This window comes from Triturus cristatus, unplaced genomic scaffold, assembly GCF_964204655.1.
Source record: "Triturus cristatus unplaced genomic scaffold, aTriCri1.1 SCAFFOLD_222, whole genome shotgun sequence".
In the NCBI taxonomy this organism is placed as follows: Eukaryota; Metazoa; Chordata; class Amphibia; order Caudata; family Salamandridae; genus Triturus; species Triturus cristatus.
Window position 1 is genome coordinate 221 of NW_028187493.1, and position 288,358 is coordinate 288,578.

Genomic DNA, 288,358 nt, shown 5'->3' on the forward strand with positions numbered 1-288,358 from the left:
GGGAGAGGAGAGGGAGGAGATGGGGAGGAGAGGAGGAGATGGGGAGAGGAGGAGATGGGGAGAGGAGGAGATGGGGGAGAGGAGGAGATGGGGAGAGGAGGAGATGGGGAGAGGAGGGAGATGGGGAGAGGAGGAGATGGGGAGAGGAGGAGATGGGGAGAGGAGGAGGAGATGGGGAGAGGAGGAGATGGGAGAGGAGGAGATGGGGAGAGGAGGGGATGGGGAGAGGGGGAGAAGAGGAGGGGGGAGATGGGGAGATGGGGAGAAGAGGAGGGGGAGAGGGGAGAAGAGGAGGGGGGAGATGGGGAGATGGGGAGAAGAGGAGGGGGGAGATGGGAGAGGGGGAGGAGATGGGAGATGGGGAGAGGAGGAGGGGGGAGGAGATGGGAGATGGGGAGAGGAGGAGAGGGGGAGAAGAGGAGGGGGGAGATGGGGAGATTGGGGAGAGGGGGAGGAGATGGGAGAGGGGAGAGGAGGAGATGGGGAGAGGAGGAGATGGGGAGAGGAGGAGATGGGGATGGGGAAGAGGAGGGGATGGGGAAGAGGAGGGGATGGGGAAGAGGAGGGGATGGGGGAGAGGAGGGGATGGGGAAGAGGAGGGGATGGGGGAGAGGAGGGGATGGGGAAGAGGAGGGGCTGGGGGAGAGGAGGGGATGGGGGAGAGGAGGGGATGGGGGAGAGGAGGGGGATGGGGAGAGGAGGGGATGGGGAGAGGAGGGGATGGGGGAGAGGAGGGGATGGGGGAGAGGAGGGGATGGGGAAGAGGAGGGGATGGGGAAGAGGAGGGGATGGGGGGATGGGGGAAGAGGAGGGGTGGGGAAGAAGGGGATGGGGAAGAGGAGGGGATGGGGGAGAGGAGGGAGATGGGGAAGAGGAGGGAGATGGGGGAGATGGGGAAGAGGGGGGAGAGGAGTGAGATGGAGGGGATGGGGATGGGGAGAGGGGGATGGGGGGATGGGGAGAGGGGGATGGGGAGAGGAGAGGAGAGGAGGGGATGGGAGAGGGAGGATGATATTCTCTCTCCCCCCTTTAAGGTTGGCACAATAAGTGCTGCAGCCCTTACAGGCCTTACCCTGGCCACAGTAACCTTTACAAGGGACTGACGTATATGTGGCATGAGTGTGCCAATTGGGGGTACAAGGTACAGTTCTCGGTAAAGAACACAGGCCCTGGGATTCTGATTGGCAGGGACCCAAGGCACATACTTAAAGTGCATCAGTAGTCTGGAAAAAAGGGTGGGGGGGGGGGTACTGTAACCCAGCTTTCTACACAAGCCCCAGCCCAAAGGCCAAGAGACTTAGCCAAACCAGAGAGAGTCTTCCTGGTCTTTCAGGCGAGGAAGAGTAGAGATAGTGGTTTGAAAGTTGCAGAGCCTACTCTGCCTTACATCCTTCTGTCCAGGTCAGTCCCTTTGGAGAGCTGGCCTTCCTCAACAGTTTCAGGACCTAATACCCAATGCACCTTTCCTACCTCTTTTTTGTCTTTACCACATCTTTTTAGTTTGGGTTCAGAGGTGCATACCTCTGCAAATTCTAACTTAGCTAGGGCAAAACCCAGCTTACCCACAGAGGTTACCCACAACTTGAGTAATCCCACCATGTCCAATAGAGTCAGGGGGTCTAACCTGCGACTTAGCAGAGGGCTAGGCTACTGTTAGAGTCGGGGATCTCTGATTGGCGCAAGGAGGTCCTTGTGTCAAGCAGGGACCCTCTCCTCCACGTCAGGGCAAAGGATAACCCCTTTTGGAATGACCCTTGCTCACCCTCTAGGTGCGTGGCGTGAGCAGCCAAGGCGATTCTTCAGGCGTTGTTGGTTAAGCAATTATAATCACACACACAGTAAACACATCAATCCCCCCAGAAACGGACACCTGGCTTAGGTATGTGAAAATACGCTCCTTTATATAAAAATAGTTATCGCAATATGCAGACTTATCACAAGACTAGTAACGTTGTTTGGATGCCACCAGGTTATAAGCAGGCAAGCAGTTCTTTAAGCGGGTACTTCTTTAGTCTTTTACCAATGTCACTTGAGGGATTCCAGTCTGGACTTACTTCAGGCCTACCGCGGCTCACGCATCTGTCGTGGGCGTGCCTGCGCCGTGCACAGCTCCTCCCGGCAGCTCCGGGGCGGCGGGAGGTGAGACGGGCGTGCGGTGCGGTGAGGGTAACGGGGAAATAAGGCGGTGCGGGCCCCGAGCCCGATACTGGAACTCCTTCAGTGATGTGGAGGGTCGGCACAGGTCGGTGCGACTCTCAGCTTGGGAAGTGTTCTTGGGTCCTCAATCAGCGGGTGTGGGCAAGTAGGCAGGCGCGGCCAGCGACCCTTAGCACGGCGGTGCAGGGGGGTCTCCACAGCGGGGGTGGCGCGGCCTGGGGGTGTTCCAAGGATAACGAAGCGGGGTCACAGGTCACGGTCCGTGCAGCTGGTGACCCGGCGAAGATCACGATCGTTGGAAGGATTCCGGCGGGAGGGGTGACAGCGCTTTCAGCGCGCTCCAGTGGCAGGCGGTGACTGGGGTGCAGGCAACCTAGCCCTGGGACAGAGAGCGGCTCCGGACGGAGCGGGGCTCTCACGGGGTTGAGGCAGGCAAGCTCCTGAGTGTCACGGCCCTAGGAGGGGCGATGAGGGGCGCAGTCTCTTTCCAGCGGGATGCACACACGGCTCGAATTGGAGGACGAGCAAAAGCACAGAGAACCCACTGGTCCTGGGGTTCAGTTCAGCGGGCAAGCTCAGATCAAGCCCTTGGAGAATGTTCAAGCACAAAGCAGCAAAGTCTTTTCAGCAAGTCTCTTCCTCTCCTTTCTCAGCAAGGCAAGCAGCAGGCCAGCTCCTCCAGCGTCTTCTTCTCCTTCTAGTCGGGCAGAGGTTCTTTGTGGTAAAACAGGATTCTGATTTCTTAGGAGCCAGGCTCCTACTTTTATACCGTGATTCTTTTGTTCCTTAGCGCCAGGGGGCCTGGGCCTGGCCCAGTCCAGTTCTGGAGCACTTTGTTATGGTGACTCTGCTCTTTCCTTTCAGCAGCAGGGCAGAGACATCAGCCGCTCCACAGGGGGCGGCGCCGGCTTTGTGTTGGCAGAGCATAGGTCTATTCAAGAGTCAAGGTGTACTCCTCCCACCCATCCTTGTGTCATCTCTCTACCCACCACCTGGCAGCCAACCTGTCTCTGGGGATTCCCCAACCCTGCTCCTTACTGTTGCTAGGCAGAACACACACAGCAGAGGCGGACTGAAATGGCCAGGTCAGTAAATACTAACTTTCTAAAAGTAGTATTTACAAACCCAGGATAATAAAATAAACTTGACTACAAGAAGTATTTTATTATTCTGAGTTCAGGCATACTAAACTTGACATTCTACCATGCTCTATGAGTCCACTGGGGTCACAGCGTGTAGCGACTCCAGCAGCCCATTCTGGCCTATGGAGAGCAGGTAGCCTTCAATAGTGAAAAACGAAAATGGCTGTAATTCACTACTAAGACATGCCACACACATCAGGGCATGTCCTACCTTATGCCTACAATGCACCCTGCCCTTGGGCCTACCAGAGGGGTGGCTAATATGTAGGTAAGGGAAGGTTTAGGGACTGGTAAGTGGGGGCACTTGCGCAGTCAGCGCGACAGTCCCAGACTGCACGCAGGGTCTGCGGTGGCAGACCCTAGACACATTTTACAAGGCTGCTTTCTGTGGGTGGCGCAACCAGCGCTGCAAGCCCACCAGCAGCATTGGCATTCACAAGCCCTGGCACCCCTGGTGCACTTTACTGGGGACTGACAGTAAATCCAATAAACCAATCATGAATATCAATTACAGGTACACTTTACCTAGGGAGCACTTGCACTGCGGCACGGATTAGCCGTGGCGCAGTGCCCTGAGCGGACAACACCAGCAAAACAGTTGAGGCACACCATCAAAAAAGTGGAAGGGAAACTCACGCCAAGGTGCTAAGTCTTAACGGCTACCATGCCAAGGACAGTGCTGCCATGAAGGCCAACACCCAGCAGAAGCTACTGACAGCTGTCAGTGCCCAGAAACACACCTTTAGCTCTCCAGTGGTAGATGAAGTGGCTACCTTAGAGGCTTTGTCGGGTTCTGGTGGCCTGTCTGCTGTTCTAGGGTTGGGGGGGGGGGGGTACCACACTTTGTAGCGAACACTCTTCTTCCACCCTCTGTTCTGTCAGCTGAGGATCCACCAACTCTGGCTGGACAGTTGTCTGACTAGTCAGGTATTTTTGTTGGCTAGGGAGTACTTAACCAGTGCCAATTTTGGAGATCTCCCTTACTGAGATAGAATCTCCCTGGTCCAGTATAACTGTGGCCAACAGTTGTCCACCTTTCTACACTCTTCGTTTTCTTTTGGGACTTATCTGCACTAACTGCAGGTTCAGCGCCCCCAGGTTCCTTGGATGAGGTCTGGCACTGGACTAGTACCTCTCTTTAGCCCGGACGAACCTCAAGGTGGGCATTCCCAAGGAGACAATCAAGGGGGAGGTCTTTATTGACTACCACCTTTCTTCAACAAAGGGACCTAGCTATTTCTATTTGCACCACAGCCGCAGGCCTTACTGGGACCTCTCCTGGGATAGCCCTTACTCTTTTTTTGTTTCCCCTGGGACATACTGGTTTTAGAGTACCAACCTGCTATGCACTGCAGTGTGACTGTCACAGGTATCTCTCAGGGCAGTAGATGGGATTCCATTCACCAGTAGGTGGTGGATGTGTGTACTCCTCTCTGGAATTGCCAACTCACATTTTGGGCCCATTTTCCAGTTGAAGGCTATGAGGACTACCTCATCTGAGGAACCACCCTCCAAAGCTACACTGCCAACCCCTGGAGCTACAGTAGAGGCTGTATTTTTAGGATAGATAGGGTCCTTGGTGTGGTGTCCTGTCTTTTGACAGTTGAGACACCATACCTTGTTGGGATTCCAACTCTTACCTGGTTACCTTGTTAATCAGTTGTAATTCGTGAGGTGTCTTTGGGCCCACCCTCCTGAACGGGGTTTTGGGGGCTACCAGGGACTTTTTATCTTTTAAGAGTCTCACTATCTTTTCTCTGGGGAGGTTTTGTAACTCTTTTCTTTTCGTCACCCCCACCCTAGTTGCCCTATGGTCCGCCTTCTTTCCCAATTCTTGGGGAGAAATTGGACCTAGGTCTACCAGATACTGATGCAACTTTTCATCAGTGCAGTTACTTAATATGTATATCTGCTACAGGATGAATCTCCTGATGTTCTCTTTTTAACAGAGACATGGTTGTCAGCAGATATGGTGGCTGTGCTAGATCTGGCACTTCCCCAGGGTTTTAGCATTGTGACTCTGAATACTCCTGTTAAAGAGTCTCTGGTTGGCTTGAAATGCGCCCGTTCTGGGATAGCATCTGAAATACACGTTAGTGATGGATTCCTTACCTTAGAATACTCCCCAGGCGTCTGACTGGATACGGAAAGTTTTTTCGCTAGCAGTACCCCTGCGCGTCAGTAGGTGGCGTTGTGCGGCTCCGTGTCCGTCGCTGGCGTTGTATGCGCCGAGATGACGTCACGGAGACTACTTAGGGGCCACCCATGCGTGCTGATGTCAGTTCTTCCTTTTTCCACGCCAGTAAGCGCAGATCCGGTTAGAGCACGTACCTCAGTCCCTTTTTGACTATCTTTTTGAGACTTTTGTCTCTTGTCCATTGTCTACTCTGGTGCACGTAGGGTTGCCTTGTTTAAAGTCTTGTGGGGCCTGCCGTCGCAATATGTCAGTGGCGGACCCCCACGACGTCTGTCTCTACTGCCTGGAGAGCAACCACGACTCCCGGGCCTGCATGGACTGTTTGGCCATGGCCCGAAGGCCTTGCGGGAGCGGTGCTGGAAGCTGTTTGAGGCTCGGCACTCCTCCCCACACCGTTCGCAGTCCAGGGGCTGCTCCAGGGAATGCTCGCAGGGCCACCATCATCGCTCCTCGGGCTCCAAGTCTTCACCCTCTGATTCGGGTAAGAGATGACAAAAAGAAGTCAAAGAAGCGTTGTCGCTCTCCGACGCCACCCCGTCGTTTTCCGGATGCCGACGAGGTGGACGGGGGTTCTGCCCCTGCGGCTCCTTTGGAGCCTGGGTGTCCCGCGGCCTACCTATCTTACCCGGGTCCGTCGGCGACTCCCACTCAGGCGCAAGATTTTCTTGCCACCTTGGGCTGCCTGTTTAAGCCTCGGGCCCCCGCCGGCGCGCCCTCTGGCCCCACGGTCCTGTGTCGGGATCCTGTCAGGCCAGCGGCTCCGGCCCCGGCGCAGCAGGATCCTGCGCCGCTGGCTCCGGCCACGGTGCCACAAGGTCCTGCACTGGCGGCTCTGGCCCCAGCGCCGCCAGCGGCTCCGCTGCCGGCGCCGCGATGGGTACCATTTGTCCTGCCCCTGTTCTAGGACACTTTTGTCCTTACCTGGGATCCGCACTGGGACACAGCGCCTGTTCGGCCCCGTCCGTCGCCGTTTGTTCATTCCCCGGTCCCTGCCGCCGCAGCCTGTCCCGCATGCAGTGGAGGTGGAGGATAACTGGGAGGGTTCAGAGGACCCTCTTGCTTGCCAGTTTGACTCCGAGCAGGACTGGGCGGACGAGTTAGAGGAGTCTGGCGGCCTCGATCTCTCCTCTGACCCGGGGTTTGCCTCTCCTCTGCCTACCATGGAGGAGGGTGCCTTGTACACGATGGTGCTTCGTCGGGCTGCTGAGGTGCTCCACCTTGATCTACTTACGGTGGCCCTGAAAACTAATCTCACGGCTGCTGCTATTTAACAACACCCTCACTGACGTCTTGCTGGGCACTTGGTTGCGGCCAGCCACAGGGGCCCGGTGGATAAGAATGTCGCCAGGCGTCCTCGCCCGGCGCCGGGTGACCCTGCCTTTCTGACCACTCATCCTACCCCCGAGAGTTTGGTCATCCAAGCTTCGTTGTCCCAGAGTGCCTTTCCACGGCTCCGCCGGATAAGGACTGTAAGAAGCTGGAGCAGTTCGGCAAACAGTTGTTCTCTTCGGCCAGCTTAGGGCTGAGGTCAGTGAACACCGCCTGCCTCTTGGGCCGCTACTCCCACGCGGTGTGGGATGCCGTTGCACAGGTGTTGCCTCAGTATCCTGAGGAGGCCCAGGCTGTGCTGTCTCAAGCTGTTGCTGAGGGCAAAGATGCGGCTAGGTTCGCCATTTGGTGTGGTTTGGATACAGCGGACTCACTAGGTAGAGCCATTTCTAGGACTGTGGCGCTTCGTCGCCACGCCTGGTTGCGGTCTACCGGGTTCTCGCCAGATGTACAAAGCTCGCTCATGGACAGGCCCTTTGATGGCACCCGCCTGGTTGGCAATAAGGCCGTCAGTGCGCTTGAGTGTTTCAAGGACTCGAGGGCTACGGCCCAGTCCGTAGGTCTTTCGACGAAAAGCCCAGCCACTCCTGGTTTTCGTTCCTTTTGTGGCAACGGCAGGGGTGCCCAGGCCCGTTCCTTCAGCAAGTGTGTGCAGAACCAACCGCAGCGCGTCCGCGGATGCGGCTTCTGCAGGGGCGGGTCTGGAAATCAGTGTGGGGATCAGTCCACCTCTGCCCCTGCTGCTTCTGCCTCCAAACCTTCCTAATCCGAGCTTTGTGGAGCACCCCACACCAGTGGGTGGCAGGATCCGCCATCACCTCCCCCCACTGGCACACTATCACATCAGACACGTGGGTGCTGCAGATCATCCACAAGGGTTACACCCTTCGCTTTCAGTCCACCCCTCCAGCCATGCCACCTCAGTACCACCGCATGTCGGGGGAACCCTTGGACACTCTCCAGCAGGAAGTTACGACCCTCTTGGCCAAGGGGGGTCATCGAGAGCGTTTTGGGGCCGGAAGTAGGGAGTGGTTGTTGTTCCCACTACTTTCTGGTCGCCAAGAAGGACAAAGGGTGTCTGTGTCCCATCTTAGATCTCCGGAACGTCAACTGCTTCTTCTGGAAGGAGAAGTTCAAAATGCTGACTCTGGCTCAGGTCTTAGCTGCCCTCGACCATGGAGACTGGATGGTAGCGTTGGACTTGCAGGACGCATATTTTCACATCCCCGTCCTGCCGGTCCACCGGCGTTACCTGCGGTCCACGGTAGGCCACGAGCATTTTCAATTTGCAGTGCTCCCCTTTGGCCTTACCAGCGCCCCTCGGGTGTTCACGAAAGTGATGACGGTGGTTGCAGCTCATCTGCTCAGGTCAGGAGTGTCAGTCTTCCCCTACCTCGACGACTGGTCGTTGAAGGCGGGCTTGCCCCAGGCAGTCGTCGCCCACCTTCAGACTACGGCCCACCTCCTGCATTTGCTGGGGTTCTCCATCAACGTGCCGAAGGCGCACCGGAGTGCCTCTCAGCAGCTCCCCTTCATAGGAGCGGTTCTGGATTCAACGCGGTTTCGGGTTTATCCTCCCGAGCAGCGAGTCCGGTATATTCAGGCTATGATTCAGATCTTTCAGCCTCTATCCCGGGTCTGTCAGGATGACCCTCCGGCTCCTGGGCCTGATGGCCTCCTGCATCCTGCTGGTGCAACATGCCAGATGGCATATGCAGGCTCTGCAGTGGGACCTGAAGTTCCAGTGGGCACAGCATCGGGGCAACCTGTCCGATCATGTCCAGATCTCGGAGGGCACTGCACGACAATTGCAGTGGTGGCTCACGAATCGCGATTGGGTCAATGGCAGATCCCTCTCCCTTCCCCAACCGGAGCACGTAGTGACGGATGCGTCCCTCCTGGGATGGGGAGGCCACTTGGGAGAGGCGGAGATCAGGGGACTCTGGCCTCCGGCGGAGTCCTGGCTCCATATCAACATTTTGGAGCTGCGTGCGATCCGACTTGCAGTGAAGGCATTCCTTCCCTCTGTCCGAGAAAGTTTGGTGCAGGTGTTCACGGACAACACCACCGCCATGTGGTATTGCAACAAACAGGGCGGGGTGGGGTCGTGGACTCTGTCAGGATGCTCTGCGCCTCTGGACTTGGCTGGATTATCAAGGCATTACCTTGGTGGTTCAACACCTGGCAGGTTCTCTGAATGCCAGGGTGGACGAACTCAGCCACCGGTGCTTGATGGATCACGAATGGCGTCTGCACCCGGACGTGGCGCAAGGTCTCTTTCTACAATGGGGAGAGCCTTGGTTAGATCTATTCGCCACTGAAGAGATCGCGCAATGTCATCAGTTCTGCGCGTTGGAATTTCCAGGGCGGCACTTGCTCTATGACGCTTTTCCTTGCGAGTGGAGTTGTGGTCTATTGTACGGCGTTCCGCCTATACCATTTCTGCCCAGAGTGCTAAAGAAGATTTGGCACGACCGGGCCCAAGTCATCCTTGTGGCTCCGGATTGGGCACGATGATACTGGTATCCCGAGCTTCTCAGCATGGATATCGATCCTCCAATCAGACTGCCTGTTCGGGAGGATCTTCCGTCGCAGCAGCAGGGGACAGTCCTCCACCCGAACCTGTCCAGCCTCCACCTCTATGCGTGGAGATTGAGCGGCGACAGTTGACAGCCTTTGATCTTCCTCCCGAAGTGTCTGATGTCATTCTGGCAGCCAGGCGGCCCTCCAGTAAAATGGTATACGCCTGCAGGTGGAACAGGTTTTTGGCATGGTGCACAGCTAAGGCTTGGATCCCCTCTCTGCCCCTCTTTCTGAAGTCCTTCTGTTCCTTCTTTCTTAGGCCCAGCAGGGCTCTGCTCTGGGCACTATCAAAGGTTATCTTTCGGCCATCTCCGCCTTTTTTTATGGCTTCCAGATCAGCCTTCTCTTTTTAGGTCACCGTTTCCGAAAAGGCATTACGCACACATTCCACCCCCCACCCCCCCCCCTCCCCCCGTGCCTTTTTGTAATGCCTCAATGGGACTTGAATCTTGTCTTGACATATCTGATGTTTCTTTCCCTTCGAGCCCCTTCATACCAGTCCTTTGCGTCTTCTCACTCTCAAGACTGCCTTCCTGGTAGCTATCACCTCTGCCAGAAGAGTGAGTGAGCTCCAGGCTCTTTCTTCCAAACCTCCTTTCCTTTATGTTCATCCAGACAAGGTGTTTTTAAGGACCCGTCCTTATTTCTTGCCAAAGGTTGCCATACCCTTCCACATCGAGCAGACATCACTTTGCCCACCTTCTTTGCCACCTCCGCCTCCTTCGAAAGAGGAGAGGCTCCACCGTCTGGACCCAAAACGTGCACTGTCGTTCTACCTGCAGCGCACAACAGTTCCGGGTGGATGACCAGCTCTTTGTTGGCTACGTGGGCGCCAAAAGAGGTCTGGCTGTGCACAAGCGGACCATCTCTCTGTGGGTCGTTGGCTAAGGAGGAGCCTCCTGTGGGGCTGCGTGCCCATTCTACCGGGGCAACGGCAGCCACTACGTCCTTGGGACGCGGTGTCCCCTTGCATTACTGCCTTGACAGTCCAGTCCGGAGGGACGACTTCTTTGGCCGTTCTGTTCTCCGTGACTTTCTGGCGTAATCTTGTTCGCAGACCCACCACCGGGGTTGGTATTGCTGGGGTATCTATTCTAAGGTAAGGAATCTATCACTAATGTGTTTCTTTCAGATGCACAAGTTACTACTTGTGTAACTCCTATATCTGTAAGAGACATTAGTGATAGATTCCTTACCGCCCGCCCATCTTCCCCGTTCTGCGAACTGATCTCTAGGGTTAAGGTCATCCCCCTTTCAGGGCCCTAGTTTCATGGCACCAGTGGTCAGTTTCTTGCATGGCACTGCGTTGCTGGTGTGGAAAGTCGTGTACAGAACTGACATCAGCGCGCATGGGTGGCACCTAAGTAGTCTCCGTGATGTCATCTTGGTGCTTACGACGGCAGCGACAGATGCAGAGCCGCACAACGCCACCTACTGACGCGCAGGGGTACTGCTAGCGAAAAAAATCTCCAGATCCAGTCTGACGCCTGTGGATTATTCTAAGGTAAGGAACTGTTAGACCTGGCACCTTGGCGTGAGTTTCCCTTCCACCTTTTTTGATGGTGTGCCTCAACTGTTTTGCTGGTGTTGTCCGCTCAGGGCACTGCGCCACGGCTAATCCGTGCCGCAGTGCAAGTGCTCCCTAAGTAAACTGTACCTATAATTGATGCTCATGATTGGTTTATTGGATTTACTGTCAGTCCCCAGTAAAGTGCACCAGGGGTGCCGGGGCTTGTGAATGCCAATGCTGCTGGTGGGCTTGCAGCGCTGGTTGCGCCACCCACAGAAAGCGGCCTTGTAAAATATGTCTAGGGTCTGCCACCGCAGACCCTGCGTGCAGTCTGGGACTGTCGCGCTGACTGCGCAAGTGCCCCCACTTGCCCGTCCCTAAACCTTCCCTTACCTACATATTAGCCACCCCTCTGGTAGGCCCAGGGGCAGGGTGCATTGTAGGCCTAAGGTAGGACATGCCCTGATGTGTGTGGCATGTCTTAGTAGTGAATTACAGCCATTTTCGTTTTTCACTTTTGAAGGCTACCTGCTCTCCATAGGCCAGAATGGGCTGCTGGAGTCACTACACGCTGTGACCCCAGTGGACTCATAGAGCATGGTAGAATGTCAAGTTTAGTATGCCTGAACTCAGAATAATAAAATACTTCTTGTAGTCAAGTTTATTTTAATATCCTGGGTTTGTAAATACTACTTTTAGAAAGTTAGTATTTACTGACCTGGCCATCTCAGTCCGCCTCTGCTGTGTGTGTGTGTTCTGCCTAGCAACAGTAAGGAGCAGGGTTGGGGAATCCCCAGAGACAGGTTGGCTGCCAGGTGGTGGGTAGAGAGATGACACCAGGATGGGTGGGAGGAGTACACCTTGACTCTTGAATAGACCTGTGCTCTGCCACCACAAAGCCGGCACCGCCCCCTGTGGAGCGGCTGATGTCTCTGCCCTGCTGCTGAAAGGAAAGAGCAGAGTCACCATAACAAAGTGCTCCAGAACTGGACTGGGCCGGGCCTAGGCACCCTGGCGCTAAAGAACAAAAGAATCACTGTATAAAAGTAGGAGCCTGGCTCCTAAGAAATCAGAATCCTGTTTTACCACAAAGAACCTCTGCCCGACTAGAAGGAGAAGAAGACGCTGAAGGAGCTGGCCTGCTGCTTGCCTTGCTGTGAAAGGAGAGGAAGAGACTTGCTGAAAAGACTTTGCTGCTTTGTGCTTGAACATTCTCCAAGGGCTTGATCTGAGCTTGCCCCCTGAACAGAACCCCAGGACCAGTGGGTTCTCTGTGCTTTTGCTCGTCCTCCAATCGAGCCGTGTGTGCATCCCGCTGGAAAGAGACTGCGCCCCTCATCGCCCCCTCCTAGGGCCGTGACACTCAGGAGCTTGCCTGCCTTTACCCCGTGAGAGCCCCACTCCGTCTGGAGCCGCTCTCTGTCCCCGGGCTAGGTTGCCTGCGCCCCTGTCACCGCCTGCCACTGGAGTGCGCTGAGCGCGCTGTCACCCCTCCCGCCGGAATCCGTCCGACGACTGTGATCTACGGCGGGTCATCCAGCTGCACTGTCCGTGCCCTGTGACCCCGCTTCGCTATCCCCGGACCTCTCAGGCCGCGCCGCCCCCGCTGTGGAGACCCCCCCTGCACCGCCGTGCTAAGGGTCGCTGGCCGCGCCTGCCTGTTGCCCACACCCGCTGATTGAGGATCCAAGAACACTTCCCCAAAGCCGAGAGTCGCACCGATCTGCGCCGACTCTCTCCACGCAACAGTGCTACAGGATTTCCAGTATCGGGCTCGGGGCCCGCACCGCCTTACTTGCCCGTTAAATCCTCACCGCACGCCCGTCTCACCGCCGCTGCCCGGGAGCCACCGGGAGGAGCTGTGCACGGCGCGAGCGCGCCCACGACCGATGCGTGAGCCGCGGTAGGCCTGAAGTAAGTCAAGACTGGAATCTCCCAAGTGACATTGAGAAACGACTAAAGAAGTATTCGCGTAAAGAACTGTTTGCCTTCTTTAATAATCTGGTGGCATAGAAACAACGTTACTGGTCTTGTGATAAGTCTGCATATTGAGATAACTATTTTTATATAAAAGAGCATATTTTCACATACCTAAGCCTGGTGTCCGTTTCTGGGGGGATTGATGTGTTTACTGTGTGTGTGATTATAATTGCTTAACCAACAATGCCTGAAGAATCGCTCTGGCTGCTCACGCCACGCACCTAGAGGGTGAGCGAGGGTCATTCCAAAAGGGGTTATCCTTGGCCCTGACGTGGAGGAGAGGGTCCCTGCTTGACACAAGGACATCCTTGCGCCAATCAGAGATCCCCGACTCTAACAGGAACCGATCACTCTCTAATGTCTCTTAGATATATTGTTACACAAGTAGTAACTTGTGCGTTTAACGCCAGCTATACCATGTCCGGGCTATTGATTTACCGCCCGCCAGAACCTTCTAAAGAGTTTAGGGTCGCTCTCATCGACACTATAAGCTCCCTGGCTATGAGATCTGCCAATGTTAGTGTTATCGGTGATTTGAATCTACATCTCGACAGTTCCCATGACTTGGAAATAGGTACTTTCTTAGCTGATCTAGCGGACCGTGGACCAGTTGTTTCAACTGGTCCACGGTCCCACCCATTCTGCGGGCCATTTGTTGGACCCAGTTTTTTCTAACCTTCCTTTCCTCACTGTCCGTACCCCTACTCCGGTGTGTTGGTCCGATCATTATTTAATATCTATGGACCCTCTCAGGGGTTATGCACGGCCAGCGGGTGTCCCAGAAGCTCTTATTCAGGCGCCCCTGGCACAAATTAAACTTCAATCAATTTCACGACCTCCTCTCTATAACCACATTTAGTATGCCAGATGCTTCAGATGCGGCCGATAGACCACTATCTGATTGGATCCTCCGCTCCCTGGATTCTCTTCCCTGCAAAGTGGTCTAAAAGCCGTACTACCAAATCCAGTCCTTGGTTCAATGATGAGCTCATCACCTTGCGTAAAGCTTGTAAAAGGCTGGAGCGAGCTTGGAGACGGGACTATGACCCAATTCTGAAGGGGTGTTATCAGGCAGCCATTAAAAAGTATCACAGAGCTATCCAGACTGAACGGGTAACATATTTTGCAGACGAGATTAGGAACAGTAGCAACCCCTCTAAAAGCATTTTCTCGGTACAGAAAGTTTTTAAATCATCGGCGGGCCCTACTGCGCCTTTGATATCGTCGTATGAGCAATGTGAGGCTCTTGCCTCCTTCTTTATGAAGGTGGGAAATATCTATAAGACCTTTCCTGAAGCTCCCATGTTTCCTGTTCCCGTGTCCAAATCTTCTCCTATGTGCACTCTGGCCGCTTTCCCGCCGATTTCTCGGGACGAGTTGCGCGTGCTCTGTAGCAAGGTCAAACCAGGTTCCCCGGCTGACCCCCTTAAGCCCGAACAATTTATGAAGTTATTACCTGTGCTCCTTACACCTTTGGGCCAGGTGATTAACCTGTCCCTATCTACAGCAGTTGTCCCCAGCTCTTGGAAACAGGCTAGGGTGGTCCCATTGTTAAAAAAAGATTAAAAAAATAATAAATTAAAACATAACCTTGACATAGCTAAACCAAAGAACTTTCGTCCCATCTCTCTTCTGCCCTGGGTCTCCAAGATCTCTGAGACCTACATTAACGCTATCTTGACTGAATTTCTGGAGGATAACAACATACTGGACCCCTCCCAGAATGGTTTTCGTCCAGGCCACAGCACAGAGTCCGCTCTCCTAGCTGTGACCGAGCATTTAACAGATGCCCTAGAAGAGAGCCGCACTTCAGCACTGATTTTATTAGATCTCAGTGCTGCGTTTAACACGGTCTCCCACCAGATCCTGCTGCAGTGGTTGGAGGAGGTGGGCATTGTAGATTCTGCCCTGGATTGGTTTGCCTCCTTTCTCGCTGAGAGGACCTTCCAGGTAACAGCCCCCCATTTGCTTCCACGTGTCATACTACCAAACATGGGGTGCCACAGGGCTCTGCTTTAAGCCCTACATTTTTCAATCTATATGTCCAACCACTAGGAGTGGTGGCCAAGAGCAGAGGGCTCACAGCAGTATCGTATGCAGATGATACACAGTTGGTAGTCGCACTCAGACAACTCTGTGCGGGATGCTTGCAAGTTTCGGAGTGACCTCGAGGCTGTCGCTGAGTGGATGACTGCCAACTGTCTCCAGCTCAATGCCAGCAAGTGTGAGGTCTTGCTGGTAGGGAAAGACTCTAAGCTGTGGAGTGAACAATGGTGGCCGGCCCCCTTGGGTTGTGCACCCTTCCCCAAACAGGTTGTAAAAAATCTAGGGGTTTGGGTGGACTCTGCCCTTAGCTTTCAGACTCAGACCAAGAAAGTGGCAGGGACCTGTTTTGGCATACTGCGAGGGCTCAAACCGCTGCTGGGGTTTTTCGACCCATCCATCAGGCAGGTTAACGTACAGGCCTCCATCTTGTCAAGACTGGACTACGCTAGTTCGCTCTATCCGGGGGACAAACAAGACTGAAATTCTGAGATTGCAAAGGGTCCATAATGCCGCTGCCAGAACTCTTCTTGGCCTGCCTAGAACTTGCTCTACATCGAGTGCTATCCGCCGGCTACACTGGCTGCCTGTGGCCAAACGCGTAGAGTTTAAGTCTCTCTGCATTACTTGAAAAAAAATGTATTTCTCTTCGCCAGGCTTTTTGGCCAACTTGCTTGTACCCTATACTCCCCTCCGTCAACTTGGGTCTATGGGGCAGCATCTGGCGGTTGTTTCTCGGGTGAGGAGGGCGAGTGCCGGTGGCTGTTCCTTTTGTACTTTGGCTGCCAAACTTTGGAACACGCTACCTATACACATCCGCAGTATGAATAACTATCTGGCCTTTCGCAAGGCAATCAAAACGTACCTCTTCCCTCCGTTGTAGGCATTCTCCCCCTGTCAGTTGCTTTGCAGTTTTCTGCTTTCTGCGCTGGGACGCCCCTTTGCTGGGGCAGCTATGCGCTTTATAAAATGTTATAACATAATAATACTGGACCTTATATAGCGCAAACAGCTACCTCAAACAGAGGTGTCCCGGCGCTCTAATAGCAGGCATTACGCGCATAGAGGTCCAAGCACTGATCCTACGCCTAATCAGGCCTAAAGAACCATGTCTTCAGCGCTTATCTGAAGCAGATCTCTGAGTCAGCTTGGCAGAGGTTCCCAGGCAGGGCGTTCCACATTTTGGCCGTCCTCACTGAGAACGCTCTACCACCCAGACGGGTTTTCGCAAAGCGAGGGGTACAAAGCAAATTTTGTGAATTTGACCTCCGAGATCGATTTTGCTTATAGCAGAATAGTCTCTGTTTAAGATATCTGGGGCATTTTCCCTTTAGAGCCCGGTAGGCCAGAGTCATGGCATTGAATTAGATTATTTTGGCTACTGGGAGCCAATGAAGCTCGTGTAGATGCGGAGAGACATGATGCTGAAAAGGTATGCGTCTGATCAGTCTCGCAGCCACATTCTGTACCATCTGAAGGCGTCTAATCGAATATTTAGGAAGGCCAAGATATAAATCTGTTTGCTGCAAATCCATAGTCCATGCCACAGTGACATCCAGGCTGGACTACGCAGTCTTCTGGCAGGAAATGTAGAAATTTCCGGAGGTTTCTCAATTTGCTGAAGCGATTAGCAGAGACCTGCTGAATTTGAGCCGAAAAGCAAAGATCAGCCTCCCACTTCACGCCTAAATTTTTAATATTAGTAGCGGGGGTAGGAGGGCCCATTTCTGACTGCCACCACAGATCTGGTGCAGGCGCCGGGCCCTTTCCAAAGAACAGCACCTCTGTTTTTCCCGCATTGAGTTTTAGCTTATTTTTATTCATCCATAATACTATGTCTCTCGAACAACCTTTAAAATTCTTGAAGGCATCTACCGTCTGCTCTTGAAACGGGAAAACCAACTGGATATCGTCTGCGTAGGCGATCGCCTTTATCCCCCCCAGTTGGCAATCAAAGAGAAAAGCAGAGCTAGGTAGAGAGATTAAAGAGCAGAGGGCTCAGAGCTGAGCCCTGAGGAACACCATTCCAGAGGTGTTTAGGTTTTGATTCAAATGGTTGTGATTTAAATGGTTGTAGGGCGTAACATAACGTGTTCTTTCATAAAAAATGTTATAAAGACCATCATCTTGCACATTACTTCCAGTCAACCAGCCACCTAGTGTTTTCTTTGAGTAGTCTGCAAATTCCACCCAGGGCTGAGACTGGGTTTTCTGAGCCCCCTGCATCTAATTCAATGCTCCTCAGTAGTGAGTCCAAATCCATCAATCAGGGTGCCCTTGATGAGTTCATAGGACTCTGCTTCTGCCCCACTAAGAGTCAGAAGTGTGTCCTTTGCACACACCAGAGAACAGTTCCCATAGGAGCGCCCCCTAGTGAGTTTTCTTCACGTTTTTGGCTTCACAAGCCCTCTCAAAGGCTGTGAACCACTTGGTGATATAATCACCATCCTCAAATTTAGGGACAATCCCTCTGGGGATTTTGGGATCATAGGATCCTTCTTTTTCTACATTTTTTTAAATTGCTGCCACCATTGATGGGTCCTAGGCCCATCTCTACTCTTTCTTTTTCTAGAGCCAGGAGTCTGGATTCTAGGTCTAATCTTTTGGTCAACCTAGATAGCAGGATGTCCTCCTGATTGAGGCTGTCCTCAACGTCCTCAGTAGCAACTGATCCATCTGAGTGGCTTCTAGGTGCTGAGGAGATTATTCTTGGAGTCATGGCAGCTGGGGCCCTTTTCTCCCTAAGAAGTGGGGGTTGGGGGGTTGGAAGGTATCCTCATCCCCTCCATCATCTTCTCCCTCTGAGAGGTCTTCACCATTCTCAGAGGAATGGTCCTTAGCATACCCTGCCAACAGCTCCTGGAGCTTTTGTTTGGAGGGATAGGACTCCATGATTATATTTTTAAGCTTGCATAGATACCTTAACTCCCTAAAGCCTAAGTGGCGAGGTTCAGCTCCTCAACCTGGTCCTCTATTCCATTGTGGTTTTCTTCACGAACAGCTGGTTTCTTGTTAATATACATTAAAAAAATTGTTCTAACCCTTCCTATCCCCAACTAAAGTGAGCTTTTATTTTTCTAAAATTCTAAAGGGACTTAACCAAGGCCCTAACAAACTTTTAACAATTTGGAAAAATGTTGTCAATCCAAAAATCGGAATTCTAAAGACAATTTAAGAGTTCTGGCATGTGATCAGGTGGTAACCAAGTTAGTCTAACAAATCTAAAGTTGTATATCCCACCGCTGATCCAACAATGTAGGAAGTGGCTCTGTAAATACTATTCCAAAATGAAGTATAGTGTGCACAGAGTCCAGTGGAACCCCAAAGGTAGGCAGAGGTAAAAGTAGATACCATCTTACTCTCTATTTGTGGTAGTGTGGGCGAGCAGTAAGGCTGTATCAGAGGGTAGTGTTGTACACACTCAGTCAGCAAATGATGTCACACACTCAGACTGAACTTGGACCAATTTTGTTTGTATAAAAATATTATAGTTATTTTATTTCCAGAACCAAGCCTGGCATAGGTAAGTGAAATAAATGCTTTGCAAAATATTATGCAGTGTTTACAAGTGAATGCAAGTTCAAATGCAGTTGTTTGAAATACAGGTAAGTCAAGGTATTGAAATTACTATACAGATTACTTTTTCGTTACTTTCAAGATTACTTTTTCTACTCGGTGTGCTATTCCTAGATATCACACTGGGACACTTCCTAGAGAAAAAGTAAGTAAAATCAGTTTTGCACAATTGTTGTTTTCAAGTTTCCATACAAATCAACTCCACACTTGAAAAAAAATTCGGAGAAAAACAGTCAATAGGTACCTATGGAGAGAAATGAAGTTGACGGTTACCAGGTAAGCACTCGGTCTTTGGGGTTGAGATTCTAGGGTAAGAACAAGGGTTCCCACAGGGTCAAGGATGCACTCTCATTACACCCTCAGCTGCACTAGAGCGGCCAGTTTCAGAGTGCTGAGGCCCAATGTTATCCAATGGGGTAAAGAGGGCCTCTGATTGGTGGCTGCTTACGAGCAGGCCATGGGGTTGTGGGAGCAAAGCTTCTGGTGTTAGGCTCAGGGCAAAGGAGGATCCGGTTTAGCACACAAAGTGCACCCGCAGTAGCGACTGGGTGCAGGGTGCTGTTTTGGTGTCGGTGCCCTGTTTTCAATGGGGATTTTCGGTTTTGTTTTTTAGCTGCAGGCTCGGTCGAGGAAGACTTCCGGGAGGAACCAACAGCTGGGCAGGTAAGTTGGACGGCTCGGGGAGACAGGTTCACCTCCGGTTCTTTTCTCCAGGGTGCAGGGTGGCTGGTTGCAGGGGGCCACTCGCAGTTAGGAGGGGGGGGGGGGGGGGTGTCTCCGTACAGAGGCTGCAGGCCACGTCCGTGAGTCCTGGAAGGGTCCACCCATGGTGGACTCTGTTTCTGGGGCGCAGGGGGACCTCGCTGGGGCTGGTGGGCCACTCTAACTCGGTCTCTAAGCGACTGGTGCATTGGTTGTTCCAGGCTTCGGGTTTCTTTGTTATCAGCAGGCTCAGTGTCTGTCTTTGGGAGTTTTCCTTTGAACGGAGCTGCTGTTCACATGAGATCAGGTCTTTGTTGAAGGCAGCCAGTCCTGCAAGGGTTTTGGGGATCGCTGACTGCAGCACAAGGCGACGTTTGGCGCCGGATCTCCAGATTCTGCACAGGTCGGTAGGGCTGCGGCCAAGTCAGCTCTTCACTGCCGTCTCCTCTGCTGGGCGTCTTCTTTTTTCCGTTTTGTTGGTTGCAGAAATCTGTCTTTTGGTTCAGGGCTGCCCCCTGAATACTGTATTTAAGGGGCGTTTTAGGGGTCTCAAGGTCAGTAGCCAATGGGCTACTGACCTTAAGGTGACTAGACCCTTGGTGTGCTCACCCCACTTAGGGGAGTGAGCACAATCCCTAATCCTGATTGGGGAGTGCCTGCCATGCACAGGTGGGCACACCTTCTGGGCTGGCTAATTCTCCCACCGAAAAGGAGGGGAGACAGGAAGGGGGCCTGCTCCTGATAGCAGGAGAGGATGGGGGTCGGTTTACAAAGGTTGCAAGGTCTCTGAAGCTCCCCTGCCACAGATAACTCTACCTGGCCTGGGAGAGGTGTGAAAACCTCCGCCCAGGAAAGGCTTTGTTTCTGGGCTCAGGGAGCGAAGGCTCCCACCCCAGGGGTCCAGAAACATGTCTCATGGTGGCAGGCTAGTGTGTATCTGTCAGGGAACATACCAGAGGCTGGTCGTTTTTCAGGGGGCATCTCTAAGATGCCCTCTGAGTGCATTTTTCATTAAATCCGATACTGGCATTAGAGTGGGTTTAATGTGCTGAGAAGTTTGATACCAAACTTTTGCAGCGTGAATCTTTCTGGATTCACTATGCTGTGCATTATTCCGCGATCTTGTGGTTGGGTCCGGATTCGTAGTCTTTTCTTTGTTTTTTTTTTTTTTTTTTTTTGTAGCCCAGGTGGGCGTCGACGTCCACCATTTGGTGCACCTCCCGTGACGTCGTCGTGCTTCCTGCGGAAGTCCCACCTTTGGGGCGCCATCTTCAGATTCTTTTTTCCGCCGTTGGGTCTGGATCGTCATCGGGAAGCTCCAGAAATTCACTCGGAGGAAGAAGGAAGAAAAGCGAGTTTCATCGAGAGAATCGAGAGAAGACATCAGGAATAGAACAGATTTCATCAGGAGCGCGAAGAAAGAGGACCAGCGAACCTTTTTTCTTCGACAACCTTGGAGAATGCACGCTCAGAGACCCTGAGCGAAATGGACAAGACGCCATTCAAGTTCTGCCCAAACTGCCACCACAAGTTCGCGCAGAAAGACCAGCATCCGGTCTGCAACCTCTGCCTACCGGTGGATCACCAGAGTATCGACTGCAACGCCTGCTCAGCCTTCGCGCCGAAGACACTCAGGGTGAGAGAGAGGCAGAGAAGAGCCAACGCCAACATGGATGGCAAAGGGAAACCCCCGACACTCTACGAGCTGGGCCTCGACACGGACGACGAGGACAACGTCGCCGAGACAGCCGAAAACTTCACGGTCGTAGAGACCGACAAGAAAAAAGAAGACGAGGTAAGAGAATCGTCGAGCGCAAATCAAAAAACACCTCGAAAACACGAGGGTGACTCGAGAAAAACTGAGTCAAGGCCCACGAAGGGAGCCCCGGCGCCGAAAACTTCGATGTCCAAAGGGGGAACTTCGGACAAAAGGCCCAGCGGATCCTTACAAAAGGACTCCCTGGTGCAGAAAGACGCCGAAAGGCAAGGGTCGTCGAAACCATCCCATGAAACTGGCCGATCGACGCAGAAAGAACGTTCGACGTCGACGCAAGTTTCATCGAAAAGACCCGCGGTCGACGCCGAAAGCATATCCGAAATGGAGAAAAAGAAGAGGCGGCTCGAGGCCGAAATGGAGAACATCCTTCAAAGGAAGAAGGAGTTCGACGCCAGGATGAAGGAATTCAAGATTCCAACGGTTTCATCGGCGGACGTCGTCGAGGTCGAAGACGAGTTCGACGCCGAAGGGCTGACAAGGGATCTCGAGGAAGAAGAGGAGCCCTATTATGAGGAAGAAGCCGAGGAAGGAGACCAACAGTCGTTCTACGAATCGGCGGCATCTACCAGCAACGACGTCGAATGGCACGATCTCGACACCGAAAACCCGGAGGAGGCCGTGGACACGTACCCCTCGAGGCCTTCGCCACCCGACGACATCGGGGTGTACAATATGGTGGTGAAGAGCGCAGCAATGGCCTTCGGCGTCAAACTCGACGAGGAGAGGCCGAAAGCCGATTTTCTCGCCGAAACACTGCTCCCCATCCAGACCAGGAGTCAGTTCCTCCCCATGCTACAAAGCGTGATGAACCAGGGGAGAGAAGCCTTCAAGGAGCCTGCCACCTGCCGGTCGATCACGCCCAGGACAGAGAAGAAATATAAGCACTCCTCCCTGGACCCACCTTACATCAAGGGTAGCGTCACCGCAGACTCCATCATAGCCTCCACGGCCAGGAGAAGGGCCAACGTTCCAGCAACTTCGGGCCCACCTCCGGATAAAGAGAGCAGGAGGATCGACCTCACAGGCAGAAAGGTCGAGAGGAACGCCGCAATGCACGGGCGCATGGCGAATTCGAATGCACTCCTCAATAGGCACCAATACCAACACTGGGATGAGATGGGGGAGCTAGTAAAGCACCTCCCCGAAGAATACCGCCAGAGAGCCTCTCACCTGGTGGATGAAGGCAAGAACATCGCCAACTCCTGTATAAAGACGGCGTTGGATGGGGCAGAGACTTCAGCAAGACTCATGGCCATAGGGGTCACAGAGAGGAGGCATGCATGGCTAAGAATCTCGGGATTCAAACCGGAAGTACAGAACAACATCCTTGGCACCCCCTTCAACGGAGAGACACTGTTCGGAGCAACGGTGGACGAAAAGCTCACCCAGCTCAAGAAGGAAAACGAGACAGCGAGGTCCATGGGGGCCCTACAGCTGAGGGGAATAAGACGAGGAAATCCCTCGAGGAGACCCTACGGTAGGGGTGGAAGCCAACAGGGGACGTCGCACCAGGCGTTCCAACAGGGTCAGCAGGGCGAAGGTCACGGACAAAGTCAGCAGAAGCAAAGCTGGCAATATCAACCTCGGGGCCAGTCCTTTCGCGGGAGAGGGAACGGACGTGGCCAAAGGAGGAGAGGGGGCGATCAGCCCTCCTCGAAGTGACTCAGCACGCAAGAAGACGCCTACCCTCGTAAGGTCCCCAAGGGGGAGGCGCAAAAAAGTGTCATCAGGGGGAAGAGAAGATTCAAGAGCCTACGAGCATACGTCACCAGTAGGCGGAAGGCTGAGGTTCTACCTTCAGGAGTGGCGGCGTATAACCACAGACAAGTGGATACGGAACATCGTGCAGTACGGATACTGCGTAGACTTGGAGAAAAGACCTCCAAACAGGAAGCCGAAGGGAAGACAGAGATCGGCCCAAGAACTGGCAATACTCAGAGAAGAAACGCGGAAACTCCTACAAAAGGGAGCCATAGAGACAGTGCCGTTCAGGGAACGCAACAAAGGGGTCTACTCAAACTACTTCGTGGTTCCGAAGGTAGACGGAGACCTCAGACCCATACTGGACCTCCGTTACCTAAACAAGTTCATCAGAACGCAAAGGTTCAAAATGACTTCACTGCAGGAGGTACTGCCACAGATAAGAGAAGGGGACTTCATGGTCACCGTGGACCTCAAGGATGCCTACCTTCACATCCCAATAAACAGAAGGCACAAGGGCCTTCTAAGATTCAACATCGAACAGGAACACTACCAGTTCACAACCCTGGCCTTCGGATTAAAATCAGCGCCAAGGGTCTTTACAAAATGCCTGTCGGCGGTAGCAGCACACCTACGAAAGCAGGGAATACACGTATACCCCTACTTGGACGACTGGCTGGTCAAGGCAAACTCACGCGAGAAGTGCGAGAGGCACGCAAAACGCGTAACAGACACCCTCACAAATCTGGGATTTTCCATCCACTGGGGAAAATCATCGCTGGAACCGGAACAGGTAAAGATTTTCCTGGGGGCAAAGATCAACTCCCTCAACGGTACAGTAGTGCCCAGCGACAGGAGGACAGATGCTCTACTCAAGGAGACGCAGCTCTACCAGAAGGGGCGAGCTCTGACAGTGAGGGCGGTGAGCAAGATGATGGGGATGATGGCGTCCTGTATCCAGCTGGTGCCGAATGTACGCCTGCACATGAGACCATTCCAGGAATGGCTGCAACAGCAATGGTCACAAGCAAACGGAAGTTGGGAGGATCTAGTGGTTGTTACGCACGCAGTGCAGGAGGAGATAACTTGGTGGAACAGAGACAACATAACAACGGGGAGAAGCCTGACACCACCAAGCCCAACAATGACCATTACCACGGACGCATCGCAGAAGGGATGGGGAGCGCACATGGACAACCTCAGAGTGAGGGGTCTATGGGCTCCAGCAGACGCGGTCCGCCACATCAACTACCTCGAGTTGAAAACGATACTGTTAGCCCTGAAGGCATTCCAGAGACACCTGTTCGGCCAGAGGGTGTTGGTACAGACAGACAACACCACGGCGATGTTCTACATCAACAAACAAGGGGGGACACAGTCGTTTCCCCTCTCATCCCTAGCTCAGGAGATTTGGAGATGGGCCATACCTCTCAAAATAGATCTACTGGCAATTCACCTACCAGGGAAGGACAATGTGGAGGCGGACTGGCTGAGCAGACAGACCTCAGCATCACACGAGTGGGAGCTCAATGGCCAGGAAACGGAGAAAATCTTCCAGAGATGGGGGACTCCCACAATAGACCTATTTGCAACACGCCACAATGCAAAATGCCAAAGCTTCGCATCCAGGCAACCAGATCAGCAATCCAAGGGAAATGCCCTATGGATAAGCTGGTGGAGGACATTTGCCTACGCCTTTCCACCGATACCCCTGTTGCACAGAGTGCTCGACAAGTGCAGAACCAGCAACATGACTCTGATCCTGGTGGCTCCACAGTGGGCGAGGCAGACATGGTTCTCACAGATTCAAGAAATGGCGCAAGGCAATCCGTACAGGTTCGAGAGGAGAAAAGACCTGCTCTCAATGCAAAACGGGGAGGTCCTGCTCCCAGAGCCAGAGACACTCAACCTAGCAGCATGGCTCCTGAAGACCTAGAGTTCGCACACCTAAGGTTACCTCAGAGCACTATGCGAGTGCTACGGGAGGCAAGGAAACCTACTACAAGAAAGTGCTACAGCGCAAAGTGGAAGAGATTCACGGTGTGGTGCAGGGAAAAGGGCCTGCAAAACAGAATGACAAGAGACTCAACTGTGCTGAGGTACCTCACACACCTTCTAAAGAGTAACCTCTGCTCGAGCTCCCTAAGGGTACACCTAGCAGCGATCGTTGCCTACACCAGAGGTGAGAAGGGTGGAAGCTTCTTCACCTCGCAGGTGGTGAAGAGATTCATGGAGGGAGCCAAAAGAATGGCACCCCCGAAAAGGTTGCCGCCGCCGGCATGGAACTTAAACGTGGTTCTGACGGAGCTCATGAAGGCGCCGTTTGAACCCATTCACAAGGCCACTCTACAAATGTTGACGATGAAAACTGCCTTTCTAGTGGCCATAACCTCACTACGCAGGGTGAGCGAGCTTCAAGCACTAACGCTACAGGAGCCCTACATTCAAATTCACAAAGACAGGGTAGTCCTGAGGACGGACCCACACTTCATGCCCAAGGTAGTGTCGGCGTTCCACATGAAGCAGAGTATCCAGATACCGAGTTTCTTCCAAAACCCGACTACAAACGCAGAAAAGGCCCTGCACACCCTCGATGCCAGAAGAGCGGTGATGCACTACATTGAAAGAACCAAGGAACTCAGGAAGTCGAAGCAGCTGTTTGTGTCCTTTGCTACTAGCTTCATGGGTAGACCAGTGACCAAGGGCACCATCGCTAGGTGGATTGCCCTCACTATTCAATTCTGTCACAAACAGGCTGGACAGGAGCTAACGGAGGGGCCCCAAGCTCACTCCACAAGGAAGAAGGGGGCCACAGTTGCCTTCCTGGCAAACACGCCCATCCAAGACATTTGTCTCGCAGCAACTTGGGCATCTGTGCACACGTTCACAAAGCACTACTGCGTGGACATTCAAATGAATAAGGAAGCACAGGTCGGACAGAAGGTGCTACAACACATTTTCAACGACCAGCGATCATCTTCCACCCAGCCACCACAAAAATAGGAAAACCGCTACAAAATCTATGCACAGCATAGTGAATCCAGAAAGATTCACGCTGCAAAACGAAAAGTTTCTTACCTGTCGGTGTAGTTTTGCAGCTTGAAGATCTTTCTGGATTCACTAGCGAACCCACCCACCTCCGCCAGGAAGATGAGGCTGGAGGAAGAGGGGGTGAAATGGATAGGATCAAAGAAGTGGAAACGTACAGAAATATGGACAAAAGGATTAATCAATCGCCTAGGGTTAAAAAAAAAAAAAAAAAAAAAAAAGGAAAAAAGAACCCGAAGATGGCGCCCCAAAGGTGGGACTTCCGCAGGAAGCACGACGACGTCACGGGAGGTGCACCAAATGGTGGACGTCGACGCCCACCTGGGCTACAAAAAAAAAAAAAAAAAAAAAAACAAAGAAAAGACTACGAATCCGGACCCAACCACAAGATCGCGGAATAATGCACAGCATAGTGAATCCAGAAAGATCTTCAAGCTGCAAAACTACACCGACAGGTAAAAACTTTTCGTTCCCAGCTTTCAGCAAAGCCATGATGGTGCTGTGGAGTTGTTAATGATAAACTCACAGCACAATATACTCTTAGTAGCAGTACTGCACTTACAATATCTAATAATTGGCTTGGACGCCTGTACCCTCACCACTGGTACTGTGCACCCAGCAAGAGGGGTGGCTGACCTATGCCAGGGAAGTGGGTTGTGCCATGTCAACTCTTAACTTCTGCACCAAAACATGCAGCCTGCAATGGCAGTGAGTGTGTAAAGGTACAGGGCCTCTAAGGGTGGCACAATAAGTGCTGCAGCCCTTAGAGGCCTTCCCTGGCCACAGTGCCCTTTGTACCCATGGTACCTTTTACAAGGGACTGACCTGTGGCTAGAGAGGTGTCAATTGGGGGTACAAGGTACAGTTTTGGGTAAAGAACACAGGCCCTGGGAACCTGATTGGCAGGGACCTAGGGCACATAGAGTCAAAGTGCATCAGGAGTCTGGCAAAAAGTAGGGGGTTACTGCAACAGAAACCCAGCTTCCTATAAGCGGTGGAAGGATTTTTATCATCAAAACCAGCGGGAGAATGTAAGTAGTGGTGCAGTAGAAACACCATACAGCATGTGTGAGTTGTGTAAAAAGTAGATGAATGGATCTCACATGTAATACGCAACAAGCATTGGCATAGCCAATACGTCTCGCCTTTGGGATCTTATAGGTGTTTAGCCAGAGCGATTGGCTTTGTCAAGCTATGCTGCAGAGCATTGTGGCTGCTGTGCATCATGTTGAAAAGTCATAATAAAGTGTTGTAAGCATTTTTGTTAACCTTTTATATAACCAAGATGACATTGCGTAGAACAGACCAACCCTATTAAAAAAAGAATATAAAAAATGTCTTCTAGTTTTTTTTTCGTGCAATGCTGGCAATTTCTTCCTGCCTGTTATAATACTTGTAAACACCAATCATTATGTTAACAAACAGATATCTATCAGGAGACATAGCATGACATTTGACCTCTGTTTTGAAGCGCAGCAAATGTGACGAGATAAATACAAATTGTAATGGATTTTTATATACTGCTTGTACATTTGGGACTCACCAAAAACGTGTTGCAACCCAGTTTGGTAAACACTGCTCTAGCCATCTTAAGAAAAATATGCAGTCTTGCGCACATGGAAATAAAGTACTTTGATTACATTAAATGCACACCATATATTCTTATCTTTCTGCTTCTTATGCACGTCAATAAACACACTTTTCCCATCACCTTTTTGCATAGAAAGCTGAAAAACATCTTCCTTCAATTTCCATGTAGTCTGTAATAAGGTACACATTAACGCTCAAGGACTGAGTATCAGCAGTGCCAGCATAAAGGGTCTATATCTACTTCCACTAGTTTGAAAGGAAGGATTGCAACAAGGCCCATACCACGTTTTTATTGCGTAAACATAGTTTTGCATTAAACTGTCATACTTTTGAATGATTTTGATACACAGATTATGCAGTTTTGTCGCACTACATTTGGTTAATCAGAAATACCTTGGATAACTGTGAAACTAAGTTAAGTACGCTGTGCTAGCAACTGTATGCCCAATTCACAAAGTAATGGACCTACGTGTCTTTTTCTCGACCTACCAGTAGCACCTGCTGCACAGGTGCTTACCTCATGACAGACAACAGGGGATACAGCCAGTGAACTACTGTAAAAAACACTAAATTTGCATGTCAAGTGGAACTGGCGATAAAGATTGTAAAAGTCTTGATTTCAACACGAAAGCACGGAGCTAGCGCGCTTTGTGTGGTTCTCATGGGCTCGTGCAAGAAATGCGTGTACTTCATGAGGAAAGAAACTTTGCACACCTTGTTGCCATGCAAAAAAGAGAAGACGATTTGAAAAAGCAGACTCAGTCATGTTGCTATCTCCACTCCTATAATAAATCAACTGCCTCTGTAATAGGGAAACTTTAATGGACTTTAGCACAGTACATAATTAAAAGATGCCAAAGATAGAAACGGAATACTTATTAAGGAGTGCCTACGGCGAAGGTTTTCCCCAATGCTTTCAAAATCTTCTTACTTTAAATCAGAATAATGCACTATGCAACTAAGAACAGGCATAGCGTTCTAATGATAACTGTACCAAGGGCAGTGTCAGAGCCTGTGAATTTATGAGCTCTTTGACACTAGAGGCGGAGGGTCTGCACAGGGAACCGAGGTCCACAGGGCATTAGAAGCCAAATGTTCACAGACCGGACATTTTGTGAACTGTATTCCACTGAGATCTGCTGCTAAAAGTGAACAGAACCATTGCCTTTGATAGAAAATGTAAGCAAATAAGGTCATAATTTAAACATTTCATACAAAAAGCTACCGTAGGATAAACGCGTTTTGTTCTGCAAGCACGTTCAAAACCTGGGCAGAAACAATAAGAAAGTGCCCTGTTCCCACAGGGCTCCTCTGTGCTCTGCATAGGTATCCCTGCAGACCCTCTTTTGCCGATGCATATCTCAGTTTCTACAGATCTCTTTGTACTGCTGCTTGTGTCTCCAGGTCCAGGTGGTGCTGCATGTGTGTCCGGGTGCTCACATATACCACTGCGTTGTTGCATACGTATGCGTCCCTGTAGACCCATTTCAACTGCTTCGTGCATGTGTCTTGGTCTCCCTACAGACCCCTCTATGTTGCAGCATATATTTCCGTTTCCTTACAGACTCCTCTGTGCGGTTGCATAGACTTCTGTGCCCCACAGACCCCTTTGCGCGCGTCAGCAGACTACAGTCAGACGATGCAGTCCCTCTTATTCCAGCGGCAGCCTTTTCTCAACAGCTGCACGCCCTTCCTTGGGTGAGCACATTCAAGCACTCCTGGCAGAGCCCCGCCCCTTGGATAGCTAGAGCTGCCAACTGTACACTTTCCAATAAAAAAATATTCCAGTGTTAACTCTTTGCACCTGCCTCCCTCCGGCAGAAGCACAACTTGTTCTCAAAGAGAACGAACCGGGACGATGTTAACTGTTTTGTAAACAATGAGACTAATAACCAAGTTAGATTTATGTCGAGGTTTCTGTCCCATGGGTGCCTAGCGCCTGAGTCTGGTGACCTGTCCGTGGTGAACTCTGGCACTCGCTGGGCACAGACGCGCCTTTGTGGTCTCGTTACTCGTCTGTGGCACCCCAGACTCACTTGGAGGAAAGGGGGCCCGTGGTCTGTGTCGAAGCGCGCACAGGGAAGAGAAGCACCTTCAAGTCACATGGCCTGTCCGTGGTGCTCCTCTGAGGTACTCCCCGGCCCTCACCTGGGAGGGCAGCTGTTGTATTCTATCTATTGCATATTTCTATGTCTGCCTTTACCCACTCAATGCCTTTCTAGTGGAATGCTTCAGCACTGTGATGTACTACGGAATGTTGGGTGCTGATTGAAGATAAGCCACAGTTATGATGGGGCTGAGCTGCCTGCTGGCTGCTCCTGGTGGGGCTTATTCCAGGATACTTATCATCTTACAATAAATCCTCTTGAAATACCTCAACCTGTCTGGACTACATTACTACATCTTTTTGGCGACGAGGATGGGATCTTACCTACGTTCTCAACCAAAGAAGTCAAGTTTCAAAAAGGCAACTAAAGATGCTGTTTCAAGAAGGTAACTAAATAGTCAAGTTTCAAGAAGGCAAGTTATTTTAAATCTACTTCAATTTATCTACACGTCAATTCAAGAGCTCTATATTTCAAGAACGCAAGATTTTCAACATTCATCAAACATCAAGCAAAGACTCTGGCTTCAGAGCCCCACCAGTGACCATCACACCGGTCGCCCTTACCTGTTCAAGCCAGATTCTTCCTCAATTTCATCGACTCCTGTGTTTTCTCAACACTTTCAACAAAAATCTACATTATTTATATCTCAAGTAATTGGTTCCAGCGCAAAACGACCTAAGCCTGTTAAGCCTGTTTTTCAAGTGCTGTGCCTTCTGCTGTGCTCTCAGGAGAGGGTAAGCCCATCGCTTTTGTTTAGTGGTGTGCCCTCTTATGTGTCCTCAAGAGAGGCACCAGTTCCTGTCTGCTTGCTGTTCTCAGTGCATCACAAGTGTTGTTTCCAGTTTAAAAGCTCTTTTCAACTACCAAGGTAATCGGACTGTTTTGTTGTTTCCTGTCCTCAGTGTTACACCACGGGACAATTTTCGATCTCATCAGAGCTTCTACCTGCTACCTGCTCGAGGAACCCCTATCCTAGAAGGGTTGGATCTAGTGTTGTATTTCAACTGTTGAGCGTTCCTGTATTATTGCCTGACATGCAATGGTGCTACCTTCAAGCGCTACGGAGGAGGGTTATTACTATGCTTTCCCCGTCTTTTTACCCAGCGCTATCTATGGTGGAAAAGCTTTATTTCTGTGAGGTGAGCCATGTTTTTTTTTTGTATCGATTGGTCTCTGGTAAATTTTTGCTTTCTGGCAGTTTATTTATTTTATTTTAAAAAAAGAGCGCACGTTCGTTCTAGTGCACGCGATCTTACCTGCTTGTCGTAATCTTCGGAACTCTTCCTATGTCATCACTGACAGCTGGTGAGAGACGCTCTGCAGTAAGGACGTGCAGTGAGCCATCCTGCAGGACGTGGGATAGCGTGCCGCCATCTTAAGTTTGTCTCTACATCCGTGTGCATCATTGAAAATCATAGCCTTGTTTATTGTGCCAACCACGTTGTCCGTGTTCATAAAGTTCCACACTTATTCAATGGCGTCGCTTTGTTTTTTGCCAACCACGTTTTCTCCTGTGACAATAAAGTTATTACCAGGCTGGAGTTGTCCAAGATAGTCGCAGTTTGATCATCGAGTGCACCACGAAGGTACAGGTTTTCTCAAAACGTGCCATCATCCTAGTTTTAATATTTTTCAAGGTGGTTTTCTCTATCGAGATTTTACGGAATATACCGGTAATGAAAATGTTGGAGTCTGGAGACTTTTTATGGAGGTCAGAGAACACTCGCATCAAGGTTGGGAAACGTTTTTTTTTAAGTTGTTGTGCTACTCGGAGTTCTTATATGTTTCTCAGTTTAAGACTAATTTTTACGTCGAAAGTTTCATATTTTTAATGTGACTCGAGTGCGTTTTTGGTGACCAACGTCAATTCAATCCTAATATTACCATGCCATCTAGTGGCCATCTATCTCTTTTGCAGCAACATATCTTTTTCCAGTTTTGAACGCTTCAAATAGAGTGTTCTAGTGGTTTTCAATCTCCTTTGCATCAGCATATTCTAATTTCCAGTATGAACACTCGTTGGTCTGTTTTGTTTCAGCAGCACAAATGGAATTTATGTCTGAGCACACAGGTGGTTCATTCAAGTTTTCAAGTACATTATTTTACTATGGCATGTCTTCTTGAATATGCTCATTTTCAATTGCCACATTTATTTAAGTTTCAAGAAGGCAAGTGACATGCTCTCAAGAAATCGATTGTTCAATATATTTTTTTTTATTTACAGTGTGCAGGTTGGCAGATTTTCAAAAAAAAAAAAAAAATTCAAACTCAATTTTTCTCTAGTTTTTCAATTTGTGCATGGAATGTTTCCTGTACAGAGTTTGCTTAGTAAACATTAACAAACGTGCAGCATTCTCTGTAGGGATTGCACATATCGATTTATGTACTCAAATTACCAATGTATATGCATGCGTCCAGTATTTCTTGGTAAGAAATGTGTATCTCTATCGATTTATCAATTTGCATGTGTTCTAGTTGTTTTCAAAAGGGCAACATTTCAATGGTTTTCAATTTGATTGAGGTTGTCAATATGTGTTGTTGCTTCCTTTCAATTATTCAATGTTTTTCAATGTTTTCAAGGTTGTCGTTTTGGGGTTTAACCCTCTCAAGGTTTCAATGGAATTTCTATCGAGCCGCGTTTTTTCAATGTGTAGTCATTACGAGGTTGTCTCTGTATGAGTTATATCTCTTTCAAATGTTCAATAATATTCAATCTAATTTTTTAATGCTGTTTCACAGGGCGGTGTGAAGGATCTTTTGTTTGTTCCTCTGCCTCTCTGTTTTATATCTTTCTATTCTCTTTCTCGTTGTTTAATGAAGAAGGGAATAAGAGTACTTATTTGTGTTTGTACCTTTAGGTGGTTTTCTCTAAGTCTTTCTATCTTCCTGTTCCTTTTGTGTTTTCGTTGGAGAAGGGAAGAAGAGTACCTATCCTCCCAGTCTATCTATTCTTTTTGTTCCTTTTATGTGTTGGTTTGATGATGGACTAATAGTGCCTATGTTATGTCAACTTAAGGAGCGTGTTTGTATTGTATTGTGTTCTCAGAGAAGGAATGTGTCTGATTTTATTCTATCATTTCTTTTCTGTATTTTCTGCATGCTGTGCTTTGGCTTCTGTCACATCTGTCTGGCCAGTGGGTGTGATAGAGGTTAATGATTGGTACGCTTTCTTTGACAGGTGTTCCTATACTTCTATGTTTAGTTTTCTGTTGTGGAAGAAAAGGAGGTATGTTGTATTCTATCTATTGCATATTTCTATGTCTGCCTTTACCCACTCAATGCCTTTCTAGTGGAATGCTTCAGCACTGTGATGTACTACGGAATGTTGGGTGCTGATTGAAGATAAGCCACAGTTATGATGGGGCTGAGCTGCCTGCTGGCTGCTCCTGGTGGGGCTTATTCCAGGATACTTATCTTACAATAAATCCTCTTGAAATACCTCAACCTGTCTGGACTACATTACTACAGCAGCACATAGGCTCTCACTGCCTCTCCCTGGGGATGGTCTCGGCACGTACCAAGAATAGCACTTTGAAGGCCTCCAGCCCTGTCTCCGTCTGTCTCATTAACATGAAACAATAGCACTTTGAAGGCCATCGGCCTGCGGTGCTCTCTCTAACACCCCCCCCCCCCCCCCCCCCGAAGGAGCAGCGCTTGCTTTAAAGGTGGCTTGGCCTCTTTCTGGTGGGGCTGACATTTGCCATGAAGAACGGTACTTAGAAGGCCTCTTTAACTGCCTATAGCGGACAGAAATAAGTTGATTTGCTGCACAATATCAACACACAACCATGATTTAAACCTCTCCATAGATGCAGAGCTTTGAAATGGGTCAGGCTTTTTCTTTATAGCCTCAGTCAGAGATACGTGGGAGGGGAAAGGGTCAATAAAAAAAAAGACACCACAACTAATCCTCCGATCCCGGGCTTACAAATAACACACTGGGACTTTCTAGATAAGGGATACCTTCTACATAATCTTGTTTCATTGTTAGTGCTCTGAAATGGTAGGTTTACAAAATTCCTATCAAATAAATACATTTAACTGAAGCTCGCGCAAACATTCCACAAGCAGAATCACGCAAGCCCTCACATCTCGCCCGACTACAGAGTAGCGTACAACAAGCACGCGAGTGGTGCGCGCGTGCCACAGCGAGCGATCTGTTTTTAATTATTGCGCCCGTGTCTGTGCACGATAATTGAAAATAGATGTGGCCTGTGTGGGTAACAGCAAGCAATAGGCTGTGGGCGGAGCAAAGGCAGGACATGCACCCGCCTTTGCCCAATTGCGTGCTGTCTTTATTTGAAAGACGCACGCCATGCCCGTTCACCTTGTGAGGAAGAAAAAAAACTCATGCCTCGAGCGCCGGACCTTGACGTCGAAGGCTAGATTGGATCGGTCCCGCAAGCTGCTTGAGTTCTGGCAGTTGACTCCGGTCGAGGAGGTGGTCGAGGGACCGGTCGCGGAGCCGCAGCCATCACCGCTCGTTGGGGTCGAAGTCTTCGCAATCCAGTAAGTCGAAGCATAGCAAGAAGTCGAAGAGGCGACATCGCTCTTTGGGCTCCCCTCGCCGGTCGCGCCACTCTGCTGAGGGTTCGGGTGGCACCACCCACGCGGCTCTGTTGGAGCCGCAGGAGTCCTGTCCGACCCCATACCCGCCTTCAGGCCCCGCAGGCTCGACTGGGAGGCCTAGCGAGCCGGTGGCTCCGGCCCCGGTGCCGTCGTCGACTCCGGTCCCGACGCCGCAGGCCCCCGGTGGATCCAGGCCTGGATCCCAGTCGGCGCCGGTTGACCTCACGACCCCTCTGCCGGCACCGACTCCTCCGGTGCCGACCCCGGCGCCTCCTTCGGACGACGGAGTTCCCCAGTTTAGTCCCAGTCCGGACCCGGCGTCGGAGCGGCGCCGCCCGGTGCCACATCCGACGCCGATGTGTAACAGATTCATCTTCCGTCCGGCTCCAATCCTTCCACCTGTATACCAGGAATCGGATGACAGTGACGACTGGAAGGGGTCTAAGGACCCTCTGACCCGGCGGGGCCAGTTATCTCAGGACTGGGCAGACGAACTGGGGGATGCCAGTGGTCTTGACACCTCCCCTGACACTGGCTTCATCTCTCCTCCGACCGTGGCTTCGGAGGAAGGTGCTACATTTTCTGTGGTGCTGCGCAAGGCGGCCGAAGCCTGTGGGCTGGAGCTGCCTGCGGTGGCCGTGAGGACTAATCTACTCACTGAAGTGCATCAACCGTCAGCAAGCTCCTCGGAGCCTCTGCTGCAGTTCAATGAAGCACTGAGTGACGTTCTTAAGGGCACCTGGTCCAAGCCCTCCACAGTTCCTCCTGTGGACCGGGCGACCCCAGTTTTCTGTCCATGTACCCCATGCCCGAGAGCCTGGTTATCCAGGCCTCTACCTTCCAGACCTCCTTCCCGTGTGCTCCCCTGGATCAGGAATCCAAAAGGTTGGAACAGTTTGGGAAGAATCTGTTCTCCTCCCTTAGTTTGGGGTTGCGGTCCATCAACACCACGTGCCTTTTGGACCGTTACTCCCACTCCCTGTGGGATACGGTAGAGGACGTGCTGCCCCAGTGTCCGGAAGAGGCCCGGACACGGCTCGCCCAGGCTCTTGCCGAGGGGCGGGATGCGGCACGGCATGCTATCCGATGTGGACTGGACACAACGGACTCGCTAGGCAGGGCAATGGCGACCACGGTGGCGATTCGTCACCACGCCCAGGCTGAGGTCCACAAGTTTCTCCGGGGATGTCCAGAGCACCCTCATGGAAATGCCCTTCGATGGCAGTTGCCTTTTTGGCGACAAAGCGGATAATGCGATGGAGCGCTTTAAGGACTCCAGGGCTACGGACAAGTCCTTGGGCCTCTCGGCCCCGCGCCTGCAAACTTCCGCTTTTCGTCCCTTCCGTGGCCAGGCAAGTGGCGCCCCCTCACATCTGTCTAGCCACAGGCCGCAGAACCAACTTCAACGCGGACGTGGATTCTGCCGAGGCTGAGCAGTCGGACAACGAGCCGGTCCGTCCACACCTACCCCAGCAGCATCCGCCTCAAACCCCTCCTAGTCCGAGCTTTCAGGCCCATTCCACGCCAGTGGGAGGCAGAGTTCGCCATCACCTGCTCCACTGGCGTACCATCACATTGGACACCTGGGTGCTGCAAATCGTCCGAAGGGGCTACTCCCTCCCCTTCGAGGCCACCCCTCCAGCCATGCCACCGCAGTGCCACCGGATTTTGGGGATCACTTGCAACTTCTGCAGGAGGAAGTTACGGCCCTCTTGGCCAAGTGGGGCCATCAAGCGTGTTCCTGGTCCAGAAGTAGGTCATGGTTGTTGTTCCCACTACTTTCTGGTTCCCAAGAAGGGCAAAGGGGGCCTACGCCCTATCTTGGACCTCGGGAGCGTCAACGCCTTCCTCCGGAAGGACAAGTTCAAGGTGCTCACCTTAGCTCCGGTTCTGGATGCCTTTGACCCTGGAGACTGGATGGTAGCGTTGGACTTGCATGACGCTTATTTCCACATCACCGTCCTGCCGGCTCCCCGGTGTTACCTGAGGTTCACGGTGGGGCAAGAGCATTTTCAGTTTACCGTGCTCCTCTTCGGCCTCACCACTGCCCCTCGGGTGTTCACGAAAGTGATGGCGGTGGTCGCAGCTAATCTGCGCAGATTAGGGGTTCCAGTCATCCCCTATCTCGACGACTGGTTGTTGAAGGCGGGCTCACCCCAGGCAGTCGTCTCCCACCTCCAGACTATGGCTGACTTCTTGCATTTGCTGGGGTTCTCCATCAATGTGCCGAAGTCGCATCTGAGTCCCTCCCAGAAGCTCCTCTTCATCGGAGCGGTTCTGGACTCGGCGCAGTTCCGGGCCTATCCTCCAGAACAGCGGGTCTGGGATATTCAGGCTCTGATTCCCATCTTTCGGCCTCTATCTCTGGTTTCGGTCAGGTTGGTGCTGCGGCTTCTGGGTCTGATGGCCTCCTGCATCCTGTTGCTGCATCACACTAGATGGCCGATGCGGGCTCTGCAGTGGGACCTGAAGTTTCAGTGGGCCCAGTATCCGGGCAACCTGTCCGACCAGGTCTTGATCTCGGAGGGCACTGCAAGGCAGTTGCAGTGGTGGCTCACGGACCGCGATTGGGTCAGTGGCAGATCCCTCTCCCTACCTCAACCGGAGCACGTAGTAGTGAAGGATGTGTCCCTCCTGGGATGGGGGGGCCAAATGGGAGAGGCGGAGTCACGGCTCCATATCAACTTTCTGGAGTTGAGGGCGATCCGACTTGCACTGAAGGCATTCCTTCCCTCTGTCCAGGGAAGTGTAGTGCAGGTATTCACGGACAACACCACTGCCATGTGGTACTGCAACAAACAGGGCGGGGTGGTGTCGTGGACCCTTTGTCAGGAGGCTCTGCGCTTCTGGACATGGCTGGAACATCAGGGTATCACCCTGGTGTTTCAACATCCGGCGGGCTCTCTGAACGCCAGAGCAGACTAACTCAGCCGCCGGTGCATGATGGATCATGAATAGCGTCTGAACTCGGACGTGGCGCAAGGCCTCTTTCGGCAGTGGGGAGAGCCTTGGTTGGATCTATTCGCCACTGAAGAGATCGCGCAATGTCATCAGTTCTGCGCGTTGGAGTTTCCAAGGCGGCACTCGCTCGGAGACGCTTTTCGTCGCGAGTGGAGTTGCGATCTGTTGTACGCCTTTCCGCCTATACCACTACTGCCCAGAGTGCTGAAGATCAGGCGCGACCGGGCACAAGTGGCTCCGGATTGGGCACGAAGATACTGGTATCCCAAGCTACTCAGTCTATCGATCGATACCCTGATCCGCCTGCCTCTTCAGGAGGACCTTCTGTCGCAGCAGCAGGGGACGGTCCTCCACCCGAACCTGCCCAGCCTCCACCTCCCATGTGTGGAGATTAAGCGGCGACAGTTGATGCCATTTGACTTGCCTCCTGAAGTCTGTAATGTTGTTCTGGCAGCCAGGCGTCCCTCCACAAAATCTGTATACGCCTGCAGGTTGAACAAATTTGTGGCATGGTGCACAGCAAAGGCTGTGGATCCCCTTTCCGCACTTCTTTCTGAGGTTCTCCTCTTTCTTCTTTCCCTGGCCCAGCAGGGCTCTGCTCTGGGTACCCTTAAGGGATATCTTTCAGCTATTTCTGCTTTCTTACAGCTTCCTGATCAGCCTTCTCTTTTCAAATCCCCTGTTTCTCAATTCTTTAAGGGCATTACTCACATGTTTCCTCCTGTCCCTTTCGTAATGCCTCAGTGAGATTTGAATCTAGTATTGACCTATCTGATGTGCGCTCCCTTTGAGCCACTTCATAATTGTCCCCTTCGTCTTCTGACTCTTAAGACTGCTTTCCTGGTTGCCATCACCTCTGCTAGAAGGGTGAGTGAGCTCCAGGCTCTCTTCTAAGTCTCCTTTCCTTTCCGTCCATCCGGACAAAGTTGTTCTCAGGACTCGTCCTTCCTTTCTCCCTAAGGTGGTAACTGCCTTTCACATCGGACAGTCCGTTACACTGTCCACCTTCTTTCCGCTGCCGCATCCCTCGAAAGAGGAAGAGAGGCTCCACCGTCTGGACCCAAAACGGGCGCTGTCCTATCTGGACCGCACCAAACAGTTCCGGGTGGATGACCAACTCTTTGTTGGCTACGTGGGCGCTAAGAAGGGGCGGGCGGTGCAAAAGCAAACTATCTCTCGGTGGGTCGTTTTGTGTATCAAGGCCTGTTATTCCTTAGCTAAAAAGGAACCTCCTGTAGGGCTGAGGGCCCATTCCACTCGGGCCACAGCGGCGACCACTGCCCTGGGCCGGGGAGTCCCCTTGCAGGACATTTGTCAGGCAGCAACGTGGGCCTCGCTGCACACGTTTGCCAAACACTATTGCCTGGACAGCCAAGTCCGGAGAGACGGCTTCTTTGGCCGTTCTGTTCTCCAGGATTTTCTGGTGTGATTTTGGTTCGTAGACCCACCACCGGGGTTGATATTGCTGGGGTGTCTATTCTAAGGTGAGGAATCGAACTAACGTGTTTCTTTCAGATGAACAAGTTACTTACCTTCGGTATCGATATATCTGTAAGAAACATTAGTTAGTTAGACTCCTCACCGCCCCACCCATCCTCCCCGTTCTGCGAACAGATATCTAGGGTTGAGGTCATCCCTTTCAGGGCGCTAGAATTTTTGGCACCAGTGTCGGTCTCTTGCATGGCTCTGCGTTCCTGGCGCGGAAAGCTATGTACAAGAACTGACGTCAGCGCGTGAGGGCGACGTCCAAGTACTCCGTCATCACGACGCCTAGCGACGCGCAAGGGTATTTCTGGCAAAATCTTTCCGGATCCAGCCTGACGCCTGGGGATATTCTAAGGTGAGGAATCTAACCAATTTATGTTTCTTACAGATATATCGTTACCGAAGGTAAGTAACTTGTTCGATTGGACTACTGTTCCTTAGTTAAATGTATTGGCAGACCCCATCCATCATAGTGCAGGTACTTTAGTTAGCAATGCCTTGTGCAGGTGTTGGGTCGTCTTTTTTGGCAGGCATTCGTCTTCCTTCGTGCCCCAGCAATATAGCTCCGAAGGTTTCGGACATTGGGGTATTCTGCTAGAGATAGATGGTTTCTAGAAACTTTTCCAGCACGATCTGTGCACGCCAGTTGTTGGTGCCGTGTGGCTCTGCACTTCCACTGCATTTCCACTCTACAAATGGTGTGGAATCTATATAGGCTCCACTCCCATATGCAGATGCCAGTTCATTTCTTACCATCACCAGGTACGGATATAGAGCTGCATTTCATCGCTTTGATACATCTTATCTAACAGCTTTACTGTTCAAGGGAAATGTCACCTCCTAAGACAAGTTTTCAGCCCTGTAAGGACTGGTCCTCATTGGGTTTGCCTGTTGTGCCTGAGTTTGAGTCACAACTCTTAAGGCCTGCAATGACAGTGTGTCGATGAACCCGAAGGCAATACGGGACCAAAAGGTGAACTTCTACATCTCCAAACACGTGAAGACTCCTTATAGAGTTTGGTCCAGGTCCAAACTTCGAACTTGGTCTTGTGCCCAGTCCAAATGTCGCAGGAGGGGGATACTGCGGTCATTCATAGATTCGCTCAAAATATTCTGGTAAGTCGAAGAAAAAAACGAAAAATTCCAAGCAGGACTCTGCCTTCCCTCCTACCCTGAGGCGGGAGGGCTACACCATTCTTCCCGATCTCGCTCCCAAGGCAGCCAATTTCGTAATGAATCCCACCGATTGTCCCAGCACAACCAGAGTTTCCAGGGTAGTTTGTGACACCAAGGCAGATCCAATAGGCCATGCTCTAACTCTTCAGGTGCCTTCCAACTCCCTCTGGTGCAACTGCAGCCCCTAGGGAGCCTGGAGGTCCGCCATCTGGGATACCTCTGGCAGCAGTTGTATGCTTTGATACCCAGACTCCACCTCCACAATCCATACCGATTGCTTGGAGCATTGACACCAATGCAAACTTCATCACCACCGGAGGACAAGATTCCCATTGTGCTCACCAACTTGAGTCAGCACTGCTACAACCTCGATCGCGTCCTCTCTCTGTTGAACCATATCTTACACTTGGCCTCCCACCTCCACATGCACTGAACTCCTTGTTTGGCACAGGTTCTGACGCAGGTGACTAATTTGTTCAACACGACGATTAAGAGTATTGGGATGATGACCTCCAAGAGACCACTGCCCTTGACACCTCTTCTGATTCTGATCTTCTTACACTCACTGATCCTGCCACTGAGGAGAGTGCTTCCTTTGTGATGGTCATGAGGCAGGTGCTGAAGTTCTTGACCTCCTTCGCCCCACCTTAGAGGTCAAAGTTCTCCAGCCCAGTCAAACCGCTATTGAGCCCCTCCTACCTTTTAATGAGGCCCTCCGATACACTTTTAGGGTCCTCTGCCAAACCTTGCTCTTGACTCCCTGTAAATTGACCTTCCCTGAGCGACCCTGTATTTTTGTCTCTGCACCACTATCCTAACTGCTTAGTGGTGCAGGCGTCTACTAATCGGACAAACCCAAATCCTTTTCTGACTGCTGATCCCCCATCCCCCCACCATATAGGTAGTCAAACAAAGTGGAGTGCTATGAGAATAGGATATTTACTTCTACTGGTTTGGCCCTCAGTTCCATCAATGCCAGTTGCCTGCTGCACCTCCTATTCCCACACTCTTTGGAATTCTGTGGTCAAGCCCTCCCAGGTGTTCCGTTAGACCTGTTCTGACACATGCTATACAGGACAGAGTTGAGGTGGTCAGCTTTATCATTTGCTGTGGCCTAGACACCACCGATGTTTTTGGCGAACCATTGGTACCTGTGTCTTCATTCGTCACCACGCTTTGCTGCAGTGAAAGGGTTTTTCAGGTGACCAGTCAGGCGATGTCCAGTCGTTACTTATTTGACATAGCCTTTGACTCTCCTTTTTGGGAACCAGGCAGATTTTATTCTGGAACGTTTCTAAGAGATCAAAGCCACAGCATGCTCCCTGGGCTTATCAGCCCTGCCTTGCCAGACACATTACCCCCACTGTTACTTTCGCAGTTCCAGTAGAGTCTCCCCATCTCGGGAGCCACCTCAGCAAGGTGCCCAGCAATTTCAAGGCTGTGGCACCCACTGACACTCCCCACCCCACCTGCAGCCTCTCCAGCCAACTCGCTTTAGCATGCCCTTAGTGGAGCACAGCACCCTGTTGGAGGCAGGATCCAGTGATTTCTGCCTGGCCATAACATTGGGCAGGTGGGTCCTGCAGCTTGTCGAAGAGGGATGCACCATACCCTTCAGACATTTTGCCACATCTTCCATTATCCCAGGGACTACTAATAGATGACCACAGGTCCATCTTACGGCAGGTAGTGCAAGCGTTTTTGGACAAAGGGGCTATCAAGAGGGTGCCTCCTTCAGAAGTGGGTTTTGGTTGTACTTTCTACTACTTTCAGGCATTTGTCATATGTTATACTTGTGCACTCTGAGCACCTTCCTCTGGAAGGACAAATTCTGAATGCTCTCTCTGGCCCCAGTCGTGTCTGCCTTCGACCCTGGAGACTACGAAGTGGCATTGGATCTGCAGGAGTCATTTCCATATTCCAGCTCTCCAGGCACATTGGCACTGCCTGCTGTTCATGCAGTTTGTGGGCCCCACCTTTGGTCTCCTCAGGTGTTCATGAAAGTGATGGCTCTGTGTGCGAAAGTGCCCTCTTTCTTGCGTGGTATGACCCCACTTTTTGCTGAATTGCTGATGTTCTTTGACTGAGTGTGTCCTGGGCTCCTGCTAATCAGGTACCCAGGGCCTATGTTCCTTCCCTAAAACTGCATTGAAGCCTAAACCCAATTGGCATCTCTGGCCACATGTCACCCCCTGGTAAATGGTACCACAGGTACCCAGGGCACTGTGACCAGAGAAGGCCTCTAAGAGCTGCAGCACTTATTGTGCCACCCTCTTAGCCCCTATACCCTGACACACTCACACTGCCTTTGCAGACTGAGTGCCTTGGTGCAGAACAAAGTGACGTCGACATGGCACACATCCCTGTGTGCCATGCCCACTAACCACTGCCCTGGCACACATCATTCACCCCTCTAGCTCGGTGCCCTATGCCAGTGGTGAGGGTACAGGTGCATGAGCCCTGTACCCCTACAGTGCCCAAGTCCATTCCTGGGCACTAAGTGCAGTGCTGCCATTAAGAGTATATGGTGCTGGGAGTTTGTCATTACGAACTCCACAACACGATAATGGCTACACTGAAGACTGAAGTTTGGTATCAAACTTCTCAGCACATTTAACCCACACTGTTGCCAGTGTGGGATTTAATGTAAAATGCACAACAGAGGACATCTTAGAGATGCCCCCTGAAACTTGACCAACTTCTAGTGACCTGACTGAGTGGCTGCCTAGGCTGCCACCACCAGACATGTTTATGGACTCCTGGGTCAAGAGCTGCTGCTCTCGGGGGGCCTGAAACAACGCACATCCTGTGACGAGGTGCCAAGCCTCCTCCCCCAGGATGGGCAGGGTTCACAAAGGAGAATCTTCAAAGGCATGCCGCCTTTGTGAGCCTCTCCAGACCATTTGCTGCTTTCAGCAACTGGTCCTAACTGGTTCTTCCCCCCACTTTGGGTGGGAGAACCGGCGGGAAAAACAAGTGAGGAAGAGAGGCGTGCCAACCTCTGCCAACTCCACCCCTCAGGTGGGGAAGGCGAGGTGAAGCACAACCTCGAGTCCCCGCCATCTTGAGGATGGGGGACCCAGCCAACTAGGGACGAGCTCCTGCACCCCTCCCACTAGAGATTGGCAGAATAGGGGGTGTACCCACCCCAGGGAAGGGACCCATTGGTCCCTGCCCTTTACCTACCTGTAACTCCCTTAAATTTAGTATTTAGGGGGCACCCTGAACCTTCCTTCCTCAGATCCAGCTACCTACAAGAAGAAAAGGACGAAGAGCCGTGCAGAGCTAACAAGAGGACGCCACCCACTGGTCCGAGAATACGATTGATAGAATTAAAACTCGTGACTATGGGATCATTCAAGACATGTAATGGGATGCATCAGAATGATCTTATTTTGTATTTACTGTGCTACGGTCAGCGGTTCTAATGCACAACATGTAAAAGACAGTTTTTTTTTTATAAAAAAAGGACGTCGCCCACTGACTTGGCCCCAGCCCTACAGGCCTGTCTCCCCTCGAACCTGCTCCTGTGAAATCCCGGCATGTCCAGCAGCCAGCAACCTCACCAACCCCGGAGGACTTGCCTGCCTTCACTTCCCAGACTGTTTCTCCCATGAACACCGGACGCGTTTGAACTGCAGCTTCTGGTGCTAGCCAGAGGCGGCAAATCCAGCCCACTCTGCACCCGCCGATCCCAGCCCGAGCTAGAGTGGAAAAACACCACAAGGAGGTCACCCCGGCGATCCTGACTCTAGATCCGGCGACCCCTGACCTGCCTCAAGCCTCCAGCTGACGCCTTCAGCCTAAATCCAGAAGGCCCCCCTAACCTCGGCCAGGAGCTGGGAAGAAGATCCGACCCCAAAAGGCACCCCTGCACCCGACGCCCCTGGGCCTTGTGTGCACCAACCAATGGTGCCTAACCAACCCTTAACTTCCCAACTTACCTCTCCAAGTGGTGTTTGCACCCAGAAGTCCTTCGTCTCCCTGCCTGCGGTGCTTTTGCAAACCGAAGGTTCTCCATAGCAAACAGGGCGCCCGATGTCGAAACAGCACTCTGCACCCGGCTGCCCCAGTGCCGCTGAGGGTGCACCTTTTGTGCTACTTTGTTTCCCCATTTGCCCTGACCTTAACCCTAGGAGCTGTGCTCCCACAACCCAGTGGCCTGCTTGCCAGCAGTCACAAACCGGAGGCCCCCTATCCCCCATCGAATAACATGCCTTAACACTCTGCATCCGGCCGCCCTAGTGCCGCTGGGGGTGCAACAGTGCATCACTGACCCTTCTCCAAAAAGTTTCTAAGTGTGGAGTTTTGAAACCTAAAAATATTCCTCAAAAATGGCACAGATAGCCAAAACGGGTTTACTCAGCTGTTTGCAGGAAATGTCCCAGTACTGAATCTAGGTATCCAGCACCAAGTTAGAAAAGTAACGTGAAAAGTAACCTACCTGCAATTAACTGTAAAAGCCTATTCATTTCAATGTACTGCTCCCCAAAAAATTCTAAGTGTGGAGTTTTGAAAACTATCCTTTCAAAATCGCACGTATAACCAAAACGCAATTTCTTACCTGTTTCCAGGTAATGTCCCAGTGCTGAATCTAGGTATCGGACTAACAAATAAGGGTTCTGGCTCCTATCAGCAAGGCTGAGCCCGATCATCAAAAAACATGTAATTTGCCAATACTGATGTCTATTTTTCTGTTTTATTTTAACGTGGGTACAAAAAACATTCAGGTCACTATTAATTGTTTCTTTTTTTAATAATGCAAAAGTTTTTTGTTTTCAGTTGTGAAAATTTCAAATGTTAGAAACAACACAGCCTTAAAAAAAAAACTAGCTTAAGAAAAAAATAATTTGTTTACTACATGATTTAAATGACATAAGATGAAAAAAAATAAATGACAAATGACGTGACTTCACAAACAAACACAAAACCATTTAAGAGATCACACAAAACAACAAGCCCAGACAGGTAAGTTTCTATTTACAACTTTTCAACCTAGTATTTAGAGCACAGTGTGATATGTAAAAATAGACTCAAAACTGTTTCGTATTCTATTCAATTTACAATTTTCAACCAATAAAGTTGTTGTAAGAAACTGTTTTAGGTGATAACATTTTTGAACACTTTGCCAAAAAACTGGTTGACTCGTTTCGAACCCCTCTTTTAATCTTGGTGTTCTCCTCCGGACCAAGCAAACTGTAAGAGAAAGGAGGGAGATTACACTCTTCTCTTTGTGTACCCTACTTAAATATCCGTTTCATTTATATTTAAAAAAATAATTACCTCTTTTCTAAGAGATCCGCCGATCTCAAATGTGCCACAACGTGCCAAGAATTTTCCTATCTACAACAGAAATTTGAAAAGAAAGAAATGAGAAGAATAGGTCAGACATTGACCTTTTTTCCCAAAATTTTTTTTTGTGGTTCACTACCGAACTTACTTGGTCCAACTCATATTAGGAATCTTAGTGGGAGCTGTTCTTTTTGTCCAGGTCTGTGAACTATAGGGGGAGCAAATGTAAAGGGAGAGACCGTTGTTACAAAGGGGCTCTTATTGCTCAAGTCTAGACGTGATACGGAGTTGAGCACATACCTGTTTTAATTTTTAAGGCGGAGGGACAACGCTGTCTTTTTGCCACGTGTAATTCTGCGTGAAAAAAGATAAACAGAAGGGGTGGTACACCTGAAGAGCTAAAGGTAAAAAATGTTGCAATGCATTTGCATTTAAACTTCACTCAGTGGCGCAATTAGTACTGTTTGTGCAAATGGTTTCATGGTTCGGCTTTGTAATGCGATCTCAGGCTCTATGATCACGTCGAGACATATACTGTGGTGCAAGTTGAACAAGCATTGGCATAGCCAATAGGTCTCGCTTTTGGGACCTCATAAGTATTTAGTTATGCATCACAATATCCTTGGTGCAATAGCGTTACTGTTGCATGGCTAAAAGCGTATAAGGTCCCAAATGTGAGACCGATTGGCTACGCCAATGCTTGTTTTTAGACGGCTGGCATGCATTTTTAAATGTAGGCTAGTAAGAAAGGTGCCAAGCCGAGGGGCAAGGACTATATAGAAATAAGTTAGTAAGAGAGGTGAGTTATAATGAGATAGCACAAATAGAAAGGTGAAGCACAGAATGACAGGTGTTTTTAACCTAAGTAGCGAGGCAGAGAGGCAGGTAGAGCCGGTGGGATTAAAATTCGAAAGTTCCGAGGAACAGCTTTCCCCCTGACCTGCCTTCCAGCACAGTTTGGTTTTGGTAACCGTTCTGGGCCTCTGCTGTTCCCCTTCTTCCTCCGCACACAGTCTTATACTTAGTAGATGAGTGGGGTCCTGCCTCCCCTGGGGGCTTTCGCCATGGGATTTCAATGTTTCTGCCTTGCTGGGGTTTGTTGTGTGTTTTTTCTGTGTTTATTTAAAATTGGACCTTTGCATTACTCATCGTACTGTATCTGGGACACATTACTGTATCTAACTTGCAATGCTGCCGAACCCTCGGGCTGTCGGCTGAATAGCTGTGTCCTGAATTTCGAAATAAAGGTTTTCAAAAAAAAAAAAAAACTTCTCACAAAAAAAAAAAAAATTCGAAAGTTATGAGAAGTAGGAAAGAGGTGAAGATGAGGTAGAGAGATGAGTGTAATACAGAGGATGGGCGAGGAAGAAGTATAGAATGTACAATTTGGGCGAGAGAGATAGAGGTAAGACCAATGTATTAAACGAGTGAGACGTAAGCAGAGATTGAACGGTAATAGTGAATGAGATAGAAAGAGAGATGAAAACAATGGTCGTGATGGATGGAGTGTAAGAGGTAGAGAGAGTATTGTAGAGATAAACTAATAAAATAAGGAGCAAGGTGACATTAATATTAAGCGAGACCTGGTAGTCCAATTGTTGTGGTAAATTGAGAGGCTAGATAGTGTCTGTGAGGTGGGGAAGATAGAGATGAGGCAGTGAGTTGAGAGGCAGAGAGAGAATTGAAAGAGAATGGTAATTTAGAAAGAGGCATGCAAGAGGTAGTTAAAGGTAATGTACAGATGTTAAAAATGTTTGTAATAAATGGTAGAAAGTGTAATAGAAAGATGAAATTAAGAGGGAGGTGAAGTAAATGTAAGAAATGATGTGGGATGAGATGCAGAGATAGTGGGGGAGGGTCAAGGGAGGGGGAGATTTGAGGAGAAGATAGGGGCAGAGAGCTGATTGAGAGTTAGAGATCTAGAGTTAGGTTCGCAGTGAGGTTGTAAGTTGAGTTTATGAGAGGTAAGTGCAGTGGTGCACTGAGGTTTATTGAAAGAGGTGTGACGTACAGAGATTTTTTAAAAGCCTAGAGCAATAGTGTGGTAGGTACCTAGTCATGTATAAATATATTTCTAAAAATGGAGTGTTTATGTAAAGGAATGAGATATGGGACATAAAGGTGGATTAGGGTTTTAGAAAGAAATGTATTTGCTGGTATAGAGAAGTGACAGTTATTTACAGAGTGTTGTATGTTGAGATGTAAGTTAGATAGAAGTGCAGGGATTTTTTTGTCTGGTCAGGTATATTCCCCTTGTGTGTAAATACCAAAGAATTATTTTCCTTAAAATAAATTAACTCTTAAATCTGCTGTAATCCATAAAGTAATGCAAACACTGTACAACGCTGAGATGAGCCCACCATAGTCTCCTTAAAATTAGACCCAGCTAACAATACTGTTTAAGGTAGTTTTGTTTAAAAAGTACATTTTTTTATGGTTCGTTTTTTTGGGATTTGAGTGTAAAGTGACTCAGCTCAGAGGGGAAACCACAATTAAGGAGGATGTCTCAGTGTGCCTTGTGCTTGGCTGGCGCCTCGGGCAGGTTTACTGCGCGAACACATGGGAATGCAAAGCCATTAATCAAGCAGGATGGCTCTGTCTGCCTTCACGCCCAGTGGCCCCTGTTGTCTGTTTACTGCGAGAATTAAAGAGGAAAAAGACCGAGAAGGAGAGAGACATTCAGCTAGTAGACTGTGTAATGTTAAATATGTGACAAATGTACTATAAAAAAATGCTTTAAAGTGTCATTCTCGTTGTATAAATTAGTAAGAAATATTCAATTGCAGAGGCCTTTTCACATCAAAATGAATGTTTATAGTTTTTTCCTGGGTGCCCTCTTTTGGTTACTCAAAGTAGCATTTCACTAGATATCATGCACTGAAGCGTTTTTTCAATGACAATGTTCCTAGTAATACGGTTATGTGGGTGGCTGGCCACTTTGCAGATTGGGAGTGATCTGTGGTTGACGAGTTTTATGATTTACAAGGGCTCATTGCTTGTCTGGTCTCAAATTGTGTGCGCTGGCTGAATCAGAATTGTATTGTATGTTAATGGTCATGTCAGGCTACTACCAGAAAACAAGCAGAGCAGCATGAGTCACAGTGATTTGGAATAAGTGTCTAGTGAGAAGTATAGACAAATGAAACTAACGAAAAGGGAGGGGGGAATGCGAGGAGCCTGAATACAAGTGACGAAAAAAAGAGGAGGAGAAGGGAGGAGGGAGATGCGAGCAGAGCATCAAAGGGCTGGGTGAGAAGGGAGGGGGGAATGCAAGGAGCAGAGGAGCAGCTGTGCACGCCATCGTGCACGCAAGCTCTAGGCCAGCAAAACCATGTGGGTAGCACTTTTGAAAACCCACTTACTAAATGTCTCAAAGAGACAGCTTGCGCTGTCTCAGCGAGACCTAAAAATGAGGGTTTAACAATAGAGCCTATTCAGTCTGTTCGACGGACAACACCGTTTTGTGTCCTACTTGGGCAAAGCGCTTCTCTCGAGTTGGCGGCGTCTCCTTCGATCTTCATTTGTTGGCTGTTCGAGAGCCATTCCTTCATTTCCTGAATCGATCATGTGACCGTCACGCTTGCTAGCGTCACTCCAAGGATCATGGGGCATGTAGTTTAGTATGAATTTTGTTCGTAATTTTAATGCTTGTTCACTAGTATTCTGCATCCAAAGGAACAAATCAAAAGTTTCTAAGGAAACAATGGATGATCTTATTTAATTGAACCTCCAAGAAATGTCATTCTGGAGCATTTTGAACATGCAGTTTAATACGGTATGAAATTAGACGCGTTTCGTTATACTGAGGAACAACCACTGATGCAATTACTCATGTTTGTGTAGAAGCAGCTGAATTTCCTTTATTACTGTACGGTGCCAAATTACCATTTGTCATTGTACTAAAAATTGCATATGCGCTTTGGAAAAAACAAACTTTTACGCAACTGGATCAAAAAATGATTTTTGGTTAAACGTATATGATGGAAGGCTCATTATCTCAGTGGCTATCTTTTAAAGATTGTAAATATCCGAAAGCTCATTAAGTCCATCCACTGCAGTATTAAATTTGACTATTAACATTGTTTCTCTTTGTATTAATTTACGATCAAGGTCTCCTCCACGAGGATCTTGGTCGACTTTAGATATTATAGTCCATGTAAGATCTTTTTCAATATGGTTGTGATTGAGCCAATGGTTTACCAGCGGTGCTGACTGCACTTTTTTGTGAATCCATGATTTATGTTGAGTGATCCTTTGACGCGCCTCTTGATTAATTTTCCCAATGTACAATTTGGGGCACGGGCATAATATGCCGTACACCACATTTTTGGATTTACAATTACTAAGTGTCATGCTTCCAATGTACGATTTTGTGGGAAAATAGTGAACCCTCTATGGTTTGGTCACAACAGGCACCTGTTCCACATTTATGATGACCCGTCACAGGCGGTAAGCATAATTGTTCACGCAAAGTGCTTTTTATTGATGTCGTTGGTAATGAAGCTCTAACTACTTGATTTGCTAGGCTGCTTTCCTTTTTTAACAGAAACAAAGGAGGATTTGCAAGTGAGGGGTCCACATTTTGGATCAAATGCCAATTTTGATGAATTATTCTTTTTAATTAATTGGTACTGGGGTAAAATGTGGTCACACAAACTGCAAGATCAAGAACAGGTTTTTCTTTCTTTTCTAAAAGGGCTTCTCGTGGTGTCCACTACACTCTTTTTGCAGCTTTTTTAGCAGTTTTTTTGGGTATACCCGGTCTTTCAGTCTTTCTACCAAGTAGTATATACAATCTATTTTACACAAAGAGAACAAGAGTGTAATCTCCCTCCTTTCTCTTACAGTTTGCTTGGTCCTGAGGAGAACCCCAAGATTAAAAGAGGGGTTGGAATTGCGTTTACCAGTTTTTTTGGCAAACAGTGTTAAAAAAATATTTATCACCTAAAACTGTTTCTTACAACAACTTCATTGGTTGTAAATTGAATAGAATACGAAACAGTTTTGGGTCTATTTTTACATATCACCCTGTTTGCATCTTGCTCTAAATACTAGGTTGAAAAGTTTTAAATAGAAACTTACCTGTCTGCGGTTGTTGTTTTGTGTGATGTCTTAACCCCTTCCCCGCTCATGACTGAACCACTCCGTCATGAGCCACGGTTGCCGTGTTCTCATGACGGAGTGGTTCCGTCATGCCGCGCCGGTTGGCGGCCGCTCCGCCCACGCGGCGCTGTTTCCCCGCCTGTGCGGGGGGACAATGCAACTGGGCAGAGTCATGACGGAACCACTCCGTCATGAGCACAGCTCAACCGTGGCTCATGACGGAGTGGCTCCGTCATGAGCACAGCGCCACCGCGCTGCCCCCCCACGCCCCCCAGCGCTGCGGCGGAATTCCCGCCGCAGCGAAGGGGTTAAATGGTTTATGGTTGTTTGTGAAGTCACGTCATTTAATGTTTTTTTTCATCTTATGTCATTTGATTGTAAATTATGTAGTAAAAAAAGTTTTTTTTCTTAGGCTATGATGTTTGTAACATATGAAACTTTCACAAATTGGAAAAAAAAAGGTTTTGCATTAATAAATTAAAGAAACAAAGAATAATGACCTTGGGTTACACTGAATGTTTTTGTACCCCTGTTAAAATAATACAGTGAATAGACATCAGTATTGGCAAATTATATGATGTTTTTTGAATCTAGGTATCCAGCACTAAGTTAGAAAAGTAACGTAAAAAGTCACTTGCCTGCAATTTACTGAAAAAGCCTATTCATTCCAATGTACTGTATTTGCTAAGTGTTGCATACTACTGCTCCCCTGTAAATCAAACAAAGTACATTTTCTATTGCATTTTCAAACTGTTCTATATGCAGTTTACAGAAAAGTATTAAATGCTTACCTGTACCAGGCTTGCTTTGTTCTAAAAATAAACAAGTTTATTTTTATACACACACAATTGGCCTAGAGTTCAGTTCTTGAGTGTGTAAATTAATTTGCTGACTGAGTGTGTACATCAAATGCTTAACACTGTCCTCTGATACTGCCTTACTGCTCGACCAAGTTACCACTATTAGAGAGTAAGGTTTTATCTTACTTTAACCTCTGCCTACCTCTGGGGACACTTGGACTCTATACACACCATACCTCATTTTGGTTTAGTATGTATAGAGCCAGTTCCTTACACCCTTGCAGTAGCACACCGTTTGAGGTAGGGAAAGAATGAAATCCCTGACCTCAGTGACTGGCTGTTGAATGCGGAGTCGTCCCGGGCAGTCGTCTACCTCCGGATTATTACAAATCTCCTATCATCTTTGGCATTTACCATCAACATGCTGAAGTCACATCTGACTCCTCAGACACACCCCTTCATTTTTTTTTTTACAAACTTTGAGTAACCTTGACAGCGTAATCCGCACAGAAATTGTTACAAAAAGGTCTTTTTCATTCTTTTTCCCTGTTTGGAGGCGAACATAAACAGTACAGTGCATAAAGCCATTATATAGTGATACATAGAATGTAGCTGGAGAGGAACTGTAATTACTCCTAAATGCAGATAAGTGTCCGAATTCCACGCAGCATTGGTCGTTGTGCATCCATATCTAATAGAGATTTCCTCTTTAACTGAAATAAACAATCCCAACAACATCCTCCCACCCTAACCCTCCCTTCCCATGCTCCTGGTCTGTGTTATGGTATTGCCATAGGTATCTAAGGGGAGGTCGCAACGGGATGTACCAGGGGGGTCTATACTTCACTAAAATTCCTGAATGGGGGGGCTTGGGGTGCAAGAGCTTGCAATCAAGTGGTCAAGAAGTAGTTTACTAAACTATGGTCTTGGGGTACCCGGCAGGGGCAGGTGGTCAAGCAGTCCGATGCAGTGTAGCATGACATCCCACTCCATTGAAATGGATTGTTTCCTTAGTCCTGTCTCTTCCTCCCCCTGGAGGGCTATGCTCTCAGCTTTCCCCCACTGTAGCATGTGATCATGCCAGCTGGACAACGTTGGTCACCTGGGGGACTTCCATCTCATGGTAAGAGCTCTAACTGCCAGGATGAGGGCTAGATCTATAAATCTCAGTAGATGCACCCCTTCATTAGAGCTATGCTGGACACAGTTCGGTTTCATGCCTTTACACTGGAAAGAAGAGTCCCTGGCATTGAGGCTGATCCCAATCTTTCAGTCTCTGCCCTGGATTTCTGTAAATTAGACTGTGAGGCTGCTGCGACTGATGACCTCCTGAGCATCCTGCTGGTCAAACATGCCAGGTGATCTATGCAGGCTCTGCAGTAGTATCGAAGTCTCAGGACCCCACATCAGTGGGACCTCTCCGACCATGTCCAGATTTCAGAGGAGACTCCAAAATATCTGCAATAACTCCAGCGGAGTCCCATCTCCACATCAACCTTCTGGAGCTTATCAGGGCCGTCTACATTGTGTCGAAAGTCTTCCTTCAATTTCTCAAGAGTAGGTTGGTACAGGTGCTTACGGATAACACCACTGCCATGTGGTATTTCAACATCCAGGGTGGGGTTGGACCACAGACCCTGTGCCAGAAGGCCCTGCGCCTCTGGAAACGGCCATCAAGGCAGTTTCTTTGTGGCGAAGCACCTGGTAGGATCCTTACATGCAAGGGCAGGCAAACTCAACTATAGACACTTAGCAGATCAAAAATGACAGTTGCACCAGAGGTGGAAAAAGGTCTCTTCTGCAAAAATAGAGTAACTTGGCTCCATCTATTCACCAGTGCTGAGAAATCATGTCAGCAGTTCTGCTAGTTGGAGTTTCTAAGGTGTCTTGCTCAGAGACTCGTTCCGCCTAGGGTGGAACTCTGGTCTCCTGTATGCCTTCACTCCTATACCTCTTTTGCCCCTAGTTCTAAAGATCAGAATCTACTGGTCCCAACTCATCCCAGTGGCCCTGAATTGGGCATGGAAAGTATGGTGTCTTGAGCTCCTGGGCATAACCATCTGTTCTCCGATAATGCTGCCCCTCCGGTAGAATCTGTTGTTGCAGTGGAGCAGGGTTCTGCGCCTGTGCTTAAACAATCTCCACTTTTTAGTTCGAGCCTATGGCAGAGCGCATGCGCTGCATAGGAAATCGACCTCTTGGGATCACTTCAGCTTTCTTCAAAGCGCGTGCATGCTGTGCTCACACGCTTTTGGTCTTTGTGTCTAGCTTAAGTACGCAATTGGCCAAAGGTGTATGGATGTCCCAGCTTCTTTACAAAGGTTTTCTCTCAAAGCATTTTGCTCTCGGGAGCCAACAGCGGCGCGCAGGAACCATCTGTTTTTAATCTGCACGGGCGCGCTTGTTTTGGTTTTGAGAGTGAAAACAATTACAACCTTCTCACTTAATGTTGACAATTCCCAAATATTGCACTAGGTGGCGCTGTTGCCCATAAATTTTTTTAGTGCCTTGTTTCCTTTTAATGACGTTATGTTAAATGTTCGGGGTTCTATCAAGAATGGCTTTTAAATTGTTTTTTGGCAGAACAACCTGAAACAAAATCTGTCGGTCAAAGGATTAAAAGATGCACAATATCGCTCGGACACTTAGGAATGTCTATAGCACGATTCCGTATCAACAGCCTGTGCATTTTACCCGCGATGTAAAACATATAAAGTGAAAATCGGCTTCAACATAATTGATTTGAACATCCGTTGGGAAGATATATGTAAACTTGCAGATCAAATGTTCAAATTCAGCCGTGGCAAACTTGCCCTTTCATCCTACAGCAGTGAATAATGAATTCTGTTAAATTGTGGAGGAATAACAGTTACTGACGTGTGCAGCACTGAAGCACCTTGCCATAACACTGGTATGACTACTCATATTGTTGAACCCCAGGTGACGCTGGCCGATTCCTGCCTCACCTTTGCTCACCTCCGCCATTTGACACCCATGTTCACAGTTTGCAGGATTTTTTTTTTTTTGCAGTTTTGTTTAGCGCAAACTCTACCCGAAGGTATTACGCTCACCTCTGCCTCTCCTCTCTCTCACCACACCGTGGCAGTTGCACCAGTGTGTTTCTCAGTGTACTACACAACGCTGTAGCGAATCGCTTTACACACGGACATAATGAAGGCCCCTGCAGGGGGCTTAATTTAAGCCAGTGTACAGCTACTTCCAGTTCAGAAGTGTCAAAAAACAAAATATATTAAATGTTGGGGACGATTACCTTTTGCTCTTTCAGAAATGTTCAATTCACCCTCTTCATAACACACCACATTGCCTGTTTGTAACCTTATTTCATCAGAACTTATCTTTACTTAAAAAAAAAAAATGGACTACTCTTCTTTCCCCTCACCCACTCAAGGTGCCTACCTATCTCTTTTTAAAGCTCACTTACTCTCTCTCCCCTGCACCCCTCCTATGCATTTCTGTCACAAACTCTAAATCTAGCCCCTTTGCGCCTCTCGTTCTCCCTGTTATTGTCTCATCCCCTCTTTCTATTTCTCTCCTCCTCCTTTATTTTAACCTTATTTCTCCATTTAACTCACTTGCACTCTAGCGTGCTGCGTCTCGCGCTCTCCTCTGTGGACTGAATGCGTGTGCCTTTCCACTGTGAATTCTAATAATTGAGGTGCAGCGCACTGTAATTTGACATTCCAGAAACAGCCTCTTGTGTATCTAGTACGCAGAGATTTAGTGCCTTGCCCAAACAAACAATTTATAGGCCTTCAACTACACAAAAACTGTCAACTGCTACAACTGGTACAAAATTTTCTTTTAGAGAACACTTTGCAAAATATTACTTATAAAGCACTCGTATTCACCAAAACTACTTACACCTCCCAAAGGCGAGACCTATCGGCTATGGCAATGCTTGTTTACTCGGAGATTGAGTGGTTATGAGTGCTTTATTTGACGTGGTTAGCCCCCACTTTTTGCCTGAAAATTGCTTTGGTTTTGATTGTAGTCCACAGGGTCTTTGGCAACCAGGTCCCCTTTGCCAATGCTGTTTCTCTAAAACTATTCCTCAATTGGCCTTCAGGCCCCTGTAAGCCCCTAGTAAATGGTACATGGGTCCTCTCACCTAGGCCATGCAGACTGCCAATGCAGCACACATGGCCTGGTGCAGACAAAACGACAGTCGACATGGCACACGGCCTGTGTGCTATGCTAACTAACACTTTCTAAGGTATAGATAAGACACCTGTCTAGCAGGCCTCACAGCCCTAAGACAGAGTGCACTATATCCCAGGTGTGGGCATATCTGCATGAGCAGATATGCCCCTACAATATTTAAGGCCATTCTTAGATATTATAAGTGCCAGGGGAGCCATGAAGTGTACATGGGCTGGAAACTTGACCCTTCGAGTTCCCCATCACCATGATAGCGTCTCTGAAACCAGGAGTGTTTGGTACCCAACTACTCCTCTCAATAAACCCACACTGATGCTAGTGTGGGATTTATTGATGTACTCAGAGTGCACCTGAGAGGTGCCCCTTGAAAATCTATCAACCTGGGTGTGGTCACAGACTGGCTGTAGGCAGCCTTCCACCACCAGGTATGTTTGTGGACCCCTGGGTCTCTGTGACCAGAAACAATGCACATCCTGGGAGGAGGTGTTGCAGGATGGACACAGTGCTCGAGAGAGAAGCTTCAAAGGCCTGCCGCCTTTGTAATGCTACCCCCAGCCTCTACTGCTAGCAACGGATGGCAGCCCCTGATTTACACCCCCACTTTGGGCGGGAACACCTAGAAGAATAGGTGTGCCCACCTCTGCCTACTCCACCCCTGAGGTGGGGAGGTGAGGTGAAGCACATCTTTCAGTCTCTGCCATCTTGAAGATGGGGAGACCCCCTCCAATCAGCTCAAGCCTCCTCTGAGACCATAGGCAACACCTGAGAAACCGAGTCCCAGTGCGAATGGGAGTATCAGCCTAAAAGGTACGCGTAAGGTGGCTTAAATGAGGGTGTAGTCACGCCAGGTTAGGTGCCCATTGGCCCTTCTTGCTACTCCCCTAAAACGCCCCTAAATGGTAAGCTTAGGTGTCTCCCCCAAACCTGAAAACTAGTTCCTTCCAACTAAAGAAGAAAAAGGATTAAGATTCCGCACATAGGAAGACTGAAGACGCATACTTCAAGAAATACCTGGCCAGTAGTCCGCGACCTCCACAAACTCTTGTAGGACTGCCTACCTCTGAAAAAGACAAGAACTCCCGAGGACAGCGGATCTGTCCACAAAGAAGAAAACACCAGGTACTCTGATGTCCCCTGGATCCTCGATCTTTGATCAGTCTGCACCAGATGCCTCCAGCATGTGTCCAAGTCCAGCGTTAGCATACCCTTCCTGGACTCCATGACGACGCCTGCAAACTGAATCCAAAAGCTCCCCCTGACCATGACCTGCTCTGGTAAGAAGAATCTGACGTCAAAGGGCACCCCTGCAACTGAAGCCCCTGTGCCACACGGTGTCCCTACGATCCTCAACACCTCAATCTACCTCTGCTGTCGCTGGCTACCTCTGTGCAGCCTCCAGTTTGACGTCTGCTGACTGTCAAAACGAGATTTTGCATTGAAAAACATTATTGGGTGCCCTATGCTGTGCGTGCACCCGGCCGCCCCTATGCTGCTGGTGGTGTATGTTTTCCGCTGCCCGGAGGGCCCCCGTGCTTGCTCTAACCCCCAAAGCTTGGCCCTAGAAACCGATGTACTTACCTGCAAGCAGTGTGGCTTTGAGCACCCACGGTCTCCATTTAAAACCATTGGACCTTTCTCTGAATTTGACCTCTGCACCCGGCCGCCACTGTGCCACTGGTGGTGCAGACTTTGTGCTTAACTGAACCCTGCCCTCTGCTGATCTTAACCCCTGAAGACTGGAACTGTAAGTTGGGTACTTACCCGTGAAACCGCATTGATGTTTTCCTCATAGGATAACATTGAACTGTTGGAAAATTGCACCGTCTACTTTTAAGACTAACGTATTTTTCCTGAAAAACGTACTTACCTTTTTGCAAAGACCTTGGTCTTAAAATAAAACTCAAACCTTTTTCTTCTAAAATTGGTGTGGATCTCTTTTTTGAGTCGTGTCAGTTACTGGTCAATGTGTGTGCAATAAATGTATTGTATTGTAATTGCATTTATATAGCGCTTACTACCCCTGACGAGACGTCGAAGCGCTTTTTCGGCGAGTAGCACGCTACTCCGGGACCCATAGAGGATTAGTGTTGAATTAGTATAATGAAACGTGAAAGTACATTTTAAGTGGATAGGTTAGTCAGTTATTTGGATTCGGAAGGATAGCAGAAGGATAGAACAGTAAAAGAAAAAGGTTTGAATTTACATAGCGGAGGGAAAAAGGGGAAGAAAGCGTTGCATTCATGTAGCACCTGTTACCCCTGATGGGTGTTTTAGTGCTTTTCTGGCGAGTAGGACGCTACTCCGGAACGCATAAAGGATTAGTGTTGAAAATTGGTATAGTGAAATATGAAGTAATTCAGTTATTTGGATAGATATGTTACTAAGAGGTAAAACTAAAGTTCCAGTAGTGTATCCATTAGTCCACTACACTGCCAGCCCGGCTGCAGGTCCACTCTCTTTAGGAATGTGCACAGTCACTGAGACCACGAGGGAGACTTTTGGATTTCCACAAGATGCGTTGTGACAGCACATCGCCATCCTGTGCCGTCCATTGTTGAAAAACAACAAAAAAACACATGACATCAGAAGCCACACCAGACTCATGTTGGTTTAACTTCGTTTTACAGAACTGTGGCCTTTTCACAATAAGGAAGGCCACGGCCACAATATTGGCAGGAGGCCATCCTGCATTGTGACAATCTATATGAAAGCTACAGGAACAATTTACTCAGAACGGCTGCATTTTTAATATTTACAGATAGGTGATCAACATCCTCTGTGTTGAGCCTAAGGTTGCTCGTCCACACTACTACTAATGGAGCACTTTGGGGTTTACATTGAGCCCTGTACACTTTTTGGGGGAATCTCTGGACTCTAAACTGTATAACCACTTAGTGGTATAACATACAGAGCCAGTTTTCTACAGTGGTGACAACTGAACAGATACTTGCCCTAAAAGAGCAGGTTCGCTCCCTGCATAGTCGGTCCTCTTGGATCAATGGACGTATGCGGACTGGTGCTGTTCAACCCACCTCGACCTTCCCCAACCCTATTACCGATGTTCCCAACCCAGCCCCCATTCTCAGCTTAACTCTGATACAGCCGGATGGGTGTTATCTAACGCCGGTGCCGAATGGCGGCATTTCATCTACGCCGAAGCTGGGAGGATCCCCTGAAACCTGAAAAATACCAGCCCCTAGATATCACAGGGACCAGGGGTGAAGATTTAGCAGATGCTAGTGGATTTGACAACTCCTCAGATACTGGCCTGGTCTCTCCTACCGTGGCCATGGATGAGGAATCCTCATTTTCTATGGTGGTGAGGAGGCTGACCAAGGACCTATAGGTTCAGCAGCCTTCCGTGGCTTTCCAGACTAACATCTTGACAGAGGTGCTTCAGCCAAAAGTCACCCTTTCAACATAGAGTTCGCCAAACCCACTAGCGAGTCCATCGACACCCCTCCCTCACAACATCTCTGCGACAAACTCAGCACCTTTTTCCACCAGAAAATCAATAGCATCTACGACAACTTTGACGAAGACAACCAACACACTGAACCCTCAGCAACCACCCCGACACACTGAAGCCAGCGATCAACAACTGGACAGCCCTCACCATCGAAGACACACTGAAGACAATGAAGTCAATCCACTCCGGGGCCCCCACGGACCCCTGCCCCACCACATTTTCAACAGAGCCGCCGACACCATTGCACCCATGCTCTGCCACACCATCAACCGCTCTCTGGCAACCGCCTCGTTCCGTGACGACTGGAAACCTGCTGAGATCAACCCCCTCCTGAAGAAACCCTCGGCAGACCCCACCGACCTCAAATACTACAGACCCATCTCCCTGCTCCCGTTCCCAGCGAAAGTCATCGAGAAAGCCATCAACAGCCAACTCACCACATTCATCGAAGAGCACAACATCCTCGACTCCTCCCAATCCGGGAACAATCCAAAACACAGTACGGAAACCGCCCTCCTCGCCGCAGCAGACATCCGTACTTTACTGGACAAAGGAGAAACAGCAGCCCTCATCCTCCTCGACCTCTCAGCGGCGTTCGACACAGAATCTCACCGCACCCTAATACACAGACTCCACGACGCAGGGATCCAAGACCAGGCCCTCGACTGGATCCGCTCCTTCCTCAGCGACAGAACGCAGCGGGTCAGACTTCCCCTTTCCTCTCAGACCCTACACCTACCACCTGCGGAGTCCCCCAGGGGTCCTCCCTCAGCCCTACGCTCTTCAACATCTACATGGCTCCGCTCGCCCCCACATTGTCAGAACCGACTGACTCAACATTGTGTCATATGCAGACGACACCCAACTCATCCTCTCCCTATCCAACGAACCCAACACTGCCAGACGCAACTTTCGAGAAGGCATGTAAGCCGTCGCCAAATGGATGAAAAACAGTTGCCTACAACTAAACACCAGGAAAACGGAAGTACTCCTCATGGGCCCAAACCCAGACGCCTGGTATGACACCTGGTGGCCCACGCCCTCGGAAGCCCGCCTACCCCCACGGACCACGCACGCAACCTGGGATTTATCCAGGACTCAGAGCTAAAAATGGACCGCCAGATCAACTCCGTCTCGTCGTCCTGCTTCCACACCCTCCGCCTCCTACGTAAGACCTTCAAATGGATCCCCCTCGAACACCAAGACCGTCACTCACGCCCTGGTAACCAGCAGGCTCGACTACGGCAATGCACTCTATGACTGAATAAACAAAAACCTCACCCGCAAGCTACAGAACATCCAAAACGCCACCACAAGACTGGTCCTCAACCTGCCAAGACACTGCCACATCTCCCAGCACCTGTGAACACTCCACTGCCTCCCTCATCAAAGCTAGAGTCACCTTCAAGATGCTAACCCACGCTCACAAGGCCCTCCAAGACACCGTGGTTTACGGAGGCGCTGCGCGTGGCTCGCAGCCAATGTAAGGTTGCTGAGCGGGCCTGGCGCCTTCAGTATGACGGGAAGGCCAAACTCGCCTATAGGTCGGCTGTGAAGGCTTATCACCGGGACATCCTGTGTGCAAAGAAGGAATATCTTGCTAGGAGGATCGAGGCGTCGGTGAACTCCTGTAAGGAGATCTTCACTGTGGTGAAGGAGTTCACGACCCCCAGCTCCAACTTGCCCCTTCCAGTTTCACCTGACTCGTGGGCGTGTGATCTTGCCAGCTTCTTTACAGATAAGATCAAGGCGCTTCAGGCCTCCTTCTTGGAGAGGTCGGAGGAGGGGTGTTGCGGCTCCGGGCGGGACGCGTTCCATCGTCCACGCCTGTTGCTGTGCTGTCGGACTTTAAATCTGTTTCTAGCGATGCGTCCCTGTTGCTGCTGGCCAGCCTTAAATCGGGCTCGCCGCTAGACCCCTGCCCTGCCAAATTTTTGGCCAGGATGGCGGCGATGGTGAACCCACTGGTCAACCCCCTTCTCAATGCCTCCTTGAGGGAGGGGAGTGTCCCACGCACCTGGAAAAGGGCGATGGTGATCCCCCTCCTGAAAAAGCCCGATTTGGATGCAGAGGTCCTGGCCAACTACAGGCCAATTTCTCTTCTTCCGACTCTGGCGAAGATCACAGAGAAACATGTGCATGGCATCTTGTCTGGTTTCTTAGAAACAAACAATCTACTTCATCCATCCCAATCCGGATTCCGTCCTAATTTAAGTACGGAAACGGCTCTGCTGGAGGTCTCGGAGGTCATTCGCGAGACTTTGGATGTTGGAGGCAAGGCCATGCTTGTCATGTTAGATCTGTCGGCGGCCTTTGACACCGTCCCCCATGTGGCGCTCCTCGCCAGGCTCCATGACATCGGCCTTAGGGGGACGGTGCTCAAATGGTTTACATCTTTTCTTGAGGGCCGCCGCGAGACGATCTGGGTTTCCCAGAGCTCCGCTGAGATGCCGCCATTGGGAGTCGGAGTTCCACAGGGTTCTGTGTTGAGCCCGGCGTTGTTTAACATCTTCATGTCCCCTCTGGCGCCCTTGGTGGAGGCTTATGGGGCCCAGATCGTGTCATACGCAGATGACACGCAACTCCTCTTCACCTGCGGAAAAGATCAGGCATTTGATGGAGAGAGTATTCGGGGGTGCTTGGGAATGGTCTTCGACTGGTTCCAGCGGAATAGCCTGAAGGCCAATTCCAGCAAGTCGGAGGTTTTATTCTTCGGCTGTGCTACTGACCCGGAGTGGCAGGAATGGTGGCCGTTGGATATGTGTCCTCCTGCACAGTCATCGCTGGTTGCCAAAAACCTGGGAGTCAAGCTGGACAATAAGCTTATGTTGAGAGCGCATGTTCTTGGTCTGGCTGGCACCTGCTTTGGCATTTTGAAGATGCTCCGCAAGTTTCTACCATTGCTCTCTGTGGAGCACAGGCGGATCACTGTGCAAGCTCTTATTGGATCCAGGCTGGATTACGCGAACGCCCTCTTCCTTGGCCTCCCGGATTATTTGGTCCAGCGTCTGCAGGTGGCGCAGAACTCTGCCGCTCGTGCCATTTTTGGCCTTCACAGGCGAGCACGAGTATCTGGGCTACTGCAGACGCTTCACTGGTTGCCCATCCGGAAGCGGATTATGTTTAAATCCTTGACGCTGATGCATAAAGCACTTTTTGGCTCTGGCGCTAGGTATTTGCAACGGAGGCTGTCTTTTTACCGTCCAGCCCGTTCACTGCGGTCAGAATCTCTTTTCATGGCCGTGGTTCCGCGTGTGAGGAAGGCCCGCACTGGGGGGCGTTCTTTTAGCCTCAAGGCCCCTCAGCTTTGGAATTCGCTTCCGCTGGTTTTACGCAGCACTTCTAATTTGCTTCAGTTTAGGAAGAGCCTGAAGACTTGGCTTTTTAACCTTTAGGTTTTCTTTTCTCCTTTTTTTTGCCTTGTGGTCTGTTATTGGTCTGTTGTGTTATTTTACACTGAGCTGCATGTGGAAAGCGCCGGGACACTCTTTCTGAGTAGCCGTGCGCTATATAAACACAATATAACATAACATAACATAACCGTACCAGTATACCTGAACAGCCGATTTAAATTCCATGCACCCCAAAGGACCCTACGATCAGCCCAGCTCTCCTACGCAGTGGTCCCCCGCACCAGAAAGACCAGATCGGGAGGTCGCTCATTCTCCTTCCTCACGGCCAGAGCCTAGAACGACCTTCCGCTCCACCTCAGACAGATAACATCGCTCCCCATCTTCGCAAGAAACCTCAAAACATGGCTCTTCGACAGACCCCCTCCTTGATGGACTGGAACCTGCGAACCCACTCCTCCCGCCGCCAGCGCCTTGAGACCCTTATGGGTGAGTAGCCGCGCTTAACAAACACCTGATTTGATTTGACCCCTTCTGAACCGCTTCTCCCATTTAATGAAGCCCCCCATGAAGGTCCTGCCTGGTCCAAGCCCTCCATAGGGACTCCTGTGAATAGGACAGTTGCCTGCCACCATCGTCCTGCCTTGCCTCGGGCCCCCCAACTTCCTCACCTAACACCCCACCATGGAGAGCTTGGTGACCTCCACTCCTGGCACATTCCCTACTACTCCACCGGACAGGGAATCCAAGTGACTGGTGTAGGAGAGTAGGATCTGCACTTATGTTGCCCCCTCTTTTTTTTCTGATGTTAACACTGGTTTCTGGCTATAGTCTGGCTGTGTCCCTGCTAATCAGGGCCCCAGTCTCTCTGTTCTCGCTAAACAACTTGGAGTGCATATTAGATGCACTAGTGATTGGTTACTGTGGTGCCTTATGAGCCCCTAGTATATGGTACCTTAGGTACCAAGGGCATAGGTACTTTACAGGCCTACCAGGGGCTGAAGCATGTATTATGCCACCCCTGGGAAGCCACCTAAATCTGACACCTCAGACCTGCTACTGCAGCCTGGGTGAGGTAGTCGTAGCACTCCTTACGAAGGTATAGGTTCCTATAGCTCACCATACACACACATATAAACCTATTAGTCACCCTTACAGCAGGCCCTGTCAATCCTGAGGGCAGGGTGCTTGGTTTACAGTGTGAGGGGTGCCTCTGCCTGAACAGGGCCCCTCTGCAGCTGGCAGGGTCTATTCCCTGTGGCTGTTTGTGGATGCGGTTAAACCATATACTATAACCTCCCGGTAAATGCTAACTTTGGAATGACTACATCAAAACATGTCGTGTTTAGTGTCAAACAACTTGGAATTATACCCCCACACCAGTAACTGGTGTGGGAGTATTATCTCACCCTTCTAGAGGGGACGACATGTACCTACTGTGGGAACACAGTAGAAATCTGAAAGAGCCCTGGCATCACAAAATGGATACCACCATGTTAAATAGTACATCTTCAGAATGATGACATTGAAAGGTAGTAGTTTCTTCTTAGTATTTATTCACTGAGTAGTGGTTCATACAGCTCATCCACCCAACTGCCTCTGGCTCATCTCAAACCTCCCAACAAGTTCCACATGAAGTCAGAGCAGCTGTCAACCTTTCAGAATCCATAGATGTCATAGAAATACATGAGCCAGTTCAGTGAGTAACATTATAACACATCTCCCTCCGTCATACAACATAAAAACAAAAATACATGAAACATGAGTAATAAAACAACAGCTACATAACATAGCCCTTTAAATGTGAAGGTTCACATAAATGTGAAAGTAATAAAATAGCAATTAAGTAACATAGTCCTTCAAGTATGAAGGTTCACGTAGATCTCTTAGGCCTCTTAGAACCATCCACCATACCTTTCCCACCAATATTGTCAAAACGATTTTCCCCATGAGTAGAATTACCACACACTGCGACCCTGTTGAGGTTCCAAACCTTATGATCAGATGTCCTGATCGCATTACCAAGAACCTTAACCACTTTAAAAGGCTTCGAAAATTTAAAGCCAGAAACACCAAAACCAGTTTTCTTAATTCTTACAAGATCACCAACCTCAACCTTAGTAGGTTTAACAGCATGTCTCGCATCAAAGTTCTCTTTGCTTTTCAAACAAATGTGATCCTCTTTGCTCTTCCACGAACTTAAATCAGGAGTTACACCTTTGTCTGCAAGAAATTTTTTGACCCATGGAGGTTCTAGAAATGTATCTGGTTGTCTCCCAAGGAATAAGAGGAAAGGGGACTTACCAGTAGTAGAGTGTGGTGCGAAGCGAAATATACAAACTCTCTTAGAAACCTCCTCTTTCCAATTGAGACAATTTTGCTTGGCTAATGAAATGGTTTCCTTTATTACCCTATTGAATCTCTCAACAGTCCCATTGGACTCGGGGTGATAAAGGGCAGCTTTCTTGTGGACAATACCACAATTAATAAGAAAATCCTCCATCTCTTTGGACACAAGCTGCACTCCGTTATCAGTCAAAAGGGTCTCCGGTATCCCCTCCCTAGAGATTATACCTTTCAGAAAATCAATTATAGTCTTGGTGTTAGTATTCTTTACAAAAGTAATTTCTGGCCACCTTGAAAACCAATCCATTACAACAATGACAAAAGCGTCAGAACCATCACCATGTACAGTACCCAATATGTCAAGAGCAATGTCTTTCCACGGACCACTCGGACGCGATCTCTTCACCATCGGTTGTGTCCTGATCTTCAATGATTTCTCACTGAGAGAACACTGAACACATTTCTAACTAACCTTTCAATTTGGATATCCATCCCAGGCCACCAATAAGTAGAACGTATCCTTTCCTTAGTTTTGGAAATGCCCAGGTATGCCTCGTGAGCTAGATCTAACAACTTTCCTTAATGACACAGGGAGAACGAGTCTATGACCTCTCCATAATATTCCTTGACAATTAGACAACTGGTCTCTTACTGACCAAAAATCTTTTACCAACGGCCCCCGTTGTTCCTTATACTGCCACCCATCATGAATAAGATTCAATACATCTTGAATTGCTTGATCCTCACGACAAGCCGCAGACCATTGATTTTGGGAAATAACCTTGTAGTCAATTCCACACACAAAATCATGAGGCCGACTAAAACCTGGATCATCTTGACAATCCAAGGGGTTAAATAGGACTAGTCTCGAGAGTGCATCAGCAACAAAGTTTTCTGAGCCAGGAACATGCTTAACCGTAAAATCGAAACCCTGTAAGCCAACAATCCACTTAGATATTCTTGGTGAAATGAAGTCAATCCCTTTGTTAGATTAAGACTTCACCTAGTGGTTTATGGTCTGTCCTTACCACAAACGAATTGCCCCAAAGAAACTTTTTAAACTTCTTAATGGCCCAATAAACAGCAAGAGCCTCTCTCTCGATCACCGAATATCTAGCTTCTGCCCCTTTTAAACTCCTAGAAACAAATAAAATGGTATTATCAGGGTTGGTCCCCCCTTGATACAAGACAGCACCTAAACCCTTAAGACTCGCATCTGTAGAAATGATAGAACATTTAGAGGGATCAAAATTCCTAATTCTGGGAGCAGCTTGTAATGTGCCTTTCAAATCAACAAATTCATTGTCACACGACTGATCCCACACAAATTTTCCACCCTTTTTAAGTACATTTCTCATATTGTAAGTGACTTCTGCAAAATTCGTAATGAACTTATTGTAATACTCCGCCATTCCCAGAAAACGCATGAGCTCTTCCTTTGACGACAGTGGAGTTAGATCCCTGATGGTATTAACTAGTTCAGCCTTAGGAGTAACACCATCCGCAGTAATAGTGTGACCCAAATAATCAATTCTGTCAAGACCAAATTTACATTTCTCGCATTTAATGGTAAGGTTGTGATTAGAGAGACTATTTAGGACGGAGCGAACTCTCAAACCATGTTCTGATTCATCACACCCATACACTAAAATATCGTCCTGATAGACACAGACCCCAGGTATGTCAGCTAGAACCTTTTCCATAACCCTTTGAAAAACAGAAGCAGCAGATACGGGCCCAAAAGGAAGTCTCACGAATCTAAATGTTCCAAAAGGTGTCACAAAAGCAGTCAGATCCCTGGAAGATTGATCAAGCATGATCTGATGGTACGCGGACGTTAAATCAATTGTACTGAACACTTTAGCACCACGCACCATGCTTAATAGTTCAGAAATATTAGGTAACGGGTATTTATCCACAAGTACACACTTGTTGAGTTGCCTGAGGTCCACACATAGCCTCAGAGAACCATCAGATTTCCTCGCGGCCACGACCGGAGCCAACCAGGAAGTGCCTTCCACTTCTTCAATGATGCCCTGTGACTTAAGCTTTTCCAATTCCTTCAACATCTCATCCTTGACACTAAAAGGCACATTGCGTACCTTGCTAGATACAGGAATGGAACCCGGAGCCAATTTTACCTTGTGGCTATACCCTTTCAAACACCCAAGCTGATCACCAAAAACACGCGGGAACTCCTCCATAAGTTGAGATTGTAAGGAAGAGATATGACCTACAGATTTCACTACCTTTTTTTCTTTGAGGATTATAGGAGGAGTGTTATTAGGATCTAACATAACTCCCAAATCTTTCTGATGCCACCAACTGATGATACTGTCACCTTTTTTAGATACATAAACCTTCCCAGAAGTGTAGCGACCTTCATATTCTATTAATCCAATGAAATACCCTCTCAACTCAATAGGGTCCCCACCATATGCAGTAGGGCATATATCAGCTTTTAGTAAGTTCACATTGTGACTTAGATGATCATTGAAAAATTTGGAAGAAACAATCGTGATCTTTGCGCCAGAATCAAATAAAACTTTTGTCCTCTTTCCTTCCACAAGAATATAATCCAAAGGTCCCTCACCTCCTATTTGAACAACAATTTGACCACATTAAAAATCATGTTGATCACAAGAGCTTTCTTGGTTTATCTCATGGACACTTTGTTTGGCAGATTTGATCTTGCAAGCTATTACAAAATGTCCTCTTTTTTTGCAATAACTGCAAACAGCATTTAATGCAGGACAAGATTTATCATTAGCCCAGTGACCAGCATTGTTACAGCGGTAACATTTACTCTCCTTATTGAACTGTACACGACATTTCTGCAACTGTTTACCTTTAGCTTGAGACTTCATCTTAACATCTTTCAATTTGACATCAGGAGCAGAAATCTTGTCGGTGTTAACAAGTGAAACATCTTTGTAAAGGTCTTTTTTGATTTCTTTTACACATTCTAAAGAATGTTCAATTCTCTTAGCCACAACAAGAACCTCGTCAAGAGTAGGTTCATCTTTTAACCATAGCTCATCACGCACCTTCTCAGACACACAACCCAACATAGACTGATCCCTAATCCTTTCTTCAATAAGCTTATCAAACTTACAGGTCGAAGCTAACCTTCTTAAATCCGTGACATAATTTTCAATGCTTTCTCCCTCCTTCTGCATTCGTTTCCCAAAATGATAACGTTCAAGTATTGTGCTGACTTTAGGTAAATAATGTAAGTAACTTATAGATACAGATTTCAAATTCGTTGAGACCTGTAGTTGCACTTGTGGGAACATTTGGAAGGTGGTCAAATACATCTTGGCCCTCTGATCCAAGACAGTGCATTAGTAAGGCTGTTTTTCTCTCAACGCTAAGGGAAGTGCCACAAACACGAGCATAACGTTCAAATACTTTTTTCCACTTTGACCATTTTATGGGAGGATCACCAGGTGTTTGCAAAAAAAAATGGAGCAGCTGTGACATTTTGCATGACTAATCTTGAACTGACCCTGCAGAGAAGAGAAAGGGTAATGTACAATAACGTTGATCAAATATGTACGCATGTGGGTCGTGCTTTAAAAAAACTATTTGTAAATATTGTGTTCACCTAACACAAAACAAGGTCCCAAAAAAAAAATGTAATATTTGCCGGAAGCGCTGTGAACGCCAGAACACATTAAGGTTGTGACATAAAACAGAGAAGAAAAGAAAGAGAAGATAAGGAAAAAACAATAGGCAAAGAAAATAAAGTACACTCCGTTGTTCTCTGTCTGAATCTGTAAAGTTATAGCAGCTTGCTTCCGTGTCGCAAAATAGCAATGTTCTTGCAAAAAAAAAAAAAGCAGAAAGTGTTCCCTGAAGACTGTTAATCTGTGTACAACAGCGTGCAAAATGTAAAAAACAAAAAATGAAAAAATTCAACTAAGGAATTGTGCCCACAATGCTGTGTGCATCAGCGTAGAAGTTAAAAAGGTCTAACTTCTGTGAGGAACACAGGATGAAGACTGCGAAGAAGCTGTGAGCACAATGCTGTGCGCATCAGCGTTGAAACAAAAAAAACGTGCCCTGAAAGCTACACCAAGCTGTGCACATCAGCGTGCAACATGTAAAAAAAAAAAAAAATTCTTTATCACATAGAAATTGTGCCCACAAAACTGTGCGCATCAGTGTACATATTGAATATGTTTATCAGCCGAAACTTTAAAGAGAAAACGCAGGATGAAACAACGAAGAAACTGTGAGCACAATGCTGTGCGCATCAGCGTTGAAATTACCAATAAATAGCTTGCGATGCACTCCTCTGAACTACTTTTGCCGAGGAGTTGCGGATTACTTCCGGGTTAGCTTCGTTGCTAAGCAACCAAAGAGCAACCACTTGAAATCCTCTTGCCGTCGCGTTACGTTGCGTTCAGAGACGCGTGATGTAACACCGAAAGTGCCGACGTCTCAGAGAAGCACGTCACTGAAGAAAAGATGGCGCAGGGTGACTGCAACGCTCAGAAGCTCGCGACAACGCTCCCACCCGCGTCACTGAAGGGAAGATGGCGCAGGGTGGCTGCAATGCACAGAGGCTCGAGAGTATGCTCCCATGACAACAAGCACGGAGCTGCCGCAGCGCGAGCTAGTCCTCGGGGAGGTAATTTAAACAAATCAACAACTGTTTGAGTCTGAATGCTGTCGATGCGAAAATGTACTCCAGCTTAAGCCAAATAAAAGGCAAACACGAAAAACAATCCAACTGAGGGTGTGCTTTAACGTTAACATTAACGCGGAAAAAAAAAACGCACACATAAAAAGCCTCAAGTATGATGCTGCAAAGGCGAAGTAAAAAGGTTTAACCCTTAAACGCTTGCACCAGAACAAAAGAAGTCCCCTCATTCACCCACATCCAGTTAGTTCCAAAAAAAAATAACCCAAGATGGGAAGCGCTTAGGATAGAGTGGAGCCACACACACTAAAGAACAGTCTTACTTCTCCTTGAAGTACGCGTAGTGAAGAAAGGTCGTTTTCTCATTCCTTCGCGCATGTAGTTGAGATGTGGTGAACTTGCTCTTGTCATTGAAGGAAGTAAAAACAAAAATAGTTCATTCTTTAAAGTAAACTGAAGAGGTGTCTTCTTGGAGTTGAGCTGTTTCAGTTCCCAGTCGTCGCCGGTGTTAAATAGTACATCTTCAGAATGATGACATTGAAAGGTAGTAGTTTCTTCTTAGTATTTATTCACTGAGTAGTGGTTCATACAGCTCATCCACCCAACTGCCTATGGCTCATCTCAAACCTCCCAACAAGTTCCACATGAAGTCAGAGCAGCTGTCAACCTTCCAGAATCCATAGATGTCATAGAAATACATGAGCCAGTTCAGTGAGTAACATTATAACACACCAGCACAGACACTGGGCTGCCCTCTTGCTGCTGACCGAAACTCGCAGTGGAGGAGGCCCAACAATAGGCATCCTGTCACAGGGAGGTGTAACCACCTTCACCTTCCAGACAGGATTTAGTTTATTGGGGCTGGGTGGGTGCACTCCTAGAGTTATTTGAAGTCCTGCACTGGGGGAGCAGTAGGCTCCTCTGTGCATATGCCAGCTCAAACCGGTTCAGGGGCTACCTGCCCCTGCTCTGGCGCGAAACTTGACAAAGGGAAGTGGGTGTAACCACCCACCCCCTGACCCTCCTAGAGGAGTGGTCATAGAGCTAGTCCCTCCCTCCCTTTCTTTCACTATAAGATAGGTACACCTTGCCATTGCAAGTTAGATAACCCTGGACGATGCTTTACAAGAAGAATCCTGGTCCTTCGACGTTCCACTACCTTTGGAAGACGGAAGAATCTCCCTTGGAGTCGAGGAGTGACTCCACTGCTTGGCAGGCACCAAAAACTTGAATCAGCGGCCGCAAACTTTCCCGCCGGAGTCCGAAGTCCCTACAGCCCCGGAAGTGGATTTCCTGACTTCCCGACGGTCATTGTGAGTCCCCAGCAGAGCCGAGGCAAGTGGACCCCACGAGTGACGAGGAACTGCAATACCCAGGTACCGTGCACTATTGTAGTGTGCAACCCCTTCATGATGTTCTACGAAATTGTGCTTTGGACCATTTGTAGCCCAAGCCTCCAGCAGGTTGTGCACCGAAGATCAGAGGCCTACCCCGTCCCGAGTGACCGTGGGCTCCTGTAAAGCATTTCCTCACGAGGAGTCTTCGCGATCCCTTGCCCGTTGGCTTGTGGGTCCCCTGAAGACTTTATCGAACCAAAGGGCTCCCCTGGTTGCTCCAGGCCTGCCCTCACTCACCCTCGCTGGGTGAGTCCCTCAGACCTTGCTGGTCTGCACCATTGACTTTATTCACTTTTCACAAGACTTGCTGTTGCCAAGGCTTGTTGGCTCCAATCCGGTTGCTGACACTGCAGTCAGTTGCAGACGTCGTGGGACACTCCGAATCCAGCTGCTGGTCATCGTCGATCTCTCCTGGACCTCGTGGCTGAAGAGTCAAAACACCCTCAAGCGCCTGAAATCACCCGACATCCATGGGCATCCATCTTCCTGGCCCCGGGTCACTGGCAAGTGACTGTGAACACTGTCCCTTCTGCTTTCAGGTCTTCATCGTGAATCCAGCCTTGGATTCCACCGGACACTTCTCCAGTCTTCGCAAGCAGCAAATCTTCTTTGGCTTCCATAGAAAACAGCGATGCGACCCGACACCAAAACACACCTATGCACCCGGCTTCCCTGGGTGAGGTAACTCGTGTACTCCGGTGCCCTAGTGTGGGTTGGCCCTCGAATTACTTGTAAGTGGCTTGCTTGTAGACTTCCTCGAAGTACCCTAAAACTTTTAAAATCCAACCGCGACTTGCTCCATTGTAATCAATAGGGAACCTGCGGCTGTGTTCTCACATTGCCTATTTACCCACATATTACCCACATCTCCCGTGGGTCTTTTACTTACCTGCCTTGGGTGGATTAGTGAAGCCCCAGCGATTCTACAGGCCCTCGGCTTTGTCCCCTTGCAAGTCTACTTTCCTAAACCTCTTTTTTAGTATATGGTCTGGTATGCCCCTAGGGCCCCAGCCATATTTGTGCTCAACTTATTGTGAAACGTTATTTGAATGTGTTCCTGGCTTCTAATCTCAAAGAGATTTGTAGAGTGTCTAGAAATAAATACATATATATTTGATATATATACCTGTGTGGTGGCCTTTCATTTGGTAATTCAAGAGATTATAAGCTAAAACAAGCTGCTTTACATTCCTCTTAGACTTAGCCTGAAGGCTGCTCTCCACTGCTACCACTAGGATAGCTTTCTTAAAAAGGTTGTCTTAAACCTATCTACCATAAGAGTCAAATTGGACTGGTGCAAGGTGGCCACTATAACTAGTGACCAGCATATGCCAGGCCAACTTCTCTCAACTGGATACTGCGGTCATTGAACACATCAAACCTTTTTGGCTGATACTCCCTTTCGCTCTGGGACTCTGTTGCTCAGGTGCTGCCTATGGTCTCGGAAGAGGCCAGAGCCATACCCTCCCAAGCTATTGCTGACTGGAGAGGCACAGCAAAGTTTGCCATACACTGTGGACTAGATACAACTGACTCCCTAGGCAGAGCAGTTAAATTGTCGGGGGCCCTAAGTGGCCATGCGTGGTTGAGAACCACTGGCTTTTCAGGGGATGTCCATGCCTTGCTTATGGATATGCCCTTTGATTCCTGTCTCTTTGGAGACTAGGCAGAATCGGCGCTAGAGCGTTTCAAGGCTAGCTGATCTATGTCCAGGTCCTTGGGCCTTGCCATCACCCCTTGCCAACCTCAGTCCACCTTCTGTGGTCTCGGATAGGGCTTCCACTCTCCTCTCTACCCGCCCAGCTACCACAGCACACAAGCTTCCCAGCCCCTGCATGTCAGAGGACGTGGTACCCACAGACCTCGTTGGTCAGGTAGCCGGAGTTTGGGCCAGTCCACCCCTGGCAGCTGCCATCTCCAAGCCTCTTTAGTTTGCCTTCCGAACATCATGGGCACCCAGCGAGAGGCAGGATATGCCATCTGCACCACTATGGTCAATAACATCCGACAGCTGAGTTCTCCATATTTTCTGAAGGGTATTCCCCCTGCCACCCTCCAACCATGCCACCCATTTGCAACAGGCTGACGGAGGATTAGATCTACCTACTCCGCCAGGAAGTGGTGGTTCTCTTGGCCAAGGGAGCCTTAAAGAGGGTGCCAGCATCAGAAGTAGGTCGTGGTTGCTATTGCCACTACTTTCTGGTGCCCTGCAGGGCAGAAGCCTTATTCCTATCCTAGACCTGTGCCCTCTCACTTCCTGAAAAATAGAGAAATTCAACATGCTCACGCTCGCTAAATTCCTGTCTGCCCTGGATACGGGATGATAGCATTGGACTTGCAGGGCACATACTTCCACATCCCCCTCCTGCTTGCCCACCAATGTTACCTGTGGTTCACAATTGGCTGCAAGCACTTTAATTTCACCACACTTCCCTTTGGCCTTACCAGTAGCCCATAGGAGTTCACCAAGGTGATGGCCGTGGTCGCAGCTAGTCTGCGGAGATTAGGGGTGCCGGTCTTCCCCTATCTAGACAACTGACTGCTGGAGGTGGGCTTGCCCCAGGCAGTTGTCTCTCACCTCCACACTGGTGGACCTCCTGCACTTGCTGGGGGTTCACTATCAACGTGCCGAAGTCACACCTGACCCCTTCTCAGATGCTCCCTTTCATCGGATCTGTTTTGGACACAGTGTAGTTTCGAGCTTATCCTCCCGAATGGCGGGGCCAGGATATTCCGAGTGCTGCGCCTTATTGCCTCCTGCATCCTGATTGACACTTGTCCGCTGGCATGTACGGGCTCTGCAGTTAGACATGAAGTTCCAGTGGGCGCAGCACCAGGGGAATCTGTCCGACATGGTCCAGATCTCGGAGTGCACTGCAAAAGATCTCTAGTGGTGTTTAATGAACCGTGCTTCGGTCAGCAGCAGAACACTAACCCACAGCCAGATCTAACAGTATTGACATGCATCACTCCTGGACTGGGGCGGCCATCTGGGAGAGGTGGACATTAGAGGCCTCTGGTCTTCAGCAGAATCTGGGCTCCACATGAACCTGTTGAAGCTCCGAGTGATCGGATTGTTTTTGAAAGCCTTCCTACCCTCCATCAAGGGAAGGCTAGTACAGGTGTTCATGGACAACACCACCGCCATGTCGTATTGCAACAAACAGGCCAGGGTGGGGTTGTTGACCCTTTGTCCAGAGGTCATAGGCTCTGGACATGAGTGGCGTGTCAGGGCAGTTCCCTGGTTGTTCATAGCCTGGCTGGATCTCTCAATGCCAGAGCGGACAAACTCGGCCAAAGATACCTTGCGGATCAGAAATTACATGTTTCTGGAAGTGGTGCAAGGTATCTTTCAGCCTTTGTTAGACCTGTTTGCCACAGTCGAACGCGCAATGTCAGTAGTTCTGCGGCCTGGAGTTTCCAATGTGGCTCTCGCTCGGAGACATTTTTCGTCTCAAGTGGAGCTCAGGCCTCCTGAACGCCTTTCTGCCAATACCACTCCTGTCCTGAGTTCTTAAGAAGATCAAGAACGACCGGACCCAAGTTATTCTCTGGACTGGGCTCAGTCTGGTGTCCGAGCTGTTGAGCATGGCCATTGGTCCCTCGATCAGGCTGCTTTTTTCGGGAGTATCTTCTGTTGCAGCAGTAGGGGAGGGTTCTCCACCCGAACCTGTCAATGCTCCACCTTCATGCGTGGAGATTGAGAAGCAGCAGTTGATGGCTTTCAACCTACCACCCGTATTCTGTAATGTTATCATTGCAGCTTGGCATCCTTCCACCAAGACGGTATACACAGCCATTGGAGCAGGTTTGTGGCATGGTGTACAGCCAAACAGGTTGACCCTTTATCTGCTCCCCTTACAAAAGCTTTTTTGTTTATTCTTACCCTGGCCCAGCCAGGGCTCTTCATTGGACACGTTGAAGGGTTATTTGCCATCACTGCCTTGTAGCTGCCAGTTCAGCCTTCCCTCTTCAAGTCTCTATTGTAAATAGTTTCCATAAAGGTTTGCAACACTTATTTCTTCGTTATGCCTCAATGGGACCTTAACTTGGTTCTTACTTTTCTAATCTGTGCTCCCTTTGAGCAGCTTTATATACGCCCTCTTAGGCTTCTTACCATCAAGACAGCTTTTCTGGTGGCAATTACATCTGTCTGAAGGGTCAGTGAACTGCAGGGGTTGTCATCCCTACCTCCATACTTCTTTCTTCTGGGACAAACTGGCCCTTCAAACACTCGCATCCTTCTTGCCAAAGATGGTCACCCCGTTCCACATAGTCCAGTACATCATTTTGCCTACTTTTTACTCTCCGCCTCATCCCTCTAAGGAAGAAGAGAGACTCCACCATCTGGGGCATTAAGAGGGTTGTCATTCTACCTTGACTGCACAAAGCCAATCTGGTTGGAGGATCAACTCTTCATGGGATTTGTCGGAGCCAAAAAAAGGAAAGGCTGTTCAGAAACTAACCATCTCCTGACTGATCGTGCTCTGCATTAATATCTACTAAGCATTGGCCAAGAAACAGACCTCTGAGGATTTGCGTGCTTATTCCACCAGAGCAAAGGCTGCAACCACTGCTTTACACGTGGAGTCTCTGTCCTGGACATCTGGCAGACAGCAATATGGACCACACTGCATACATTAATCAAGCACTACTGCCTGGACAACAAGCTCCATTGGGACTGTACAGAGGAACTGAGGAAATCTCAAGAGCATGAAGAATGGGCACCCCAACCTTCGTTCTCTGCAACACCTCAAAGGACTCTGAGAGGACACGATCTAGAGAAATATGGGCCTCACTGTTTACATTCACCAAGCACAACTGACTGGACATTCAGGTCCTTTGGGATGGGCACTTTGCCCGTTCGGTTTAGGATTGGGAACATCTCAGCGCTCCCCGGTTGATGTGTGCTGTTGTGGATGAGTTCAACTGCATTAGCCTTACCATTGAGAGCAGATACGCTATTGCGAGGCTCTTCAGCAGAGAAATTGAGGATATAGATACTTAACGACACAATATTGAAAACAACTTTTGTTGTCAATAGGTACATCAAGTAAATCTTTGCACTTTTTTGCAGAGCGAGTGAGTTAATTGAAAAGAGGGGTCACAGACTCATCTGATTCGGAGTACTGTCCTGCATGTGTAGTCTGTCAAGAGGCTGCACCAGTGGTGAGTCTCATTGGACACCGTATCTCCTTTACATCATGAAGCACTGACTCCTGCTTCTCCTTTTCAAACTGCTGCAGATCCAGCACCTACTGCAGCTCCACAGTTACCCACCTCTGACTTCCAACCAGTAGATTTACCACCACTATTACGGTTTCTCCATACCATGGAAAATCCCCTCCACCTAAAAGACATCCCGGAACATCTGTCACACATCGAAATCTAGATGACATGTTCATCAATCAAGATTCAGAAGACTGTAATGGCTGTTATATTGTTACTCTGCAAGATTTGGTTTGGGCTCATCCAGGTTTTCCGTGAGACAATGCTCACCTATTTTAACTGAGCTCGCAACCCGCCCATCAACCCCCCCCCCCCCCCCCCCCTTTAAAAAAAAAAAAGTGTTTGCCTACTGTCCCTCCTAAGCAGGACATAAAACAGATAAATGTAAGGTCTATGGGAAGTCTGCAACTGCCATGAAACTACTAAGAGCATTTCTTGGCAGTACAACTATTCTTTGTCAGACACTCCGTTTTGCTGACATGCTCTCTTGAGGACAGGGAAGACAAAGAAATCCTTCAAGGTGCGGATTCATCAGACCAGGGTGCGCATTAGAAATGTTGTGTTTTGGTCTTAGTATATTCTTCTTGGCGCAGACTCTCTGGTCTAAAGCATGAATCCTATCAGAAAAATTTAAATCTGTCTTCTGGCTAGTTGTTTGCATTTATGCCGCCAGAGAAATGCAGTGCATTAGGTCTGAATTAAGGCAGTCTGAGTTTGGGGCGGGGGGGGGGGGAGTGGGGGATATAAACACATTCCTGCCCTGCAACCATCTGTGTTCACAGGAGGATTCACTCCCCGCCCAGGCCAAAACAGTACCCATCAGCAGCAACAAAAGAACCAGCCATATCCGCCTAGTATGTCTGCAAATAAGAGGAAAGAACATCAGGCTTCTACAGCTACAGGAGAGCCTCTTGCCAAACAGTAACTCATACCTTATGCCTCCTCTGTTTGCTTTTCTGCAAATAATGGAGAAATGTCACAAGAGGCAGATGGGTGTTATTTTCAAAATTGGCTGTTCTCTGAAGTTCAGATCTCCTCCAGCCTTCCCTCCTAACAAGTCATTTCTGATATACTTCTCACAGTAGATTCCTCACCAAGTGAATATTCCCCCAGGCGTTTGACTGGGTCAAGAAACTCAAAAGCGCTGATAGGTGGTGCCCTGCGGCTTGTACCGTCATTCCTCTCTGGAAGTAAGGAAGGGGGCCACATTGAAGTGCCATCCAGATGAGCTGACCTCTCCTTTCTTTCTGCTGCTTCAGACATGCATATGGAGGTCTACACTATATATTTCTTTTTTTTTTTTTTTGTACTCATTTTACCAGTAAGCGAGGGAACTAAGTCTTCACCCTAAACAAAAGGCTTTAAACCTTGTAAGGGCTGTTGCAAACAAATGTCAGCAAGAGACCCCCATGAGATATGGTTGGGGTCAGAACACAACTCCAGGGCTTCAATGACTTCGCCCAGATGAACCCAAGATCATACAGGACTGAGACGCAGAGATCTACGCCTGCCAAATAAGACTGTGCATTGTGACCGGTCAAAAACTGAAAGGAAGGTTACATTGCTACTCTAGAAATCATTCCCATGGGTGGTCTTCGGACATCAAGGACTTTTGGGAGTGGAGGGGCAGGTTGCACATATTGACAAGCGTCCTGTTCCACCTGGTGTGCCTTTGGTCCTCATGGACTTGAAGAGGTCACCAGTCTGGGTTCCTCAGCGCTGCCTGTGCCTCACTCATTTCAGGTTCTGCACAAGCTTTGGTGCAGACTTCAGTCCTGGCGCCACTCCCTTCTCCGGTACTCTTGACATCGAAGCGGATGCCGACTGCCCTGTAGGAGGATCCACAACCCATAGTGATTTCTTAATCCCAGCCGGCCTCATCTTAACCAAGTCAACGTCCCGATCCCTCCTTAGTGCAGCCAATAGGTAACACTTCTGACTGACACATTGCCTTTACCATGCAGCAGTGTCCATACACCAGCTCTTTGGTTCTGATTCTGGCAATTGTGATGAAGGGGATGAATGGTCCTGCCAGAGAGGACATTTCTTCTTTTGCTGCTGTCAAGCAAAGGGCTGCAAAGGTTTTTGACCTGTTGCTCCCTACCCTGGACGTAAAGACTAACGGCACCACGGAGGTTCTGCAGCCGGCTAGGCACCTAGTGAACCTCTCTTGCCAAATAAAGAAACCTTAACATATTCCTTCTGGACACATGTTCTGGGCTCCCAGTCAGTAAGCAGATAGCTTGTCACCACAGATCAGCCCTGGGCACATTTGTCTTCCTGACACAACACCAGAGAGTTTGATGGTACAGGCGTTCTCCAGCAGAGCAAATGCTAATGCCAGTCCTACGGCACCTGTCAGCGAATCCATGCGCATGGAAACCTTTTGGCAAGCACGTTCTCCTCTTCCAGCTTTGTCTTGTGTTCTGTTAACACCAGCTGCCTCCTGGGTCGCTACGTCCATTCTTTGTGGGAGATGGTGGGTCAAATCCTACCAGCAGTTCCTTACGACCTATGGGTGTCTTTAGCCATAAACATCCAGAACTGGGATGTGACAAATCTTAAGTTTAGCCTAGACACAGCAGATTGCTTATGTTTGGTAATTTACACAAGTGTGGTGCTTCAGCACCACACCTGGTTGAGGTCTACGGGCTTCTCAAGGAATGTACAAGCTTCTTTGATTAACATGCCATTTGAGGTCGCTTGCCTCCTCAGTGCTAAAGCCAACTCGATGCTGCAACGCTCTAAAGAGAGGTATACCACTGTGAATTCCTTGTGGTTGTCTGCCCCTACCAGGCACTTTCCCTACAAAGTCTGCCCTTTTCAGGGATATGCCAATGGATAATATCACCAGTTCCCATTACCAGACCCCTCTTCCACCCTAACAAACTTATTTGCTCTTTCGTGGCTGAGGCAGTGGCTGCTAAAGAACAATGTTCAGGGCATTTAGGACAAAGCCCCTGCCGTCTAGAAGACATCAAAACCACTTTAGTATGTCCTTTTTGATACACACCCACCCTGTGGGATGCAGGATCCATACTTTCCTCCGACAGAGGTGAGACATCCATGCAGGCTCATAGGTCCTCCAAATTGTTTATTAAGGCTGCCGTTTCTTCCACCCCGTCACACCATATACCCACATCAGCGTTGTTGATGGAGAACCACCTGTCTGTTTTGCAGCAGGAATTGCAACCGCTTTTGTCCAAAGGAGCCTCACAGAGGGTTCTAGCCCTATAAGTAGGAACAGTGCTACTCCTTCCTTGTGCCAGAGAAGCATCAAAGCCTTTTTCCTATTTTAAATCTCCACCCTCTAAACATCTTCCTGCGGAAGGAAAAACATCAAGATGCTTTTAGTGGGTCAGCATTTATGTGCCCTGAATCATAGAGGCTGGATGGTAGCATTGGACCTGCAGGATGCTTTTCTATTGTTGTCAGGGGTTCACAGTGGGCCAGGAGAATTTTAAGTTTGCAGTGCTCCCTTTTGGTTTTCCTAGCGCCCCTCAGATATTCACAAAAGTGATTGAAGTGACCTTGCACATTCGATGGTTGGGTGCACTAGTCTTTCCCTACCTAGACTGCTGTAGAAGGCGGGCTGGCCCCAGGCAGTTGTAGACCAAACTTAAGGACTGTGAACCTTCTTACATCATTAAGGTACACTATCATTGTGTCAGTCACACTTGACTCCTTTACAGACTCTTCGGGTCATCAGAGCCATCTTGGATTCAGTGCAGTTTTGTGCCTTACCTGCATGTTGGAGTGTCATGGACATTCAAACTATGATCCCAGTGTTTCATCTTCTATCTTGGATCTGTGAGGAAGATGTTGCGACTTTTGAGACTATTGGCCTCCTACATCCTGCTAGTCAACCACGCCAGATGCCACAAGTGGGCTCTGCATTGGGATCTGAACTCTCAGTGGACACAGTACTAGGGGACCCAGATTTTGGATGAGACTGCAAAAGATCTTCAGTGGTGGCTACTAGACCGTGATTAGCTTGCTGGCTATTATCGCACCTTTACATTATCGACCTTATCGAGCGCGCCTATGTTTATTTTAACATCAAGCACACACTGTCCTTTTATAAATTCCGTTACTAGCCTTAAATCCGCGGGTTAATTGCCACACTTTGGTTACACCTAATTGGCTTAGTTTATAGAAATATCGAGCACGCACTGTGTATCACATTTGCCTGCGCGCGCCTGAAGTTTTACACTATAATTGCGCCCATACCTGGGCGGCAACAGACTTCATTGGGCTGAAATAGGCATGCGCGAGCCCACAACCAGCGCACGAAGGGCGTCAACATTACTTTTTCTCCCGGGCGCACCCATACATGGGTGTTTCCAGTTTCAATCACTCTACCGAGCCTGCGCAAACCACGTCCATTCTTGAACCAGGCGTTTGCTCGCACTTAAACGTTTAAGTATGTGGGGACACCGGAAACTACACACTGGGAAACCCTTTTCCGATATGCCGACCAACGTAATTACCCTGATGGGCCGCACTATATATAGCGCAGCAGTTTTCCCTCACTCTAACATTCGGGAGGGAAACTATCCTGAGGCAGTAAGAGTGTGCTTGAGTATAGTGTGTTTGGCTATCCGCTTGTTAGACTCTCATGACTGATCATTAATTTTTAACTTCCCTGTCTCCAACTACCACTCAGGCAGATTGTGGGCTGTATGTTTTTCCCTTCCAGGCCTGACAACCAGGGATCCCCCCCCCCCCCCCCCCCCCTTCCCATGGGGCAAGTAGTTTTGCATTTAGGGTAAGGATAGTGAGTTTTTCTCACTTTACTAATTATCTGAACTGTGCACACACATAGTGTCACATGTCTCATGAGTAGTCACTCACTCTTAAATGAATCAGTGCATGCATTGTTTCCAGTATCTTGTTGGGACCCAAAAATGTTGTTATAGTTTGTTTTTAATTCATTTACACTTTTTAAATCTAGGTTTGACATTTGCAGCCATTTCGGAAGTGGGGAGTGACACAGGTCACCCCCACAAAGTGGTATCTGCTGCCACCAGTTGGTAAGAACGGAGCCCCCACCCCCCCTCTTTTTTTTCTCTGTACTAAGGTCCTGATGAATGCCTTAGACCCGCTTGGGCCAACACGGCAGAAACATGTTGACCGTTTACACTACAGTTGGGGGACAATTATTTTCCCATGTACCGTCCACTGATTTTAATATCATATAGTTATTAGTCACATTAAAACATATTTAATAACTATAATGATTTTAAGTCACAATCACTTTCTCACAGGCCCCCACTTAGTTTAGAAGTGCATCCCTGTCGCCAGGTGTATGCCCGCCCTCTATCAAACCAAGGTTTTAGAGGGCGAGGACTGATCAATTATGAAGCATGACACCAGGTGGTGTGTGAGACCAGTCCGTCACATTTTGTGAGATGCCCTCACTCACAATACAACTAACTTCACTAGGGTCCCTACACTAGGAGTAGCTCTTTTGTGGTTAACAATGAATATTGTATTCACCTTTAATGCAGTGACAAGTGACCAAGATTGTGAGATTGGTTAAGCATCTTGCCTAGTGCAGAGGCCTTATAATGCACCTGCTACTCAGTTTCCTTTCATCCCAGACTACCCCAGCGTTAAAGAGCATTTACATGGTTTAATGGCTTTATGCCCTGGCTCACCGGGTCTGCAGGCCTTCTATCCCTGTGCTTCTTACATGCCCCTCCTCTTCCCCTTCGCATCTCTTAATCCTTTTGCCCCATTTATGGATGTGCCTTGAAGGTGAAGTTGTGTAAATCTGGACCAGGTAGATACTCAATGTGCCGTAGCTTAACTTCTGTCTACTCTGGTACAGTTCCTGGCCATATCCCAAGATGGCACAGGATTGACTCAAAAGCATGCTTGGTTGTATTGATTAGTGAGGTCGTTTTCAGCAAGCTTAATTGCTAGGTGTTGTCTCAATGGGTTCAGCTTGAATTGTTTTGTTTATTGTGCTTAGCAGTTGTAGTACATAAAATGACACACATCAAGAATCGGGACTTGTCTGTCACGATTTGCATATAGACAGGTCAGTCTGCATTATTTGAAATATGACCAGATTAATTGAAATGTGTGTCCCTCTGATGTAACGGCAGAGATCTTTTCTATTTTTCCAGGTATCCTTGACCAAGGGGAGGGAGTCCTGATCATTTTTGACGAACCGCCAGTAGATCAGACTTACGAAGCAGCTCTTGAAACTATACACAATATGAGCAAAGTTGTGGATTCCCTGTACAACAAAGCCAAGAAACTGACATAGGTGAGTAAGGCTGGGACAACAAAAGATCTTTAGGCATTCAAGCTATCTCCCCAACTAAGTTTTAAATTAGAACAACGCTCCTTGTGTATTGTTGGAAAATTCTTATGTTTTTGCCGCTTTTCATGTGACCTCAGGAGTGGCAAATTAATTGCCCTTGATGCTTTATAGCGGTGTTGTTCATCCAGGATAGGAGACTTGTGAACCTAAATGTTAAGTGCTTTGATAATTTGACTCTCTAAGTTTGTTTTTCAAGTAGTGAAAATCAATTTAATCTTGAAGACAATATATGTAAATGTCCTGAACTAAGCAGAATTAAGTGGTAATCTTGCAGTTGCTACCAATGGTGTTTTTTAATAAGAAGTTGAGGGCTGGGACTTTAGGATAATTATTGTGACTAGTGCTAGACATCAATGGGTATTCTGTGTTACTTACAAAAGCTGGGAACTTGTACTGCGGCCCTAGACACGGTTATCTGAGCATTCACTTGGACCTTTAGTAGTTTAGTTCAAGTTTTGCTACTTTGTTTTCTACGGATCAGTTAATGTTTATTATGCAGTTTTTCCCCTGTGCATTAAGAACTTTAAAAATATGCAGTGACCATATTAAAAATACATAACATGTTTCTGCTATTGGGTTTTTTAATGATGAGAACTTTAATTTTTCCTTTAAATTAATGTTTTGTTTGAAATTGTTGATGTGGACGTCTTATTGTTCAAACATCAGTCCAGTTATGCTATTATCTTGCTTTTTTATTCCAATCGGTTGGGCACTGCTTGTTTCAGCTACAGGGATTTAAAAAAAAAAAAAATTACCACTTAATGACATTTTTAGAGGCAATCTTCCCGACTCGCATGCATATCCTTTTGTGTCCTAGTATAACCCATGAGTCACTGACTGCCTATTTACAATTCTTTTTAGGCAGTACTGGCGCTTGCCCTTTTAAGGCAGTGCACTTCTATTGCTTTTTATTTTTCTTTGATCAATGGTGTTCCATTATGTTTCTATTCTAAAACGCTAAAAGAAACCAGCATTGGCATAGCCAATAGGTCTCGCCTTTGGGACCTTATAAGTGTTTAGCCACGCAACAGTTGATGTTGTTGCACCAAGGATATTGTGCTGCATAACTAAACTTATAAGGTCCCAAAAGCGAGACCTATTGGCTATGCCACGTGCTGCAATTCATAATCTGTCATCGCCAGATTCAGAATGAGTGAGACAGTGTGAGTCAGTGAGGCTGACTGAGAGTGAGTTAACTTGAGTGCAAGTGCAACTGAGAGTAAGTGATTGTAGTGAATGAGACAGAGTGAAAATGGGTGATGAGTAAGACTGAGTGCAAACAAGTGTGAAAGAACCCCTAGAAGAAGTCGGACTTGTTCACTGGAATTTCAAGCCAAGGACTATGCCCCAGCGCGCGCGCGCACACACACACACACACACACACATACACGTGTTACCATCCTTGTGGGGACTATGTGTGAATACCTGCCTTGTGGGGACTAACCTTTCCCAATGTTTATATAACACACTAATAACAGAAAAATGTTAAGAAAAAATTACTGATACAGGATCCTGCTTCAAATTTGCAAATATATTGTTATTTAATCATGCGCACAGCACCATCCTTGTGGGGACCTAGTCTGTAACACTATTTGTGATTGAATAGTCGAAGGCACATGGCTAAATGTTTATTTTATAAACAATATACACAAACAACTTTTTAATCTATTCATATAGGAATTGCTGCATATACACTAGAGGTATACATTTAACACGAATTATGTTAATGTGCCAGAAAATACCATATCATGCTTAAAGAATGACACTTAAAGCTGTATTTAACCTATGTATTAGTGCTTAAAATCTCAGGAGATGAGGGAACTAACACACAAAGAAATTAACAAATAGAACCAAGGAATATGGTCAATTGGAACCCAGAGCTTGATTAGCTGCTTACATTTTTACCACAGAGATAGTGGGTGAAGATCATTGTGTTTAAGTCTCCGTAGAAATAGTGTGCACATTCAAAGCTTAAATCCCATTATAAAGAGTGTGAAGGTAATGATGTACAAGTCCACACAGAGGCTGTGTGTAATTATAGGAATGCTCAAGTCCCCACAGAGATGGCATGTTATTATAGCGATGTACAAGCCCCCACAGGGATGGTGTGTTATTATAGTGATGTTCAAGTCCCCACAAAGATAGTGTGTTATTACAGTGTAGTTCAAGTCCCCACAAATAGAGTGTGTTATTATAGCGATGTTTAAGTCCCCACAGAGATAGTGCATGAAGGTGATTGTGTTTAAGTCCTCATTAAAAGAAGGCCCAATTCACAAAGTTAAACTTAGACAAAACGTTTAACTTGACTGCTTTTCAGTATTCACAAAGGTAAATTCAGACCAAAAGTCTAACTTTACTACTTTTCAATATTCACAAAGTCCCATACAGAGAATGTGAAGCTGATAATGTTCAAGTCGACGCAAACACAAGGAGATGATGGAGAGTGCTGAAACCTTTCAGTCACCAATCACTCACCCCCAGTCACAGATCTGGGTTGAATCCATTGTTGTTCTATAGCTCACTGCGCCAACCCAGTTCAGACCCAGCTATATGCAAATCAGTCTTGACCCTGTGCCTCATGGGACCGTCCAGCCCGAACTGTCAAGCCAGGTCTTCCCTGGACCGGAAACATGCATTCCGGGACCGGTTTCGGGGTAACACCCCCTCATCAGCCAAGCTAGCTTGAATCCAGTGGCAAAGTGAGCATGGGGTCCACATCTGGGCATACCTGCCAACTTAGGGAAAAAAAAGAAAACACAAGGAGATGATGGATGGAGTGCTGACACTTTTCAAACCCTCACCCCAGTCACAGATCTAGGTTGAATCCATCATAATTTTTTAGCTCACTTTGCCACCCCAGTTCAGACCCAGCTATATGCAAATCAGTCTTGACCCTGTGCCTCATGGCATCCCCTGGTGCTTCAAATCGAAACAGAGCTTGCGTTTAATTACAGGAATGCTCAAGTCCCCACAGAGATGGTATGTTTTTATAGTGATGTTCAAGTCCCCACAAAGATAGTGTTTTATTATCGTTTTTTTCAAGCCCCCACAAAGATACTGTGTTATTACAGCAATGTTTAAGTACCCACAGAGATAGTGCATGAAGATGATTGTGTTTAAGTCTTCATTAAAATAGGGCCCGATTCACAAAGGTAAACTTAGAGACAAAAATCTAACTTTTCTACTTTTCAGTTTCACAAATTTAAACTTAGACCAAAAGTCTAACTTTACTACTTTTCAGTATTCATAAGCCCTATACAGAGAATGCAAAGCTGATGATGCTCAAGCCAAAACAGTGCTTGAGTGTAATTACAGACATGCCCAAGTCCCCACAGAGATGGGGTGTGATTATAGTATTACCAGGGTCGCCAAAGAGAATGTGTGTGATTGTAGACATGCCCAGGTCCCCACAGAGATAGTGTGTGATTATAGAGATGTCGAGGTCCCCACAGAGATAGTGTCTGATTATAGACATGCCCAAGTCCCCACAGAGATAGTGTCTGATTATAGACATAGCATGGGTATTTGAATGATAAGGGATATTTTAGGGTTTAGGGTGGGTATAGGTTTTGAGTTGTAAGGGATTTTTTAGGGTTTAGGGTGGTATTGGTTTTTTGAGTTGTAAGGGATTTTTTAGGGTTTAGGGTGGGTATGAGTTTTTTGGGTGGCAAGAGCATTTTTAGGGTTTAGGGTGCGTATGGGTTTTTGGGTGGCAACGTAAATTCCAGGGTTTAGGGTGGGTATGGGTTTTTAGATGGCAAGGGAATTTGTAGGGTTTAGGTTGGGTATGGGTTTTTGGTGGTAAGGTATTTTTTAGGGTTTAGTGTGAATATAGGGTTTAGGTGATAGGAGCTTTTTAGGGTTAAGGGTGGGTATGGGTTTTTGGGTGGCAAGGGAATTTACAGGGTTTAGGGTGGGTATGTTTTTTGGGTGGTAAGGAATTTTTGAGGTTTTAGGGTGTTTATGGTGTTTTTTAAGTGGTGCGGCTTTTTTTAGGGTTTAGGGTTTGTACGGTTTGGGGTGGCAAGGGAATTTCTAGGGTTTAGGGTGGGTTTGGGTTTTTGGTTGGCAAGGTATTTTTTAGGGTTGAGGGTGAGTATAGGTTTTTAGGTGATAAGTGCTTTTTTAGGTTTCAGGGTGGGTATGGGTTTTTTGGAGGCAAGGGAATTTTCAGGGTTGAGGGTGAGTATGGGTTTTTGGGTGGCAAGGGAATTTTTAGGGTTCAGGGTGGGTATGGATTTTTGGGTGGCAAGGTATTTTTCAGGATCTAGGGCGGGTATGGGTTTTTGGGTGACAATTGAACTTTTTCGATTTAGGGTGGGTAGGGGTATTTGGGTGGACATGGATTTGTTTTAGGGTTTAGGGTAGGTATAGGCTTTTGGGTGGTAAGAGCTCTTTTAGGATTTAGGATGGGTATGATTTTGGGGTGGTAAGTGAATTTTTAGGGTGAGTGTAGTTTTTTGTGTGGTAAGGGTTTTTTTAGGGTGTAGGGTGGGTATGGGTTTTATGGGTTGCAAGGGAATTTTTATTATTTAATATGGGTGTGGGATTTTTGGCGGCAAGGGATTTTGTAGGATTTGCGGTAAGTATGGGTTTTTGGGTGGCAAGGGAATTTGTAAGGTTTTGGGTGGGTGTGGGCTTTTGTGGGGCTAGGAAAATTTTATGGTTTTGGGTGGGTATGGGATTTTGGGTGACAATGGAGGCTTTGGGGTGTAGGTTGGGTATGGGTTTTTGGGTGTTAATGATTGTATTAGGTTTTAGCATTTGTATGGGTTTTTGGGTGGCAAGAGAATTTTTAGGGTTTTGGGGTATGGGTATTTGGGTGGTAAGGGATTTTTTATTTAGGGTTTCGGTGGGCATAGTTTTTGGGTGGCAAGGGAAACTTTAGGGTTTATTGTAGGTATGGGTTTTTGGGTGGTAATTCATCTCTTAGGTTTTAGTGTTTGTGTGGGCTTTTGAGTAGTAAGGGATTTTTTAGGGTTTAGGATGGGTATGGGTTATTTGGGTGGCAAGGGTATTTTTATTGTTTAGAATGGGTGTGGGATTTTTGGCGGGAAGGAATTTTGTATGGTTTATAGTGTGTATGGTTTATTGGGTGACAAGAGAATTTTTAAAGTTTTAGCGTCGTTGTGGGTGTTTTGGGGCAAGGGAAATTTTATGGTTTAGGGTGGGTATGGTTTTTTGGGCTGTGAGATTTGCCTTAGGTTTTAGGGTGGGTATGGGTTTTGGGTGGCAAGGGAACCTTTAGGGTTTAGGGTAGGTATTGGTTTATGGGTGGTAATTAATCTTTTGGGGCTTAGTGTTTGTATGGGGTTTTGGGTGGCTAGGAATTGTTTAGGGTGGGTATAGGTTTTAGAGTGGCAAGGGAAATTTTTAGGTTTTATGGTGAGTATGGGTTTTTGAATGGTTAGGGATAGTTTAGGGTTTAGGGTGGGTATTAATTTTTGGGTGGCAGTTGAATTTTTAGGGTATAGGATGGGTGTAGGTCTTTGAGGGGTAACAGATTTTTTAGGGTTTACGTTGGTTGTGTGTTTTATGGACAGAAAGGGAATTTTTATCTTTTAAGATGGGTATGGGATGTTTGATGGCAAGGGATTTTGTAGGATTTACGGTGGGTTTGGGGTTTTGGGTGGCAAGGTGTTTTTCAGGGTTTAGGGTGGGTATGGGTTTTTGGGTGGCAACTGAACTTTTTAGATTTAGGGTGGGTATAGGCTTTTGGGTGTTAAGAGCTTTTTTTAGGATTTACGGTGGGTATGGGGTTTTGGGTGGCAAGGGAATTTCTAAGGTTTTGGATGGGTGTGGGTTTTTGTCGGGCAAGGGCAATTTTATGGTTTAGGGTGGGTATGGATTTTTGGGTGGTAAATTATGTCTTAGGTTGAATATGGGTTTTTGGCTGGCAAGTGAATTTTTAGAGTTTAGGGTAGGTATGGGTTTTTGGGTGATAGAGAACTTTATAGGTTTTAGTGTGGTTATAGGTTTTGGGTGGCCAGGGAGCCTTTAGGATTAAAGGTGGGTATGGGTTTTTGGGCAATAATGATTTTATTAGGGTTTAGCATATGTATGGCACGAGAATTTTATAGGGTTTTGGGTGGGTATGGGTTTTTGAGTCGTAAGGGATTTTTTTTGTGTTTAGGGTGGGTATGGGTTTTTGGGTGGCAAGGGAATTCTTAGTGATTTGGGTGAGTATGGGTTTTTAGGTGGCTATACGGTTTTGGGTGGTAATGGATTTTTTAGGGTTTAGGGTGGGTATGGGTATTTGGGTGGTAAGGGATTTCTTAAAGTTTAAGGTGGGCATAGGTTTTGGGTGGCAAGGGAACCTTTAGGGTTTACAGAGGGTAATGGTTTTTGGGTGGTTATTAATCTTTTAGGGTTTTGTGTTTGTGTGGGTTTTTGAGTGGTAAGGAATTTTTTAGGGTTTGGGTTCATTGGGTGGCAAGGGTATTTTTATCATTTAGGATGGGTGTGGAATTTTTGGCGGGAAGGAGTTTTCTATGGTTTACAGTGTGGATGGGTTATTGGATGGCAAGAGAATTTTTATGTTTTAGGGTGGGTGTGGGTTTTTGGGGGGCAAGGGAAATGTTATGACTTAGGGTGGGTATGGGTTTTTGGGTGGCAATGGAATCTCTGGGGTTTAGGGTAGGTATGGGTTTTTGGTGGTAAGGTATTTTTTAGGGTTTAGAGTGAGTATAGGTTTTTAGATAAGGTTTTTTTGGGTTTAGGGTGGGTATGGGATTTGGGGTGGTAAGGGATTTTTTAGGTTTTAGGCTCGGAATGGGTTTTTAGGGGAGATGGGCTTTTTTTAGGTTTTAGGGTGCGTATGGGTTTTTGGGTGGCAAGGGACTTTCTAAGGTTTAGGGTGGGTATGGGTTTTTGGGTGGCAAGGGGATTTTTAGGCTTTAGGGCGGGTATGGATTTTTGGGTGGCAAAATCATTTTTAAGGTTTAGAGTGAGTGTGGGTTTTGGGGGGCAAGGGAAATTGTATGGTTTAGGTTGGGTATGGGTTTTTCAGAGAGAAGGAATTTTTAGGGTTTACGGTGGTTATGGGTTTTTGGGTTGTGAGGTTTGTCTTAGGGTTTAGGGTGGGTATGGGTTTTTGGGCGGCACAGGAATTTTAAGGGTTTAGGGTGGGTATGGGATTTTGGGTGGTAATGGATTTTTTAGGTTTTAGGCTGGGTATGGGTTTTTAGGTGAGATGGGCTTTTTTAGGTCTCGGCTAGCGAAGGCTGCGCTTGCGCAGTCTTGCTCGCGAGATTTAATGACTTGGAGAAGAGGGGCTTGAACCCGCCCCTCTTCTCTCCTCTTCTCCATTGGCTGGCCTCTTAAATGCTGGTCAGCCATTGGAGAAGAGGTTTGTCGCTCCAAACAAGCCCCGTCTTTTTGTGATTCGGGGGCGTGTTTTTTTCGATTCTTTCTCTGGGCGTGTTTAAACACGCCCCCGAATCCGAAAACGCTGCTGCCTTTCTCCGAGGCATTTCTGCTTCACCTCGGAGAAAGGCAGTGGTGTGCTTGTTTCTTTTGAAATTATTTGGGGCATTATGTGTGAAAGCACTGCATACACAGTAAGACAATATACTCTAGCTACTATTTCTCCCTTTTACCCATCCCCACACACAGTATCACCATTTGCCACAGACACACAACCGTGGGCTCCAGGTCCGTAGTTTCCTATCCATTCCTGACCTGCCCATTATTAGCATTAAACCAACTACCCACTGCCTGCGCCCCTCTCAAACTTAAAAGTTGACTCTTAGCATTTGTGCAAACCCCATTTGCTAAACGATACACCTTTCAAATGAAAACTTGTAGAGTAGAATTATCGCTCAAAAGTTTATGGCCGGAATGAGCTAAACCTCATCGGTTCACGACGCTTTTATTTTTTATTATTATCGGAAGACGCTGCACTCCTTAGTTATTGAAGTATTCACATCTGCCCAACGCCTCATGGCTACTACCACCCTTATAATGAAGCCTGCTATTGATACCTTTCCCATCATGGCTACTGGTGTCGCCCTGTCAGTATGTGCCCCCAAACCATCATGGCCGTCGGGCTGCTGTGCTGAGAGTGGCAGCCAGGGAAGGGCTGGGAGCGCGCACGGGCACTGCAGATGCTGAAAGCTTGTGTCTCCGCCCGCAGCGGCATGTGAACCGATTCCAGAGGAGTGTGTGAGCGGTGCGCGGAGGAGAAGGAGTTGGGCTGTGTTCTCCCGCAGGCTTTAGCCTCCACCCGGGTGCGCGGACCAGCATGCTCTTGTATCCACCATGAGCTCGTGCCGGAGCCGAACAGGGGGTCTCCCGCCTCCTGCCCCCGGAGCAGGAATGCGGGCGAGAGCTGAGCAGAGGGGTGGCCGAGGTGAGCCAAACGTGCATGCCTTTCTGGGTGGGTGGGCAGAGTACCTTGTGCTTTGGGTCAGATCCGTGGCTTCTACTGTGGGTGAGGTGGAAGATGCGCAGCAGCGGCGGATCTGGGCGCACAAAAGCAATTTTAACAACCGGTGTGGATGAGTGTAATATACTCCATAGGTGTTTACATGTGTAATGAGCTCGTGTTGCTTTTAGAGCTCGTGGTTTGTACTTGCATGCGCGTGGTGTGGTTACACGCGCATGCTATCTGATGTTATTTAAATAGGCATCTCTCGAAGATGCATTCCCGTGCGTCCAACCTCCTTTCTGAAGTATGAATGGTGTCAGTGGACAGTTGCTGTTCGTACTTCAGATAGGGAGGACGCACTCCAGTGATGTGTTGATTGCCTCTTCAATAAAGCTTCAAGACTTATCTTCTTCAGTCTACTTTGGATTTATTTCCTGATTCATTTTAAGGATATCTACTTTACATTTGGCGACGAGTTATTTTAAGGAAAACAATCAACACCACAACGATTTGTGCTTCCTACCAGCTGCCCGACCTCCATGCTCTTCATCTCGCTAAGGAACTCTCCCTTCAAAATATTAATAGAGGAGTTTTCTGGATTGGCGAAGTAACAAACAATCAGTGTTTGTGTCTTTCTTTCACTCGGACACAAACCCTCCTAACACGGAAGCGGACTTCTGTGATTGGTTAAAAAACGAAAAAGCAAAATTTTTCATACGCGCACCCTCATTGGCCACAAGCGTGTGAATTATTCTTCATAGATTTAAAAGGCACAGCGTGATTGGCCACAGGTTTGTTGGTATTTTACATGGTGCCACGATGAAAAATGAGGACAGCTCAGCATGAGCTCGCAATTGAGCAAAAGTAAGTCGTTTTTGATCGTTTCTACATGGCTACAACCTTAGTTTTACTAGAAACAAGACAAAATTAAGATTTTCTGCTTTACTACATCGTCTGACACAATTATCTTGTTTAAAACTCCATTTTTAAAAGTGATAATGGCTTCTCAGCAAATATGTCAGCTTGAGCAGTTTCTCTTAAGACCAGGAAAGCCGAAGGAGACCTGGAAACTATGGTTTAAATCCTTTGAGAATTACCTGGTGGCAATAGATGCAGAAGAATATTCACCCATGAGGCTATAAAAATGCACTCCCCAGCAACATTGTTGCTGGATGCCCAAAATGCGATGACAGTGCATGTAAACGTTACAAGGCTGTACAGAAACACCAAATAGTCCTTAAAAATGTCTCATTTATAAACGTAGAGGAGGCTTTCATGTCTGCACTCAGCCAGCTACAGAGCTTCAGCCCGCGCCGCGCTCCTTTCCGCAACTGAAGCCAACTCCGGCTAGCTGATTTCGATGTTCATTTAGACTGAGTATCGTTTTTGGGAAAATCCTCATTGAGAAAGACGAGTTTCCTTAATATTGTCTGCATACTGCCTGCATCCTCTGTTGCTCATGGCATGTTTAAAATGGCAAGCACCACAGTGTTCTTAGACTCTGCTGTGCACAGTGGAAACTGAGCTTTGATTTCTGATCGATCACAAGCCGGTGATAGTGCGGTTTGTACAGCACACGCCTGAAAAGACAAGTGTGGGCATTACCTTCCGCAAACACAATATTGTGACACTAGGAGTTTATATACGTCAATTCACAACCATGTGCCATTTCCATATCTGTGCACGCTATAACATTCCAAAAAGTGACCGTGCCCCTTACCCCAATAATTTTCCTAGCATTGTTTTATCACGGAAAGTGTGTATATAGTAAATGGCTATGTTTTGTGCCAAATAAAATAGCACAAATCCAGAGCAGGGATTAGGAGTGTGGTAATATTGTGCAACCATTCATTCAAGAACAGCAATGCTTTTGACACCTCACATTTTTACAGCGCATGCTCTCACATCAGAGCCGACTGTCATATTTTTTTCTGGGTCACAGAGCAGTATTTGGTGGCTTGGCGTATACCCGGGCTACAGTTTTTGCAACAAATGTGAGTTTTACGGTGCGATTCGGACTGTGTAAATGAAGGATGCCGGCTGGATATCACACGTACACTACTTTGTTCCCGGCCGCCGCGCTTCATTTTTCATCATTATGGTCGCACCTCCCATATCCTCGCTGCATTGCTTGTTGCACCTGTCCGCTACATCTCCCACTACGTTACTTGTTTGTTTAAGGATCTTACTTATACATACATAGCTTGGTACAGGGTGAAGGAGCGCTCCTTCGGAGAGTGCAGCTTCAGGTAACTGAGACAAAGGCCACCGGAGCTGCACCCTTGCATACCACCCGGTGGAAGAAAATCCGAAAGCCCCGGATTGAACACCACAGTTCAAAAGCTCTAGCTTAACATGAACATGTAGGGATTACATCAAGAGTTCAGTGAGGCTCATGTGCGGACCAGCATCGACTGCACTCACTGCAGCCGGTTCAGCTCTCCCCGTTCTGAGTCTGCCTCCCTCCTCCTCTACTCTTTCCACTCTTCTCCTTTCTTTCTCTTCCTTCTCCTTTCTCGCACTCCTCTTGTTGTCCCTTTTCCTCCTTTCATTCCCTTTTCTGCCCTCCTCCCTCTTCCATCCTCTAGCCTTTCTCTCACTTGCCACTCTATCCACTTTTCCTGCTTCCTTTTTCTCCTCTCCCCTTCATTCTGTCTTTTTCCCATGTTATGCACTCTCATCCTTACCAGCTTTTCCTTCTCTCTGTCGCCTCTCTCTTGCATTCCTTCCAACCGAGCCATCATGCCACATAACTCCTATCAGCATGATTTCATTCAGCGCCACACAGTTCCACGCAACACCATTCCATTCCACACACTACCATTCTACACCACACAATTCGACAACACACCTCATAATTCAACTCAACAACACATATACACAACACACCACATACATCCAATCCACGCCACAGAATACCACATAATCCTATCAAATTCAACAACACACTACGTAGTTAAACTCCACCATACCACTACACAACACAAAATACCATTCCACATAATTCCACTCCATAACACAGAATCCCAGGCAAGGTTTTAAAAACAAAAACAAACAAAAATAATGTCATGAGCAATGCCAATAGCTCTAACTTTAACAATGCCGAGACCATTGCATTGTAAATGCTTGTTTAGGTTTTAGGGTGGGTATGGGTTTTTGGGTGGCAAGGGGATTTTTAGGCTTTAGGGCGGGTATGGATTTTTGGGTGGCAAAATAATTTTTAAGGTTTAGAGTGAGTGTGGGTTTTTGGGGGGCAAGGGAAATTGTATGGTTTAGGGTGGGTATGGGTTTTTCAGTGGGAAGGAATTTTTAGGGTGTACGGTGGTTATAGGTTTTTGGGTTGTGAGGTTTGCCTTAGGGTGGGTATGGATTTTTTGGTGGCAAGGGAATTTCTAGGGTTTAGGGTGGGTATGGGATTTTGGTAGTAAGGTATTTTTGAGGGTTTAGGGTATGTATAGATTTTTAGGTGAAAAGGGCTTTTTTAGGGTTAAGGGTGGGTATGGGTTTTTGGGTGTCAAGGGATTTTTTAGTGTTCAGGGTGGGTATGAGTTTTTGTGTGATGGGGATTTTTTATGTTTTAGGGTGGGTATGGGTTTTTAAGCTATATATGAATTCTTAGAGTTTATGGTGGGTATGGGTGGCAAGGGAATTTTGAGGTTTTAGGGTGTGTATGGGTTTTTGGGTGCCAAGAGAATTTTTAGGGTTTAGGGTGGGTATGGATTTTTGGGTGGTAAGGTATTTTATTTAGGGTTTTGTGTGGGTATGGGTTTTTGGGTGGCAACTGAATTTTTTAGATTTAGGGTGGGTATGGGTATTTTGGTGGAAATTGATTTAGAGGGTTTAGGGTGGTGGGTATAGGTTTTTGGGTAATAAGAGCTTTTGTTTAGGGTTTTGTGTGGGTTTGATTTTTGTGTGGCAAGTGAGTTTTTAGAGTTTAGGGTGGGTATGGGTTTTATGGGTGGCAAGGGCCTTTTTATCATTTAATTTTGGTGTGGCATTTTTGTTGGCAAAGGATTTTGTAGGATTTACGGTTGGTATGGGTTTTTGGGTGGCAAGGGAATTTTTAAGGTTTTGGGTGGGTGTAGGTTTTTGTGGGGCTAGGCAAATTTTATGGTTTAGGGTGGGTATGGGTTTTGTGTGATAAGGAACTTTTACGGGTTAAGAATGGGTATGGGTTTTGGGTGGTACGGGAACCTTTAAGGTTTAGGTTGGATATGGCTTTTTGGGCGATGATGATTTTATTAAGGTTTAGCATTTGTATGGGTTTTTGGGTGGTAAGTGATTTTTTAAGGTTTAGCATTTGTGTGGGTTTTTGGGTGGCAAGAGAAATTTTAGGGTTTTGGTGGTTATGGGTTTTTGACTGGTAAGGGATTTTTTAGGGTTTAGGGTGGGTATGTGTCTTTTGGTGGCAAGGGAAGTCTTATGGATTTGGATGGGTATGGGCTTTTGGATGACTACTGACTTTTTTTTAGATTTAGAGTGGATATGGGTATTTGGGTGGAAAGGGATTTTTAGGGTTTAATGTAGGCAATGGTTTTGGGTGGCAAGAGAACCTTTAGTGTTTAGGGTGGGTATGGGTTTTTGGGTGGTGATGAATCTTTTAGGGTTTAGTGTTTGTATGTGTTTTTGGTGGCAGGGGATTATTTAGGGTTTATGGGAGTATGGGTTTTTGCGTGGCAAGGCTTTTTTTTTACAGTTGAGGGTGGGTATAAGTTTTTCAGTGGTAAGTGGATTTTTAAGGGTTAGGGTGGGTGTATGTTTTTGAGTGGTGAGGGATGTTTTAGGGTTTAGGGAGTATATGGGTTTTATGGGTGGAAACGGAAATTTTAGCTTTTAGGGTGGGTGTAGGATGTTTGGTGGCAAGGTATTTTGTAGGGTTTAGGGTGTGGATAGGTTTATGGGTGGCAAGGGATTTTTTAGGTTTTAAGTTAGGTATGGGTTTTTAGGTGATATGGGATTTTTAGGTTTTAGGGTGCATATGGGTTTTTGGGTGGAAGGCGATTTTTTTAGGTTTAGGGTGGCTATGTATTTTGGGTGGCAATGGAACCTTTAGGGTTTGGGGCGAGTATTGGTATTTGGGTAGTCATTTTTTTTAGGTTTTAGCATTTGTATGTGTTTATGGGTGGCAAAGGATTTTTTGGGGTGTAGGGTGGGTATGGTATTTTGGGTGGGGTATAAATGGGTTTTTGGATGGGAATGGATTTTTTTTAATTTAGGGTGGGTATGGGTATTTGGGTGGTGAGGGATTTGTTAGGGTTTAGCATTGTATTGGTTTTTGGGTGGCAAGGGATGTTTAGGGTTTAGGGTGTATATGTGTTTTTGGGTGGCATTGGATTTTTTAGGGTTTAGAGTGGGTCTGGGTTTTTATGTGGTAAGGGATTTCTTAGGGTTTAGGGTGGGTATGGGTTTTTGTGTGGCAATGGAATATTTAGAGTTTATGGTGGGTATTGGTTTTTGGGCGGTAAGGGCTTTTTTAGGGATAAGCACGGGTGTGGGTTTTTGGATGGGAAGGGAATTTTTAAGGTTTATGGTGGGTGCGGATTTTTGGGGGGCAAGGGAAATTTTATGGTTTTGGATGGGTATGGATTTTTGGGTGATATGGGAATTTTTAGGGATTCGGGTGGGTGCGTGGTTTTGGATGGTAAGGTATTTTTTCAGGTTTAGGTTGGGTATAGGTTGTTGGGTGGCCGGTGAGTTTTTATGGGGTTAGGGTGGGTATGGGTTTTTGGGTGGCAAAGGATTTTTTAAGGCTCTGGTGGGTATGGGTTTTTCGGTAAAAGGGAATTTGTGTTTTAAGGTGGCAAGGAATTTGTAGGGTTTAGCATGGGTATCGTTCTTCGAGTGGAAAGGGAATTTTTAGGGTTTTGTGTGGGTATGGGTCTTCGGGTGGCAAGGGATTTGTTAGGGTTTAGGGTGGCAAGGGAATTTTTAGGGTATGTATGGTTTTTTGATTAGCATGGGAATTTTAATGGTTTAGGGCGGGTATGGGTTTTTGGGTGGCAAAGGAATTTTTAAGGTTAAGGGTGGGTGTTGATTTTTTGGGGCAAGGAAAATGTTATGGCTTTAGTAAGTATCGGTTTTAGATGATAGAATGTTCAGGGTTTACGGTCACTGTGTGTTTTTGAGTCGTAAGGTATTTTTCGGGTTTAGGTTGGGTGTGGTTTTTTGGGTTCGGTGACTAAATATCTATGGACATAAAATAGAATGCCCAAAATATCGACTCCAAAATATAGAAGTACAGAATATAGAATCCCTATCTACAAACAGGTAAGTACTTAAAATATCGATTCCAAAATATAGAATGTTAAAATATAGTTAGCTAAAATATCGAATTTTTTAAATGTATTAACAATAATATAAAGGTAATTAAATATTAAAAACAATTAAATAAAACATACTTATTTTTTTTTTATTAAATCTTTATTTATGCATTTTCAAACAAAGGAAAGAGAACATGTCACAGCCATTCAGAGTGAATACAGTCCATGTCACATAGAGAACAATATGCAAGGACGGCAGGTCATATACAGTTTACGATATTAGAGCAGAAAGGCAGCATATGTCACAATATCAACAGTATTTACACAATGAAATGCATCAGGTAGTAGTACAAGTAAGCAGGTACGCCGTAAATGGACCCCACACATCCCGTGGCCTGGAGGCCCTTGGAAGCTCCTCTGCATAGCAGTTAAGTTGGTCACGACAATAGGTGAGGTCAAGCAACCATTGCGCTAGTCTAGAGGCCGGCCGTCCATCCCAATGGAGCGCAACCCTGCGTTTAGCCAGCTGCAAAGACATTGCTACAAGCTTCCTAACACCGGTTGGTAGAGTAAGAACATACCCCAGTAGGCACACCTTCATATCACAAGCGACCTCCACCCCCACCATGACAGTCAAAGTTGCGACCACCTCTCCCCAGAACGCAGCCAAAATAAAGCATACTTAATATAATATAAAAAAAAGCTTAAAATGTAAAAATAATAAATGTAATGTACAAAAAAGTAGAGATTTTGTTGGATAATGAGAGCGTAAAAATTACTATTTCCACTCCGGTGAGTGCAACAGTAGGGAAAGCATTGGATAACGGAAAGGGAAACATTTCTATTCCCACTCCAGTGAGTGCAACAGTAGGGAAAGCGTTGGATAGCGTAGGGGTGAAAATTACTATTCCCACTCCAGTGAGTGCAACAGTAGGGAAAGCGTTGGATAGCGTAGGGGTAAAAATTACTATTCCCACTCCAGAGAGTGCAACAGTAGGGAAAGCGTTTGGATAGCGGGAAGGGAAAAATTACTATTCCCACTCCAGTGAGTACAACAGTAGGGAAAGCGTTGGATAGCGTAGGGGTAAAAACTTACTATTCCCACTCCAGAGAGTGCAACAGTAGGGAAAGCATTGGATAGCGGGAAGGGAAAAATTACTATTCCCACTCCAGTGAGTGCAACAGTAGGGAAAGCGTTGGATAGCGTAGGGGTAAAAATTACTATTCACACTCCAGTGAGTGCAACAGTATGGAAAAAGTTGGATAGCGTAGGGGTAAAAATTACTATTCCCACTCCAAAGAGTGCAACAGTAGGGAAAGCGTTGGATAGCGGGAGGGTAAAAATTACTATTCCCACTCCAGAGAGTGCAACAGTAGGGAAAGCGTTGGATAGCGGGAAGGGAAAAATTACTATTCCCACTCCAGTGAGTGCAACAGTAAGGAAACCGTTGGATAGCGTAGGGGTAAAAATTACTATTCCCACTCCAGTGAGTGCAACAGTAGGGAAAACGTTGGATACCGTAGGGGTAAAAATTACTATTCCCACTCCAAAGAGTGCAACAATATGGAAAGCGTTGGATAACGGCAGGGTAAAAATTACTATCCCCACTCCAGTGAGTGCAACAGTAAGGAAACCGTTGGATAGCGTAGGGGTAAAAATTACTATTCCCACTCCAGTGAGTGCAACAGTAGGGAAAACGTTGGATACCGTAGGGGTAAAAATTACTATACCCACTCCAAAGAGTGCAACAATATGGAAAGCGTTGGATAGCGGCAGGGTAAAAATTACTATTCCCACTCCAGTGAGTGCAACAGTAGGGAAAGCGTTGGATAGCGGGATGGTAAAAATTACTATTCCCACTCCAGTGAGTGCAACAGTAGGGAAAGCGTTGGATAGCGGGAGGGTAAAAAATACTATTCCCACTCCTGAGAGTGCAACAGTAGGGAAAGTAATGATTTAATATTAAAATAAGATTAAATTAATTATCAATACCAATAAAAAGTTAATTAAAAATAATTACCAATTAATAAAAATTAATTACCAATGAATACAAATTAATTACCAATGAATACAAATTAATTACCAATTAATTATCAATACACATACATAAAAATGGATATTTCCTTTATTACAAATAAATTACTTCCCACCCAATTCCCCTATAAATCCACAACCCGCTCCTAATAATAAAAAATACAATTAACATAATTATCAATTAATAAAAATTAATTACCAATTAATAAAAATTAATTACCAATGAATAATAATTAATTACCAATTAATAATTATCGATCAATTAATTATCAAAACATATAAATAACAATTAATATTTAATTTACTATAATTAAATTACTTCCCACCCTATTCCCCTATAAACCTACAACCCGCTACGGAATTAAATTACGCAAAAATTAAATTACATAACATTCATTACTTTAAAAAAATTAAACATACATTACAAAAATAATACAGAATTTTACCACATATACTAACATACATAACCCTAAAAATCAAAAAAAAAAATCTATATTATGGAAATCTATATTTTTAAATTCGATATTATGGAAATCGATATTTCATACCCCAATTTCGATATTCTGTCCTATCTATATTTTAGAGTCGATATTCTGTCCTGTCTATATTTTGGATTCTATATTTTGGTCGTTTACCGTTTTTTGGGGGGAAATTTAGTTTTTCAGGTTTTTGGTGGTTATGGGTTTTTGGGTGGCATGTGAATTTTTTGTGTTTAGCCTGGGTATCGGTGTTTGGGTGGCAAGGGATTTCTTTAAGTTTAGGATGGGTATGGGATTTGGGTAGTTAGGGATTTGTTTGAGGTTAGGGTGGAAAAGGAGTATTTAGGGTTTAGCGTGGGTATGGGTTTTTTGGTGCCAAGTGAATTTTTAGGGTTTAGGGTGGGTATGGGTTTTTGATTAGCATGGGAATTTTTATGGTTTAGGGCGGGTATGGGCTTTTGGATGGCAAGGGAATTTTTAAGGTTAAGGGTGGGTGTTGATTTTTTGGGGCAAGGAAAATGTTATGGTTATGGTATCGGTTTTAGATGATAATGGAATTTTCTGGGTTTACGGTCGCTGTGTGTTTTTGAGTGGTACGGTATTTTTCGGGTTTAGGTTGCGTGTGTTTTTTTGGATGGAAATTGAGTTTTTTTAGGATTTTGGTGGTCATGGGTTTTTGGGTGATAAGGTATGTTTTAGGGTTTAGCGCGGGTATCGGTTTTTGGGTGGCAAGGGATTTCTTTAAGTTTAGGGTGGGTATGGGATTTGGGTGGTAAGGGATTTGTTTTGGGTTAGGGTGGAAAAGGAGTTTTTAGGGTTTAGTATGGGTATGGGTTTTTCGGTGGCAAGTGAATTTTTAGGGTTTAGGGTGGGTATTGTTTTTCGATTGGCGTGGGAATTTTTAGGAGTTAGGGTGGGTATGGATTATTGGTGGCAACGGAATTCTTAGTGTTTTTTGACTTGCCTATTTCTTTTGCGCCAGTTGACGAATCTTCGCAAAATGTTCCCAAAAAAAGTGTGCTGATGATTCTAGCTGTGCATGGTAAGTTTTGGGGGCATAGAAAAAGGCTAAGGTCAAAAAAAGTGTATTTCCATGGTAATTATCCAAAGTCTTTAGACACTCCTGCACCCCAACCGCTGGAAGGAATTATACAAAAATTGGGAGAAAATTGGATTCTGTTCTGGAGATCACGCCTGTTATTATTTGTGTAAATCGTTCAGTAGTTACTGCGATATAGGAAACTAAATTTGTATATCTAGGCATATGTGGTACTTTTGTTGTTTTTTTGTATTTATGTTTAAAGCTCATAAACTTTCAGAAAACACTAACAATCTCTAGGGGGCCGATTCCAATCCTGGGAAAAGGCTGTACGAATCGTTGTACGGAGCGTTTTCTCCATACGACTCGTACCCGGTAAACTTTCCTTACAACCTAGGAAGTACGATTCGTACAGAAAGCCTCTTTCCGTACGAATCGTACAAAAGACCGTACGGTAAAAAAAACCGATTCTGATCCGGAACAGCCTGTACGCTACGTCCGGACGTATTTAAGCAGCGGTTTCCGGCCCAGCAAGTACGATTCGTCCCTATGGCACTCCGTACGGCTCTTTTCTTACCGGAGCCAAAAACAGCCGTAAAAGGAGAGTCCTACAAACAGAGCCCTGGTACGCAACGGTTCTCCGCGGTACGAGTCGTACTCCAACACAATCCCAGGGGTGCGAGTCGTACAGGTGTACGAGTAGTACAGGGGTACGAGTCATACATGGGTACGAGTGGTACAGGGGTAAGAGTGGTACAGGGGTATGAGTTGTACAGGGGTACGAGTAGTACTACAGGGGTACGAGTCGTACAGGCATACACCCCCATGCGTTGTGTATGTATGGTGCGTACCCCAATATTGCGTATGTAGGGTGCGTACATACGCGATGTTGTTGTAAGGTGCGTACATATGCATGGGGGGGCCTGTACGACTCGTACCCCTGTACTACTCGTACTCCTGTACTACTCGTTCCCCTGTACGACTCGCACCCCGGGAACAACTTTTCCCGGGATACGAGTCGTACAAAGTTCGCTTCGTAGCGGGTAAAGTCATTCCCCGTGTACGGGACGTTTTCCATACGAATCGCAAATCGGAAAGCCGGTCCGGATCGTACGTGTACGGTCGGACTGTATTTTTAGGATTCGTACTGAAAAGTGTCCGGGTCCGTCTTGTACAACTTTTCCCGATCCGATTCGTACGGATCGGGACGATCCGTATGTATTTTTCCCGTATGAATCGTACTTCACGGGTCGGACGGGACTTGTACGATTCGTATGGAAATAATTACAGATACGAGTCGTACGGAAAAAAAAAATACAGGATCGGAATTGACCCCTAGATGATGTCAACAGTAATGTCATTTAAGTTGTCATCAGTGGTGTCATGAGTAATGTCACTGACCATGTCATAAGTGATCTAATAAGTGAGGTCATAAGCAGTGCATTGTGGGGGCATAAATTATATTTAGGTCAGCTGATTTTCACCGGTTTTGTACGAGTGAAGTCTGATCCGAACTATAACGTTCCTGTAACCTTTGGCTTTTTCAGTGAATTTCTAAGGGTTTTTTAATTCTGTTTCCCAAGTAGAATGACCCTGTAGCCTTTGTTTTTTTCAGTCAATTTCTAGGTTTTTTTACCGTTAAGTAAGATGCCCATCACAATGCATAGTGGGGGGTTAAACACAGGGTCTGGCATGGCATTGTGTTGCCCCCAGCCAAGCTTGTTGCTTCTGCTCACCCCCCTCCTTGCCATCCATTGTCCAAGTCCATGCCCCTGCTCCCTCATTACAGCCATTTGTGGCTATTGTTCTGCCACTGCCCATCCTGCCCCATCACCCTCCTCCCTATCCTCTTTTGTCTGAGTCTATGCACGAGCCCCCTCGCTCCTGCCCTGCATGGTCTGATGTGCTGCCACTGCTCTCCATCAAGCTTGATGTCCCTGCCCACTCTTCCTGCCTTCCGTGGCCCAATTCTATGCCTCATCATTACCTCGTCTTTAACTTATCATCAATAAGGGTTGTTTGGACTGATACAAGGTGCCCACTATACTAGTGGACCGCATATGCCAGGTCAACTTCTCACATTATCCGTAAGATTTTAGACCTCAGCCCAGAACAGGCCCGGAGAATGGTGATCCAGGCATTAGTGGTCTCACGATAGGACTACAGTAACTCCCTGTATCTAGGGGCACCCAAATACGTAGTCAACAGGCTACAAGTTGTCCAAAACGCTACAGCCAGGATGCTCCTAAAGATACCTAAGCAGGAGTCGGAGAGATCCTCACTGAAAAAGCTCCACTGGCTACTTATTCAATCCAGGGTCAGATTGAAACCCTTTGCCTAGCCCATAAAGTTATACATGGCACGGGTCCAGCCCTGTTAAAGTCCCTCATCTCCCCATGTGTCCCTAACATATCCCTCAGGTCCTCATCTGACGTCCTCATGAACACACTAAGGATAAGGAGAGATATAGATGGGGAGGAAGATCTTTTTATCACTTGGTCCCAAAACTCTGGAACTCAAAGACCACTGAATTAAGACTTTCAAAGGACGAATGTAGTTTCAGGAAAAGACTCGACCTGACTCTTCCCATGAGGGTTCCTCCATACCTCCTCTCTGCAGCCCTGGGAAGCCCTTGGGCAGCCATGCACTTTATAAATCCCCTAAACCTAAACCTCTAGGCTGCTGTAGACATCATTCTTCTCATTCTACCGAACATTCTTACCTGTAGCTCAATATTTTTTTCTTTTCTGTGCACCTTCCTTCTCTGACTTTTTCTATTCTTTTTTCCCCCTTTTACACTTTATGTATGTCCTCCAAATTTCTATCTCATTGTTCCTGTAGCCCCGCTTTCTTTCACTTACAATTTTGTTTCTTGCCTTTCTGTTCTTACCCCTTGTTCACTCCTCTCTCCAACATATTCTGTTATCTCTCCTTGTGTGCTCTTTTCTGTATGCGTCCTTCTCTGGTTTCTTTCTCTCTTTCGCCTTATTTCTTCACATCCCATCACTTTCCTCATTACTTTTTCATCTTTCTCTACCTCTATATATCATTTCTATGTATATTTAACTCTTTCTTCTGTCACCCTCCTATCTCTCTTCCTGTTTTTTTCTTTCTCCCCAGAGTCCTGTACCTCTTTTCGTTCAATCGCCTCCATTTTCTAGGCTAGTCATTTGAATATACCTTATAGCAGTGCTCTTCGAATCCCTAATTTTCAATGTTCAGCAGTACACCAGAAAAGAACGACTTTACCATGCACATTTTTCTTTATGCACTTTATCGGCTATATTTCAATTCTTATGAAACATTTTCCTTTTTTTTTAGGTCCATCTTTAGCCAACACCTTTTGATTTTACTAAAATGTACACATGAAATACTTACTTGTAGGGGCTTTCAGACATCTCTCTTCATCCATTGGTCTGTTTCATTCTCATTTCTTCTGCTCACTATAGCATAGAGCAGTGATACTCATAGTACGGCCCGGCGGCTGCATGCAGCCCTCCTGACCTTTACATGTGGCCCCGTGGGAAGCAGCAGCACTGAGCTGCTGTTTACTTGACTCGGCACTAACATGAACTTTTTTTAAATATACAAGCACTTATTTAAAGTTTAATAGCAGTTAGGGAAAGGGAGTAACCAGGCCCTTAACTTTAGGAACACCTTCATTTTTAACAACAGCAAACGTGTAAAAATACAATAGTCTTTTCAAAATACAAAAAGTGTATTCCATTGACCTGTAGAACCATTTCAATTTAGTAAATAAAAATATAGCAGTGCATTCAGAAGTATTTTTCTTAAAGCAATGGTGTTCAAACATGAAAAGGTAAGTTTGTTTCATAAATTCAAGAAACAGGATAGGCTGTGAATCCCCTGCTAATATCAATAATTGTGCCGTATAGGGTAGACACAGATATCTGCAAAAGTCACTAGTGGACCATATACCCATATTAGAACTTGCCAAACTTTGGGGCATATCAACAAGCAGGCGATAAAAAATTATCGCCGCTTTTGCGGCCGTTTTCAGCCGAAAAGCGGCGATAATTTTATCGCCTAATCAGCAAGGACACGCTAAAGCGTGAAACCTTGCTTTAGCGTCAGGATTCGTAACGCCCAGCTTTGCATCTCTAATGAGATGCAAAGTGGGCGTTCTTGACCTGGCATGACAGGAGAAATGTCGCTAAGCGACATTTCTCCTATCAGCAAGCCTTACGCTATGAAGCATAGCGTCAGGAAAAGTAGCGATAACTCCTGTTATCGCTACTTTCCTTACGCCTGCTTCAGGACTGACTTAGCCATGATATCCTATGGAAGGTGGATATCATGGCTAAGTTTGTGAGTCCCTATCAACTCGCTAACGTGAGATTATCGCTGGGTTTTATCGCCGATGAGATAAGCGTTGCTGATAGCACGCTATGTCAGCAATAAAAATCAGCGCTAGCCGGCGATAATTATCCGAGCGCTAAGTGCGCTCAGCGATAATTATCGCCGGTTGTTGTTGATATGCCCCATAGTGTTACTTAGACCAACTCTTATGAAATTCACAAATGTTGTATTTTAGCAAATTTTGCAAAATTTCTTGGCATTTCATGAGTGCAAATTTGTTTCTGAGCATAAAATGTCTTACAGGGAGAGCAAAACCACAGTAGAGGTACATTTTTCTTCATACCAACCTCCTACTGGTTTCTGGTGGGGCTCTTGTACACAAGGCATGCCCTCAAGTCCAATTCTCCTTCTCCTTGCATTACTAAAAAACACATAGACTACTATTTAGATTTTTTTCCAGAATATCATCATCGCTCGCTTTGCCATTTCATGTCATGCCATACCGTTGGTAGCTTCCCTTTTCTGCAAGGCACGAAACACTGGTCAGACCCTGGATGGCTACACCTGCTGTTTGTTCTACGTTTGTGGTCTCTTCTATTTTTAACCAAGATGCCAGGACACATTATGTCGCCCACATGGCTGTTTATTATTGAGAAAGTAAAAGCATGTGAAGCAATGAACAAATACAATTAAATAAACGGAGGCTAGTAAAATTAGAAATGGCTCTCTGGCTTCAAGCAGGATGACAGTGGCCTCTGGTCCGTCTGCTGCAGTGCAGTGCAGTTGGCCCCTCTTACGGCAGCTGACGGGGGCTGGAGCCCTTTCAGCCCAATGAGTGTTGCGCCCCTGTGCATATGCCTGGTTCCTTTCAATTGATTGCATCAATCATGCACTGCTGCCCCATGATGCAGACGCTTACATAGGTCTCATAAAATACCTTACACGTTTTCAAAGCTTTTTAAAATTCTTCTATGACTCACAAGGTGAACTGGTATTTAATTATGTCGACAGTCATACTAGCATGTTCCTCTTCGGCAATGAAATGGTGTTCTTTTTTTAAGTACCTCAGATTTGGCAGTATGGGTTGCTTAGTGCAAAAGAAGCATCTCATCAGCGCATCAGGGGCTGGAATGCTATAGAGCGGGAAAAGCCTTCATGCCTCTCTGCATATTAAACATTGTAGTTTTTTAAGAGGCACAAGATAAATACATACACATTTTTATTGCTGCTCCTAAGTCTATACTGCACAATTAAAGAGACAACACATTATTCTTCCCTCTCAAAACAAAGAAAAACGGGCCTTTGGATTTACTTCTTCTAACCAACAAAATGAAATAAAAATGCATTGAGGGCTCGTCACATTACTTCTGTTGCCTCATCACCATTAAAACAAAAACGGGAACTTTGCATTTTGATCACAGTAAAAAGAAACGCCCTGCAAAAAGCTGTCTGCAAAGTTTAGACAGGACAACCTGCAGCGTTCTCAGAACAGGAGGGAAGAGAGCACTGGATTAGCAGCACAAAGGTTTCTAAGCCACCCACCTGACCAAGTGTTAACAAATGCAAATGACCCCTTTGTATTTCACCTCCGTGGCTGGGAGCGGAGGTCAAAGTCAAAGGGCGAGGCCAGCACTACAGGAACACCTTCCTCCAGCCGGAAAGAAACACATTGGAGGCTGCAACATCATTTGGAAAGGCGAAGAGCAGCAAGATGGCGGCCGTGATACTGGCCGAGTGAGGTGGCGTTTTCACTCCGCTGGACCACGCTGACACTCTAACGGTCCTATTCCGTTTGGCAGCCGACAGTGTTGGAGAGTTGCTGGGGGAAATGCTGAGGAGGAGGTTCGTTCTCACCAGAAAGCATGACTAAAATACGAGAAACGTATTTTAAAGGGAATCCAAAATAAGATGAGGAGTTTGGCACCGCACCCGGCAAATTTGAACACTGCTGACCACTGACTGGAGCTTTGTTTTTCTAAATTGCTACCTATCGGCTAACATCAGAAGTTGAGAGAGATTTCTATCGCAGCAAGCCGAGCAGAAGCAGTAGCCGTTGGTACCTTGTATGGTGCTCTGCCGGAGATTTTGGAGGGAAGGCTTGCGGTTTGGATTCAGTGCTTCAGCGTTTTCAGCGTTTCAGGTGCGATTCTACACCCGGAGTGGATTCCGTTTTCAAAGATACCGTTATTCAGGGTGAATTTTGGAGCTGTTTTCCCCTCAGGCAATTGGATTCCCAAAACGTGAGTAAGCTGAGAACTGATTTAATCGACACAGTGCAACGGAGATTTCTCTCAGATATTTCTTTGAACTCGAGGTGAGATGGTGGCAGTGGAAGCCTTTGGATTTCGGCTTTGTGTTTTTGAAAATCTGTATTGGTGCCGATTGAGCTGATTGAGCTGCCGGTTTAAAAGGGGTCTGCAACATTGTATCATTGTATAGCTGCACATTTTGATACATTGTTAAAACCTGGTGCCGGGTGCTGTCTGGACTCGGATATTTCACTCAGATGAGAGGAGAGGAGAGTTTGCCGCCTCTCTAAGCCTCGGGGATTCTAATCTGCTTATTTTCCAAATTAATTAGAAACTGCCACCGTATGCTGCTTCATGTTTTTGAATATCCTAAGACCTGCCCTCTCATTAAGACGGTGCTGGCATTGGCGGGTTGCTCAGTGTTCGAATTTCAACGTACTTTATACAACGTCTAACAGAAAGCTTACCTTCTTTGTGGATTCCCGGTCTCCTTCTAGGTCTGTCTCTGACTTTTCTGCTCAATTGGTAATGCCACCAAAAGCCTCAAAGACAGCCCCCAAACCGGCGAAGTCTCGTAATCCTATTCGTAATCATCCGCCAGACGTTGAAGCTAACATCACACGGACCACTCGGAGGGGGAGAGCTCCAATGTCGGATAAAACTCCTGCTCAGGGGTCATCAGTTGCTACAACTGTAGCCTCAACCTCATCCTCGATACCGGGTAAGGTCCAAACTCTATCGGATATTTTTGCCAAACTGGGAGCAAGGGAAGAAACTGCTGCATCTGTCTCTACTGCTTCATCCACTACATTGGTATCAACAACAGTAGCTTCTACCTCCGCTATTTTGTCTCTCGCAGCGCAAAATCCCTCCTCGTCGGATATCCACGCTCGCCCTCTTCATGCTGTGACTGACTCTGTGACTGACTCTCCCCATTTGGTCTCCTTAGTGGCTATCCCTGATACACTCAGCATATCTCAGCCTACGGTGACCCCCTCTTCTCTGATGGACCCACTTCTCGCGGCTCCCCTGGTGCTTGTTCCTGGTTCTGCTTCATCCCAGTGCATTCTGGATGATGTGGTTTCAACAGCTCATCAAGATGTTATCAGTGCGGGAGCCCCGGCAGAGTGTTATACCACAGGTGCAATCAGTGACTCAACTGAAAAATTTTATTCTATATCAGACCACTCGCTGTCTGACGAGGAGGAGGGCGATCCCGATTTAGAGTGGTCAGATTATGACAGCGAAGCTGGTGACTGGCGACCCAGTGTGACTACAGAAGCCCTGGCTACTGATACAGTTCGTAAGGCTCCTGGTATCAAACCCCTAGGAGATCAATCCCAAATTGATCTTCAGATATCATTAAATTCTAATGTTGGGGCGTCATCTGATGTGCCGGAGGAGGTTTCTCTGTCAACAATATATCACACAATTATTCAACATAGAGAAGCAACTAAGCAAGAGAATTTACGCACTCAGTCAGTGTGTCGTAAATTGCAAAATTCCCTTCGACGTGTAATCAAATCAACAGCTGAGATTAACACAAGAGTTACCGAAGCTGAAGAGAGGATCTCAGCACTTGAAGACGCTGCAGCTGCCCAAAAAGACTTGGTCACTGAGGTTAAGGAACAGCGCAAAGATATTATATGGAAACTGTCGGATCTTGAGAACCGCTCAAGAAGGAATAACCTGCGCATTCTGGGAGTCGAGGAGGATATTGAAGGAGGTGATGTCCGGCAATTCATAGTTGAGCTTTTCACTGAAGCATTTCCAGAGGTTACCCAATGGGATTGGAACCAAGAAATCCAGAGAGCACATCGCTTTCCGTTCTCAAAAAGAAAGAAAACATCCACTACCAACACTAACAGTTCTTATCCACGTGCCATTCTGGTTTGTTTTAACACTTTTCTTGCCCGTGAATGTATATTTGATTTAGCTCGACCTAACAAAAAAAGAACTGCCAAGGGCTGCCAGTTTTTTGCTCGACCCGACCTGGCAGCAGAGACAGTGGAACGCCGTTGGCATCTCCGTCAGCCGATCCCTCTTTTTCAAGCGAAAGGTGCCCAAGCTTTTTTGCTTTTCCCAGCAAAATTGAAAATAATACATAAGTCAGAAACAAAATTTTTTCTTTCTGAAATAACCGCAAGGGACTATCTGGACACAATTTAGAGGAAAAAGGAGTGGGAAAAGTGGCAAAAGGGGAAAAAAGGGAAGGGAGAGGGGGGAGGAAGGAAAAGAAAAAAAAGGGGAAAAAATTATTGTTCAGAATGGGGATTATCATTTATTTTTTGGGTATTGGCTTATATAACATAAAAAAAAAAATGTTGCTGTATTTCCTCTTTTTTTTTTTTTTTTTTTTTTTCTCTTTTCTCATCTTTATTTTCATTTTTATCTAGTCAATGTGTTATAAGGACGCCAACAGATCTTTTTTTGCTCTCCACCACCTGAACATGATTTTGATAGGACTGATTCTCTTATAATATTATGTATATTGTTTTGGCCCAGCGGAGCGTGGTGTGACGCTTACTCAACCATCACAAGGACCCCGGTCCTGAGCTCCCGTTTTTGGTTAAGGGGTAGGGGGGGGAACGGGGGGGGAGGGGGGGTTGGAAGGTGGGTTGGGGGGGTTGGGAGGGTCACTGGGTGGTATTGTGGTGGATACTTGAGGTGACTGGCGATATAAGTAAGATGCATGGCAGTGTGATTCCAATCTCGTCTAAGAGGTTAATTATGTGTTCTTTTTTGATATGTTGGTGGTATACTCCATATAATTTTTCTCCACGGTATACATGTGTATATATATATGATGTTCTTCTTCTTTATTCTTCTTTATTATATTTAAATGGCAAATCGTAAACTGACTTGTGCAACCTGGAATATCTGCGGGTTAAATGATCCTAGGAAGCGTAGGATCTTTTATAAGTTGATGCAGTCTATGCAAGTGGATTTGATCTGCCTGCAAGAAACTCATATCTCTTGGGCCAATCGGCATTACCTTAAGTTCTTGGGCTATGATTTAGTGGCTACTACCAGACAAACCTCCACTATAAGGGGCGTTGCTATTATTTCAAAAGTAGGGGTCGCCCTGCTCAAGAGAACTAAACAAGATAATACAGGTAGATGGTTAATCGCTGAATTGCTCATTAATAATTCTGTACTCTCGATCTGTTCAATATATGCCTCTAACTTGGATGATCCACAGATTCTGATGGATTTAAACGTAGAATTAGCTAATTGGTCGCACCCGTTAATCTTTTGTGGTGATTTTAATATTAATATTCCTAGCGGGCTAGACATCACTAAATCGACTGATTATATCGGTAGGAAACCCCAGGTTTATAAAGCACTTCGTATATTAATACTTGAACATGGTTTAGTAGATATATGGTATGCTAGTAATCCAGCCCTTAACGGGTACACTTTTTATTCAATACCCCATCAAAAATTGGTTCGTATAGATTATGTCTTTGCCTCTGTCGAAGTTATGAAATCTATTAAGGTATGGCTTGATCCACGGACTATATCCGATCATAATTCCATAATCTTTAGCTTTCCTTGGAATCGACCTCCGCATCATATTAGACCTTGGACTTTTGATAGGAAGCTACTGTTGGATAAACTATATCAGGAACGGATGTCAGTTTGGATTCCAGACTTCTTTTCAATCAATAGCTATTCAGCATCTGTAGGCCTAGTCTGGGACACCTTTAAAGCTGCCCTGCGCGGGGAAACTAAGAGAATTGCTTCCTATCGATGGCAAACAGAACAGCAAAATTTTAAAAATAGAGTTCTAGCACTTCAACAAGCCGAGCTATACCTAAGCACCAGTATCCGCATCGGTGGAGATTTAACCACCTGTCAGAAAGCGGTCGCTCTTGCCAAGGCTAATCTCCTTGATCCTCTATATGCTGATATAGCTACTAAGTACTTTCAATTTCGTACATCAATGTTTGAGTTTGGTGAAGCGTCAGGCAAGGTCCTGGCAAAAAGAGTACAACAAAGGGCAATAGCCAGCCATATAACAAAGGTCAAAGATCGATCTGGTATTCTACAAGATTCACCTAATGGTGTGTTAAACACCTTTGTGGACTTCTATTCAGCCTTATATACTGAGGAACCAAACATATTTCAGCAGCAACAAAGGCAAACGGATCATTTTTTAAAATCCCTTGAAACTTGGAAGACCTCTGGCGATCAGAATTTAACCTTGGCCGAACCTATAAGTTGGGAAGAAATAGAAGCTGCCATAAAATCTCTGTCTTCTGGCAAGGCGGCAGGACCTGATCTCATACATCTTGAATTTTATAAAACTTTTTCGCATTTATTCAAACAACAGATGCTTGAAGTTTTTCGGCTCGCTCAGAGGGGGGTCATTCCTGAGACTTGGCGGCAATCGACCATTGTACTATTCAAAAAGAAAGGAAAAGATTAACTAAATCCAGCATCATATCGGCCTATAGCATTGATTAACACCGACAGTAAAATTTATTCCAGGGTTTTAGCATGTCGTCTTGTTCAAATTATTTCTCCGTTAGTTTCCATTCGTCAGCATGGTTTTATTCAGGGTAGAGATACTACTGATCATATCAAGCGTGTTATTGCACTTTTAGATTGGGCTCAGATTACAAAATCTCCCCTGGGTGTGATCCTGTTGGACGCCGAGAAGGCGTTCGACAGGGTCTCCTGGGGCTATCTCTGGGCTGTTCTTCATTGGAAAGGAATGCCGCCTGAATTTATTCTAGCTTTGCAAACATTATATATTTCCCCAATCGCTAAAATCCGTATTTCAGGAGAGGAATCAAGCTATTTTCCTATCACTCGTGGCACCAGGCAAGGGTGCCCTTGTTCTCCTCTCCTATTCGCTTTATATATAGATCCTTTTTTATCCCTGATAGAACGAGCACAAAACATCTCTCCAATTATTGTTCATGGAATTGAGTACAAAACACTGGCATATGCGGACGATATAGTAGTGTTAACAAATAATATTACTGTTTCTTTCCCTGCATTGGAGATTTTGGCAGTTCAATTTGGCTCAATCTCTGGCTATAAATTAAATATTACAAAAACTCAAATTTTGCAATCGGCCATGCCAATAACAGCCGCTCCCATTTCTTCACAAGCGACATATTTAGGTATTCAGATTTCGGCGGATGTTGGCCAAATCTCAGATTTGAACTATTTTCCTATTATCGATCAGCTTCATAACAAATTAGAACGGCTGAACCACCTCCATCTCTCCTTATTCGGACGCTGTAATGTTCTTAAAATGTTGGTACTTCCAAAATTTTTATATCTATTTAGGTCTATCCCGCTATTAGTTCCTAATCTTACTCTAATAAAAGCACAAAGAATTTGCCTGAGGTTCTTATGGGCATACCGTAAGCCACGACGAGCTGCTAAATGGACTTATCTCTCGCAAGAACGTGGGGGCTGGTCGGTTCCAAATCTTACTTACTATTATTGGGCTGCGATGATTCAACATTTTGCTTTTCCACTATTTGGTAAGAAGGTGGTACTACCGCCATTTCTGGCTCCTTCAATTTATTCAATTTCATTAGGCAATGCTACGCAAGGGATATTAACTCGTATTTTAGAACCAAGTTACTTTAAAAAAACGAGGTTTAAGGTAGCATGGGCCTTGTTTACAATTTGGCAAAAAATTCGTCGTCTATTTTCTAACTTTAAAATTAATTTTCATACTCCATTGAACGCGTCTGGGCTTCCTCCAGTGATATTTCAAGATTCAATAACTGCTATCTGGGCCTTGCAAGGCCTTACTGATATAGGTGACTTGGTTGACTCTGGCATGTTAGCATCTTTCTTTTCTTTACAACACAAATTTAATTTGCAATCTAACCACTTTTTTAAATATCTTCAAATCAGAAGTTTCCTTGAAAAAAAACTCTTAGAAAATCCAGCATTGTTTGAAAAGATTTCGATATTTGAATTGGTTAAAAAAAAAAGCTAAAATCGGTATATTGTATCAAACTTTGTTGTCTCGATTACCAGATGATCTTTCGGATTTTAATAACAAATGGGCGGTTAAATTTGGGGTACCCACTATAGATTTAAAGGTACCACTTATGCTAGCCAAGACGGTTTTTGTCTCTGGTACTCTCCGTACCCAAAGCTATATGGCTATGTTTAATCTTTATTATACCCCAGCCAAATTAGCCAGATGGGGGATTGCCCCTGGAACCACAAGTTTGTCGTGTGCAAGATGTAAATTTCCATCTGCGGATTCTCTTCACATGTTTTTTGACTGCCCTGAATTATCGCTCTTCATTAATCAAATCGAAATGTTTCTCACACAGATAACTCAATCTCCAATTAAAATCTCGTCTGAAATGGTGATTACAGGCTATCAATATGCAATGGATACTACCAGATCAAGATATCTTCATTCTTTTTTGTTCATTGCAATGGCAATGTTTAGACTTTGTATTACTTCCATCTGGATAAACCCTCAACCTCCTACTTTCTTTCATTGGCAGGCTAGGATGTTGGCTTGGTTTAAACTAGAAACTGCAGTACGTAAGTTTCACGGAAGTAGAAGACGTTTAATTGCTGCTAAAAACTGGGCCCCATTTCAGGATTGGTTAGCAAACTAATAAGCTGTTTTCTATTATCAACTGTCATGTATTTCCTTTTCTGTTGCTGTTGTTTATTTTAATCTATTGTATATATTTTTTTGCATTTGTTTCTATGAAGTATAAATTGCCAGTCCCTTTTTTTCCACCACTGTAAAAATGAAAAAAAAAATTAAAAAAAAAAAAAATGGAAAGGCGAAGAGCTGAGCCGAAAGCAATGTTTAGTGTTATACAAGCAGGGTGCTAGCAAGGAAATCACTGAAGTTACTTTGCACAAAAAGTCTTTATTTTTTTTTGTCATCGTACACCAATGAGACTCCAAAAAATAGTAAATGCCTAATATTTAATACTGTAATGTGTTACATACCAACCTACAAACCAACGCATAAACGTGATTTGCAATTTCAATGTTATTAATTGTCATTGGTAAAAAAAAAACAAAGAACAACCCCATAACTTATTAAACCAAATATAGTTACCAGAATGTAGGCAACAAATGTCCAGAGGAAAGACTGAAGTACAAACTAAGAGATAATTTTAAAAGTGCTTATTCGATTTAAAGTATGTCATTTAGCAGGCTGCATCAAATGGTGTGATAAGGAGGAATAAAGATTAATGAAACCTATTTCTGGGACATTTTGTCCGATGCAAAGTGACCTCATACGCATATTTGTTCCGTTTTAGCACTATAATTGATAAGTAAAAATGTTGCTCATTTCTCCATTAGCACTGAAAACTACAATCAGGTTTTACTGTGTTGTTTCTGTTTCTGCTAATTCATGAACAATTACTAATATTATGTGCATAGTGCATTTTAGTGCTGTTTGTGTATATTATTACCTATTTAATTGCAAAGAAACATGAATCACCTGTAAATAAAAAACAGGCACTGGCAAATCTAATTGGTCCATCCTTTGGGACCTGTTGGATTTCATCCATGCTGCATGCACATCGTCCTTGATGCTGTGCAGCATGCCTAAAGTTTTTTTTAAACAACCTCTTGACGTGCACCTGTTCATCATTTTGTAGTCACGTGCATCACACATGCCTGCCTACAAAATGGCGCAGGCTTTTAAAATTAGTTATGGTTAGTATTCAAAGTCAGATCAGTAACTAAAAAGAAAGATGCCAGGGAGGGGCGCCAAACCAAAACAGGGATGAGAGTGGACTGGGAAGCAAAACGGGGGATGCTGGTCATGCGAAAGCAACATGGGGGACAGAAACAACACTGGAGGGGCAGAAGAGCACAAGTGCAGACAAACCAGCATGGGGCGAGCACAAAAGCACGGGGAAGCACATGACAAGACAGAGCAACACAGAGGTGTGGAAAGCAACAAGGGGAATGCAAACACCATGGTAGGGGCAGACAAGCACATGAATCATATGGTGGAATAGGAGCTCCTAGACAGTCACAAATGGATCTATGATATGCAGCCACATCTTCCCTTGTCTTTGTTTTTCATCAGGATTTTGTATTTACGGGGAAAGAAGTTTGCCATATCTGGGGCGGAGGAGTAACTGAACCAGATATTGGTGATGACTGAAAGATAGATATGTTAATGGAGGTCACAGGTAGTCTTAACTGCTCTATAGAGCATAAATAAAAACACACAGTAAGGCATTAAATGGGAAAGGTGATGATACTTAGTCCTCAGGGGAGTAAAGAGAAGGAGGAACATGAAGTGGAGGCACAGTAGCAGGGTGGTAGGTTAATCCATCACATGGTTGTGAGCAGGTGGGCTTGAGAGCCTAGTTATGGAAAGGTCACTTGAGGGTGTTTTGATGATTTTAAAGATTTTATTATTAAGACATTATCATGCCATTGCAATAGATGTTGATGGTGGTTGTTGAATTATGAGAGTTAGAGGAAGGTATAAGCTTCTGCCCATCAGCATGGGGTGGGGGGCATATCATATGGTAGGACCTTATTGTTCCAAGCATTGGTGTCTGTGATGCACAACAGGAAGCTGATCGTGATAATCTCATTTTAGGGCCTGATTATGAGTTACACACAGTGCTTCATTTGAGCTGATGGTTGCCAGTGGGAGTCACCGGTACTCATTTTTAGGGGCTGGCATTTATTCTTTCCGCATCCGACATTAATTCATAGCAAGAGGGGGAAAAAAGACACATCGCAGAAAGACGGAGGCTGAGAAAGACAAATAAACCATGACAAGAGAGTTTCTAGTATTGGATTAAAGAGACATGAGGTAAATTTAAGAACACATAGCCTTGGTATTTGTGCAAAGACATTTAATTGCTACATTTTCAGGTTCATGAGCAGAGCTCTGGACACTAGCACTTACTCTTTTACAAAGGAAGCACTCGTTGCACAGTAATGGTGGGGTATTAAATCCACCTGTAACACCACCCCAGTAATGCACAATTTACTAGTTGGAATCCATGGAATGGGAAATACCATGTGGAACCAAATGTATCATTGCAAACCCAGATGGAAATCCTATTTCTGGAGGGTTTATTGCATACATTTACCACCTGCTCTGAATAGGAGGTACATATATGCAGGGGCTTCTGTATGGGGTGAGGTTGGAGCAAGGAGGGTGTAGAGAGTAGAGGGAGGTTGAGACAAGCTTTGATGGGTGAGCATTTAGTACTGGCACTGCATGAAAAATAATCGGGGGATGTAGCTTGGCTGCTGCAGCCAAAGCCTTGAGTGGTTTTCTTCTTGTGGAATTACCACTCATTAAAATCAGGTTCGATGTAGTAATTGTGGCCCACTCATGAACAGGTGGAGTAGAATTCCATACTGAAATTTCTCTCCACTTGACTCATAATCAAGGTCTTAGTGGCCTGACGTCGGTATTGTGGCTAAATTTGTTGGGGTGTACTGTTTTCCATAAATCCCATCATTCCAGTAGTTGCTGTAGCAAGAGTTACTGCTCATACAGAAATTTATTGGGCCACTCATAATTAGGGTGTTAAAGTATTCTAAAGAACATTTACTTTGTTCTAAAACATTCACCAAGGTATAATTTTTGAGTCAAGTATACCCATTGTTTCAATGACAGCCAGAGATTATTACCCTTGTCAGGGGAGCACTGCACCCCATTCACATGACACAGGGACAGGATGTTTTTCTTGATGTGCAGGGTGGCCCAGCACTCAGCTGCCACTCCACTCTGGCAATTTACTTCACTCTAGACTACACCACCCCACTATATGACACTGTATGCCACTCTATGAAATCCATTCTATGCCACTCTACAACACTTTATGCCACTCCACTGTACTATACTATATGTTACTTTAATCCACTCCTTGACACTCCACTCCGCGACACTCCACTCCACTCCGCGAAACGACGTGACACTCCACTCCACTCTGCGACATGACGCGACACTCCACGACACTCCGCAACACTCCACGGCACTCTAGGCACACTCCACGGCACTCCACTCTTCAACATTCCACTCTATGCCACAGTATGATACTCCACTTTACAACACTATGCTACTGCATGGCACTCTATGCCACTCCACTCCTGAACACTTTATTACACACAGCAACACTCCATGCTATGCCACTCATATCTATGACATTTTACTCCATTCTATGCTATGCCACTCCACTCCGCTCTACTCCACTGCACACTACTCCACTCTAGAATACTTTACTCCACTCTGCAACACTTTACTCCACTCTGCAACACTTTACTCCACTCTGCAACACTTTACTCCACTCTGCAACACTTTACTCCACTCTGCAACACTTTACTCCACTCTGCAACACTTTACTCCACTCTGCAACACTTTACTCCACTCTGCAACACTTTACTCCACTCTGCAACACTTTACGACACTCCTCTGCGCCCTTCCATGTCACTCCACTCTATGACAATCCATTCAACTCTACCCCACTCTACACCACTCTGCCATTTAACTCTAGGCCTTTCTGCTCCACTCTGTCACTCCACTGTAATCCACTGTGTGACTCTACTTCACGCTACGACACTCCATTCTATGACACTCTATGCCACTCTCCGACACTCTATGCCACTCCACTCCACACCACTCTGCTCCACTCTACGCCACTCCGCTCTACACCTCTCCACTCTACACCTCTCCACTCTAGGCTCCTCTGCTCAACAATCCTCCACTCTATGCCACTACATGCCACTCTATGACACTCTGTTCCACTCAACGCTCCTCCACTCTGCAACCCTCCACTCTACACTAGGGGTGGAAGGTGAACTCTGCTCTGCTGGCGGAGCTTGCAAAGATTTCTCACTCCGCTTGGAGCATGAAGTTCGGTAAAAAAACTCTGCTTCCCGTGTAGCGGAGTCTACCAGCGCCGCCGCCAGCCCACCCCCGCTTGAGACCAATTTCACTATGGCCTCCTCTCTAACGATCAGGCGCCCCTCAGCATCTTCTCTAGAACCTATGGAGTCCCAGCACTACCTTCCCTAAAGCCCTGGGTTCCAGAAACCTAGCTCAATATTTGGAGCCCCAACACCAACCGCTCCCCCAAACCCGAATATAGGTGAGAGATACAGTGAAGTGCTTGCTGTCTTCCTTCAATAAGGGACCAAGGCGATGCCTTGCCTGGAGTGGTAGCATTGGTTGCACCCTGCTAAAACTACTGGTGACAGTACCAGTGGCGTAACGATAATTGATGGGGGCCCCCCTGCAAGGTACTTGGCTTGCGATGTAATGGTTTGCGATGTAACAACGCAGTTGTTATAACGACCCCATTGTAATGGAATGCGTTGTATTGCATTAGTTGTAAACAATGTCTCCCAATCGAAGTGTTCTCCACGAGGCTGTTTCTAGAGGATACGATAGGATGCCCTGGGGGGTTCCAATTTATTTTTCTACACTTTGGAAGACGATAAAAAGTGGGTAGTTCAAGATATTCACAGTACATAAAGTTGAAATCTTAGTCTCCCAAAATTCCCCTTTTCTTCCATTTCATCAGCAATTTGTAGAAATTCCGTACCCTGTCCTCATATGCTGTTCTGGTGATGGATCTATAACATTCTTCCATGGACAGTTGTCTGTGAGCCTCCTTTTGATACTGTTCCTCGTTTAATAGTACCACATTTCCAACCTTGTCTGAGGGTTTGATTATTGGAGCCTCATCATTCTTAAGATCCAAAATGGCTTTCCATTGGCCTGGAGTGATGTTGTTCCGCATTAGATTCGGATCTTCCGATTGTAGTTTTTTCAGTTCCTCAATTACTATTTCTTGGAACATATGGATGACATTGTGAGGAGTCTGTGGAATGAAGCTGGATTTAGCTTTCAAATTACTTACGCCACTTTTTTGAGCAATTCCTAAATTTTCCAAGAATTCTGCCAAGTCTCTATGTCCCTCTATTTCCTTGTCCTGTATTTGAGAGATCTTCCAATTCCCCCAAGGTCATGAGTGCCTCCAAATCTTGCCCTGTTAACTAATCTGTGATTTCTTCCTTGGTATCTTTATGTATTTTGTCTTTTATGGAGTGTAACAGGTGTATTTTCATCATTTTTAGTTTCCTTATATACTTATACAGGTCAATCCTGATTTTTGTATAATTGAATTGTACTGCAGGGCAAAATGTCAGGCCAAACTCTAGCACTAGCATTCGATGTTAATTTTCTGCTTGACATGTTCATCACTGTTTGATTTGTACCTCCTACTTCCATTTTCCCTGAGCTTGCTATGTGTCACTCATTGGTTTGGGGAAACTCCCCTTTCCTTCATTCCCCTTCTTGTTTTCCTTCTTTACTTTTCCGGGAAGTGGGTACGTTGGGGTGGGTGTTGTCAGGTTTGTCTGATCAACTGGTATTCATGAAAATAGGTTGCCGCATTTTCTTTTCCCGCATCCTTGTTGAGGGTTCTACCTCTGATACCTCTACTTCCGATTCTGAGGTCTCTATTGATGAATCATGGGCGGATGTTCTCCCCAAATTAAGTTGTTTCATTGGAGAATCTAACTTTCTTGCAAATGTTAAAATGCGCCATGATTCATAGTCGCGTTCATCTCATATATATATACATATATACATATATATATATATATATATATATATATATATATATATATATATATATTAATATATTATCTACTGGCAGTCGCCAGTAGATAGTTATAGTTAGGACCGTGTTTCCATAGGAAATCCGCAACATTCTATTTGGAGTAACTTTGGTGCCGGATGACGAATCCTCGCGAAATTTTCAAAATAGGTGGGGCGCTCCACTCCGCTCCTACCCTAAAAGTTTCGGGGGGATTTGTCAAGCGGGGGCTGAGAAAAAAGGGGGGTCCCAAAACGCGTTTTCCCCATGCAATTTTCCATAGGGACCTTTAGTCCAAGGTACAGCCCGAACGGCTGAACAGAATGACTTGAAATTTGGCAAAGAGGTAGTCCTCATCTCAGGGATGTGCCTTTTGCATATATGGAGTCAATCTGTTCAGTAGTTCCTGAGAAAATTGCAGTTAAAAGCACATACATATCTATAGCCGCGCACCGTGCGAGCACCCTAACTTGCACGAGCGTAATTCTGATTGGTGGTTTCATGTCAGTCAACGTTCGAATCGGTCGGAATCAGGAAGTGTCTGCCGCCATTTTGTTTGTTTATCAGTGCGAGAGTGAAAAAGGAAGGTGGCGAACGTGAAAAGGGGGCAGGGTAGAGAGTTCCTGACCCCCTAGCCTTTGTCAGGGGGTCCCTGAAGGACCCCGAAGGGTGAAAAAAACATTTTATTTTTTTTTCAAAAAATCGCGGGGTGCGTGCACCGTGCGAGCACTGTGCGCGCACGGTGAAAAACCTTTAAAAAAAATATATAATAAAACATACATAACTTAGCATTTAAAAAGCCGTACAAATTCACTTAAAAAACCATAGGTTTCACACACGTTATAGTTAGGAATTAGCATTTAAAAAACCTTGCAAATTCACTTAAAAAACCATAGGTTTCACACATGTTATAGTTAGCTGGACATTTCACTCGTAAAAAACCATCGAAATTCCCCCGTTATAGTTAGTTCAGATAACTATAACTCGCGCGGCCGCCACTCTATCACAAGGATGATGTCATCAGTGATGTCATGAGTGATGCCACTGACCATGTCATGAGTGATGTAATATGTGACGTCATCAGCAGTGGATTGCGGTCGCGCGAGTTATAGTTATCTGAACTAACTATAACAGTGAATTTCAATGGTTTTTTACGAGTGAAATGTCCAGCTAACTCTAACATGTGTGAAACCTATGGCTTTTTAAGTGAATATATATATATATATACACACACACACACATATATGGTACCAACAGTTCAAAGAACAACGCTGCGCACTCGGGCTCCTTTATATTTTCAAAGATTTATTTTTCCATCAACCTCGGAAAAAGAAAAACTGACAAACGCGTTTCAGCCACCTGGCTTTCTTCTGTGTCAGTAGTTACTCGCCACATTGGGCCTTTTAACAACATTTGATTTCATTGAATTACGCTAGCTGTCAGAACAATCAAAATAATAGAAGGACCAAAGATTTAACAGTACATGCAAATTAAATTGCGGCCATCTTGGAGTGTCTGTGGTGTAGATTAAACTTATTTACAAGTGAACCAAAATAAATTAAAACATCAGTATGAGTTGGTATACTTACACTCAATACTATGTATAATCATCATGTAATATTTCATTTTTGTCTTTTCTGATATTAACTGGGTGTAACACTTTGTAAATTCCTTCCTACATATATTTTCACTAAGGAGAAATATAGCCCAAATGCGCCCAGTACTGTATCCGGTTAATACACTTTATATTGTCCCATACACCATTTTTTTGTGTTCAACCTTGTATTTGACCCATTTTAAACAATCATGCCCCGAATGGGAAATTTCATTATCTAGACAACAGTAAGCCTAATTCTTGCCTTTTCAGCAGATTCACACAAGAGCAGGAATCTAGTCCATTAAAACTGGGGGATTCTGCAAACAGACTACACAATTGGGCCCAATACAACATATAAAAAGAATGCCTCACTAAAGGATATTCTGGTTGAGCATCCCTGCCTCTGTCCTGATACCCGACTTGTGTCCTAGGAACTTAGCAACTGTGCAACAACAAGCATTGGCATAGCCTATAGGTCTCGCTTTTGGGAACTTATAAGTATTTAGTTATCCAGCACAATATACTTGGTGCAACAACATCAACTGTTGCATGGCTAAACACTTATAAGGTCCCAAAGGCGAGACCTATTGGCTATGCCAATGCTTGTTTTTTAAAGCCCCTTTTTCTTTCCCACCCTGAAACAGGATTTAAAAGGTCTCCAGACTTTTCCAAAGTGGGAAACAGTAGGGAATATTCAAGAGAAGCAGAGTCCTCCGACTAGATCTCACATGTCAGTTCCCAAAAACTTGAACAATTTTGGTCTTTTGTGTCAAGTTAGCATACTGGAAAGCCCTCCTTGCCTTGCCTACGGGTGCCTACAGAGGAATTGACAAAAAGACAAAAAAGTCATCTAAATCTGCACCCATAACGTTTGCCTGCTTCTACAAACATACTTCCCCTTGAGAAAGCTTCCACTACAGCCCACCCCCCTCCCCAGTGTTGGGGTGATCTATTCCCGACCCATCCTGAGTGGGAAAGAGTCTGGTCGGATTTGTTGGATGCCCAGAAATGTATGTGTGTTTGGGCATTAAATAAATAACACCCAAAAGCAAAATGTAATTAAACAACAAGACACAAAGGAATGGATTATAAGGTGTCCGTGGATGTCTCTTTGAGGGTTGGAAGGGTAATGCGATGTGTCATTTCATCTGTAAAGAAGATTTACAGCATTTGTAAGTGCATCAGTTTCACCAAGGGTGAGGCCATGGAAACTGCATTTGGTGCCTGAGTTACGGTTGGCATCCCTGCTATACAATTTATGGATTCTGACCCTATCCTCGATCAGTCAATTTCAGTGTTTTTTTCATATCTATTCGTAACCATGACTGCCTTTCAACTGTATTTTGTAGGTGAATTTCAGACGATTATTTTAAACAAATGTGAAGATGTTAGAGCCTTAAGATCTCTCTCTCTCTCTTTATCTATTTATCTTTCTGTCTTTCTCTCTCTTGCTCTCGCTCTCTCTACATATATATATATATATATATATATATATATATATATATATATATATATATATATATATATATATATATATATATATATGGGAAGGGGTCAAGGTCACTGGTAATTAGGTCCTTGCGGGTGTTGGTTTTCATCAGCTTCATCACATACTGCACACTGTGAGGTGACTTTCGTTAAAGGGGCCATTGTTCTGGGGGTAAAGGATTAGATGGGGCCACAGGGGCATATAAAGTTTGTGGTCACCAGTCACATCACTTCCTGTGTATTGCATGGTGGGATAGGTTGAAGAGGCAACATCATTGCACTTTGGATTGGGTTACTTAGCAGAGGTCCTTTTAGCATCAGAGCATCCAGGCGTTTGTGAACATCCTACTTCCCAAGCATTGCACGCTAGGGTAGTTTGAAGCAGTGCTTTCACTTTCTGCACGTGGTACTGTGAGTTGGGTTTATAAAGCAGGGTTAGTTTGAGTTTCACCAGCTCCACCACTTCCTGCGCATTGCATGGTGGGATAGGGTTAAAGGGCAGTGGCAATTTGGGACTTTTGGGGCTCTGATGTTGGTGGTGATCTGCTACTCTACTTTCTGCACATTGCATGGTGAATGGAGTTAAAGGGCAAGGGTAGTTTAGGACCTTTGGAAACCAGATGTTGGTGCTGAATTGCTCCATCACTTCTTGCGCATTGCAGCCTGGTGTGGTTGAACGGGTGGTGTCACTTTTATGGTCAGGGTTCTTGGGTTCTTCCACAGGTAGGTGGCATAGTTAATATCAATTCAATGAAGGGGGTCTATGTGTACTATTGCAGTTGGTTAGGAGGCAAAATGATAACATTTTGAGATTTGGGACTTCCAGGCTTGCATCATGGTCATGCCACTCCCTAGTCAGGGTTCCTGGGTGATGTGACTTCTCTGAAAAATGCAGAACAAGCATTTGCAATGCAAGAGGTCTCGCATTTACGAGAGGTTGAACTATTGGCATTGTAAATGACAATGCCTTTTATTTCTGTGTTGTTTTTAAAACTTTGTAAAAAAAAAACTCATTGTCAAAAATGAGATTTTAACCTGTGGGCAACGGGGAAACTTCCAACCTACAACCATAAGCGCCAAGAAATTAGAGACCCCATCATCAAATGAAGAAAATAATTTCTGAATAGCCACGGATGCCAACCTTTCACTGATGCTTCTAGGAAATCAAGTGACAAGAAGCAACTGCACAATGTGTGCAAAGCAAAGCATTGCCTCCCACCTAGGCTAGCTGCAGAAACCACAGGCCACTTTCCCCCTTGTTATGTTGTGAGTAGACAATGCAAATTAACTGTACCAAGCAACTCAAAGGTGCTCAAGAGCATTACACAAGACAAAATCTTTTGAGCGGGTGCCCAGCCCGCTTCTACATTTATTTTAACTCTCGAGGGAGCCTACCCCTCTTGACGCCGAGAAGTAATCACCGCCGCGGCCCTGTTTGGCAAAACCGGAAGTCAGGTGCCCTTGCCCGGGACGTGGGTGTGGCCTGCTCCGGCAGGAAGAGAAACCGGTGTGCAGTGCTAACGCGGGGCTCCCATGCTGAAGGGAGAGCCCCGCGGTGGCGGCCGGAGTGGAGAAAAGCCCCGGGGCCCGGGTGAAGAGTGCGGGCGACTGAGGCTGCCCACTGCAGCGCGGGGCTCCCAGGAGTGCAGGGAAGCCCCGCAAGAGAAGTGCTGTCGCCACGAGGAGGACCCCCCGCCAGAATAGAGCAGCCCGGTGAGTGAAGAAGGGCTGGGGGGGCTCCGTGTGGGCTATTGTTGGTGCCTGATCGAGGCACAGTGTCCTTTTCGCATTCTGAGCGGCCCCGTCTTGCAGCGGGCCGCTCCAACGTGGATGGCATGTGGTCGGAAGGGGGACAGGAGATGTGCACATCGCGTGTGTGGACGTGCTTGTTCACGTGCGCGTACACAGGCGCCAATCGCCCCGCGCGTGCCCATCTCCTGTCCCACGTCCGAGGCAAGTCAGCAACAATAGATCTCGCTGTTGACGCCGCTTTCGCGCTGCGTTGGACAGGCGAGACCTAAAAACAGCTCTTGTGGCCGATTTTAAAATACGCAGAGCTTCCCGAGAAGTTCAGTGTGCCCAATTGCTGACAAATGGACTTAATCCATTTAGTTGTGTGGGAAGCGTGACGCAACTCCAGCAATCTTCCTTTCACATGGGGCAAGCCATGCTTTAGTTACATAAAAAAAATGACCTGGCCTCATATCCATTAATGTTTGGTCTGTCGCGAAAATTTGTCATTCTGAAAATTGGGTTATGGTTCTTAAATGTTTGGGAAGCACCGCCTTACATCTCCAATGTGCTTCTATTGTGTAGTGAATAAGCTTGAACTGCTGCAACACGTGTTGCATGTTTTTTGTCTGATGAAAATGTGCACTGCTGCTGTTTGTGCTTAACCTGAATGTGGGTTAGGAAAGCTTGCACTTCTGCTTAGCATGATGTAATTGCTGTGTGTATGGGTGTGGGATGCTTACAGGGCTGCTGCTTGCTCTCTGCCTTATCTGTGTGTATTAGGGAAGTTTGTACTCTTTCCGCTGGAGGAAGAATGTCCTAGTTCTGGTATCTATTCTGTGTACATTCAAGCTTTCACTACTTATGTCCCTGCTGTACGTGCTCTATGTGTGAAAGGAAGTTGGTACTACTATTGCCCGTATTTTACCTGTTGCATAACTGAGTGACTCTCCCATCACTGCTGCGATGGTTTACCTGTTCGATGTGTGTGCGATAAGTTAGAGAAAACCTTTTCAATATATAAACTCCAAAGCTATTGGTCGGTCCATAATTGTACCATATATATAAACTGCAACAAAGAAAAGTTGGCACTGCTAGACAGAGCCTTGTGTGTATTGTCAAAAAGTACGTGTGAGATATAAATGCACCTTTATGGCAACTTACCTTTAAGAAAATTGATTATCCACTCTTCCCCCAGAGCGAAGGGCGTTTTAATGATATTTAACCCCTTCCCCGCTCATGACGGAACCGCTCCGTCATGAGCCACGGTTGCCGTGTGCTCATGACGGAGCGGTTCTGTCATGCCACGACCGTTGGCGGCCGCTCCGCCCACGCGGCACTGTTTCCCCGCCTGTGCGGGGGGACAACGCAACTGGGCAGAGTCATGACGGAACCGCTCCGTCATGAGCACAGCTCAACCTTGGCTCATGACGGAGTGGCTCCGTCATGAGCACAGCGCCACCGCGCTGCCCCCCGCACCCCCCAGCGCTGCGGCGGAATTCCTGCCGCAGCGAAGGGGTTAATATAGGTATTTATTTACATACAGCACATAATAAACCTAGCAAGTCATGTGATAAGTGCAATCATTACACTATGAATTAACACTTCCATCATTGACCTCAGAGGCATGAAAAGCTCTAACGGCAGGTCTCAGGGAAGCGCATTAACCTATTGTACCACTCTACCAGGGAAATGCAACCTTCGTTTAACATGGAATCCTTTAAGTGCAAATTAGCCTTTAGTATTCATTTGTGCTATATAATTTGAAAAAATACCTATATTTCAACTTGCTTCTTTCCCAATATGTGCTTTTGAGGCATTGAATCACTACTGTACCAGTTAAAGAGTTTACCAAATACCAACCATTTTTTCCAGATCTTTTAAAATCAATCTCTTACTTAAAGGGTTAACCAGTGTTTCATCAATGCGACAATCACATTCTTCACAAATCATTTTAATAGTGCATGAAAACATGTCCCTCTATCACAGCAGTAAAATAGTGGTCTTTTTGAAGTAGCTCAAATTTGACTGTGCTGAGGGGTCGTAAATAGGGCCCAGTCTGCATGCACCTTGCCCTGTACTAAGCAAACTAGATTTTTAAGAGTTATTGTTGTGGTTAGGTCTTACTGCACAGTTAAAGATGCAACTGGCATTTTACTTGTTATATATTTCTCCTTCAGAATAAGAGAAAGAAAGTCTTTTCCACCTCCTCTTTCTAGTAAATGTACAGAAAATAAAAGAAAATGCATTGCGGCTGCTCGCATTTCTTATGTTTCCCTCATCACCATTACAACAAGCACAGGAAATCAGACTTTGCATTTCGCGCAGAGTAAAGACAAGACCCTGCAAAGAAGTTGCTCTCAAATTTTGGAATGAAGGCCTCCACCCTTCTCTGAGCAGCAGCGCAGACCGCACTGGATTAACAACACAATGGTTACCAGGGCTCCTACCTGAAGAGGTGTTAACGAATGCAAATCACGGCTTTTATTTCGCCTTCCTAAGGCAGGAAACACAGGTCAAAGTCAAAGGTGGAGGCCTGCACTGAAGGAACACCGCTCCCTTCCCCCAGCCAGCCCCTAGAAACACGTTTGGGCTGCAATTTCAACATTTGGCAAGGCAAAGAGCTGAAAGCGATCATTAGTGTAATGCAAGCTGGGAATTTGAAAACGAACGAGTTGAGTTACTTTTAAATAAAAGCCTTACTTTGATGCTTGTGCAGCAGTCAGAATGCAAGAACTAGATAAGGCCTGTTATTTAATAGTGTAAGGTGTGCGTTTCATTCTAACCTATAAAGCAATGCATAAAATGATTTACAATATCCGATGCCACTAATTCATCTGGAGGTCCTTTTTCACCTTAAGTTTATCATTTTTTATTAAACCGTTTCTTTTTGTAATTATCATTTGTAAAAGAAATACAAACTAAACACTACTGGTTAAACCAAATATTATTTTCAGAATATGTTCCACAAATGCCAAGAAGCAGTTCTGAAGTACATAAGTCTAAGAAATATTTTAATTGTTTTTGCATTTTCCTTGTACCTAAACGTTTTTCATAGTTAAACATCGAATCATGATTAAAGAATATAATTTAACGAATTGCTTCAAATCTGAGGGATGACAAAACAGCCTCCTGGAACATTCTGACCTATGCACCACTGAGAAAATGACGGCGTACGCAAATATTGACGTTTAAGCAATAGCACTGATTAGTTAAAAATTCGATGGCTCATCCGTTAGCACTGGAAAGTACCCCCAGGTTTTATTGAGTGGTTTATATTTCTTCTATTTAAGGAGCAAGCACTAATATTATGTGCCAAGTGAATGTCAAAACCTGTTTGAGCGTGTTACTTCCTATTGGAAGCTGATAAAAATTGGCTGCAAATAAAAACAAGCATTGACAAAGCCAATATGTCTCACCTCTGAGACATATTGGCTAGGAGAATGAGTTTCAGCCATGCTGCATGGCTGCAAATAATGTAAGAAAGCGCTATGATGCCACTGCCGCTTCATTTTGTACTCTTTGCAGAAATTCGGAGCCTTATTGTATAAAAGCCAAGTTGGTGGATGACCAAGAGAGAATACAAAAGGCTATGTAAAAGAAGGAAAGGTGAACCTAGAACAGCTGTCCAAGTAGAGAAGCCAATCAAAAGGCAGCTATCCCCAATATCAACCTAGAACTAGGCCTGGCAGGATGGACTAGGCACACACAGAGCAATTTCTCTCCAAATAAATCCGGAGGAAGGACTGGACACATGGGGTTACCAAGGCTTAACAGACCACTTCGTGGTCCGTGGCAGTCTCCAAATACCGTCAAAACAGATTTCAAGCCTGGCCCTAATCAATCAATCAATCAGGGGAATTATAAGCGTGCTACTCACCCGTGAGGGTCTTAAGGTGCTGGGGGGCAATTCCGCTCAGTCGAAGAGCCAGGTCTTGAGTGCCCTCCTGAAAAGGTTCAGTGAGGGGGCGCGTCTGATGTTGAGCTTGTCCCAGGTCTTGGCTGCGATGTGGGAGAAGGCTCTTCCACCAGTTCTGTCTCTGGGGATGCACGGGTTTCAACGAGGGTGAGGTCGGCAGATCGGAGGTTTCTATTGGGTACGTAGAAGGAGAATCTCTCGTTGAGGTATTGGGGTCCGGTGTTGTGGAGGCATTTGTAGGCATGGGTGAGTATCTTAAAAGTGACTCTCTGCTCAACGAGGAGCCAGTGAAGGTTCCGCAGGTGTTGGGTGATGTGTTCGTGTTGAGGGATGCAGAGGACCAGTCTGGCTTCAGTGTTCTGTATGGTTTGGAGTTTGAAAGCAGGGACTTGTTGATCCCGGAGTAGAGGGCGTTTCTGTAGAAGAGGTGTTGCGCAGCGGCAGGGCGACTGACTCCAGAACCCGGGGCTCACGGTTCGATCCCCGGTGCCAGCGGCAGATCAGCCCAGTACCATGTGACTCTGGGCAATAGCTCGCTTAATCTTCCCAATGGCCCCCAGCACCTTGACACCTTCTGGTAATTGTTCGCGCTTTACAAATACTGGACACATACTGGACGTCCAGCCTGTTGGTTATGAGTGCGTGGGTGACGGTCTTTCCTGATTTATGGGGGATCCATTTGAAGGTCTTCCGGAGGATGGAGAGGGTGTTGAAAAAGCTGGCAGTGACGGCGTTGACCTGTTGGGCCATGGAGAGGGAGGAGTCGAGAACGATGCTGAGGTTTTGGGCTTGGTCCATGTGGGTTGGAGGGCTGCCGAGGATGGTGGGCGACCAGGTGTTGTCCCATGCAGAGAAGGAGGGTCCGAGGTCAAGGACCTCTGTCTTCTCCGAGTTGAGTTTCAGGCAGCTGCTGCTCATCCAGGATGCGACGTCCTTCATACCTTCCTGGAAGCGGAGTCTGGTGGTGATGGGGTCCTTAGTGAGAGGATGAGCTGAGTGTCGCTGGTATAGGATACAATGCTGAGTCCGTGCTGTCTGACGATGGTGGCGAGGGGGGCCATTTAGATGTTGAAGAGTGTTGGACTGAGCGACGATCCTTGGTGTAGACCGTAGGTCATTTCTGTGGGTTCAGAGGGAATGGATGGCAGTGTGACTCGTTGGGTTCTGCCATTGAGGAAGGAGCGGATCCAGTCAAGGGCAGTTCCATGCATGCCGGTGAATGGAGTCGGACGGTGAGTGTGCGGTGGGAGACTGTCTCGAATGCTGGCGAGAGGTCGAGTTGGATCAGGGCTGCTGTGTGTCCTTGGCTGAGGAGGGTAAGGATTTCATCTTTGGCGGCAAGTAGGGCGGTCTCAGTGCTGTGGTTGCTGCGGAATCTAGATTGGAAGGGGTCGAGGATGGAGTTTTCTTTGATGAATTTTGTTAGCTGGGCGTTAACGGTCTTCTCTATGACTTTGGCCACAAAAGGGAGAATGGGGATGGGTCAGTAGTTCTTGAGGGGGGTGGATCTGCTGAGGGCTTCTTGAGCAGGGGTCTGACTTCTACATGTTTCCAGTCATCGGGGAAGAAAGATACCGGTCTTGAACGTGGCATTGATGGTGTTATAGTTCTGGCGCGATGGCGATTGTAGCTCGGTGGAAGATGTTCATGGGGGCTCCTGAGTGTACGCTTCTCATGGTTGAGGTGGTGTCTTTGGTGGTGACTAGGGTCCAGGAGGAGATGGTGGGCTGGCTGGTGTTTCTGGCGAGGCATGTTGTTTTGGAGTCAGGTCTCTGGTCATTGAAATGGTCGTAGAGGCCCTTGATTTTCAGATGTATGTAGGATCCGAGCTTGTTGCAGAGGTCCTTTTAGGGGGTGATGTCCGTGGTTTCACTGGGGGGCTTGGTTAATTCCTGGATGAAGCTGAGGAGTTCCTTGGAGTTGCTGGAGCTGGTGAGGATCTTGCTCTGGATGAAGGTCCTTTTGGTGGATCTGGTGCATTGGTGATATTCTGTCATGGTGTCCTTGTAGGTGGTGCGATCATGACGTTTTGCTGTTCCTCCAGTTCTTACGAGACGTCTGCAGGTGCATCTTGATTCTTGGAGGTCGGTGGTAAACCAGATGGCCTTTCTGGGATGCTTTCTGTCGGAGTTGCGCAGGGGTGCAAGCTTTTCTGCACAGTTGGAGATCTATCAGTGGAGTTCTTTGGCTGCGAGGTTGGCGTCAGTGGAGGTGGTGGGGGTGTCGCGGTTGAGGGTGAAGTCCGTGATTTTGCTCCAGTTCCTTCGCGGAGGGCACGTAGCAGGTTTAGGTGGCTTGCGTATGTCGACATGGAAGTATGCACAGTGGTGGTCCGTCCATGGGTGTTGTGTGATGTGGCTGAAGTGGATGTTGTTGCCTCCTGCAAAGAAGGGGTTGAGGGTATGTCCTTCCTTTTGTGGGTGGGCGTGGTGATGAGCTGTCTCAGTCCTATGTTGGCGAGGTTGTCCGGGAGGTTGGTGGATTTGGGGTCACTGGGGTTGTCGAGGTGGAAGCTCAGGTCTCCGATGAGTATGTAGTCCATGGAGGCGATGGTGTGGGACATGATGAGGTCTGCGATGGTAGTGGAAAATGTGCCTTGAGGTCCTGGGGGTCTGTAGGCGAGGGTGCCATGAAGCGTGGTTCTAGGGCTGGTCTGGATCTGGAAATGGAGGTGTTCGGTGGTGGAGAAAAGGTAATTTGTGGTGGAGAGTTGGAGGGAGCTATTGTGTATGATGGCGAGGAGTCCTCCTGAGCGGATGAGGCGGTCCTACCTCTGTATCTTTTATGTGTCAAGGATGACGGTGGCGATATCGGGGGTGGAGGAGGTGTTGCTCCATGTTTCTGTGAAGAAGGCAACATCTGTTGAGAGTGTGTCAAGGAGGTCCCAGATCTCTACGGCATGTCTGTGTAGGGAGCGCATGTTGAGGAGGATGCACTTCAGTTCTTCGGAGATGTTGGCGTTTGGGACGGGGGCGGTGGCCGTGGCCGTGGCCGTGGCTGTGGGGGTGCAGACGGTGGTGAAGGTTCGGCGGCAGTGGCGGAAGGAGAACTGTCCGTGGGTAGTGCTCAGTGTGGAAATCTGGCAGTTGTTGCTCCTTCCGGGGTTGAGTGCGAGGAGAGTGGTTGAGTCGTAGCGGTGGATGGTCGTGATCCAGGGTTCCTGGTGCTGGTCGTGGTCAGGTCGCGGACGGGCGCAGACGGGCTTGACTTTGGTGCACCTTCGGTATGCCAGCAGCTCGGTCGCCATTATATAGGGGGTGGGGGAGGGAGGCACAGTTGGGAGGCGGGCATGGGAATCGGCAGGGGCAAGTCCAGTCAGACTTTTTATTTACACTCCAAAGTAAACATTGCCCTATTACAGTTGTAGTATTTACTTTCATCCCGTGTGGTATAGACAAAAACTGTGGGGCAGGAGACAATTAGTTCTTCATTTTCACCTTATACTCTTAGCAGATTGAATGTTTCCAACAGAACTCACTGCTTTCTTTATTATATAGAATAAAAAAGATATATATATATTTATACATACGAAAAAACAGGCAGTCCATCCTATTAGTAGGTGTAGAACCGATGTGTGAGAGGCTGCAGCTACTTCTTAACAGACCTAGAGACCCGAGCAGTAGACTATTTCATCCTGGCCAGTAGCTGATCTAGCATTAGTAGAACTGAACTACACAAAAGTTCTCATGGTGAAGCAACAGAGGCCACTTCTCAAGTACTTCTGCGAATGCCTCATTCCCATCTTTGCTGTGCTTGTGTCGCTCCATATTGGAACAATGTACATGAGCACCAGTTAGATCTCATTAATTTTTTGAGGCCCAAGGAGATTAAGTGAGTTGTCTCGGATCACAGGATGTTGATTCAACATCAAGGATTGAGTTCTAATTTCCAAGTCTTCAGCTATGGCATAACACATTCTTTCCACACTTCCAGCTTGAAAACGATCTCACTTATAAGTAAGGCTTCCAGTTTTCAATTTTTACTGACACAAAACCATCTATTATCTGTCTGTATTTATTTTTAAAAGTGGAAAAGTACAGAAAATTGTGGTTCTTGTGACACTCCATGTTGTCCTCGCTAAACAGATGGAAACCATGTGATTCCCTTAGATACAGGCATATGTTAACATATATTTGTGTATAATGCTAATATTTACCTGTCGGTGTAGTGTTATGTTATATGTGGGGGCTTAATTTGCTGAAGCCCAACAGGCATCAAAGTATGAGTGAATGTTTATCTGCTAAATAAAGGTGGACATAAACATTTTACTACTCCATGTATTCTCGAAACATAAAATAAATATGGATAAATACCAATAAAGTGGTCAAAAAATAAATAAGGATAAATACAGACAGAAATGTTAAAAAAAAAAAACATAAAACCGGGAGCCCTACTTATAAGGCAAGTGGTTGAGCAAAACCTATGCTACTTCACAATGTTGTAGTTCAACTGATGAAGTCTAAGAAGACAAACTATGTTTAAAATACTCAGGAAGGATGTGGACACCAACAGGAGGTGGGCTGTCCTATAGCAGAACTTCACACCGCAGCTGAAGAGCCAAGACCCAACAGTAATAAGCAGTAGCAAGGGCACCATTGGGCCTTAATGCAATGTAAGAATGTAGGTTCCTACCCACCTCCCCTGTTTGGGCTTTAAAAAAATACTCACTAATTAGGATGAACTTGGAGCCGGTGTCTCTGCACCTACTTCAGTAACTCTTGATTATTATATATATATATATATATATATATATATATATATATATATATATATATATATATATATATATATATATATCCAAGTCCAAAAAGCACCCCATTTAGAAGAGCCAGCTTACAGGTAGACAATCTTAGTGTTTATTATTTGCACTGCGCTGTTTTTCCTGCATAATAAACACGAAGATTGTCTACCTGTAAGCTGGCTCTTCTAAATGGGGTGCTTTTTGGACTTGGATGTATATATATATATATATATATATATATATTCAATTAAAAAAACATAGGTTTCACACATGTTATAGTTAGGTGGACATTTCACTCGTAAAAAAACAATGAAATTCCACCGTTATAGTTAGTTCAGATAACTATAACTCGCGGGCCTCATTTGATATTCACAGCTGTGCAGCAATTAGTGCCAGCTGCTATGTTAAGGCCACAGTTCTTTGAGGGCATTATTGTGAATGAGATAGGAGTGAGATGCACTCCTCTGCCCCAGCGCAATTACGCTCTTTTGGATATTGTTGCATTGGCAGCGCGCCCCGACACTTGGGACATAGGGCATTTGAGCCCCTTTGAGAAGGCCAGTTGGCCAGGGGGACTGTGAGGTTTGTAGGGCGCCAGGCCCTAATGTGATTTATGTGGTGCTAGGAAATGTGATTCATGTACTATGATCCCTGTTTTCCGTTTTTACTGAATTTTACAGATAAATACAAACAGAAAACATTTATTTTCTTGTCTATTTATTTTTAAATGTGGATAAAAATGGACATTGGTTTGCGTTTGAGTAATTCTAAATACTGTCTGCCGTGACTGCCAGGCCAATAGCTGTGTGGATTGATAGGTAAGGGGACTAAAAAAGAAAGGAATTTTAGTAAAGAGGCTTTAACAGCAGTAGATAAGCAAAAGGTTGATCCTGAAATTTGCATTTTTTCTTATAAGTGCATTGATTTATTTTCTGCGTATGTTACAGCATTGAAACCTAGTAGGCATTCAATCATGACATCATATTTACCAGTTAAATAAATGTGGAAATATGCTTATTACAGTTTCAGTTTTCCACAAAACCCCCCAAAAATACGGATACATACAGATAAATTCCGCAAAAAACTAAATATGGATAAATACAGACGGAAATGTCAACAAAATGTATATACCATTAAACCGGAAGCCCTAACTATGATTTATGCACCCTGTTTTATGCCTCTAACTGTGGTTTATGTATGAGGTTACCTGCATGCTATGGTTTATGCTATTTCCTACTGTGAATTTTACCCCTAATGTGAGTTATGCTTAGGAGGTTAGGGTCTAATGTGTTTAGACTTATGAGATGATTGTGTAAAGTATTTATGCTGGTGAGGCTGGCGTAGAATGTAATTCACTCCTAAATGTGATACTGTTCATAATATGGTTCACGTTACAGGATGATGCGGAGTATAGTGTCTGCCAGTGATTTATGGCTGTGTTCTACGTTTATGTGATGTCCTACTTTTACTAAGTTCACTTTGTGATGGTTCTGACAGTGGTCCAGTTGGCCCTCTCAGGTGTACATTATACCTTGTAGATATTACCTAGTGCCAGGTGGCACAATGTATATTATGTGATTACTATTCTAATGTGTTATGAGAATACAAAGGCTATTTTTGATATAACCTTGTGTGGAGTTCCTTTTGTGGTGTGCCTGGTATGCTGTTGCTGTGTGCGTGCGCAAACGCTTTACACATTGCCTCCGGGATAAGCCTGACTGCTCGTGCCAAGCTACCATGCGTGTGAGCAGGGGTTATCTTTGGTGTGTAACTCCCTTGCCCTGACTAGAGTGGTGGTCTCTGCCTGGCTTTGGCGCAAGCCTTAGCCAACCAGAGTTCCCATTTCTAACACTTAGCATAATGCAATGATAGTCACTCACTCATCTAGCCATCATCTAAAAGAATGTATTCCATAGTGCATATTAATATGTAACCGAAGGCAAAGCAACACAAACACTGGGGGCCTCATTTATGAAAATAGTTGCATCGCTGCGTGAAACCAGTGATGCAACAGTTTTCACTGTGCCCTCCTTGCGACACCATGGATGCACTGTATTTACTGTACGATGCTCCATGTCGCAAGGAAGTGTTCCTGACGTATCTGTAGACGCAAAAGTGACGCATTGCCGGAGTTGTGTCACAAACATGATGCAACTCCAGCAATGCATAGGGTAGTCCCATTCCAATTGCACTGCGTCACCCTTATCCCTGCCATTAGGTAGGTATAACGTTTTGATGCAGTGGAGCCCTAGAAGTGTCGCAGTGAAATTTCATAGATTTCCCTGCGATTCTTCTATGACCTATTTTTAAGCTTGAACGTCCACCATGCATACATTATACCTGATGCAGGTATGATGTGGCGCAGGGCTTTACAAGGAGACGCACCTGCCTAGATGCGTCACCTTATAAATATGGCACAACATATGGCGCAATTTTTGCGAGTACCTATTTTGCGAATGCATTTTAGGAATTGCAATTTGCGATTCCTTAAATGCAATTTTGGAAGCACCCAAAATTTGTAATCTGGCCTTAAGGAATCGAGATTTCCTAGAAGAATGCACTTTTTTGCATTTTCCTAAGTGTCTTGTTGTGCACATACATGCCCTTAGGGCATGTGTGTGCGCCACATGTGCACACATGCGTATTTCAGGGGTGCAACACGGTGTCCTTTTGGCACCCTTGCACTCTTGAAATTGCATGCGCAATTTGCGAGTACCTATTGGGTGCACACAAATTGCGCAAGCAATTCCAATTAATTTCCATGGGCCTCTTGGCCCATAAAAATGAATGGGAAGCCATTCCTTATTTGCGACTCACAATTTGCGAGTCGCAATTAAGGAATGCGTAGGAATCGCAATTTTAATTGCAAAACCTACATACATTGCATTTTGCGAGTCCTTAATAGCAAATCGGTATAATTCACTATAAAGGACTCGCAAAATACAATGTTGATACATCTGCCCCTGAATTCCTAATACAAGCATCAAAATGGAACAATAGACATTGATGCCTATAGGGTATTTGCAAAAAATAATCAAATCCCTTTATATTGTAGTGTGGCATAGTGCACCATCATTCTTTGATTGCAGATAATAATAAAACTGCAATAGTGAAGTATTCTGGGATTTGAAACTGACCCAAATTGATTTTAGCAAAGTTTATAAAACCACAGATAATTTTCAGAAACAAATGGTCTAAATTCAACGGCTTCATGTAAATAAAGATTTTCTTTAAGAGATAGAACAAAGGTTAATTTGCATTAAAAATATTTTTAACATGAGGGTATGCAGCTTTTCCTTTGATGTGTATGTGCTTTCTGCTGCTAGCATGTGTTTCTAGTGAGCAAAGTGTGTTTAAATGCAAAGTGTGTTTAAGACTGCAGTACCGCCTCCTGTCTACAGGGGCAGAGCTGAGCAGAAATTTAAACACACTTTACCAAACACAGGTCCCCACAAGGCAATTTTTTAAAAAGTTGTAAAAATTGACACAGATGTTCCTGAAGTCATTTTTTATCATTTAGAAGACATTGCCTTGTGGGGACTTGGGTTCAGGTCCCCACAGTGCAATCAAGTCCCCACAGTGCAATCAAGTCCCCACAGCGTGAGTGTGTTATCACACCCAAGTCCCCACAAGGATAGTAACACAAACACACACACACACTCACACACTCACACACTCACACACTCACACTCACTCTCTTTGGCAAGGATGCAAAACTTAAAAAGATCTGAAATTAACCGCCATCCAAACCGAATGAAATAAATGGCAAAGTCCTTGGGAACCAACGGCTGTAAACATATTGCTCGAAACATATCCACAAAAGTATCCTTACAGCCACTATCCTATGTAGACACCGTAAATCAGGAAAACAGCCTGATTGAACTCTAAACAATATTGCTGACCTCTAAACAATTTGACGCATAACCAAAATCAACAACAACATTGATTCATTGGCAAAGCAGAATCCTAGAATTCTAAAGGCTGCCGAGCTTTAGAAAGTGCTAGAGGACCATGTAAATGGTAGTAAAGCTTACAGAAAAGCAGGAAGCAGAAGGTGTACCATAAAAAGGAAAAATACCCATCTAGAGGATAAACTGCACAGTGAGAAATATGAAAATCTGTGATAGATCCCAGCTGCCCTGCTTGCAAATTTTGTGATGCTATGCTATTATTTTTACCTCACTGAGCCACCTTTTTCTTCATTATCACATAATGGAGCACCTTCAAATACATTAAATCATGACGTGCACCGAACAAAATATGCTTGTATTTGATTTAATAGAGTATAATGGTGCTCCGTGCATAATGCGAATGTAGGCTATATATAGTTAATACATGACAGCTGACTTCCCTCTTTGTCCACTTATGGCATTGACTTCAGGGCCAGGAATGTTTCTAGGTATATGCTTTAAAATTATTATTTATAATAAATCTCTAAGGTGGAGATAAAATTAATGTATACTAACGTGAAAGGCTTTTGTTTCTTAAACAAATACACTGCATTGAATTTTGAAGAGAATTTGTCATATTTTTGCGTTCTGCTTGTTAGCATAATTTATATACCAAATATTATGGCTCAGCGCATCCATGGTCTCTTAGAGCCAAGCCAGACCCTTGCTTTAGCTCACAGGATGTTGAGCCGACGCAGAGACTCGAACCCGGTTGCCTAATTCCAAAGTAAGCCTCTAGTTGTTGAGAACCCGGTTGCCCAGTTCCAGCATCAGCAGCTCTGGTTGTTATACCACATCCTCTCCCATCTGCTTGTCAGCTCTTGACATACCTTCAAGCACAATTCTTAGAACGACGAAGCACCGATAGGTCCGGGTACTTCACGTGAGCAAAAGACAGCGAATTCCCCATCCCCATCCGAGCCGTGACCCGGTCAAACAAAACTCACATGCCGAGCTTTCTGCAGAACATTTTAATGGTTATCCTCAAGGTCAGGCCGAGACAGGCACTCGAGGCCTGGCATCGCCGAGCTCTCCTTCGACTGTCAGAGTGCCTTTGAACGCACTCCTTTTGAACATGCGGGAAACGGAACCGAGAGGAAAGGAAACAAATGCCTGGAATCATAGAGCGAGGCAAGTAGACGAGCAGAATAGACCTCTTTAAAGCGCAGAGTCTGGCTCGTGAACAATGCTAGCATTTAAAAGTGGAACCCTCTATTTTATTTAACCTTCCGTGCCTTTGTTTCGCTTGTTACGCCTGTGCTTGTGTGTATATGTGCGTGCATGCCATTTATATTTGAGTGCTGGTATTTTGTGCTGAGAACAAACAAGAGCCAGTTGGAAGGTATGGTGCGCTGTGCATTATAAAATATTTAGCAATGAAATAACGACTCCCTGGGCAGCTTAAGGAAACTACTTCAGGCAGAAAGCCACGAACAAACAGAACAAAAAACACAAAGAAGGATAAAGGTGCTCCTTTCGTCTCGTCTGTCTGTCTGTCCAGTAATGCAGAGAAGCTTGACCCACACGTGTTTGTGAACAATCAAAGCGCCTGGACTATACGAATAGCTCCGACTATAATGACTGTATAATATATTCCACCACACCGCCTGAATAATGCGCCTGCCCGTGCAATTTAAGAAAAACATTCTTCCATTTCTAAACAGCAGCCGCCTGAGAAAAGAACTAGGCCTGTGTAACCCGACTCAGTGCGCTCTAACTAGGGGTGGGCGGAATTTGCGAAAGCGACTTTCGCAAATTATCGCGAAAATGTTAAAAAATCTCCGCAAACAAGCAGAAATATCGCGAAGATGCAGAAGTTTTTTTCCCGCCCGTTCGCGATATTTTCTGCATGGTTGCGGGTCGCTAACTTACCCCTGCGGTTGCTCGCGGGCGCGGCCATCATGTTTTCAGTTGTCTCGCGGTGCACGATCGCGAGAAGAAAGACGTGATCGCGCGACGCATGACGTCACTGCGGACGCGAACTGTCGCGAGACAGCGCAAATGGCTAAAACAATACAACATCTCATGGAGAACGCGACCGGATCGGGAAAACTTGTCGGCGAACGCGGGGATTCAGGTAAGGCGATCGCGTGCGAGAATGTATTATTTTACAGCGCGAGCAAGAACCAAATTATCGCAAAGCTGCGGAATGCGGAAATTTTGACATTTCCGCGCTCTCCGCGGAAATGCCAAATTATCGCAAATTCCGCGAATGGAACGGAAATTTTGCCCAGGCCTAGCTCTAACCCTGCCCTTGAAACGAAAACTTTGATGTAAGTGAAAGCCTCCTCCACACCTTTCATGCTGTCTGTCCAGTTCTTACTGATGCTGCTGCAAGGCACATCCTGTCATGTTTTGATCTCTCCGACCAATCATGCTCGTGTCTGAAACCGGAGGAGATAACTTTCAAAGGGCGCTGACGTCGTCCCTGTAATAATTCCTGGATTGGTGGACCAAAAGGCAAGCTAATTGCTGAGGCGACTTGGCCGCCAACGCCGCGTGCTGGGTCTGTGCTTTGTAAACAAGCATTTTATTGCGCGCGAGCTCAGTGTAAACCAAGCTTTCCTCCTTTCCCCATAGAGTGCTGCTGTAGTTTCTCTGTAGATTGTCTGAAGACCTCGGCGACCATCCTCTGCTGTATTTGTCTTTTCTGGCACCATTGAAGTCCCACGCCAAAAATATGAGAAGCCTGTGCTGCTGTCGCATCTTTTAAAAGTACAGCTAGTGAAACTCTGTGGAATACGAAAGTCATACAGTGTCTTGTGTGGAGAGACATTTGTCCAAATAGAAACAAACGCAGCCGTGAAAGCAACGTGCACGCTTGTGGGCGCTCTCGCATCTTTTAAAAGTACAGCTAGTGAAACTCTGTGGAGTACGAAACAGTCATACAGTGTCTTGTGTGGAGAGACATTTGTCCCAAAAGAAACAAACACGGCCGCGAAAGTAAAAGCGACGCGCACTCTTGTGGACGCGCCTTGTAATAAAAGCGGCTGAAAATTAAACCTGATCCAAAACACAAGGTCCCTGCGTGCCGCTGCTGGCTCCTGAGAGCAAAACGCTCGGAGTAAACATTTCAGGAAAAGCTGGGACATCCACACGCCTTTGGCCAATTGTGTGCTAAAGCTAGACACAAAGGCCAATAGCGTGTGAGCACCACACGCACAAGCTTGTAGAAGCTTTGAAGTGATTTCAAGAGGCCGATTACCTAGAGCAGCGCATGCGCGCTGCTTAGGCTCGACCTAAAAACTACTACCCCTGCAATTTATATTGTTTCTATTAATCCACACAACGCTGCAAGCTTTTTCAAGAGCCTGGACCATAAAAATCTGCATATACTATTTGGAGAAACTGCATGAATTTTGCCCTTTCTCTGTTATATTTTTTTTAAAAGAGCCCATTTCCAGTCTGGACAGAAAGGGTCCTATACTGACTGACGTTTGTTGCGAGATAGAAGCTCTCATCTCAGAAAGGTGCGTTTGGACCTTTTACAAACCCTGCTGTACCACAATTTAGGTCCTTCTACTGCTCTTTTACAGTTGCAACCTTCAAGAGCTTGCATTTGCACCTTTTCTTGGGAACTCACTTATTCATAGGACTTGGGCCTCCTAAATACTATATTTTATACACATTTACCTCTGAGGGTTGGTTTTATCTTGCAGCTGCCAAAGAAAAGGATCAGAGTACCCTGGAAAAAAATCAGGTCTTCAAGGTAAAAGAAAGCTAAAAACCGCTGAAAGGCTGAGTCCTTTGGTCACATTTCTTTTTGCGGTTAGAAATTCTTCCCCATTGGCATTTGAACCTTTGAAAGGTTCTGCTAAACCAAAGATCCAAATACTTATCTTACTAATGGTTCTCTTAATTTGTAGTACTAGCTATTGTAGCACCAGGTTTTGAAGAGAAAATTGGTACCTAAATGGGTTCTGATCTTAGAGTAGGCTACCCTAATGAATAAAGCCATACAAAGCATAAAATAAGATCAAATGTGTATTGGTAGTTTGTAGCTTGGTTAGTGCAGGTTTCTCTCACACCTTCTGCTACAACAGAGAATATCTTCGGTTTCTGAATTCATGAATATGCAGTGACATGGCTTTATTCCATTTACAAGATAGTTGGCATCTGTGCTACCTAGAGCAGTACCTAAAACAGTTTTTATAGCTGCATTAATACTGAGCTGTATACACCTGTGCCGTACTCTTGTGCATGCCATATAGAGAACACCCCCTCTCAGCACGTGTGGCCGCCCAGTTCCCTTTTTTTCTGAATCCCCGTCCTCTGATTTCCCGTAAATTTGTTGTAGCCTCAATATAGTAGAACTGTATTCAAATATTTTCTCTTCATATGTGTTCTTTTGATTGGGTGGCTTATGCAGCAGTGCTTTATCAGGCTGTGCATGTTTTGCCACCAGCAGTTTGCATTGCCAACCTGCATAACCTCTGCATCTCATGCTTTGTGAACAATCCTTAAATGCATCCCTGGAGTGTTGTTTTGCTACTATCAATATGGTAATAAGGGTACGCCCATCTGTAAGGAGACATTGGGTTTTCTCACCTGGAAGAAGAGTTGAAATGCAAGTAGAAATGCTTTACCTCCATGCAAGGTACTAAGCAGCCCTTCTGTCATTAAGGTAGCAAGGCTACTCTCTGGAGCCTCTTCAAATTTGGGCTATGTGACGTGCCCTGGAGCAGCAGGTGTCCGAATGTAGACCATATCCTGATTCAGGTACTGAGGTGTTTCTACCCACAGTGAGTGAGGGCACCTTTCATCTGTCTGTATGGAGATCTGTCAAACTTAATTTTAAGAATTTCTCCCAAACCAACAGCTTATAACAGTTTCATATGCTGCATAATCTTAATTTGTATAAGGGCTGAATAGGAGATATACAGAGAAAGGACGGTTTATGATTTTTAATCGCTTATCATGCCTAAGGGCTCTGAGCTGTAAATGTAAATGCCAGACCATAGCAATACTCTTTGATGGCTAAGTTAGTTAAATCTTTTGGTGATTTGACCAGTTGGTTTGAGACCAGAAGATCCTCTAGCCCTATGTCTTTTGGAGTTTACTATTACGATGTGTGTACTTCCTCCTAGATAGGTTTTAACAACCCAAAATGCTGCAGTGCTGGCAGATTTCACAGTTGCTGGTGTTCACGTACCCTCCTTAATTCTTTTGCTCTGTCAGTGTGTATATAGGTCTCCAGAGCAGTCATGTCTATTCCATATTTCAAACGCAATGACAGTCTGTTTTAGGAACATATCCGAGAAAGATATGATCCTGCTCAGCAGCCTGACCTTTCTTCAGCTGTTCGAGAGCTGATATCTTGGTAGTGGCTGCGGCAGTCCTGGAAGACACCCAAACCAGAGGTTACAGAGGTCCTCAGGAAGCAATTGGCTATAATGTCTCAATGTTTGAGCCCACAGTTTGAGGGAATTCAAGTGGAGTATTTAGCTTTGTTGCACCTCTTGCCAATACATGATATGTCCATCAGCAAGATCCTCAACTCAGCAGTGATGGAGTTGTGATCGCTTCCTTTTGCATTTCGGAGGAGTGATATGCTGCGGGTTGCTAAGACCATAATCCAGATGAGGTTGTACTTGGCATGGAAATTCAGGCTAAAGTGAAGGATGAACTGGGGACCACCACTGGAACATCGCTAAGTAGGCAGAAGCACTTTTTGCTGAGTGTGTACAGACTGGAGATGTAGCTGAGGGACTAGTTACAACCATGAACCTTAAAGAAAGGTCTATAAGGAGGCAGGAGTGAGTACTGTGGGATTCTCACAGTTAGAGATGGGGGCCAGGGGTGGGGTGGCGAGGGGGGTGGGGGAGGGGAGGGGAGGGGAGGAGAGGAGGGAGGGGAGACAAGGGAGGGGGGGAGAGGAGAGAACAGTCCTGTAAGGGGTGTCCTGTGTCGGAGTTAATCGAATTTCCATTGACAGGGTGTCGACTTGAAGGGGTCCAGCTGGTCGATTTTAAGGTAATGATGCATGCATTTTAACTGCTGAAAAATACCCATATTGTTGCAGAAATATCTGCACAAAGAGCAGCGTAAGGTTTCTCTGATCTCCCATACCTCTTGACCGGAAAGGCTAGTTCGTTGAAAAAAACACAAAAGGACACAACCTTATTGTTAGTAAAGTTCTTTTACAAAAAAAAAGAAAGAAAATGAAGAAATCTTGAGACACATTTTGCTTAAAACTGCAAAAGCGCAGAGAACAGAGAAATGAAAAGCGCGTCCGCCATTGTTGAAGGCAAACGCGATAATACAAAAAAAAGTGCCTAGTGGCTAATTAGGAGACACTGTGTGATTACTGAACGAGATATGAAATTCTTGATTGAAATAATGATCTTATTCTAGACAATTCTTTTTCTTACCTTGCCACATTTCTTGTTAGCCACATTGAAATCAGATGTGACGCTGTCTTAGGACAGCCCCGTGATAATATCTTTAGTTAGGGTGACCATACGCATTGACCGCAGCGAGGAACAGAGACTAATCTTGTAGAAACTACACTAATCTCAGATTTTATCATTCACAAACAGGCCTCCTATTGCTCCGCAGGAGCAGCGAACAGGTCCCTTGCTTGGTCGTTTCGTGGTACATTACGTTTAGCTGTGCCCATTACATTACGTGTGGTTTGTGTACCTCCTCCCATGGCTCAATAAGCCTGCCACCACCTACCCCCACTTCGCTCTTTTTCTTCATGGTCTTAAAAGCATCAGCTACTTCCCAGCCCAGTCTTTTTGCACTTATATTGTTCAAACTTATTTGGAGAATTGTAGTTTCTTTGGTTGATATTCTGCGCAGGTTTACTCCCTCTCCCCTTTAACTAAGCAAAGGGAGGTGGAGTGTCAGTCAGGCATTTCATAACAATACTCTGGAATAAAAAATTAGCTAGCATTCGCGCCAAGAATTTTCAATTCTATTAAGGACACAGAGGCGAGGATTATGCTTCTCTTTCATTTACTGCAAACCAACAGCAGCCAATGAGAATCTTGATAACATTACAACATAACATTCCCAGAATGCTTATAGTAAGAAAAACAACCACCATAGAGACTAGCTCTATATAACAGTCCGTCAAACCGGAACACTTTCTCTTTCTTTGCCCAACGAGCAGAGTCCAAGTCCATCAGCATAAGTCGGTAACCACAGCGAGGCATCCCAAACCGCTCCAAAAGGCTGGAACCCCAGGCAACGTAGAACTGGAAAGTGAAGATCATGGAACGCACTCTTCAGAGGATCACCATTCGGTCTAAACTCCTTTCTGATCAGCGCCTGAAACAGAAATATCATACTCATAATAAATGTAATCGACTGGTAAATCAGGGTGGGTAACATGACATCATGAATCATCACCAATATTCAGTTGTCCCTGGGCGGGATAATCCTCGCCTCCGTGTCCTTAATAGAATTGAAAATTCTTGGCGCGAATGCTAGCTAATTTTTTATTCAATTACAGGACCGGAGGCTTCAGATTATGCTAGTTTAACGCTTATGTAATACCACAGAGGCAACATCGCCCACAGGTTTATAGTAAAACTGCTTGAAAGTAGAGCTGGAAGACCAGTCGGCCGCTTTCATGATATCTTGTATACTGGTACCTAGCATGAATGACTTGGAGGCCATAGCACCTCTGACTGAATGTGCACCAAACACATTAACATCAATGCCTGCTTCTGACATAACAAATCTCAGCCATCTGGCAATAGTAGCAGAAGTCACCAGTTTAAACGGTTTCTGTAAGGCAATAAGCAACCTGGAACAACCAGAAGGGCGAATTGATAGTGTACAATCCTCATATACCTTAAGACATTTGACCACACAAAGTTTTTCATTTAAAGGAGAAGCATTGTAATCTATAGACCTGGAAAAAGTTTTTGTGCGAGCAGTGATAACAAATGACACTCCTTCAGGAGAAAAAATCCTACCCTCCAAATCAAGCACTTTAACGTCTGACACCCTGCGGCATGAAGATAAACATAACATGGCAAGCTTAGCTGACAACTGCTTACGAGATAATAAGTCATTATTAGGCCATGCATCAAACCGAGTCAAAACCTTTGAAACATCCCACAAAGAAGTATACTTAGCCTTGGGGGGATTGGAAACGCAAATTCCTTTCAGGAGCTTACACACCACCGGGTGCATGCCTACCGGCCGGCCAACTAGTTGCGAATGCCCTGCTGAAATGGTGGAACGAAAACTATTCACTGATCTGTAGGATAAACCTTCGGAGGCCTTTTGAGATAGAAAATTCAATATGTGAGAGAGGTCTGCTTCCACGGGATCCAGATGTCTCTCCAAGCACCAACCCAACCAGGCCTTCCAGGCCGATCCGTATCTCTTTCAGGTAGAAGGGGCCCAAGCTTGTTGAATAAAGGTGGAAGCTTGCTCCGAAATTCCTGGCAACGACCGCTGTTGCCGGAAAGCCTCCAAGCCATCAGGGACAGCTGCCCCGCTTGAACTAGCGGATAGATGCTCCAGTACCCTCAGGGAGTGCTCCGAGGGAAGCAAGGGAGGCGGAGCGGGCAGTCGCACGCCATCTCTAGGAGGACTGGGAACCACGGCTGCGAATTCCAAAGTGGGGTAATCAGCACAATCCCCGCTCCCTGCCAAGAAACTTGACTCGCCACCCTGGGAATCAGAACAAAGGGGGGAAACGCGTAGTGAAGATTCAGGGACCAATCCTGAGTGAACGCATCGCTCTCGCCAAGGGATCCGGCCTCCAGCTGAAGAACGCTTCGAGCTGACAATTCAGCCTGGAGGCAAAAAGATCCGTGTGGAAGGGGCCCCACAGCGCTTGGATCTGATGGAACAGGGATGGAGTTTCCAATCGCTGTAATCCTTCAAGTGGCGTGATTGCCAATCCGCCACCGCATTGTCTCGCCCCGGAAGATATTCCGCAATGACAGATATCTGATGCGCTAGGCAATAATGCCAAAAGTCTTTGGTTATCTCTGCCAACATCGGGGACCTGGTACCCCCCAGCTTGTTGATATAGCGTACAGCTGAAATGTTGTCTATTCTCAACAGAATACAGCAAGAAACCTTCCTGGGGGAGAGGGTGCGAATCGCAAACGAGCCCGCCAGGAGCTCGAGGCAATTGATATGAAGCTCCAACTCCTGGCGAGACCATCTGCCCCCCGTCGTGACTTCCCCGCAGCGGGCTCCCCAGCCCGACCTGCTGGCATCCAATTCTATGATTACCTCGGGGTGAGATCCGAAGATCGCCCGACCGTTCCATACCTCCACATGGGTCAACCACCATTGGATTTCTACTCGGGCTTCCTCCGCGAGCGGGACAAGGTCTGAATAGGAGAGGCCCTTCTGGAGGTGTCTGATCTTCAAGCGCTGTAAAGCGCGATAGTGCAGAGGGCCCGGGAAGATCGCCTGTATGGATGATGCTAGCAGACCCACCAGACGAGCGATCTCCCTCAGAGACATTACCTGCCTGTCCAGAATCTTTCTCAATTCTTTCTTCAGGTCCCTGATTTTGTGTTTGGGCAGAAGCAATTGCGCCGACTGCGTATTGACCACAAATTCCAGGGATTGTGTCGGAGTGAGGACCGACTTCTCCCTGTTCACCACAAATCCCAGACTCCCTAATAGTGACATCACCAGTTGTAGGTGAAGAGATGCTATGTGCGCTGAGGGAGCCATGATCAGAATATCGTCGAGATAGATTATAAGACATATGCCCTGCTCCCCGAGGTGCGCTACCACTGGCTTCAGGAGTTTGGTAAAACACCACGGAGCCGAGGAAAGACCAAAAGCAAATATTCCAGGCGCCTGCCGCGCCACTGAAACTGTAGAAATCTGCGATTGGGGTGGGGGGGGGGGGGGTGGAATTGAGATGCATCTTTGAGATCGAGGCGGACTAGCCACTCCCCCCGTCTCAAGAGATCCACCAGAAGATGGATACCCTCCATCTTGAAATGTCGGTAAAGGACAAAGGAATTGAACCCCTTCAGGTTGAGAACCAGTCGGAACCCCCCACCCCTCTTCTGTACGGGGAACACGGTGCTGCAGAAGCCTACGGGACCTTCGTCCTCGCAATAGGTTACCGCGTGCTTCCGCAGCAGCTCGTCTAATTCTAGATCTATAAAATGCACGTCTTGTTGGGGGAAAAAATAGGGGTTTGGGAGTAGACTCCTGAAAAGGAGTTTGACAAAAGTCTGCGAAAACCTTGCACTGTTTGAAGAACCCAAGCGAGTAAGGGTCTGCCAATTGTGATGAAAATGGTGAATCCGACCCCCCAGAGGATAAACAGACAAAGACACTGGGCTTACCTTCTGTAATTTGAGGGCGGGAGTTCCCTCTGTTGCCACCACGGTGGAAGCCGCGACGATTGGATTGTCTCATAGGCTAGAAGGTGCCACCTCTGGTGGAATCCTGAAAATCTCCGCGGCCTCGGCCATAACCACCTCTCGCGGGACCCTGATGGTACTGGCGGCCTGACAAGCGGCCCCTGCCTCGCCCGGCCCTTCCAAAAAGGCCAGTGGTGAACACCCTTTTGATATTTGACTGGGCCTTGTCTAAACTCGTGAATGTCCCTACATACTTGGAGACGTCTTTCACAAAACGGTCCCCGAAGAGTAAGCCGTCCGCCAGGGGGCCTGGTTCAGCCCCAGCCAATTCAGTCAGGTTAGTATCCATGAGCATAAGGAGGGATTTCCTGCGCTCGGCTGAAATGGCGCAATTTGCATTGCCTAGGAAGCAGATAGCACGTTGGGTCCAACCTGCCAAAATGTCAGGGTCAATCAATGCTTCAGACTCTGGCTTTCAGAGACATCTCCAAAATTTTAGATAACGGGCCAATAGTGTCCAATAACTTATCTTGGCATCCGCGCCAAGCGCGGTCGATGCCCTTCTTAGGATCCTTCTGAAACTTTTTTAAGAAAGCTAACATGTTAGGGTCTATGTCCGGAACATCTGGACAGGGGCATTCTGACCTTAGGCGGTTCCTAACATCCCTGTCGAAACTACGACGTAAATTTTGGTGGATGTAGTCCGCCACCTCCGGCGGAGGCGCCCAATCCGAAGACCTAGGATGCACTATATCTTGTGGATTGAAGTCAAAGGGTGTAGAAGGCTGATAGACTGGGGGCGATTGAGAGCGCACCCCTGACTTCTTAGACTTTTTCTTTTTGGGCGACATAGTGTGGCCGGTGGAGTCTGTGTCCGTGTTGGTATCAGTATCCGTGACCACCCTGGACGCCGCAGGCAAAGGATTAGGGACCCCTGAGTATGGGTGGTCCCTGGACGCAAGGGGTGGGGGGGGGGGGGAAGAGTGGTGATCGTTTGGGCGTGAGGCCAATTGGAAGATTTAGATTTACCCCCTGAAGAAGTAGACGCCTGTATGGTATCTTGTTGCAACAGGCCATGCCGTTTGGCAAAAGTTTCCAGCTGCGCTGTAATAGGCTTTAACGCCGCAGCCAATGCTTTATTTATGGTCTTAGGGACCGCCACCTCCACCTCCTTAGTGACGGAGTCCTGAACAGAGGTGTCTAACTCCTGCACAATGTTGTCCTAGAGAGGGGCATGCTCCTCCTCATAGTATCCATACTCGTCCTCCTCAAAGTAGGCCCAGTCTTCCATGACCACCAAGGGAAAGGCGGCACGTCAAGACTTCAAAATTAGTAAATATTTATATAGGAATCCCAAAGGGATCAGTCAAGGGGGAGCCACCCTGGTGCAAACACACTTGAACAAAGTCTCTATATATGCTCCTCAGCAAAGCTGTAGTCGAGGCACCCAAAGGGCATAGAGAGCCCTAAATGATCCTACCAGCCTGCACACAGCTGGGGGCCTGCCACTATTTTGCAGCCTGGGAAGGCGTCAGTTGAAGGGTACTCTCTCCGGACAACCTGCAGCTCCAACGTGCGAAGAAAAACACGTGGAGCGAGGAGGAATAAGAAGTAAGCGTCGTGTAGCCCAAAAGGAGCCCAACACGACGCGATGCTAGAGTACACTGCGGGCTCAAACGAGGGGGAGCACCGCCCGCCACAGCAACGCGGCGAAATGGACCGGGCACAGGGGAGACGGCGATCGGAAGGTGAGGAGCGCTTAAAAGGCGGAACCGCCACTTTCCGATCGGCCGCTAAAGCGCGTGAGCGCGGTGCGCTGTCCAGAAGCGAACGAGCGCACAAAGCTGAAATGCACAATCAAGGGGACGAGCTGGGTATGCAAAGCATCAGGCAAACTGACATTAAATACATAGCAATCCCCTAATAAAGGCTGCAAACATTAGTAAAACACAACTCAAGAGACAAAGCAAGATATGCAAAATCTAGCACTTATCTCTGTGTAGGAGTAGCAAAGAAAGAGGAAGTGTTCCGGTTTGACTAACTGTTACATAGAGCTAGTCTCTATGGTTGTTGTTTTTCTTACTATAAGCATTCTGGGAATGTTATGTTGTAATGTTATGATTCTCATTGGCTGCTGTTGGTTTGCAGTAAATGAAAGAGAAGCATAATCTGAAGCCTCCGGTCCTGTAATTGAATTCTCATTAACAAAGTCAGGTCCTTCCAAAGCACGGTTGTTTATGCTGTTCCAGATACTACACAGGCGTTATCGAAGTGCTTTCTGTTTGCCCCTATTACCATGGTGCCCGTGTGAGAAAGTGGCTCTGTTTATACTGTTCCTTAATAGGTACAGGGTGTACAGAGTCCACAGTCCCCCAGGGTTTGACAGAGGTTAAAGTTAGATATAACCTTACTCTCTAGTGGTAGCTTGGTCGAGCAGTAAGGCAGTATCAGTGGACAGTGTAAAGCATTTGTTCTACACACTCAGTCAGCAAATGGTCTCACACACTCAATAACTGAACTCTAGGCCAATGGTTTATATATAAAAAATATATGCTTGTTTTATTTTAGAACCAACACTTGGATTTAAAATATACTTTCTCAACAGGAGATGTTTCATATAAATACTTTTGCAATATGCAATAGACTTTAGTAAATAGTTACAAGTGGTTGCAGTAGGCAACTCTATGTTTAACCCCTTCCCCGCTCATGACGGAACCGTTCCGTCATGAGCCACGGTTGCCGTGTGCTCATGACGGAACGGTTCCGTCATGACAATCCTGTTGGCGGCCGCTCCGCCTGCGCGGCGCTGTTTCCCCGCCTGTGCGGGGCGACAACGCAAATGGGCGGAGTCATGACGGAACCGTTCCGTCATGAGCACAGCTCAACTGTGGCTCATGACGGAGCGGCTCCGTCATGAGCACAGGCCCACCGCGCTGCCCCCCTGCCCCCCCCAGCGCTGCAGCGGAATGTCCGCAGCAGCGAAGGGGTTAAACACAACAATACATTGAGTTAAATGGTAAATTCAAGTTATTTGCAACAGATTACTTTTTAGATTACTTTTGGAATTCCAGCACTGGATCCGAGATTCAGTCCTGGGTCAGTTCTCAGAATCAAGTGATGAAAGTCGAGACTTAAGTACTGTAATGATTTTTAACTAATATTTAGCTGTTTTAAAAGTTGACACTTAGAAAATATTTCAGAGAAAACAGTCAATGATTCCCTATGGAAGAAAATTCAGGTTACAGGTACAGTATGTTCTCGTTACTTTTGTAATCCAGTACTGGATGCCTAGACTCAGTACTGGGACCTTTATCCAAAACAGGTAAGTAATTACGTTTTCAGATATTATACGATTTTTGAAGAATATTTAAAGATTGCAGAAATCGACACTTAGAAGAAATTTCACAGAAAAACAGTCAATGGTTTCCTATGGAAGAAAATTGAGTTCAGGGTAAGTACAGTTGTAGGTATTTTTCAGAGTCAGTGCTGGGCACCAAGATCCAGCACTGGGAGCTCACCTAAGAGCAGGTGAGTAAATTAGTTTTTGTCACTCGGCTGATTTTTGGTGAATAATTGAAGATTTGAAAAGTCCACACTTAGAAGAAATTTCAGGAAAAAGCCAGTCAATGTTACCCTATGAGGAAAATAGAGTTTGCGGTTTAAGGGTAAGTACTCAACTGGCAGAGTTGAGGTTCTGGGCACAGACTCGGGGGGGGGGGGGGGGGGGGGGTCTCCCAGGGTCAGGTAGGTACAGTTGGTTCACCCTCAGCGGCTCTAGGGCGGCCGGGTGCAGAGAGTTAGGCCCAATGTTATCCTATGAGGGATATGGGGGGCCTTGTTTGGTGGCTGCTGACTGGCAAGCCACGCAGCTGTGGGAGCTGGGCTCCTGGTCACTTAGGTCAAGTGGGGAAGTAGGTAGGTGTAGAGTTTTCACTGCCAGGGCCACTCGGGCAGGTGGGTGCAGAGGGCTTTTGAGCTGTCGGGCGCTCAATGGATTTCAATGGGAAATCTCCGGTTTAGAAAAAGACTGCAAGCTCGGGGACGAGGACTCTTCAGGTGCCACCACCACTTCGAGAGGTAAGTTGGGTAGTTGGAGGATAGGTAGGTACCCCGGGATTGGGCACAGGGGGCCGTGGGGCGCCGCGTGCAGGGGTGCCGCGTGCAGGGGTGCCTTTAGTTGTTGGGAAATCTTACCCTCTGTTGATCGCGGTTGGGGTGGCACCTTGTTCTGAGGCTGCAGGCTTCTTCAGGTGTGTCGAGGGAGGTCCTTGGGTGTCAGACTCGGGGTCACAGTCGCCGTGGGGTCGTCCTCGGGGTCTTTGTTCACTCCGGCACTGGCCAGGCTCGGCTGGTGCAGAGTGTGCTGGGTTCGCGGTTCCGGGCTGCTGCCAGGGGTTAGAGATAGGTTTCGAGTAGAGCCTCTACTCATGGGAGTCCCAGGGGCTTAGAGCCAAAAGGTAGCCAGGTCCTCCGGGGTTGGTGAGGTTGCTAGCCACAAGAGATGCCGGGCTGGAGCAGGTTCGAGGGTCGACAGGCCAGTAGGGCTGGGGCCAAAGCAGTTGGTGTCTTCCTCTTTTCAGCAGCTGCAGGGCAGGTCTTCTTTCTTCTTGCTCTTCGTAGTTTTGAATCTGGAATCTTGGGAAGGAAAGTTCAGGGTGCCCCTAAATACTAGATTTAGGGGCGTTACAGGTAGGTGAAGGGCAGGGACCAATGGGTCCCCGTCCTGGGGTGGGTACATCCCCTATCCTGCGCCTCTCCTGTGGGAGGGGGGCAGTAGGCTTGTCCTGATAGGGTAGGGCTCCCCATCTTCAAGATGGCGAGAGCCCGGAGATGTGCTTCACCTTGCCTCCCCCACCTGAGGGGTGGGGTTGGCAGGCTGGCACATCCCCTGTCCTTATTTGGGGTTTCCGGCCAAAGCTTCCCGCCAGAGTGGGGGGTTGCAGGGGCCTGGGGAAACTCACAGAGGCAGCATGCCTTTGAAGCTTCCCCTGCCCATCCTGGTGGAGGAGATTTAGCACCTCGCCCAGGATGTGCATTGTTGCAGGACCAGGAGAGCAGGGGGCCTCTCCTACCCAGGGGTCCAGCAACATGTCTGCTGGGTGGCAGCCTAGGCAGCCTCAGAGCAGACATGGATTTGTAGGTTAGGTTTAAGGGGGCACCTCTAAGATGCCCTCTGGGGTGCTGGGTACATTAAATCCCACACTGGCATCGGTGTGGGTTTAATGTGCTGAGAAGTTTGATACCAAACTTCTCAGTCTTTAGTGTTGCCATTATGGTGCTGTGGAGCTCGTGTTTGACGAGCTCTCAGCACCATGTACTCTTAAAAGGCAGCACTGCACTTACAGGGCTCAGGAATGGACCTGGGCACTGTAGGGGCACAGGGCTCCTGCTCCTGTGCCCACACCATTGGCATAAGGCACCCAGCTAGAGGGGTGACTGATGTATGCCATGGCAGTGTAGGTGATGGACATGGCACACAGGGATTTGTGCCATGGCGACTTTGTTTTTGTCTTGCACCCAAACACTCAGCCTGCAAAGGCAGTGTGTGTGTGTGTGTGTGTGTGTGTGTGTGTGTAAGGGTACAGGGCCTCTTAAGGGTGGCACAAGGAGTGCTGCAGCCCTTAGAGGCCTTCCTTGGTCACAAAGCCCTGGGTACTTAGGGTACCATTTACCAGGGGCTGACATGTGGCCAGGGTTTGCCAATTTGGGTTTGGTTTGTTTTAGGGAAGGAACCTAGGCCCTGGGCACCTGATTGGCAGGAGTCCAGGGCACACTCAGTCAAAGTACATTCAGCAATTCAGCAAAAAGTGGGGGCATACCATGCAAGAAAGATGGCACTTTCTCACACACCCCCCCCCCCCCCCCCCCCCCAAACGAAAGGTGATGAGACTAACCTTGTCGTATGGAGTCTTCATTGTCTAAGTGGAAGAACCTGGAAAGTCCATCTGCATTGGCATGGGCAGTCCCTGGTCTGTGTTCCACTTCGAAGTCCGTTCCCTGTAGGGAGATGGACCACCTTAGTAGTTTTGGATTTTCCCCTTTCATCTGCATTAGCCATCTGAGAGGTCTGTGGTCAGTTTGAACCAGGAAGTGAGTACCAAACGGGTATGGCCTCAACTTCTTCAGGGACCAAACCACCGCAAAGGCCTCCCTCTCAGTGGCACTCCAACGCTGCTCTCTGGGGAGTAGCCTCCTGCTTATAAAAGCAGCAGGTTGGTCTTGGCCTTCATCATTGGTCTGGGATAGGACCGCTCCTATCCCTAGCTCAGAGGCATCAGTCTGCACTATGAACTGCTTGGCATAATCTGGAGCTTTTAGAATTGGTGCTGAGCACATTAATTCTTTTAGGGTGTCAAAAGCCTTTTGGCAACTAACTGTCCAGTTCACCCTCTTGGGCATTTTCTTGGAGGTGAGTTGTTGTGAGGGGGGTCACAATGGACCCATACCCCTTCACAAACCTCCTATAGTACCCCGTCAAGCCAAGGAATGCCCTCACTTGGGTCTGGGTTGTTGGAGCTATCCAGTCCATGATGGCCTGGATCTTGGGTTGTAAGGGCTGTACCTGGCCTCCACCTACAAGGTGGCCCAAGTACACCACAGTGCCCTGCCCTATCTGGCATTTGGATGCCTTGATAGTGAGACCTGCATTGTGCAGAGCCTCTAAAACTTTTCCAAGGTGGATCAGGTGATCCTGCCAGGTGGAGCTAAAGACAGCAATATCGTCAAGATAAGCTTCACTAAAGGACTCCAGCCCAGCCAGGACATGGTTCACCAGCCTTTGGAAAGTGGCAGGGGCATTCTTTAACCCAAAGGGCATCACAGAAAACTGGTAATGCCCATCAGGTGTGGAGAATGCTGTGTTTTCTTTTGCTCCTGGGGCCATGCCAATCTGCCAGTACCCTGCAGTTAAGGCAAAGGTACTGAGGAATTGGGCAGCCCCTAATTTATCTATCAGCTCATCTGCTCTTGGGATAGGGTGAGCATCTGTCTTAGTGACAGAGTTGAGCCCTCTATAGTCCACACAGAACCTCCTCTCTCTCTTTTCACCTTGTTGATGAGGTTTGGGGACTAGAACCACTGGGCTGGCCCAGGGCTCTCAGAGGGTTCAATGACCCCTAACTCCAGCATCTTGCTGACCTCAGCTTCGATGCTCTCCTTGACTTGGTCTGACTGTCGATTAGATTTTGTTTTTGACAGGTGCACTGTCACCAGTGTCCACATCATGGGTACACCAGTTTGTCAGACCAGGGGTCAGGGAAAAGAGGCTAGCATACTGCTGCAAGACTTGCTTGCAGTCAGTTTGCTGTTGGGCAGAGAGGGTGTCTGAGAAGATCACACCATCTACTGATCCATCTTTTGGGCTGTAGGAGAGGAGGTCAGGGAGAGGTTCACTTTCTGCTTCCTGTTCCTCATCAGTCACCATCAGCATGGTGATGTCAGCCCTGTCATTGTAGAGTTTGAGGCGGTTCACATGGATGACCCTCTTGGGTGTCCTGCTAGTGCCCAGGTCAACTAGATAGGTGACCTCACTCTTTCTTTCTAGGATAGGGTAAGGGCCACTCCATTTATCTTGGAGAGCCCTTGGTGCCACTGGCTCCGAAACCCACACCTGTTGCCCAGGTTGAAATTCAACCAGTGCAGCTTTTTGGTCATACCAGTGCTTCTGGAGCTCCTGGCTGGCCTCAAGGTTCTTGGATGCTTTTTCCATGTACTCATCCATTCTGGACCTTAGGCCAAGCACATAGTCCACTATGTCTTGTTTGGGCTCTTGAAGAGGCCTCTCCCAGCCCTCTTTGACAAGACAAACTGGTCCCCTTACAGGATGACCAAACAGAAGTTCAAAGGGTGAGAAACCTACTCCCTTCTGTGGTACTTCCCTGTAAGCGAAAAGCAGGCATGGTAACAGGACATCCCATCTCCTTTTGAGTTTTTCAGGGAGCCCCATGATCATACCTTTCAATGTCTTGTTGAATCTCTCAACAAGGCCATTGGTTTGTGGGTGGTAGGGGGTAGTAAACTTATACTGCACCCCACACTTTTTCCACATGTGTGTTAGGTAAGCAGGCATGAAGTTGGAACCTCTGTCTGAAACCACCTCCTTAGGAAAACCCACCCTGGTGAAGACACCCAGGAGGGCCTTGGCTACTGCAGGAGCTGTAGTAGTCCTAAGTGGAATTGCTTCAGGGTACCTAGTGGCATGATCCACTACCACTAGAATGAATTTGTTCCATGAGGCTGTGGCTGGTTCAAGTGGACCCACAATGTCCACGCCTACCCTTTCAAAGGGGACCCCCACCACTGGTAGTGGGATGAGGGGGGCCTTTGGGTGGCCACCTGTCTTGCCACTGGCTTGACAGGTAACACAGGAGCTGACAAACTCCTTCACCTTTTGGTGCATCTGGGGCCAGTAAAAGTGACTCACTAGCCTTTCCCAAGTTTTGGATTGCCCCAGATATCCAGCTAGGGAGATGTCATGAGCCAAAGTTAGGAGGAACTCCCTGTACTTCTGTGGCACTACCACCCTCCTGGTGGCTCCAGGAGTGGGGTTTCTTGCCTCAGCATACAGTAATCCCTCTTCCCAATAAGCTCTGTGAGTACCACTGACATCTCCCCTTGCTTCTGAAACAGCTTGCTGCCTCAGGCTTTCAAGAGTGGGACAGTCTTGCTGACCCTGGCACAGCTCTTCCCTAGAGGGTCCCCCTGGGCCCAAGAGTTCAACCTGGTAAGGGTCAAGCTCCATGGACTCAGCTCCCTCAGGGGTATCCAAATCCTCTCCCTGGGGAGAGGGGTCCTGAATGTTTTGCTGTGTAGAAGCTGGTTCCCCAGTCTTCTTGCCTTTCCTCTTGGTTGGTTGGGCCATTATTCCAGGCTCCAAACCTACTTTTTCACCCTTCCTCTTGCTCTGTGCTCTGGTTTGCACACACACCAATTCAGGGATGGCCAGCATGGCTGCATGGGCCTTTAGCTCAACCTCCAGTTTCCAGATCATTTCCAAGCCGACAGGCAGCTGGCAACTTTGGAGAGACCACTACCTGTTTCAGGCCAGTAACCCGTTGGTGACTGGGTAAGACTTCCCAATCAAGTATTGCTCAGGGGAAACCAGTGTGTCTTTCACCATAGTGACACTGGCACCTGTATCCCTCAGAGCTTCTACCCTAGTTCCATTCACCCAGGGGTACTGTAAGTATTTCTTTAAGTTGGGGGGCCACACAGCTACAGTGGCAAACTCCACTTCTCCCAAGGAGACTAGACTTGCTTCAGTGTGTTCCCAGATTTGCTCAGGGTACACCTCTGATCCCATTTGTATGCTTGCTGCCCCAGGGGTAGCTGTACTGGGTGCCTTAGGGGCTTTTGTTTTGGGGGCAAGCTACAGTTAGGTGTCCTTGCTTCTTACAGTTATTACACAAGGCCTTTAAGGGATCAAAGTTCTTCCCCCTATATGGTTGGGGCACATAGGGAGTAGTTTGGGTCCCACCCACCTGAACAGGTTTTCGGGGCCCTTTGGAAGACTCAGGCTTTTTATCTTGGGGATTCTCACCACCTTTCCCCTGGGGAGGTTTTGAGACCACTTTCTTTTGGTCACCCCCAGTGGCTGTCTTGGTCACCCTAGTCTTGACCCAGTGGTCTGCCTTCTTTCCCTATTCTTGGGGAGAAATTAGACCTAGGTCTACCAAATGCTGATGCAACTTTTCATTTGTGCAGTTACTCAAAGTCAAAAGATTGCTTTATTCGGTTAAAAATGTTAAAACCATCAAAGCACAGGACAATGTTTCATAGTGCAAATAGTTACAGTTACAAAAGTCAAATAAGACCACTAACGCAATACAAATTAAAATACAATTTACAACATTTCATGAATAATAAATAATACAATACGATTGGCGCATAATCACAATAAAAAGTATATCATCCAAATGATTCTACAATTTTTACAAATCCCATAAAACCATTACTGCTTCATCAGACCACATTCTCCAACTATTAAAAACAATACTAATAAAATATGGGGAGGTTACTAAAAAGACTGCGCCCTATTTCTACACCTAATAGCCCCTGTAATGTAGCTGGCTACCCCGAAGCATACCAGTGGTGACCCAAGCATTTGCAGATAAACCAGTGCGGGCCTCACTTGCTCGAAATTACAGTTCTTAAAAATAGGAAAAATAAATTTCTTGCGCTGCAAAGAGTAAAATTTACTTAAAAATACCAAGTGCAACTTGTTTTGTTCTGAGGTGTGATCGCAAGGACAAGGCCCCAGCGTTCCCTCTTTAAAAAAACCCTTCGGGTAAGCCAAAAGCCAGGGAAGCATGCCATGCTTAAACCTTATTAACAAAAACAGATGAAATGGTTTGTTTATGTAGGTCAGGTATGGCTGGATCTCTCTACCTATACTTAGCGTGACAAACCTCCTGACTGCCGGCTTTCCCAATTCACCTCCTTCCCTCAGTAACATCGCTCTACTCAAGTACTGAGTCTTAAATGCCTTTATCTCCGCTTTACTCAACGCACTTGGTTTGTCAAAACAATTCGAGGCAGCAAAGTGACTCCAAATTGAATTTAATATCGAAACCATGGGATAGACAGGTCTTCGTGTATATTAAAAATAGGAGCAGATGGGGGGTGTTAGAGTCGGGGATCTCTGATTGGCGCAAGGATGTATGTATGTGTCTTGTAAAGCGCACTGCTGCCCTGAGGCGTCCTGGCGCTGTAGACCGCTGGGGAACCCGTCCTGGCTATCCCTGTGAGATGGTCCCTCCAGGGTATCTCCAAGGTGAAACCAGGCATCCCCGGCGAATGTGGGGGGCCGTTGTGGAGATGAGGCAAGCTAATGCCCAGAGTCGCCGAGTGTGATCCTTGGTTAGAGTAGGCACCGATGCGAGAATTATCGAGTCCGCTGGCCCTGGTCCACGACCCTGCCGCGTCGGGGATCGAACCCTGGGCCCAGGCCGTCCTCTGCTTCTGGGTCTGCTTCCTCTAACCAGTGAGCCACACCTCTCCAAGCAGGGACCCTCTCCTCCACGTCAGAGCAAAGGATAACCCCTTTTGGAATGACCCTTGCTCACCCTCTAGGTGCGTGGCGTGAGCAGCCAAGGCGATTCTTCAGGCGTTGTTGGTTAAGCAATTGTAATCACACACACAGTAAACACATCAATCCCCCCAGAAACGGACACCAGGCTTAGGTATGTGAAAATACGCTCCTTTATATAAAAATAGTTATCTTAATATGCAGACTTATCACAAGACTAGTAACGTTGTTTGGATGCCACCAGGTTATAAAGCAGGCAAGCAGTTCTTTAAGCGGGTACTTCTTTAGTCTTTTACCAATGTCACTTGAGGGATTCCAGTCTTGACTTACTTCAGGCCTACCGCGGCTCACGCATCTGTCGTGGGCGCGCCTGCGCCGTGCACAGCTCTTCCCGGCAGCTCCGGGGCGGCGGGAGGTGAGGATAACGGGAAATAAGGCGGTGCGGGCCCCGAGCCCGATACTGGAACTCCTTTAGTGATGTGGAGGGTCGGCACAGGTCGGTGCGACTCTCAGCTTGGGAAGTGTTCTTGGGTCCTCAACCAGCGGGTGTGGGCAAGTAGGCAGGCGCGGCCAGCGACCCTTAGCACGGCGGTGCAGGGGGTCTCCACAGCGGGGGCGGCGCGGCCTGGGGGTGTTCCAAGGATAGCGAAGCGGGGTCACAGGGCACGGTCCGTGCAGCTGGTGACCCGGCGAAGATCACGATCGTTGGAAGGATTCCGGCGGGAGGGGTGACAGCGCTTTCAGCGCGCTCCAGTGGCAGGCGGTGACAGGGGTGCAGGCAACCTAGCCCGGGGACAGAGAGCGGCTCCGAACGGAGCGGGGCTCTCACGGGGTTGAGGCAGGCAAGCTCCTGAGTGTCACGGCCCTAAGAGGGGCGATGAGGGGCGCAGTCTCTTTCCAGCGGGATGCACACACGGCTCGAATTGGAGGACGAGCAAAAGCACAGAGAACCCACTGGTCCTGGGGTTCAGTTCAGGGGGCAAGCTCAGATCAAGCCCTTGGAGAATGTTCAAGCACAAAGCAGCAAAGTCTTTTCAGCAAGTCTCTTCCTCTCCTTTCTCAGCAAGGCAAGCAGCAGGCCAGCTCCTCCAGCGTCTTCTTCTCCTTCTAGTCGGGCAGAGGTTCTTTGTGGTAAAACAGGATTCTGATTTCTTAGGAGCCAGGCTCCTACTTTTATACCGTGATTCTTTTGTTCCTTAGCGTCAGGGGGCCTGGGCCTGGCCCAGTCCAGTTCTGGAGCACTTTGTTATGGTGACTCTGCTCTTTCCTTTCAGCAGCAGGGCAGAGACATCAGCCGCTCCACAGGGGGCGGCGCCAGCTTTGTGGTGGCAGAGCATAGGTCTATTCAAGAGTCAAGGTGTACTCCTCCCACCCATTCTTGTGACATCTCTCTACCCACCACCTGGCAGCCAACCTGTCTCTGGGGATTCCCCAACCCTGCTCCTTACTGTTGCTAGGCAGAACACACACACACACACACAGCAGAGGCGGACTGAAATGGCCAGGTCAGTAAATACTAACTTTCTAAAAGTAGTATTTACAAACCCAGGATATTAAAATAAACTTGACTACAAGAAGTATTTTATTATTATGAGTTCAGGCATACTAAACTTGACATTCTACCATGCTCTCTGAGTCCACTGGGGTCACAACGTGTCGTGACTCCAGCAGCCCATTCTGGCCTATGGAGAGCAGGTAGCCTTCAATAGTGAAAAATGAAAATGGCTGTAATTCACTACTAAGACATGCCACACACATCAGGGCATGTCCTACCTTATGCCTACAATGCACCCTGCCCTTGGGCCTACCAGAGGGGTGGCTAATATGTCGGTAAGGGAAGGTTTAGGGACTGGCAAGTGGGGGCACTTGCGCAGTCAGCGCGACAGTCCCAGACCGCACGCAGGGTCTGCGGTGGCAGACCCTAGACACATTTTACAAGGCCGCTTTCTGTGGGTGGCGCAACCAGCGCTGCAAGCCCACCAGCAGCATTGGCATTCACAAGCCCTGGCACCCCTGGTGCACTTTACTGGGGACTGACAGTAAATCCAATAAACCAATCATGAATATCAATTACAGGTACACTTTACCTAGGGAGCACTTGCACTGCGGCACAGATTAGCCATGGCGCAGTGCCCTGAGCAGACAACACCAGCAAAACATCGAGGCACACCATCAAAGAAGTGGAAGGGAAACTCACGCCAAGGTGCCAGGTCTAACAGGGGGAGTGACAACATTTTCCGAAAAAAAGCATTTTCTACTGTTTGGATTTCAGTCGTAGCCTTGTAACCCCATACCTCACTACCATATAGGGCCATGGAAACACACTTAGCTCTATATATCTTCATAAGAGCGGGTAGGGGTTTACACCCCAAACGTTTTGCAAAGCCCAACAGCGCTCCTGTCGCCCTAGCAAGAATGTTCTTTTTCTGGGCGCGTTGCATGACCCAGGATCTCCTGTCATCAAAGACAATCCCCAAATATGGGAAGGTCTGCACTTTTGTGAGCTCCTGCCCATTACAGTAGAATTTAGCCCTTTTCGCCCTCCCACAACCAATTGACATGGAATGTGATTTTTTTAAATGTATTAAGTCTAAAGAGACCATAAAATCATGAAATCCGTTAAAAGGGCTTGTAGGCCTCTCACGGTTCTTGCCAGCAGAACCGTGTCGTCTGTATCAATTTTGAGCCGGCTCTGGGAATATCCTTAGTGGTCGAAATTAGAGCCACACACAGATTATTAATGTAAAGCGAGAAAAGCAGGGGGGGCAAGAATGCACCCCCGTCTTACCCCTCGCTTTACCTGCCATGCTTCTGATAGACTCCCGTCTTCATTGTAGCGGACCGCGGTAGTGTCCTTGTGAATAACCGCCAGGAATGATATCAACACAGGATCAAGCCCCAATACCACGAGGGAGGCCCATAATTTTTGACGATTTACAAGATCGAAAGCAGTGGACAAATCCATAAATGCTAGATGTAAGTCCCCCTGCTTAGCGACTGTGTACTTCCCAATGATAAGATGTAAATTAAGGCATTGACCCACTGTGCCCTTTCCTTGTCGAAACCCGTATTGTAAGTCGGAAATTATGAGTTTATCTTCCAACCAATTTGTTAATCGAACGAGAACTACTTTACCCAATATCTTCATGGCAGAATCCAAGAGAGAGATGGGCCGGTAACATGCCGGATCTTCTCTTGACCCTTTTTTAAATAATGGAACTATAACTGCTTTGCCCCATGACGTAGGAGCACCCGCCTTTGATACTGCGTTAAAAACAGAAGTTAAAATTTTAGCCCAGTACCTTGGATCTGCCTTATAAAGGTCCACGGGGACGCCGTCCGGACCTGGTGCTTTACCTTTTGCCATTGACACAATGGCCTCCAGGACTTCATCGTCCTTAAAATGAATTTTTGAGGCCTGTTTAATATCCCCGTAATTTACTGGATTAAGTTGTTGAATCTCAGAATAAAGACCAATAAAGTGGTTCACCCATCTATCTGGTGGGATAAGACAGTTTTTATTTGTATTCTCCAACTCATCAAAAAGTGGACTATTAATCATCTTCCAGAATTGAGTGCTATTTTTCAAAACACTTGCCTCTGACAATTCATCCCATGCCATATTTCTTAACTGGATTTTCCTTGCCTTTATTACTTTTTTATAGGACCTTCTTGCCTCTATAATCTTACGAGTTTTTTCCACTTTCTTTCAGTGCCAACAGGAGGGCGGTATGAGCACTAGAGCAGGCCTTATCAAACCAATTTTTTAGTTTCTTAGGCCTTGGTCTCCCGTGGCAGGTTAGGTTACCCACTACCTGTTTTGTTATTCTCTCGAAAGCGCCAAGGATTTCCACTGGTTGCGACTCTGACGACAAACATAGACTTAGATCCTCGTTATTGCTATTATACAAATTCTCGAGGAAATCAGCCGGGGTGATAACATCCCATCTCAATCGTCTTCCCTGATCTTTAGAAACTAAGTTTAAATTAGAAATCCTAGGCAGTGGATTATCCCTCATCAGAGCCTTGACTTTAATTTCCATAGTGAGAGGATTGTGATCACTTAAGGCATTTTGAGTGACACAAAAGGCACCTATTAGGTCCTTCAAAAGGCAAGACACAAATATATAATCAATCGTACTATAATGGCCTTGTCCGGTGAACGTAGGGGCAGGAGACAAAGATTCTTGTACAGGGGAAAATAAGTGAAGGGCATATACAATACTCTCTAAGTACATCCCACCCTTAGAGTGTTCAAAATGGGTAGCCTCTTGAGGGCAAAGATCATAATTAATATTTTCAAAACAATTGAGATGACATACATGGATATTAAAATCGCCAAAAAGTAAAAGAGAATAAGGTGTAACATTGTTTGCATCATACTCGTCCAAGAATGCAAACAGTGTTTTTAGGTGCTCCAGTTCATCAGACCTAGTGAATGAGTTATAAAAATTCACCACTAATAATGACGGCAAGTTGGCACCTTCAAGTTTAACCGCCAAAATGTTTGGAGAACTGGTCACTAACAACTCTGTACTGTATAGTAACTTGAGACTAAATAATAACAAAAGACCCCCCGTGATCTCCCCATAGTGGAAGGCACGGCATTTTTATTAAAAGACTGGTACTCATCCAAATGGTAGGAGTCTTTAGCCTCCCACGTTTCTTGAAGGGCAATTATATGGTGGGTGGAGAGAAAAGCCTTCCAATTTATATCGCCTCTTTTAGATCGCAGGCCAGCAATATTCCATGATAAAGTCATAATTTTATTCGTTATTGGGGTTCCCCCCACGTGCCCCATCTCTTGTGTCACGGTATTCTCCAAATTCAGTGAAAGGAGTTGAAGATCAACATCCTCTCTATTTACAGGTACCGTAACAGTCAAATTACCAGTTACAATAGGAGGAACGATTTCTCTCCCATCCACTTGAACCTCCTCAGTGGTCGTCTGGCTAGTTCCTTTACCACAAGCTATCTTTAGGGGTAAAATTCTGTCTCCAAAGCCATTAAAGTCAATACTGTCTTTCACAGCCAGCACCGTGGAAAACAGACATCCAGAGTCATTTGAAAAAACCGCTCTAAGTTCATTGTTATGGGCCTGAACTCTATCAGCACTGAGTCAATCATTGACATCTAAAGTGCTAAGGGCCTCGTATCTATTACTAAGAACCAATGTACTACTCGCAGGGACAAACAGAGATGTACCCTCTGTTTCCAGTAAACCCCAAATTGTGAGGTGGAAAAAAAAAAATAGCGGGAGAACATTTACATAGTCCTGATTTATTCGACCCTGCCTGCCTCAAGATGTGGTCTACTAAGTCGGGAGAGCTAAAGCTCACTACAACGCAGTCACCCTTCAACGACTTATTGGTGTTCCCCACCCATGGGACCCTTCTTACCATTTTAAAACTTTCAAAAAGGTGGCTCCCTAACACTGTCTTGCCAGCTAAATAGTGAAGGGCTTTATTTTTGAACGAGGACCAATGCTCTTCCCTACCATCACGAGTTTTCGGAACGTTTGCCAAAATTACAGTATACGGACAGGCCTCGGGCGGCAAGTACAGAGGACATTCCCTTGAAGGATACTCAACAAGAGGACTTAGTCTCCCTATCGGGCCCCTAGGCCCTGAACTATCACCACCATTAGTTCCTAAAGCAGGTGGAGGAGGATTTATAGGGCCTACAGCAGGGGTCGTCATAGACTCAACCAACTCAGAAACTCTAGTTGCTACTACACTTATTTATTTTATTATCGCATTTGTAGAGCGCGTAGCTACCCATGGGCATCCCAGCGCTGTGAGGACTGTTGCAGAGTTCGTGATGAGGTTTATTGAGGGAAAAGCCAGGTTTTTAATTGCTTACGGAATCGCAGCAAGTTGGTTTCCTCCCGGATGGCGAGGGGGAGAGTGTTCCACAGTTTGGGGGCGTTGTGAGCGAAGAGACGACCTCCTGTGCGTACTCGTTTAATTCTGGGGACAGAAGCCAGGGAGAGGGCCGCTGTCTGGCAGGTTTGTGCCATTTAATGAATGATTTTAGTATTGGAGGACCTTTGCCCTGGAGGATCTTATGCGAGATACACAGGGTTTTGAAGGCGATTCGCTCCTTTATTGGAAGCCAGTGGAGAGCTTTAAGGGCGGGTTTGGCTGAGCATCTGAGTTTTGTCCCTGTGAGTAGCCTTGCTGCGGCGTTTTGTACGTGCTGGAGTTTGTTCAAAACGGCAATGGGGGCACCTAGATATACGGCGTTGCCGTAGTCCAGTGGTGATATGATGAGGCCTTGGATTAAGATTTTTCTGGACTGGGGGGGATTAGGGGAAGGATCTTCCGTGCGGCTCGTAGGAGGCCAAAGCACGTACCAGCCGTCTTTCTTGCCTGGGCTCTGAAGCTGAGGTCTTGGTCTAGCCAGATGCCCAGGCGCTTAATTTCTTTCTTTGGGGAGGGAGGGGTGCCCATACAGGGGGGCCAGGAGAGTGCACTAGGCAGTTTCCGGCGGGTCGCCTAGCAGCAAGATCTCAGACTTCTCCCCATTTAACTTGAGACGGGAGTCGACCATCCATTTTGAGATATTTTGTAGGCATGAGGATAAGTTCTCCATGCAGTGGTTCGACTGGTTAATGGAGACGACTAGCTGTGTGTCGTCTGCATACATGACCACCTTTATGCCGAAGGGTTCGACGATGTCGTCCAAAGGGGCCATGTATACATTGAATAGAGTGGGGCTCAGGGACGAACCCTGAGGGACCCCACACTTCAGGGGGAAAGGTTTGGAATGACCGTAGCCATCGGGTGCATCTCAGGTGGATTTTGCCTTGGCATCGATGCATTCTGGCCCGCTATATGACGTTCAATGAGGGCAAGTCTGTCGTCATTCTTATTAAGTCTATCCATGACTGGCAATATAATCGCTCTCAATCGCTCATCCATAAGTTTTAACAGTTCGGCCGTCTTAACCCCCGTGGTATCTACTTCCCCCTGGTCAGTACACTCATTACACCTGTGACACTTGTCAACCATGGCCTGGACAACCACACTACTTTCCGGTCTGTCCAACCCATGTACGGAATCTTTGTTCCTGGGTTGTTTGGCTTGTTGCCGACTTCCTTTGGGGGCGTTATTAGCTTTTCTTTTCCCCTTAGCTATTTTAGTAACAGCAACAGGAGGGACCTGTAGCTGCATAGTGTGTGTGACTGGTGGTGAAGGAGGGAGACTAGAGATATTCGTAGAGGCAGGGGAAATTACAAGGCTAGGCTCTAACACAGAACCATTGGGGAAATGACATACAGCCTGTAAGGTGCCTAAACCTAAGGTAGTATCACCAGGTTGTTTTACAAGATTAATCTGGGTTAATGGCTCCAAAGATAACCTCCTTTCCACCATTTCAATTTCCCTGGAAACGACGGTTTCTGCTTTTTTAAAAAAGGCATCTAATGTCCCCGTACCCCCCATTACAGGGCACTTACTATTGCTTTTAGCCATAGTATATAATGGGCAGGAGCAATGATCAGGACTCGCTATATAACGACTAGCAAGAAGACAGAAGCCTCCAAAGCACAGCACACCTCCACATCTCACTAATCCTAATTAAACTTGTGTGTTAGGAGGCAGGCCCAGCCCAGCCTCCTTCAGCCCCTTCAGCCCCTAACGGCTACAGGCGTGGCCTTAAACGCCTCCTAGCCTCCTTGGACACAGCATCAACAACGTCCTGCCCCAGGGGCTCCTGGGGAATGCAGTTCTCGCTGGCCGGGCGGTCGTCAACGCTCTGTAACTCAATGTCTTTCTTGGGGCGATAAGGGGGGTGGCCCAGCCCTGCCTCTGTCTGCCCCTGACGGCCACAGACGGCCCACCCTTTGCCCGGGCTTAGCCCGGCGCTGCCAGCGCGCTGTTCCCGCTACGCGGGAGGTGAGCTTGGATTTAAAAAGCCTCCAGGCGCGTCAGCTACGGTTTCGGGTTCCGCCTTCCTGCGCTTGGGTGCCTGGGAAATGGAGTTCCCTCCGCACGGCGGCCGCGGTGTGTTAAAATGCGGCGGCGGGAGGGAAATACAGCAGCAAACAGGGCGGTCACAGAAGAGCACTGGCAAGTAGGTTTAGGGTCCCAGAAATAGCCACTGACCAACTTTGTTACTCAATATGTTCCTTCATGAATAAATTATACAATCCAGTAAAATCCTGCACACCATGTCCAGCTAACCAACCATCCAGTGTCTTCACTGAGAAGTCTACAAAATCAATCCAGGACTGGGTCTGGGTTTTGTGAGCCCCCCTGAATCTAATTCTTTACTCCTCTGTGGTGAATCCAAATCCCTCAATCGGAGCCCTCTTCATGAGGTCATAGGATCCTGCTTCTGGCCCAGAAAGGGTCAGAAGCCTGTCTCTGCAGTTACCAGAGAACAGTTCCCACAGGAGTGCCCCCCCAGAGAGGTTTCTTTACTTTTCTGATATCACAAGCCCTCTCAAAGGCTGTGAACCATTTGGTGACATCATCACCTTCCTCAAATTTAGGGACAATCCCTTTGGGGATTTTAAGGTCAGAAGTTTCCTCCCTATCCTTATTTTTATTATTGCTGCCACCATTGATGGGTGCTAAACCCATCTCTCTCCTTTCTTTTTCTAGAGCTAGGAGCCTGGACTCTAGCTCTAGTCTTTTGGCCAGCCTCACAAGGCTGTCCTCTTCACTGGTGGGTCCCCCAGTGTTCTCTCTGGTACCAGAGCCACCTGTGTAGTCTCTAGGTGCCCAGATGCTAATCCTTGGATTGGAGGGTATGGGTGCCCTCTCCTCCCTAGGGAATAGTATGGGGGGGGGGGGGGGTTATTGTCAACCTCCTCTGCTTCCCCTTCCTCATCTGACTGGCCATCACCATGTTCAGATGGGTGGTCCTTAGCATACTCAGCCAAGAGCTCCTGGAGCCCTAGTTTGGTTGGATGCAGGCCCATTGGTAAATTTTTAAGTTTGCATAAGCACCTCAATTTCTTGAAAGACAAGTGTAAGTAAGGTGTGAGGTCGAGCTCCTCCACCAGGTCCATGTTATTATCACTAACAGCTGGGTTTGTTTGAGACATTCTAACCTGACAGTTCTAACCCTCTACCCTGACTATAGTGACTTTTATTTTTCTAAAATTCTAATGGGACTTAAGCAAGGCCCTATCAAGACTTTTAGTAATTTTGGAAAAACCAATCAGAATTCTAAAGGCAATTTTTAAGAGTTCTGTCGTGTGATCAGATGGTAACCAAGTAGTCCAACAAATGCAAGTTTGTATCCCACCGCTGATCTGTGGAAATATGGATTTTTCTGGTCAGTTATGTCCCCTATCTTGGACCCCAACGGTTCTATGTGCATGTTACAAGTACATGTATGTTCCCTCCAGTTCCAGTTATGAAGACGCAAATACATGTGCGTCCACCGTTAACATGTCCTCTGTTGATCCGCCATGAATGGGCCGGATATTCCATTCCTAAGTACGAAAGGCCACCGCCTTTATATGGTTCACCTATGCCATTTTACAGTCCAGGCAAGTAGGCCCTGATTCTGTCGTCAAACTCTTCTTGCCTTCTGCCTCTGAAAGCTCCAGTCTGAGCCTGCAACTGTGACCATGAACTTTGTCTCATTCTCTGCGCGGCTCACAAAGCCTGACATCAGCCTATTCTCTGCCAAGAACTGTATTTCACCTTCGAGTTATCTGCTTCCCCCTCAGCCAATGCATTCCTGCCTAGTAGTTTAAGTAAACATTCTTCCAGCTACCGAGCAAAGGGCCCGGCTTCTCTGTCTTTATACAAGTAATTCATAGCCCTGTTACTATGGAAGATTCCTGCCCCCGCATTTAGTGTAGACACTTAGACGCTTGTACACGCACACACAGTCAGTATAGAATAGATTCTGTCCGAGAGTCCTTCTTTTGTGGATAACATAGTTCTTTAAACATAGGATGTTAGATATGATTTGGGATTGGGTTGACTTGACCCCCCAGACTTTTCGTCTCCACATGTAGAGCTAAATGTCAAGTCCCCTTCACCCCCTAGTTGCACGTCAATCACACGTCATGCTGCTGCGCGCGCATCTATGCCAAGTATTATCTTATAGATCCACCTATATATGACATCATAACCAATTATGTTCCTTTTTACTCCTTATTACACCCATTTTCGGTTACGCATATGAATCGTCATTTTCCTTATCAATTGTTACGCCTACTGTATTCGCTTCATTGTAATGTATGTACTATAAAAGTCATTTCTTGTCAATAAAGTATGTACTTCACTTCCTGAACCTCCGTGGTGATGGAACTTGGAGCAACCGATTATAATCGATCATTGGAATAAAGCCCATTCCGAACCTCTAATACCACGGATTCTGCCTCTCATTTTACTGAGCTATTTTATTATGTTTCCGTATCAAATTAAGTCCCGGTAAAGGAATTTTATTTACCACATGAATGGCGCCCGAACAGGGACACTTTCTCATCTCACGCGCCGGCGGTGAGTTGCAGGCCCGGTCTCCTGCCACAGCTGGACGGACAATAACGCGTACCAGCAGGATTTCCTGTATCTCCCTCCGGTCAAGCGGGGGCGACTGAGGCTGCGATCTACACCCAGACGAGGCGGTGAGAAGTGCGAAGTATCCCGACCAGAGCCTAGCTGAGAGAGCAAGATCCGAGGTATACAGAGGCCCACCAGTTCGAAGTCAAGTCCAGTTTCCGTCGAGTCGAGTCGAGTCCAGTCCGGTCCAAGTTCAGTTTCCGAGGCCTTCCGTTTCCGAAGCTACCCGGTGAGTACCATTACTGGGGAGGCATTTCTGACGTGCACATAGGTTGTGCCGGTCAAGACTGGTTTGGGTACACAAACCCGGTCTGCACTGTTTTAGCAGTGTATATGTACTGTTTAGCAGTATATCAAGTATTCCGAAGTATCTAGTTATTGTCAAAGAATTATGCTTGGTGATTAGTTATGCAGACGATCATCATTGTTGGTTATTTTAAAGGTTAAAAATGTTTAATGTTTAATGTTTAATGTGTTAAACGTCCGGCATATTGTGGTATGAATGGTTGTTCATTATTGTGCTTTCGTACTAAGTGTGTTCAAGATTAAGTATCAGATCAGTTCTCAATATGCCGCTCTTTTCGAAACTAAGACAGATCACTACAAGAAAAGGGGTACTCGAAGAAGCCGTTCCTATTCCTCCTAGGGACACTCCAGGGTACTTCATGTATCATAAACATGGCTTAGACGCTATATTATTTCTTGATTTATGGGTAGACTACACCAAGGAATTACCAGAAAGTCAGAGGTGGCCCACAGCGGGAACCTGGGATGCAGAGTGCATCATGAAAGTAGAGGAAGAGTTATGGAAAAGGAAAGTCAGACAGTCACAGAAAGATGCCGTTGAGTTATGGCGTAAAGAATCTCATAGACGTACAGAAAAAGCACGTAGACAGGAAGAGAAGAGTAAAGAGAATTCCAATAAAGTTCGAGAATCTATTAATTGAGGAAGGTATCCGAGTGAAATCAGAACAAGTAGACAGACAAAGAAATGCCCTTATGAATGGTATGTATCCCCTTCTGGCCGAAGGATTACCTAAAGCTACTCCAGAAACACCGAAAGACTTGCCGCCCCCATTATTTCCAATAAAGGTACATCCTAAGGGGCATCCTAGAACCGCAGAAGATGTTTTTCTTTCCTCATATTTAGATGACGCAGCTCCCGAGTATGCTAATTCCGCCCCACATAGACCGCCTATCAGGGAGGTTCAACGCCAAGACCCAGTACCCGTATCCCTACAGCAACAGATCGTGTCACAAGTTCCGACAAGCACATCTGTTTCTACATCTGTTCCTACAGCTGCTTCTATAGCTGTGTCCACACCTATAGTTGCTGTGTCACGTTCAACGAATCCTTTCACACCCGACACCCCAGATGGGGCTACGGGAGGTGCTAGTAACATTTTTTCTACGCCACCCAGAATAAATAAACTTACGTTTCAAGAGTCAGCACATTCACGTACCCCCAAACTCATAAATGCCCGTACGCTTAAGGAACTTCTTATAGATTGTAGATATGACCCTGTGCCCGGCAAAGAGGACGAAATGACCCTGGCATCATTGCGTATCAGACGAGCCGCAGTGTACTTAGGGAAGTTACCAGGAATGACTGCGCATCTAGATAAAATATACCATTTTGTCCAAACAGGGCGAGATCCAGAATGTATTAACAGAGCTATGGAATACCAGAAAGTGGAGATACAGGGGGAACTGTTACGTTTCCTCATAAATTGTGTGATTAGAAATGAAGACCGACCGGGGGTAGACCCGGAAGCAATGCAAATTCTTACCAGATGGAGCCAGAATATATCAGAAGGTAGACATGATAAACAAAATTGTATAATAGCCATGTGCCGAAAGATCCGTAAAGAAATAGAACGCCTACACGAAGAAAGATTAGCGGTAGACGGGTTCGAACAAAACGAGGAGGAAGGATCAGGACTGCCCGCAGGACAGTCAGACACCATAGCCTATGTAGGTAAAGGAAGATCTTGTAATAGTAATAGATGTCCTATTGACCCGATACGTCCGATATGTCCAGATAATAACAGGAATTTCCAAATACCTATAATTAACATCAGGTCTAACGAGCAGTCGTTCCAAGCCGCCGACAAACTACTCCGAGAACGAAGGGGTTATCATTTCCTCGATTCTATGGATGAACAAGATTTAGCTAGGGCAGCTGTCCATTGGGTGGACAGTCCCGGAAAATATAGTGATGATACAGTAGCACGCGCATTTTTGAATCTCACCCCAGATGAACAGCGGTTAGCTGGGATTTATATGATTCAACAACTCATTATACTATATCAGAGTCAGCATTCGGACCCTGGTCCCTTACCTGACATATTGACTGAATTGCTTATGAATAGATGGAGAGGTTCAGGTACTAAATTAATTAAAGAAATTCTAGAATCAAGAAAGCAGTATATTCTTTTTGTATGTTCAGACCGTGTCTCATTGCCCATCAAGGAAAGAACGACGTATTACATGGATAGACAGAATCCCTTACGAGAAGTGCACCCAATAAAGGGCGAGGACAACGAGTTTAAGCGCGTATTTGTATATACGCCCATATCAAAAATAGAATTGTTAGAAATGAAGAAAGTGGTACCCAGTCATGACAAAGATCCAGCGGGTTTTCACCGAGAAATTAAAGACATGTTACTCATGGGAGAGTATACCTATCCCGACATTATGACAATATTAAAGGTATTGATGCCTGCTGGCATTTATGAGAAACTCAAGGAAAAAGAGTGGGAGGTAGGAGACCAAAAGATAGAATGGTCAGTATTAGAAGCAGAAGAAAAGGCCCGAACTGCAGGAGCAGGACTCGGGGATAAAACTAAAGCGCTACCAGGTTTACTAGTACAGGTACTGCCACGTTTATTAACTACGAAAAAGGAAGATTGGGGTACAATTTCAGCCTGTAAGCAGAAGCAAGATGAAGACACTAGTGATTACTATGCCCGATTTGAAAAATGTTTTGGTATAAATAGTGGCCTAAAAGCAAGTAGCGAATCATATCCGCATCTGTTCGTAACAAAATTAGTAGAAAATGCCCTGCCCCAAGTAAAGAATAGAGTATTAAAATTCGAGAGTACCTGGCAAGGTAACACTCCATCACAGATGTTACAAATGTTACAGTACCATCACAATAGAATTAGAGAGGAACAAGAACATGAACACAGACGCATGAAAGACACAAAAATGAAAATGCTAGTTTCTCAGACAGTTCCAGCTGAAGGACATAAAAAGGGTATGACACATTCCGGTGATTCAGCCGGACCTGTAAAAGGGACATGCAATTATTGTAAAAAGCCAGGTCATTACGTACACGACTGTCCAGTTTTGAAACATAATATCGCCATAGGTAAAACACAAGAAAGACCACGGCCACCTAGACAGGACCAGAATGAACAAGGAGCTCCGCAGCATGCACAGTCCATGCCAGCTTCACAACAGTCTATACAGTTTGTGCCAGCTGCACCAGCGCTGCCCGTTGCTGCCACACACACCACGACACGACAACTGTACCAGACCGCACAGTACGACTATCCTGATTATCAACGATACGCATGAACCAGCCTAGAGAGGGAAGTTGACTTACCCCTTATCGAGATCCCTGTAGATCAAGAAGGACCTTATGTACATAGTGAATTATTAGGCCAAGACAGAAAATTTTTACTCGATACAGGGGCAAGTCGAACAACCATAAAACATAGTGAAGTTCCAGGGGCACCCCTCTCAGGCTCACAGAATATTTCCCTTGGTTTTTCAGGAAAACCTATTGTTAATGACGTATCACAGCCTCTTCCACTTACGATAGGACCTTTGACCCGAACTACAGATTTATTACTTACTAAATCATGTCCAGAAAATCTGTTAGGAATAAAAACACTGAAAGCTCTAGGAGCCATAATATGTTGTTCTCCGGAAGGAGTAAGGTTGTTTTTACGTGATTTTAAAGGTCATTATGTGTCTAGAGACATGGATCCCCGACTGCAGACTTTACCTACACATCTATGGGCACAAGGCCCTACTGATGTTGGATGCATGAATATTACACCATATCGAGTCACGTTAAAGGCAGGAGTGGTGCTACCACGAATGCGACAATACAAGTTACCACCAGATGCTGTAGTGGCTTTACTACAAATCATTGACGAGCTCATTACCCAAGGAGTAGTTGTAGAAACAGACTCCAATGTATGTAATTCACCGATAATTCCGATTCTTAAACGAACAGATCCAAAGGCCCCGCCAGTATATCGATTGGTTATTGATCTGCGCGAATTAAACAAATGCATTGTGCCACAATTTCCTGTGGTCCCAGATATCTCGTCATTACTGACAGCTATTGATTCCGAAGCGACATTCTTTACTGTAATCGATCTCAAGAATGCCTTTTTCAGCGTCCCAATAGATCCGGAAAGCCAATATTTGTTCGGATTTAGTTTAAATGGACGTAGCTTTAAATTCTCACGCGCACCTCAAGGATTTACAGAAAGCCCCAGCATCTATAGCCAAGCACTGAAACGAGAACTCGACAGTATCCACATGCCAGTTAACACTGCTCTGCTTCAATACGTCGATGATCTGTTGATCACCGCGAGAAGTGAACCGAAATGTGAAAAAGCATCACTGACAGTTTTACAATTTCTAGCCGAAAAGGGGCACAAGGTGTCCCCTTCTAAGCTGCAATTCTGTGTCCAGCGAGTTGTTTATCTTGGACACTCGCTGTCCAAGGAGGGAAGGCAGCTTACACCCGACCGCATTCAGTTAATAGCTAACATGCCAATACCCAAGACACAAAAGGAGGTGCGGGCTTTCATAGGCCTCACTTCATATTGCAGGCAGTGGATCCCTCAATACGCATTTCTAGCAAAACCACTCATTCAGTTGACAACACAGGAGGCAGCCACATCGACTGTTCTCCCTTGGACTCAGGAACATGCACAAGCTTTTGAAAGCCTAAAGAAAGCTTTATGTCAAGCACCTGTTTTAGCAACGCCATGTTACAGAAAACAGTTTACACTCTTTGTTACAGAACGCGAAGGTACTGCCTTGTCAGTACTCACACAGGAACAAGCAGGAGCACACAAATCATGTGCTTATTTTTCTAGTACATTAGATCCCGTAGCTCAGGCTTTGCCTGCATGCCTAAAATCAGTGGCAGCGACAGCTTTAGCAATCAGACAAAGCGATGCCATAGTGTTAGGACATCCATTGACAGTTCAAGTACCACATGCAGTAGAGGTTCTTGTAAATAGAACGCAAACACAACACTTGACTATAGCGCGACTTACAGGGTACGAACTTACATTGTTTCAGCCACACATAGAAATCAGACGCTGTAACACATTGAATCCTGCCACACTTTTGCCAGTAACCGGAACAGACCCACTAGCCCATGACTGTATTGAAGTTATTACAATAACGACGAAACCTAGACAAGACTTAACCGATGTCCCATTGTCAGACCCAGATCTGACATTGTATGTAGATGGTTCATGTATGAGAACAAATACAGGAGAGTTGGTGGCTGCTTACGCAGTCACAACAGATACTGAAGTCATTGAAACTAATCGTATAAATATTTTGTCAGCTCAAGCCGCAGAGCTTATTGCTCTGACACAAGCCTGTATTCAAGCCACAAATAAAAAAGTCAACATATACACTGATTCACGTTATGCATTCGGAGTTGTACATGACTTCGGCGTGCTATGGCGAGAGAGAGGTTATTTAACTTCCCACGGTGCCCACATTCAGCACGGACCCCTCATTCATGCCTTATTAGATGCAATACATCTACCTACTGCAATATCAATTATGAAATGTAAGGCTCATACGAAGGTTACTGATATCATTTCTCAAGGCAATGATCTAGCCGACAGAACAGCTAAACAGACTGCTCAAACCCAAACATCCGACATGACAAAGACAATAGTCCCGATGCCGACACATTGTATGACAGTTAAAGATCCTACCCTTGACGTAATTGACATACAGACACATGCTACACCAGACGAAATAAAGAAATGGACTGAATTAGGAGGGATCCAAACGGACCAAGGATGGATGATGAAGGAAAAGTCTGTGTGGTTCCTTCCTGATTCAATGGTCCAAGTTATAGTTAACACTATACATAGTCCAGCACATCTAGGAGAAAAAGCTATGCTAGACAGCATTCAACACATTTGGTTCAATAAACATTTACGAGCAGCAGCCAAACAAAAGGTCCGTACCTGTATGATCTGTTGCCAGTTCAACCCAGGAAAAAGTGTTCCCGTAGAACAAGGTGGATTTCATCCTCCTAATCACCCTTTTGAAGTACTCCAGATGGATTATATCCAGATGGAACGATGTCGAGGATTCAAATATGTTCTCGTAGTTGTCTGCGCTCTGTCCCGCTGGACGGAGGCATACCCGGTTTCAGATTACACTGCCCCGACTACTGCCAAACAGTTAGTTCGAGAATTCTTCCCACGATACGGTTTACCACGTGTTGTTCACTCAGATAACGGCCAGCCGTTCTCATCCGAATTAATGAAACATGTTTCACTTTTGTTAGGTTATCAGTGGAAATTCCACTGTGTCCGACACCCTGAGGCAGCAGGTCTCGTAGAAAGACATAATCAGACCCTGAAAATTAGATTGTCCAAAATATGCAGGGAGAAAGGTGTCGACTGGGTAGTAGCATTACCAGTTGCACTCTTTTTCACAAGAATGGTAGCACACTCTCGAACAGGGCTATCCCCGTATGAGGTGATCTTCGGCAGACCACCAAATATGTGGGGGACGCCTATACCACGCAAAATAACTGATATTGACTGTAATATGCTGACAGATTACTTGGCTTCCTTGATGTCTGCACTACAATCTTGTCGTTCACAGGTAGCTGCAGCCTTTCCCGACAACACTGAGGTGAAACCCCATGACGTAATTCCGGGGGACCTCGTCCTTGTGAGGAATTTCGACCGAAAGACTCAGCTGGAGCCCAGGTGGAAGACACCCAAGTTGGTCTTGCTGACCACAAGGACAGCCGTGAAGATTGAAGGCAGGAAAGGATGGATTCATTCAAGTCATATCAAGAAATTTCATGGACTTCCTTCAGATGTAAACAGCCCACCTCGTGTGTCCTCACCAATTGACTCAAAACTACCTCTGGCTGAGGCCGACAGTAAAGAACTTTATAGACTAAAATTAAGGCCTAGGCCGTCGGACGATTTGATTGTTTAAGTCCTCTCCTAGGTGAAGCGGTTGAATCTGTCTCCGACATGTATCGCCTAGACCTGAATCATGGACAGTCGCGAAAAATGATGAAACGACAGGCGTATTGTAAATCACTGCGTAGCCATTGCATAGTGACATTATTAATCTTGTTTTTCTTAAGTCTTTTAATAATTACTGCAAGTATATTGTTGCACATATATTACCCTATTGCCAGAAACGTTTACAATGTTACTGCTGAACATTCTTTTAGTGACTTACCCCCGCATGAATTGTCTTATAGACTTGCGCTGCGTAATAACACTTTCATTAGTATGTTACATCATTCCCACCAGACTAGTAATGCAACTAATTGTTGGGTGTGTGGCCGGCTCCCTCCCTATCAGAATTATGAAGGAGTCCTGCCTTTCTTTCCACATCCGTTTACACATAATGGCTCCTGTGGAGCATGGTTTAGTTTAATCAATTCCATAGACTCAGATACAGCCGTTTACCAAGACCAGTGGGTATGGGGAAATCTGAACCTAGTTTTATTCAAAGTCTGTTACCCTGACAAGGAGGGTCCCCCCCAAAGGAACAGGAACTGATCTAGAAAATGAAGTATATGGATTAGGTAACTTTACTCCTAATCTCATGGGTCTAAATGTCGAATCCGAAGTTGAACTAGTTTTACCAACCATGTCAGTATTCCCAGCGAAAGGTGAATTGTGTGTAAGAAAAGTTGGTTCCATACATATGGGCCATAGTAAATGCACTACTACAGTAGAATTCAGTGATCAAGGCAAATCTTCATTTAGAGCTTATCGCCACTCCTACTTTATAAGTGGTCAGACTGCATATATGCGTCTACCTCTAGATTGGGATGGTACCTGCTACATTGCATTCCTTTTGCCACCTGTTTTCCTAGCTCCTCCTGATTATCATAGAAATACTCATTTAGTACACAATAGACAGCAGAGAGATCTCCCAATTGTCGATTACACTGAAACAGCATGGGAAAAATACACAGATTTCAATAAAGGCATCTTTCCCTATATAGGTACTGTTACTAATAGTAAGCTGATACGTAGATTAACTAGAACCCTTGAAGCAGTAGTGAATGAAACTATTTCCGCCCTAGGCAATTTAACAGAAGAGCAGTCTGCTATGCGGATTGTTGTGCTTCAAAATCGTCTTGTCCTTGACGTCATCCTGGCTGATAGGGGCGGAGCTTGTAGGGTCATCGGATCAAGCTGTTGCATTTTCATACCAGAAAATTCGCCATCTGTATATAAGGCCATAACTCGCCTTCATAAGATTGTAAGCCAGATACACCAGAACCCAGGCACTTGGACTTGGTCCGGTTGGTTTTGGAGTGTGATATCAGCCTGGGGATGGAGAGTTCTATCATTCCTAGGTATTGGCCTTCTCATACTATTCAGTTGCTGTCTATGTCTACAATGTGGACCAGCGATCTGTGGCCTGTGTGCTACATCGTGTATTCCACCACCAAGATTTCGTTCATCCCAGAAGAAAAAAGAAGAACAAATGATGCTATATGAACAGATCAATGGATTAATGAAGATTGATATCTCTTGACGGGCAAGTAGGGGACAAGGAGGGAATGTGGAAATATGGATTTTTCTGGTCAGTTATGTCCCCTATCTTGGACCCCAACGGTTCTATGTGCATGTTACAAGTACATGTATGTTCCCTCCAGTTCCAGTTATGAAGACGCAAATACATGTGCGTCCACCGTTAACATGTCCTCTGTTGATCCGCCATGAATGGGCCGGATATTCCATTCCTAAGTACGAAAGGCCACCGCCTTTATATGGTTCACCTATGCCATTTTACAGTCCAGGCAAGTAGGCCCTGATTCTGTCGTCAAACTCTTCTTGCCTTCTGCCTCTGAAAGCTCCAGTCTGAGCCTGCAACTGTGACCATGAACTTTGTCTCATTCTCTGCGCGGCTCACAAAGCCTGACATCAGCCTATTCTCTGCCAAGAACTGTATTTCACCTTCGAGTTATCTGCTTCCCCCTCAGCCAATGCATTCCTGCCTAGTAGTTTAAGTAAACATTCTTCCAGCTACCGAGCAAAGGGCCCGGCTTCTCTGTCTTTATACAAGTAATTCATAGCCCTGTTACTATGGAAGATTCCTGCCCCCGCATTTAGTGTAGACACTTAGACGCTTGTACACGCACACACAGTCAGTATAGAATAGATTCTGTCCGAGAGTCCTTCTTTTGTGGATAACATAGTTCTTTAAACATAGGATGTTAGATATGATTTGGGATTGGGTTGACTTGACCCCCCAGACTTTTCGTCTCCACATGTAGAGCTAAATGTCAAGTCCCCTTCACCCCCTAGTTGCACGTCAATCACACGTCATGCTGCTGCGCGCGCATCTATGCCAAGTATTATCTTATAGATCCACCTATATATGACATCATAACCAATTATGTTCCTTTTTACTCCTTATTACACCCATTTTCGGTTACGCATATGAATCGTCATTTTCCTTATCAATTGTTACGCCTACTGTATTCGCTTCATTGTAATGTATGTACTATAAAAGTCATTTCTTGTCAATAAAGTATGTACTTCACTTCCTGAACCTCCGTGGTGATGGAACTTGGAGCAACCGATTATAATCGATCATTGGAATAAAGCCCATTCCGAACCTCTAATACCACGGATTCTGCCTCTCATTTTACTGAGCTATTTTATTATGTTTCCGTATCAAATTAAGTCCCGGTAAAGGAATTTTATTTACCACAGATCCACCAATGTGAGAAAGTGGCTCTGTATATACTGTTGCTTAATAGGTACAGGGTGTACAGAGTCCACAGTCCCCCAGGGTTTGGCAGAGGCTAAAGTTAGATATAACCTTACTCTCTAAAGTGGTAGCTTGGTCGAGCAGTAAGGCAGTATCAGAGGACAGTGTAAAGCATTTGTTGCACACACTCAGTCAGCAAATGGTCTCACACACTCAATAACTGAACTCTAGGCCAATGGTTTATATATAAAAAATATATGCTTGTTTTATTTTAGAACCAACACTTGGATTTAAAATATACTTTCTCAACAGGAGATGTTTCATATAAATACTATAGCAATATGCAATAGACTTTAGTAAATAGTTACAAGTGGTTGCAGTAGGCAACTCTATTTTTAAACCCAACAATACATTGAGCTCAATAGGAAATTCAAGTTATTTGCAACAGATTACTTTTTAGATTACTTTTGGAATTCCAGGACTGGATCCTAGATTTAGTCCTGGGTCAGTTCTCAGAATCAAGTGATGAAAGTCGACTTAAGTACTGTAATGATTTTTAACTAATATTTAGCTGTTTTAAAAGTTGACACTTAGAAAATATTTCAGAGAAAAGTCAATTATTCCCTATGGAAGAAAATTCAGGTTACAGGTTGTAGGAAGGTGGAATCTGACTATATGGTTTCCCCCACTTTGTTCCTGGTGTTTGAATGGTTTTTGACTAGTCTGGCTGTGATCCTGCTATCCAGGACCCCAGCCTATCTGCTTACTCCCTTAAACAACTTGGTGTGCATATTAGATGCACTGGTGATTGGATACTGTGGTACCTTATGTGCCACTAGTATATGGTACCTTAGGTACCTAGGGCATTGGTACTTCACAGGCCTACCAGGCGCTGCAGCGTGTATTATGCCACCCCTGGGAAGCACTCACAATCTGACACCACAGGCCTGCTACTGCAGCCTGTGTGAGGTAGTTAGCACTCCTCAATGAGGTATAGGTTCCTATATCTCACCGTACACACACATATAAACCTATCAGTCACCCCTATGGTGGGCCCTATCAATCCCAAGGGCAGGGTGCATGGTTTGCCAGCTGCAGAGGAGTCCTGCTCAGGCAGAAGCACCCCCTCACATAGTAGAGTCTATTCTCTGCTGCTGTTTGTGGATGCGGTTAAACCATATACTCTTAAGTGCATTATAACCTCGCGGTAAATGCTAACTTTGGAATGACTGCATCAAAACATGTCGTGATTGGTGTCAAACAACTTGGAATCCTACCCCCACACCAGTAACTGGTGTGGGAGTAGGATCCCACCCTTCTAGAGGGGACGACATGTACCCACTGTACTACACAGTAGAAATCATCTAGAGCCCTGGCATCACAAAATGGATGCCACCAGCACAGACACCGGGCTGCCCTCCTGCTGCTGACCGAAACTCGCAGTGGAGGGAGCCCAACAAAGGGTTTCCTGTCACAGGGAGGTGTCACCACCTCCCAGACAGGATTTAGTGTATTGGAGCTGGGTGGGTGCACTCTTAGAGTGCTTTGAAGTCCTGCACTGGAGGAGCCGTAGGCTCCTCTGTGCATATGCCAGCTCAAACCGGTTCAGGGGCTACCTGCCCCTGCTCTGGCATGAAACTGGACAAAGGGAAGTGGGTGTAACCACCCACTACCCTGACCCTCCTAGAGGAGTGGTCATAGAGCTAGTCCCTCCCATCTTTTTACTATAAGATACTAAAGCTTGCCAATGCAACTTAGATTACACCTGGACGACGCTCTACTAAGAAGAATCCTGGCCCTTCGACGTTCCACTATCTCTGGAAGACTGAAGAATCTCCCTTGGAGTCAAGGAGTGACTTCCCTGCTTGGCAGCCACCAAAACTCTTCAACAACGGTTGCAAACTTTACCGCTCCCGCCGGAGCCCGAAGTCCCTGCGTCCCCTGAAGCGGATTTCCTGACCTCTCGACGGCCATTTTGAGTCCCCAGCGAAGCTGTGGCGTCTGGACCCCACGAGTGACGAGGAACAGCAATACCAGGGAACCGTGCACTGATTTAGAGTGCAAGCCCTAAACTACGTCCAACGAAGTTGTGCTTTGGACCATTTGTTGTCCAAGTCCCGAGCAGGTCTAGTACCGAAAATCAGCGGCCTACCCCGTCCCGAGTGACCGTGGGCTGTTGGTGAACTTTTCCTGCAAAGGCGTCTTCGCGGTTGCTTGCCCGTTGGCTAGTAACTCACCTGAAGACTTCCACATCGACTTCAAGGGCTCGCCTGGTTGCTCTGGGCCTGCCCTCACTTACCCTCGCTGGGTAAGTTCATCAGACCTTGCTGGTCTGCACCATTGCCAATCTTCACTCTACACGAGACTTGCAGTTGCCAAGGCTTGTTGGCTCCAATCCGGGTGCCGACACCGTCATCCGCTGCAGATGTGGAACCTCCGAAGCCAGCTGCTGGTCATCTTCGATCCCTCCTGGTCCTCGTGAGCGAAGAGACAAAACACCATCATCGACCTGAAGAGACGCGACAGCTGTGGTCATCCATCTTGCTGGCCACCGGTCACTGGCAAGTGATTCTGAACTCTGTCCCCTCGATTTCTAGGTCTTCTGCAACTCCAATCCATCGTCTGATTCGAACGGACACCTCTCCAGTCGTCACAAGCAGCAAGTCTTCAAGGATCTCCATTGAAAACAGCATCGTGACCCGACACCAAAGGACACCTATGCACCCGGCTTCCCTGGGTGAGGTAACTCGTGCACTCTGGTGCCCAAGTGTGTGTTGGGTTTTGAAATACTTACCCTGTAAGTTGCTTGCCTGTTGACTTTTGCGAAGTGCCCTAGAACTGTAAAATACAAACCGCAACATTTGCCATTGAAACGCATTGAAAACCCGCGTGTGTGTTTAGACACTGCACTCGTCTCCTGTGGGCTGATTACTTACCTGCTAACACTGCAGAAGTTAAGCCCCAGCGATTCCCAAGGCCCTAGGCCTCTTCATTTTGCAAGTCGAGTTTAACCCATTATTTTATTATATGGTCTGGTACGCCCCTAGGGCTACAGCCATATTTGTGCTTAATTTATTGAGAACTGTTGATCTTTTGAATGTTTACCTGGCTCTAATCTCATAAAGAGATTAGTAGAGTATATTTAGAAATAAATACATATATATTTGATATATATACCTGTGTGGTGTCTTTTCATTTGGTAATTCAAGAGATTATAAGGTAAAACAAGCTGCTTTACATTCCTCAGAGACTTAGCCTGAAGGCTGCTCTCCACAGCTACCACTAGGATAGCTTTCTTTAACCCCTTCGCTGCTAGGCCTTTTCCCCTCCTGTGCTAAGCCCTTTTTGGGCTATTTGAGGTAGTGCGCGCTTAGGCCCCTGTAACTTTTTGACCACATTAGGTAGCCACGCCAAATTTGCGTCCTTTTCTTCCAACATCTTGGGGAATCTAAAGGTACCCAGGGTTTGTGGATTCTCCTAGAGGGTTCCCAGAAATTAGTCAAAATACAGCAATTTTTTTTTTTTGTGAAAAATGTGAAAAACGGGCTGCAAATGAAAGCTTCTGGGTTTTTCTCTGCAAATGGTATCAAAAAAGGGTTTGTGGGGCTGAAATCACAATTTCTCCAGCTTTTAGGGAATGACAGACTTTTGTTTGAAAACCAACATTTTTTACACAGTTTTGGCATTTTTCTGGGACATACCCTATTTTTGCTATTTTTTGTGCTTTCAACCTCCTTCCAGTTAACGGTAGAAAAGGGTAACAAAACAATAATGGATCCTGGAAAGCTATACATTTTTGAAAAGTAGACAAAATTCTGAATTCAGCAAGGGGTCATTTGCGTAGATCCATCAAGGTTTCTTTATAGAAATTTACAGGCAAATATAGGAAAAATTAAAAATTTGTTGAAAAAAGCAGCCTCTTGAGTCAACGTTTTTACCTGTAACTTCTTCGAATTATGACATCTCTTTGAAAGCAATGTACCGTTACATCCGGTAGACCTTCCTGGTTGTGGGGACATATAGGACTTGTAGGTTCACCAAGAGCCCAACGAACCCAGAGTAGAAAAATGAGCAGCATTTTGTAATGTTTTTTTTTTTTTGGTCCGGGTATATAGCAATTATTGTGGGAAAATGTATACTTGGAAAAATCGGTATGAAAGTCACCTATGTATTTCTGAAATGGGAACAAATTACAGAGTTCAGAAACTGTGCATATTTGCACATTTTCGAAATTGGGAATACTCATATTTGCATGACAATTATTGGTCATTTTTCAAAATGACTTTTTTTTTACACAATGTCTTTCATTTGGAAGGGAGAAATGCATCAAAAATCAATAGGTAATAACAGTTGCTTTACAAATTTGAACTACCCTAAGTCTCCCGAGAAAAATGGTACCTCACTTGTGTGGGTAGGCATAGTGCCCACGACAGGAAGTGGCTCAAAACCTAAGGTGAACACACCACATTTTCACACTGAAAATTTACACTTTTTTTGCAAAGAGTCTAGCTGTAGTTTTTGAACCCTAGCCCTGCCGGCACCTAGGGAAACCTAGCAAACCTATACATTTTTGAAAACTAGACACCCAGGGGAATCCAGGATGGGGTGACTTGACTGCCTCCCACCATGGTCTGTTACCCAGAATCCCTTGCAAACGTAAAAAATTGACAAAAGAAACACATTTTCCCCACATTTCTGTGATGGAAAGTTCTGGAATCTGCGTGGATCCACAAATTTCCACCCACCCCGCGTTCCCCAAAGTCCTACGAGAAAAATGGTACCTCACTTGTGCGGGTCGGCCTAGTGCCCGCGGCAGGAACCGGCGCAAAACGCAACGTGGTTTTGCAGTGAAAAATGACCCTTTTTTTGGCAAAGTGACTAGCTGTAGATTTTGTACCCTAGCCCTGCCGGCACCTAGGGAAACCTAGCAAACCTATACATTTCTGAAAACTAGACACCCAGGGGAATCCAGGATGGGGTGACTTGACTGCCTCCCACCATGGTCTGTTACCCAGAATCCCTTGCAAACGTAAAAAATTGACAAAAAAAACACATTTTCCCCACATTTCTGTGATGGAAAGTTCTGGAATCTGCGTGGATCCACAAATTTCCACCCACCCCGCGTTCCCCAAAGTCCTACGAGAAAAATGGTACCTCACTTGTGCGGGTCGGCCTAGTGCCCGCGACAGGAAACGGCGCAAAACGCAACGTGGTTGTGGAGTGAAAAATGACCCTTTTTTTGGCAAAGTGACTAGCTGTAGATTTTGTACCCTAGCCCTGCCGGCACCTAGGGAAACCTAGCAAACCTATACATTTCTGAAAACTAGACACCCAGGGGAATCCAGGATGGGGTGACTTGACTGCCTCCCACCATGGTCTGTTACCCAGAATCCCTTGCAAACGTAAAAAATTGACAAAAAAAACACATTTTCCCCACATTTCTGTGATGGAAAGTTCTGGAACCTGCGTGGATCCACAAATTTCCACCCACCCCGCGATCCCCAAAGTCCTACGAGAAAAATGGTACCTCACTTGTGCGGGTCGGCCTAGTGCCCGCGACAGGAAACAGCGCAAAACGCAACGTGGTTTTGGAGTGAAAAATGACCCTTTTTTTGGCAAAGTGACTAGCTGTAGATTTTGTACCCTAGCCCTGCCGGCACCTAGGGAAACCTAGCAAACCTATACATTTTTGAAAACTAGACACCCAGGGGAATCCAGGATGGGGTGACTTGACTGCCTCCCACCATGGTCTGTTACCCAGAATCCCTTGCAAACGTAAAAAATTGACAAAAAAAACACATTTTCCCCACATTTCTGTGATGGAAAGTTCTGGAATCTGCGTGGATCCACAAATTTCCACCCACCCCGCGTTCCCCAAAGTCCTACGAGAAAAATGGTACCTCACTTGTGCGGGTCGGCCTAGTGCCCGCGACAGGAAACGGCGCAAAACGCAACGTGGTTTTGGAGTGAAAAATGACCCTTTTTTTGGCAAAGTGACTAGCTGTAGATTTTGTACCCTAGCCCTGCCGGCACCTAGGGAAACCTAGCAAACCTATACATTTCTGAAAACTAGACACCCAGGGGAATCCAGGATGGGGGTGACTTGACTGCCTCCCACCATGGTCTGTTACCCAGAATCCCTAGCAAACGTAAAAAATTGACAAAAAAAACACATTTTCCCCACATTTCTGTGATGGAAAGTTCTGGAATCTGCGTGGATCCACAAATTTCCACCCACCCCGCGTTCCCCAAAGTCCTACGAGAAAAATGGTACCTCACTTGTGCGGGTCGGCCTAGTGCCCGCGACAGGAAACGGCGCAAAACGCAACGTGGTTTTGGAGTGAAAAATGACCCTTTTTTTGGCAAAGTGACTAGCTGTAGATTTTGTACCCTAGCCCTGCCGGCACCTAGGGAAACCTAGCAAACCTATACATTTTTGAAAACTAGACACCCAGGGGAATCCAGGATGGGGTGACTTGACTGCCTCCCACCATGGTCTGTTACCCAGAATCCCTTGCAAACGTAAAAAATTGACAAAAAAAACACATTTTCCCCACATTTCTGTGATGGAAAGTTCTGGAATCTGCGTGGATCCACAAATTTCCACCCACCCCGCGTTCCCCAAAGTCCTACGAGAAAAATGGTACCTCATTTGTGCGGGTCGGCCTAGTGCCCGCAACAGGAAACGGCGCAAAACGCAACGTGGTTTTGGAGTGAAAAATGACCCTTTTTTTGGCAAAGTGACTAGCTGTAGATTTTGTACCCTAGCCCTGCCGGCACCTAGGGAAACCTAGCAAACCTATACATTTCTGAAAACTAGACACCCGGCGGCTTCCAGGGAGGTATGGCTTGCGTGGATCCCCCAACGTTTCCTTACCCAGAATCCCCTGCAAACCTCAATTTTTGCCCAAAAAATCACTTTTTTCACACATTTTGGGGTGGGAAAGTAGTGGCATCACCGGGCTCACACAAATTTACCACCACCCAGCGTTCCCCCAGGTCTCCCGGTAAAAATGGTGCCTCACTTGTGTGGGAGGCCCAAGTACCCGCGGCAGGCAAGGGCCCCAAACGTAGTGAGGCGACATCAAGATGGCCTATCGCCAAACCACCTGGTTTTGCAAGGGGGGTCACTTTGGTTTTTGGCCCGGTGCGCGGCGGCCATCTAGGGAAACCTACCAAACCCAGGCATTTTTGAAAACTAGACACCCGGCGGCTTCCAGGGAGGTATGGCTTGCGTGGATCCCCCAACGTTTCCTTACCCAGAATCCCCTGCAAACCTCAAATTTTGCTCAGAAAATCACTTTTTTCACACATTTTGGGGTGGGAAAGTAGTGGCATCACCGGGCTCACACAAATTTACCACCACCCAGCGTTCCCCCAGGTCTCCCGGTAAAAATGGTGCCTCACTTGTGTGGGAGGCCCAAGTACCCGCGGCAGGCAAGGGCCCCAAACGTAGTGAGGCGACATCAAGATGGCCTTTCGCCAAACCACCTGGTTTTGCAAGGGGGGTCACTTTGGTTTTTGGCCCGGTGCGCGGCGGCCATCTAGGGAAACCTACCAAACCCAGGCATTTTTGAAAACTAGACACCCGGCGGCTTCCAGGGAGGTATGGCTTGCGTGGATCCCCCAACGTTTCCTTACCCAGAATCCCCTGCAAACCTCAAATTTTGCTCAAAAAATCACTTTTTTCACACATTTTGGGGTGGGAAAGTAGTGGCATCACCGGGCTCACACAAATTTACCACCACCCAGCGTTCCCCCAGGTCTCCCGGTAAAAATGGTGCCTCACTTGTGTGGGAGGCCCAAGTACCCGCGGCAGGCAAGGGCCCCAAACGTAGTGAGGCGACATCAAGATGGCCTATCGCCAAACCACCTGGTTTTGCAAGGGGGGTCACTTTGGTTTTTGGCCCGGTGCGCGGCGGCCATCTAGGGAAACCTACCAAACCCAGGCATTTTTGAAAACTAGACACCCGGCGGCTTGCGTGGATCCCCCAACGTTTCCTTACCCAGAATCCCATGCAAACCTCAAATTTTGCTCAAAAAATCACTTTTTTCACACATTTTGGGGTGGGAAAGTAGTGGCATCACCGGGCTCACACAAATTTACCACCACCCAGCGTTCCCCCAGGGCTCCCGGTAAAAATGGTGCCTCACTTGTGTGGGAGGCCCAAGTACCCGCGGCAGGCAAGGGCCCCAAACGTAGTGAGGCGACATCAAGATGGCCTATCGCCAAACCACCTGGTTTTGCAAGGGGGGTCACTTTGGTTTTTGGCCCGGTGCGCGGCGGCCATCTAGGGAAACCTACCAAACCCAGGCATTTTTGAAAACTAGACACCCGGCGGCTTCCAGGGAGGTATGGCTTGCGTGGATCCCCCAACGTTTCCTTACCCAGAATCCCCTGCAAACCTCAAGTTCGAGGCATGTGGGCTGCTGAATTCATATCTGTGCATAGATCGCCGCCTAGTGTTGGGTCCGGATGTTTGCACATTGTTGTCCTGGAAGAGTCTTCGAAGTATCCTTGGATAGGTGACTCCTCCCCTGGACTACAGTGCGCATGGGCATCCTCTCCATCCTCAGATTGTTTTTTTCCGCCATTGGGTTCGGATGTGCTATCTTAGCTCAAGTTAGGAAAATATTTTTTCGAGGCCAAAAGGCCTTTAGTTTGCGTCGGTACTGTTTATCGATCGGGTTTCGATCCAATCCTGTTAGTTTACTAACTTTCAGCACCGACTTTTTTCGCATTTACCTGTCCATCGACTACTTCGACGATGGAATCGAGGACGCCATTCAAAAGGTGTCCGGTATGCAATGCGAAGTACCCACACATCGACGTCCACCCGGTGTGCAACAAATGCCTTTCGCCGGACCACGACGAATCGACATGCATGGCCTGTGCCCGGTTCCGTTCCAAGAAGACTTTGCGGAATCGACGAGCGGCGAGACTCGAGGCGCAGCACGCGGCACCGGCCCCAACAGACATCTTCGACGAGGCCGAAGACGTCGAGGAATTAGAAGTCTTGCCCTCCAGTCCCGTTTCCGAACACGAACCCGGATCGGACGAGGTAGACGAGTCACTCTTCCACAGAGGTGAAGACGACACCGAGGTAGGAGACGACGAGGAGGCCTTAGGGGCCGAAGAGAGTAGCTCCAATGATGAACAAGGCCTACCTGTTCAAACCGTTGAAACACCAGTGCCACAGCCTATGGCTCCGGTCGAGGGATCGCCTTCGGGCCTTACCCGAGACCCATCCCGCAGTCCTTCGGCTCCGCCCTCGGGCCCGGCCTCGGACGTTCAGCGGCAGCCATTACTACATAAACAGGCTGGTTTCCCTACCACAAAACCGAAACCGAAAGCTACTCCGGTTCCACCGAAACTGAAAGTGGCGCTAGTCGGATCGAGGCCTTCGACGCCAGCGCACCGCGTCGGCACCAGCCGTACCAAGAGGGACTTCGGTGCCGAACTTGAAGCGGGCGACGTTGGAGTCGACAAACGGAAAAAAGCCATCGGCACAGACAAACCTGCTCGGCCACCGGCACCGACGACACCAAGGGCCGTACCGCCTGCTGTGTCTCGCATCACTCCCTCAATGACACCTAAGCCTCAGGTATCGAAGACTTCGACGGTGATCTCTGCACCTCGACTCGATGAACCGCCGGCGCCGAAAAAAGCCACGGCCGCCTCTACAAGCCTAGCCGGTGCCAAAGCCTCGAAGGCGCCCCAAGTACGACCTGGTGCGACGCAAGGCAGCAAAACCACAGCTGTCCTCCAGGACACGTCGGGTTCCGGTTCGATCGGAGCTCCAGCAGCCTCTTCGGTGCCGGCCAATATTACCTTCGGCTTGCCTCCGTCGACAATCCCAAAAATGTTCCAACTCAGGACACAGGTCACCCAACCTACGGTCACACCTGCTGAGACGTCTTCGGCACGTATCATCGACGCCGACACTGGCAGGATGATTCTCCACGACCGAAGGATAACTTCGGAGCCGCCATTGGACCCTTTCAGGATCCCACTAAAAAGGAAGTTGCCTGCTGAATCGGAACCACTCCTTTATGAACCCTTCCATTCATCCTACCAGGATCTACACCGGTTCTCCCCCACACGCTCCGATACGGATGCATTAGAGGACTACATGGGTGACCAAGTCCCCTACCATGTAGACACGGACCCTGATGACCAGCAGGACCCTGATCAAACTTGGGGTGACCCTGCAGACCCCAATGCACCTCTCGATGCACAGGACCAACAACTCTATGGGGCGAAAACATCTCCTACGGAGGACACTGCGGCGTTCAACGCTCTTATCGAACGTGCTGCAAATAACCATGGGGTACAGCTTCACTCTGATACCATCGAAGATGACTTTCTAATGGACACCTTTGCATCCTCAGAAAGACATGTAAAGACTCTGCCAATGTTGAAGGGGGTCCTCAAACCAGCCAAGGACATTTTCAAGGAACCCACCAGGGCACGAGTGATAAACCCCAGGATTGATAAAAAATACAGATCAGCACCTGGGGATCCTACTTACATCAGAGGACAATTACCACTAGACTCCATCGTCGTAGCGAATGCACGCAAGAGGGCACACTCGCAAACGACAGGTGACGCTCCTCCCCCGGACAAAGAGTCCAAGGTGTTAGAAACCTCTGGCAAGCGAGTTGCCGCCCAAGCTGCCAACATATGGCGCATAGCCAACACTCAAGCGCTCCTTGCTCGCTATGATAGAGCGCACTACGATACACTGGAGCAAATATTCCAACATCTCCCTGACCAGTTCAAGGAAGGCGCAGAAATGCTCATCAGGGAAGGACAGCTACTAACGAACGCTTCCATCAAATGCGCACTAGATGCTGCAGACACGGCTGCCAGAGCCATAAACACAAGCGTCATGCTGCGACGACATGCCTGGCTACGGATCTCAGGATTCAAGCCTGAGGTACAAAACAATATACTGAACCAGCCCGTCAACCCCGACTACTTATTCGGGCCAGAGGTTGACACCACCCTCGAAAAGATAAAAAAGGACACGGACACTGCGAAGTCCATGGGCGCCCTACAAACTCAGTCCTTTCGGAGCGGCTCCTTTCGTCGCCCCGGAAACAAGGGAGCAGGTAGAGGACAGGGGTCACAACAAACATATAACAAAGGCAATACACAGACCACCTATGATAAAAACACCCGAGGTGGATATCGTGGCTCCAGCACAAAGGGCAGAGGACGCGGCTACGGCAACACCAGGTCCTCCCCCAAGAACAAGCAGTGACGCCCTCTCCCTTCCTCCCGACCACATAACACCTGTCGGGGGAAGGCTACAAAGGTTCCTGTCCACGTGGAATTCCATCACCACGGACAGGTGGGTCAAAGATATTATAAAATACGGTTACTGTCTGGAGTTAACCTCCACTCCACCCACAATACCACCAAGAAGCCGTCCTATGTCCTCAGAGCACTTAACGCTCTTACAGCAAGAAGTGCAAAGTATGCTTCTAAAAGGCGCTATAGAGGTCGTACCCATCCACGAGCAGGGTGCGGGAGTGTACTCCCTCTACTTCTTAATTCCAAAAAAGGACGGGTCGCTCAGACCTATATTAGACCTGAGACCCCTAAACCAATACATTCTTTCAGAGCACTTTCACATGCTCACTCTACAGCAAGTCCTTCCGCTTCTCAAGCAGGGAGACTTCCTAGCCACACTGGACCTCAAAGATGCGTACTTTCACATACCCATCCACCCCTCACACAAAAAATACCTCAGGTTCACTGTTCAGGGGCAGCACTATCAGTTCAAAGTCCTTCCCTTCGGCGTGACAACAGCGCCCAGGGTTTTCACGAAGTGCCTAGCTACGGTGGCAGCACATCTACGGAGGCAGCATATACACGTCTACCCCTACCTAGACGACTGGCTCGTTCAAGCGAAGTCAGCCCAGCAATGTGCAAGCCACATGTCCCGCACCATTCACCTTCTTCACAGTTTGGGATTCTCACTAAATTATCCAAAGTCCCATCTCCAGCCCGCACACGTACAACAGTACCTAGGTGCGACTATAGACACTCTGGCGGCCACAGCTCAGCCAAACTTAGTGAGGATCAACAGCATACAACTGCTGATCTCCAAGTTCAAACCCAATCACTCACTTCCAGCGCGAGTGTTTATGCAGTTGATAGGCATGATGGCCTCCTGCATCTTCATAGTCCCGCACGCGAGATTACATATGCGCCCACTTCAGGAGTGCCTAGCACGTCAGTGGAATCAGGCTCAAGGACAGTTAAAGGACCTAGTGTTGGTGAGCGGTCGGGCATACAACTCTCTGCATTGGTGGAATCCACAAAACCTTTGCAAGGGCCGACCATTCCAAGAGCCTGTCCCACAGATAGTACTGACAGCGGACGCGTCTCTCCAGGGATGGGGAGCTCATGTACTCCACTACACAGTGCAGGGACTATGGACAACACAACAAAAGAAGTTGCACATCAACCTTCTGGAACTGATGGCAATCTTCCTAGCCATGAAGGCATTCAAAGTACATCTATGCAACAAGGTCGTGTTGATCCGGACGGACAACATGACCGCAATGTACTACATACAGAAACAGGGAGGAACACACTCTCCACAGTTGTCTCATCTGGCTCAGAGCATGTGGAAGTGGGCCATTCAAAGGAACATGTTCCTCATGGCGGAACACCTCCCTGGCAAGGACAACCAGATGGCGGATCTGCTCAGCAGACACAGCCACCAGATGCACGAGTGGGAGTTACACCCATCAGTACTCCAACCGTACTTCCAGCAGTGGGGTCATCCGGAGATAGACCTATTCGCGACAAGCGAAAACGCAAAATGCCAAAGCTTCGCCGCCAGATTCCCACATCCGCAGTCGCAGGGCAATGCGATATGGATGAACTGGTCCGGCAGATTTGCGTACGCTTTTCCCCCAGCGCCATTGATACCGCTAGTGGCCCGCAAACTCCGACAACACTCCCTGACACTCGTCCTAGTTGCTCCCACGTGGGCACGCCAGCCGTGGTACACCACCTTCCTCGAACTTTCCGTGGTGCCGCATCAAAGGCTGCGGCTCAAACCCGCGCATTTGACGCAGAACCATGGAGAGGTTCAGCACCCAGATCCGCAACAGCTGAATCTGGCGATCTGGCTCCTGAAGTCCTAGAGTTTGGCTATCTCAACCTGCCACCTGACTGTATGGACATCATCAAGGAGGCCAGGAGACCCACTACCAGAGCTTGCTATGCAGCCAAATGGAAAAGGTTCGTCATTTATTGCGGTAATAATGACATCAACCCGCTGGACGCATCCATCCAAAACATCATCTGTTATCTCTTACACCTATATCGATGCAATCTGGCGTACACCTCTATACGTGTCCATTTGACCGCAATCTCAGCCTATCTGCAAACCAGGCAGCACCTCTCTATTCAGAGTGCCTGCCATCAAAGCATTCTTGGAAGGACTCAAACGAGTCATTCCACCAAGCCACCCACCGGCTCCAATGTGGAACCTCAACTTGGTCCTCACACGCCTGATGGGTCCACCCTTTGAACCTCTACACTCATGCGAGATTCAATTCCTTACCTGGAAAGTGGCCTTCCTTGTAGCGATCACTTCCCTAAGAAGAGTTAGTGAACTCCAGGCACTAACCGTTCAAGAGCCATTTATACAGGTTCACACCAACAGGGTCGTACTACGTACCAACCCCAAATTCATGCCCAAAGTAATATCGCAGTTCCACATGAATCAAACTATTGAACTGCCAGTTTTCTTCCAAAACCCACAAACTGTTGCAGAAAGGGCACTACATACACTAGATGTACGGAGGGCCCTCATGTACTACATCGATAGGACTAAACCCTTCAGGAAGACAAAACAACTGTTCGTTGCCTTTGCCCCACACCACAAAGGTAACGCCATCTCCAAAGCAGGGATAGCCAGATGGATAGTTAAGTGTATTCAAATCTGTTATCAAAAAGCAAAACGCACATTAACTATTCCACCACGAGCCCACTCAACACGTAAGTTGGGGGCTTCCATGGCCTTCCTAGGAAATATTCCCCTGCATGATATATGCAGAGCAGCCACATGGTCCACTACACACACATTTACAAAACACTATTGCGTAGATGTGCAGTCAAAACAGCAGGCAGCTGTAGGACAGGCTGTTCTCAAAACACTTTTTCAGACCGCTGCAGCTGGCACGGGTAGCCGCCGCCAATAGAGGGCACTGCTATGTATTCTATGCACAGATATGAATTCAGCAGCCCACATGCCTCGAACTGAATATGCTACTTACCAGTATGCATCTGTTCTTGGCATGTAGGGCTGCTGACATTCATATCGCCCTCCCTCCTCCCCGGCGCCTGTCGCAGCTGCAGCTCTCAGAATTACTGCAAGCATGGTCATCACTTTCTGTATCTACTCCATCACTGCCACAATGGCGAAAAACAATCTGAGGATGGAGAGGATGCCCATGCGCACTGTAGTCCAGGGGAGGAGTCACCTATCCAAGGATACTTCGAAGACTCTTCCAGGACAACAACGTGCAAACATCCGGACCCAACACTAGGCGGCGATCTATGCACAGATATGAATGTCAGCAGCCCTACATGCCAAGAACAGATGCATACTGGTAAGTAGCATATTCAATTTTGCTCAAAAAATCACTTTTTTCACACATTTTGGGGTGGGAAAGTAGTGGCATCACCGGGCTCACACAAATTTACCACCACCCAGCGTTCCCCCAGGTCTCCCGGTAAAAATGGTGCCTCACTTGTGTGGGAGGCCCAAGTACCCGCGGCAGGCAAGGGCCCCAAACGTAGTGAGGCGACATCAAGATGGCCTATCGCCAAACCACCTGGTTTTGCAAGGGGGGTCACTTTGGTTTTTGGCCCGGTGCGCGGCGGCCATCTAGGGAAACCTACCAAACCCAGGCATTTTTGAAAACTAGACACCCGGCGGCTTCCAGGGAGGTATGGCTTGCGTGGATCCCCCAACGTTTCCTTACCCAGAATCCCCTGCAAACCTCAAATTTTGCTCAAAAAATCACTTTTTTCACACATTTTGGGGTGGGAAAGTAGTGGCATCACTGGGCTCACACAAATTTACCACCACCCAGCGTTCCCCCAGGTCTCCCGGTAAAAATGGTGCCTCACTTGTGTGGGAGGCCCAAGTACCCGCGGCAGGCAAGGGCCCCAAACGTAGTGAGGCGACATTTGGGAAAGGCAATGTTGATGTTGCCTCACTACGTTTGTTGTCCTTGCCTGCCGCGGGTACTTGGGCCTCCCACACAAGTGAGGCACCATTTTTACCGGGAGACCTGGGGGAACGCTGGGTGGTGGTAAATTTGTGTGAGCCCGGTGATGCCACTACTTTCCCACCCCAAAATGTGTGAAAAAAGTGATTTTTGAGCAAAATTTGAGGTTTGCAGGGGATTCTGGGTAAGGAAACGTTGGGGGATCCACGCAAGCCATACCTCCCTGGAAGCCGCCGGGTGTCTAGTTTTAGAAAATGCCTGGGTTTGGTAGGTTTCCCTAGATGGCCGCCGCGCACCGGGCCAAAAACCAAAGTGACCCCCCTTGCAAAACCAGGTGGTTTGGCGATAGGCCATCTTGATGTCGCCTCACTACGTTTGGGGCCCTTGCCTGCCGCGGGTACTTGGGCCTCCCACACAAGTGAGGCACCATTTTTACCGGGAGACCTGGGGGAACGCTGGGTGGTGGTAAATTTGTGTGAGCCCGGTGATGCCACTACTTTCCCACCCCAAAATGTGTGAAAAAAGTGATTTTTTGAGCAAAATTTGAGGTTTGCAGGGGATTCTGGGTAAGGAAACGTTGGGGGATCCACGCAAGCCATACCTCCCTGGAAGCCGCCGGGTGTCTAGTTTTCAAAAATGCCTGGGTTTGGTAGGTTTCCCTAGATGGCCGCCGCGCACCGGGCCAAAAACCAAAGTGACCCCCCTTGCAAAACCAGGTGGTTTGGCGATAGGCCATCTTGATGTCGCCTCACTACGTTTGGGGCCCTTGCCTGCCGCGGGTACTTGGGCCTCCCACACAAGTGAGGCACCATTTTTACCGGGAGACCTGGGGGAACGCTGGGTGGTGGTAAATTTGTGTGAGCCCGGTGATGCCACTACTTTCCCACCCCAAAATGTGTGAAAAAAGTGATTTTTTGAGCAAAATTTGAGGTTTGCAGGGGATTCTGGGTAAGGAAACGTTGGGGGATCCACGCAAGCCATACCTCCCTGGAAGCCGCCGGGTGTCTAGTTTTCAAAAATGCCTGGGTTTGGTAGGTTTCCCTAGATGGCCGCCGCGCACCGGGCCAAAAACCAAAGTGACCCCCCTTGCAAAACCAGGTGGTTTGGCGATAGGCCATCTTGATGTCGCCTCACTACGTTTGGGGCCCTTGCCTGCCGCGGGTACTTGGGCCTCCCACACAAGTGAGGCACCATTTTTACCGGGAGACCTGGGGGAACGCTGGGTGGTGGTAAATTTGTGTGAGCCCGGTGATGCCACTACTTTCCCACCCCAAAATGTGTGAAAAAAGTGATTTTTTTAGCAAAATTTGAGGTTTGCAGGGGATTCTGGGTAAGGAAACGTTGGGGGATCCACGCAAGCCATACCTCCCTGGAAGCCGCCGGGTGTCTAGTTTTCAAAAATGCCTGGGTTTGGTAGGTTTCCCTAGATGGCCGCCGCGCACCGGGCCAAAAACCAAAGTGACCCCCCTTGCAAAACCAGGTGGTTTGGCGATAGGCCATCTGATGTCGCCTCACTACGTTTGGGGCCCTTGCCTGCCGCGGGTACTTGGGCCTCCCACACAAGTGAGGCACCATTTTTACCGGGAGACCTGGGGGAACGCTGGGTGGTGGTAAATTTGTGTGAGCCCGGTGATGCCACTACTTTCCCACCCCAAAATGTGTGAAAAAAGTGATTTTTTTGAGCAAAATTTGAGGTTTGCAGGGGATTCTGGGTAAGGAAACGTTGGGGGATCCACGCAAGCCATACCTCCCTGGAAGCCGCCGGGTGTCTAGTTTTCAGAAATGCGTGGGTTGGAAAGGTTTCCCTAGATGGCCGCCGAGCCCTGGGCAAAAAACCAAAGTAACCCCCCTTGCAAAACCAGATTACCTATTGTTACTACAGCGTGAGAATTTAGGAATAATACTGCAAAGAAAATGTGGCAGACAATTTGAGGTTTACAGGACAATGGGGATAAAAAATATTTTTCAAATCACTAGAGAGACATCACCATGAACTCCCAAGGGTTTTCGACAATATCTACAGTTGGTGGGTTAATCTTACATGGAAAGTGTACCTTGGCAGAGAAACAAAAAACAAAGATTCCTGCACAACCATCTATTCCTCAAACACACACACATACTGGTTGGATTTGGCACGAGGGCAAGTCATGGTTCAGTGTATTAAATTTTATTAACAAGAGATTTCACAAAAATGAAATGCACTGTCAATAATTAAATTCACAAAAAACCAAACCAATGACTTGCAGCTCATGAGCTGTAAAGCCACGTCAAGGCACCAACCGCTTTACAGGCCATTCACACACCTTTCATACGTGATACAAACAAGACCATTCGCACCACCAGGTACAAAAGCAACACAGTACAAAAATCACCAAAAAGGGACAAGGAACACCCTGCTTCAGAAAGACAAATATTACTGCACAGTCATCTAACCCGCAAGCACACACACATACTGGTTGGATTTGGCACGAGGGTGAGTGATGGTTCAGTAGATAAAATTGTATTACCAAGTGATTTCACAAAACATGAAATGCACTGGTAATAATTTAAAGGGCAAGAAACTGAACCATTGACTCACAGCTCGTGAGCTGTAAAGCCACGACAAGGCACCAACCTCTTTACAGGCCATTCATACACCTTTCATACGTGTGAGACATACAAAACCATTCACACCGCCAGCCGCGGGCCCATCACATAACAAAACTCACACCAGCACACAGCGCCATTCAAGGGCCCATCACTTTCACACGCCCACAATCCAGACACAGCAACTACACAGGCTGAAGGATTGCGTGGAGTGGCACTCAGCTAGCAGTGTGTGTAGTGACCAGCAGAAAGTCACTACTCACACACAGCCAGCCAAGCACCAGTCGACACACACCGCTAGCCAAACGCCAGTCCACGCACACCGCTAGCCAAGCGCCAGTCCAGGCACACCGCCATCCAATCGCCAGTCCAGGCACACCGGCAGCCAATCGCCAATCCACCTACACCGCCAGCCAAGCTCCAGTCCACGGACACCACCAGACAAGCACCATTCCACGCACACCGCCAGCCAAGCTCCAGTCCACACACACCACCAGACAAGCTCCAGTCCACGGACACCACCAGCCAAGCTCCAGTCCACGGACACCACCAGCCAAACACCAGTCCGCACACACCACCAGTCCACACACACTGCCAGCCAAGTACCAGTCCACGCACACCGCCAGCCAAGCACCATTCCACGCACACCACCAGCCAAGCACCATTCCACGCACACCGCCAGCCAAGCACCATTCCACGCACACCACCAGCCACGCACCAGTCCACGCACACCGCCAGCCAAGCACCATTCCACGCACACCGCCAGTCCACGCACACCGCCAGTCCACGCACACCGCCAGTCCATGCACACCGCCAGTCCACGCACACCGTCAGCCAAGCACCATTCCACGCACACCACCAACCAAGTGCCAGTCCACACACACCAACAGCCAAGCGCAAGCCTACACACACCGCCATCACATTTTGGATTTTTTTAGAAAAAAATAAAAACACAAACAAATTGCAAATAGATACAAATCTTCTAACAGAAAATCAGCAACTAAATACATTGCACTAACACCAACCTTGAAACAGAATCATATTTTCCAAAGAATACAGACCAGGCAGTTCACTTTACCACTCATGAATCTTCCCAGAAGTTTTTACGCGTGTGGTACGCTCGGAAACAAGCAGAGAGACACAGTGCAGGATGAGAGGGACAATCGGGGCAGTACATACGACTCTCCTTCCGCAAACCTCTTCGCCAACAGACTCTACATCTCCTACTGGGAAAATATTTTGCGGGTGTGGGAGGAATGTGATCTGGAAAGTGGCGTTCTTTCAATCTAGCAACATCCTCCACCAGTCCAACTCTAGGAACACTTGCCTGTTCCACTACAACAAGGCTGCCTATTACAGACTCCTGAAACTTAGCAAAAGTCATCTTTGACTCAGGGCAAGAATCCTGGAACACAACAAAAGCATTAAACATTGCCAAGTGGAAAAGATGGATAGCCAACTTCTTGTACCAAATGTAAGCCTTACGAAGAGCAGTGTAAGGTTCCAACCTCTGATCTACTCTGTCAACACCACCCATGTACCTATTATAGTCTAAAACACATACAGGTTTGCGCGCTTCAGCGACCTGACCCCAAACAGTCACAGGTGCAGTGCTTTCATCATGGATGGAAGTCAGCATGTAGACATCTCTCCTGTCTGTAAACTTCACAGCAAGAAGCTCCTGGCAACGCAACGCACTGCACTGTCCCCGCACAAGCTTTTGACAAACAAGTTCTTTCGGAAAACCTTTACGGTTACAACGGACTGTGCCACAAGCAAAAGTGTCCACTTTGGCCAATTCCCTGAACAACCGTACACCAGTGTAGAAGTTATCTACATATAAATGGTGGCCTTTGTTAAAAAATCCTCTTCCAAGTTCCCAAACAATTTTCTCAGTCACTCCAAAAGTGGACGGACAACCAGGGAGGTTAAACCTAGATTCCTTACCGGTGTACACCCTGAAATTAGAGACATATCCAGTCCTACTGTCACACAGCATATACAGCTTTATTCCATAGCGTGCCCTCTTACTAGGAATGTATTGCCTAAAAACCAAGCGGCCCTTGAACAACACCAAAGACTCATCCACTGCAATTTCTCTACCAGGGGCATAAATCTCAGAAAATCGATCAACAAAGTGATCAAGGACAGGCCTAATCTTAAAAAGACGGTCACAATCAGGGTGATCTCGTGGCAACGCTAAACCATTATCTACAAAGTGCATCATCCGAAGCAGAAGCAAATACCTGTCACGACTCATGACTGCCGGAAAAATAGACGTTGCCATCAAGGGACTGCTAGACCAATATGAAGCCAATGATGGCTTCCTTAGCAAGCCCATCAAAAAAGTTAAACCCAAGAACTTCATCTCTTCAACATTTGTGGGAGTCCACCGGGTAGCTCTAGAGTGTGGCTTAAGACTGGCACTGTTGTCCCTCAAAAACTGTTCGGCATACAAATTAGTCTGCTCAACAATCTCTGCCAAAAACACATCGTCCATAAACAACTGAAAAAAATTTACAGGTAAAAAGTTCTCGGTATTCACTCTAGACCCTGGAACACCAGTAAACTCAGGAAATTCCGGCTGCACCATGCCAGGGGCAACCCAGAGGTCATCACTTTCAACGGGAAGACTTGCAGCCCCAGCCTGCAGCCCAGATGTCTCTTGCCGCACTACACCAACGGAAAGGCTTGCAGCCCCAGCCTGCAGCCCAGATGCCTCTTGCCGCACTACACCAACGGGAAGCCTTGCAGTCCCAGCCTGCAGCCCAGATGTCTCTTGCCGCACTACACCAACGGGAAGCCTTGCAGCCGCAGGCTGCAGCCCAGATGCCTCTTGCCGCACTATCGGCACATCAGTCTCCTCCTCTAACACAGGCACTTCATCCGCACTAAGAGTATCTTCATCATCCGATGACCCCATACGGAGAGAAAACTCACTGCCAGAATCGTCCCCTGCCCCCTCTCCCTCAGAAGCAGAGTCAGTCTCTGACCCAATATCAGAGGAAGACTCAAACAGCAAACCAACAACCTGCTGAGCAGTCATCCTGCGGCTAGCCATTATACCTACTAAGATGGAAGACTGCACAAACAAGTCAACAACAACCAACAATGTGCAAACCAAGTAAGTAAAGAAATGTGTACCTTATATCAATAAGATCAATGTACTCAAAAACTATACAATCCAAAATCAAAAGAGACAGCTGCACTCACCAGAAACAAACTCTGCAGTGACACAGCAAAGACCAACGATATCAAACTAGAAAGAAGAAAAAAAAACAAATTACTCACAAGACAACAAAATACACATCGTGCACCAATGCAAAAAGTTTTTGAAACTCAAAAACCAAACATACTGCTATTATTACACCATTTGCAAAAAAAAACAGGCAGAGAAATCAAACACATTTGCATTGTACAAAAAAACAGTCTCTTACCAAACTACACAAACAGCAAAACCACCAGAACCAAAACGTCACCGTGAACAGAAGAAAAGCCTTCACCTAGAACAAAAAAGTAAACAAAAAAAACATTACAATTGGAAATCACAAAAAATATAACAATAAACATTATAACATGCCATGTCACTACCCAAATGGTCAATCGGTTTGTGTGCCAGGTCAGGCAGAAAACAGCAGGAAAAAAAAGGCTATTCAGTCCCGGGGCAGGTGAGCCAAATACATATAACAAATTGCACCCTGGAAGCGAGGGGTCACTTCTATTTCTAATTGAACTAATTCCCTGGTGTCTAGTGGGCTTTTCTGCCCCCAATGGGAGCAGAAACGGCAAAAAAATAAAACCGATCTGCCCACAGAGGGGGCAGAAAAGTCTTCAAAACATTTAGGGGCCCAAGGAAGCGACCCTTGCCCAAGGGGTCGCTTCCTACAATAATATTTATATCCCTGGTGTCTAGTGGGCTTTTCTGCCCCCCCCCCCCAAGGAGCAGAAACGGACAGAAAGACGACCAATCTGCCCCCAGGGGGGGCAGAAAAGTATTCTAAATAAATAGGCCGCAAAGGAAGCGACCCTTGCCCAAGGGGTCGCTTCCTACATAAAGAAAAAGACATCCCTGGTGTCTAGTGGGCTTTTCTGCCCCCCCTGGGGGCAGAAACGGGCAGAAAGACGACCGATCTGCCCCCAGGGGGGGCAGAAAAGTCTTCTATTCACTTTACCACCCTAGGAAGCGACCCTTGCCCAAGGGGTCGCTTCCTACATAACGAAATAGACATCCCTGGTGTCTAGTGGGCTTTTCTGCCCCCCCTAGGGGCAGAAACGGGCAGAAAGAAGACCGATCTGCCCCCAGGGGGGGCAGAAAAGTCTTCAAATTATTGGGCCCCCCAAGGAAGCGACCCTTGCCTAAGGGGTCGCTTCCTACATAGCATAAACGACATCCCTGGTGTCTAGTGGGCTTTTCTGCCCCCCCTGGGGGCAGAAACACGCAGAAAGCGGACCGATCTGCCCCCAGGGGGGGCAGAAAAGACTTCCAAAAATTTTGCCCCCAAGGAAGCGACCCTTGCCTAAGGGGTCGCTTCCTACATAGTAAAAACGACATCCCTGGTGTCTAGTGGGCTTTTCTGCCCCCCCTGGGGGCAGAAACGCGCAGAAAGCGGGCCGATCTGCCCCCAGGGGGGGCAGAAAAGACTTCGCCAAATTTTCATCCCCAAGGAAGCGACCCTTGCCTAAGGGGTCGCTTCCCAAATTCGAAATACTAAATCCCTGGTGTCTAGTGGGGCATCCCTACTCCACGATCGCGACGCTGTGCGCGATCGTGGAGCAGGAATGCCCTGTATTGAGACATCGGGGGAGAGGAAATACTCTTTCCTCTCCCCCGATGCCTCAATACTACAGATTTCACCGCCGCGGCCCCCACCGGACGACAAACACCTACCTCTGCTCCCCTTGGACGCGCTGGAAGAAATGGATTCCAGCGCGTCCAACGCTTCCTGATGACGCCGGCGCGCGCTGTGCGCGCTGACGTCATCAGAAAGCGTGGGGGGGCTCGGGGGGGGTCGGGGGTGGCAGCGGAAGCTCTTCCGCTGCCACCCCCGTAAAGGGGGGCAAGATCGAGGCACAAGGGGGGGAGCGCCAGCGCTTCCCCCGGGGGCTGTCCTCATGACGGAACGGTTCCGTCATGAGCACAGCCCAACCGATGCTCATGACGGAACCGTTCCGTCATGAGCATCGAAGGGGTTAAAAGGTTGTCTTTAAACCTATCTACCAAGAGTCGAATTGGACTGGTGCAAGGTGGCCACTATAACTAGTGACCAGCATATGCCAGGCCAACTTCTCACACAGGTACAGTATGTTCTCTTTACTTTTGTAATCCAGTACTGGATGCCTAGACTCAGTACTGGGACCTTTATCCAAAACAGGTAAGTAATTACGTTTTCAGATATTATACGATTTTTGAAGAATATTTAAAGATTGCAGAAATCGACACATGGAAGAAACTTCACAGAAAAACAGTCAATGGTTTCCTATGGAAGAAAATTGAGTTAAGGGTAAGTACAGTTGTAGGTATTTTTCAGAGTCAGTGCTGGGCACCAAGATCCAGCACTGGGAGCTCACCTACGAGCAGGCGAGTAAATTCGTTTTTGTCACTCGGCTGATTTTTGGTGAATATTTGAAGATTTGAAAAGTCCACACTTAAAAGAAATTTCAGGAAAAAGCCAGTCAATGTTACCCTATGAGGAAAATAGAGTTTGCGGTTTAAGGGTAAGTATTCGACTGGTAGGGTTGAGGTTCTGGGCACAGACTCGGGGGGGGGGGGGGGGGGTCTCCCAGGGTCAGGTAGGTACAGTTGGTTTACCCTCAGCGGCTCTAGGGCGGCCGGGTGCAGAGAGAGTTAGGCCCAATGTTATCCTATGAGGGATAGGGGGGGCCTTGTTTGGTGGCTGCTGACTGGCAAGCCACGCGGCTGTGGGAGCTGGGCTCCTGGTCACTTACTCAGGGCAAGTTTGGAAGTAGGTAGGTGTAGAGTTATCGCTGCCAGGGCCACTCGGGTGGCTGGGTGCAGAGGGCTTTTGAGCCGTCGGGCGCTCAATGGATTTCAATGGGAAATCTCCGGTTTAGAAAAAGACTGCAAGCTCGGGACGAGGACTCTTCAGGTGCCACCACCACTTCGAGAGGTAAGTTGGGTAGTTGGAGGATAGGTAGGTACCCTGGGATTGGGCACAGGTGGCCGTGGGGCGCCGCGTGCAGGGATGCCTTTAGGTGTTGGGAAATCTTACCCTCTGTTGATCGCGGTTGGGGTGGCACCTTGTTCTGAGGCTGCAGGCTTCTTCAGGAGTGTCGAGGGAGGTCCTTGGATGCCGGACTCGGGGTCACAGTCGCCGTGGGGTCGTCCTCAGGGTCTTTGTTCACTCCGGCACTGGCCAGGCTCGGCTGGTGCAGTGTGTGCTGGGTTTGCGGTTCCGGGCTGCTGCCAGGGGTTAGAGATAGGTTTGGAGTAGAGACTCTACTCATGGGAGTCCCAGGGGCTTAGAGCCAAAAGGTAGCCAGGTCCTCCGGGGTTGGTGAGGTTGCTAGCCACAAGAGATGCTGGGCTGGAGCAGGTTCGAGGATTGACAGGCCGGTAGGGCTGGGGCTAAAGCAGTTGGTGTCTTCCTCTTTTCAGCAGCTGCAGGGCAGGTCTTCTTTCTTCTTGCTCTTCGTAGTTTTGAATCTGGAATCTGGGGAAGGAAGGTTCAGGGTGCCCCATATACTAGATTTAGGGGCGTTACAGGTAGGTGAAGGGCAGGGACCAATGGGTCCCCGTCCTGGGGTGGGTACACCCCCTATCCTGCCTCTCTCCTGTGGGAGGGGGGCAGTAGCCTAGTCCTGATAAGGTAGGGCTCCCCAGCTTCAAGATGGCGAGAGCCCGGAGATGTGCTTCACCTCGCCTCCCCCACCTGAGGGGGTGGTGTAGGCAGGCTGGCACATCCCCTGTCCTTATTTGGGGTTTCCGGCCAAAGCTTCCCGCCAGAGTGGGGGGTTGCAGGGGCCTGGGGAAACTCAGAGGCGGCATGCCTTTGAAGCTTCCCCCTGCCCATCCTGGGGGAGGAGATTTAGCACCTCGCCCAGGATGTGCATTGTTGCAGGACCAGGAGAGCAGGGGCTCTCCTACCCAGGGGCCCAGCAACATGTCTGCTGGGTGGCAGCCTAGGCAGCCTCAGAGCAGAGGTGGATTTGTAGGTTAGGTTTAAGGGGGCACCTCTAAGATGCCCTCTGGGGTGCTGGGTACATTAAATCCCACACTGGCATCAGTGTGGGTTTAATGTGCTGAGAAGTTTGATACCAAACTTCTCAGTCTTTAGTGTTGCCATTATGGTGCTGTGGAGCTGGTGTTTGACGAGCTCTCAGCACCATGTAGTCTTAAATGGCAGCACTGCACTTACAGGGCTCAGGAATGGACCTGGGCACTGTAGGGGCACAGGGCTCCTGCTCCTGTGCCCACACCATTGGCATAAGGCACCCAGCTAGAGGGGTGACTGATGTATGCCATGGCAGTGTAGGTGATGGACATGGCACACAGGGATGTGTGCCATGTCGACTTTGTTTTTGTCTTGCACCCAAACACTCAGCCTGCAAAGGCAGTGTGTGTGTGTAAGGGTACAGGGCCTCTAAGGGTGGCACAAGGAGTGCTGCAGCCCTTAGAGGCCTTCCTTGGTCACAAAGCCCTGGGTACTTAGGGTACCATTTACCAGGGGCTGACATGTGGCCAGGGTTTGCCAATTTGGGTTTGTTTTGTTTTAGGGAAGGAACCTAGGCCCTGGGCACCTGATTGGCAAGAGCCCAGGGCACACTCAGTCAAAGTACATTCAGCAATTCAGCAAAAAGTGGGGGCATATCATGCAAGAAAGATGGCACTTTCTCACAGCCCGTTTCACGGATGCTGTGCATTGTTTGACAGCATTTGCATTTTCCAGTCAGTAGTGTGCATTTCAAAATAATGCTTAAAATACAACTCAGTTGATTTAGACAGATATTTCCCGTGAGTAACGGGAACAAAAATGTACACAAACACTGCAGCGTCAGCTCTGGGCCCCAGAAGTACATACATAACTGGCATTGCCTCTTAAATTGATCCCTCGAAACCACCCTATTCCTCCTTTGTCCTCCCACTTGCCTCCACACAGAAGAACTCCATGTTGTCCTCTTAGCGAGATCTATTGTTGTCGGTTTTCTTTTGGAAGTGGGGCTGGTGACTGCCCTGTCTCCCTTAAGCCCCGCCCACCCGGACTGGACGCCCCACTTTTTTCATACAACTTGAAGTCCTGAGGCTAAATAAATTCACTTTACAAGCGCATAAAAGATGCTGTACCTGAAAAGTCCATTATGACGCTGTCCATGCATGTGAGAATGAAGTTTTGCTTGCACACATGCAGTTCCTGCTGTGATCACACCAGCTGCTCACACCAGCTGCTGACACCTGATGGCCGCCGAAGGGTGCAGGTGATTGCGCAGTGATGCGCACACTGAGCGCTCTGCCTGCTGTGTTTACATGCTTGATGCGCGTCACTTGTCTTTTTGCGGTGACTGACTGCACTCTGAACTCCATCCCTGCTCTTGTAGCTGCGCATGTTTACACTGCCTGAAAGCGCTCTGGTGATGCCACGTGCGACATGTTCGTAGTGTACAATACGCTTAAACAATCTCACAGCATCATGTGCGCGTCCCCTCTGCAAACAAGCGCCCAGACAAGTCTCTAAGCACCACAGTGTTTCCTTCACTTGCTGACACGCAGGCCACGGGATTCACACACTCTGATGCACCCTGTTTGCTTGCATCTTCTAAACACACTCCCTAGAGAGCCTTGCAGAGAGTTTGATGCAGATTTATATAGCGCTTACTCGACCAAACATGAGCACCAGTTGCGTTACACAAGCACACATTTTTTTTTTTTGGTAGGCAGGGGAGATTAAGTGATTTGCCCAGAAATACAGGATGTGGAGTCGATCCTGAGGCTCGAACCTTGGTTTTCCAGCTCCAAGGTCGGCAGTCTAGCCGTGAGACCACATCCTCTCCCCATCAAAGACATCCGTCTCTCATTCTTGGTTTCTGCACAAAGGCAGGCTTTTTAGTCAAAAAATTGCGGTTTCAAAAACAAGCAAAAAAGAATCTGGTTCACTCTATAAGACGTATAGTTTGGGACCCTGATCTCCAACCTCCAGTTATCTGAAAGAAACACGTTAGTTAGATTCCTCACCGTAGAATATCCCCAGGCGTCAGACTGGATCCGGAAGATTTTTCGTCAGCAATACCCCTTGCGCGTCGCTAGGCGTCGTCTGCTGCTCCGCGTTCGGCGTCTTGCGCCGGAATGACGTCGTCGGAGTCCTTAGACGCCGCCCTCGCGCGCTGACGTCAGTTCTTCTTTTTTCCGCGCCAGTAAGCGCAGATCCAGGAGAGCTACCCCTTTAGTCAATTTTTGACTAACTTTTTTGACTCTTTTTGGTCAATTCTCGACTCTGGTGCCGGTAGGATGCCTGGTTTCACGGCCTGCGACGACTGTCACCGACTGATGTCGGTGACCGATCATCACCGCCGGTGCCTGTACTGCTTGGGCCTCGACCACGACGCGGCGTCGTGCTCAGACTGTATGGCCCTGACCTCGAAAGCTAGGCGGGAGCGGTCCCGCAAGCTTCTCGAGCTTCGCCACTCGGCTCCGCGTCGCTCTCGATCCCGGTCCAGGAGGAGGTCCAAGGATCGGTCGCGGAGCCGCACTCTACATCGTCACTCGTCTGGCTCGAAGTCTTCGGGTAAGTCGAGGCACTCCAAGAAGTCCAAGAAGCGACACCGCTCTTCGGACTCCCCTCGCTTGTCGCGCGACTCGGCCGAGGGTCCGGGTGGTTCCACCCCCGCGGCTCCGCAGGAGCCGCGCAAGTCCCCATACCCGACGGTCCCTGGGACTGACGCGACGCCGGCGGAGGTCAGTGCCTTCCTCTTGGCCATGAGGTACCTGGCCCCGCCGTCGACGCCCGCTGGCGTGCCTTCGGGCCCCGCGGACTCGACTGGGCGACCTCGCATGCCGGCGGCTCCGGCCCCGACGCCGCAGGTCCGCGAGGGCCCCGAGCCAGGGCCCCCGTCGACGCCGGTCGACCTCGTTACGCCGCCTCCTCTGCCGGCGCCGACACCGATACCACCCCCGACGCCGGCTCCGGTCGACGTCGATCCCCGGTTCAGCCCCTGACTGGTCCCGGCGCCGATGCGGCGCCGCCCGACGCCGCGTCCGACGCCGCTAGAGACACATATTGTCTATCGACCGGCTCCGATCATTCCTCCTGTTTACCAGGAATCTGATGACGGGGGCGACTGGGAGGGGTCTGATGACCCTATGGCCCTTCAGAGCCAACTTGCTCAGGACTGGGCAGATGAACTGGGGGAGGCCAGTGGGTTGGATACCTCACCAGACACTGGATTCATCTCTCCTCCGACTGTGGCTTCGGAGGAGGGTGCAGCCTTTTCTGTGGTGCTGCGCAAGGCGGCCGAAGCCCTTGGGCTCGAGCTGCCTGCCGTGGCTGTGAGGACTAACATCCTCACTGAGGTGCTTCAGTCTGCCGCATGCTCCACTGAGCCTCTGCTGCCATTAAATGAGGCCCTCACTGACGTTCTGCAGGGCACCTGGTCCAAGCCCTCCACAGTCCCTCCTGTGGATAGGAACGTTGCCAGGCGCCACCGCCCTGCTCCGGGAGACCCCAGTTTTCTGTCCCAACACCCCACCCCCGAGAGTCTGGTTATCCAGGCCTCTATCTCCCAATCCTCCTTCCCGTCCGCTCCTCCGGACCGGGATTCCAAGAGACTGGAACAGTTTGGTAAGAAGCTGTTCTCTTCGCTCAGTTTGGGCCTGCGGTCTTTGAACACCGCCTGTCTCTTGGACCGTTATTCCCACTCTCTGTGGGATGCGGTGGAGGACGTGCTGCCACTGTGCCCGGAGGAGGCCCGGGCGCGGTTTTCCTCGGCCCTGGCCGATGGGAGAGATGCAGTGCGCCATGCAATTCGATGTGGGCTTGACACTATGGACTCGCTGGGTAGGGCGATTTCTACCACGGTGGCGCTTCGACATCACGCCTGGCTGCGGTCCACGTCCTTTTCAGGGGATGTCCAGAGCACCCTCATGGACATGCCTTTTGATGGCGCTTGCCTTTTTGGTGACAAAGCGGACAGTGCGCTGGCTCGCTTCAAGGACTCCCGGGCTACGGCCACGTCCTTGGGCCTCTCGGCCCCACGGCACAAACTTCCGCTTTTCGCTCCTTTCGTGGCCAAGGAAGGGGCTCCTCCTCACGTCCACCTAGCCACCGGCCGCAGAACAACCTGCACGCGGTCGCGGTTTCCGCCGAGGCGGTACTGGAGGACGACGCGGTCAGTCCACATCCACCCCGGCAGCATCTGCCTCAAAGGCTTCCTAGTCTGAGCTTTCAGGCCCATTCCACGCCAGTGGGCGGCAGAGTTCGCCATCACCTGCTCCACTGGCGGTCCATCACATCGGACAGGTGGGTGCTGCAAATCGTCCAAAGGGGCTACTCCCTCCCCTTCGAGACGACCCCTCCAGCCATGCCACCGCAGCACCACCTTATCTCGGGGGATCATTTGAATCTTCTCCACGACGAAGTTTCGGCCCTCTTGGCCAAGGGGGCCGTCGAGCGCGTTCCGAGCCCAGAAGTAGGTCGTGGTTGTTATTTCCACTACTTTCTGGTTCCCAAGAAGGGCAAAGGGGGCCTACGCCTTATCTTGGACCTCCGGAACGTCAATGCCTTCCTCCGGAAGGAACGGTTCAAAATGTTAACTTTGGCTCAGGTTCTAGCTGCCCTCGACTTGCAGTACGCATATTTCCACATCCCCGTCCTGCCGGCCCACCGGCGTTACCTGCGGTTCACGGTGGGTCAGGAGCACTTTCAGTTTACCGTGCTCCCCTTCGGCCTTACCAGTGCCCCTCGGGTGTTCACGAAAGTGATGGCGGTGGTCGCAGCTCATCTGCGCAGATCAGGGGTTCCAGTCTTCCCCTATCTCGACGACTGGTTGTTGAAGGCGGGTTCGCCCCAGACAGTCGTCTCCAGACTACGGCGGATCTCCTGCATTTCCTTGGGTTTTCCATCAACGTGCCGAAGTCACACCTGAGCCCCTCTCAGAAGCTCCTTTTCATCGGAGCGGTTCTCGATTCGGCGCAGTTTCGGGTTCATCCATCGGAACAGCGGGTCCGGGATATACAGGCCCTGATTCCCATCTTTCGGCCTCTATCCTGGGTTTCGGTCAGGCTAGTGTTGCGGCTTCTGGGGCTGATGGCCTCCAGCATCCTATTAGTGCATCACGCCAGACGGCGCATGCGGGCTCTGCAGTGGGACCTCAAGTTTCAGTGGGCCCAGCATCACGGCAACCTGTCCGACCAGGTCTTGATCTCGGAGGGCACTGCACAGCAGTTGCAGTGGTGGCTCAAGGACCGCGATTGGGTCACGGGCAAGAGCCTCTCCCTACCGGAGCATGTCGTAGTGACGGATGCGTCCCTCCTGGGATGGGGTGGCCATATGGGAGAGGCGGAGATCAGAGGCCTCTGGTCTCCGGCGGAGTCTCACCTCCACATCAACTTGTTGGAGCTGAGAGCGATCCGACTTGCACTGAAAGCCTTCCTTCCCTCTGTCCGGGGAAGTGTCGTGCAGGTGTTTACGGACAACACCACCGCCATGTGGTATTGCAACAAACAGGGCGGGGTGGGGTCGTGGACCCTTTGTCAGGAGGCTCTGCACCTCTGGACATGGCTGGAACACCAGGGCATCACCCTGGTGGTGCAACATCTGGTGGGTTCTCTGAACGCCAGAGCAGACGAACTCAGCCGCTGGTGCATGATGGATCACGAATGGCGTCTGAACTCCGAGGTGGCGCAAGGTCTCTTTCAGCAGTGGGGAGAGCCTTGGATCTATTCGCCACCGACGAGAACGCGCAATGTCAGCAGTTCTGCGCGTTGGAATTTCCAAGGCGGCACTCGCTCGGCGATGCTTTTCGTCGCGAGTGGAGTTGCGGTCTGTTGTACGCCTTTCCGCCTATACCACTTCTGCCCAGAGTGCTGAAGAAGATCAAGCGCGACCGGGCCCAAGTCATCTTGGTGGCTCCGGATTGGGCACGAAGGTACTGCTATCCCGAGCTACTCAGTATGTTGACCGATCCTCCGATACGTCTGCCCCTTCGGGACGATCTTCTGTCGCAGCAGCAGGGGACGGTCCTCCACCCGAACCTGTCCAGCCTCCACCTCCATGCGTGGAGATTGAGCGGCGGTAGTTGATGCCATTTGACTTGCCTCCTGAAGTCTGTGATATTCTGGCAGCCAGGCGTCCCTCCACAAAGACGGTATACGCCTGCCGGTGGAACAAATTTGTGGCATGGTGCACAGCAAAGGCTGTGGATCCCCTTTCCGCCCCTCTTTCTGAGGTTCTCCTCTTTCTTCTTTCTTTGGTCCGGAAGGGCTCTGCCCTGGGCACCTTGAAAGGTTATCTTGCTGCTCTCTCTGCCTTCTTATGGCTTCCAGATCAGCCCTCTCTTTTCAAGTCCCCTGTAGTGTCACGCTTTCTTAAAGGCATTACTCACACGTTCCCTCCTGTCCCTTTCGTAATGCCTCAGTGGGACTTGAATCTTGTCTTAACATTCCTGATGTGCGCTCCCTTTGAGCCTCTTCACAATTGTCCTCTTCGTCTTCTAACTCTTAAGACTACTTTCCTGGTAGCCATCACCTCGGCTAGACGGGTGAGTGAGCTCCAGGCTCTATCGTCCAAGCCTCCTTGTCTATCTGTTCATCCGGACAAGGTTGTCCTTCGGCCTCGTCCTTCCTCTCTACCGAAAGTGGTGACCCCCTTTCATCTTTGGAAATCTGTCACCTTGCCCGCCTTCTTTCCGCCTCTGCATCCTTCCAAAGAGGAAGAGCAGCTCCACCGTCTGGACCCAAAACGTGCGCTCTCCTTTTATTTGGAGCGCACTAAACAGTTCCGGGTGGACGACCAGCTTTTCGTTGGCTACGTGGGTGCAAAGAAGGGAAAAGCTGTACACAAACGGACCATTTCCCGGTGGGTCGTTTTGTGTATAAAAATCTGCTATTCCTTGGCAAAAAAGGAACCGCCTGTTGGGCTGCGCGCCCATTCTACTCGGGCCACAGCGGCTACTACTGCTTTGGGACGGGGGGTCCCTTTGCAGGACATCTGTCAGGCGGCAACATGGGCTTCGCTGCACACGTTTGCCAGGCATTATTGCCTGGACAGCCAAGTCCGGAGGGATGGCTTCTTTGGCTGTTCTGTCCTCCAGGACTTTTTGGTGTGACCTTGGTTCGCAGACCCACCACCGGGGTTGGTATTGCTTGGGTATCTATTCTAAGGTGAGGAATCTAACTAACGTGTTTCTTTCAGATGAACAAGTTACTTCCCTTCGGTAACGATGTATCTGTAAGAAACATTAGTTAGTTAGATTCCTCACCGACCAACCCATCCTCCCCGTTCTGCGAACTGACATCTAGGGTTAAGGCTATCCCTTTTAGGGCCCTAGAATTTTTTGGCACCAGTGTCGGTATCTTGCATGGCTCTGCGTTCCTGGCGCAGAAGGCTATGTACAAGAACTGACGTCCGCGCACGAGGGCGGTGTCTAAGTACTCCGTCATTCCGGCGCACGACGCCGACGACGGACGCGGAGCCGCAGACGACGCCTAGCGACGCGCAAGGGTTATTGCTGACGAAAAATCTTCCGGATCCAGTCTGACGCCTGGGGATATTCTAAGGTGAGGAATCTAACTAACTAATGTTTCTTACAGATACATAGTTACCGAAGGTAAGTAACTTGTTCTTTAAGTCTATAATTTATTTCGGCTTGTGTACTAATGCCCTGTTTTAGCATTGTGAAAGGATTTCCTTTCAGCCATTGCCTACCGTCATCCATCGTTTGGCATTGGCTAAGAGGGCTGTCCACCATTTTTAGGTCTCGCCTAGCAACGCAGCGCATACGCTGCTCGCTTGCGAGAACTATTGTCTGTTTGTTTTGGAAGTAGGGTTGGTGACCGCCCTGTCTCCCTTAGGCCCCGCCCACCCGGACTGGACTCTTCGTCTGTTGCTCGTCATGCGCACTGCATCTCTTCACTTCTCCCTTCTCACGAGGCAGTGGGCGTGTCGGTACTTTAGGTTGGCACGTTGTGTCCTTGCCTCACGCTCGAGCCCCCCTTCTCTGAGAGGCTTGCATCGTGTCACACCACCGCAAACCAGTGCTTGTTTATATCCCCGCAGGATGCGAGCAGTACCAGTCCTTATTAGATCTGGAGTGAGTCAGTGGCTGAAAACACGACCGGAAGTAGACAAGGCAAACACCGCACTGGTTTATGGCAGAGGTTCAAGTGCACTTCTGGGCTGCCTGTGCACGCTGAAACAGACGCTCCTGTGAGTCCACAATCATTTCACCCTCGCTCATACACACGCATTCCTCCCTTCTTTCGCTTCCTCTATCCTCCTTTCTCATCTCTTGTTATTTCTATTTCCTTTCCTCTCCCATTTAATCATTCTCTTTAATCTCCTCTCTCCCTCTCCTGTCTCGTAGATCTTTCCTTCCTTCTATACCTCACTCGCTCAGACTCGTACGTTTCTTTTTTTTTTTTTGCATCCTATTTAGCGCGAACTCTACCCGAAGGTATTGGAGCGCGCTGTACATGAGCACCGTATTTACATTACATATTCAGGCACGGGGAGAGTAAGTGATTTGCCCAGAATCACAGGATGTGGACGCGACCTCGAGGCTCGAACCCTGGTTTCCAGCACCAAAGTCGGCAGTTTAAGCCTTATTTCTCGTATTTCTTTATTTAGCGCTCCCTCTTCCGATCATTTCGTCCACTTTGTTTCGCTTTCACTCTTTCTCTCCCCCCGATCCCATGCATTCCAATTTCCTGTTTTGTTTTCACTTTTGGTCTTTCTTCTCTTCCAGCCGGTCTCACGCAACACCCATGTGAACACAGGTCGATCAGACAAACGCTTTCATGTGGTCTCTCTCACGCAAACATACACACACACACACGCGCGTACTCCCACTTTATTTGTTAATTACGCACCTCGCAGAGTAGCTAGACCCAATTCTTTCTCCTATGTTGTGCACAAATCGGGCAGACACATAAACCTACATACAAGCACACGCTACAAAAACTTTGGTAAAAAATAAGACTTATGCAATCTGGAGAAAATGTCGTTTTTTAATCAAAGTTTTTATTCAGTTATTTTATCCCTCTACCAGACATGAATGAATTCATACATTTATGGTATAAAACATACGAAAATCTTGAGCACAATAATAAATACCTTGCTGTATTTATAACTACCTAGAATGCTTTTGTTCATTTGCCTCTTTTGCCAACCAAGCACAATGTGTAAATAAACAACCATAAGGTTCTATATAAACGTATGTTAATTTTGTAATATTACATGTTCACATAAACTCACAAAACATGGGAGTCGGAGCTCCCTGCCACCCCAGTTTCCGGGCAGAAAGAACACTAGCGCCTAGACTTGAACTGTGCGCGCCTCTCAGCTGCTGCTTGTAGAGTAGACATAATAACAATAATCCACATTTGTAAAGCGCGAACAATCACCCGTAAGGGTCTCTAGGCGCTGGGGGCCGTCGGGAAGATTAAGCAAGCTATTGCCCAGAGTCACATGGTGCTGGGCTAATCTGGCGCCGGGGATCGAACCATGATCACCCTATTCTGGAGTCAGTCACCCTGGCCGCAGTGCCACACCTCTTCCCTCATGAATTTAAGAATCCTCTCTGCCACATACCGGTGTGAGTAGGTGAAAAGATGGGCTGGGCCATGTGCTGCACCTCACATGCACTAAAGTTATCCCCATTAATGGTATCAATTCACCCAAGTGCCAGGAGTAGCGTGGGAATAAAGCGCGTGCAGGGGGTAGCTAAAGGCAGTGGCTACCCCCCTGGTTCCCGACCAAGCCTTTCACTCAGGCGCTAGCACCAGGGAAGACGCCCGTGCGAGGGTCACTTTCCACACTGTGAGCAGCTCCTCCTTCCATCCTTTGAAAATTACCAATGGAGCCCTGGAAACATTTGTTGTAACCGACATGCAGTGCACACGAGCTGCACTATCTGTCACTAGAGCATAACTCGCATCTCCAGTCACGACCTCCTAAGCAGTGAACGGTGAAATCCCACCAGATACGCAAGGTGTTAGCAATGCTCTATCATTTCATGGGTGGGAATAATCTGAAAACCGAGCCCTCAGTTTTAACTAATTTGTTCGTGAGTGTGTATAATATAACTATTTTTTTATAACTACACTGTGTGGTTCTTTTTCGTTTAACCTACACTATATGATTAGTTCTGGTAACACAAGCTGCTTAACACTCCTTCTTGACTACGCCTGAAGGTTGCTCTCCACAGCTATCATTTAGAGAGCTTTCTATAGTTGTCTTAAGACCACTAAAATCACCATAAGGGTTATGTGGATTAGTGCAAGGTGCTTCACATAAATAAGTGTGCACCATATACTAAGCCAGCCTCCTACACAGGCCCACAGGTATTACCTACAGTTCACTGTGGACCAGGATCATTGTCAGTTTGCAGTACTCCCTTTGCCCTCATCACGACCCCCAGGTGTTCACAAAAGTGATGTCTGTGATGGCTGCACACCTTTTGAAGTCGGCGTACTAATCTTCCCCTACCTCAATGACTGGCTGCTGTAGGCAGGCTTGTCCCAGGAAGTAGTCCCCTACTTTCAGACGATGGCCAACCTAAAGTCATCGGGGTTCACTATCAACATGTTGACTTCACACCTTACTCCTTCACAGATCACCCCATTCATCAAATTCTGGATACAGTACAGTTTTGTACCATTCTCCCGGACTGGAGAATTCTGGACGTTCCGGCTATAAATCTTAATGTCTGTCCTTGATCTCAATATGAGATGACTCCGAGGCCCTTGGGTTGTTGGCCCACTGAATTCTGCTGCCCCAACACACCAGGTGGCACCCAGTAGGATCAACATCAGGTACATCTGTCGACTAAATCTTGGATTTGGAGGAGGCTGGAAAAGATTTGCAGTGGTTTCTGCTGGAACCCGATGAGGTCAGTGGCAGGCCCCTCTCTTTACACCACACAGAGCTGACGGTCAGTCACTGATTCAGTATTACTGAGTTGGGAGTAGTGGGGATCACAGGCCTCTGGTCTCCAGCTGAGACTCCTCGTCATTTTGTTAGTGTTGGGGGTGATTATCTTCGTGTTGAATGCATTCCTAACCATCATCAAAAGATGCATGGTGGGTTGGTGGTGTAGGTCCTGTGCCAGAAGGCCTATGGCTCTGGATGTGATTGAACCCCCAATGGATTGCTCTAGTTGTGAACCACCCTGCAAGGTATTTAAACGCCATTGTGAACAAACTCAGCTGCAGGCACCTAGTAGATCATGAATGGCAGCTGCACCCAGAGGTGGCACAGGGCATCTTCCCGCTATGGGAAGAACCCTCTCTCTTTTCATCACTGCCAAGACCACTGCCGAACACGCAATGTCAGCAGTTTCTGCTTGCTGGAGTTTCCAAAACAGGTCTCTCAAACCAAAATACAAATTTTCTCCATCTCCATCTCCATCTCCATCTCCATCTCCATCTCCATCTCCATCTCCATCTCCATCTCCATCTCCATCTCCATCTCCCTCTCCCTCTCCCTCTCCCTCTCCCTCTCCCTCTCCCTCTCCCTCTCCCTCTCCCTCTCCCTCTCCCTCTCCCTCTCCCTCTCCCTCTCCCTCTCCCTCTCCCTCTCCCTCTCCCTCTCCCTCTCCCTCTCCCTCTCCCTCTCCCTCTCCCTCTCCCTCTCCCTCTCCCTCTCCCTCTCCCTCTCCCTCTCCCTCTCCCTCTCCCTCTCCCTCTCCCTCTCCCTCTCCCTCTCCCTCTCCCTCTCCCTCTCCCTCATTGTGCATACCGTGCAGTCATCTGCACTGGGTTCCAGCCCAAAACCATCAGGGCAATGCAAAAGCACGAATGGCCTTATTCTTTCTAATGGGCTCTTTCCTTCTAGAAAAGTCCCAAGTCAAGAGATTTGCTCTCTGGTCATTTTCATCTGCTGATGGGCTCTGCGTTGCAAGACGCAGAAAGCAATTGACGTCTGTGCACATAGATGGTGCCTCAATGCAGCTCTGCTCGTAATGGAGTTCAGCACAGAGCTTCACAGCAACACATACTCGTGCACAGGAGTACTGCTCTAGAGATTTCAGGATCCAGTCTGATGCCTGGAGAATATTCACGAGGTGAGGAATCTGCAATTAGAGGATCCACCAGAAAGATTGTTACCCAAGGTAAGTAACTGATTCTTTTGATTTAATTTGCCATCGGTAATATTGCCTTCATTGTGCATGCTGATTATCCAACTTCACGTATGCAAGATGGCATATGCCAACCCCCAAATTAACTTCAAAAACTATTTTTGGGAGGTGGTTGACCATGCATTGCCTAATGCTAGCCTTCTGAAAAATTTGTAAAGATCACACCTAGTCTCCTTTTAACACAGGTGTTTCCTGTTTTAAGATCTATATTTGTTTCAATTACATTTTCATTATTCCACATTATGTATTCTGTTTATGAGCTACTTAAGAGGTTCTAGAGTGTCCCCTTTTTAACCCATGTTGGCGGTATTTCCAGCTCCATAAAGTTGAAAGGTATCCATCTGTTATTGTAAGTGACCATGTGCAGTGAATTACGACCTAGATCTAAATCTGTGCATGGTTTCATTAATCACTGTGGATTCTTGTACCCAAGTTGATTCTAGGTTTGGTTATTTTAAGTTGTCATGTTTCTATCACATCACCCCACTAGCCATAGATGGGTAATTCTCTGATCATTGAGGATGGAGTGTGCCTTAAGAATATGACTGTAGGCAATGGTGAGGTTGTTGTGATAGCATGTACTGTGCTGTCTCAGAACTATGCTGGTCATCCCCAAACCTCCCAACTTGCATGTGCTTGTCTTAGTTTGTATGCAGAATTGAAACACTATTTGATATGAAGAGGGCAAGTGTTACCTACAATAATGTGGATCTGATCTTTGGTCTTTGAATTCTAAGGCTTAAGGCTGTTGTGCTATTGGAGGTGATAATTAAGAAACCTACTACTAAAATAGGCTGATTAGTGTCCCTAGTAACATTTTGAGTAAGACTGTGATACACTAAGCTCTATTCTGCAGCTTAAAAGGGTAACATCACCATCTGAAAGAGACATGTTAGTGATAGATTCCTTACCTTAGAATATCCCCAGGCGTCAGACTGGATCCGGAAAGTTTTTTCGTTAGCAGTACCCCAGCGCATCAGTAGGTGGCGTCGTGCGGCGCAGTCGTATGCGCCGAGATGACGTCACGGACACTACTTAGGCGTCACCCTTGCGCGCTGACGTCAGTTCTTCCTTTTTCCACGCCAGTAAGCGCAGATCCGGTTAGAGCACGTACCGCAGTCACTATTTGACTATCTTTTTGAGACTTTTTTCTCCTGTCAGTTGTCTACTCTGGTGCATGTAGGGATGCCTGGTTTCAAGTCTTGTGGGGCCTGCCATCGCAATATGTTGTAGCGGACCCCCACGACGTCTCTCTACTGCCTGGAGAGCGTCCACGACTCCCGGGCCTGCATGGACTGTTTGGCCATGGCCCTGAAGGCCTTGCGGGAGCGTCGCCGGAAGCTTTTTGAAGTCCGGCACTCCTCCCCGTGCCGTTTGCGGTCCAAGGGCCGCTCCAGAGAACACTCGCGGGGCCACCATCATCGCTCCTCAGGCTCCAAGTCTTCACCCTCGGATTCGGGTAAGAGACGATACAAAAAGAAGTCGAAGCGTTGTTGCTCTCCGATGTCCCCCATCCCCCCCCCCCCGTCAATCCCCATCCCCCCCCCCCCGTCAATCTACGGATGCGGACGAGGGGGACAGGGGTTCTGCCCCTGCGGCTCCTTTGGAGCCTGGGAGTCCCGCGGCCTACCCACCTTACCCGGGTCATATGGTCCTGCGCTGCCGCAGTAGGTATCATTTGTCCCGCCCCTGCCCCGGTTTTCGGACACTTTTGTCCCTACCTGGGATCCGCACAGGGACACGGCGCCAGTTCAGTGCTGTCCGGAGCCGTTCCCGGTGCCGTTTGTTCCTTCCCCGGTCCCTGCCGCCGCAGCATGTCCCACATGCGGCACAGGTGGAGGATGACTGGGAGCGGTCCGAGGACCCTCTTGCCCGCCAGTGGGACTCCAAGCAGGACTGGGCGGACGAGTTAGAGGACACCGGTGGCCTCGATCTCTCCTCTGACCCGGGGTTTGCCTCTCCTCCGCCTACCATGGAGGAGGGTGCCTCGTACACGATGGTGCTTCGTCGGGCCGCTGAGGTGCTCCACCTTGATCTACCTACGGTGGCCCTGAAAACTAATCTCCTCACTGAGGTGCTCCAGACGGCGTCCACTTCGTCGGAGCCCCTTCTGCCATTTAACGACGCCCTCACTGACGTCTTGCTGGGCACTTGGTCGCAACCAGCCACAGGGGCCCCGGTGGATTAGAATGTCGCCAGACTTCATCGCCCGGCGCCGTGTGACCCTGCCTTTCTGACCACTCATCCTATGCCCAAGAGTTTGGTCATCCAAGCTTTAACGTCCCAGAGTGCCTTTCCCACGGCTCCGCTGGATAAGGACTGTAAGAAGCTGGAGCAGTTCGGCAAACTGTTGTTCTCTTCAGCCAGCTTAGGGCTGAGGTCAGTGAACATTGCCTGCCTCTTGGGCCGCTATTCCCACACGGTGTGCGATGCCGTTGCACAGGTGTTGCCTCAGTGTCCTGTGGAGGCCCAGGCTGTGCTGTCTCAAGCTGTTGCAGAGGGTAAGGATGCGGCTAGGTTAGCCATTCGGTGTGGTTTGGACACGCGGACTCTGTAGGTAGAGCCATTTCTACGACTGTGGCGCTTCGTCGCCACGCCTGGTTGAGGTCTACCAGGTTCTCGCCAGATGTACAAAGCTTGCTCATGGACATGCCCTTTGATGGCACCCGCCTGTTTGGCGATAAGGCGACAGTGCGCTGGAGCGTTTTAAGGACTCGAGGGCTACGGCTAAGTCCTTAGGGCTTTCAACGAAAAGCCCAGCCACTCCTGGTTTTCGTTCCTTTCGTGGCAACGGCAGGGGCGCCAGGCACGTTCCTTCAGCAAGCCTGTGCAGAACCAACCGCAGCGGGGACGCGGCTTCTGCATGGGGGGGGGGGTCTGGGAATCAGCGTGGGGGTCAATCACCCACCGCCCCCACTGCTTCTGCCACCAAACCTTCCTAATCCAAGCATTGTGGAGCACCCCACGCCAGTGGGTGGCAGGATCCGCCATCACCTCCCCCACTGGCCCGCTATCACATCGGACACGTGGGTGCTGCAGATCATCCGCAAGGGTTACTCCCTTCCCTTTCAGTCCACCCCTCCAGCCATGCCACCTCAGTACCACCGCATGTCGGGGGATCCCTTGGACACTCTCCAACAGGAAGTTACGACCCTCTTGGCCAAGGGGGGTCATCGAGAGCGTTTTGGGTCCGGAAGTAGGGAGTGGTTATTCCCACTACTTTCTGGTCCCCAAGAAGAACAGGGGGGGGGGGGGGCTGCGTCCCATCTTGAACCTCCAGAATGTCAACCACTCCTCCGGGAGGAGAAGTTCAAAATGCTGACTCTGGCTCAGGTCTTGGCTGCCCTGGAGACTGGATGATAGCGTTGGACTTGCAGGACGCATATTTTCACATCCCCGTCCTGCCAGGCCACCGGCGTTACCTGCGGTTCACGGTAAGTCACGAGCATTTTCAATTTGCAGTGCTCCCCTTCGGCCTTACCAGCGCCCCTCGGGTGTTCGCGAAAGTGATGGCGGTGGTCGCAGCTCATCTGCGCAGGTCAGGGGTGTCAGTCTTCCCCTACCTCGACGACTGGTTGTTGAAGGCGGGCTCGCCCCAGGCAGTCGTCTCCCACCTTCAGTCTACTGCCGACCTCCTGCATTTGCTGGGGTTCTCCATCAACGTGCCAAAATCGCACCTGAGTTCCTCCTAGCAGCTCCCCTTCATAGGAGCGCTTCTGGATTCGACGCGGTTTCGGATTTATCCTCCCGAGCAGCGAGTCCGGGATATTCAGGCTATGATTCCGATCTTTCAGCTTCTATCCCATATTTGTCAGGATGACCCTCCGGCTCCTGGGCCTGATGGCCGCCTGCATCCTGCTGGTGCAACATGCCAGATCTCTTATGCAGGCTTTGCAGTCGGACCTGAAGTTCCAGTGGGCGCAGCATCAGGGCAACCTGTCCGATCATGTCCAGATCTCGGAGGGCACTGCACGACAATTGCAGTGGTGGCTCACGAATCGCGATTGGGTCAATGGCAGATCCCTCTCCCTTCCCCAACCGGAGCACGTAGTGACGGATGCGTCCCTCCTGGGATAGGGAGGCCACTTGGGAGAGGCGAAGATCAGGGGACTGTGGTGCAGGTGTTCACGGACAACACCACCGCCATGTGGTATTGCAACAAACAGGGCGGGTGGGGTCGTGGACCTTTTGTCAGGAGGCTCTGTGCCTCTGGACATGGCTGGAACATCAAGGCATTACCTTGGTGGTTCAACACCTGGCAGGTTCTCTGAACGTCAGGGCGGACGAACTCAGCCGCCGGTGCTTGATGGATCATGAATGGTGTCTGCACTTGGACGTGGCGCAAGGTCTCTTTCTACAGTGGGGAGAGCCTTGATTAGATCTATTCGCCACCGAAGAAAACGCTCAATGTCATCAGTTCTGCACTTTGGAATTTCCAAGGCGGCACTCGCTCGACGACGCCTTTAGTCGCGAGTGGAGTTGCGGTCTGTTGTGCGCCTTTCCGCCTATATCACATCTGCCCAGAGTGCTGGAGAAGATTCGGCGCGTCCGGGCCCAAGTCATCCTTTTGGCTCCGGATTGGGCACGAAGATACTGGTATCCCCGATCCGCCTGTCTCTTCGAGTGGATCTTCTGTCACAGCAGCAGGGGACGATCCTCCACAGGAACTTGTCCAGCCTCCACCTCCATCCGTAGAGATTGAGCGGCGACAGTTGACAGCTTTCGATCTTCCTCCCGAAGTCTGTGATGTCATTCTGGCAGACAGGCATCCATCCACTAAGATGGTGTGCGCATGCCGGTGGAACAAGTTTGTGGCGTGGTGCACAGCAAAGTCTGTGGATCTCCTTTCTGCCCCTCTTTCTGGGGTCCTTCTTTTCCTACTATCCTTGGCCCGGCAGGGCTCCGCTCTGGGCACTGTCAAAGGTTATCTTTCGGCCATCTCTGCCTTTCTGAGGCTGCCAGATCAACCTTCTCTCTTTAAGTCCCCGGTTGTTAACCGTTTCCTGATAGGCATTACGCACACATCCCCCCCCGTGCCTTTTTGTAATGCCTCAATGGGACTTGAATCTTGTCTTGACCTATCTGATGTGCGCTCCCTTTGAGCCCCTTCATAACTGTCCTTTACGTCTTCTCACTCTCAAGACTGCTTTCCTGATAGCTATCACCTCTGCCAGAAAAGTGCGTGAGCTCCAGGCTCTTTCTTCTAAACCACCTTTCCTTTCTGTTCATCCGGACAAGGTGGTTTTACGGACCCGTCCTTCTTTTTTGCCCAAGGTTGTCACACCCTTCCATGTTGGGCAGACCATTACCTTGCCTACCTTCTTTCCGCATCGTTCAAAAGAGGAAGAGAGGCTCCACCGTCTGGACCCGAAACGTGTGCTCTCTCTCTATCTGAAGCGCACACAGCAGTTCCGGGTGGATGACCAGCTCTTTGTTGGATACGTGGGTGCCAAAAAAGATCGGGCAGTGCACAAACTAACCATCTCTCGTGGGTCGTTCTGGGCATCAAAGAATGTCACTCGTTGGCTAAGGAGCCTCCTGTGGGGCTGCGTGCCCATTCTACCAGGGCAACGGCAGCCACTACTGCCTTGGGACGCGGCGTTCCCTTGCAGGATATTTTATCTGGCTTCTACGTGGGCCTCGCTGCACACGTTTACTAAGCATTTCTGCCTTGACAGTCAAGTCCGGAGAGGCGGCTTCTTTGGCCGTTGTGTTCTCTGTGACTTTCTGGTGTAATCTATTCGCAGACCCACCACCGGGGTTGGTATTGCTGGGGTGTCTATTCTAAGGTATGGAATCTATCACTAACGTGTCTCTTTCAGATGCACAAGTTACTACTTGTGTAACGATATATCTGTAAGAGACATTAGTTAGTGATAGATTCCTTACCGCCCCACCCATCCTCCCCATTCTGCAAACAGATTTCTAGGGTTAAGGTCATCCCCTTTCAGGGCCCTAGTTTCATGGCACCAGTGGTCAGTTTCTTGCATGGCTCTGTAATCCTTGCGCGGAAAGTCATGTACAGAACTGACGTCAGCGCGCATGGCTGACGCCCAAGTAGTCTCCGTGACGTCATCTCGGCGCATACGACGCCAGCGGAGCCGTATGACGCCACCTACTGACGCGCAGGGGTACTGCTAACGAAAAAACTTTCCGGATCCAGTCTGACGCCTGGGGATATTCTAAGGTAAGGAATCTTTCACTAACTAATGTCTCTTACAGATAGATCGTTACACAAGTAGTAACTTGTACGTTAAGTAGTATGTTAAATTAATTCTGATATCTTTGCAGCAACCACTGCTTTACTTAGTGTGTACAATCCAAGTTCATAGTATTCTTTGGTCTTGGTTTTGTTGCTCAAATTGATGCCGTGTGTTGCATTACCACTGAGTAAATTTCTTGCCATTCTGTTCTAACTCTTAAATCTTTTTCTCCTCTAGAACTGAATGTGGAAGATGACGTTTGGAGTGTGTGTGGCCGAAGAGTGAAGCCTTTGGGGGAAAAAGCTAGCTGACATATTTTTCTTTGTTCTACTTTCACTCGGAACGTTTTTTAAACTCATCAGGTGCATCTTTATATTCCATACAATGCTACCAGTCCCAGTCTCTGTGTAACTTTTCATGGTCCAATTTGATATTGTAAGGGTGAGGGAGGGAAGAAAAGGTAGATTTTGAATTATTTAAAACAACGTTCAGTATGTTCTGAATACAGGAAAGACTTACACAACCTAAATGCGAGTTCTCTTCCCAAAGGATGACCAAGATTACATGCTGGCTCTGCCTTCTAAACAGCAGAAAACCCTGAGAGTATTTTCCCTCTTGTACAGTGTGAACTGAAGATGCTCTTAAATAATCCCTTGCAAGGCATTGATCCTTTTCATTTTTTGCAGTTTGGCTCCAGTATTCGGTCTTCTGGGCAACAGATAGGAGATGCAGATATGCTGCTGTTTTTCTATTAGTAGGTGGCGTGCTTTTGTCTTGGATTGTCCCCACATCTCCACTCTGATAGTCACACTAAGGTGCTGACTTGGAAAAACCCTTGGGCACAATAGGAGGCATCCCACCACCCCACCCCCCCCAACCTACCTCTAGTGTAATATCTCTCAAAAAGTAAATAATTCAATGAAGAGTCCCTCCTCGCATGCCACTTTCCCAGTATATACACGTGCAAGAGCACAGGAGCATACAGGTTAAATTATGTTTGTACTGGTTTAAAAAGAAAACAAAACTGTATGTATTGAATGCCATCAATTATATGAACCCTCAAGCACCTGTGATGCCCTATAGTCGAGCAAGAGTTTCCACCAACTCTGGCATGAGTTATTGTAATATAATGCCTTGATAGACTTGCCACAGCAATATGAGGGGGGTCACGGGGGAGGGGCTGTGTCAACACCACCCTTAAATTCTGAGGCCAGTTTCTTGTAGCTGAGTCACGAAAGAGAACAAGTCAGCTGTGTGAAGGACTGCACTGCATGTATTTTATTTCTGTACTTCTCTCCTTCAACCAGCATTCAAAAAGATGAGATAACACAGTATGCTCAATATTGACAAAGCAACTGATCTCCACCCTGATGATTCTGGCAAACTCAGAGCATATTCTGAACAACGGAGGATGTCTGCTTTGGTAATCCCTGTACATTTTGATCGTACAACTTGTGCACAGTTAATTCTTAATCACTGTGATGGGTCCTCAGCATATGTGCCTCTGTCGAGAACCGACAGTGTTGGGAGTGTTGATATTGGCATGTTTCATTTTTTTGTTTGCTGTTTTATTCCCCTTTTGGGCAGTGTAGGCTTCTGCGTCCATCCCTTTGACATTTCCTCCTTGCTCTTTCTTCTCTTCTTCCTCCATTGTTTTCTTAATAAATTGATATTTTGTAAAACAGATTCTGTTGTACCAAAAGATGTTTTGCAGTTTCATTGAATTTCTTAGGCAAGCAATTTGTTTCTTTTCATTTAATTTTTTTTTAAATTTATCAGGTATTTTTTTTTATTTTTTATCCCAGTCCCATTCAGCCCTGTTCTGGTTTTTGGCACCATCAGTATCAAATGTACAAACGGTTCTTGCTAACCAACACCAGGTATATCTGATGTTCAGATGAGTTCCAATAAAATAGGTTTTTTTTTCAGTGTTCTGTCTTTATTCTGGCTTGGTGGTCTGAATACAGCATATTCTGCCTGCCTGTGCTTTTTGTTTTTTTGAATATGGGAAGAACATGAGCTAATTTCATTAACTTACAGTGGTTTCGTTAATGCTATTTCCATCTATTCATAGCCCTGTGTTCTCCGTTATGCAATTCTTCACTGATATTCCTTGGTATGTAATACCTTTGCCCAAGAGCTGGATTCTGGATTGCTTTTGCAGAGAGGAAAATTCGCCTCTTTAAAAAAAAAAAAAAAAAAAAAATTAAATCATTCAAATTTGCCAGCTATTCCTCAGTTAAGAAGCATAGCTAATATGTTTATAGGTTTTATATCCTAAACCAAAAGTCCCTCCATTTATAATTCTTATATATGTATGTCTATGTTCGAGGCATGTGAGCTGCCGATCACATGCTTTGCATACTCCTACCATCTAGTGTTTGGGCCGGATGTTTTCAAGTTGTTTTTCTTCGAAGAAGTCTTTCCTAGTCACAAGGTAGGGTGACTCCTCCTTTCAGTGATGGAGTCGATGCCCATGCGCACTATTGTTGGATTGTTTTTTTCTGCCATTGGATTCGGACGTGTATTTCTGTGCTCTGGTTCGAAACCGTTCATCAGGTTCCCCTCGTACATGTATCCCACTCCTCCGGGTGTTGGTCGAAGAAAATTTCAGTTTCGATCGGAAGATTCGTGAAGGCCATCGGGCCTAACTGCGTCAGTCCACCTCTGTTGATGGAACGGTCCATTTAAATTCTGTCCTCGGTGCCACGCAAAGTATCCGCACACTGGCTCGCCCAAAGTGTGCAACTTGTGCTTATCTACGGAGGACAACGAACAGGACTGCGATGCGTGTAGATCGTTTCGATCCATGAAAACTTCCGCAATCGTCTGGCTCGATGTCGTGAAATGCAAAGCCAAACCTTCGAATACACGCAGGACATCTTTGGTGAAACATCCGAGTAAGAAGTATTTGATGCACAATGGGCCAAAGAGGAACAAGAAGAGCAGGCCATTTACTGTGCTGGAATCTCACTCGGAGATGGAAGAGGACATACCGCAAGGTCAAGGACCCTTGAGTCCCGAACACCTCTTCCCCCGAAATCCAACCTAAACTAAGCTTAAGGTTTCGGTTCCACCTCTGCTTCCAGGCCAAGCTCTGCACCGAGATAATGTTTGACGCCCCGCTTCCCGGCTTGGCACCGAAACGCATGGCTAAGCGGTCAGGAGCGCCCAGGAACTGAAGACAAGGTCCGCTACCTCCCCCCAACCACCCATCGTGCCTATCAAACTCTAAGCAACAATGGTGATTAGGGGAGAAGGGAGACAAAACAAGGGGAAAAAAAGGGGAAGAAATCCCTCGACGTAATTAACCTTCCACAGGACCTTTGTCTAAAACAAAACTAAAAGAAAAGGGGCGTATTAGATAGCAACGTATATGTAACTGTATTCAACCACTATACCCTTTTATTAGTACCTTAATCCTTCCTTCTGTGTAGGGCCTGGGAAGTGGTAGTATAGTCCAGGAAACTGTGCTGTGAGAAAGAAGTGGAAGGGGTAGTACTTAAACACACTAGGACCATTGAGTACTAAAGAGTCCTATATATGTAACACTGCTGCTTACCACTCTGGCTAAACTATTGATCGGTGAAGTTACTTCATGGGTTCTAACTTCCTTCCGGAAACAAACTTGACCTTTAGACTTTTGAGCATTGAGAGAATCTTATCCTCTATCTTCATGACTAAAGTCCATTGTACAAAGGAAACAAAAAAGCAGTGAATACACGCTGTTACCGTAACTTAAGAGTCCACTTCTTTATAGGCTTGGCAGTCCAAGTCCCCGCCAAGGTTGTTCGCGTCTCCGTCAGCAGTGAAGTACAGTAAACTGGAATGGGTGTTTTTTGGGCAGATGAGCGGGACCACAGAGTAGGGGCGATCCGGCCGATGGTCAGAGCAAACAGCCAGAAGTCCGGCCAGCCGGCGGAACATCGAAGTCTGGCCGACGGGCGGAACCCAAAGCTATCACCTGGCTTGGTGGTATGACGGGCAAAATAGAAGGCAGACGAAGAAATCACCGGAGCATTGGGGCCGGCATACTGACAGCAGTCCCTAGGTCTGGGGTATTACGAGCGAAGCGGGTCCTGGGGGAAAACATATACGAGGCTTGCACAATACGGGAAACGCCACAAGGAGCAAAGGAATCGGGATCAAACGGAAGTTCAGCAACACTGGAACACAAAGCGCGATATCCGGGGGAAGTCAGACTTTTGAGCCTGCCTGACTTCCTCGCGCATGCGCACTCCCGAGCCGCCATCTTGGGTTAGTGTTGCCGACAGCCGTGACATAAGCCTTCTGGCTTGGGATCGAGTCAGCCAAAGTCCACCACGTAGCCAAAGCATTCGATCTCAAAGCCAAAAACTATTCCGAAGCCGAACCCTTGGATGCCGAAATTGAAGCCAGCTTCGGAGCCGAAACTTTCCGCACCCAAAGGCAATTCCATCCCGGTACCAAAGTCGTTGATGCAGAAACCGAAAGATACTCCTTCCAAGCTGCCGGATCAGATTTTCACCTTCCATATCGGATCCTAAACAAAAGGAACTTTACATTAATCTTGATACAGGACATCTTCTTACCAAACTGCCTCGCAAGCGCAAACCTGAGTTAGAGGACATAGGATATAAAATTCCCTTAAGAGAAGAAAGTCAATACTAACCCTTCTCCTCCTCCTCTCCCACCACATGTGTTAGAATCTGGGGTCTCTGGTTGGCGCAGGTATGCACTTGCGACAAGCAGGGACCCTCTCCTCTAAGTCAGGGCAAAGGGTTACTCTTGGACAATAACCCCTGCTCACCCTCTAGGTAGTGTGGCGCGAGCAGTCAGGCTAAACTCCAGAGTACATAAGGTTAAGCATTTAGGATGTCCCACAACAATCACCAACCCACCACACAGACACACCAGACTATTTATAAAAATAAAGCTTCTTTATATAGGTTTCTTCAAGCAGGCTTTAGTTACAGTCTTCACTTTTAAATATGGGTCCAGTTACTTGGTTACAACGCTTAAGGGTGCCACAGGTCTTCAAAATGCACGATTTGGGTGCAATCTGCACCTCTTGGGGGTCTGTGCTCGTCGAAGCGCCGTCCGTACGGGTCGTACCGCTGTTGGTACGGGTCGCACAGTCTTTGGAACGCTTCCCCCACTAGTCTCACGCTTCCCGCGTGAGCAGGCGTACGGGGACGCTGGCGTACAGGGCAGTACGGGCCGTACGGGTGATGGTACGCGTCGTACCGTGGATACGCTCTTCAGGACGATCCCTCCGATGACTCACACTTCCCGCGTGTGTCAGCGTACGGGGACGATGGCGTACAGGGCAGTACGGGCCGTACTGTGGATAGTACACGTCGTACCAGGGTGTACGCTCTTCAGGAGATCCCTCCGAAGGCTCACGCTTCGCGCGTGTGTCAGCGTACGGGGACAATGGCGTACAGAGCAGTATGGGCGGGGCGTTCGAGGCACACAGTACCTTATTTCTTGATGGCGGCCTCGGCAGTCGCAGGAGGGGCGTCCCACGTCGCGTTGCAGTCCCGCTTGGCAGAGGACAACAATGCTTGGTGGGTCGCCTCGGGACTTAACGGCTCGCCTCGAGGCTGGTGGAAGGAGGGGCGGCTCGGGGGCAAATTCAGCGCGAGGTGCTGCAGCGTCGTCCAGAAGCGGCGAACTTGGGTGTCGTCGGTCCTTGCGGTGGTCTCAACGGCTCGGGGCCACAGAGGCTCGTTGCTCAGATGGACAGTTCCTCCTTACGTTGCGAGCTCCAGCTCGAGGGGGGGCAGCAGCTTACTTTGTTCAGGCGGGGCAGGCAGTCACGGTGCTCACAGCAGCACAGTCGGGCAGGAGTCACGTTGCTCGGTGGGAAGGGTGCACACAGGTTCTCTGGAGTCAGCGTTAGGGCAATTCACCAGCAGCAGCTTCCTTTCTTCCAGGGAGGGGTAGCGCCCACTGTTCCTGGGGCGCAGTTCAGGGGGCAAGTTCACAAGCAAGCCCTTGGAGATTGTTCACAAAGCACAAGTTGAATTTAAAGTCTTTCTTAGTCTTTTCCTCTCCTTCTTGCAGCAAGGCACCCAACACAGGCCAGTCTCTCAGGCTTAGAGACAGTACTCCTCCATGCAGCTTTCCCAGGTCCTTCTCTTCGGGCAGAGGTTTTTCTTGGCATAAACAGGATCTGAATTCTTAGGAGCAGGGCTCCTTCTTTTATACAGTTTCTTTTGTTCTTTGTGACCAGAGGGCCTGTGCCTGGCTCAGTCCGGTTTTGGAGCACTTTGTTGTGGTGACTCTGCTCTTTCCTTTCAGTGCACAAAGCAGAGACATCAGCCGCTCCACAGGGGGCGGAGCCAGCATTGTGGTGGCAGAGCACAGGTCTATTCAGAGTCAAGGTGTACTCCTCCCACCCATCCTGGTGTAATCTCTTTACCCACCACCTGGCTGACAGCCTGTCTCCTGGAATTCCCCAGCCCTGCTCCTCACTGAACTAGGCAACACACACACACACACACACACACAGCAGAGTCGGACTGAAATGGCTAGGCAAGTAAATACTAACTTTCCAAAAGTAGTATTTACAAACACAGGATATTAAAATAAACTTTACTAAAAAGTATTTTATTATTCTGAGTTCAGGCATACTAAACTTGACTTTCTACCATGCTCTCTGGGTCCGCTGGGATTATAGTGTAATAATTCCAGCAGCCCATTCTGGCCTATGGAGAGCAGGTAGCCTTTCAATTGTGAAAAATGAAAATGGCTGTAATTCACTATTAGGACATGCCACACTTCTCAGGGCTTGTCCTACCTTATGCCTACAATGCACCTTGCCCTTGGGCCTAGCATAGGGGTGACTAATATGTAGTTAAGGGAAGGTTTAGGGACTGGCAAGTAGGTGCACTTGCGCAGTCAGCATGGCAGTACCAGACTGCACGCAGGTTCTGCAATGGCAGACCTTAGACACATTTTACTAGGCCGCTTCTGTGGGTGGCACAATCAGTGCTGCAAGCCCACCAGCAGCATTTGTATTTACAAGCCCTGGCACTCCTGGTGCACTTTACTAGGGGCTGATAGTAAACCAAATAAGCCAAACATGGACACCAATCAATGTATACACTTTTCATAGGGAGCACTTGCACTGTGGCACTGATTAGCAGTGGCACAGTGCCCTGAGCAGCTAACACCAACAAAACTCATGAGGCACATCAGCAAAAAGTGGAAGGGAAACTCACGCCAAGGTGCCAGGTCTAACAACATTCCTCTACACCTTCTCCAACATTAGAACCATTATCTATCCCACCACAAAATTCTCCACCCTCACAGCCTGATAATGATGATGAACGGGATATTCAATTACCTTTAGATCCTTGGAAAGACTTCACTATCGATCCACCTACAGATAATGACCCAGACCTTTAGCCTGCAAAGCCTTCCCCTCCTGATGACAACATAGGGCATTTAGAACTACTTTCTAGAGCTGCACAATATCGCAGCGTACAGCTACACAAAGAATCACTAGATTCTTGTTTGAAACTTTTAGTACACACAGGTTTAGTCAGACTCTCCCTATGCTCAAAGGTATGATGAGACATGCCGATGACCTCTTCAAGGACCCTGTTCATGCTCGTATTCTGACTCCTAGAATAGATCAAAAATATAAGCATGCTCCATCTGATCCAGACTTCATTAAGGGGCAGTTACCCCTTGACTCCCTTGTTGTCTCTAATGCCCGTAAACAGGCTAATTCACATGTTCGAGGCATGTGGGCTGCTGACATTCATATCTGTGCATAGATCGCCGCCTAGTGTTGGGTCCGGATGATTGCACATTGTTGTCCTGGAAGAGTCTTCGAAGTATCACGAGATAGGTGGCTCCTCCCCTGGACTACAGTGCGCATGGGCATCCTCTCCATCCTTAGATTGTTTTTTTCCGCCATTGGGTTCGGATGTAACTATCTTAGCTCAACTTAGGAATACTTAGTTTTAGGCCAAAAGGCCTTTAGTTTTCATCGGTACAGTTACCGTTCGGTGTCGACTACTAGCTTTAGTGCTCCACACCCTCTTCCAACTTTCAGACCGGTTTGGTCCAAACTTCGAAGCTCGATCGACGATGGAATCGAGGACTCCATTCAAGAGGTGTCCGTTATGCCACGCGAAGTACCCTCATATCGAAGTCCACCCAGTCTGTAATAAATGTCTCTCGCCGGATCACGACGAATCGAAATGCATGGCCTGTGCACGGTTCCGATCTAAGAAGACTCTGCGGAATCGACGGGCAGCGAGGCTCGAAGCACAGCAAGCAGCGCCTGCTCCCACCAACATATTCAGCACCGAGGACGCCGAGAGCGTGGAAGAAGTAGTCTCTAGCCCCGCTTCAGAACATGATTCCCGATCGGACGACGAGGTGATCTTTCGACGTGAAGAAACCGTCGATGAGGTAGGAGACTTCGAGGCCTACGGGGCCGAAGAAGACAGCTCTCCCGAAGAGCTAGGCCAACCCGTCGAAACGGAGGCCGAAACTGTACGTCGTCATCAGGCTCCGGTCGAGGGATCACCTTCGGGCCTTACCCAAGATCAAATACATGGTTCCTCGGCCCCACCTTCCGGTCCGGCCTCGAACACTCTGCAAGAGCCACTATTACCGAAGACGACCGGGTTATTAGACCCAAAACCATCCATCGCTCCAGTCCCTTCAAAAACGAAAGTGAAACTGGTGGTGGTCGGATCGAAGGCGTCAACCATCCACTGCCCCGACGCCGAAAAAAGTCGTCGGCTCCGACCGCGTACAAAGAGACTTCGGCGCCGAGCTCACCGCAGCGGATGCGGTCGATACACGGAAAAAGCATGCCCTCGGGCACCACAAGGCACCGAGACCTTCGGCGCCGACATCGAAGGCCGTAACCTCCGCAGTCAAAATGGCCGCCCCGGCTACGTCGACGCCTAGAGCACCGATGTCGACTGTCGATACATCCCTTCATACCAGTGACCCCCTTCCGACAAAGAAGTCGGGGCTGGCCTCGACGCCTACTACCAAGGTGCCCATCAAACCACCATCTGCGTTCGCTGTGAAGCAGGTCTCTGCATCTTTACAACGCATCCGTGACCGGGCAACCCTCCACTCTATCTCGGGTCCCGACACAACCTCCCCTTGTAGAGTGCACTCGGAGCCCACCAACATCACGTTTGGGCTGCCTCTGCCATCGGCACCGAAACTATTTCAAATTCGGACACGTGTCCTCCACACACAGTTCACCACCTCTGGCCTTACAGAACAAGACTCTTCGGGGCCACGATTTATCAACGCCGACACTGGCAGGTTAATGCTCCACAAGCGCAAAATAACGCCAGTCAGGGAAGAGGAGCCATACAAAATTCCTCTTAAACGCAAGCTGCCAGCTGAGCAGGAACCAGTGCTACAAGAACACTTCCAACCCTTCCATTCAGATCCGCAGTCCTTTTCTCCTACCCCTTCCGAATCGGACGCAATACAGGACTATGGCGGGGAGGATACCATCTACCCTGGAGACGTAGATCCTGATGAACAACTACAAGACCCGGATCAGGCGTGGGATGATCCCACAGACCAAAGTGTCGCGCCACATACTCAAGATGCGCAACTCTATAACGTAAAAACGTCTCCTACAGAGGACACAGCTGCCTTTAATGCCCTCATCGAACGGGCTGCTGCTCATCATGGGGTGGAGCTCCATTCTGACGCCATTGAAGAAGACTCCCTGCTTGACACTTTCGCATCTTCAGAAAGAACTGTCAAAACCCTGCCCATGTTAAAAGGGGTTCTCAAACCTGCTAAAGACATTTTCAAAGACGCCACAAGAGCCCGGGTGTTAAATCCTAGGATTGAAAAAAAATACAAGCCTGCACCCGGTGACCCTAAATACATTAGGGGTCAATTGCCGTTAGACTCCATGGTGGTTGCCAATGCTCGCAAGAGAGCCCACTCACAAACGACTGGTGATGCTCCTCCCCCAGACAAGGAGTCAAAAGTACTAGAAACATCGGGCAAACGCATTGCAGCGCAAGCAGCGAACATCCTGCGCATTGCTAATACACAGGCACTCCTGGCACGTTATGACAGGTCACATTACGACACGCTGGAGTCACTGCTCCAACATCTACCAGATGAGTATAAGGAGTCAGCGGACCTACTCATTAGAGAAGGACAACTCCTCACTAATGCATCCATAAAATGCGCCCTTGACGCAGCTGACACAGAGGCTAGAGCAATAAACACAAGCGTCATGCTAAGACGTCATGCCTGGTTAAGAATCTCCGGCTTCAAACCCGAGATCCAAAACAATATTCTAAACTTACCAGTTAACACAGAATTCTTATTCGGCCCAGACGTTGACACTACCCTAGAAAAGATAAAGAAAGACACTGACACTGCGAAATCAATGGGGGCTCTGCAAACGCAGCAATTTCGTAGTGGCTCCTTTCGTCGCACTGGAAATAGAGGCACAACAAGGGATCAGGGGTCACAACAGCAGTATACTAAAAGTGGTGCACAAAGCACCTATGACAAAAACAACAGGGGTGGATATCGTGGATCCAGCACCAAAGGCAGGGGACGTGGCTATGGCAACACCAGGTCCTCTCCCAAAAACTAACAGTGACGCCCTCTCCTTACCCCCCGACCACATAACACCTGTCGGGGGACGACTCCAGCAGTTCCTGTCCGCATGGAAAAACATCACCACGGACAGGTGGGTCAGGGACATCATCCAACATGGGTACTGTCTAGAACTAACTTCCACTCCACCCAACATACCACCAAAGCACCGTCCTATGTCAGCTGAACATTTAGATTTACTCCAGCAAGAAGTGCTTGCTATGCTCACAAAAGGGGCAATAGAAGTAGTGCCCATCGACCAGCAGGGCACAGGGGTGTACTCTCTGTACTTCTTAATCCCAAAAAAGGACGGCTCGCTCAGACCTATCCTAGACCTGCGACCCCTAAACCTATATATACTATCTGAGCATTTCCATATGCTCACCCTCCAGCAGGTTCTCCCACTACTCAGTCAGGGGGATTTCCTAGCTACACTAGACCTCAAGGATGCATACTTCCACATACCAATACACCCTTCACAAAGGAAATACCTCAGATTCACTATTCAAGGGAATCACTATCAGTTCAAAGTTCTCCCCTTCGGAGTAACAACAGCACCCAGGGTCTTTACCAAGTGCCTGGCAACAGTGGCCGCGCATCTGCGGAGACAAAACATTCACGTCTTCCCTTATCTGGATGACTGGCTAGTTCAGGCCAAATCAGCACAACAATGTGCCACCCACATGTCCCACACCATTCACCTTCTCCACGGTCTGGGATTCTCACTGAATTACCCAAAATCAAGTCTCCAACCTACGCACGTACAACAGTACTTAGGCGCAACGATCGAAACTCTGGCTGCCACAGCTCAGCCAACTTTAGTGAGAATCAACAGCATGCAACAGCTGATCTCCAAATTCCGACCTCAGCACTCCCTTCCTGCGCGAGTATTCATGCAGTTAATAGGCATGATGGCCTCCTGCATTTTCATAGTCCCACACGCGAGACTACATATGCGCCCGCTTCAGGAGTGCTTAGCACGTCAATGGAATCGGGCTCACGGGCAATTAAAAGACCTAGTGTTGGTGAGCGGTCGGGCATACAACTCTCTGCATTGGTGGAATCCACAAAACCTTTGCAAGGGCCGACCGTTCCAAGAGCCTGTTCCACAAATAGTACTGACAGCGGACGCCTCTCTCCAGAGATGGGGAGCTCATGTACTCAATTACACAGTGCAGGGACTATGGACGACGCAGCAAAAGAAGATGCACATCAACCTTCTGGAACTGATGGCAATCTTCCTAGCCATCAAGGCATTCAAAGTACACCTGTGCAACAAAGTCGTGTTGATCCTGACAGACAACATGACTGCCATGTACTACATACAGAAGCAGGGAGGAACACACTCTCCACAGTTGTCTCATCTGGCTCAGAGCATGTGGAAGTGGGCCATTCAAAGGAACATATTCCTCATGGCGGAACACCTCCCCGGCAAGGACAACCAGATGGCGGATCTGCTCAGCAGACACAGCCACCAGATGCACGAGTGGGAGCTACACCCATCAGTACTCCAACCGTACTTCCAGCAGTGGGGTCATCCAGAGATAGACCTATTCGCCACAAACGAAAACGCAAAATGCCAAAGCTTTGCCGCCAGGTTCCCACATCCACAGTCGCAGGGCAATGCGATATGGATGAAATGGTCCGGCAGATTTGCGTACGCTTTTCCCCAAGCGCCATTAATACCGCCGGTGGCACGCAAACTGCGACAGCACTCACTGACACTCATCCTAGTTGCTCCAACGTGGGCGCGCCAGCCATGGTACACCACCTTTCTGGAACTTTCCGTGGTGCCGCATCAAAGACTACGGATCAAACCCGCACTTTTAACGCAGAACCATGGCGAAATTCAGCACCCAGATCCGCAACAGCTGAACCTGGCAATCTGGCTCCTGAAGTCTTAGAGTTTGGCTACCTAAACCTGCCACCTGACTGTATGGAGATCATCAAGGAGGCCAGGAGACCCACTACCAGAGCTTGCTATGCAGCTAAATGGAAGAGGTTTGTCATTTACTGCAACAACAATGACATTAACCCGCTAGACGCATCCATTCAGAACATAATCTGCTACCTCTTACACCTATACCGATGCAATCTGGCATACACCTCAATACGTATCCATTTAACAGCAATAGCAGCCTATCTCCAAAACAGGCAGCACCTCTCTTTATTCAGAGTGCCTACCATCAAAGCCTTCTTGGAAGGACTTAAACGAGTAATTCCCCCAAGACACGCACCAGCACCGGTGTGGAACCTCAACTTGGTCCTCACCAGACTGATGGGTCCGCCCTTTGAACCTCTCCATTCCTGTGAGATTCAATTCCTCACCTGGAAAGTGGCTTTCCTGGTTGCCATCACTTCCTTAAGGAGAGTTAGTGAACTCCAGGCACTAACCATTCAGGAGCCATTCATTCAGGTCCACGCAAACAGGGTTGTCCTACGCACCAACCCCAAGTTCATGCCCAAAGTCATATCACAGTTCCACATTAATCAAACTATCGAACTGCCCGTTTTCTTCCAAAATCCGCAAAATGTCGCGGAAAGAATGCTCCATACACTAGATGTAAAGCTGGCTCTCATGTACTATATTGACAGGACAAAGGATTTTAGAAAAACTAAACAACTCTTCGTTGCCTTCTCTCCACAACACAAAGGCAACGCCATTTCCAAAGCAGGAATAGCCAGATGGATCGTTAAATGCATTCAGATTTGCTATCCCAAAGCTAAACGCACATTAACGGTTCCCCCACGAGCCCACTCAACACGAAAGTTAGGGGCATCCATGGCTTTCCTAGGAAACATCCCTTTACACGAAATTTGTAGAGCAGCCACATGGTCCACTATACATACATTTACCAAACACTACTGCGTAGATGTACACTCAAGACAGCAAGCAGCTGTAGGACAGGCTGTTCTCAAAACTCTTTTTTGGACTGCTGCAGCTGCCACTGGTAGCCGCCGCTAATAGGAGGTACTGCTATGTATTCTATGCACAGATATGAATTCAGCAGCCCACATGCCTCAAACTGAATATGCTACTTACCAGTATGCATCTGTTCTTGGCATGTAGGGCTGCTGACATTCATATCGCCCACCCTCCTCCCCGGCGCCTGTAGCAGCTGCAGCTCTCAAAATTACTGTATAGCATGGTCATCACTTACTGTATCTACTCCATCACTGCCACAATGGCGAAAAACAATCTAAGGATGGGGAGGATGCCCATGCGCACTGTAGTCCAGTGGAGGAGCCACCTATCTCGTGATACTTCGAAGACTCTTCCAGGACAACAATGTGCAATCATCCGGACCCAACACTAGGCGGCGATCTATGCACAGATATGAATGTCAGCAGCCCTACATGCCAAGAACAGATGCATACTGGTAAGTAGCATATTCAACCTCTGGAGATGCTCCCCCTCTGGACAAGGAGTCAAAATAATAGACGCCTCTGGCAAACGAATAGTTGCCCAGCCAGCGAATCAATGGCGCATTGCCAACACCCAGGCCCTCTTAGCTAGGTATGATACAGGGCACTGGGACGAAATGGAGCAATTGCTCCAATATCTCCATGATGAGCACAAAGCTAAAGCACAGAATTTAATACAGGAATGAAAGCTCATCTCGAATTCCTCTATTAGATGTGCCTTAGATGCTGCCGATACCACAGCTCGAGAGTTACTTAGGAGATACGCCTGGTTGAGGATTTCTGGCTTCAAACCTGAAGTCCAGCCATTCATCTTCAACACTCCGTTTGATAAAGAGCATCTTTTCGGGCCGGAAGTTGATCAGGCATTAACGAAAGTGAAAAAAGACACTGAGGTAGCTAAATCTGTGGGAGCCTTACAGTCTCCTCCAAACCGGGGGCTCCTTTTGTCACTCCTTTTACCATGGGGGTCCAAAACCACATCCTCAGACACCAATGTTTCCTCGTATAAAGGCAACTATGAATCTTCCTCCACAAGAGGCATCTTTAGAGGAGGTTACAGAGGAAACAACTGCAAGGGTAGGGTTCCGCACCTCGTAACTTCCCTTCCCCTAACGAGCAGTGATTTACCTACCTTTCACCCTGATCATTTGACACCTGTCGGGGGACGTCTTCTACAATTCCTCCCCATTTGGCAATTCATAACAGACAAATGGGTGTTAGGAATTATCCAACATGGTTATTTCCTGGAGCTTAGCGCCAATCCTCCAAACATTCCACCTCGTTCTCACAAACTGTCACCAGAACAATTGCACCTGCTCAAACAGGAAGCTCAGTGTCTCTTGCTAAAAGGAGCCATAGAGCCAGTACCATTACAATATCAAGGGTCAGGCATTTACTCCCTATATTTTCTAATTCCCGAAAAGGACGGATTATTTAAACCTTTTCTGGACATCAGAGAACTGAACCACTACGTACTGTAAGAACATTTCGACATGGTAACACTTCTAGTGCTCCCACTTTTACAAGAGGGTTACTTTGTATCCTCTAGAATTAAAAGACACATATTTCTACATTCCAATTCACCCTGCTCATCTCAAATATCTCAGATTTGTGATAGCGGGTCAACATTACCAATTCAAAGTACTACCGTTTAAAGTCACCACTGCTCCCAGAGTATTTACCAAATGCCTGGCAGTAGACCCAGCTCATCTGAGAAGTCTATCCTAACCTCGACGACTGGCTCATCAAAGCCAGCACTTACCAGAAGTCTCTAACACACTCAATCCACAATTCACCTACTACATCAACTAGGGTTTATAGTGAATGCTTTGAAGTCCCATCTGCAGCCTTCAAACACACAGGCTTATCTGGGAGCCACCATAGACGCACAAAAAGCTCTAGCCTCTCCAAATGCAGCCAGAATTCACAGTATTCAATTTCTTCTCACAGTTTCAGCCCAATCACTCATTACCAGCCAGAGTCTTCATGCAACTGCTGGGAATTATGCCATCTTGCATCATAGTCGTACCCCATGCAAGACTTCACATGCGTCACGTCCCGTTCAAGAAGGCTTAGCAAGTCAGTGGAACCAGTCACAGGGTTGATTAACCGATCTAGTGTTGGTAGACTGCCGCACCCATCGCTCTCTGCAGTGGTGGAACCCACAAAATGTATCCAAAGTGCGGCCCTTCATCGACCTTGTTCTACAGACAGTGCTAACAGCAGATGCATTGCGCACTAGTTGGGGAGCTCACTTACAGGATCGCACAATTCAAGGCTTTTGGAGTCTAAAGCACAAAAACTCCATATAAACCATATAGAGCTACAAGCAGTGTTTCTAGCGCTCAAAGCCTTTCAAACTCACCTCGTAGGCAAAGCTGTCCTAGTCCGCACAGACAACATGACAGCTATGTACTATATACAATTCAATTCAAAAAGCTTTATTTCGACAGTTTGTCATAAAAGCACATAAATACAACACATATCACTCAACATAATAGATAACACATAATACATTACAATTGCAAGATAAAAAATAATTAAATTCCATATACTGTCATGTATCTAAAAAACCTTAGGAACAGTTAAAAGAAGAGAGACAGCACAGTGAAGCGGATCATATTTAAAAAGTACATCTTAGGATTAGGTTGCAGCAACTGTTTTGTTTAAAGTGTGAGTGTGTATGATCCATAACCAGCCCAGGAATTTGGCAACTGCTATAGCTATACTAGGGCTACAATCAGACCCTAAGATTCTCAGCGCAACAGCACATCTCCGGGCACCCAACAAAATACAAATCGGCTTCAGCCATCTCCGCCGCGGGGCCGCATATAAAGGACAAACAAAAAATACATGGGGAATGGTCTCAGCCATTGCCATACAGCAGTGGCATTTGTCATCAGTTCTAGAAGCCCATTTACAGGTAAAGGTCTTGATGGGTAGACTACCTATCCTGAACTGAATATAAAGTTTTCGGTCAAAGGGCCTCTCGATCAAATCCCAGTAGGCCTCGCACACTGGCCACGATTTAGAATCCAGAAAGCGACCTGTTAGGCTAGTTGAGATACTGGAATGAACTACAGATGCATAGACCATTTCCCAGTATTTCTGTTTCAGTTGCACCTTTGATGGGAAGACTGCCGTCTCAGGGTTGTCCCAGAGTGTCTCTAGATCCAGTTTAATGAGAAGGGACCTGATCTCTTTTAGCCAACCTTCTCTGTGGAAGCAGTCCCGTAAGATCACATCCTTAAAGCCCAGGGCATATTGCGCAAGTTCCGGAGTGACCCAGAGACGTCTCCAATAGAGGAGTGGCCGTAACTTTGCTAGGTCCGCTATATTTTTCCTCCCTAAGTCTAGGTGAAGCGGGATCATAGGAGTGCTTTGTGGAACGCTAGCAAGGTTACGCAAAAATGTGTTTTCTAATCTTGCTAGCTGTTTTATATCGTTAAATCCCCAGAGCTCAGCTCCATAGAGGGCCGAGCTCACCGCTTTAGCGTTATAAATTTCTAGGGCAGGGGTGACTGGTTTTGTAAAAGAGGACTTATATTTCTTGGTCAGACACCCTATATGCTGGTGTAGTTTTAGAGCTGTAAGATCCAAGTGGTGTTTCCAACCCAAGTCCTTCTGGAGGGAGATACCAAGGTACGTAAACGCACTCACCTGTTCTAGGGGCACATTATTTAATAAAATACTGCCTCTAAAAGATTTGTGCTGATTAAAAGCCATGAACTTGGTTTTTGAAGTGTTTATTTCTAGCCCTCTTAAAGAACAAAATTCTCCAAATGCATTAATGGCCTTCTGGAGGCCGCTCGGTGTCCTGGAGATGAGCAGAGTATCGTCCGCAAACATGAGGACAGGGACATGATTGCCAGCCAACAGGGGAGCATCAGTGGGGGTCACCGAAAGGTACTCAACTACCCCGTTGATGTACAAAGAGAACAGGGTAGGAGCCAACACACACCCCTGTTGGACACCACGCCCAACAGGGAAGGAGTCGATAACCTCCCCCTGCGCCCCCCATCTAACTTTTGCAAAATTGCTCTCATGTAAGCGAGCGAGAAGTGTTATCAATTCCAGAGCCATCCCCAGGTCCCCGAGCACACCCCACAATTTCCTCCGAGGGACCAGATCAAACGCTGATTTAAGATCTACGAAGACAGCGTAGAGTGACCCCCCATTCAGGACCACGTTCCTCCAGTAGATAGTTAAAAACCGAAAAATTTGGTCTGTGGTGCTGGTACTCCCGCTTGAAATGGAGACAGAATGTTAGCATCCTCAACCCAGGTCTGTACTTTTCCTAACACTAAACGACCCATAACCTTTTGTATTGAATCAATAAGACTTATGGGCCTGTAGTTACTGGGGAGGGATTTGTCTCCTTTCTTAAAAACAGGAATTATCTCAGCACCTTTCCAAGATGGGGGCACTGGAGCACCATTAGCCACTGCATTAGCAAGAAGGGCTATGTACTGGCACCAGGTTGGCTTATCACTAAGAAATACATCGGCTGGAATTCCATCCATACCTGGAGCTCTGCCCCTTGCCACACAATCAAGTGCTACCTCAACATCCTTGATAAAAAACACTGTGCCAGAATAAAACTTTAAGAAATGTAATGGTAGATCCTCCCCAGTTGCGCTACCAGCGTACTGGGGTCTAAAAAATTCAGCCCATTGTGCCTGAGGAACATTATTCTGGGGGGGTCCGGACGCCCACCCCTGTCCCAGTTGACAATGCTCCAAAAAGTTCTCGAATCCTTTGCTGCGCAGGCACTTCTCAGATCCTGCCACCATGCTTGGTCCCAGTCTTTTTTTGCTTTTTTTTTGCACATCCCTGTAATGATCCCTTGCACCTCGTACCCCCAAGTGGTTTCTTGATCTTAATGCTTCACTCAGCTTCTGACGAGCTGCTCTACATGAAGTATTAAACCATCTAGCGTCTTTGGTTTTTGGAACCTGTCTCCCTGGCTTCACATCTTTTAAGAAGTAGGTTTTCAAGTTATCAAATAGACATGTATGGGCTTCTATCACAATTAGTGGGAATTCTACACTAGAGACTCTTGACATAAGGAAGTCGGTGCTCTTAACTACTTCAGCTTTAAGGGCTTCCAACTTTTCAGGATGTTCAACTATTTTGTTCCATTTTACATGGCGTTTATCATTTGCGATCACTAAATCCGAGGATATAGTTCCCTCAGCTTGGGTCACGTCTCCCTCCCTAATCGTGGCCCAGAAATCAATACATAGGGGATTGTGATCACTTTCAAGCCGCCATGTTACCTTCATGTCATCAAGTCTATGCCATATCCTAAGATCAATCAATATATAGTCGATACGGCTAGTAGAGCGCCCATTATCAAAGGTAGTTACTCCTTTCGAATCTGATCTAGTACGACCATTTGCAGCCCTGAGGCCTCTTTCAAGGTACAACGCCTTAAGTTGGATTGCAACATTTGACCATCTTTTAACAGGGGGTAAATCAAGCCTTGGGATTCCCCATCTAAGGTCCTGTTCTATTGATAACTCCTGCACTTCGTTACCCAATGGTTCAAATGTAGTGTTAAAATCCCCTGCTACAATGGGAATGATATGAACGGGAAGATTTTCTAATTGTAGGTCCAGAGATGTTATAGTCTCTGAGCTTTGTCCTCCCCTCTGGCCCCTAGTATACACATTAAAAATAGCAAGGGTACTCTTATTAGCTCTACTAAATTTCAACACTAAAATATCTTGATCAGGGGATTTTAACAGTTCTACACAACAGCCTAGGTTTTGCCGAACCCAGGTCACAAGGCCACCTACGGGACGCCCTTTAGGGTTTTTTTTTTTGCAGGGATGTAAAAGTTAAGGTATCCAGCCCTAAAAACAGGATCAACAGCCCAGGACTCCTGAAATAGACAAATGTCATATTTGTCAATAAAGTTGCCCCAGTCAGGAGACAACATTTTCTGGACAATGCCTGCAATGTTCCAAGATATCAAGGATATTTTGCTACCACTATTAAGAGTATGTTGTAAGGGCTTTCGCCTTTCTACTGCCATAGGATTATTTATTATATTGCCAAAGGAGATCATTTGTTCATTTGACCTATTACAAACAGATGCCAATATTTGCTGGTTACTCGTGGAGGTATACGTAAAGACTCGGGCACTAGTATAAGCAATTGTATCATCTAGAGTTCTGTCTCCGATCAGCATGTTTTCATGGGGGTGTGTTCGAACAGGGTAGTTATCACTCCCCCTATGTCAATCACATTCCTCCAGATCGGTTAAGGCGATAAATCTATTTTCTAGCCTAAGATCACTAGAAAAACTTGAAAGTGCCCTCCTACCAGTAACTATATTTAGGCCATTAGATGATTTTAGCGTCACATTTCGTCTTAGGGATCTGGAATTACCGATAAAAAAATTCCAATGTAAGTGGAATTATACCAGAATCCCTTTTCTGAGGTGGCAATAGGTTGGCAAGAACATTAGGTAATACATACATAGTAGCAAAATTAATGACAACACAATCTCCCCCAAATTTTTTCTCGTTGTTTCCTAGCCATGGAACACGTCTGGCCATTATAATTTCTCTTGCCAGTTGTTGTTGGCCACCCACTCCTCCAGTGTTCATGTTCCTACTAAGCCAATGTAATGCTTTATCCATCAGCGCAGTTGTTGACTCTGCTTGACCTGGTCTTAGATGGGGGACATTGGCAAGAACAAGAACCAAAGGAATGGCCTCTCTGACAAACGGGAGCCCTTTCCCTGGAAAGGTTTTTTTTACATTCATAGTAGGAGTGGGCTCGATAAGGGGCAGTTCGTTATTATGTACATTGGCAATTTGGCAGTTTTGGGTAGGCATAGTTGATGATGGAATCATAGTGTGAGTGGAAGAGCCTGCCACCGCTGAGAGGGGCAAATAATCACCATTAGAGGGAGCTTCCTTCATTAACACAGGCACAGAGCGCTGAGGTTGGTCAGGGATTCTTGTTTCCGACAACACCAGGGTAGAAGGTTGCACAATTGTTGTCATGGCGCTAAGCTTCGCTTCCAATATAGAAAGTCTATCTTCGATAGATATCAATCTATCAGTAATGGGGGCCAGTATAACATCCAGTTTTTTCTTTATTGCTGCCCAGAGTTTGTTAGATAAAACCTCCACCTGAGGCTGAGGCTGGGGGCCCGAGCCAGATTTAGTCATTCGTACCGAAGTCTGTTTCTTAGATCGTACAGCGGGGGCCGGGCCTCCGGCTCTTGTGCGTCTTGTCTGGATTGAAACCAGGGGGGAGGGAGAGACCTCTACCACCAGGGGCTCTTGGATATGAATTGGGGAGGTGGACACACAATGCTCAATAGTGTTTGGGGGGGAAGTCATAAGTTCTGGCAGATCGACTAGATCCCTGGGAATGCCTGCTGATTGTTGTTGTGTTTGTAAGTCTGGGGTATCAAGAGTCTCGTGGATGAGGGCTGTTGTCTTATTCCCTACCCCCAACGACAAGCGCCTTTCAGTTCTTTCTATTTCTTCAGTCAGGACATTAGCAGCTCTGACTAGATACGAGTCCAGGGTTGCCCCTACCACCCCATTTGGTATAGCTCCAGTGGTCTTCTTTTTCACCATGGTTACACCTAACAAACACCACTAAGCACAATACCTTGTCTTGACGCAGATCACAGAGAGCAGGCCCAGCCCGGCCTCTTCCGGCCCCTGACGGCCACAGACGGCCCGCCCTTTGCCCGGGCTTCGCCCGGCGCCACCCGCGCGCGGTCCCGCGACGCGGGGGACAGGAAGTTGTTTAAATCGCCTCCAGGTGCGGGTGGTGGGCGGGAGCCTCCGGGCTCGGGAGCAAGGGCGCCTGGGTAATGTAGTCTCCCTCCAGACCGCGGCCGCGAGATTGACAGACGCGGCGGCGGGAGGGAGACACGAGCACACCAGGCAGGAGAGGCAAAGAACACCGCCAAGAGTCAAGGAGCAGGTACACAGGTCACCACGCCAGCAAACAGGCACAAAGATAGTCCCCACTCCGCCGAGGGTCAGGAAGTTGTTTAAATCGCCTCCAGGTGCGGGTGGTGGGCGGGAGGCTCGGGAGCAAGGGCGCCTGGGTAATGTAGTCTCCCTCCAGACCGCGGCCGCGAGATTCACAGACGCGGCGGAGGGAGGGAGACACGAGCACACCAGGCAGGAGAGGCAAAGAACTGTGGAAATTTAGCGTGCAAACTGAACATTATCTGCGCCATCTTGCCTCTCCCCAGCGCCACGCACAACGAATGCACGGCCGCCATTTTAGGCACCCCGCTCTCTCCCCGCTCACTCTCGACCGCCAGCGTTTTCCCTTGGCGCTGCAAGCATCCCCCGCGCGCCGGCCACCCCCGCTCTCTCATACAGGCCATAAACCCTCTCCTTCTGCGCGACCCTGCTACGGAACCACTTCCAACCGACAACCCATACATGGTCATGCCTCTCCTTTGATAACCCCCTTCCTCTGCGCCCCATTGTCTGAACTGGTCCCAGGCCATCGCCTAGCCCTACGGATGCAGTTTATTGCCCCTACTGTAAGGGAAACACCCCACATCAAAGGGATTACAGTAGAATCAAAGCCCCTACCCCCTGAGACCCGGCCGGTTGCACACACCCCCGGGAATTAGCGGAATTCCCTGCTGCGCGATAGCCATCTCCCACTGCGGGTAGGGTGGGAACCTCTACTGTAACCATGTGTGGGATCGGATCTGAGCCGGGGCTTCAGGGGATATTTCCCCGCACATCAAGGGAATCACAAGAATATACTATGTGTAATAAAGCAATAAACCAGTGTATAAGAGACCAGGTCTCAGAGATGCAGTTAGAGCACCTCGTGACGATACCTTGCTGTCTGATCTGATGTGTTCTGCTCCGACGGAATAAAACTTTGTTTCCTGCCTTCCAGTCTCCGGCGCCTGCCTCTTTTATTGGTAAATTATCGAGTGGTATGAGAGGCGATTACCGCCGGGCAAATACTTGAAAGATTATCGACTGAAACTGCCGCTACCATTTAACAATTGGCGCCCAACGTGGGGCCCATCAGCGACACGAGGATCCAGTGGGAGAGGTCCCGACGACAGAGTGAACGACTGCAACGATCGGGAGAGCTCCTGCCCAATAGACCCTCGTCTGGCAGCCGATCATCCGAACTTCACTGGTTCCGAGCAGACCTCTCTCGAGTGATCTACGGTCCTGACTGGGAACCATCAGGAGTGCCGCGGCAAATACGGAGAATAGAGGACGATCGGGCGCTGGAGGCGGAAGACGAGAAACTGTCCACGCGGTCCGGGTAAGGTCGTGAAATACGACAAAAGTGCGAAATAATTGATTGATTGTTTGAATACTAGTATTGCTCATTGATTGTGCTCATTGATTGTTCTCTTTGAGATATTCGCTGTCTACAAACGGGGAGGAGTAGAAATACTCTCTCTCTCTCTCCCTTTGCAGATGGTGAAGGGTAGGTAACGCAGACTTTTGTCCCCGTTGAAACCCGTCGTGCCTATCTTTATCTCCCCATTGATTGATTGTCCGAACATTGATTGTTTTGAAGAATAGTGCTTTTTGAGATATTCTCTGTTTGCAAATAACGTAGAATAGGAATATTCTGTCTAGTCTTTGCAAATAGTGAAGGGTAGGTAACGCAGACTTTTGTCCCCGTTGAAACCCGTCGTGCCTATCTTTATCTCCCCATTGATTGATTGATTGATTGTCCGAACACTAGTTGTTCGATATTGGTTCTTTGGAGGTATTCTCTGCTTACAAATAACGAAGAATAGAGATATTCTGTCTAGTCTTTGCAAGCAGTGAAAAGATAGGTAGTGCTGACTTTTGTCCCCGTTGAAACCCGTCATGCCTATCTTCTCCCCACTGATTGGTAGTTGGTTCTGCCCGGACCGCTTATTAGAGGTGAACCATCCGGCTCCACTGGAAGGCACCCCTAATAAGGACATGTTCACTAAATATGGACTAGTCGCCGTAGCTTATAGCAAGCTGTGGCATAAATATACCAAGAAGGACCCCGAAAGTCAGTGGCCACTGATGGGATCCTTCGACGACCGCAAGATAGAAGCGCTAGAAGTAGCTCTGCGTAGCAATAAGACGACGCCTACTATGCTTGACAGTATTGGCATGTGGCGCAAAGAAGCGACGCAACGGAAAAAGAGGGAAGAAGTAAAAGCAGAAAAGGAATTACGAAAGGCAGCTCACCTAGCCGCTAAAAAGTTAGAAGAAGACATAAAGGAGAGAAGGGAAACTAAACTAAGACAGGAGCCCGAAACCTCAGGCCAGTACGCTGTTAGGACCCCTTCTTTGCTCTACCCTGTATTGTCCTCCAAGCAGCAAACGAATGACGAATTACTGTTAGGTCCCCCGACCATTTACATGCCCCCTCCGTATGCACCCTCCCAATCGGTAGTGCAACACCCACAACCCCCGAACACGAACGAAAGCAGTACAGGGGCCTCGGCCCTCACGGCCTCCGCGCCGGCTGAGCCTCTTGTACTGAACCTAACGTCGACTACAACGCTAGACGACCATGAGATGGGAAAGAAAGAGTCCACCAGAATGAATCGGTTAACTAAAGATGAACGAGCAGGAATTGACAAGATAGTAGGGACGCTGGTGGAGCGAAAAGAAAGTGAGGAGTATATAACGGACGTGTATAAATCGTATGCCGACAGCCGCAGACGACACTTCGTCGTACGGCTCTGTTATCACACCCTGAATACATATGAGGATAGGTACCACGATAAAGGTCCCGAAGGCTTAGCGGCCCTATATAGGAAGGTAGACATTGGGGAAGAAGGAGAGGGCGATGTAACGAACCTCTTCACTCGTACACTCGAGGTCTACCGACACCTTAAAGAACATGGACAGACCACCAAAACAGAAACCCCCATAGCAACTAAGCCCCAGGGAGGAAGGGCCGATGCCATGATGCCCATTAAAGAAGCTGCCCCCTATTGGGTCCCCCCACGGGGTCAGGGAACGCACGACGACATCAACCACCAAGATGCGAAGGGAAGGGTTGTATATAACTGGGTCTACCAGCCGTGGGACCGGCAAGATATTTTGACCTTTAGAAAGACCCTACCCGACTTGAGAAAGAACCCGACTGCCTTCTACACTGAATTAGGCACAGCCTTAGGCTCAACGATAATGACGTTAGCAGATATCGACTTGTTCTTTGGGCTATGTCTGCCGGCTGATGTGTGGAAACAAATCCGGAAAGTTGACCACGCTGAGCCGTTCGGATATACCTGGGTACAACTCGATACCATAGATAAACAGCGAGAACCTGGACAGAAACCCCCGAAAGCCATCTTAGAGCTCCCAGACAAGATTGTACAAAAGCTGAAGACTTTAATCCCAGAAAGAAAGGTAGACTGGTCGATAGTGACGGCTTGCCGCCAGAAACCCCAGGAGGATGTGTCTGAATACTTCTCCCGATTCGAGACTGTGTTTTCCGATTACAGTGGCCAAGACATGACCACCGCAACCGGACACCACCTCTTTGTCCAGAATTATGTAAAGGGTCTGTCTCAAGAAGTCTCCCAGAAGCTACAGACCAGCGAGAGTAGCTGGGCAGCCTCCAAACCCGCAGCAATTCTCCAGATGGCCCAATACTACGAAAATCAGAAGAACGAGAACGATAGGGCATCAGAGAAGAAGAAAAAGGAATTAAAGGAGAGGGTGATGATAGCACAGTTGCAAGGGGTGACCATAGGAAGGGAACCCCCAAAAGAGAATTACCAACCAACCGCCCCTAGAAAGCTACCCCCTAGAGACCATACACCTACACCCTACAACGGACGGAGAGACTTAGATGGAAATCAATGTGCGTTCTGTAGAGGGTTCGGACACTGGAAATCCCAGTGCCCGGTCCTTCTGGAAATAAACAAGAATAGGGACCCCAGAGACGCAGCATACGACCACAGAAATAGAGGACAGGGACGAGGGCACACGAACAACACCATCAACGACAGGCCAGGCAGACCAAACACCTTTGATCGCCCCCGCCAAAACCAGTGTCAGCAGTCCGACTATGAGAGCACTCATGACTTCGCATAGGACCGCCAGGGGCAAGGGAGGGATCCAGTCGAACTCCGTGTTGACCAGCAAGGTCCTTACGTCACCGCTAAGGTCTTGGGCACAAAATCTCCATTCCTGGTAGATACTGGGGCGACACGTAGTGCGTTATCTAAACGACTGATTCCTAGGGCACCCTTGTCTGGCTCACACGTAACCTCAATAGGCTTTGACGGAACGCCCTCCACTAACCCCTTATCAGCACCAATCTCCTTTGACTTAGAAGATAACACCACTGACACGACCTTTCTGCTCTCCTCCAACACCCCCGATGCTATTATGGGACTTGATTTGCTAAAACATTTTCGAGCCACTATCAGATGCTCCCCAGACGGAGTTCGAGTCATCCTACACGATAACCCAGATCTGTCCAGACCCTGTCACACTCGGCGTATGCTCTCTATAACCGATGCTGATATGTCCCTACTCGACACATTACCTTCACATCTATGGGCTAAAACCGACTCAGATGTAGGGCGCATGGTGATCGACCCGGTACACATAACCGTCCGACCGGACGCAGTGCTCCCAAAGCTTCCACAGTATCGGATATCACCCGAAGGCGAGAGGGCATTGGTGGAAATCATCGAGTCCCTGGTCGAGGCAGGAGTGGTAGAAGAAGTAGTGAGTAATGTTTGCAACAGCCCTATCCTACCCATTGTAAAGAAGCAAGGCGAGGGGGATGAGAAAGCCTACCGTTTCATTGTTGACTTGCGAGAGGTTAACAAAGTAGTCATACCCCAGTACCCCGTAGTCTCAGACATCACCACCATCCTCACCCTGATTCCATCCACCGCCACCATCTTTACTGTTATTGACCTCAAGAACGCATTCTTTTCCATCCCCATCCACCCAGACAGCCGCTACCTGTTCGGCTTCACTTTAAAAGCCCGTTCGTACAGATTCTGCAGGGCACCCCAGGGCTACACTGAGAGTCCCAGTATTTACAGCCAAGCCCTCAAGAGGCAACTGGATGCAGTCCAACTGCCCGATGGAGTGGTATTGATACAGTACGTCGATGACATTCTTTTGGCGGCCGACACCACTCCTCTTGCCGTCACAGCCACCATTCACCTCCTCCGCTTCCTTGCGGAGAACGGTCACAAGGTCTCCAGAAAGAAATTGCAATTCTGCCAGCCCCAGGTAACTTATCTAGGCCACCTACTATCCAAAGACGGGAGGAAACTTACCCCTGACCGAATTCAAACCATCCTAGAAACCCCTGTTCCCAAAACTCAGAAGCAAGTACGATCCCTAGTGGGCCTCACCTCCTTTTGTCGACAGTGGTTGCCAAACTTCAGTCTCACCATAAAGCCTCTGCTTTCCCTGCTGGCTAAGGATGTCCCCTTCCCCCTCCCCTGGACACCCGAATGCCAATCCTCCTTCAAAGAATTACGAGACGCCCTCTGCTCGGCCCCAGTCCTAGGAACCCCAGACTACACTAAACCTTTCTCCCTCTACACCCACGAAAGGGAGGGATGTGCGTTGTCTGTCCTAACCCAGTCCATAGGCCCTAAGCAACGCCCTTGTGCCTACTTCTCTGCCACTCTCGACCCTGTAGCCAGAGCCTTGCCCGCCTGCCTTCGAGCAGTAGCCGCCGCTGCTGTCTCTATCCGACAAAGTGAGGGGATCGTGCTCTCGAACCACCTCACAGTATTGGTACCCCATGCTGTTGATACCCTCCTGAACCAAACCAAGACTCAACACCTGACTAGCGCACGACTGACTGGGTATGAACTGACTCTGCTTGCACCCCATATCACATTGAAACGATGCACCACTCTGAATCCAGCTACTCTACTACCTCTCCCTGACGCTGACCCCAATGCATCCCCTATACATGACTGCGTGACCCTCACCGACGAACAAACCAAGAGTAGGGTTGACCTCCGGGATACTGCCTTCCCGGACCCTGACGGAGAACTGTGGGTGGATGGCTCATGCATCAAGCTCCCTGATGGCACCACCTCAGCTGCCTATGCAGTCACCACAGCTCGAACAGTTGTTGAGACAGCCCGCATCACACAGCGATCCGCACAGGCGGCTGAACTAATTGCCCTCACACGAGCCTGCATCCTGGCAGCAGGGACAACCACAAACATTTACACAGACAGTCAGTATGCCTTTGGGGTAGTTCACCACTTCGGGCTCTTATGGAAAGAGAGGGGATTCTTGACTTCTCATGGCACACCCATCCTGCATGGAGACCTAGTCTCTGCCCTGACCGAAGCAGTCCTCCTCCCCACACGGTTAGCTGTGATCAAATGCCAGGCACACAAGAAGGTGACAGACATTATAGGTCAGGGAAATGCACTAGCTGACATTACTGCCCGAACCACAGCCGAGAATAGGTCCACGACCCGTATGTACGTGACCAGGTCACAAACTGAGAAATGGAAGGATGCTAGGGAAACGATTAGGGATATCCAACTAGCCAGCACACCACACGAATTAACTGAATGGGCCCGGGTAGGATTGAAGGACGATGACGGTTGTTGGCGAACTAAAGCCTCGAACAAATGGCTGCTACCCGACTCATACTTGATCCCCGTGCTGACCATGGCACACTCCCCCGCACACATAGGGTCTGCCCCCATGATCGAACTCATCTCCAAAGTCTGGCACAACGACAGAATACCAGACTCAGCCAAACGTCTGGTCCAACAATGCCTAGTATGCCTCCAACACAACCCTGGGAAAGGAACTGCTGTACCCCGGGGAGGGTTTGGGGTCCCCAATCACCCCTTTGAAGTCCTACAAATGGACTACGTCCAGCTAGAAAGGTGCCAAGGTTTAAAGTATGTGCTTGTCGTTGTATGTGCCTTCAGCAAGTGGGTGGAAGCCTACCCGACCCATGATAACACCGCTATGACTACCGCAAAAGTACTACTGAAGGAATTCTTCCCCCGATACGGCCTTTGTCGAATTTTGTGGAGCGACAATGGCCCCCACTTCGTAGCCGAAGTTATCCAACTCATCTTAAAAGGGTTGGGTGTAAAACAGAAGTTCCATGCGGTCTTCCATCCCCAATCGGCAGGCCTGGTTGAGCGACACAATGCCACATTGAAGCTTAAGATAGCAAAAATAGTCGCCACCACAGGACTAAGATGGCCAGACGCTCTCCCACTAGCATTGCTATCAATGCGTTCCACCCCCACCAAACACCACTTAACCCCCTACGAGGTCGTCTTTGGGCGGCCCATGAACCTTTGGACTGCACCAAAACCATCATCCATCCACGACGTCCCGGACGTCCTCATGTCTGACTATTTGTATAACCTAACTAAGACGTTGTCTGTTATCCACCAGCAGGTGCTGCACGCCATTCCCGATGTTTCCAGGGGCCCGGGACACGACATCCAACCCGGCGACTTCGTCTTAGTGCGTAACTTCCAGCGCACCAAGAGTCTGGAGCCCCGGTGGACGGGCCCCCTGCAAGTCCTGATCCCCACCCGAACAGCTCTTCGAGTGGAGGGGAAACGCAATTGGCTGCATGCACACCACTGCAAGAAGGTATCACCGACCCTGACAACCACGGACAACATCACCACCCAAGAGGAACTACTGGACAAAGACCGACCATCCCTGAACCGCTGCCCGGATACAGAGACACTTGAGTTGATTGAATATCCCGATCCCACTGTGCCATCCAAAGAAGGGTATAACTTGCGACGAAAGGAGAGAACTTCGGCTAAGCAGACCACAGGCTAAGTGGAAATCTCAGAACGGTAGCCTAGTCACCTAAAAGGCCACCAGGAGAGAAACTAAAACAAAGTCTGTGGTTCTGCCCGCTACCGAGTCTCTTGAAGGTGATGGAAGCGCCCGACATGAAGATGATGGAAGCAACCGGACGTCCGAAGATCCACTACAGAAACCCAAAGACTGACCGAATGCACAGCTTAAAGACTATTGCACTTTTCATTACCCTTCTCTTTTGCCTTCTCCTCGTGGTCACCTTCTGGATCATGGAGGAGAGCACACCCGCTCATAAGACATTACTGACCACCGTTCAACCTACCACCACGAAAGAACATCATCTGATCTCGCTTTCACCCCAACTCCGAGAAAGGCGTAAGGAGTTCTGGAATAACTCTTTTGTGCAGTTGCTCCACCAACACAATCTTGCTACCAACGCCACTAATTGCTGGATCTGTGGACTGCTACCACATGCCACTGGACACTCTATCCCTTTCATCCCTTCACCTTTTTCTGTCCATGGTTCCTGCCTCGCCTGGCTAATCCTCCTGCAAGAAAGCTACAAGGACAATGCCACTTCCGGCAGAACCATGTCACACTTTTACCATGGGTTCTGGCTGAACAAAACTGGAAGAACTTCTGCCCTCTTCTGCCCTCTGAGATCGAACACTTCCTTTCACATGGACATCCCTGCCAAAGAACGAGTTGAAATGCAAGTGTTCAACAATCCAGCCAGACCCACCTTCTCTTACCTCCGGAAACGGACGGCCGCCACCCTAACAGTGGCCCTGTCCGTCATCAACATCACTGGGTCTGTATGCCTCGAAGGCCTGGGGGCACAGCTGGTGGGCCACAGCTCCTGCCTCATCACCCGAACATTGGACTCAGTTGACCCACCCTCCTTTGTTGCCTCCCCGAATATGTACTTCGTCTGTGGTACTAAGGCCTACACCTGGCTTCCGAAAGGTTGGGGAGGCACCTGCTACATCGCCTTTGTCCTTCCTCCGACGTATGTGGCTCCAGCAAACCATCACCGACAGAAACGGGCCAAAGACATTGTGCAGGCCGACTCCACCGGAGCACAGTTCATGGACGCAGTCAAAGGCCTTGTTCCACTCTGGGGTCCGATGGCAAACAGCCGTGCCATCCGCCACTTAACCCAGGCAGTCGAAACGGCAATGAACATTACAGCTGGCGCCCTCGCCAACAACACCGCTGAGCTTCAGGCCGTCCGCCTGGTAGCTCTCCAGAACCGCCTTGTTCTAGACGTGGTTCTGGCAGATCGTGGAGGAGCATGCCGCATCATTGGGTCCAGCTGTTGTACCTACGTACCGGATAACTCACCCTCAGTCTACAAAGCAATTGAACATCTCCACAGACTGTCCGCAGAGGTTCATCAAGAACAAGAAGAATGGTCACTGGGGAGTTGGTTTTGGGACACTATTAAAGGTTGGGGATGGAGGCTGTTTTCATTTATCCTGATACCGATTGTGTTACTATGTGGATGTTGCTTGGGGATTCAGTGTCTGCCACCTTTATGTTCGCTTTTTATGAACTACATCTGCCCTAAGACTTTGGACTTTGAAACTGAGCGGATGAAAGCTCTGAACGAGGTGGAGGTACGGGGTATTATGGGGATAGATCCAAACTAGGCAAGCTGGCGAGACATGTTAAAAGGGAGGACTGTGGAAATTTAGCGTGCAAACTGAACATTATCTGCGCCATCTTGCCTCTCCCCAGCGCCACGCACAACGAATGCACGGCCGCCATTTTAGGCACCCCGCTCTCTCCCCGCTCACTCTCGACCGCCAGCGTTTTCCCTTGGCGCTGCAAGCATCCCCCGCGCGCCGGCCACCCCCGCTCTCTCATACAGGCCATAAACCCTCTCCTTCTGCGCGACCCTGCTACGGAACCACTTCCAACCGACAACCCATACATGGTCATGCCTCTCCTTTGATAACCCCCTTCCTCTGCGCCCCATTGTCTGAACTGGTCCCAGGCCATCGCCTAGCCCTACGGATGCAGTTTATTGCCCCTACTGTAAGGGAAACACCCCACATCAAAGGGATTACAGTAGAATCAAAGCCCCTACCCCCTGAGACCCGGCCGGTTGCACACACCCCCGGGAATTAGCGGAATTCCCTGCTGCGCGATAGCCATCTCCCACTGCGGGTAGGGTGGGAACCTCTACTGTAACCATGTGTGGGATCGGATCTGAGCCGGGGCTTCAGGGGATATTTCCCCGCACATCAAGGGAATCACAAGAATATACTATGTGTAATAAAGCAATAAACCAGTGTATAAGAGACCAGGTCTCAGAGATGCAGTTAGAGCACCTCGTGACGATACCTTGCTGTCTGATCTGATGTGTTCTGCTCCGACGGAATAAAACTTTGTTTCCTGCCTTCCAGTCTCCGGCGCCTGCCTCTTTTATTGGTAAATTATCGAGTGGTATGAGAGGCGATTACCGCCGGGCAAATACTTGAAAGATTATCGACTGAAACTGCCGCTACCATTTAACAGAACACCGCCAAGAGTCAAGGAGCAGGTACACAGGTCACCACGCCAGCAAACCGGCACAAAGATAGTCCCATAGTACTATATACAAAAACAGGAGGGGGGACACACTCCCAACTGTCACTCCTAACACAAGCCATTTGCAAATGGGCCATACATCACAACATTTATCTCCTGGCAGAACACCTTCTGGGATTAAATCAGATTGCCAACCTTCTCAGAAGACAGAGGCAGCAAATCCACGAGAGGGAAATTTATCGCCTGGTTCTCCTCCCCTACTTTCAGGAATGGGCATTTCCTCAGATAGACGTTTTCGCCACAGCAGAGAACGCAAAATGCCAAAGCTTTGCCTCCAGGTTCCCACACCCGCTCTCCAAAGGCAATGCCCTTTGGATGAACTGGTCGGGGATATTTGCCTACGCTTTTCTACCTCTCCCACTCATTCCACTGGTAGTTGCGAAGCTCACATCCATCGCTCTAATTCTCATAGCTCCCACATGGGCCCGTCAACCCTGGTTTACCACCCTGCTGGAGCTGTCCGTAGTTCCACACCAAAACCTGCATCTCACCCCCAGTCTCTTCATTCAAAGCCATGGAAATATCAGGCATCCAAATCCCAAATATCTCAACCTGGCGATCTGGCTCCAGAAGTCATAGTTTGGTTATTTACACCTACCACTAGACTGTACGAATATCCTAAAAGAGGCTAGAAAGCCTACTACCAAGGCATGTTATGCAGCAAAATGGAAGCAATTTGTTATCTATTGTAACAATAGTTTATTTCTTTATTTTACAGAGTTTTATATAGCGCAAACTTGACCTGAGGGTATCTGGTATCGGAGCGCTTTACACGAGCACCAGTTGCGTTACATGAGGACACGTACAATGACTCTTTTCTTTCCTCAACCTGACTCTGTAGCAGAATGAGCTCTACACATTCTTGATGTTAGAAAACCTCTTCTATATTATGTTGAAAGAACAAAAGAATTTTGCAAGACAAAGCAACTTTGTTGCTTTTGCTCCACCACACAAAGATAATTCCATATCTAAATCAGACATTGCAATATGGATTGTAAAATGTATCCAAACATGTTTTACGAAAGCAGAGAACTTTGATAATACCCCCTAGAGCGCGTTCCACCCACACAATAGGGGCTACTATGGCCTCCTTTGGGAATATTCCACTAGCTGACATCTGTAAGGCAGCAACATGGTCTACACCGCACACATTCCCCAAACATTGTGTAGATGTGTTGACGAGGCAACAAGCTAATGAAGGCCAGGCAGTACTCAAAACACTGTTTCAAACAACTGCAGGTTAGCCAATGCTCTGGGAGCATACTGCTTTATAGTCTATTCAAAGCATGTGGTCTACAGCTCACATGCCCAGAACGGATAAAGTTACTTACCCAGTAAGCATCTGTTCTTGGCATGTAGAGCTGTAGATTCACATGCGCCCACCCGCCTCTCCGGTCACCTGTAGTTGTTGCAGTTCTCAATTTACATACATACGCATCAACATCTCTGTTCTACTCTTACTAACTCCATTCTCACCCTCTGCGGAAAAACAATCGAACAATGGAGTCGATGCCCATGCACACTTTCACCAAAAGGAGTCACCTTACCTCGTGACTAGGAAAGATTTCTTTGAAGAAAAATAATTTGCAAACATCTGGACCCAACACTAGATTGCAGGGTATGCAAAGCATGTGAATCTACACTACATGTCAAGAACAGATGCATACTGGGTAAGTAACATCCTTTTAGAACTGTATTCTTTAGTCACTTTTCAAAATAACAATGTTCCTTTAAATATGTTTGCAGTGTTTTTGATGTGATCCACTTTTTCTTCTGTTCAGTTTTCCCATGGTTATGTCTTGCATGGCCCAGCCAAGTTCCGTACCCCGTTTCTTTCCCCCTGACCTCACTATGCATGACTGTGCACATGTGCGACCACCTTTGGGCACAGGACATACCCTTTGGCCACATATTGTCTCTGGAACATGTGCCCCGGCCCCAGAACGAGCGGTTTGTGGCAATGCCTGGATTGCTCTGGTTGTAGGGCATGGACTTTTTTCTACATTGAAAGCACCTACCCATTCATGCTGTATGTAGCTGGAATGCCTTACATCATGCACTGCATGCTCTGTATGCAGGACATAACGTTTCATCATGTCCTGTGCACAGACTGAGGCTGCAAACAATAGACTCAGTGCAGGTTATACCAAGTTCCCCCTGATCTTTGGCTACGGCCAGTGTTCACTGGGGATAGTGGTTGACCTTTTAACAGTTTAATCAATGTGGCCTTTAAGCATTCATTGTGCCTGTGTTCAGGGCCTACTCTTGCGCCATCTTGCCTACCATAATCAAGTCTGTGCATGTGACCTTTTGCTGTGGCATATACCCAGCCTTCGGAGCAGTAAGTGTTTGACCTTTAGCCTTTCCTGTGGCCTGTTCACCTGTTCAGTGGATTTTCTCTTCCGTCGTACCCACCGCTTCCTTCTGCTCTGTCATGGCCTTCTGCTTTGTCCAGCAGGCTTATAGCATAGTGAGTCTCAACCGAGAATCAGGTGTTGGTGGGTGCTAGGGTAGCCTTTGGCAGTGCCAAGCTTGACGTTTTCCTCCCCAACCCTCAGTAACTTCTATGCATGGGCGACGGTCTTAAGTTATTTCCTTTGCCTTGTATTTAAGCTACCCCGTTGTTTAATGGGCAAAGGGCACAGCTATTCACTATACTATGTTCACTGCCCCTCTGCTTGCCTTGTATTATCGTTAGTAGTGCTCAACATGCAGTAGCCAAGTATCTGTGACTTTGGTTATACCAGTCCCAACCTTGCAACATTCTTTTCTATTAGAAATCTCCCTTTTCTGTGTGGTCACTCCTGATTTTTCACTTTTTGCTGGACCCTTTATTTTGCTGGCTTTAGAACTCGGTGCACTTTGCCCCACTAATCAGTAGTAAAGGGTCTGGTCTCCTCCTTTAACCATAGTTAAATTGGCTTATTCCTGATTGGCGCATTTGACACATTTAAGTCCCTAATAACTGGTGTAAAAAGTGCACGCAGTCCACCTGTCGACTTTTGCACCTATTGTGCTATCCACTACAGGCCTACCCTGTTTAGCTTGTGTACATATAAAAATAAAAACCTCCTTTTTAGGTCCCGGCCTGACGAAAAGCAGCGCATGCACTGCTCTGCCATGAAGAGGACCTTTTGGAATCAATAAGATTCCAACGTGCACGCGGGAAGACAAGACAAAAGATGTGCACGCGTACTTTGGATGCTTTACTGGCGGCGTGACACTCTGTGGACTTTTTTTTCCGCCGCCAGTAAAGGCAGTCCCTGTGAGCACATCTTCTGTCCGTCCCATGACTGGCCCGTGCTTGTGTTTCCATGGCCTCCGTTTACTTTCTCTTTTTCTTTTGAGAAGCGAGCCTTGTAATGCTTGTTTTTTTGTTGTTGCTATTTTGTCAGCAGACAGTGACAGCTGTTGCTATGGAAATGACATTCACGACTGTAAAAACACGATGGCTGCACTCCCCTCTGGTATTTGCACAGGTGGTAATGAGCAGGTCTGTTGTGAAAATAACACATGTATTTTGACAAGACACACTTTCCTCTGTCCTACACCAAGGGCAGCACAATGGAGAGCGAGGTGAAAAAGACAGTTAAACCGCCTGGATCAACAGGAAGCTAAGCCAACTTCAATAAACGACAAGCATGAAAAGAAAACACCGCTCTCCATACTTTTTTTTCATTTGCACTTTTAATACCCGATCACATTCTAGAATGATTCAGTTTGTTTGTACAGAACACTCAACATGACTGTCATGTACATTCACACGATCTTTGCGTCCGTATTCACAATCACACGGAGGATAGCACACAACGTACAGGCTGGAACACTTGAGAAGGTGGAAATGATGCATGTGCACTCAATGGGGCCAGTAAGCGACTGTTTGCTGCCCAGGGTAGGTGCAAGACACTTTGCAGCACACACACAGCTGAGCAGCATTACTGTGCAGAAACTTCCTCACCGGCGACGAGTTTGCAAACACTTTGCACTGGTGTGGGTGGGGTCACTTTGCACTAGTATTTTAATCAATCGACCAGCGCACAAATTAAAGATGAAAAAGAGCAGTCATTCGATGCAAAGACGATTTTCCTCTAGTTGATCCTTAAAAATAATGGTACTAGATTGCCACACACTGGTACAAGTGTATACAACTTGATGCCTAGATCACACTGTGCAATAATAACCTTCTTAGGCAGTGTTCTGAAAACCCTACCCATTAGGATTGTAGCTTACAACCTGCACCCCCTCCCCCACACCAACTATATGTTCGAGGCATGTGGGCTGCTGAATTCATATCTGTGCATAGATCGCCGCCTAGTGTTGGGTCCGGATGATTGCACATTGTTGTCCTGGAAGAGTCTTCGAAGTATCACGAGATAGGTGGCTCCTCCCCTGGACTACAGTGCACATGGGCATCCTTTCCATCCTTAGATTGTTTTTTTCCGCCATTGGGTTCGGATGTGCTTATCTTAGCTCAAGTTCGGAAACTTTAGTTTAAGGCCAAAAGGCCTTTAGATCTCGTCCGTATTGTTCACGTTCGGTATCGACCAGTTTATATTGTGTTTTAGTACCTTCTTCACGCTTTTCGGATCCGCTTCGGTCCGAACATCGATCTCCGATCGCCGATGGAATCGAGGACTCCCTTCAAGAGATGTCCTTTATGCCATGCGAAATACCCACACGTCGATGTCCATCCGGTGTGCAACAAATGTCTCACCGGATCATGATGAGTCGAAATGTATGGCCTGCGCCCGGTTCCGCTCGAAGAAGACTCTGCGGAATCGACGGGCAGCGAGATTGGAGGCACAGCAATCGGCGCCTGCCCCGGCCAACATCTTCAGCACCGAGGACGAAGAAGCCGAGAGCGTAGAAGACATAGACTCCAGCCACGCTTCCGAACATGACTCCCGATCGGAAGAAGATGATGAGGTGATCTTTGAGGACGAAGACGTCGTCGAAGAGGTAGGAGACTACAATGAGGCCCTTGGGGCCGAGGAAGATAGCTCCAGCGAAGAGCTAGGCCAACCCGTCGATACGGAGGCCGAGAAACGTCGTCGTCATAAGGCTCAGGTCGAGGGATCGCCTGCGGGTCTTACCCAAGATCAGTCACACGGTTCTTCGGCCCCGCCTCAAGGCCCGGCCTCGAACATTTCACAGGAGCCATTAATATCGAAGACGACTGGATTTCCTTCAGGGAAACCGAAACCGTCCGTCGCACCGAAACCGAAAGTTAAACAGGTTGCGATTGGATTGAAGGCCTCGAAGCCCTCCACTCCTTCGACGCCGGCACAGGTCATCGGCACCGAACACACCAAAAGAGATTTCGGTGCCGAGCTCACTGCGACTGGTCCCGGCGCCGAGCCAAAGAAGAAGGCCCTCTGTCCCCACAAGGCGCCTCGGCCTATGGCACCGAAGATTACGGCCCAACACACTAAGGTCAAGGTGGTTGATCCGTCTGCATCGACATCGAAGGGTGCGGCGCCTGCCAAATCATCGGCTCCGACGAGCGTCGATACCTACCTTCGGGTCGACGACCCAAAGACTGGAAATAAGTCGGATACCGCTTCGACGCCTGCCTCCAAGGTGCCTATCTGTTCCAAAGCGCCATCTGCGTTCACCTTGCAACAGGTCTCAGCATCGTTGCAACGCATCAGGGACCGGGCAACCCTCCAACCTACGTCGGGTCCCGAAACGCAAAAGGCCGCAAAATCACACTCTGCGCCGCCGCACATCACATTTGGATTGCCGCCGCCCAAGGCACCGAAAATGTTCGAAATTCGGACACGTGTCCACCAAACAGTCACTATCCACTGGACAAATAGATATCGAGCCTTCACAGGCACACTTTATCGACGCCGACACTGGTAGGCTGATGCTCCGCAAGCGGAAAATCACACCAGAGAAGGGTTTGGACTCATACAAGATTCCTCTGAAACAAAAACTGCCGGCAGGTCCCGCACCAGTGCTTCAGGAAACCTTTCAACCCTTCCTTCAGGACCCACCGTCCTTTTCTCCTACGCATTCAGAGGCAGACGCCGGAGAGGACTATATAGGGGATGATACCACCTACCCTGTGGATATCGATCCTGATGATCACATGCAAGACCCAGATCAGGCATGGGACGACCCCACCGACCAGGGTAACGCTCCAGATACTCCTGACACGCAGCTTTATAATATAAAGACATCTCCCACAGAGGACACTGCTGCCTTTAATGCCCTCATAGAACGGGCTGCTGCCAATCATGGAGTGGAACTCCATTCTGACACTGTAGAGGAAGATTTCTTAGTGGACACATTCGCCTCCTCTGAGAAAACCGTCAAAACTCTGCCAATCTTGAAGGGAGTTCTAAAACCTGCAAAAGACATTTTTAAAGAAACAACCAGGGCACGGGTGTTGAACCCCAGAATCGAAAAAAAATACAAGCCTGCACCCGGAGACCCTATGTACATTAAGGGTCAGTTACCATTAGACTCCATGGTTGTTGCTAATGCTCACAAACGAGCACATTCACAAACAACGGGTGATGCTCCTCCCCCCGACAAGGAGTCCAAAGTGCTGGAGACATCAGGCAAAAGGATAGCAGCGCAAGCGACAAACATCTGGCGCATTCCCAACACCCAGGCACTCCTGGCCCGTTATGATGGGTCACACTACGACACTCTAGAATCACTGCTACAACACTTGCCAGATGAATACAAAGAGGCAGCGGAGCTCCTTATCAGAGAGGGACAACTCCTTACAAATGCGTCCATCAAATGCGCACTGGATGCAGCCGACACTGCAGCAAGGGTGATCAACACAAGCGTCATGTTGAGGAGGCACGCATGGTTAAGAATCTCAGGCTTCAAGCCTGAAATTCAGAACAATATCTTAAATCAAACGGTCAACCCAGACTTCCTTCAGGGAAAACGAAACCGTCCGTCGCACCGGTTACATCGAAACCGAAAGTGAAACAGGTTGCGATCGGATTGAAGGCCTCGAAGCCCTCCACTCCTTCGACGCCGGCACAGGTCATCAGCACCGAACACACCAAAAGAGATTTCGGTGCCGAGCTCACTGCGACGGGTCCCGGCGCCGAGCCAAAGAAGAAGGCCCTCTGTCCCCACAAGGCGCCTCGGCCTATGGCACCCAAGATTACGGCCCAACACACCAAGGTCAAGGTGGTTGATCCGTCTGCATCGACATCGAAGGGTGCGGCGCCTGCCAAATCATCGGCTCCGACGAGCGTCGATACCTACCTTCGGGTCAACGACCCAAAGACTGGAAATAAGTCGGTTACCGCTTCGACGCCTGCCTCCAAGGTGCCTATCGGTTCCAAAGCGCCATCTGCGTTCACCTTGCAACAGGTCTCAGCGTCGTTGCAACGCATCAGGGACCGGGCAACCCTCCAACCTACGTCGGGTCCCGAAACACAGAAGGCCGCAAAATCACACTCGGCGCCGCCGCACATCACATTTGGATTGCCGCCGCCCAAGGCACCGAAAATGTTCGAAATTCGGACACGTGTCCACCAAACAGTCACTATCCACTGGACAAATCGATATTGAGCCTTCACAGGCACACTTTATCGACGCCGACACTGGTAGGCTGATGCTCCGCAAGTGGAAAATCACACCAGAGAAGGGTTTGGACTCATACAAGATTCCTCTGAAACAAAAACTGCCGGCAGGTCCCGCACCAGTGCTTCAGGAAACCTTTCAACCCTTCCTTCAGGACCCACCGTCCTTTTCTCCTACGCATTCAGAGGCAGACGCCGGAGAGGACTATATAGGGGATGATACCACCTACCCTGTGGATATCGATCCTGATGATCACATGCAAGACCCAGATCAGGCATGGGACGACCCCACCGACCAGGGTAACGCACCAGATACTCCTGACACGCAGCTTTATAATATAAAGACATCCCCCACAGAGGACACTGCTGCCTTTAATGCCCTCATAGAACGGGCTGCTGCCAATCATGGAGTGGAACTCCATTCTGACACTATAGAGGAAGATTTCTTAGTGGACACATTCGCCTCCTCTGAGAAAACCGTCAAAACTCTGCCAATGTTGAAGGGAGTTCTAAAACCTGCAAAAGACATTTGTAAAGAAACAACCAGGGCACGGGTGTTGAACCCCAGAATCGAAAAAAAATACAAGCCTGCACCCGGAGACCCTATGTACATTAAGGGTCAGTTACCATTAGACTCCATGGTTGTTGCTAATGCTCGCAAACGAGCACATTCACAAACAACGGGTGATGCTCCTCCCCCCGACAAGGAGTCCAAAGTGCTGGAGACAGGCAAAAGGATAGCAGCGCAAGCGGCAAACATCTGGCGCATTGCCAACACCCAGGCACTCCTGGCCCGTTATGATAGGTCAAACTACGACACGCTAGAATCACTGCTACAACACTTGCCAGATGAATACAAAGAGGCAGCGGAGCTCCTTATCAGAGAGAGACAACTCCTTACAAATGCGTCCATCAAATGCGCACTGGATGCAGCCGACACTGCAGCAAGGGCGATCAACACAAGCGTGATGTTGAGGAGGCACGCATGGTTAAGAATCTCAGGCTTCAAGCCTGAAATTCAGAACAATATCTTAAATCAACCGGTCAACCCAGACTTTTTATTTGGCCCCGAGGTTGACACTACCCTCAAAAAAATTAAGAAAGACACTGAAACTGCAAAATCAATGGGGGCTCTGCAGTCGCAGCAGTTCCGGAGTGGCTCCTTTCGTCGCCCCGGGAATAGAGGAGCAGCTAGAGGTCAGGGGTCCCAGCAGCAGTACAATAAAGGGGGTACGCAAAGTAACTATGATAAAAACAATAGAGGTGGATATCGTGGATCCAGCACCAAGGGCAGAGGACGTGGGTACGGCAACACCAGGTCCTCCCCCAAAAACAAACAGTGACGCCCTCTCCCTGCCCCCCGACCACATAACACCTGTCGGGGGGGAGACTCCAACAGTTCCTGTCAGTCTGGAAATCCATCACCACAGACAGGTGGGTCAGGGACATTATCCAGTACGGTTACTGTCTAGAATTAACGTCCACTCCACCCAACATACCGCCAAAGCACCGTCCTATGTCCGTAGAGCACTTGGCATTATTGCAGCAGGAGGTACTAAGTATGCTGCAAAAAGGTGCAATAGAAATCGTGCCCGTAAACCAACAAGGGACGGGGGTGTTCTCTCTGTACTTCTTAATCCCAAAAAAGGACGGATCTCTCTGACCTATACTTGACCTTTGACCCCTCAACCACTACATTCTATCAGAACATTTCCATATGCTCACCCTACAGCAGGTTCTACCGTTACTCAGTCAGGGAGACTTCCTAGCCACACTGGATTTGAAAGATGCGTATTTCCAAATACCCATACACACATCGCACAGAAAATATCTCAGGTTCACTATTCAGGATCACCACTATCAGTTCAAAGTTCTCCCTTTCGGAGTAACAACGGCACCCAGGGTCTTTACCAAGTGTCTAGCGACAGTGGCTGCACATCTACGGAGACAGCACTTTCACGTCTTCCCTTACCTGGACGACTGGCTTGTTCAGGCAAAGTCAGCCCAGCAATGTGCCAGCCACATGTCCCTCACCATTCACCTTCTTCACAGTCTAGGATTCTCACTAAATTACCCAAAATCACATCTTCAACCCGCACACGTACGACAGTACCTGGGTGCGACCATAAACACTCTGGCAGCCACAGCTCAGCCAAATTTAGTGAGGATCAACAGCATGCAACTGCTGATCACAAGGTTCAAACCTCAACACTCCCTTCCAGCGCGAGTGTTCATGCAGTTGATAGGCATGATGGCCTCCTGCATTTTCATAGTCCTGCACGCGAGACTACATATGCGCCCGCTTCAGGAGTGCTTGGCACGTCAATGGAATCCGGCTCAAGGACAATTAACAGACCTAGTGTTGGTGAGCGGTCGGGCATACAACTCTCTGCATTGGTGGAATCCACAAAACCTTTGCAAGGGCCGACCGTTCCAAGAGCCTGTTCCGCAAATAATACTGACGGCGGACGCCTCTCTCCAGGGATGGGGAGCTCATGTACTCAATTACACAGTGCAGGGACTATGGACAACACAGCAAAAGAAGATGCACATCAACCTTCTGGAACTGATGGCAATCTTCCTAGCCATGAAGGCATTCAAAGTACACTTATGCAACAAAGTCGTGTTGATCCGGACGGACAACATGACTGCCATGTACTACATACAGAAGCAGGGAGGAACACACTCTCCACAGTTGTCTCATCTGGCTCAGAGCATTTGGAAGTGGGCCATTCAGAAGAACATCTTACTCATGGCGGAACACCTCCCGGGCAAGGACAACCAGATGGCGGATCTGCTCAGCAGACACAGCCACCAGCTGCACGAGTGGGAGCTACATCCGTCAGTACTCCAGCCGTACTTCCAACAGTGGGGTCATCCAGAGATAGACCTATTCGCCACAAACGAAAACGCAAAATGCCAAAGCTTTGCCGCCAGGTTCCCACATCCGCAGTCACAGGGCAATGCGATATGGATGAACTGGTCCGGCAGATTTGCGTACGCTTTTCACCCAGCGCCATTAATACCGCTAGTGGCACGCAAACTGCGACAACACTCACTGACACTCATCCTAGTTGCTCCAACATGGGCACGCCAACCATGGTACACCACCTTTCTAGAACTTTCCGTGGTGCTGCATCAAAGGCTGCGGATCACACCCGCACTTTTAACGCAGAACCATGGCGAAATTCAGCACCCGGATCCGCAACAGCTGAACCTGGCAATCTGGCTCCTGAAGTCTTAGAGTTTGGCTACCTAAACCTGCCACCTGAATGTATGGATATCATCAAGGAGGCCAGAAGACCCACAACCAGAGCTTGCTATGCGGCTAAATGGAAAAGGTTTGTCATTTACTGCAACAACAATGACATTAACCCGCTGGACGCATCCATTCAAAACATCATCTGTTACCTCTTACACTTATACCGATGCAATCTGGCATACAACTCCATACGTATACATTTAACCGCGATAGCAGCCTATCTTCAAAACAGGCAGCACCTCTCTTTATTCAGAGTGCCTGCCATCAAAGCCTTCTTAGAGGGACTCAAACGAGTAATTCCCTCGAGACACCCACCGGCACCAGTGTGGAACCTCAATGTGGTCCTCACCAGATTAATGGGTCCACCTTTTGAACCTCTCCATTCATGTGAGATTCAATTCCTCACCTGGAAAGTAGCTTTCTTAGTGGCAATCACTTCGTTAAGAAGAGTTAGTGAACTCCAGGCACTAACCATTCAAGAGCCATTCATACAGGTTCACGCAAACAGAGTTGTACTTTGTACCAACCCCAAATTCATGCCTAAAGTGGTATCGCAGTTCCACATGAATCCGACTATTGAACTGCCTGTTTTCTTTCCAAGTCCACAAAACGTCGCAGAGAGAATGCTCCATACACTAGATGTAAAGAGGGCCCTCATGTACTATATAGACAGAACAAAGGATTTTAGGAAAACAAAACAACTTTTCGTTGCCTTTTCTCCACAACACAAGGGCAACGCCATTTCCAAAGCAGGGATAGCCAGATGGATCGTTAAATGTATTCAAATTTGCTATCAAAAAGCTAAACGCACATTAACGATTACCCCACGAGCCCACTCAACACGAAAGTTAGGGGCGTCCATGGCTTTCCTAGGAAACATTCCTTTGCAGGAAATATGTAGAGCAGCCACATGGTCCACTATACATACATTTACCAAACACTACTGTGTAGATGTACACTCAAAACAGCAGGCAGCTGTAGGACAGGCTGTTCTCAAAACTCTTTTTCAGACTGCTGCAGCTGGCACGGGCAGCCGCCGCTAATGGAGGGACTGCTATATAATCTATGCACAGATATGAATTCAGCAGCCCACATGCCTCGAACTGAATATGCTACTTACCAGTATGCATCTGTTCTTGGCATGTAGGGCTGCTGACATTCATATCGCCCACCCTCCTCCCCGGCGCCTGTAGCGGCTGCAGCACAAAGAATTACTGTATAGCATGGTCATCACTTACTGTATCTACTCCATCACTGCCACAATGGCGAAAAACAATCTAAGGATGGAGAGGATGCCCATGCGCACTGTAGTCCAGGGGAGGAGCCGCCTATCTCGTGATACTTCGAAGACTCTTCCAGGACAACAATGTGCAATCATCCGGACCCAACACTAGGCGGCGATCTATGCACAGATATGAATGTCAGCAGCCCTACATGCCAAGAACAGATGCATACTGGTAAGTAGCATATTCAACTTGTGCCACTGAACACTAATCTCACACTCCCCACTCCTGCAAAGGAGACCTTAAGCTCTCAGCAGGGTTGGATGGGAAAGTCCCATCCTACAGACTGATGAGGCAGCCCACCACCAGTTGGGCCTTAGTTCATGGAAGAGTTAAGGCAGGTTTCCACTGCAAAGTCAGTCTGTCTCTTTTTTTTTTGCTCCGGTTCTCACAGAAGACTCTCCGAAGCCTCTCAACTTTGCACCAGGATCTTGAAGGGAGGTAAGACAATCCTCCTATCCCTAATTCAATTCTTCTCTGCCTGGTGAAAAGACTTTAGGGCCAAGTAATATCAAAAAGTGGCAGTTGGTAGGGACAGAGAAGGGGCAAACAAGACACTGATGACTGGTGTGGCACTTAATTTTTAGGTGGATCCAAGTGTGTTCAAGCTCATCTGGCTTAAACTTCAGTTCAGTCTCTTAGAAACACACAAACCTATCAACCATAAGAGTCGAATTGGACTGGTGCAAAGTGGCCACTATAACTAGTGACCAGCATATGCCAGGCCAACTTCTCACACTCTAGAGCCAGAGAACCAGATCAGCAGAGCTGCTCGAGAGCCAGAGAACCAGGTCAGCAGAGCTGCTCTAGAGCCAGAGAACCAGGTCAGCAGAGCTGCTTTAGAGCCAGAGAACCAGTTCAGCAGATCTGCTTTAGAGCCAGAGAACCAGGTCAGCAGAGCTGTTCTAGAGCCAGAGAACCAGGTCAGCAGAGATGCTCTAGAGCCATAGAACCAGGTCAGCAGAGCAGTGGTAGAGCCAGAGAACCAGGTCAGCAGAGCTGCTGTAGAGCCACGGAAACCAGGTCAGCAGAGCTGCTTAAGAGCCAGAGAACCAGATCAGCAGAGCTGCTTTAGAGGGAGCGAATCAGGCCAGCAGACCTGCTCTAGAGCCTGAGAACCAGGTCAGTCAAGCTGCTTTAAATCTTGAGAACCAGGTCAGCATCGCTGCTTTAGCTCCATAGAGCCAGGTCAGCAGAGCTGCTGTGGAGCCACAGAAACAGGTCAGCTGAGCTGCTTCAAAGCCAGAGAACCAGGTCAGCAGAACTGCCCAAGAGGCAGAGAACCAGGTCAGCAGAGCTGCTTTTGAGCCATAGAACCAGGTCAGCAGAGGTGCTTTAGAGCCAGAGAACCAGGTCGGCAGAGCCGTTGTAGAGCCAGAGAACCAGCTCAGCAGAGCTGCTCTAGAGCCTAAGAACCAGGTCAGCAGAGCTGCTCTAGAGTCAGAGAACCAGGTCAGCAGAGCTGCTTTAGAGCCAGAGAACCAGGTCAGCAGAGCTGCTCTAGAGCCAGAGAACCAGGTCAGCAGAGCTGCTTTAGAGGGAGCGAACCAGGTCAGCAGAGCTTTTATAGAGCCAGAGAACCAGGTCAGCAGAGCTGCTTTAGAGGGAGAGAACCAGGTCAGCAGAGCTGCTTTAGAGGGAGAGAACCAGGTCAGCAGAGCTGTTCTAGAGCCAGAGAACCAGGACAGCAGAGCTGCTCTAGAGCCTAAGAAACAGGTCATCAGAGCAGCTCTAGAGCCTAAGAACCAGGTCTGCAGAGCTGCCCTAAAGCCAGAGAACCAGGTCAGCAGAGCTGCTCTAAAGCCAGAGAACACAGGTCAGCAGATCTACTTTAGAGCCTAAGAACCCGGTCAGTAGATCTGCTCTAGAGCCAGAGAACCAGATCAGCAGAACTGCTCTAGAGCCAGAGAACCAGGTCAGCAGAGCTGCTGTAGAGCCACAGAAACCATTTCAGCAGAGCTGCTTTAAAACCAGAGAACCAGGTCCGCAGAGCTGTTCGAGAACCAGAGAACAAGGTCAGCAGAGCTGCTTTAGAGCCATAGAACCGGGTCAGCATAGCTGCTCTAGAGCCATAGAACCAGGTCAGCAGAGCTGCTCTAGAGCCATAGAACCAGATCAGCAGAGCTGCTCTAGAGCCAGAGAACCAGGTCAGCAGAGCTGCTGTAGAGCCACAGAAACCAGGTCAGCAGAGCTGCTTAAGAGCCAGAGAACCAGGTAGGCAGAGCTGCTTTAGCGCCATAGAGCCAGGTCAGCAGAGTTGCTTTAGAGCCAGAGAATGAGGTAGAGCCAGAGAACTAAGTCAGCGGAGCTGCTTTAGAGCCATAGAACCAGGTGAGCAGAGCTGCTTTAGAGCCAGAGACCCAGGTCAGCAGAGCCATTGTAGAGCCAGAGAACCAGGTCAGCAAAGCTGCTATAGAGCCAGAGAACCAGGTCAGCTGAGCTGCTCTAGAGCCAGAAAACCAGGTCAGCAGAGCTGCTCTAGAGGGAGAGAACCAGGTCAGCAGAGCTGCTTTAAAGGGAGAGAAACAGGTCCGCAGAGCTGCTCTAGAGCCTAAGAACCAGGTCAGCAGAGCTGCTCTAGAGCCAGAGAACCAGGTCAACAGAGCTTCTTTAGAGCCTAAGAACCCGGTCAGTAGAGCTGCTCTAGAGCCAGAGAACCAGGTCAGCAGAGCTGCTCTAGAGCCAGAGAACCAGGTCAGCAGAGTTGCTCTAGAGCCAGAGAACCAGGTCAGCAGAGCTGCTCTAGAGCCAGAGAACCAGTTCAGCAGAGCTGTTCTAGAGCCAGAGAACCAGTTCAGCAGAGCTGTTCTAGAGCCAGAGAACCAGGTCAGCAGAGCTGCTCTAGAGCCAGAGAACCAGTTCAGCAGAGCTGCTGTAGAGCCACACAAACCAGGTCAGCAGAGCTGCTTTAGAGCCAGAGAACCAGGTCAGCAGAGCTGCTTTAGAGGGAGCGAACCAGGTCAGCAGAGCTGCTCTAGAGCCAGAGAACCAGGTCAGCAAAGATGCTTTAAAGCCAGAGAGCCAGGTCAGCAGAGCAGCTTTAGCGCCATAGAGCCAGGTCAGCAGAGCTGCTTTAGAGCCAGAGAACCAGGTCAGCAGAGCTGCTTTAGAGGCAGAGAACCAGGTCAGCAGAGCCATTGTAGAGCCAGAGAACCAGGTCAGTGGAGCTGCTATAGAGCCAGAGTACCAGGTCAGCAGAGCTGCTCTAGAGCCAGAGAACCAGGTCAGTGGAGCTGCTATAGAGCCAGAGTACCAGGTCAGCAGAGCTGCTCTAGAGCCAGAGAACCAGGTCAGCAGAGCTGCTCTAGAGCCAGAGAACCAGGTCAGCAGAGCGGCTCTAGAGGGAGAGAACCAGGTCAGCAGAGCTACTTTAGAGCCTAAGAACCGGGTCAGTAGAGCTGCGCTAAAGCCAGATAACAAGGTCAGCAGAGTTGCTCTAGAGCCAGAGAACCAGGCCAGTAGAGCTGCTTTAGAGCCAAAGAACCAGGTCAGCAGAACTACTTTTGAGCCAAAGAACCAGGTCAGCAGAGCCTGAGAACCAGTTTAGCAGAGCTGCTTTAGAGCCAGAGAACCAGGTCAGCAGATCTGTTCTAGAGCCAGAGAACCAGGCCAGCAGAGCTGTATTAGAGCCAGAGAACCAGGCCAGCAGAGCTGCTCTAGAGCCAGAGAACCAGTTCAGCAGAGCTGTTCTAGAGCCAGAGAACCAGTTCAGCAGAGCTGTTCTAGAGCCAGAGAACCAAGTCAGCAGAGCTGTTCTAGAGCCACAAAACCAGGTCAGCAGAGCTGCTTTAGAGCCATAGAACCAGGTCAGCAGAGCTGTTGTAGAGCGAGAGAACCAGGTCACCAGAGCTGCTCTAGAGCCATAGACCCAGGTCAGCAGAGCTGCTCTAGAGCCAGAGACCCAGGTCAGCAGAGCTGCTGTAGAGCCACACAAACCAGGTCAGCAGAGCTGCTTTAGAGCCAGAGAACCAGGTCAGCAGAGCTGCTTTAGAGGGAGCGAACCAGGTCAGCAGAGCTGCTCTAGAGCCAGAGAACCAGGTCAGCAAAGCTGCTTTAAAGCCAGAGAACCAGGTCAGCAGAGCAGCTTTAGCGCCATGGAGCCAGGTCAGCAGATTTGCTTTAGAGCCAGAGAACCAGGTCAGCAGAGCTGTTCTAGAGCCAGAAAACCAGGTCAGCAGAGCTGCTTCAGAGCCAGAGAACCAGATCAACAGATCCGTTCTAGAGCCAGAGAACCAGGCCAGCAGAGCTGTTCTAGAGCCAGAAAACCAGGTCAGCAGAGCTCCTCTAGAGGCTATGAACCAGGTCAGTGGAGCTGCTCAAGTGCCTGAGAACCAGGTCAGCAGAGCTGCTGTAGAGCCAGAGAAACCAGGTCAGCAGAGCTGCTTTAGAGGGAGAGAACCAGGTCAGCAGAGCTGCTTTAGAGCCAGAGAACCAGGTCAGCAGAACAGCTTTAGAGGGAGAGAACCAGGTCAGCAGAGCTGCTCTAGAGCCAGAGAACCAGGTCAGCAGAGATGCTTCAAAGCCAGAGAACCAGGTCAGCAGAGTTGCTCTAGAGCCTAAGAACCAGGTCTGCAGAGCTGCTCTAGAACCCTAGAACCAGGTCAGCAGAGCTGCTCTAGAACCCTAGAACCAGGTCTGCAGAGCTGCTATAGAAACAGAACCAGGTCAGCAGAGATGCTTCAAAGCCAGAAAACAATGTCAGCAGAGCCGTTGTAGAGCCAGAGAACCAGGTCAGCAGAGCTGCTCTAGACCCAGAGAACCAAGGCAGCAGAGCTGCTTCAAAGCCAGAGAACCAGGTCAGCAGAGCTGCTTCAAAGCCAGAGAACCAGGTCAGCAGAGAGCTGCTCTAGAGCCAGAGAACCAGGGCAGCAGAGCTGCTTCAAAGCCAGAGAACCAGGTCAGCAGAGCAGCTTTAGAGCCAGAGAACCAGGTCAGCAGAGCTGCTTTAGAGCCAGAGAATCAGGTCAGCAGAGCTGCTTTAGAGCCAGAGAACCAGGTCAGCAGAGCTGCATTAGAGCCAGAGAACCAGGTCAGCAGAACTGCTCTAGAGCCAGAGAACCAGGTCAGCAGAGCTGCTCTAGAGCCAGAGAACCAGGCCAGCAGAGCTGCTTTAGAGCCAAAGAACCAGGTCAGCAGAACTACTTTTAGCCAAAGAACCAGGTCAGCAGAGCCATTGTAGAGCCTGAGAACCAGTTTAGCAGAGCTGCTTTAGAGCCAGAGAACCAGGCCAGCAGAGCTGTTCTAGAGCCAGAGAACCAGGCCAGCAGAGCTGTTCTAGAGCCCTAGAACCAGGTCTGCAGAGCTGCTATAGAAACAGAACCAGGTCAGCAGAGATGCTTCAAAGCCAGAAAACAATGTCAGCAGAGCCGTTGTAGAGCCAGAGAACCAGGTCAGCAGAGGTGCTCTACAGCCTAAGAACCAGGTCAGCAGAGCTGCTCTAGACCCAGAGAACCAAGGCAGCAGAGCTGCTTCAAAGCCAGAGAACCAGGTCAGCAGAGCTGCTTCAAAGCCAGAGAACCAGGTCAGCAGAGCTGCTCTAGAGCCAGAGAACCAGGGCAGCAGAGCTGCTTCAAAGCCAGAGAACCAGGTCAGCAGAGCAGCTTTAGAGCCAGAGAACCAGGTCAGCAGAGCTGCTTTAGAGCCAGAGAATCAGGTCAGCAGAGCTGCTTTAGAGCCAGAGAACCAGGTCAGCAGAGCTGCATTAGAGCCAGAGAACCAGGTCAGCAGAACTGCTCTAGAGCCAGAGAACCAGGTCAGCAGAGCTGCTCTAGAGCCAGAGAACCAGGCCAGCAGAGCTGCTTTAGAGCCAAAGAACCAGGTCAGCAGAACTACTTTTAGCCAAAGAACCAGGTCAGCAGAGCCATTGTAGAGCCTGAGAACCAGTTTAGCAGAGCTGCTTTAGAGCCAGAGAACCAGGCCAGCAGAGCTGTTCTAGAGCCAGAGAACCAGGCCAGCAGAGCTGCTTTAGAGCCAAAGAACCAAATCAGCAGAGCTGTTGTAGAGCCAGAGAACCAGGTCACCAGAGATGCTCTAGAGCCAGAGACCCAGGTCAGCAAAGCTGCTTTAAAGCCAGAGAACCAGGTCAGCAGAGCAGCTTTAGCGCCAGGTCAGCAGATTTGCTTTTGAGCCAGAGAACGAGGTCAGCAGAGCTGCTTTAGAGCCAGAGAACCAGGTCAGCAGAGCTGCTCTAGAGGCAGAGAACCAGGTCAGCAGAGCTGCTTTAGAGCCATAGAACCAGGCCAGCAGAGCTGCTTTAGAGCCATAGAACCAGGCCAGCAGAGCTGCTTTAGAGCCAGAGAACCACGTCAGCAGAGCTGCTCTAGAGGGAGAAAACCAGGTCAGCAGACCTCCTTTAGAGCCAGAGAACCAGGTCGGCAGAACTGCTCTAGAGCCAGAGAACCAGGTCAGCAGAGCTGCTCTAGAGCCAGAGAACCAGGCCAGCAGAGCTGCTTTAGAGCCAAAGAACCAGGTCAGCAGAACTACTTTTAGCCAAAGAACCAGGTCAGCAGAGCCATTGTAGAGCCTGAGAACCAGTTTAGCAGAGCTGCTTTAGAGCCAGAGAACCAGGCCAGCAGAGCTGCTTTAGAGCCAAAGAACCAGGTCAGCAGAACTACTTTTAGCCAGGGAACCAGGCCAGCAGAGCTGGTCTAGAGCCAGAGAACCAGGTCAGCAGAGTTGCTCTAGAGCCAGAGAACCAGGTCAGCAGAGCTGCTTTAGAGCCAGAGAACCAGGTCAGCAGAGCTGCTCTAGAGCCAGAGAACCAGGTCAGCAGAGATGTCTAGAGCCATAGAACCAGGTCAGCAGAGCTGCTTTAGAGCCAGAGAACCAGGTCAGCAGAGCTGCTCTAGAGGCAGAGAACCAGGTCAGCAGAGCTGCTTTAGAGCCATAGAACCAGGCCAGCAGAGCTGCTTTAGAGCCAGAGAACCACGTCAGCAGAGCTGCTCTAGAGGGAGAAAACCAGGTCAGCAGACCTCCTTTAGAGCCAGAGAACCAGGTCGGCAGAGCTGCTTTAGAGCCAGAGAACCAGGTAAGCAGAGCCAGAGAACCAGGTAAGTAGAGCTGCACTAGAGCCAGAGAACCAGGTCAGCAGAGCTGCTCTAGAGCCAGAGAACCAGGTCAGCAGAGTTGCTCTAGAGCCAGAGAACTAGGTCAGCAGAGCTGCTTTAGAGCCTTGAGAAACAGGTCAGCAGAGCTCCTCTAGAGGCTATGAACCAGGTCAGTGGAGCTGCTCAAGTACCTGAGAACCAGGTCAGCAGAGCTGCTGTAGAGCCAGAGAAACCAGGTCAGCAGAGCTGCTCTAGAGCCAGAGAACCAGGTCAGCAGAGCTGCTCTAGAGCCAGAGAACCAGGTCAGCAGAGATGCTTCAAAGCCAGAGAACCAGGTCAGCAGATCCGTTTTAGAGCCAGTGAACCAGGTCAGCAGAGTTGCTCTAGAGCCTAAGAACCAGGTCAGCAGAACAGCTTTAGAGGGAGAGAACCAGGTCAGCAGAGCTGCTCTAGAGCCAGAGAACCAGGTCAGCAGAGATGCTTCAAAGCCATAGAACCAGGTCAGCAGATCCGTTTTAGAGCCAGTGAACCAGGTCAGCAGAGTTGCTCTAGAGCCTAAGAACCAGGTCTGCACAGCTGCTCTAGAACCCTAGAACCAGGTCAGCAGAGCTGCTCTAGAGCCTAAGAACCAGGAATGCAGAGCTGCTTTAGAGCCTAAAAACAAGGTCAGCAGAGCTGCTCTAGAGGCAGAGAACCAGGTCAGCAGAGCTGATTTAGAGCTAGAAAACCAGGTCAGTAGCGCTGCTTCAAAGCCAGAAAACAATGTTAGCAGAGCTGTTGTAGAGCCAGAGAACCAGGTCAGCAGAGGTGCTCTACAGCCTAAGAACCAGGTCAGCAGAGCTGCTCTAGAGCCAGAGAACCAAGGCAGCAGAGCTGCTTCAAAGCCAGAGAACCAGGTCAGCAGAGCTGCTCTAGAGCCAGAGAACCAGGGCAGCAGAGCTGCTTCAAAGCCAGAGAACCAGGTCAGCAGAGCAGCTTTAGAGCCAGAGAACCAGGTCAGGAGAGCTGCTTTAGAGCCAGAGAACCAGGTCAGCAGAGCTGCTTTAGAGCCAGAGAATCAGGTCAGCAGAGCTGCTTTAGAGCCAGAGAACCAGGTCAGCAGAGCTGCATTAGAGCCAGAGAACCAGGTCAGCAGAACTGCTCTAGAGCCAGAGAACCAGGTCAGCAGAGCTGCTCTAGAGCCAGAGAACCAGGCCAGCAGAGCTGCTTTAGAGCCAAAGAACCAGGTCAGCAGAACTACTTTTAGCCAAAGAACCAGGTCAGCAGAGCCATTGTAGAGCCTGAGAACCAGTTTAGCAGAGCTGCTTTAGAGCCAGAGAACCAGGCCAGCAGAGCTGTTCTAGAGCCAGAGAACCAGGCCAGCAGAGCTGTTCTAGAGCCAGAGAACCAGGCCAGCAGAGCTGTTCTAGAGCCAGAGAACCACGTCAGCAGAGCTGCTCTAGAGGGAGAAAACCAGGTCAGCAGACCTGCTTTAGAGCCAGAGAACCAGGTCGGCAGAGCTGCTTTAGAGCCAGAGAACCAGGTCAGCAGAGCCATTGTAGAGCCAGAGAACCAGGTAAGTAGAGCTGCTATAGAGCCAGAGAACCAGGTCAGCAGAGCTGCTCTAGAGGGAGAGAACCAGGTCAGCAGAGCTGCTCTAGAGCCTAAGAAACAGGTCAGCAGAGCTGCTCTAGAGCCTAAGAACCCGGTCAGCAGAGCTGCTCTAGAGCCTGAGAACCAGGTCAGCAGAGCTACTTTAGAGCCTAAGAACCGGTCCAGTAGAGCTGCTCTAGAGCCAGATAACCAGGTCAGCAGAGCTGCTCTAGAGCCAGAGAACCAGGTCAGCAGAGCCATTGTAGAGCCTGAGAAGCAGTTTAGCAGAGCTGTTCTAGAGCCAGAGAACCAGGCCAGTAGAGCTGTTCTAGAGCCAGAAAACCAGGTCAGCAGAGCTGCTTTAGAGCCAGAGAACCAGATCAACAGATCGGTTCTAGAGCCAGAGAACCAGGTCAACAAAGCTGCTCTAGAGCCTAAGAACCAAGTCAGCAGAGCTGCTTTAGAGCCATAGAATCAGGTCAGCAGAGCTGCTCTAGAACCCTAGAACCAGGTCTGCAGAGCTGCTATAGAAACAGAGAACCAGGTCAGCAGAGATGCTTCAAAGCCAGAGAACCGGGTCAGCTGAGCCATTTTAGAGCCAGAGAACCAGGTCAGCAGAGCTGCTCTAGAGGGAGAAAACCAGGTCAGCAGACCTGCTTTAGAGCCAGAGAACCAGGTCGGCAGAGCTGCTTTAGAGCCAGAGAACCAGGTCAGCAGAGCCATTGTAGAGCCAGAGAACCAGGTAAGTAGAGCTGCTATAGAGCCAGAGAACCAGGTCAGCAGAGCTGCTCTAGAGGGAGAGAACCAGGTCAGCAGAGCTGCTCTAGAGCCTAAGAAACAGGTCAGCAGAGCTGCTCTAGAGCCTAAGAACCCGGTCAGCAGAGCTGCTCTAGAGCCTGAGAACCAGGTCAGCAGAGCTACTTTAGAGCCTAAGAACCGGTCCAGTAGAGCTGCTCTAGAGCCAGATAACCAGGTCAGCAGAGCTGCTCTAGAGCCAGAGAACCAGGTCAGCAGAGCCATTGTAGAGCCTGAGAAGCAGTTTAGCAGAGCTGTTCTAGAGCCAGAGAACCAGGCCAGTAGAGCTGTTCTAGAGCCAGAAAACCAGGTCAGCAGAGCTGCTTTAGAGCCAGAGAACCAGATCAACAGATCGGTTCTAGAGCCAGAGAACCAGGTCAACAAAGCTGCTCTAGAGCCTAAGAAGCAAGTCAGCAGAGCTGCTTTAGAGCCATAGAATCAGGTCAGCAGAGCTGCTCTAGAACCCTAGAACCAGGTCTGCAGAGCTGCTATAGAAACAGAGAACCAGGTCAGCAGAGATGCTTCAAAGCCAGAGAACCGGGTCAGCTGAGCCATTTTAGAGCCAGAGAACCAGGTCAGCAGAGCTGCTCTAGAGGCAGAGAACCAGGTCAGCAGAGCTGCTTTTGAGCTAGAAAACCAGGTCACTAGCGCTGCTTGAAAGCCAGAAAACCAGGTCAGCAGAGCCGTTGTAGAGCCAGAGAACCAGGTCAGCAGAGGTGATCTACAGCCTAAGAACCAGGTCAGCAGAGCTGCTTCAAAGCCAGAGAACCCGGTCAGCAGAACTGCTTTAGCGCAATAGAGCCAGGTCAGCAGAGTTGCTCTAGAGCCAGAGAACTAGGTCAGCAGAGCTGCTTTAGAGCCTTGAGAAACAGGTCAGCAGAGCTCCTCTAGAGGCTAAGGACCAGGTCAGTGGAGCTGCTCAAGTGCCTGAGAACCAGGTCAGCAGAGCTGCTCTAGAGCCAGAGATCCAGGTCAGCAGAGCTGCTCTAGAGCCAGAGAACCAGATCAGTCGAGCTGCTCTAGAGCCAGAGAACCAGATCAGCAGAGCTGCTCTAGAGCCAGAGAACGAGGTCAGCAGATCTGCTCAAGAGCCAGAAAACCAAGTCAGCAGACATGCTTCAAAGCCAGAGAACCAGGTCAGCAGAGCTGCTTTAGAGCCATAGAACCAGGTCAGCAGAGTTGTTTTAGAGCCAGAGAACCAGGTCAGCTGAGCTGCTTCAAAGCCAGAGAACCAAGTCAGCAGAGCTGCTTTAGAGCCATAGAATCAGGTGAGCAGAGCTGCTCTAGAGCCCTAGAACCAGATCAGCAGAGCTGCTCTAGATCCAGAGAACCAGGTCAGCAGAGCTGCTTTAGAGCCAGAGAACCAGGTCAGCAACGCGGCTTTAAAGCCAGAAAACCAGTTCATTAGAGCCGCTGTAGAGCCAGAGAACCAGGTCAGCAGAACTCCTCTAGAGCCAGAGAACCAGGTCAGCAGAGCTGCTTCAAAGCCAGAGAACCAGGTCAGCAGAGCTGCTTCAAAGCCAGAGAACCAGGTCAGCAGAGCTGCTGTAGAGCCAGAGAACCAGGTCAGCAGAGCTGCTTCAAAGCCAGTGAACCAGGTCAGCAGAACTGCTTTAGCGCAATAGAGCCAGTTCAGCAGAGTTGCTCTAGAGCCAGAGAACTAGGTCAGCAGAGCTGCTTTAGAGGGAGAGAACCAGGTCAGCAGAGCTGCTTTAGAGCCAGAAAACCAGGTCAGCAGAACAGCTTTAGAGGGAGAGAACCAGGTCAGCAGAGCTGCTCTAGAGCCAGAGAACCAGGTCAGCAGAGATGCTTCAAAGCCATAGAACCAGGTCAGCAGATCCGTTTTAGAGCCAGTGAACCAGGTCAGCAGAGTTGCTCTAGAGCCTAAGAACAAGGTCTGCAGAGCTGCTCTAGAACCAGGTCAGCAGAGCTGCTCTAGAACCCTAGAACCAGGTCTGCAGAGCTGCTCTAGAACCCTAGAACCAGGTCAGCAGAGCTGCTCTAGAGCCTAAGAACCAGGAATGCAGAGCTGCTTTAGAGCCTAAGAACAAGGTCAGCAGAGCTGCTCTAGAGGCAGAGAACCAGGTCAGCAGAGCTGCTTTAGAGCTAGAAAACCAGGTCAGTGGCGCTGCTTCAAAGCCAGAAAACAAGGTCAGCAGAGCCGTTGTAGAGCCAGAGAACCAGGTCAGCAGAGGTGCTCTACAGCCTAAGAACCAGGTCAGCAGAGCTGCTCTAGAGCCAGAGAACCAGGGCAGCAGAGCTGCTTCAAAGCCAGAGAACCAGGTCTGCAGAACTGCTTTAGCGCAATAGAGCCAGGTCAGCAAAGTTGTTCTAGAACCAGAGAACTAGGTCAACAGAGCAGCTTTAGAGCCAGAGAACCAGGTCAGCAAAGCTGCTTTAGAGCCAGAGAACCAGGTCAGCAGAGCTGCATTAGAGCCAGAGAACCAGTTCAGCAGAGCTGCTCTAGAGCCAGAGAACCAGTTCAGCAGAGCTGCTCTAGAGCCAGAGAACCAGGCCAGCAGAGCTGCTCTAGAGCCAGAGAACCAGATTAGCAGACATGCTTAAAAGCCTGAGAACCAGGTCAGCAGAGCTGCTCTAGAGCCAGAAAACCAGGTCAGCAGAGCTGTTCTAGAGCCAGAGAACCAGGTCAGCAGACATGCTTCAAAGCCAGAGAACCAGGTCAGCAGAGGAGCTCTAGAGCCTAATAACCAGGTCTGCAGAGCTGCTTTAGAGCCTAAGAACAAGGTCAGCAGAGCTGCTCTAGAGCCAGAGAACCAGGTCAGCAGAGCCGTTTTAGAGCCAGAGAACCAGGTCAGCAGAGCTGCTTTAGAGCCTAAGAACCAGGAATGCAGAGCTGCTTTAGAGCCTAAGAACAAGGTCAGCAGAGCTGCTCTAGAGCCGGAGAACCAGGTCAGCTGAGCGGCTTCAAAGCCAGAGAACCAGGTCAGCAGAGCCGTTGTAAAGCAAGAGAAACAGGTCAGCAGAGTTGCTCTACAGCCTATGAACCAGGTCAGCAGAGCTGCTCTAGAGCCAGAGAACCAGGTCAGCAGAGCTGCTTCAAAGCCAGAGAACCAGGTCAGCAGAACTGCTTTAGTGCCATAGATCCAGGTCAGCAGAGTTGCTTTAGAGCCAGAGAACTAGGTCCGCAGAGCTGCTTTAGAGCCAGAGAACCAGGTCAGCAGAGCTGCTCTAGAGCCTGAGAACCAGGTCAGCAGAGCTGCTCAAGAGCCAGAGAACCAGGTCAGCAGACATGCTTCCAAGCCAGAGAACCAGGTCAGCAGAGCTGCTCTAGAGCCAGAGAACCAGGTCAGCAGAGCTGCTCTAGAGCCAGAGAACCAGGTCAGCAGAGCTGCTCTAGAGCCAGAGAAACAGATCAGCAGAGCTGCTCTAGAGCCAGAGAACCAGGTCAGCAGACATGCTCTAGAGCCAGAGAACCAGGTCAGCAGAGCTGCTTTAGAGCCAGAAAACCAGGTCAGCAGCGTGGCTTTAAAGCCAGAAAACCAGGTCAGCAGAGCCATTGTAGAGCCAGTGAACCAGGTCAGCAGAGTTGCTCTACAGCCTAAGAACCAGGTCAGCAGCGCTGCACTTTAGCCAGAGAACCAGGTCAGCAGAGCTGCTTTAGAGCCAGAAAACCAGGTCAGCAGCGCGGCTTCAAAGCCAGAAAACCAAGTCAGCAGAGCTGCTTTAGAGCCATAGAATCAGGTCAGCAAAGCTGCTCTAGATCCAAAGAACCAGGTCAGCAGAGCCATTGTAGAGCAAGAGAAACAGGTCAGCAGAGCTCCTCTAGAGGCTAAGAACCAGGTCAGTGGAGCTGCTCAAGTGCCTGAGAACCAGGTCAGCAGAGCTGCACTAGAGCCAGAGAACCAGGTCAGCAGAGCTGCTCTAGAGCCAGAGAACCAGGCCAGCAGAGCTGCTTTAGAGCCAAAGAACCAGGTCAGCAGAACTACTTTTAGCCAGAGAACCAGGCCAGCAAAGCTGTTCTAGAGCCAGAGAACCAGGCCAGCAGAGCTGCTCTAGAGCCAGAGAACCAGGTCAGCAGAGCTGCTCTAGAGCCAGAGAACCAGGTCAGCAGAGCTGCTCTAGAGCCAGAGAACCAGGTCAGCAGAGCTGCTCTAGAGCCAGAGAACCAGGTCAGCAGAGCTGTTCTAGAGCCATAGAACCAGGTCAGCAGAGCTGCTTTAGAGCCATAGAACCAAATCAGCAGAGCTGTTGTAGAGCCAGAGAACCAGGTCACCAGAGATGCTCTAGAACCAGAGACCCAGGTCAGCAAAGCTGCTTTAAAGCCAGAGAACCAGGTCAGCAGAGCAGCTTTAGCGCCATAGAGCCAGGTCAGCAGATTTGCTTTTGAGCCAGAGAACCAGGTCAGCAGAGCTGCTCTAGAGGCAGAGAACCAGGTCAGCAGAGCTGCTCTAGAGGCAGAGAACCAGGTCAGCAGAGCTGCTTTAGAGCCATAGAACCAGGCCAGCAGAGCTGCTTTAGAGCCAGAGAACCACGTCAGCAGAGCTGCTCTAGAGGGAGAAAACCAGGTCAGCAGACCTGCTTTAGAGCCAGAGAACCAGGTAAGCAGAGCCATTGTAGAGCCAGAGAACCAGGTCAGCAGAGCTGCTCTAGAGGGAGAGAACCAGGTCAGCAGAGCTGCTTCAAAGCCAGAGAACCAGGTCTGCAGAACTGCTTTAGCGCAATAGAGCCAGGTCAGCAGAGTTGCTCTAGAGCCAGAGAACTAGGTCAGCAGAGCTGCTTTAGAGCCTTGAGAAACAGGTCAGCAGAGCTCCTCTAGAGGCTATGAACCAGGTCAGTGGAGCTGCTCAAGTACCTGAGAACCAGGTCAGCAGAGCTGCTGTAGAGCCAGAGAAACCAGGTCAGCAGAGCTGCTTTAGAGGGAGAGAACCAGGTCAGCAGAGCTGCTTTAGAGCCAGAGAACCAGGTCAGCAGAACAGCTTTAGAGGGAGAGAACCAGGTCAGCAGAGCTGCTCTAGAGCCAGAGAACCAGGTCAGCAGAGATGCTTCAAAGCCATAGAACCAGGTCAGCAGATCCGTTTTAGAGCCAGTGAACCAGGTCAGCAGAGTTGCTCTAGAGCCTAAAAACCAGGTCTGCAGAGCTGCTCTAGAACCCTAGAACCAGGTCAGCAGAGCTGCTCTAGAGCCTAAGAACCAGGAATGCAGAGCTGCTTTAGAGCCTAAAAACAAGGTCAGCAGAGCTGCTCTAGAGGCAGAGAACCAGGTCAGCAGAGCTGCTTTAGAGCTAGAAAACCAGGTCAGTAGCGCTGCTTCAAAGCCAGAAAACAATGTCAGCAGAGCCGTTGTAGAGCCAGAGAACCAGGTCAGCAGAGGTGCTCTACAGCCTAAGAACCAGGTCAGCAGAGCTGCTCTAGAGCCAGAGAACCAAGGCAGCAGAGCTGCTTCAAAGCCAGAGAACCAGGTCAGCAGAGCTGCTCTAGAGCCAGAGAACCAGGGCAGCAGAGCTGCTTCAAAGCTCTAGAACCAGGTCAGCAGAGCAGCTTTAGAGCCAGAGAACCAGGTCAGGAGAGCTGCTTTAGAGCCAGAGAACCAGGTCAGCAGAGCTGCTTTAGAGCCAGAGAATCAGGTCAGCAGAGCTGCTTTAGAGCCAGAGAACCAGGTCAGCAGAACTGCTCTAGAGCCAGAGAACCAGGTCAGCAGAGCTGCTCTAGAGCCAGAGAACCAGGTCAGCAGAGCTGCTCTAGAGCCAGAGAACCAGGCCAGCAGAGCTGCTTTAGAGCCAAAGAACCAGGTCAGCAGAACTACTTTTAGCCAAAGAACCAGGTCAGCAGAGCCATTGTAGAGCCTGAGAACCAGTTTAGCAGAGCTGCTTTAGAGCCAGAGAACCAGGCCAGCAGAGCTGTTCTAGAGCCAGAGAACCAGGCCAGCAGAGCTGCTTTAGAGCCAAAGAACCAGGTCAGCAGAACTACTTTTAGCCAGAGAACCAGGCCAGCAGAGCTGTTCTAGAGCCAGAGAACCAGGTCAGCAGAGCTGTTGTAGAGCCAGAGAACCACGTCAGCAGAGCTGCTCTAGAGGGAGAAAACCAGGTCAGCAGACCTGCTTTAGAGCCAGAGAACCAGGTCGGCAGAGCTGCTTTAGAGCCAGAGAACCAGGTCAGCAGAGCCATTGTAGAGCCAGAGAACCAGGTAAGTAGAGCTGCTATAGAGCCAGAGAACCAGGTCAGCAGAGCTGCTCTAGAGGGAGAGAACCAGGTCAGCAGAGCTGCTCTAGAGCCTAAGAAACAGGTCAGCAGAGCTGCTCTAAAGCCTAAGAACCCGGTCAGCAGAGCTGCTCTAGAGCCTGAGAACCAGGTCAGCAGAGCTACTTTAGAGCCTAAGAACCGGTCCAGTAGAGCTGCTCTAGAGCCAGATAACCAGGTCAGCAGAGCTGCTCTAGAGCCAGAGAACCAGGTCAGCAGAACTACTTTTGAGCCAAAGAACCAGGTCAGCAGAGCCATTGTAGAGCCTGAGAAGCAGTTTAGCAGAGCTGCTTTAGAGCCAGAGAACCAGGTCAGCAGAGCTGTTCTAGAGCCAGAGAACCAGGCCAGCAGATCTGTTCTAGAGCCAGAAAACCAGGTCAGCAGAGCTGCTTTAGAGCCAGAGAACCAGATCAACAGATCGGTTCTAGAGCCACAGAACCAGGTCAACAAAGCTGCTCTAGAGCCTAAGAACCAAGTCAGCAGAGCTGCTTTAGAGTCCTAGAATCAGGTCAGCAGAGCTGCTCTAGAACCCTAGAACCAGGTCTGCAGAGCTGCTATAGAAACAGAGAACCAGGTCAGCAGAGATGCTTCAAAGCCAGAGAACCGGGTCAGCTGAGCCATTTTAGAGCCAGAGAACCAGGTCAGCAGAGCTGCTCTAGAGGCAGAGAACCAGGTCAGCAGAGCTGCTTTAGAGCTAGAAAACCAGGTCAGTAGCGCTGCTTCAAAGCCAGAAAACCAGGTCAGCAGAGCCGTTGTAGAGCCAGAGAACCAGGTCAGCAGAGGTGCTCTACAGCCTAAGAACCAGGTCAGCACAGCTGCTTCAAAGCCAGAGAACCAGGTCAGCAGAACTGCTTTAGCGCAATAGAGCCAGGTCAGCAGAGTTGCTCTAGAGCCAGAGAACTAGGTCAGCAGAGCTGCTTTAGAGCCTTGAGAAACAGGTCAGCAGAGCTCCTCTAGAGGCTAAGAACCAGGTCAGTGGAGCTGCTCAAGTGCCTGAGAACCAGGTCAGCAGAGCTGCACTAGAGCCAGAGAACCAGGTCAGCAGAGCTGCTCTAGAGCCAGAGAACCAGATCAGCAGAGCTGCTCTAGAGCCAGAGAACCAGATCAGCAGAGCTGCTCTAGAGCCAGAGAACGAGGTCAGCAGATCTGCTCAAGAGCCAGAAAACCAAGTCAGCAGACATGCTTCAAAGCCAGAGAACCAGGTCAGCAGAGCTGCTTTAGAGCCATAGAACCAGGTCAGCAGAGTTGTTTTAGAGCCAGAGAACCAGGTCAGCTGAGCTGCTTCAAAGCCAGAGAACCAAGTCAGCAGAGCTGCTTTAGAGCCATAGAATCAGGTGAGCAGAGCTGCTCTAGAGCCCTAGAACCAGATCAGCAGAGCTGCTCTAGATCCAGAGAACCAGGTCAGCAGAGCTGCTTTAGAGCCAGAGAACCAGGTCAGCAACGCGGCTTTAAAGCCAGAAAACCAGTTTATTAGAGCCGCTGTAGAGCCAGAGAACCAGGTCAGCAGAACTCCTCTAGAGCCAGAGAACCAGGTCAGCAGAGCTGCTTCAAAGCCTGAGAACCAGGTCAGCAGAGCTGCTTCAAAGCCAGAGAACCAGGTCAGCAGAGCTGCTGTAGAGCCAGAGAACCAGGTCAGCAGAGCTGCTTCAAAGCCAGTGAACCAGGTCAGCAGAACTGCTTTAGCGCAATAGAGCCAGTTCAGCAGAGTTGCTCTAGAGCCAGAGAACTAGGTCAGCAGAGCTGCTTTAGAGGGAGAGAACCAGGTCAGCAGAGCTGCTTTAGAGCCAGAAAACCAGGTCAGCAGAACAGCTTTAGAGGGAGAGAACCAGGTCAGCAGAGCTGCTCTAGAGCCAGAGAACCAGGTCAGCAGAGATGCTTCAAAGCCATAGAACCAGGTCAGCAGATCCGTTTTAGAGCCAGTGAACCAGGTCAGCAGAGTTGCTCTAGAGCCTAAGAACAAGGTCTGCAGAGCTGCTCTAGAACCAGGTCAGCAGAGCTGCTCTAGAACCCTAGAACCAGGTCTGCAGAGCTGCTCTAGAACCCTAGAACCAGGTCAGCAGAGCTGCTCTAGAGCCTAAGAACCAGGAATGCAGAGCTGCTTTAGAGCCTAAGAACAAGGTCAGCAGAGCTGCTCTAGAGGCAGAGAACCAGGTCAGCAGAGCTGCTTTAGAGCTAGAAAACCAGGTCAGTGGCGCTGCTTCAAAGCCAGAAAACAAGGTCAGCAGAGCCGTTGTAGAGCCAGAGAACCAGGTCAGCAGAGGTGCTCTACAGCCTAAGAACCAGGTCAGCAGAGCTGCTCTAGAGCCAGAGAACCAGGGCAGCAGAGCTGCTTCCAAGCCAGAGAACCAGGTCTGCAGAACTGCTTTAGCGCAATAGAGCCAGGTCAGCAAAGTTGTTCTAGAACCAGAGAACTAGGTCAGCAGAGCAGCTTTAGAGCCAGAGAACCAGGTCAGCAAAGCTGCTTTAGAGCCAGAGAACCAGGTCAGCAGAGCTGCATTAGAGCCAGAGAACCAGTTCAGCAGAGCTGCTCTAGAGCCAGAGAACCAGTTCAGCAGAGCTGCTCTAGAGCCAGAGAACCAGGCCAGCAGAGCTGCTCTAGAGCCAGAGAACCAGATTAGCAGACATGCTTAAAAGCCTGAGAACCAGGTCAGCAGAGCTGCTCTAGAGCCAGAAAACCAGGTCAGCAGAGCTGTTCTAGAGCCAGAGAACCAGGTCAGCAGACATGCTTCAAAGCCAGAGAACCAGGTCAGCAGAGGTGCTCTAGAGCCTAATAACCAGGTCTGCAGAGCTGCTATAGAGACAGAGAACTAGGTCAGCAGAGCTGCTTTAGAGCCAGAGAACCAGGTCAGCAGAACTACTTTAGAGGGAGAGAACCAGGTCAGCAGATATGCTCTAGAGCCAGAGAACCAGGTCAGCAGAGATGCGTCAAAGCCAGACAACCAGGTCAGCAGAGCTGCTTCAAAGCCAGAGAACCAGGTCAGCAGAGCCGTTTTAGAGCCAGAGAACCAGGTCAGCAGAGCTGCTTTAGAGCCTAAGAACCAGGAATGCAGAGCTGCTTTAGAGCCTAAGAACAAGGTCAGCAGAGCTGCTCTAGAGCCGGAGAACCAGGTCAGCTGAGCGGCTTCAAAGCCAGAGAACCAGGTCAGCAGAGCCGTTGTAAAGCAAGAGAAACAGGTCAGCAGAGTTGCTCTACAGCCTATGAACCAGGTCAGCAGAGCTGCTCTAGAGCCAGAGAACCAGGTCAGCAGAGCTGCTTCAAAGCCAGAGAACCAGGTCAGCAGAACTGCTTTAGTGCCATAGATCCAGGTCAGCAGAGTTGCTTTAGAGCCAGAGAACTAGGTCCGCAGAGCTGCTTTAGAGCCAGAGAACCAGGTCAGCAGAGCTGCTCTAGAGCCTGAGAACCAGGTCAGCAGATCTGCTCAAGAGCCAGAGAACCAGGTCAGCAGACATGCTTCCAAGCCAGAGAACCAGGTCAGCAGAGCTGCTCTTGAGCCAGAGAACCAGGTCAGCAGAGCTGCTCTAGAGCCAGAGAAACAGATCAGCAGAGCTGCTCTAGAGCCAGAGAACCAGGTCAGCAGACATGCTCTAGAGCCAGAGAACCAGGTCAGCAGAGCTGCTTTAGAGCCAGAAAACCAGGTCAGCAGCGTGGCTTTAAAGCCAGAAAACCAGGTCAGCAGAGCCATTGTAGAGCCAGTGAACCAGGTCAGCAGAGTTGCTCTACAGCCTAAGAACCAGGTCAGCAGCGCTGCACTTTAGCCAGAGAACCAGGTCAGCAGAGCTGCTTTAGAGCCAGAAAACCAGGTCAGCAGCGCGGCTTCAAAGCCAGAAAACCAAGTCAGCAGAGCTGCTTTAGAGCCATAGAATCAGGTCAGCAAAGCTGCTCTAGATCCAAAGAACCAGGTCAGCAGAGCCATTGTAGAGCAAGAGAAACAGGTCAGCAGAGCTCCTCTAGAGGCTAAGAACCAGGTCAGTGGAGCTGCTCAAGTGCCTGAGAACCAGGTCAGCAGAGCTGCACTAGAGCCAGAGAACCAGGCCAGCAGAGCTGCTTTAGAGCCAAAGAACCAGGTCAGCAGAACTACTTTTAGCCAGAGAACCAGGCCAGCAGAGCTGCTCTAGAGCCAGAGAACCAGGCCAGCAGAGCTGCTCTAGAGCCAGAGAACCAGGTCAGCAGAGCTGCTCTAGAGCCAGAGAACCAGGTCAGCAGAGCTGCTCTAGAGCCAGAGAACCAGGTCAGCAGAGCTGTTCTAGAGCCATAGAACCAGGTCAGCAGAGCTGCTTTAGAGCCATAGAACCAAATCAGCAGAGCTGTTGTAGAGCCAGAGAACCAGGTCACCAGAGATGCTCTAGAGCCAGAGACCCAGGTCAGCAAAGCTGCTTTAAAGCCAGAGAACCAGGTCAGCAGAGCAGCTTTAGCGCCATAGAGCCAGGTCAGCAGATTTGCTTTTGAGCCAGAGAACCAGGTCAGCAGAGCTGCTCTAGAGGCAGAGAACCAGGTCAGCAGAGCTGCTCTAGAGGCAGAGAACCAGGTCAGCAGAGCTGCTTTAGAGCCATAGAACCAGGCCAGCAGAGCTGCTTTAGAGCCAGAGAACCACGTCAGCAGAGCTGCTCTAGAGGGAGAAAACCAGGTCAGCAGACCTGCTTTAGAGCCAGAGAACCAGGTAAGCATAGCCATTGTAGAGCCAGAGAACCAGGTCAGCAGAACTGCTCTAGAGGGAGAGAACCAGGTCAGCAGAGCTGCTTCAAAGCCAGAGAACCAGGTCTGCAGAACTGCTTTAGCGCAATAGAGCCAGGTCAGCAGAGTTGCTCTAGAGCCAGAGAACTAGGTCAGCAGAGCTGCTTTAGAGCCTTGAGAAACAGGTCAGCAGAGCTCCTCTAGAGGCTATGAACCAGGTCAGTGGAGCTGCTCAAGTACCTGAGAACCAGGTCAGCAGAGCTGCTGTAGAGCCAGAGAAACCAGGTCAGCAGAGCTGCTTTAGAGGGAGAGAACCAGGTCAGCAGAGCTGCTTTAGAGCCAGAGAACCAGGTCAGCAGAACAGCTTTAGAGCCAGAGAACCAGGTCAGCAGAGATGCTTCAAAGCCATAGAACCAGGTCAGCAGATCCGTTTTAGAGCCAGTGAACCAGGTCAGCAGAGTTGCTCTAGAGCCTAAAAACCAGGTCTGCAGAGCTGCTCTAGAACCCTAGAACCAGGTCAGCAGAGCTGCTCTAGAGCCTAAGAACCAGGAATGCAGAGCTGCTTTAGAGCCTAAAAACAAGGTCAGCAGAGCTGCTCTAGAGGCAGAGAACCAGGTCAGCAGAGCTGCTTTAGAGCTAGAAAACCAGGTCAGTAGCGCTGCTTCAAAGCCAGAAAACAATGTCAGCAGAGCCGTTGTAGAGCCAGAGAACCAGGTCAGCAGAGGTGCTCTACAGCCTAAGAACCAGGTCAGCAGAGCTGCTCTAGAGCCAGAGAACCAAGGCAGCAGAGCTGCTTCAAAGCCAGAGAACCAGGTCAGCAGAGCTGCTCTAGAGCCAGAGAACCAGGGCAGCAGAGCTGCTTCAAAGCTCTAGAACCAGGTCAGCAGAGCAGCTTTAGAGCCAGAGAACCAGGTCAGGAGAGCTGCTTTAGAGCCAGAGAACCAGGTCAGCAGAGTTGTTTTAGAGCCAGAGAACCAGGTCAGCTGAGCTGCTTCAAAGCCAGAGAACCAAGTCAGCAGAGCTGCTTTAGAGCCATAGAATCAGGTGAGCAGAGCTGCTCTAGAGCCCTAGAACCAGATCAGCAGAGCTGCTCTAGATCCAGAGAACCAGGTCAGCAGAGCTGCTTTAGAGCCAGAGAACCAGGTCAGCAACGCGGCTTTAAAGCCAGAAAACCAGTTTATTAGAGCCGCTGTAGAGCCAGAGAACCAGGTCAGCAGAACTCCTCTAGAGCCAGAGAACCAGGTCAGCAGAGCTGCTTCAAAGCCTGAGAACCAGGTCAGCAGAGCTGCTTCAAAGCCAGAGAACCAGGTCAGCAGAGCTGCTGTAGAGCCAGAGAACCAGGTCAGCAGAGCTGCTTCAAAGCCAGTGAACCAGGTCAGCAGAACTGCTTTAGCGCAATAGAGCCAGTTCAGCAGAGTTGCTCTAGAGCCAGAGAACTAGGTCAGCAGAGCTGCTTTAGAGGGAGAGAACCAGGTCAGCAGAGCTGCTTTAGAGCCAGAAAACCAGGTCAGCAGAACAGCTTTAGAGGGAGAGAACCAGGTCAGCAGAGCTGCTCTAGAGCCAGAGAACCAGGTCAGCAGAGATGCTTCAAAGCCATAGAACCAGGTCAGCAGATCCGTTTTAGAGCCAGTGAACCAGGTCAGCAGAGTTGCTCTAGAGCCTAAGAACAAGGTCTGCAGAGCTGCTCTAGAACCAGGTCAGCAGAGCTGCTCTAGAACCCTAGAACCAGGTCTGCAGAGCTGCTCTAGAACCCTAGAACCAGGTCAGCAGAGCTGCTCTAGAGCCTAAGAACCAGGAATGCAGAGCTGCTTTAGAGCCTAAGAACAAGGTCAGCAGAGCTGCTCTAGAGGCAGAGAACCAGGTCAGCAGAGCTGCTTTAGAGCTAGAAAACCAGGTCAGTGGCGCTGCTTCAAAGCCAGAAAACAAGGTCAGCAGAGCCGTTGTAGAGCCAGAGAACCAGGTCAGCAGAGGTGCTCTACAGCCTAAGAACCAGGTCAGCAGAGCTGCTCTAGAGCCAGAGAACCAGGGCAGCAGAGCTGCTTCCAAGCCAGAGAACCAGGTCTGCAGAACTGCTTTAGCGCAATAGAGCCAGGTCAGCAAAGTTGTTCTAGAACCAGAGAACTAGGTCAGCAGAGCAGCTTTAGAGCCAGAGAACCAGGTCAGCAAAGCTGCTTTAGAGCCAGAGAACCAGGTCAGCAGAGCTGCATTAGAGCCAGAGAACCAGTTCAGCAGAGCTGCTCTAGAGCCAGAGAACCAGTTCAGCAGAGCTGCTCTAGAGCCAGAGA

At 48.2% G+C, this 288,358-nt stretch overlaps 1 long non-coding RNA gene across 3 annotated transcripts; it reads left to right on the forward strand.

The window, feature by feature from the left end:
- The first annotated feature begins 31,157 nt into the window (after nucleotides 1-31,157).
- Nucleotides 31,158-223,706, forward strand: LOC146771123 (uncharacterized). 3 transcript variants are annotated; one of them, XR_014975219.1, is made up of 3 exons: nucleotides 31,158-31,176; nucleotides 81,582-81,724; nucleotides 222,016-223,706. It is a non-coding gene; the product is annotated as an uncharacterized LOC146771123 (long non-coding RNA). The 3 variants fall into 3 exon arrangements; XR_014975218.1 differs by lacking the exon at nucleotides 31,158-31,176 and adding an exon at nucleotides 32,607-32,669; XR_014975217.1 differs by lacking the exon at nucleotides 31,158-31,176 and having other exon boundaries at nucleotides 81,581-81,724.
- Nucleotides 223,707-288,358: the final 64,652 nt, after the last annotated feature.